This window comes from Amphiura filiformis, chromosome 7 (genome assembly GCF_039555335.1).
Source record: "Amphiura filiformis chromosome 7, Afil_fr2py, whole genome shotgun sequence".
NCBI lineage: Eukaryota > Metazoa > Echinodermata > Ophiuroidea > Amphilepidida > Amphiuridae > Amphiura > Amphiura filiformis.
In genome coordinates, this window is record NC_092634.1 from 53,646,106 (window position 1) to 53,934,463 (window position 288,358).

General features: G+C 36.0%; 6 protein-coding genes across 7 annotated transcripts; 3 read left to right on the plus strand and 3 right to left on the minus strand.

Moving 5' to 3' along the window:
• The first annotated feature begins 13,668 nt into the window (after positions 1 to 13,668).
• LOC140156400 (NLR family CARD domain-containing protein 4-like) lies at positions 13,669 to 16,593 on the plus strand. Its single transcript, XM_072179356.1, has one exon. It carries the CDS (start codon positions 13,734 to 13,736, stop codon positions 16,140 to 16,142), a length of 2,409 nt encoding a protein of 802 aa, XP_072035457.1. The 5' UTR covers positions 13,669 to 13,733; the 3' UTR covers positions 16,143 to 16,593.
• A 4,678-nt stretch (positions 16,594 to 21,271) lies between these two features.
• On the plus strand, positions 21,272 to 29,379 carry LOC140157946 (NLR family CARD domain-containing protein 4-like). The gene is made up of 5 exons (XM_072181194.1): positions 21,272 to 21,659; positions 21,820 to 21,916; positions 22,790 to 22,963; positions 24,367 to 24,574; positions 26,900 to 29,379. The coding sequence occupies exons 1-5, from the start codon at positions 21,301 to 21,303 to the stop codon at positions 29,377 to 29,379; spliced, it is 3,318 nt and encodes a 1,105-aa protein (XP_072037295.1). The 5' UTR covers positions 21,272 to 21,300.
• A 10,688-nt stretch (positions 29,380 to 40,067) lies between these two features.
• Positions 40,068 to 152,764, minus strand: LOC140157341 (von Willebrand factor A domain-containing protein 5B1-like). Of its 2 annotated transcripts, none has more exons than XM_072180501.1 (14): positions 152,589 to 152,764; positions 137,146 to 137,374; positions 129,662 to 129,890; positions 87,279 to 89,313; positions 85,105 to 85,292; positions 83,925 to 84,039; positions 83,324 to 83,681; positions 82,370 to 82,557; positions 78,483 to 78,841; positions 49,426 to 49,634; positions 45,480 to 45,637; positions 44,235 to 44,370; positions 43,140 to 43,250; positions 40,068 to 42,785 (listed from the first exon to the last, which is right to left on the minus strand). In XM_072180501.1, exons 4-14 carry the CDS (start codon positions 88,497 to 88,499, stop codon positions 41,794 to 41,796), a joined length of 4,035 nt encoding a protein of 1,344 aa, XP_072036602.1. In that variant the 5' UTR covers positions 88,500 to 89,313; positions 129,662 to 129,890; positions 137,146 to 137,374; positions 152,589 to 152,764; the 3' UTR covers positions 40,068 to 41,793. The 2 variants fall into 2 exon arrangements, with proteins under 2 accessions (XP_072036602.1, XP_072036601.1); XM_072180500.1 differs by having other exon boundaries at positions 45,480 to 45,667.
• A 1,302-nt stretch (positions 152,765 to 154,066) lies between these two features.
• Positions 154,067 to 156,247, plus strand: LOC140157947 (uncharacterized). The gene has a single exon (XM_072181195.1). The coding sequence runs from the start codon at positions 154,067 to 154,069 to the stop codon at positions 156,245 to 156,247; it is 2,181 nt and encodes a 726-aa protein (XP_072037296.1).
• Positions 156,248 to 179,710: 23,463 nt separating this feature from the next.
• LOC140157948 (uncharacterized) lies at positions 179,711 to 180,076 on the minus strand. The gene has a single exon (XM_072181196.1). The coding sequence runs from the start codon at positions 180,074 to 180,076 to the stop codon at positions 179,711 to 179,713; it is 366 nt and encodes a 121-aa protein (XP_072037297.1).
• A 12-nt stretch (positions 180,077 to 180,088) lies between these two features.
• Positions 180,089 to 180,883, minus strand: LOC140157949 (uncharacterized). The gene has a single exon (XM_072181197.1). The coding sequence runs from the start codon at positions 180,881 to 180,883 to the stop codon at positions 180,089 to 180,091; it is 795 nt and encodes a 264-aa protein (XP_072037298.1).
• Between the last annotated feature and the right edge of the window lie 107,475 nt (positions 180,884 to 288,358).

Sequence of the window (288,358 nt, forward strand, 5' to 3'; positions counted from 1 at the left end):
TATCCTTACACTTGAAAAAATAATCACAATTTCAAAACTGAACTACATTGGGGTACCTTTTTTTTTAATAGATGCACTATTTAATCCGGCACATTTTGACACCCTATTGAATCCAATGTGACTGCAAGAAGCAAAGTTACAAGCATTTAGATTAGACGAAGGCCCGGTTTTAAAAGTGACACACTGGCCTATTGGAAACTCCACTGACTAGACATCTGGTTTGAGAGTGGTAAATGGCCAATTTGTGTGTGCATAAAATGAAAGTTATCAAAAGTACAGAGAAGTAAAAACTGAAATTAATACTGCTTTAAATAAGGCTTCATTGAAGAAACTGTGTAGTCTCTTTGTTGCGCTTGTTGGAATCTTTTTGCGCCTTGTATAGGCCAATTTGTCGCTTTTAAAACTGGACCTTCGTCTATTCAATTGCTTGTAACTTTACTTCTTGAGGTCATTGGATTCAATGTGGTGTCATAATGTGCTGGATTAGATAGTGCATCTATTACAAAAACAAATATACTCCAATACGGTTTAGTTTTGAAATTGTGATTATTTTTCCAAGTGTAAGGATACTTTCTTGGCGCAGTATATTTTCGGGCAGCATATATGATACAAGAAAAACACCAACAAAATACAGTGGATAAAGTGCTCCCAGAATAGAGCAATTGGACCAGATAGTATAGTGAAAATACACAGCTGCTATAAATACTCCTATAGCTTCCGAACTATAAATAGGCTAATTGTTTTCACAATATTTCAACATAGAAAGAAGGATGATTTATTTACCCGCATTTGATACCCTAAGTGTAAAGCCAAGAATTCTCCGCGTTGCGGAAATTCCGCGAAAATCGCGGAATTCGGAGGTAAAGCGGAAAACGCATTTCTGAGAAAAAAATAAAAAAAATAAGCAAAATCACCTAGAAAAAAGAATAAAATACATTTGAAAAGAAAGAAATAAAATACTAAATGAAATGGGTCTTCAAAATTCATCAAAATAAAGTAAAATCCGTCATAGATTTACCGTACAACGCCTGTCCTACCTCCCATTGCAGCCATGATACCCAATCACCCATCCCAACTTTGCAACATCGCAATGATCGTCACATTGGCCGGGCTGCAAACATGCTGCAATGCGTCATTTTCACAGATTCTTGTGAAATTTTATTATGTCAGAAATGTGCTAAAATTACGAAGCGGAGAAAAGCGGAATTTCGCATTTGTAAAGCAGAAAATTCTTGGCTTTACCTAAGGGTTTCGATATTTTCCTTTGCAAGTTATGTTGAATCCGCATGTTTTTCCTATCTACTGAAGATAACTCAAATTAAATGCATGTTGCCATTTTGTCTCAAAGAGAGAGCTTATTATTTTAGAACCGTGTTAGTGGTGCTATCTACTGAAGACAGACATTTTCAGTATGGTGGTCAAAAATAGACATTTAAAAGCAAGAACTAAATAAGCATGTTTAGACATGATTGAACAGATTCATCAGGATCGGTATAGTAAACTGGTTAACAAAGTTCCTTGTATCTGATCCAGAAAGTTCACTTACTTGTGTACGTTTCAACAACACCTGTTGTCTTTATCAACACTTGATTGGTAGTGACTGCTACTGACAACCGACGCTAGAAGTAGTTCCAGCGTTGATCATAGAGTTGCCAGTTGATTTTTAAGGGTGTTACTGAAAGAATTTCTAGAGTCATGAAGAGTTACAACATTTCTACTGCGATGAAACCGCACGACACTCTCAGAAAACAGCTGGTACAAACGCGATCCTAACAACACCACGGATGCGGTATACAAGATACCCTGCAAGAACTGCGATTTGTCCTACATAGGCGAAACAGGTAGGAAGTTTGGCACAAGACTTGAAGAGCACAGAAGTGAGGCAGAGAAAATGAGCAAAACGGTTACCACCAGAGCAGGTAGAAAGGAATCGCTGTCAGCTACACACAAGTCGGCCATCACTGACCATGTCGTCGACAAGAATCACATCATTGGATGGGGGGAAGCTAAGGTCATCGGCACGGAGCAAAATAGATACACTCGCTGGATAAAGGAGGCTCTAGAAATAAGAAAGAGGAAGGGCATGCACCACCATGAACAGAGATGAAGGACAGTACCAACTATCTCACATATATGATGACTTTCTGAAACAGGGACCTAAAAAATCCCTTGGAGGAAAATCAACTGGCAACTCTAAGATCAACGCTGGAACTACGTCTAGCGTCGGTTGTCAGTAGCAGTCACTACCAATCAAGTGTTGATAAAGACAACAGGTGTTGTTGAAACGTACACAAGTAAGTGAACTTTCTGGATCAGATACAAGGAACTTTGTTAACCAGCATGTTTAGAGCAAGTCTTCACTGCTTGATTTGGATCTTCAGTAGATATTTATAGGCCTAGCACCAACAGACCTAATTCTAAAATATTTAATCTATCTCGTTCAGGAGACAAAAATGACAACATAGGTCTGCATTTTATTTCAGCTATCTTCAGTAGATAAAGAAAACATGAATTCAAATATATACCCAAACAAAATGTTGTAACACTTGAAATTTTAATTTGATTCTCAGTAGATATAGCACCAGTAGGCTTAATTTGATTCAAAAATATCACTCTATCTCGCTCCGGGGGATCACAAAAATGACAAGATAGGCCTGCATTTTATTTCAGCTATAGGCCTACACCTATTTTGTAGATAAAACAAAAAAACCTGAAAATTCTAAACCAAAAGAAAATGTTGCAACATTTGAAATTTTAATTTGATCTTTAGAAAATAGCACACCAGTAACATGATTCTATAAAATATCGCTTTATCTCGTTCAGCAGACAAAAAAGGGAACCAACGGGCATTTAAATTTGAGCTATCTGCAGTTGATAGCAAAACCACTCGAATTCAACAAACACCAAAGGATATAATTATGTTAACGTTCATGAAAGTTCATCTGTGTTGGTATAAATCATGATTTTGATTTAAACTTTTGATCCAAACACAAGGAATTAATTCCTACCTCGGAATTTTCAGATGGTACTCCATCTTTCATCAGCGACGCGCGAGTGAGTGACTGTATCAGGTCGTGATCGTCCTTGGGTGACACGAGGATTTGTCTTAGTGTGCGGGTCGGTTTGAAGAAAACGCTAACACCGTAGTTACTAAAAGTCCTTCTAATGGCTTCAGAAGTGCCTTTGATATAGGGGAGAACTACGTGACCTTTATTTGGGTGTTTATCGCCCACGTCGCTCGTTTTGTGAGTTTTTGGTGCTGTAGCTTTATCGAGAGCCCATTTGGGGTATCCGCATTTCACTAAAGCATTGTCTCCGGGACATTTTGTGGACTTGGATAAAGTCCGCATACTTGACAGAGACAGCAGGTGGTTCCAACGTGGAGTCAAAGAAGCAGTTCACATCAAAGCCAACCAACCATCTCTCAACAAAGACGGGGGCCGGTTCAAGCTTTCAGGAGTCTACGAGTCTGTTATCAGGTCAAAGGTCAAGAAAATCACGACCTGATACAGTCACTCACTCGCTGATGAAAGATGGAGTACCATCTGAAAATTCCGAGGTAGGAATTAATTCCTTGTGTTTGGATCAAAAGTTTAAATCAAAATCATATAATTATGTTGTTTATCTTGGTTAAACTTTATCAGCATTAATTAACATTTTACTATTAAATGTAAATTGAGAACAAAATATATGGGGGAAGGGGGCCAGAAGTGTAATACCTTCTTTTTACTGGTGTACAGGAATGGAATTTGCTTCCAATTGATGTTAAACAATCCACAACTCATTCACAGTTCAAAAAGGCAGTTAAAATCACTTTAAGGGGGTATGGTACTACACCCCTGCCCAATTTGTGCCTATTTTTGCATTTTCTCAAAAATTATAGCGCATTGGTGACAAGTAAGATATGTATATTATAGGGGCAAGGACTACAACTGCTACACTGGAAATTTTATTTCAGCACAGACAACAGTTGTGGAGTTACAGTCAAAAATGAGGAAAACCAATATTTGATCAATAAATCAATAACTACTTGCCTTGAGTTGCTGAATTTTCAGTGCAGTAGTTGTAGTCCTTGCAGGAGTCCTTGCCCTATAATATACATATCTTACTTGTCACCAATGCGTTATAATTTTTGAGAAAAACGCAAAAATAAGCAAAAAATTGGCTAGGGGTGTAGTACCCCCTTAAAAGCACTTTTATCTTAATTTGAATCTGTTTTATCATAATTATGCAGTTTTATCATAATTATGCAGTTGTTTCACCAAATGTGCAATAATTTTTTATGTAATTGATGTTTTATTATATAAAGGACCCCAATGGAAATAAGCCCTTTTAGGGCTTTCTTGGAGCTATCCTTGGCATTGTATGTTGTTTTATAAATATGTTGTGTGATGTATTTTAATGCATTTATTCTGTTCTGATGTATTGTATAATGTTTTTTGAATTGCCAAATAAAATCTATCTCTATCTATCTATCTATCTATTAGGCATATACATTGATCCCAGAAAGTGCAAGAGGGTGACGGTACTATATAGACCTACCATATCTTAAATATTGACAAAAACCTTATGAGATAAGCATATTTGGTGCTTTCGTGTCGAGCCCTTGATGCTTTGAGGCTTGTTTAAAAATGTACTTTTACAATATATACATGTATCAATGGGGTGATGCCCGCGGGGTGCACGGGAACCCAGGCCATGCGGTCCGGCCCTGCGGGAACCCTCTCTCCCTACCTGGTCTTAGACTACATGTACAGTGCGTTTATGGTCTCAATGGCTTGCCATATACATATGATATACCCGGGTTCAGATGATTCATTTATACTTATAGTAGGTTATAACAAACACAAAAACGTTTTAAACAAGTTATATTTTGGGTTTTGGTTTAGGCCTAACATTAAATCATTAAATGTCGGTTATAGGCCATGAAAACGTTTTGTATGAAAACACACTACGCTCAATATTTCTAAAATGTTTTAAAATGTTACAAAATTGTAAACTATATTTTGCAAACATTTTTTGCCAAATATTTTGTCAACACTTTAATAACATTATGTTAAAATATTTGCAGTAGATTTATATCAAAAAATGTTAAAACGTTTTATACCCTTTATCCTTTATATAATCCGACATTTAAACGTTTCTAACAACCTTTTTATAACCTTTTGCGAATGATGTAGAAAACGTTTTGGGTGTGCTGGAGTAAGCTTTAGTAAAAAAAGCTATGGGAAAATCCCCGTTAATTTTTATTTATTTTTTCTCGGCCCACGATTTTTTTGCTGCTATTTGTATTTGTTTTTTCTGATTGAAATTCAACAAAATAGCCATAACATGAAAAAAAAATTGCATTAAAATGCGAATTTTGAAGCTACATGTGTGGTCGGTCTACTGAAGACCAAATTTTATTTCCCCTTCTTTTCTTGTTTGTGATTTTCCATGTTTTTGATCCACTTATAAATATTTGATCATGCTTATTTTGTTTGCTTAATTATTTTATATTATTTTACAGCAGATCTCAAAGACCTCACAAGACTTCATCATGGCTGCTGGTGGTGTAGTTGATGACGATATCTACTATAAATGTTTCAAAGGCCTCCATCTTGTTACCCAGAAAGCTATTGTATGCGTCGACAATTGCCTGAAAGTATGGCATGCCAACCAAGCAATATTAATATCGCCATGCACCACAGGGAATTGTCCCAGGGGTAAAAAACCCAAGCAACCAGCGTCATGTCAAAACTGCATAGATTGGGGAAATGCAATAGAAGCTTCAGTTTACCATCCTCCTTCATCCAAGACTCAAGTTAACTGGACAAATGTCAGCTCATCTAGTTTGAACAAGAGCCATGTGGAGATAGCCAAATCATTTGTGTTGAGATTAAAAAATAAAAAACCATACGCAAGGTAGGCATACTTGAGATTTGGGGATGGCTTAAAAACCCAACTGCCGGTTGACTGCCGGGTGCTGGCACCCTGGCAGACTACCTAATGTTCTGAAACATAAGACTGTCACACTAGTGATTCAACTGCCCGTATGCCCAGACTATGTATCCTAGGGTATAGATGCCTACCGGGGGATGATTTGAAGCCATTCCGTGTCACAAGCAGTATGCAAATTAAGAGAACATATCAGGTAGTTTCTGGAACTAAAGGCAGTCTGCCAAGAATTTAACAGTTAGTCAAGAGGGATATAGACGAAATGTCACAACACAAAACCCACCAGTGTGGTGTTTGAAAACTCACCTCACCATTGTGATATCAACCTAGAAGCCCGGTGAGGCGTATACTCAGTACAAATGACCATACGGGGATGTGCCATAAACATGGGTCTCATTTTCTGCCATTATATCAATGACCTCTTTTTCGAGGCCAATTTTGGTACACGAGAAATTGTTCCAAAATAAATTCAGAAAAGTAGCCCAATTTTGCCCAACTCACTGTAATCAAAGTTTTTTAACTTTTAGAAGAGTTACAAAGCCTTTAGCAATTTAAGTTTGGCTGAACATTTTGATGGGTCCAAATTTCTTGGGAAACATGGTATATAGATGGGTTCACTTTCACATTCTCAGCGGTACATCCGCACACAAACCGAACTTGAGTACTACCCCCAACCCCCAGAGCCTAGAAGTGTGCTTATTTTAAAACCTAACCGATGCGACGTACATTAACATGTCCTTTATCTACTGTATATTAGCATTGCAGATTTTGATACAGCAAGCCTTTTGATGATCATGGCAACATTTCAAGAATTTCATGGAGGAGATTATACTAGTTATGAAAATATCCGCAAAGTAAGCAAATCCTTTCTATTGTGCAAACCATATTATTATACAACATGGACTGATATTTTAACAAAAATACATTGAACTTTTTTCAGCCCAATATTTACCAGCCCAACAATTTCTTACCTCTCTGATGGGAGCAGTATACTTCACTTACCTGCTTGCTTGGAAGTGGGTGTTACCTTACGGTACAGCCCTGCCGATAGGCCCTGTAACTTGTACAGTTGTATGTGCCAATCTTACAGATATACATTGTATAGGCCTACATGACATGAGTAACATAGTTGTTCAAAAGTTTCAATATAGATATTTATACATTGGTATGCGGTGTTCTGTGATATGAACGGAGGAAATTCACTCAAAGAGTGTGCTGAAAGTGGAGGGAATATATCTGATATCATAACATCCACTCCAGCAATGAGAATCATTGGGAGCACACGACAGGGAACACACAGAACTGTCAGACCACCTGTGAATATAACATCAATTACAGTGATAATGAGGGGGTACAAAGTTGATATATGTTTGTAACCAATGTATAAGTGTGTTATCAGACCACCTGTCAAGTTGATATATGTTTGTAACCAATGTATAAGTGTGTTATCAGACCACCTGTGAAAGTTGAGGGAATATATCTGATATCATAACATCAATTACAGTGATAATGAGGGGTACAAGTTGAGGGAATATATCTGATATCATAACATCAATTACAGTGATAATGAGGGGGTACTAGTTGATATATGTTTGTAACCAATGTATAAGTGTGTTATCACACTCGTTGGGCTGCGCCCAACTCGTGTGATAACATACACATATATATATATTAGAGTCACGCGGTAGCATGACCAGCAAGTTTTAAAAAAAACGACTGATAAAGAAGAATAAGAAGATGCACCGCGGGACTATATTTACACGAAACAAAACGCTATTGTTCTATGATATTTTTCGCTGGGTACAAAATATATCTAAAACCATGCTAAATCGTTTTTACTATCCAAAGTGTAATATTTTAATAACTCATTAATTCAAAAGTTACACCAATCATACAGTCAATCCGATTGTTTGATAATAAATAAACATTCTTGCTCTATTTCACGCGGTATTTCATAGCCAAAATTAGTGGAAAATCATAGCTAATCATACTGATATCCACAATCTTTCGTCACTGCTACAGCCATACATGGCTGTCACTGTCACACTACCTTTTGAGATTCACTTTCAAATATACCCTAGTATATTCCTGGATACCCTACATACAAATTCTGGATCCCATTCGCCAAAAAATCAAGTTTATCGCAATTCTTTTATTCTTTCCGGACCACAGCATACATTCATATTAATAAATACTCCACTTTCACACGTCGTTATATCGGGTCGTCCCCGTGGCGAAGCGGTTAAGGTCCTGGACTTCTAATCCATTTATGAATTTTTGCTCAAGTTCGAAACTTCCCACCACTTTTTTTCTTATTGTTTTATTAACCAATTTATTGTCATAAATCAAGAATAACACAATCTCGAACATCCATTGCTATTATGATATTATTTTTTTTCATCAAACAAACATGTTTGATTTTTTATTCTCATTTAGGCCTAGGCCTACTTTCACCATCCAGATGCTTTCACCATGCCTGACTATCATGACATCTTCGTCATTTAAAACACATTTATCATTGGCTCTGTTCACAGTTCAATCTGAAATTATATTTGCAATAAATATTATAAATTGTGACAAATTAAAATCACAAACCGCGAAAGATCGCCAACAACTGCCGCTGAATATTGATATCCAACTAGATTTCACTGCAGGGCTGTAAAGAACCACAAACCGCGACATTTGGATATCCAACTAGATAGCCCAGCAGGGCTACAAAGAATCACACACCACGAAATATGGATATCCAACAGGCTTAAACTATAAATTAGCTCCCGATAGAGGGCAGGGCCTGATAAGGGAAATTAAAATCACAAACCGCGAAAGATCGCTGACAACCGCCGCTTAATAGGGATATCCAACTAGATTGCCCCGCAGGGCTACAAAGAACCACAAACCGCGAAATTTGCACATCCAACAAGATTGCCCGCAGGCTTATCGATTATAAAGAACCACAAACCGCAAACCGCGAAAGATCGCCAACAACTGCCGTTAAATTTGGATATCCAACTAGATTGCCTCGCAGGGCTATAAAGAACCACAAACCGCGAAATTTGGATATCCAACAAGCTTAAACTATAAATTAACTGCCGATAGAGGGCTTGATAAGGGAAATTAAAATCACAAACCGCGAAAGATCGCCGACAACCTCCGCTTAATAGGGATATCCAACTAGATTGCCCCGCAGGGCTACAAAGAACCAAAAACCGCGAAATATGGATATCCAACAAATTAAGACCACAAACCGCGATAAAATGAAATGAAATGAAATGAAGAGCCACAAACCGCGAAATTTGGATATGCAACTAGATTGCCCCACAGGGCTACAAAGAACCACAAACCACGAAATATGGATATCCAACAAACTTAAACTATAAATTAGCTCCCGATAGAGGGCAGGCTTGATAAGGGAAATTAAAACCACAAACCACGAAAGATCGCAGATAACCGCCGCTTACTAGGCATATCCAACTAGGTTGGCCTGCAGGGCTACAAAAAACCACAAACCGCGAAATTTGGATATCCAACTAGATTGCCCACAGGCCTATAGATTATAAAGAACCACAAACCGCGAAATATGGATATCCAACAAATTAAGACCACAAACCGCGATAAAATGAAATGAAATGAAATGAAGAGCCACAAACCGCGAAATTTGTATTTGCAACTAGATTGCCCCACAGGGCTACAAAGAACCACAAACCACGAAATATGGATATCCAAAAAGCTTAAACTATGAATTAGCTCCCGATAGATGGCAGTGCTTGATAAGGGAAATTAAAACCACAAACCACGAAAGATCGCAGATAACCGCCGCTTAATAGGCATATCCAACTAGGTTGGCCCGCAGGGCTACAAAGAACCACAAACCGCGAAATTTGGATAGCCAAGTAGATTGCCCCGCAGGGCTATAAAGAACCACAAACATTCAAACACGATTATCTTGCCCAGTCGGGGCATTTAGACGCTTCCGTAGTATAGGCTTAAATATATGCGCATTTACCAGTTCCAACTTGGAAGTAAATCCGTATCTCTGTGGCATTGTCAACATTGGGTGTGTGTTGTTCATATTTACATTTTCTGTACATATTTACGTTGCCTTGAATAATTAAAGTATATTAAAATATATATTGATCATTGTGTACGCCTCAGTCACGCGTGACGAGCAAGTTTTAAAATAAACGACTGATAAAGTTTTGTTTAATTATTTATTGTCATAAATCATGAACAGCAACTTCAAACATCTATTTTTCGTTTTATGGAGCACTTTGTAACCTGATGACTTTCCAAGCTTGGAGCTGCTTGGTTACATTCATAAAAAGAAAAGAAATCTACCAAAAAACGTTGACAACGTAAAGAAATCAGCAAGTTTAAAAAACCCACCTCGGCTCACTTTTTGAAACTTGGTCCCATTTTGAATACCAACAGCAAATCAGTGTTTTTATTTTATTTCAACATAATACAGCGTTTCCTACAAGATTACAAGCCTACTACACTTCTGGAAATGTTTTTAAATTTATATAAATATGATGAAATTTAAATCAATACCTTTTACAAAAGCACTATGCTAAGTAAACGTGTGTTTGAAAAAAGAGTTGTTGTTTAAAGTCATGGATGTCATCTCATCAAAATAATTATTGCATCAACTACAAATTTTTTTTTTATGTAAACGGTTCCTAAAAGGTAAGCCCTCCCCCAAGACATTTTAGTGTAATACAAAAACGGCTTGATCAATTCTCTTGTTTTAAAGTTTGGAACATAGACTGATTAGTTATGCATCAAGTGAGCGGCTTTTTGTTCCTACTGATGCAGCTATTTATGAAATTTTCGGCCAAAAAAAGTTGCATTTTCTACATAGGCTTCAATTTGTGTTTGACAATTTTTGCCCTTTAAGTGAGTAATTTAATCAAAAAGAAGCATATTTAAATTAAATTTAAGCTTTTCCTGATTTAGGTGTTACACATTCAAAAACAGTTTTTATGGTTCAGTGAATAAATTAAAATGAATGCTGCAGCTTATTAATGTCTTTCAATAATGAATAGGCCTTCCTGCATGTTCTTCTGCATCGTTCTTCTCTGCTGTTGGTCAAGCTGGTTCCCCGCATCTGCAGGCAGGGTTTGCAGCAAAGTCATTTAAGGTGGTGTTGTCCCTCACTTGTCCGCTTGTAATAAATTGAGACTTCATAACGGCCACCCATATAAATGTTTTTGAACTATTCAAGGAATGACCAATGAAACAAGTGTATAGGGATCCAGCAGTAAAAATTAATTCATTAACATCTTAACTTAAGTTATTTTAATGAAAGAATAAAAACAAAAATACAGAAACATTCCTTTTGATTAATTTTCTTCAAGTGAAAGAGGTCTGAAACCAAAAGTCATGCATAAAAAGCCTAATGTAGAAAAGTGTAACTTTTTTTGGCCGACAATTTTATAAATGGCTGTATTTCTCAGTGAAGATGATAAAAGATAACAATAAAACTCCATTCACTTGATGCATAACTAATCAGCCGATGTTCCCAACTTTAAAACAAGAGAATTGATCAAGCTGTTTTTGGATTATACCAAAAACTCTTAGGGGGACTTATTTTTTGGGAACCGTTTATGTTACCGGTAATACTAAAATGTCATGGAAGATGAACAAACTTGACAAGTATGCGCGTATGTGTTAAGTATACTGTGCAAAAAAGTATATGTACACTTCAATCAAGAGTGATTTCTTGAAGACACTAAAACTAAATTACAAAATAAAGTGGTCGATAGATTGAGAATTTTGTTTTGCGTATTTTGATACCTCATTCAGCAAATGCAACTTTATTCCTGCATGTCATACCAATTTGAATTACAAAAGGTAGAGTTTCAAAAGCGATAAATTTGGACATTTTCTCCTCTAGGGAATTTCCGCTAACTTTTGTGACAGTCTCATTACATCGTGATATATTATCGATCACTGTGCTGTGTATGGCGAGATCAATTTTGTAATTTTTAAATACTCTCTTTTATCATTCAAATTGGTATAAGGGAGAAATAAAGTGCCAAATTCTCTATCTATCGACCACTTTCTTTGATACATAATTAAGTTTTAGCGTCTTTAAGAATGGCGTTTGTTTTGTCCGCAGTATATGACTTTTCTAATCTTACAGGTAGCACCAACTACTAATAATTGGAATTTCTGACTATGCCACATTTCTCTCAACTTTCCCCTATTAGGTTGCAGACATGAGGAATGAAATGTCTCACATGGGTCTTGGAAAGAACATGCATATTGAGGACAAAACAGCAGAAGAATATTTCAAGAATCTGGATGCTTTGGTAATCACTCTACAGATATTACACCCTGGATACTACCCTGCAGCTCTTGACATCCAATCTCAACTTAAAACGGTAATTTTTACAATTCATACGTTGTGATTCATGAGAAAGCAGGTATCAACTAAACACTAAATTGATATGAGCGTTGACTTTTATTAAAGCGGTTCCTGGTTATGCAAGTGAGAGGGTTTACGCTCCGTAGCTTTTACACTGAGATTTCGGAGCTTGCACTTTGTAATATTAAAACCATTCCCTATTTCCCATGGTCGAAGGCCATTTCTACACAGGTGAATAAGCATGGAATGAGTCTATTGCACGATATTAATTAATATAAATGGTACACTTTCCTTTGATAAACCTGTTTTGGTAATCATAATTGATTAATGTACATTTCCAGATTCAGTCGGCTCCAATGACTCCAAAAATGAGGAATGAACTGGAGGTACTCATCAGACAAGAAATGCAGCCTATAGTCGACGAAATAAAGGTGGTGTCAACAAAAGTGGACCAGATTGACGAATCAACACAGCGTATTCAAGCTGGGGTAGATGTGATTAACAAGAGCACTGATGAGATTCAAGTTGTGTCAGATGTAACAAAAGAAACTCGGGAGGATGTAAGAAGTATATCAGAATCGACTAAAAGGATGGAAGGCCAACTATCTGAAATGATAGAGAAAATGACGGAATTTAAAGCAGGTGAGATAAACATTTATTATACATTTATAATAAAAAATTGTCAGCACCATCATTAGAAATAGCAAATGAGAAATATAAAATAAAAGGGTTGAAATTCATATTTTTTTAAATAGAAGAGAGCTTGCGATTTTCAAACGTAGGTTTCAAACGCCCGTGCATCTATTCAAAATCCTGTCACATGAGTGATTTTGAATAGATGCACGGGCGTTTGAAACGTAAGTTTGGAAATCACAAGCTATCTAATGGCGGGTTTTACGTGCCATAATGCTTGTGTAATAACCATTGATCGCTGTAAACTGCAACTTTTAAATTCTGATATTTTTCTTTAAAAGGACTTCTGTGATGTGAATATTGAAATATTGTTGAAATATTGTGATAACAATTATTAGTTCTGAAGCTATAGGCGTATTTATAATAGCTGCGTTACTTTTTGTGCAGTCTTTACATCACTGATTCAATGATAACACATTCACGAGACGTATCACTCAATTGGTGAAATCAGAATAGCACCGGAGTTATTATAAAAACTTACATTTTACTGTAATTAAAGCTTTTCAGGCTTAGTTTATTACATAAAGTATGCAAAAAGTAGAAATTCCAGGAAAAATTGACATGATTGAAGGTGTCACTGTAGAGCAAATCACAAACTTTAACTTGATACTGGTTATGTTTATGAACTTTCCTTTTTTTTGTCTGATTGGTAGAGCCACTGAAAAAAACACCTGAACCTGACAAGTTTGATCTGGTCGCCTGTCAGGAAGAGCTGAGAGAGTTTTACTTGGACAAAATGGACACAGTACAACTTCTACCATGGGCATCCGATGATAACAAGAAGATGGAGAACATCTTTGTGGACCTGGAACTTGTAAGAAAGGAATCATCACAAGATTTGAACAGAAATGAAGATTTAATAACTCTAAAAACAGGTCAGGGTCAAAGGGTAAATAGGCTCCTTCTTACGGGGGAGGCGGGAAGTGGCAAGAGTACTACAGCTGCTAACCTCGCTTACAAATGGGCCTTGAATGATAAAGAGTTTCCTCTTTTCAACTTTGCCATGGTATTTATGATCCATATGCATAAAATAAAAGATAGCAATGCAACTTTGGTAGATCTGATATTTGACCAAATCTTAGCAGAAGATAGCAAAGTTTCTAGAGAGGGTCTTAAGTCATATATCACCTCCAATCCTACGGAAGTATTAATCCTGTTCGATGGGCTTGATGAGGGTCATTCTGGTGCACATAAGAATAGATCAAGTGAAGTCAGTAAGGTCCTACAAAACAGAAAGCTTCGCAAGTGTTGTGTAATCCTCACATCTCGACCCCATAGAATCAGTGATTTAGGTGAGCATCTTAGTGACTACACACAAGTCAAATTAAAGGGGTTTTCATGGGAAAATATTCTGAAGTACATAAACACATTTTTCAAAGAAGATGCAGAGAAAGGTAGAAATCTCATTCGAAAGCTAAAAGAAGAGCCCCATATCTTGGCATTAGCAAGCATGCCAGTTTTGTTGCTTATGATTTGTTTGTTATGGGATGATGAAAGTCGTTTACCAAATACACAGACTGAAATGTATCACAAAACAATTCAGTACCTTTGGAAAAGACACCAAACCAAAAACAAAGTAGAAACGTCATCAGATGATGAGTCGGATAATGAAGAATTTGGAGAGGAGTTGAATCATTTGTTGAGCAAACTAGGTGAAGTGGCTTTGCGTAGCAGGAATTTTGACAATTTCCAAGTTGTGTTTAGCGAAAAGGATTTTGGAAAAGAAATTTGTAGGCTAGGATGTCAGGTAGGCATTACTAGTAGAGAACGAAAGAGGAAAAGTCTCAAAATGACTTCAGCAGTGACATTTTTGCATTCAACGATTCGGGACTTCTGTATTGCGGTACATCTTGTACGTTTATTACATGAAGGTATTGAAATGACAGAATTTAATGCGTATCTGGATAAATTGATCTGTTTTACAGCAAATGGCTCATGTCAGTATGCAGAATTTATACTGGGCTTTTGCTGTGGAATAGAGCCTAAAGTAACAGAGATATTCATAAAGTACCACTTACAAGTGCTTGCGAAGCTTTCATTTCATATTCCTTTACACTTGAAAGGCAACATGTTTCAACATACAAATATTACTCTTCACCTTCGACAGATTTTTGAAAGTCAGCTGTCATCTGAGCAATGTTTGGAACTGGTCCCACTTTTTTCAGATGCTTGCAATCTTTCACTAACAATTACACACCACAAGTATATACCCAGTCTCTTGTACCTGTTGAAAGTTTTCAAATCGAAGCCTACAGACAAGGGATTGTTTTCCTACTGCAAAGTTCTTGAAATTACAACTGGTTATCATCCATTGATCCCAACACTTCTGGCACACACAATAAACCTTGAGCAATGTGAAATGATAGTCAACAATGGTCCCAAAACTACCACTTCTGATCTTGACCTGATGTATACAGCACTAAGTAAACTAACTAACCTGAAAAGGTTGCGCCTCAAAAACAGGTATGTGAATGTTAAATATGACATCACAAACCTTCTGCGCCTGTTCACTCAAACAAATGTTAGGCTTACCCATGTGAAATTAGAAGGTTTCCAGTATGATGTTAAGATCATGAACATGTTTCTGTCAAAGCTCAGAGATTCTTTAGCTGCGCTTAGTTTAAGTGGCACTCTAAATACCCAACTGCAACTCTCAAGCGCTAGTGAAATCATTAAAGGGATGCCTGTACTTAAGAAGCTAAATATACTTGAGTTGGGTGTATACCAGATAGGTAATGTTGTAAAGAAGTTGAGGCCAATTGCTTCCCAACTAGAAACTCTAGCTCTTGTTCGGTGTGCGCTGCATGAAAGTCATCTAAAGGAACTGTTTTACATTTTGAACAGAGCAAAAGGGCTGAAACTATTAAATCTCTCAGGCAACGGCTTTACAGTAAATTCAATGACTCATCTTGTTGAATGTCTCAGGGAACTTCCAGTCATAGAGGAATTGATGCTGGAAAATACTGGTTTGACAGATGACACAGCATGTACTTTGGCCGAATGCCTGAAAGAAAAGTCTTCACTTCGTTCTGCTAATCTTAGTCAGAATCCTGGTATTTGCCTGAGAGGGCAGACTGCTTTGAAAGATCTGCCATTATCCCGTCGAAAGCCATCAGCATTTGAAGAGATGACCATAAACTTATGAATAGTTTAGATCTATCTAGGAGATGTGATGCTAAATGGTCTACATGTAGCATCCTTTGCTGCTGGACCCTAACAATTGGAACTCAAAAAAGTGCCACAACGTAGTATACCATTTCACCTTCTTGGGAGAACGTGTTTGTTTTAGTGGTCGAAGCCCCTGTCTGTCACTACTGTGGTCCAGGGAGCATGGTTGCACTTCAGTGACAGTCCTTACATGTATTTCTCTGGTTTCGTCAGTTTCCCTCCTACTTCTTTCTTTGGTTCAAAGCCTTCTTATACAAATACAATAATGCTGATAGGTCTGCATCACCTGTCTTACACTTCTTCAACCCCGGACACTTAACTCTTAATAAGTGGTAGTTACTAGGTTTCCTTTTGCTTTATGTAGGTGGCGCATAAAAGTCTCTTCCTGTAACTATAAACAGACTTAACACCCCCCCACACACACACACACTCAATTCGCTGATAGAAATTAAGTTATAATTCCATATCATATTTTTAAGACATAATAATCTTAATGTATGTTTGCAAGTGCACAAGAACACAATCTTTGGAAGAATAAACGAACGTGTACATGGTGTAGGCCCTATGTATATAGTACTTTCCTTAAATAAAGTGAAACAGTACATAGCCTAATGTATCACTGTGAAAAACATACTGAATATTAATTTGTTGTAAACTGTAGTCTAAGGCTCAAATGAGTGATGTGAACTATTTTGAATGCAGATTCAAGGAAAAGTAATACTAGGGTGTAATTTTGCTATGACGTAATATTTTTGATGGGAGTATTTTGTGAAACTTGGGGAAAATTAGCCTTTAAGTGACGGAAAAAACTCATCTACTGGGCTTCAGATTTTTCTAGGTTTCTGTGATTTTTTTTCCAGAAAAAAATTAAAAATTAAAAACTCCCAACCGACCGATCATACTTGGAGAGTCAGTCAGCCAGCCAGTAAAACAGTGTTTGTTTCCATAGCCACCCATGTATTGTGTGAACTGTTGTAGTCTAATTATTACTTCTGAAAGGTAGTGTGAGGTACACACATATGTGCTATATTTTGTTATTATATAATGAAGATCACATGATATTAAATTTTTACGTTACAAACCACTCATCATTTTATGACAATATTTATTCATGTGTACGTGTAATGTAAAAAATGTCTCAAAGCTTGTGAAGATATTATAATCCAGTGCAGAATGTGATTCTTTCCCCTTGTTTGTTGACTCAAACTCGGTCTAAATAACCTCAAGACACTCGAAACTTTCAAACCTTACATTCTTACATTTGCAATAATTTTTGCTATGGTAAAAAAATAGGAAATTGTCAAAACATCAAAACGGTGTGGAATTTTACTTTTTTGTGGCTACCAATAAACGATATGCACAATTATTTTTCCCACAGAATTTTTCCCCGACATTTTTGGTGATCCGCATAGCGGTACCACCCTATATTAGTGTATATTACTAGCGTACTTACTAACTTACTGACTAACCATTTGGTCTTAAATTGGCATGATCTCAAAATGCCACGAAGCTATAACCCTCCGACTGGTGTCAAATGAAAGAGAAAAAAAAAAGAAATACGATAAAAAAAACATGGGGTTCTACTCCTAATACTTTTAAAGTTGCATCCATTTTACTCCTCCCTCCCATGGCAAAAGATGCAAGTGAGCTTGAATTCAGTGCAGCTGTGTAGTCAACAGGTTAGGACACGTATCAATTTGCCAAATCAGTATAGGTGAAATATAGGTCCTATTATAGCCCTTAAAGGATTTTACAATTGTGTGCAATGGGGGATGCATTATATTAAAGAAAGAAAGAGAGAGTATAGTCAGTTATAAAACATAAATAATAATTGAATTAATTAATAAATTAATTAATGTCATCCGAGGTATGACTGTTACCAATACTCGCTCTATACCCCCGCACTACAAGGGAATGGAATCTCCTGCCGGCAGAGACACGCGATGCTCCAGAAGTTACAATTTTTAAAAGCAAACTGGATGAAATGGACATTTTACGAACTATGTAAAAGAGCTCATTTCAAGATATAGGCAGTGTTTGCACAGTATAAAGCAGAAGGTCAAAGGTCATCATACAGAGGTCAAACCGAGGTCAAATGTCATATGGGGTCAACGGGATATGCTTATAATGAAAGATAAAGAGAATTTAATGTCTAATGTCTTCTGTCAATCAAACTCGAGCACGGTTTGTTTACAAGTGTCGTGATGATGACTTGCTGAACGCGGATTTATAACCGGGCGCCTTATTGTTAATTTTGCACCTTTCGACATGCAAACCATCTCAAAAGTTAAGTCTTTATAGTAGGAAACTTTCTTAACCGAAGGCACCATGTCCACAATGCGTAGAAAAGCTGCTTTTTGCCTTGTAAAAGTACGTACTTTTTTCGCCATTTGCTGCTATTCCTTTTCTTCGATCAGCACCAGATCGGTCTTCCTTTTACGCGCTGATTAACCTGTGTAAACCAATCAAGGATCGTAATTGACAGTGACATCAGACGCGGTAAATTCTTTTTATCTCTGTCTTTAATTATAGTCGGTCCTTATTAAGGGTTCATACCACTAAATCCGCCTGTGAAGCGGTTTCCGGCAAAAGTTTATCACGCCTATAGTCCCAACTTTGTATAAAAATTGTGCAAAATCGGTACAATATTAACAATTTTAGTGTTGCAAATCGTGTTTTGCTAGAACTTGTGAATGTGATCTCTACTAATTTGAACAGAAAACGCGAAAATTTGAGTGATGTTTACGATGATGAGCGCATGAACACACGAGGTCAAAACGCGGTTAACAGTCGGACGTAAACACGGGAAAATCGGGTCTTTTTATATAGCGCTATTTTTCTCAAAAAGTAGACCTAAAATTTGGTGTCATTTTCAGATATGTTATGCAGAATTTTGTTCTGATTAAGATGATATCAAATATATATTTCAAAGTAAGACGTAACTCGACTTATAGCCTAAAACGTGACCCCTATTTTGCACGTAAAGTCTATGGAAAGCTATTTTCTGGTATATACCCTTAATGGTCACACGCCAGTGATTTTTCATCTGTAGGAGGACAAGATGTTGATTAAGTTATCAACTAGAGAATTTTGACCAAAGACCTTGTACTTTTTAATCTAGTGGCATTTTTCAAACTGTATACTTAATTTTGATACACCTTGTATAAACGTTAAAAAAACCCTCAATGGCTTCCCATAGCCGAGTTCATACATTTATAGGTTCATGATAAGTTCAGGCTCATATCAGCAGATAGGCAAATCAAATGTAAACAAAGAAACACCAGGCTTGATCATGGTGATGATCTGGTGGCTGATGTGACGTGATGTCACACTGTCCATAATTCAAAGGGAATATTGCTGTCGAACGAAAAGTAGGCCTACATATATATGCCTAATATAGTATTTTAATATTGTGATTCTGACAAGTCACAGGACTAGGACTAGCAGATTCAAGGTAAGCTTACAAGTTACATCATGGAATATCGATATCACCATGGTGGATTTATCATAGTTTGTATACTGTAGGCTGGTTCATGTACCCAGCACTGTCCCAATACCAATAGGCCTACTATTAGTAAAGTATCATGGAAATACAGGCTGAGTCAAAAAGAAGTAAACTCACGTTTGAGGGGCTATAACTAGAGATCTGTAAAGAATCTGCTACAAATGAAAATATCATTGAAAAGAGCAACTTCTACAAGTCTAAATAAAAAAAAAAAGAATTGTTGCAATTGCTCATAGCAAACTCAAGTTATACTCATTTGAATACAACCAGCCATTTTTGTAGCTGCACACGGTTTCACTTCCCAAGTATATTATATTGATTGGTAAGGCACGACATTCCAATGCAAATAAAGTTTCATGGTAGGTGTGGTTTTTATCAATAATTCCTACATGTTAAAGAGTTCTTTTCAATATGAATTTTACCTCATTGCACTATTTATTATAATGAAACGGGCCAAATGACAACATGGCACCACAATTTACCGGTACTGCACGGGAGCACACGTTTCTGTCGACGAAGTATCATGAAACTAAGAGTCCCGCTGAAGTTCAGCGTCTTTTTCGTCTCCAATTTCCACAGCTATAAATCGGATTCCATGTAAGGGAGAAGTATATAAGAATGTGAACAAGCTCAATGTGCATGGGACACTAAGGAACAGACCGGGGGAACAGACAGCCGGAAGCTTCAGGCAGACCACGAACTTCTAAATCACAAGTGAACACTGCTATAGTTAAACATGCGTTACAGTAAGACTCAAAGACCAGCTCAAGACGCAATCCTTTACCCAACATTACCCAATCAAACTTCTGCCGGATCGTTTGTAAAGACTTGAATTGGAGTCCCTGCAAACTACAGTACCGTCATGGATTTCATCCAGAGTTTATATGCATTGTTTGTTGAATATTAATTAAAAACGAAAGTTATCAATAAATCCTATTAGTACTGTGTTGTTGATTCGTCGAAATTGAAATGGATGAAAACCAATCAGCCGTGTGCAGCTACAAAAATGGGTGGTTGTATTCAAATGAGTATAACTTTCGTTTGTTGTGAGCAATTGCAATAAATCTTTTTTTTTCATTTAGACGTGTAGAGTTTGCTCTTTGCAATGATATTTTCATTTATAGCAGATTCTTTACAGATCTCTAGTTACAGCCCCTCAAACATGAGTTTACTTCTTTTTGACTCAACCTGTAGTTTATTTGATGCAGCTTGTTGTTCTGAGTGTTTAGGGTGTTTGCACTCCAGTATTGAGACAAATAAAACTGACACAGAATAGCATTGGTATGGGTTCTATAAAGAAGATCCCAAGCCTTTTTTTGTAGTCTTACGCGCTAACCCTCTTTAATTTAAAAAAGAAATTATTTTCGGGAACTTTCTTTTGCGGCCAAATTAATTTTTTTCTGATCATAAAACAACCAAAACTTTGGGGGAAATTTAATGCACTAAAATGTTAAATGTGAATTTTAAAAGCTACACGTGTGGTCTCCTGAAGACCAACTATTTTTGATTGACCCTGCTTGTAAATTCACCTGCATGTAATGAATTTATATTTGATGATGCTTGTTTCGTTTTTTGATTTTTTTTTTAAATTATTTTACAGCAGATCTCAAAGACCTCATAAGACTTCATCATGGCTTCTGGTGGTGTAGTTGATGACGATGTCTACTATAAATGTTTCAAAGGCCTCCATCTTGTTACCCAGAAAGCTATTCCATGTGTCGACAATTGCCTGAAAGTATGGCATGCCAAGCAAGCAATACCATCATGCACCACAGGGAATTGTCCTAAGGGTAAAAAACCCAAGCAACCAGCATCATGTCAAAATTGCATAGGTTGGGGCAATGCAATAGAAGCTTCAGTTTACCATCCTCCTTCATCCAAGACTCAAGTTACCTGGACAAATGTCAGCTCATCTAGTTTGAGCAAGATCCATGTAGAGATAGCCAAAGCATTTGTGTTGAGATTACCAAATAAAAAACCATACGAAAGGTAAGATAATATACAGGGATTTGGGTAAAATGTTGCGCACATCCACGGCACCCATTTTTAGTGAGTGATTTCCCCGGCCCAGCCCCCCGGGCCTAGAAGTGTGCTTATTTTAAAACCTAACTGATGTACATTAATATGTTGTTTACCTACAATATTTCAGCATTGCAGATTTTGATACAGCCAGCCTTTTGATGATCATGACAAGATTTCAAGAATTCCATGGAGGAGATTATACCAGTTATGAAAACATCAGCAAAGTAAGTAAATCCCCAGCAAACACAAAAACGTTTTAAAACGTTTTAAATAAGTTATATTTTGGGTTTTGGTTTAGGTGAAAACGTTTAAATAACATTAAAATGTCGGGTTATATAAAGCTCATGAAATCGTTTGAAAACGTTTTGTATGAAAACACACCACAACAATATTTTTGAAATGTTTCCGAAATGTCATTGTAAACTATTTTTGCAAACATTTTTGGCCAAATATTTTGTCAACACTTAGATAACATTATGTTAAAATATTTGCACCCAGCAAACAAAGAAATGTTCTTAAAATGTTTTTTACAAAACGTTTTAATAACATTTTAATGTCGGGTTATATAAAGGTCGTGAAAACATTTTAAAAACGTTATTGTAAATATTTTGGGCAAACATGTTTTGTAAAATATTTTTCAACCCCAAAATAACATTCTGTTTAGAATGATTTGTACCAAGTTTTCAAAAATGTTTTTGGAATGTTATTAAAACGTTTTTATACCCTTTATATAACTCGACATTTAAATGTTTTCCGTAAAACATTTGTGTTTGCTGTGCAGTAAATTACCAACAAATGTTATTTAATGTTATGAAAACGTTGTACACCATTAATGTACCCTTTATATAACCCGACATTTAAACGTTAGCTGACAACCTTTTATAACCTTTTGCGAATGATGCCGAAAACGTTTTGTGTTTGCTGGGTCCCTAGCATTAATATTGTGCAGCCATGATATTATACAACATAAAATGGCTTTTGTGCTCAGTAGTTTTGTGCGCAGTTCGTATATGACATTTCTTACAACTAGCCCCAACTATTTGGAATTCTGACCATGCAACATTTCTCTGGGATTTCTCTCAACTTTTACATATTAGATTGCAGACATGAGGAATGAAATGTCTCACATGGGTCTTGGAAAGAACATGCACATTGAGGACACAAAAGCAGAAGAATACTTCAAGAATCTGGATGCTTTGGCAATCACTCTAGAGAAATTACACCCTGGATACTATCCTGCAGCTCTTGACATCCAATCTCAACTCAAAACGGTAATTTTTGCAATTCATACGTACAAGTGGTGGATAAAAAGTTCCTGCAACTGTTTTTTATGTCCATTCAAGCATGGTTTTGATGAACTTTACTGGTGATAATAACAAGTTTATGCTGTACCTTTTTCTTTCAAAAGAGACAACAATTATTCATTTCAGGGTATCCTTGATTACGTAATGATAGAAGCATAAAACCTTCAATATGCAAGGCAAATTGACAAGATTGGTGGGAAATTTGAATTTTTGTAACGGGTCATATATTCAAAGTACCAACAAGGTTTACAAGTATATTTTTTTGATAAATAAAAAAAGTGTGACTTTGATCAAAGTCATGATTGAGTGGAGATAAACAACAATTGCAGGTACTATTTATCTACTCCTCGAATCCGCATACAACATTATACAGCAACTTTCCAAAAAGTAAAACAAAGTGCCATTTATATAACCAACAAATAGCAAAATTTGAAGCAAGATAAATATTTAATGAAGAAAACACAGTTGGTCAATTTGAAGAGATATCAATTAAGGGCTCACATTGAAATTCCCTTACACAGAAAGGTGTGCGACATCCTGCAGCTTTCCTGTGCTAGCCTTTTGTTAAAATCCTGGGCAGGGTGTATCACTGATGCATATAATCCATCCGTTTTATGACCGAGCTTTCCTGAGGCGCGCGCTTAGCGAGGGGAATCCTGCCTTCTTTCTGCGTGAAAACGTGGTAGGATATTTTAATATGAGCCCTAAGGCTGATCCTGTGTGCATGATAGGCGCCCTAGTTACTCTTCACAGTCGTGTACTAGACCATGAGACATGACAAAAAGTGAGGTTAGACTTCCGGTACCCTGACAATAACTCTGCTAGAGGTCATTGAAGGGGTCAAACTTCAAAGTAATTGCTCAAACTGTTTAAAATGATACCACTGTATTCCTTAAGTCAATCCAGAAAATGTATAGTTTGACCTATCCTGGCTGTTCATTCTTGAGTTTGACCTCGCTTTTTGTCCTGGTGGTCTACTACATGACTGAAGAGTATTAATGGAGCCTTTCATACCCACAGGATCAGCCTCAGACTGGACTATACCCGGAGACTGTATGTCCTTATTTTGACTTTATGGTGGTTGGTGCCCCCCCAGGATGACTCCACTACATCACTGCATTAGGCTTACCGTTTCCTTTCATTTTACCAATACAATACATCTGCACTCTTTTCTCTTCCTATGTATCAGACAGATCTTCATCCAGTGAAAATGTGAAAAATCAACCCAACCAAAATAGCCAGTGCCGAATTATATCCCCCTCAGCTCAGTCAAGATTCAGTGACTTAAACTTAAGCTTATTGAATGACCCTCTTAATGTCCTTTGATAAACCTGTCTCTTTAATCCTAATCAACTAATATATATTTTCAGATTCAAGCAGCTCCAATGACACTAACAATGAAGAATAAACTGGAGGTTCTCATCAAACAAGAAATGCAGCCTATAGTCGACGCAATAAAGGTGATGTCAACAAAAGTGGACCAGATTGACGATGAAATGAAAAAGACCACTGGCTCAACTAAAAGGATGGAAGACAAAATAACTGAAATCAAGGAGAAAATGACAGAACTTGAATTAGGTGAGATTTTGACATGTTTATGAAGAATTGTACAGGATCCATTATTTACAGAATACAGAATTCATATTTTCTAAGAAAACAATATCAAATATTCTAAGACCATGTGTTAAACACACAGTCATTCTAAGGACATTTTGACAACACATTACCATTCTGAGGACTCTTCTTCTTGGCTTGACTTCGCTAACGAAGATTTAAGGCTTTTGTCCACGTTTTCCGCTACAGGCTCGCTGGTGGCTGAATAGGCCGATGCGGGATAGGCAGGTCCGACTGCAGTAGTTGCAGGTAAAAGTCTGATCAGTGGTGGGGTCCTGTTGCTGCTCTCTTTCCGCCGCTTTCTCTTGTCTTCCAACTGGGTTCTTCTTGAAACTTCAAAGTCAGAGACAGCTTGCTGCACAGTGTGTCTCCAAACAACACGGTCAGCAGCCAAGGTAGACCAGTGCATGGGGTCCATGTTGCAGGCCTTCAGAGATGACTTAAGGCAGTCTTTGTACCTCTTTAGAGGTGCTCCTACATTTCGTCGCCCAGATGTCAGCTCGCCGTACAGGATGACCTTTGGCAGACGGTGGTCTTCCATTCTATACACATGTCCTGCCCAACGTAATTGTGTCTTCAGTAACATGGTCTCAGTGCTGGAGATGTCTGCTTGCTCGAGGACTTCGACGTTGGTAATGAAGTCGCTCCAGTGGATGCCAAGGATACGACGGAGGCATCTCTGATGAAAGCGTTCAAGGATTCGTAGATGCTTGCGGTATGTTACCCATGACTCAGAGCCGTACAGGAGGGTGGTCAGAACCACAGCTTTGTATACACTGATTTTGGTGGCTTTCTTTAGGTGCTTGTTGTTCCATACTCGTTTGTACAGTCTGCCAAAGGCGCTGTTTGCTTTGGCCAATCTGCTGTCAATCTCTTTATCCAGCTTGGCATCAGGAAATAGTAGATCCCAGGTAGGTGAATTGGTGCACTGATTTTAGTTCTGTCTTGTCGATGAAGATGTGGGGAGGTTTGTACACATCGTGGGGTGCTGGCTGGTGAAGCACTTCAAGTCCAAAGAGTTTTGTGGCCTTTGCGAAACAGGATGTGATGCGCTGCATGGAACAACTTTCTGTGTGGGCAACAAGAGCGGCGTCATCAGCAAACAACAACTCCCGAACTAGCAGATCCATTGTCTTGGTACGGGCCTGTAGGCGCCTCAGGTTAAACAGGCTACCATCAGTTCGGTAACAAATGTAAATACCGTCATCATCATCAAGATCAACAGTGGCCTGATGGAGCATCATGCTGAAGAAGATACTGAATAGAGTTGGCGCAAGAACACAGCCCTGCTTCACCCCATTGGTAATGTGTCTAACCTGACCAAGCTGGTTTTCATGGAGCTGGATGATCATGTTGAAGAACTTTGGGGGACAGCCTAGGCGTTCCATAATTTGCCAAAGTCCTCTCCTGCTCACAGTGTCAAACGCCTTGGTCAGATCCACAAAGGTGACAAAAAGTCCTTTGTTTTGTTCACGACACTTCTCCTGGAGCTGGCGAAGAGCAAACACCATGTCAGTAGTTCCTCTGTTGGATCTAAAACCACATTGGCTTTCTGGGAGGTGCTCCTCTGCAATGGTGGTTACCAGTCTATTCAAGAGGATACGTGCAAGAACTTTTCCAGCGATGGAGAGCAGGGTAATCCCCCTATAATTGGAGCAGTCAGACTTTTCCCCATTGTTCTTGTTCAAGGTGATAATAACTGCATCTCTTAGGTCTTGGGGAATTAGCTTGCCTTGATTACCATTCTAAGGACTAACCTTTTATTAAATGTGGTGTTTGGATACTGTAAAGCATGATATATTTTGCAGCATTAGAATTCCATGGTTTGGAGAGCACATCTATGTTTCTGCCACATAAGCTTTTCTCAATTGTACATTTCCTTGAAGGTCCCCCCCCCCCCATAGGAAGAACAAATATACACAAACATTTTGTGAATCACCTGCTCTCGCAAAATGCTTGCATGAAATTCTCATGGATTAGATAGAGTAAAAGGAAATACATCTTAATAGTTGAAACATATACAATACCGTAAAGCTTCGCCAAATGGTGCACTTGGGCTCCTTTGCTGTGGGTATTTTCATATGCAAATAGAGAGCTCCCTGCTCTGAAAGCCCAACAAGAATTAAGGTTCAGTGCCCTTATTTGCAGGTGGGAATTTTACACTTTTTGGTGGGCACTTTTAGGTTGTACCTAAAATTCCACTTAAGGGAGCCATTAGGTGAACTTTTGCGGTATGAATTAACATGATACTGGTGATTATTTGCCTTTTCTTTTTAATCTTATCTGTAGGTCCACAGAAACAAACACATGAGCCTGACAAGTTTGATCTGGCATCCTGTCAAGATGAGCTAAGAGAGTTTTACCTGGACAAAATGGGCACAGTGCAACTTCTACCATGGGCACCTGGTGATAACAAGGAGATGGAGAGCATCTTTGTGGACCTGGAACTTATAAGGAATGAATCATCTCAAGCTTTAGAAAGAAATGAAGATTTAGTAACTCTAAAAACAGGTCAGGGTCAAAGGGCAAATAGGGTCCTTCTCATGGGGGAGGCAGGAAGTGGCAAGAGTACCACAGCTGCTAACCTTGCTTACAAATGGGCCTTGAATGATAAAGAGTCCCCTCTTTTCAAGTTCACCCTGGTATTTATGATTCATATGCATGAAATTCAAGATAGCAATGCCAGTTTGGTAGATCTGATATTTGAACAAATTTTAGCAGAAGATAGTCAAGTTTCTAGAGAAGGTCTTAAGTCATATATCACCTCTAATCCCACTGATGTATTACTTCTGTTTGATGGGCTTGATGAGAGTCATTCTGGTGCACATAAAAGTAGATCAAATGAAGTTAGTAAGGTCCTACAAAGCAGAATGTTTCGCGAGTGTTGTGTAATCCTCACATCTCGACCCCATAAAATCTACGATTTAGGTGAGCGTCTTAGTGACTACACACAAGTCAATTTAAAGGGGTTTTCATGGGGAAATATTCTGAAATACGTACACAAGTTTTTCAAGGAAGATGCAAAGAAAGGTAGAAATCTCATTCGAAAGCTAAAAGAAGAGCCCCATATCTTGGCATTAGCAAGCATGCCTGTTTTGCTACTTATGATTTGTTTGTTATGGGATGATGAATGTCGTTTACCAAATACACAGACTGAAATGTATCAAAAAACTATTGCCTACCTTTGGAGAAGATACCAAAGCAAAAACAGAGTAGAAAATTCATCAGATGATGAGTCAGATAATGAAGAGTTTGGAGAGGAGTTGAATGATTTGTTGAACAAACTAGGTGAGGTGGCTTTGCAAAGCTGGAATCATGACCATATCCAAGTTGTGTTTAGGGAAAAGGATTTTGGAAGTGCAATTTGCAGGCTAGGATGTCAGATGGGAATTATTAGTAGAGAACGAAAGAGGAAAGGGCTCAACAAGACTTCATCAGTGACATTTTTGCATCCAATATTTCAGGACTTTTGTCTTGCGATGCATCTTGTACGTTTATTGCATGAAGGGATTGAAATGACAGAATTTACTAAGCTGCTGGGAAAATTGATCTGTTTTACAACAGATGGGTCATATCAGTATGCACACTTTGTACTATGCTTTTGCTGTGGAATAGAACCTAAAATAACAAAGATATTCATTGAGTACTTACAAGTGCTTGAGAAACAGTCATGTCATATGAAAGGCGAAGTGTTTCAGTTTACAGATATTACTCTTCACCTTCGTCATATTTTTGAGAGTCAGCTGTCATCTGAGCAATGTTTGGAACTTATCCCACTTTTTTCAGATGCTGGCAATCTTTCACTAATAATTACACAACACAATGATATACCCAGTCTCTTGTACCTGTTGAAAGTTTTCAAGTCAGTGCCTTTGGAGAAAGGATTATTTTCCTACTGCAAGCATCTTGAAATTACAACTGGCTACCTGCCATTGTTTCAAACACTTCTGACACACACAATAAACCTTGAGCAATGCATAATGTTGATCCACAAAACTACCACAACTGCTCATGCTGATATTGACCTGATGTACCAAGCATTAAGTAAACTAAACAACTTGAAAAGATTGCACCTCGTTAACAGATATGGAAATGTTAAATATGACATCACCAACCTTCTACGCCTATTTGCTCAAAGAAATGTTAGGCTTACCCATGTGAAATTAGAAGGATTCCAATATGATATTAAGATCATGAACATGTTTCAGTCAAATTTGAGAAGTTCCCTAACTGAATTTTGTTTAGTTGGCACTGTAAATGCCCAACTGCAACGTGCAAGTGCAGGTGAAGTCATTAAGGGGCTGTCTGTTCTTAAGAAGCTCAGTATATTTGGGTTGGGTGTATACAAGATAGGTAGTGCTGTCAAGAAGTTGAGGCCAATTGTTTCCCAACTTGAACATCTAGGTCTTAGTCAGTGTGAGCTTCATGAATGTCATCTAAGGGAACTGTTTTCTTTTTTGAACAGAGCAAAAGGGTTGAGAAGGTTAAATCTTTCAGGCAACGGCTTTACAGTAACTTCAATGACTCACCTAGTTAAGTGTATCAGGGAACTTCCAGTCATAGAGGAATTGATCCTGGCAAATACTGGTTTGACAGATGATACAGCATGTACTTTGGCCGAATGCCTGAAAGAGAAGTCTTCACTTCGTTCTACTAATCTTAGTAACAATCCTGGTATTGGTCCGAAAGGGCAGGCTGCTTTGAAAGGTCTGCCATTATCATGTCCGGAACCATCAAAATATCAAATAATCTACAATATCGCTCACTGATCTATTTGCCAAAATAGCGGAAAGCTTTATTGCCAAGTGGGTTGTTAATGACATTCAAGACAGTATTGATATCAATCAATTTGGTAATATTCATGGGGTCTCAACGGCTCATTATTTTCTCAACCTCACTCATTTTTTATTCCATGGTTCAGATAAGGCAAACAATTTGGGAACAGTAGTCCTCATCGACTTTTCCAAGGCATTTGACTTAGTTAGTCATACTGTTGCCATTCAAAAGGTAATTGCCTTGGGGGTCCGGGGGACTATTTTTCCTTGGATTTGTAGTTTTTTGGACAACCGTCGCCAATGCGTGCGTTACAATCAAAATTTGTCCGCTTACCTTCCTCTTAGCGCTGGTGTTCCACAGGGAACAAAACTTGGGCCCATAACTTTTCAGGCAGTCATCAATGACGCGGCTAGCGATTGCAGGTCACACTATTGGAAATATGTTGACGACCTCACCTTCGCTGAAAACCGTTCCTCTAGTGTGACTAGCAATTTGCAGACAGATCTTGATGACTTCCTGAAGTGGTCAGTAGATAATCAACTTAAACTTAATCCTGTCAAGTGTCAAGCTATGCAAATTTGTTTCAAGACAGATTCTCCTCCTCAGCCAGACTTAAAAATTGGTCCCACTCCTCTCTCTTTGTGTCTTCTGCCAAAGTGTTGGGTATTTGGCTCCAGACTGACCTCAAATGGGATGGTCAAGTTGACCACATGTGGACGAATTCCAATAGAAGGCTATTCATGCTTCGTTCTCTAAAGAAGTTTGGGTTCAATACATCTGAGTTAGTGACCGTTTACAGAGGATATATTAGACCCCTGGTTGAATATTCCGATGTCATTTGCCACTCCACTCTCACTTCCAAGCAGGCCATCAAGCTTGAGAACATCCAGAAAAGAGCTCTGAGAATTATCCTTGGGTCCAATTATGTATCTTATGACAATGCTCTTGTTGTGTGTAATCTTGATAAGCTGTCTGATACGAGGGAGCAACATTGCCTTTAATTTGCTCGTACATTGTCCAAGTGTGATCGGACCACCAAGTTGCTTCCTCCCAGCAGAGGTCAGGCTCATGGTAGACAATTAAGAAACAATGCCAATCTCTCCCAACTCCGTGCCCGTACTGACAGGTTTGCTAGGAGTCCAATTCCTTACTTTGTTAGGCTGCTAAACAGCAACCCATCCTAATCCTGGTTCATCCCTTGCATTGCTTTGCTGTGGATCCTGTTTCTTTTTGGCTGCCTTGAGTTCTGACCTCATTTGTTGTTTATATTTATTTATTATGTTGTTTGTTTGTTTGTTTTATTCCTTCTTTAACCTGGGACACTGAATCAGTTGAAAACACAATTAATCATCTGTTCTTCCTTGAGGCCCAGGGAATATGAAGAAGTGTTTTCCAAATTCGAACTAGCGCAGTGTATTTCGGATTCGGACTAGCGGCGTGTCGGACTGAAAACAGTGTTTTCAGATTCGGACTACCGGCGTGTCGGACTGTTGCAGTGGTTTTAATTTTCGGACTAGCGCATGCTTTTTTTCGGACTGGCGCCGTGCTTTTCATTTTCGGACTGACGCACCTCTAATTATAGGGAATTTGTGTTGTCGGACTAGCGGCGTGTCAGACTGAGCGGTGCACCCCCAAACTATCTAAAATTGGACACTGTACAGTTGCAGCATTCTTATTACCTTTGAAAGGTAGTATCCCATACACGCATGGTCATATGTTTCATCTAAACGTGTATTCTGTTATTATATGTTATGAAGATTATGTGCACATGAAATGTCTCAGCTTTTAAAATGTTAAAAAATTTTCAGTCACAAAACATAGCATTTTATTCATTTGTAAGTGTAATGCAAAAAAGGTCTCATTGATTGCGAGGATTTTATCATTCAGTGCGGAATGTGGTTCTCTTCCCTTGTTTGTTTACTTTTTCAATCTAAAAAAACTAAAACTTGAGATGCCCGGAACTTTCAAAACTTCTCCATTTAAAAACATTCTTGGAACATGGGCAAAACAACATTTAAAAAATGGTCAAAATTTTTATTTTTAAAACTACACGCATTGCTTTTCCAGAAGACTAAGCTCTTTCACTTATCACCCAATTCTTCATTTTTGGCCCGGTCCCCACACATATATGTGGGTCTTATGTTATCATCCAAATGGTTGTTCGGTTGTTTGTTTCTTTTAGTTAGCGGAAGCTAATTCATTAATCCACTGTGCAGCTCCAACGTAATAACAGATCAACTTCAAACTTTGTATGGTGATAGGATACGGTGACCTGATATGCTGTATAGTTTGTGTGTCACGCTATTTGCATATTTATGAATATTAATGAGCTCATTCGCATATTTTGCCTACATTTTCATTAATCAACTCTGCAGCGTAATCGCAAAGACCGATCAGCTTCAATCTTGGTATGGGGATTGGATATGTTAACTTGATGTGCTCTATAAGTTTGTGTCATGTTGTTTGCATATTTATGAATATTAATGAGCTAATTTGCATATTTTGCCAACATTTCAATAATCCACTCTGTAACTAAATGACAAAGACCGATGAACTTCAAACTTGATGTGCAGTATAGTTTTGTGTCATGTTATTTGCATATTTTGTCTACATTTTCAATAATACACTCTGCAGCTCAAACGCATGCCCATCGCATATATAAAGACAATGCCCATCGCATATAGAGCATGAGCAGCAGCTTTGAAGTCTAAAAAGAATAATTTGGCCTCATAAGGAATAATTCTCGAGTGTGTGATTTGCTCCACAGCGACGCCCTCAATTATTTTCGAATTTCTACTTTTTGAATGATTGTAATGCACGAAGGTGTACTAAAAATACCATAGAAGACTAAGTCTGAAGTGCTTCAATTCGATAGAGTGATGGCTAACATGTCTCGTGGATGTGTATGATTGAATCAGTGACGTATAAACTATGTATAGCTTTCGTCATACGTCTAATTTATACATCCCAACTGCGTGCAGCGCCGCTCAATAATAATACGATCGGCGATCTAATACACGCATTATACATTAGATTTTAGACCATATAATAAAGTTTGTAAATTGGGGTCCAAAAATGTGCATGTGTAGGGGGGCAAAAAGGGCTCCTTTTTTTAACACGCTGAGAGGGGGGGAGCATTTTGGACAGGACACTTTTAGATTTTCCCCATCCTCTGCCCTGTCGGCATAATAATTACAGCCCTTCAGTTGTGAAACTATGATGTGAAACATAGTATTCAATTGTGACAGGGTCGCGAGTAGGCGGCTTTCATAAAATGTGGTCGAGATGCATAACAGGTTGGGAAAATTAGAATGAGAAAATAATAACAAGTTGACAAATTAATGTAAATAAGTCAAGAAACGGGACTTACAGTTTGTTTTATGACCATGATTATCTTTATTTATAATCATCATACATGTATTTGCTATATCTACGAGAAATTAAAGTACGGCAATATGTTACAGTCACCGTAGGCTATTTAATAAAAGGCAATAAATTTAATGCCCACGTGATCCATGGGCGCCGCCATACCAAGACCACCAAGTGATCAGTAGATGTGAATTTTTCAGACAAATATCATCAAACTTGCTGGAAATGTATAAGGCAAATTGATTACACATTGGAGAGTCTGCTTTTTAGCAAATTTTCAAAAACTAAATTTTGGAAATTTTACCGACGGAAAAAAAAGTTATCGACGGACACTCTTACAATAATACTACAAAGTTGAAAAAAAATGACAAATTTGCTAGAAAATTCCGCGTTTCTTATTGAAATACACAAAAATACAACCCGTTGTGCCAAAGGTCACTTTTCCAGACTTCCTGTCTAGACGCTGTAATGTCAGCGCCCATCTGATCACGTGGGTATTAAATTAAGTGCCTTTATTTAAATACACTAAGACGACTGTATTAAGAAACGTGATGTAAATATATGATTAAAAAAAGTAATTACATTTATTGAATAATATTGGCACTTATACAAATAAGCAGTAACAGCATAAATGTTAACATGATAAAAATACCAAAAATAAAATATTTCATGCATTGCAGATCTATAAAATTGAAAGTCACAACATCACGATATTATGTTAAAAAGGCAGAGTACGGAATAAAATAGTATGCTATAAAACTAATACATTGTATTATCAGCACCTTTGTATAGTAAATTTACATTTTGAAATAAATAAAGATATATAATTACATAATAAACTGTAGTTGCAATAGAATTACTGTTTAATACTGTTGAATTCGTTAAAATGTAATTTTAGGCAAAAAAAAAGTTTATCCCTCAAACCCGTGCGTAGGCTAAATGACAGTGTTAATGCCATAGCGTAGCCCTATGCGCTGGGCCTTTTGTAACCCTAAAAACAACAAATGTCGCTTAAAAAGCATTCCCATATTATATGAAAAGTTCATATTTCGTGTACGAGCACAATGCATGATATGATATTTGGACCATAGAGAGAGTTTGCATGACAGTTTGCTTGGTCTTGGATGCTGGTACTATTTTTCAATTGGTAATATTCATACTGCGTGTGAGCATTGTGTCTCTATGGGTGTGGTTTTTCCAGAGTGACAAATCCAAGATTTATAAATTGTATCATACCGTCCGATGAGGGCCATCGTTATCAATTTTGTGGGATTCAAAACCGCGGGAGGAGGGTCACTGTATCATAAATAGTTGACCTGGTCATTGGTTTACTTGTAACACGTAATCACGAACGTTCATTTGTGTTGCACTCTTAAAACAGCATGGTCAAATTAACCCCGTAAGTAGTCAAATACCGTATGCACCTTACGCCTAAATAAGTGGTCAAATTTTGACTTTCTTGTGGTTAAAATATGACCATAATTTAGCGGTAAGGTGTCTTACGGGGTCAATTTGACCACGCTGTTTTAAGACTTCTTTAACTTTAATTTATACGGCCTCCTTGACCATGTTGACGTCTCGTTCAAACCACCTGACCAATATCCTGACCTGAAGTTCACAAAATGTCCAGATGACTCAATATGAATATGAATATCTTCTCTATAATGGAGACTTACGAGTTACGAACAACCTCATGGCTAGCATTCATAGCCGCAACTCCTTTGCATGTTTTGCGGTGGGATTGTTACGTAGGTGACACTCATTGCTAACTCAAGAAAACTAACTGGAATGAGCTCACTGACCATCTGAATTTCCTGGATCCGGACATTAAATTAACCACTGGAAGAGGAGAAAATCACTCCACTGCATTTCTTGACATTCTGTCAGTTATCTAATAGGATGGACCCATCAAAGTAAAAATATATCCCAAGAGCACACAGAACCAATATCTTAGTTTCGCATTCATTCATCCCGTGAATCATAAACTCGGAGTGATCCTGAAATTATATCACAGAAGATCTGGATGGCTGAGAATTTCCATAAAGACAGCGTCCTCGCTAAGTGTGACTCGGGCTATAGACAAAGCAACGAAGCCTAAAACATCCAAACAAGCTTTTGGTATAGTTGATCAACGCCCCTCAAAAGAGTATGTAATGCGAATTTATGATCTCTGAGGCTCTAAGGAGGACTTTCGGCACTTACAGAGTTAGTGTGTATTTTAGGCCAACCCGCATACTAAGACAAATTCTTATGCCAGTCTCCAAAGGACAAGACAGACAAAAGGGTCAATACTGATCCTGTGTGCTACATCCCCTGCCAAGGTCAAACTCAAACCACATTCACATTGAGTCACCTGGACATCTTGGATAGACACCACAGGTGGTTGAACCAGCCATATCTCAACAAAGATAATGGCAGGTACATACATTCAGGAACATAAGGAATCTACAAGACCAGGTTAGCTCATTTCCTGTAGCCTAAGTCACTCCGTATCGCCGGACGCCCCAATTTGGGGAATATCAGTCTGAGCAACCTCGGACTAGTCTAAGGTCAGTCAGGTCACGACCTGATGATACACGTCATAGTCTTGACCTCGCTGATGTCAGATGGAGAGCCGACTTCACTGATGGTAAGCACTGTTTTTTTTTATATTTTTGCGTGACCAAGGTTTAATGGCCGGCTGATTTAATTGCGACCAAATTGAATGAGTAAATCTGTGTAAACAAGTAAAGATGTCGCGTTGCAAATAAATATCTAATTATATAATAAGCCTATGTAATAATAATAATTATACTATTAAAAAGTTCTATAGTTTGAAAAGTTTAAAAACAACAATTAAAAAAATAGCTTGAAAGAGTATAAATCAACATAATATCAATGTATAGTTTATCGCATTTTGCAAGAAATATTAAATGCATATTATTATAAATAATAATTTAACCGACGCAATCCAATGCAACAGTAATAGCAACTTCAGTCACAATTTAGATTGCACAACGTGATTGCCCTGTATTCTAGCATTCATTGGCAAAATAAATATCCATATTCTATATCAAAACTTCAAGCAGAATAAAAGAGACCAAACGATGCTTAGTGCAAACGTTAATGCCGACACATCTACAATTTGCGGGTTTTAAAAGCAGCCGCCTATAAACCTTTTACTTAAAGTTGGCTTCAGTTGACTGGTTTCTTTTGTTTGGAATTCTGCCGGTGCGCCGGCGTCGACCGGCAATTGGGTTTGAAGCCATCATTACAGTTTCTCAAAAGGCATGAGTTATGTTCAAAAACCGATATGAACCGATAAAACAGGTGACCTATAATAAGCTAAATATGCACCCAGTCGATAAACGACGAGCGATTATTTTTGGGAAAAAAAACATCAACCTTTAAAAAAAGTCGCTCGTAAAACTTGACTAATACTATTGCACATAACCTACCCTGTTGCCTACAATACATGTTGTTTGTGTGATCTTAGTAGGCCTACAAAGACACAGCTTTTGAACAACTTTGGAATTTGGACGTATATTGGCGATTTGGTTTTTCTTTTTCTTTTCCCTATCGTCTGTACTTGATGGATATTGCGGTAACTTTTTTGGTACAATATTGTCTCACAGTCCATACGAAAATCAAGGCAACTGTGTGCATTGCCATTCTATATCAATCCATGATGTAAATGAGTCTTGTCCCCGATCTTGTCACTTATAGGTTGAACCAAATACAGCCCGGCGCAGGTTTACATTTACTTACGTGTCATCAAATACCCAGGTTTTATATACGTGATTTCCGTGTGGTATCTCCTTATCACCTGGTTGAAGCTTATGAATTGTACAAGAGTAATTCGCTGTAGACGTGACGTAAGGCTACCATAGCAATAGATGAATACATTTTTTGACTACATCGTCCTGCACTACAACTAGGGGTGGGCAAATGAGAACATTTTGTGGAAATCTTTTATAAGACGAGTGGATTCTATGGCCATTTTGGCTGCTGAAACCGAATCCGGGAAGCTTTTTTGCGTAAAATGTATATCTATGTTGGTTCAGTGGACTTTTTCAAAATGGCCGCCAAAACCCCATTTTTTTCGACATTTCGCCCCCTAAATGCCAAAATATGAACAACCATAGCTTGTAATAAGTCTTTTTATAGGTTTTTGAGGTCACTGAATTCAAATATTAACTAACCAGAGTGTTTCAAACATTCAAATTGCCAGTAATCTGCAAAAAAATTCAAAATGGCCGCCATAAACCCATTTTTTTCGACATTTCGCCCCAAAAATACCAATATATGAACAACCATAGCTTGTAATAAGTCTTTTTTATAGGTTTTTGAGGTCACTGAATTCAAATATAAACTAACCAGAGTGTTTCAAGCATTTGAATTGCCAGTAATCTGCAAAACGTTAAAAATAAAATCTTCAAAATCGTACTTACAAAGCATTGATATGCATGTACATAAACAGAATATAATAATATGAGCAAGGGTTTTCGCAAACATTTACCAAAAGAACAATGATGACCTACATGAGCCACATAATGGAATTAGCATTTAAGAAGCTCTTTTGGTAAGTGTTTTTACCTACAATATACAGTATGTAGTGTACAGTGTAATGAAAATCACAGCAGTTACAATGCATTCATCAAGAGAGTGTCAATGTCAGTGGAAGCATTATCCTCTGGTCTCAGGGCATTTCTTATTGAAGCTCGCAGCTCATCCATACTAAACTTCTCCATTTTGAACTTGTCATCTGCTTTCACACGTCTCATCTGTCGAATGTCTTGGGCAATTGTCAGTCGCAGATAAGAAATTTCAGCTAATAGCTGATTCTCATTCAGCTCAGCTAATGCTTCCAAGTTGTTGGGAGTCATGGGACCACCATGCGTTTTGCATTTTTCCAGAACAGCCAAAGTTTTGCTTGCTCTCTTCTTTAGATTCTCCTTCTTGCGCAGCGCTAACTTCTTCGCCGAACGTACTGTTGCTAGAAAATCCAACTTTTTTTTCACTGCATCAATGACTTCTTCAATTACAGCACCTTCAAGCCTATCTTTCTCTGATCTTGGATGTTCTTTTCATTCAACCATCAACTCATTTAAGTCCACCAGGTTGCTGTCAAAGAAACCTTTCACTCCTGCCCATGTTCTATCTGCATTTCTTTCGTCACCCCTCTTGTCAAATCCTAGTATCTCCATCATCGGAAATATCATCAGCTCACCCATCTTTGAGTAGATATCTGAACAGCATGTTAACCAGTCATTTTAGATAAATGTAGACACAGCAAGTACAAGCTTGTTACTATTGATGTCTACAACTGCATTAAAGAAGGCTTGAATTGACCCGTGCCAGGTCAAATACTCCTGGGCTAGTTCTGCTATTCACCCAAATCTGTTAGCCACGAATCCTCTAAAGCCATCACCTTTGAGCCCGTTATTTGCCATCCAGGACTTGAAGTCATTGTACAATGACGCAGAATGTTGTGCATGACTTGGAGATAACAGCTTAGCAATGGCAATCAAGCCCAGGGTGTGAATAGAAGAGCTCGGAGATGTAAAGATTCTTTCCCCTGCTGTGACTTCAAGTAGGCTGTGTACACCTATTTTCTGCTCTGTATTCTTAAATACTTTATCAATCGCATGATCTACTCCAAGGATTATATGGGCACAACATTTCAGTATCTTACTTGGGTCTATACCGAGATTCCTCATGAGCACTTCACAGTCTCCAGCACGGTCGGACATCCAGAAGTCTATTTCAGATTTCAGTTCATCAACAGTTGTGTTTGCAGTATAGCTAAACAGTTTAGTTTAAACTAATAGGCTTTAGCTCCATCCTCACCAGTATGACTTACATTGTCCACATACCCTGTTGTCAGCGACTTTCTTTGGCCTGAAGGTCCTGCAATAGTGATATGGTCTGCTTTTACATCATAAAGATGATGTCCTGCCGCCTTTGTCGTATCATCAAGCCCAACAGTTACAATATTGTCTCCTTTGTTAAGGATTTGTTGTGCAACATACTCCACATTTAGATATGAGGCATCTTGTAAGTATCGCATTATTGCAATAAATTCAAACATCAGAGGTAAACGGTTCCACTGTAGCTTGATTCATTCCATTAGGCCCTATTACTGCCATGCATGCATCATCATGAATGGTTTGCTGATCTGCAAATTAAAAACTTCTTGAATTTATTGTTGTATGATGTTTTGAACATTTATGATTTTCAATCCTGTGTATTTTTAACATTTATTATTCATTTTTTTGGCATTTTTACTTATTATTTGGCGATATATTGCAGCTAACAGCAGACCAGAGCCCCCAATCAGGCTAAATTGTTTATATTTGAGTTCACAGACCTCAAAAACATATAAAATGACACATGTTATATTTGTTATTTTGGGGGTAATTTTATGGAGAAATGTCGGAAAAAAGGTGGTTTTTGGCGGCCATTTTGAATTTTTTGTAGATTACTGGCAATTCAAATGCTTAAAACACTCTGGTTAGTTTATATTTGAATTCAGTGACCTCAAAAACCTATAAAAAGACTTATTACAAGCTATGGTTGTTCAAATTTTGGCATTTTGGGGGCGAAATGTCGAAAAAAAATGGGGTTTTGGCGGCCATTTTGAAAAAGTCCACTGAACCAACATAGATATACATTTTATGCAAAAAAGCTTTCCGGATTCGGTTTCAGCAGCCAAAATGGCCATAGAATCCACTCGTCTTAAAATTTTTTTGTCATTTGCCCACCCCTACTACAACGTTCACGCGGTTCCTAAGGATTGAACCATATCGTGCTGATCACTCGCACCTGTAAGATTAGTATCTTTGAAAAGAGCGGTATTGTATTCAATCTATGATTGCAGACATACACAGGTAATGAGTGCAACCTGATTGTAGTGCAGGGCGATATAGTCAAAAATTGTATTCATCTATTGTTATGGTAGTTAATCCGATTATGACGTCACTTCTACAGCGAATTGCAATATATATTATCAATATAAGCCTATTCCATTATATAATATATTATATTTAGTATGCAGTAACGGATATACTCATGCGAGTTTTGAACCAGGGTTGACAAGCTTATAGTATAAGGGGCTGACGCAATCACAGAAATGTCGATTTATTTCGTGACGGTTAAAGGTGCTTTTCATGATCCACAGCCTTATGCCCCACCCACTTAGTTAACAAAAGTTTAGATTTTTAAACCATCAGAGCCTCGGACTACAAGATGCTTATAACCTTGCAGATTCGGTCGTTTGACAAAGATATTGTCCAATTTGTATTTTTTGTCAAGGACAATTGGGCAATGTACATGCCCTAAAAAGAGGATGTCTCTTTAAGTAGGAATAAAACGCGGTACTAAAGTTCCCATCCTATAGTTTCAATATAGTATTTTGAAACTTACATATAGAAATATCGACCTAAGGTTAGGTAATCTAGTGTTAGGTAACCTAGGGTCGAAACAAAATTATAAGGGTATATCCATTACTGCTATATATTGTATAAAAAACACCTAAGATGATTGCACATGCCACATTGGCCTTCTGCATACCCAGTAACATACATAAGTTGAATCTTCTTAGGTATATGTAATATTTCAAAAGTGACTCATAGTTACAAGAGGCACATTAAGTTAAGGCAAGACTATGAATCCCTATCAATTCATATTTTTGTTGAATATAAAATATTTCAATTTTGTCAAATGGACGCATTTTTGGTCACATTGAAATACAAACAAAGTACATTTCTAATGGCAGTTATGTGTATAATTCATAAAAAAGTTTACAGTTTTAGTGCACATTATATTGAAAGCACAAGACAAATTTAAAGACAATAAGTAACTTCTTATGAATCACTTCTTGGAATGCCTTTCAGTAGATCACAATTATATAATATTACAGCCACATCACATTATAACACAACGGATGCTATACAGAAATACGTGTCAAAGAAATTGATTATCAGAGATTTTCTGTACAGAATATTTTGTTTAAAAGCACCACTAAATTATATATCGAGTGATCAATCGAAATCAGTCTGAAGTCGGTCATTAGATTGTGACAAGCATTTGCAAAGCTACATTTTGCAGAAACCCCATTCAAATTTTGGACAATCGGTTCAACAGATATGACCAGTTAAAGAGTTTCCAAAACAATAGGAAACAAAAGTAAACATTTCCTTTGTTTGGCTATATCTTAAAATCAACTTTATTTCCGACTTCCGACTAATTTTGCTTGATCACATCACATCAGTAACTGTGTCAATAAATATGTAAGTAACCCACTCTGTAAGTGTGAATTGCTATCTACTGTGTCTACTAGCTGCAGCGTACATACCGTGGAGTACAATGCCGAATTCGACAGATTCATTCATTCGTACGTAATTTAATTTAATTCTTCCTTCAGATTGATGTTGTCTCTATCCATGCTATCAGAGTGCTATACCATGCTTGTTACAAAATGGAATTTTAGTGTGTTCTGCTTCGGCAAATCACTAATAATCCCGTACGAATAGACAATATAGACTTACAAAGCAGTTTATAAAACTAGAAAATACATATTGTAGGCTGTTCCCCTTTACCACAAGAAGGCGTTATACAGGAAAAAATAAATACATGCATAAGTAGAATTCCTTTTGGACTTACACTTCTAAAACTAGATCAATGCATTGTAGCGTAAAGATCTGGACTGTGAAGTAGGGCTATGCGATATGGCCCCCATTCAGAGTCCTATTACATCACACCTCCGTCCCGCGCTCATCCCATAAATGTTTCAACGTAATATGTGATGCGATCAAGCAAAATCAGTTGGAACTCGGAAATATTAAATTTTCAGTTTCTTATAGGATAGTAAACAGCATTTACGAAGCAGCATCATGCAGAAAACCCCATTGAAATTGAACAACCAGTTCCAAAGATATGAGCAATCAAAGAGTTTCACAAAATATTTCCTTTGTTTGGCTATATCTCAAAATCAATATTTCCGAGTTCCGACTGGTTTTGCTTGATCGCATCACATATACAACTCGGGCACATGGCGTCTATATAGAAAGCTTTCTAGTAAGCACGATAACCTGATAAGCCGCTGCTTTTAGACTGGGTATGTCAAAGCCACGTGGTAACCTCTGTTCCCCTAGCCATCTATCTGCCTTAGCTGCAAGTAATTCCCACTCGCTAAAGAAAGACCCACAGTTATGTTCTAACCAAACTAATGATAACACGGTAGCCCAGAGGCGATTTTCCACCACCTCGCCCGTGGGATCGTCATCCGTGCTGACTCTACAAAGTCCTACAAAATCCGTTAGTTTTCTTCGCATTGGGAACTCGTTGGGGTTGTATGTAAGCGATCCTACTGCTGAATCATCCGCTGTGTAGCTAGGTCGAAGAGTATGATATCCACTATTGTTGTCGCATGAAACTGGACTTCCTGAATCTTTGAATGATGATGATATTACTTCGACAGGACTTCTGAGGATGGGAATAGTACGGTCTGGTACTGCGATGAATTCGGTACAGCTACTAAGAGTACTGTCGCTTCGCTTGGGCATTGACGACATGCTACAAGAGTTCAGTGTTTCACTGTCCTGTCTTCCCTCAGGACTTAGTCTCCTTGTAAAGTCCAAGCTGGATTGTCTGCTACCTTCTGGAGTCCTGATGGGGCTCTTCCGGGAGGGAAAGTCTAAGCTTGACTGCCGTGATCCTTCGGGTGTAAAACTCGGTAGCACCTTGGTCATTATCATACATAGGGGCGAGGCACGTTTGAGACGATCGAGGGAGATATCCAGTGCGTCGGCAAGATCCTGATCAAGCTGCCATCCACCATATGCTAACTGGAGATTGACCAAGGCGTGCAATTCAACACATTCCATACTCAGTGTTCTACCACCGCATTCCATTATGTCTACAGCTCGGAATAAAGGACGCTTTGAAGGCATGGTACTTAACCGACTTCGTAGCTTGCTTAGACGAGTACCAAGGTGCCACGCTTTCGATTTAGATGTACTGGCCATATCATACATTTTGCTAGCCGACCCTATCAGAAAATGAAAACAAATGAAATATAATATAAACACCTATCATTTAATACAAATAGCGTAATATGCCAAAAATGACATCATTTAATGATCATTCCGCTTTCAGACATTTAATTAACTGAGATTTATTTAATTATCCCCATTATATGGTTTTAGAAAGATCACACACATATGACTGAATAATTCCCCATTTTTATAATGGTGGTGTAGGTAATGCATTGTGTGTTGTCCTGAAAAACGTTAAAGCTAAGTTTTCCCAATCTTCAGCATTATTATAAAATTCAACCTCTTGCAAGATTAAGTTTAATGTTTATAAAAGGACATTCGACAAATATGATAATGTTGTATCTTACATTCACTAGGATCGATGGACGTCCATACGGAGGGTGGTTGATTTAATTCAGGCACATCGGTAGACTGAAATAATTGGTGAGACTGGCACGAGCTTAATGAATCAGATCGACCTAAAATTGAGAAACAGAAGGATTAATAATACATATTGAAAGTGGCACACAAGAGAATTAATGAGTAAAAAAGATAAGTAGACCTATATTCCATTTTCACATTCCCGTAGATTGTGATGCGCATGCTTCGAGCATGCGCCGCAGTCGTAATTTCAAGCGCAAAGCGTGTCGGGTAGTATGAAAATCGTCAATCGAATCAAAGGCCTTCTGAGTGACTAGATGTCATCTAAGAATTGATTAGTCGAATCGATAGTTGGGACAATAACTTCTTAACAATTGCTTTAACATTTCCAGTAGATATTACTTTTCTTCTTAAAAAAAGCCTCAAAGGTGAAACAAAAATATTTTGGCATGTCAAAGGGGGTGTAAGCAATTTTTGGATAGCAATGTTAGAGGCATACATTATTTTAATAATAACACACTTGTAAAATAGCATGAAAAACGTTCAAAATTGCATAATTATTATCTGATGGTTACGCTCACAACAGCTATCTAAGCTAGGTTATTTCGGTTTTGCCATAAGATTGAAAGAAAACATGATGTATGAAAAGACATAATATCTTCCCTTTGATTTAAAATTACTTCCAGATAATGTATGCACTTGATGAATGATATTTTTCAAATTAGACGAACAAGATTTGAAGTAAGCTAAGTTGATATACTCTTGTACGACATCTATCATTATTATGCAACATTAAATCGAGGGCTCATGTTGTGCATATAATGCAATCGCACTTATGAATAACATTACCCCGGGGAGCTAATGGAGATGACCCAGATGGGCTTTTGTTGCACTGAGTCCCCGAAATATAACAATGAATAATTCCAAAATTTATTGTTATGTGCAAAGTAGTACCCTTTCTTGCACATCACGGACAAAGACGTGCCGAAAGAACACAATAGAGAAGAAAATAGTGATAAACTCTTTTGATATAAAAACGCTAGAGAGTTAATAACAAATAACAAGTAATCATGAAACTTTACCAAATCCTGACGAAAAAGCGTCGTCCTCTGAATCGGTAAGCGAAGATGAGATTCTCCTGCCCAGTCCCTTGGTAAAACCAATGTGACGAAGTTGACGCCTGACCTGCGCTCGAGTCTTCGGTTTGGGCATGAGTACCTGGAAGAGAGGGCAATCCCAAATGACAAGTTTGTAATAAAGTTATAAATCGAATTGGGATTTAAATGCGTCTGAAGATGATTCATAAGTGTGATGGTGATATGTGAGGTATAATGAATGGAAGGTATTTAGGTCACAATTTTGGAGCGCATGCATGTGTAGCACGTGCCAACACGTTATAGGAGTTATGTAATGCTTTTAAAAAGTTGTCGATACTTATCGAACTAACTGATGAATATAAACAAAAGAAATTCGCAAGTCATGTCAAGACTCTTCTGAAATTGACTATTTCATACATTATTCATCCTTTAATTCTTACTCGACAAAAAGTCTCTAAGTCACGTGCAGACTACTTTCGATGCTAGGGACCAAGTTAAATTTGATGAAAATGCATCATGCTAATAAGTATCGTCTCAAGTAGAAGCTGACGTTGAGTCTTGAAAGTACGTGCATTTGAAATAAAATAATACTACATAGCCTCACAAAAGTAGCAACAAGTAGTCACAAAAGTTTAGGATTAAAGTTGCACACTTCAAAATACGCATACATCTGACTTTATGACTTTTCTTATCGAAATAAAACTAAGAACTGACAACATTGCAAGAATATTAACATAACGTTAATGTCACAAAGAGGAGTCTTACTTTTAATACCTAAGATAAGGCAATACGTTTAGTGTGGTCCTAAAGGGCTATCAGTACCCCGTTAGTTTTTCTTTAAACAAAAATTGATAGCACTATGCAAAACTTCATTACCATGTTCGATTGAACTTATTACGTCGGCAGAGTACGATAAATTACAAATAGCCATCGGTATCTAACGGACCACCGATAACGCAATAGGACAACACTGTAAAGCGTGCCTTAGATTTCTGTAACATCGACGGGTAATCAATGGTCGTATGGATTACGTTGGATTTACTATAGTTGAAAGCTTCTTAAAAAAATACCACCCCTGAAAATAAAAGTCCATTACACAATAAAGAAAAGTGAGTCACTTATTGCAAAAATTGGACAGTCAAATAGTGCGGTTAAAAGTTTTTGATTCATTATTTTCAGCGGCGATCGCGTTTCAAAAATATGTCGTATATTATTGTTGTGTATAGTCACCTGTATTGGGGATGGTAACGGCTCCAGCGTCTCCTGATCTACTGACACGAATGCTGTATGTCGACATACCACGTGAGAGGCTTGACTGACTTCAATCATTTGGGCGCGAATTTTGAAACCTTCATCTGTCGGCATGTCACTTAGACTCCTCTTAGCACCTAGTTCGGGATAAAGGTATAGCAAAGGGTCTAAAAACAATAAAAAATGGTATGGATTTAGCATATTTTTTGTTGATTTCTTGAGCCGATAGCCCATGTTTCAAGAGGTAAAGATATCAGGGGGAAGCAGAAAACGAATAGCAAGAAGGACAGCTAGAGGAAAATACAGATACAAGACAGGAACAGCGAGAAAAGACCCGACGTTGGCTATAAATGTTTTGCATCTCAAACTTAGAGATACCTTGCAAGAGAAAACTTTCGATTCATCGCCTGTTTTAAGTTTCCATGGCAACACGTACGTATTAATGATAAAATGGTGCTTCGGTGGTTTTTTGTTATGGAACTGGAATTAATGGTTAATTGATTAGTAGTATCTACTTTCTTATTTTTGCCATCACTTGTTAATACCTGTTCAATATTAACAAAATTGATAAGAGGATTTGAAGTAGGTAAAATTTACCACTGAGCTGTTGCAGTCCTCATTAATAACTCATACCATACTCTATAGGGACTACAAAAATACACTTAGACGATCTAAGGAGACTTATCTTTATTCTTTGACAATTAAATAAAACATTGACAGTATTTAGAAACAGTTATTTGGATAAATTCTTCTTTTATGCGTATTTGCTATCCACTCAAAAGTGCAAAGCGTGTTTTAGTTTCGTTTTGTTGTTATAAACACATCAAAAAGTATACTCTCTTGATGAATGACTGCTTTATTGTATGCCAAATTTGGGACATGCATTCGAAATAGAATTTATTTTTGCGCATTATGACTACTCATTTGTTGCAATTGTCTCAATATTGATGTCGCAGCGTACATTTAAATGAACGTAACCGAAGATTTGAAGGTTGCACCAAAATCCTATTACCTTGTATTCAGTATCCATTGAAGGAAATATGTTCGACTCTCATTGGATTATTCTTTTTGTTTCATGCATTTGAGGGGATCAAAACATGCGATAATCAACAACAATAATTGTCATTATCTACATCAATGGTCATTATTTATTTAATTACAAATTGAAACAAAGAATTCAATACTTTTTTTGACTAACAAGGTCCTGACCTACAATTGCAACTTGACCTTTCAGCATGTTCATTGGTAAAGTTAGATTCAAAATGTCACAATAAAGGTTATCCATTTTCCTCATGTGTGACTTCTAACACAAGGCGCTGGTTCCTGTAGTATTGGTCATTCAAACCAATTCAATACACGACCTCGGAATTACCTGCATGACTTTGGCGGGCTATTTTGAAACAGTCATGGTTGCACATGCAGGTACGTCTTTTGAAAGTCCTGAATAAGGTATAGCAGTCTCTGATAGGATATGCAGCTTATAGACGAATCCAAATACACTCATTCCTACACCTGACTAGCAGCCTTTAGTTGGGTAGCGGTTGGCTACAATGCACTCAAAATGTGAAATGATTCGGCCTTGGCGGAAATTTTAAACTGCATTCCATCAGCCGTTTTACACCTTCCGCCAAAACACAGGTAGACAAAAGAATAACACAATACAGTTCCCTTCGACAAAACACACAGCGTGGTTTTTCGCTGTTGAAGTGACATAATAATCGGATTAACTATACGCGGTATCCATGCATTGATGTACTTGCGAACAAAAGGACTATGTAGATGCGACGGGATTACCTGCGGAATTATCTCCATTATATATATTATTAGCTATTATTCTATTAACCCTCCTCGTCCTTGCATCTTTTCTAGCTGTTAGGCGGCTTTTATTTGCACAATTGGACGCTCAAAACACCAGGTTGGTGCTAGCGGCTACCCAAAGATGTCCGACCAAATCCTGACCATGACTTGGCTACTTGGATTCGTCTATAGAATGCGAATCCTCTATTTCTTGATTGGCAGGTATTACCAACAGATGTATCCCTTGGTCTTCCACTTTTTGTGACCTTGTTGATCACAGAAAATATGGCACTTGTCATGGTTCAATATGGGATAAACAATGACAATAATGAATAATGACAATTTTGATTATCACATGTTTTACCTCCTCCAAATTCATGAAACAGAATGAATAATTTCATGAGAGTCGAATTCATTTCATTCCGTGGATACCAAATATAAGGCAATAGGACTTTACAGCAACTTTCAAATCTTACTTTCACTATTGCCACAAATGAGGGATCATAATGTACAGGAATAATTTTGGATTCCAATGCTTGTTACAAATTTGGCATCCCGGTTTGATCCGGTTTGGAATAATGGTCATTCATTAAGGGGGTAGTTACTTTTTTTGGTGTGTTTAAATATACAAATTAGTCAGACTATTCACGAGCACTCATGGTTAAGGGGTTGGTTACCCACCTTTGCAGAGTATTTTTATGGGGCCTGAGATTTTGTTCTGCTCTCACAATAACAAGATACCACTGCAGTTAGCGACGCTTGCACAGTATTTTTGTTAGACCTGAGGGTACATCAGACATACCAAATTGCATTCTGAATACGGGGAATGGCCTTGACATTTTTTTTTAATTCGCAATATGAATAAATTTATTTAAGTTATTTTAAGTTGTATGTTCAAAGTGAAAGACAGTTCTGTAAAATGTATGTTTTCATAGATCTACAAAAAAGAAGAAAAACAAAATTAATCTACAAAAAAAGATGAAAGTAGCAGTCCTGAAAAGACACCCAACATTGACGGATATCTACAATAGGTCATTTTGCAGAATAGTTAGTGCACATACACTCTAAATTACAAGGATTTAAAAATAAATCTTTAAGGGTGTGACTAGGGACCAATCAATTTTAGATTTTAAATTAATCTTATTTTAAATCTTAAAGATTAAATTTTAAATCTGTAAGATTTAATTTTAAATCTCCTACCTGATTGGTCCGTAATCACAATCCCTTAGGATTTATTTTAAATCCTTGAAATTTAGAGTGTATCTTCCTTACAATATGCCAAATTTATAGATTTTACGATAGTTTCGTTAATTTCATAAGAGGTAAGAAATTGACCAGGAAGACATTCGAGAACAGAGGTACCAAAACAAAGCAAGACTCAACAAAACTGCTGATTTATTTCAAGTTATTCTGGACCACGATATGCTATTATGCTTAATAAAGATAGTCATGTTTAAAGGGAAAACAGCGGCATTTTGTTTTCATATAGAGGCTGTCCACAATAATGTACAAATGTGTACCGTACAAGCATCCCCTAATATATTCACCGGCAAACGAGGGTATGTGATACACACATCATCAAAGTACGAGAACGTCCATGTATTGACGCCTAATCCTGAACGTCTCAGACTTTCTATTGAGGCCTACGCGAGGACTCTCATATACCGGCAAATGCGGTCATGGTCATAAAGAGCTTTTCATTCATACATTGGCGTAGATATAAAAACATTGGTTCGCCTCAAGTTCTGCAGTGACTTAGGGGTCTGGGTCTATTACTCTTGACCCAGGACCGGACCCAGTCGGCACGCTTGCAGCACAACCGCAGGAAGAGCATCGACGTCACTGCTGGGGCGCCAAATCGACCAAATCACCGCCACCTAGATCAATTCGGCGCCCTCTCCAAGCGACGAAACTCAACATTTTCGATATAAATAGTCCTTTCTTTGACAGACGTTTTAAGATCAAAATACAACTTGGTTATAACCAAATGAGTGGTATTTGTGCAAAATATCCTTATTATTTCAAGAATTAGGGGCGGGAGCTAGTGTTCTAGCCAACGTCCACGGTTGCAGGAGAAAACCAACACGTACATACTATAAACAAACCCCCATGCACCCCACACACTAACCATTTTCCTCTGCCCGTTTCGCAGCTACATCATAGTCAAAGAGCAGACATTTAGAAGCCAACTGGTGGATGGTTTCCTCCCATACTTCGTCGTCTCCAGATGGACATGTCCATTCCCCTCGAATCAATGTAGAAATATCAAATGGAACCTCGCAACTTATGGGACGACCACAAAACAGCCCAGATATAGTAACAAAACATTGTGTGGATCTGTAATTACGTAAGGTTAATAAAATAAAATGATTTAAAGCTCCCTTTTTCTCATTATGATCTCGACAAGAAGGTGATGAAAGACAAGACAAGCATTGTTTGTATTTATAAAGAGCTTACTTTTTACAACTACACAAAAGCTAATTCATCGTAGTATGCAAATAAACATGACATCTCTTATTTAGAGGCATGTAATTAATTATCCTCCCGCATTCGCTGTGGACAAAATAACAATATTTTAACCTGGAATGATACATGGGAGGACAGAATAACCAGCATTTAATGTATACCATCATGTAATACTACTTGGGTTCATGCCCATCTTGCTATCACTGTGATTTTACCAACAATCACCCTTAAGGGTCAACATCAGATATTAGGGAATTCATTTATCAGTTGGACGTAATTTTACAAAGAATTTCAAAAGACGATGAGTATTCAAAGTATGTAACGTTACGATCAATGTGAATATTAGCATTGATTTGGTATACTTTTCTGAAATTCTTCCAGGTTGCCTTTTCCCAATCCTAGCCATTTTTACCCATAGCATTCTTTGCACGTATTTTTTGATAAGATAAACATGGATGACATTTTTTGAAAGTAATAATAAAGGTTCCAGTTAAGATTCATTGTTTGTTACATGTATAAGAATGTAGTACGGAATTCACTAATACTACTTATTCTTTTGCTATTTCTTGTAATTTAAAATACTAAAGGTCAAGACAAATAATATTAAATGCTTTGACAAAATAGACGACTTGCTTAGTGATGATTACATTTTTACCATGATATTACCAGTAGTAATTGTTGGTTTACTAGATTTTTTTAGATTGCCAGAGGACTACAATTACAGAAATCACTAAGATGTGTTATCATTAAAACTTAATCATACTTAACATCAATTTGAACACAATTATGTTTCATTATCTTTTTAGAATCGGGCCAACATTAATCAAAACCATTCTAACCTTTAAAGACCACAAGCTAAAAGATGATACCCATTTCATTTAATCTTTTAATCAACGCGTCTCGCTTCAGTCGAAATATCTCAAGCTTATTTGCTAGGGGTCGACAACCGTCTCCTACATTAATATGGAAGTGACTTGAAATACGATTTTCCTTTTCCGGAAGTGATATTGAAATTTCCATTGGTCCGTTGTTCTTTTGGAGCTCTATGCCATTTCCCTCATGTTACAACTTAGTTTTACCATTTTAAAATTGTCGTGAATCCGTTTATCAGACATTTGTGGTTTCGCAAATAATAATTGCAATAGTATGAGTATTCAAAATGGGTAACGTTTCGATCAGTGTGAATACTAGCAACCACTTAACGCATACATTCGATGCAATAAAAGCTTTTCTGAAATTTGGTTTAGGATATCGGCCTTGTCCTAAACCTTGCAATTTTACAAATAACATTCGTTGCATGTATTTGTGTATAAGACAAACAGCGATGACATTTGTGCAAGCAATAATAAAGATTTCGGTATAAACACGGTAAGGTTCATCGTTTGTTAAGGAGATCGTCAACCTGCCAGATACCTATATTTATTTACACATACGAACGTGGAAGACGAAATTCCCTAATACTACTTAATATTATTTTACAGTTGTTTGTAATTTGTAACAAAGGTCATGACAACTAGGAACATAATACTGATTGCTTTGACGAATTGGTGACTGATGTCTGATTAACTGACTATAGAAACATCTCGAAGAGAAATCGGAAACCATTTTAACCTTACAAAGCACACTAAAGGTGATACCTCATTTCATTAAATCTTTTAATCAACGCGTCTCGCTTCAATATTCCAAGCTAATTTGTCAGGGGTCGACAACCGTCTTCTACATACATAATAAGTGACTTGAAATATAATTTCTAGATTTCTAGATTTTTTTCAGATTGACAAAGGACTACAATTACAAAATTCACTAAGATGTGTTATTGTTAAAGCTTAATCATACTTAACATCAATTTGAACACAATTATGTTTCATTATCTTTTTAGAATCGGGCCAACATTAATCAAAACCATTCTAACCTTTAAAGACCACAAGCTAAAAGATGATACCCATTTCATTTAATCTTTTAATCAACGCGTCTCGCTTCAGTCGAAATATCTCAAGCTTATTTGCTAGGGGTCGACAACCGTCTCCTACATTAATATGGAAGTGACTTGAAATACGATTTTCCTTTTCCGGAAGTGATATTGAAATTTCCATTGGTCCGTTGTTCTTTTGGAGCTCTATGCCATTTCCCTCATGTTACAACTTAGTTTTACCATTTTAAAATTGTCGTGAATCCGTTTATCAGACATTTGTGGTTTCGCAAATAATAATTGCAATAGTATGAGTATTCAAAATGGGTAACGTTTCGATCAGTGTGAATACTAGCAACCACTTAACGCATACATTCGATGCAATAAAAGCTTTTCTGAAATTTGGTTTAGGATATCGGCCTTGTCCTAAACCTTGCAATTTTACAAATAACATTCTTTGCACGTATTTTTGGATAAGACAAACAGCGATGACATTTGTGCAAGCAATAATAAAGATTTCGGTATAAACACGGTAAGGTTCATCGTTTGTTAAGGAGATCGTCAACCTGCCAGATACCTATATTTATTTACACATACGAACGTGGAAGACGAAATTCCCTAATACTACTTAATATTATTTTACAGTTGTTTGTAATTTGTAACAAAGGTCATGACAACTAGGAACATAATACTGATTGCTTTGACGAATTGGTGACTGATGTCTGATTAACTGACTATAGAAACATCTCGAAGAGAAATCGGAAACCATTTTAACCTTACAAAGCACACTATAAGCTAAAAGGTGATACCTCATTTCATTAAATCTTTTAATCAACGCGTCTCGCTTCAATATTCCAAGCTAATTTGTCAGGGGTCGACAACCGTCTTCTACATACATAATAAGTGACTTGAAATATAATTTCTAGATTTCTAGATTTTTTTCAGATTGACAAAGGACTACAATTACAAAATTCACTAAGATGTGTTATTGTTAAAGCTTAATAAATTATATTTAACATCAATTTGAAACCACGCGGTGCATTGTTCCGATTTCGGGCCACCATTAATCCAATGTCTGATGTAACTGACTATAGAAACATATCGAAGAAATATAAACCACTCTAACCTTCAAAAGAGCACCACTATATGCTAAAAGGTGATACCTCACTTCATTAAATCTTTTAATCAACGCGTCTCGCTTCAGTCGAAATATCTCAAGCTCATTTGTTAGGGATCGATAACCGTCTCCTACATTAATATGGAAGTGATATTAACATTTGCATTGGTCCTTTGTTCTTTTGAAACTCTATGCCACTGCCCCCTGTTGCAACTTAGCTTCGCTATTTTAAGATTGTCGTGAATCCGTTTATCAGACATTTGTGGTTTCGCAAATAATAATTGCAATAGTATGAGTATTCAAAATGGGTAACGTTTCGATCAGTGTGAATACTAGCAACCACTTAACGCATACATTCGATGTAATAAAAGCTTTTCTGAAATTTGGTTTAGGATATCGGCCTTGTCCTAAACCTTGCAATTTTACAAATAACATTCTTTGCACGTATTGGGCTATTCCAGAAAATAAGTGCACACCCCCTATAGAGGAGTGAATTTGAAATGAGAGAAAAACTCGGATTTCCAAGCTTATCACTGTACAAAAGTCTGGATTTCCGGTCACAAATAATCAAAGAAAAAACCCGGATTTCCATATTCTTCATTAAAAAGTGAAAATAACCCGGAAATTTTAACCACTTTCATGTTGAAGTTTCGGAATTCCAACTTCATATTGTACAGAAGGGTATAGAGGAGTGGCATTAAATATGAGGACAAATCTGGATTTTTTAGTGACAAGTGGGTAAAAGTCCGGATTTCCAAGGGGTATAGAGGAGTGACATCAAATATGTTGAAAAAATCCGGATTTCCAAGGGGTATAGAGGAGTGACATCAAATATGTTGAAAAAATCCGGATTTTTTAGTGCAAATGTAAAAAAAGTCCGGATTTCCAAGGGGTATAGAGGAATGACATTAAATATGTTGAAAAAGTCCGGATTTTTAATGACAAATGTCAAAAATTCCGGATTTCAAAGGAGTATAATGGATAGCCTTAGATACGATGAAATGTCCTGATTTTTTAGCGACAAGTAGGAAATGTTCAGATTTCCAAGGGTTGTAGAGGAGTGGCATTCAATTTGATCAATAGTCTATTAGAAAAAAAATATTTTGAGGTGATAGACATTAATTATGATAAAAGCAACAAAAATTTAACAATTTAAAAATTTTGACTGTGAGTGTATGGGGGAACAATTTGAATACAGTATTTGTATTTTTTAGCCACAGCCTACATGGTTGATTTTTTACTGGTTTAAAAGTTTAGGACTTATAATTTCTCTTTTATATTTTTACATATTAAATAAATGTCATTTTATTTTTGACATAATTGTGAATTTAATTTACAGCTGTACAAATGTGTATGTTGTTTATTATTGAAGTTAATGGGCTACTAAAGTACTATTGAAAACTTTTGAAATTCCTTTCTTTTCAAGACAAATAAACCAACTGCATGATTTTTGAATCACACTTCTGATAGTAATCTGATATGCATGTATTAGACTATGCTTTATCACAGACACAGGCAGAGCAGGGTAGTATATCTGATCTTTAACCTTGAGCCAACCACTATTTAACCTCTAGCTCTTTGATACTGTATGTAGCGGGGAAATTTGATTTTTAAGGTGGAGTATTTGCACTGACATACAAATTGCATGTATACTAAGTATACTAGTACATGTACTTTCTATGGCATTGGCATTAAATGCTTTTGGCATTTTGCATATATATAATACTTATTTACACCTATTAAATATGTCATATAATTAAATACACAAATTTGTTTGTAACAATTTCCATGAGGAGGTTTTTTTGCAAAAAGGGTTTATGGAAGTTCCCGAGGGAAGTTTATTGCTTGAAGGATAGGAGTCATAGGACTACTTCCAATTCCAGAATTTGGGATCATATTATCCTGTTTTGCCAACTTGCTAGTAACACAAACTATTATACTGAAAAGTCAGATTTAATGTTTTATTGGTTATAGGTCTATATACCAAAAACATGTTTTATAGGGTGTTATTGTATGCTGTGACAATCAACCCTATAGTAAATTGTACATATTCAGTAAATACCAGTCTATCATGAATCATGATATCAATATGTGACCCACACTGACAAAACCAGGAACAAGTCGCATTTTGACATTTCATAATTTGAATAAAAATGTAAACACAAGACAATAAGCTTTAAAATGATACCAAAATTATAAAATAGCATCAATACTTTTCAAGATGAATAATTTTGTAAATGATACCTTGATATTTTTGTCAAATTGCTATTCTGAGTAATGGGCCAATTAGTTTCATAGCATCAATACTTTTCAAGATATGGATAATTTTGTAAATGATACCTTGATATTTTTTTTTTTTGCAATTCTGAGTAATGGGCTAATTAGTTTTCTGCCTATTGAATAGGGATTATCATATTTCAACTGTTATTTATTGATTAAATAAACCTCTTTTTAATAAGTACTTTCAATGATTTGAAAGTCCACTTAGTCCCACAGGTTTATACCATGAAATTAAGAATTCCACAATTTAATTTCTTTATGGGAATGTAATCTTTAAAGGCCTATAACTCAAAAAAACATGTCTGGCGACTTGTTCCGGGTTTTGTTGGAGCTGGTCACATATGCAAAGGAGTGTTCAGAAATGGGGGTTTGAAAATAATATTTTGTAATGAGTCGAAATGGAACGTAATGGAAATGGGTCCAACTATTTACCAATAATGGAAATAGGTCCAAAATGACCCAAAATAATAATATTAATAATAATTATGATGATGATGATGATTAAGTTTTGTAACCTTAGGCCAAGTAAAAATTGTTCATTTGTGGTAGGTAGGCCCCCTCTAATGATCACAAAACCTTCCAAAAGTGTTTCTTATATAAAGCATTTCAACTTCCTAGACATCTTTCAAAAAATGTTATAACTCAATTTCAAAAACTTTGAAATTGAAGTTACCTCAAAAAAGGAAGCGGTAGGGGATGAGAAACATGTTTTTTTACTTGGCCTTATACCGGTACTGACTGGTATAAAATGAACATTTTATTTTAAAAGTTGATTAGTTGAATATGAACCGACCACAGAGAAAAGGTCCATTGTCTACCCTGGGTGTTCCGGGGAGAACACTCCACTTTTGAGGTGACTTTTGCATGCTTTGCGTGCATTTTGGACTATTTTAATATTTTTAGCTTAAAGTTATTTTTCAGGGTCACTGACAGCCAATTTTTTTGCACATGTGCATAATGAACCCAATTTTCTTGATGCCCTCTTTTTTGCGACAGAAACTGCCATAGACCCCTAGTGTTGTAAGGCACAGGTCACTTTCATATTCGAGTCCCCCAGCTAAATCCTAATCCTTTAGTTAGTTTTAACTGGCAATAAAAGTCAAATTTCAATAGTTTTGCAATTTGAGGGAAAAGCGGCTAAAAACATGCAATTTTGCATGATTTCTTACAATTGCAGTCACAATATTCAAAGCTCAATTCTATGTATTCAAAATTTTGAGTATAGGCTATGAGTTTGTTCATAAATTTAATATTTTATGTTAATTTTGAAAATTGAGAATAAAAGATATAATTTTATTTAGAAATTGTGTTTTCTGAAAATTAGAATCCATAACCTGAAATTGGTTTTAGTACAAGGCTGGTCTTGATTGTCACGGCCAGGATTTAGCTAAGCCTATATTTCATTTGCCAAAACAGGATAATATTTATTTTATTACAAAAAATTAGTATTGTATTTTTCTGGAGCCGGTGTAGTGTGAGCATCGGTATTATTGGGATTTTAGATGCAAAAAATTAACATGGACTGCGAAAAAGGTCTAGTGTATGGCAATTAAAGCCACAAGACGTTCTGAGAATTACTTGGGCAAAAAATGCAAATTTAAATGAATATAAACAGACTTATAGTATTGGGACTCGCCATAAGTACAGGTACGGGTTTTGGACCATGAGTACGGGTACGGGTCCCAGGCCATGGGTACGGGTATGGGTCCCAGTTCATGAGTACAGATACGGGTCCAAAGTCAAAATAGGGCATGAGTACGGGTACGGGCCCGAAGCCGTGGGTACGAGTACGGGTACGGGTACAGAAATTGGGACTTGAGTATGGGTACGGCTCCCAATATGGGTACGGGTACGGGCCATGGGTAAAGGTGATGTAGCTTTCGAGTGTGGACTCGGACTCAAGATCACTTTTTGCTGGACTCGGTCGGATTCTGCAAAAAAGTACTTGGGTTCGAAGTCGACCCCCGAGTCCGATTCCAGTCCAATCAATCCATGTACAATGTGGAAAAATTATTTATCACAAAACATCAATTGGAATTACATTAATTGTCCACAATTTTCCAAGTAAGTGGAATCATTCATGCAGTTGACATGCACATCTACATCCTCCAGATTATCCATTAGCTTAATCATAATTATTATCATTAATTATGCACATCCAGTTTATTATATCCGTGTTTTATTAATACCGGTATTTAAAACCCCCTATAAATCTCCTATTAACCCCAAATTTCTGTATATGGTAAGGACCTCTGTATTCATTGACTCAGATCACAGACCCTCCTTCTAGGGTCTGTGCTCAGATGCACTAGTCCAAGCCTGGGCACAAAAAATACATGTAATGTGGCTAGCTGGCAGAAAATCTCACACCAGTCACATTATCATGTAGTTCCACATGTGTGCAGCATACAAGTAGTGGAGTGTATTTGGATGGGAAATATCAAAATGATTAATAAACATAAAAGCTATATAATAATGATATTTTAACATGATAACTTGAAATTCCCCACAAAAGAACAAATCTTTTTGCTGGTTTTTTTCTGTATTAATTGATCAGTCATTGTGTGAATGAGACATGTAGCATATATGATACATGAATATAGGTGGCAAATGTGCACAGGCTGTTACAGTGTAGCAGCATTCATGACCATTTTGTGGAGCCAGGGCTGGGTTTATCTTTTTCAGGGCCATGGACCAAGCTTTAAATAAAATTATTAAGGGCACTTGCTATAGCTTTCTATCGGGATCCATGTGTTACTCCCCAGTCCCCACCCAACACTGACACTCCTAGTCAGGACTTATGTCTGGCCTTGGAGGAATCTGCTTGTTTTTCACCTGCCATGATGTGAATTCACATACATTTGCACCAAAACTACATGATTTGGATGCATTTCTGTGTTATTAAGTTCACAATTACACCCACTTGGCACCACCAAGGGACTAAATTCTGTAATTGTAACTAATTATTATAATCATGATAATGTCAATTTTACCAATACATATAGGCCTACCGTATTCGTTCCAATAAGCGCCCGTGCCCTAATAAGCGCCCACCCAGGAAGTTTCCAATTTGCTATTGGGTACCATTAATGTTGAAGTGACCAATAGACGTCGATACGGTGACATGGCTGGAGGACTACAAGTCCTGTGTAAACATTTTCTACATCAGAAAAGCTACTAGCTAGAACGTCTCAGGACTCTTTTAAAACATACGTAAATTTGTCTCTATTCAACACCTCTTTATACGAAAAAATTATGTAAACTAGGTAAAAAATAAGCGCCCACCCAAAATGACTTTGTTAAGCGCCCACGCTTATTGGAATGAATACGGTAGGTCCTATTGAAATTCAATTACAAAATTTGACCAAGCTGTATTACATTTCAATACTAGGCCTACATGCAGTAAGTTACACGGCAAATGAAATAAAGTGTCCAGCTTGTCCGAGTCCGAGCCGAGTCCTATTGTGTCCGAGTCTAGACTCGAGTCCAACTCGACTGCCCCAAGTCCGAGTCCAACAAAAATAAGACCCGAGTCCGGTGGACTCAGTCAGAGTCCATGCCGGGGTTTGGTGTTGGGAGTCATTTAACTTTATGTGACAGGTATCTGTCTACTGGCATTGCTTAGTAGGGGCCTATTTGTATAAAATGATGCTCTAAAAAAGGGGTCACAGGGTATAACAAAATGAAAAAGGAGTAATTTGGTATAACATCTTGAAAAAATGGGTCATTTGGTAGAACATTTCCAAATAATGGAGCATGGAGAAAAATTCTAGATTTTGCTGAAATAAGAGAATTTGAAAGTTTCCTCTTTATATTTTATGGCATTTTGAAAATTATAGAAAGATAGCCAACCTCAAATGGAGCCTATAGTGACAGACTCATAGTAGGGGAGACCGGGGCAAGTCCGCCCTCGGGGCAAGTCCGCCCACCCCATGTTTCTGATCTCGTGACTGCTGGAAAAGTACAATGATGATGTAATAAGCTGGCACACGTCATAGCTAAGTACCCAAGAAAACAAGACAGTCCGACACATTTCGCCAGAGTAATATTATTATTATCGTCAAAAAACATTTTTGAGTCGAGGAAGTTTACATTTTAAAAATTAGTAATATTGCAGTAATCTCAAGACCTTACAGAGACGGTTTTGGTTCTTAAATTCAGTTGGAAGGTGAACGTTTTGCCAACATATTATGCAATTAAAAGATCAACATATTGTGTTTAGTCATGTTAGTAGGCGTACACATGGTAAAGAAAAAAAAGTACCGTTGGGGCAAGTCCGCCCTGTATGTGAAGGGGCAAGTCCGACCTGTGTTTTCCGCAGGCGGACTCCCGGGGCAGATTTGGTCCATCAGCGTATTATGCAAAATATTGATAATAATACCTTTAAGAACGGTAAAACTACATGCAAGCATATTTTTTAAGTTAAGTGGTATCAGTATTACTCATACCACCGTTTATGCTCTAAAACCATAAATGTCGAAGTTGTAAATAAAGGTTTGTTCATTTTGGTCCCCTACATTTATTAGCTTACATTATACCCCTCCATTAAATTTAGTAGACTCTTTGGAAGAGAGTGAGCGCCTAATATACCCTTTACTAAACGTTTGCATTAAATTTATAATTGTTTTGCAATATTATTTCTTTTTATCAGGGCGAACTTACCCCACCATAGGGGCGGACTTGCCCCAGCACGGGGCAAGTCCGCCCTGTCATCATGATTTTTATTTACCCTTCTCCTGCCGTTACTGAAATGTGGTAGTATTTAGCTATAGTGTACAGCTTAAAAATGTAAAAACTATAGCCTTCTAACATGAGAATTGCCCTCTCTAGGCGAGATTGAAGAAAATAGGGCAGACACGCCCCGGTCTCCCCTACCTGTCACTTGTAAAGTTGAGTGCCCCTGCCAAATCCATGTCGAATATTAAGTTATAATGTTATAATTTTATAGCAAAGATTCCAATAGAGAATTTTGAACAAATTCCATAAATATACATGTACACTGTCACTGTAAACAATAGAGAATTAAGATTAATCAAGCTGCTGCACAGTAATGCTGTGGTCAGACTCTTCTCTGTTCTTTTACAATGAGACAACTATACCACCCCACACCACTTCCCCTATACACACCCACTGTCAAACCCCACCCCACACAAGTGTCACAGTCATTTCCATACCCTAGGTAACTCCGAAGGTAAAAACTACATGTACGGTATCACATGTCAACAGTCCGCTGTGACCAAAGTATTCTAGTGTGACACACACTACATATAAGTGGCCAGGTACTAGAGAAGTGTCACTAGGTTGCATGTGCAGCATACATTGTCATCATCATCATCATCTTCATAATAATATTAATACTTATAGAAATTCACCGTTTCAGAAATATGTTTTGTGTGATATTAATCAATTATTCTAAACATCTTTTTTTAAATTCTTAAATTGGATAAATATCCCAGACAAATGTTCAGTGACTGCCCGTAAGTAGTGAACACAAACACTAGCCCTATGGATGGGGTGTACATGTCTGTGTGCATGTTTTCTCTCTTTCAAGAGTTTAGCTCCATGAAAGAAGTTTTAGATATTTTTATACAGTCAAAATGTTTATTAAATTCTGTATAATTATCAATTATTTCATTAAAGATAACAGTATTGATTCTGGGAAGTGACAGATAAATCTAAATAATTTGGTGGATATGTAGGATATTATGACAGATCACAGATTTGACAGCCCCAATTAATTAGGAAAATGGGCAAAAGTGAAGTCAACAATTTTGAATCAAATTTGAGATCTATTTTGACATTTTTAGATAATCATTTCACATTTTACATGGATTTAATTGGACATTTTGTGTCCAAGTTTGAGCCGAGCCGAGTCTGTTTTTGTCAGAGTCCAACAAAAAGTGGACTCGAGTCCGGACTTAGAAGTAGATTTCGCAACTCATTCATTTTACACTATTCAATATGCAAGCTACATTATGTTGAGAAAGGACTGGCATAAGGCAAAAAAAAATTGTTGTGTTGCCCTCAACCGCCCGACCCTAAATCCTGAAAAATCAGGGTCGGCATTTTTTTTTTAATGATGATTTTTACAGATTTGTTCAAAAAATCAATGTTTTTCACTTAAAATTAATATTTTATTGAAAGACTAGTCTTTACTTGATGTCTAACAGGTATCCAGAAGTCAAAATTGACAAATGTCCCATAATTGAAGAAGCATTATTTAATATTTGAAGGAATAAAAAAAAAACCTCAACACAACATTTTTTTTTTGCCTAACTTCACTGTGTACCCAGGCTGTGCTTCACCCAGTATCAACAGGTATATTGAGAAGTTGATGCATATTTACAATTTAAGAGACTGAAAAATTATAAATCAGCCGCTTGATAGCTTGATAAATGAAGAAATTAAACTTATTTGATTTTTTATATTCTGTATGATTTGTTTAAATTACAACCTCTTTACAAAAGAAATTTTGAACTCAATGATTTAAATTCATTAAAAGTAGCATTTCATCCAACCCTAAATTGTCAATCAATTTACAGCCGTTTTAGCCTAATTAATATATAAAAAAAAATTGAATTAATAATTTTGACCCCAAGTTTCCAAACCTGCCAACTTGATGCAAAAAATTGTAACTTGAATCAATATCACATGTGGTTTGTTCAGGGACCTGTGGTATTGAAGTACACATACTAAAGCTGGAGCATCAGAGCTGCTGGGCTGGAGCACAGGGTGGCAGTTTGAACCAAAATCTGTGTACACTGCATGTGAAACAAATAATATTGTATTAAAACAAGTAAAATACCCCGTGTGGGGTTCTACCTGGTTGAAGGTATGTGGGGATATGCCATGATTTTGGGGTCCTTTTCAACGATTTTGGTATTCAGTGGAGACCAATATTTTTTTTTTTTTTGGGATGTGCCAAATTAGGGTAAATTTGGGTGCTTTTTGTGAAAACTTGGAATACTCATAGCCGAGTGGCGAAAGCAGCAAGAAGTAGGCACAATTTTTCAGCCTGATGTGTCAGCAGGCCCGTACGCAGGGGGTATACAAAAAGTATACAAAAAGTCCCAAAATTTCAGAATCTGCGAGCAAAAAAATCAGGTTTTTTACGCTTTTTTGGTCAAAAGGTCCAAATTTGGGGAAGAAAGTCCACTTTTCACAAAATTGCCCCCCCCTTGTAAAAAAAGTCCACTTTTTCAAAATCAGCACCCCCAAAAAAATCCTGCGTACGGGCCTGTGTGTCAGTGACGTAATGCGGCTGATCCATGCGCGTCTTTAATCACGTGTGTGCGTATGCCAGCACTTTAAGCGTCCACCAGCTACATAAATAAATAAATAAATAAATAAATAAATAAATAAAGCTGTGTAGCTGTGAAGCACATGAAGCTGTGTAATGAAATGCACACCGACATCACTGTTATATCAGGGTGAAAAATGGTTTAGAGAAATGCCTGGCACATCCCTGTAATCAAAATTACACCCCCCTCTGCGGGAATGCCTTTTCTTGTTTCGTTGGCGTTAATGTGTGTGTGTGGGGGGGTCATATGATTTTCATGTAGCTCGGAGGGGGGGGTCATATGGTTTTATTATCGGAGAAGGGGGTCATATAGTTTTCGGCAGTGACTTTCTGTCTGCTCCCCCCTCCAGTAGAAATAATGAACGGTCCCTAAACTTTGTGAGAAGTTGAAGTGGGATATATCTAGGCAAAATATGTATTATGATTATAAATAAATATTCTGTTATTAATTGATAATATTATTACGATTCAACTATTGTGACAGATAAATCTAAATATAGACCCCTTGGCAAATAAGTGAAGCCAACCAATTTAGGATCAAATGATCAAATGACTCGGCTCCAAGTTTGAGTCATATTTTTGGGTGGTGGTGGGGGAGGGGAGGTGGTCATCTCCTATTTCATAAAAAAAGGGATACTAACCCTTTTTTTATTATTATATTTATGATCTTCTGGCTACTAGAAGATCATGGCCACTGTTTTATAATCTTCCCTGTTTTGAGACCCACCCCTGCAGATACCAGACATTTGTACGACCCTTCCAATTCACAGACACAAATACCCAGATATCTGTATTATTTTGTACATGTACATTGATTAAAAATTGTCTTCTTGATGGTAGTAAAAACAGTGACCCACTGACCCCTCCCTTTCCGAAGAAAATGACTGCCCCTTGTGTCCGAGTGTGAGTATAGCCAAGTCTGTTTGTGTCGGGTCCGAATCCGACAAAAAAGTCCGAGTCCAGACTCAAAAGATGAAAATCTGGATTTCCGGAGCTTGGATGAATAGAAAAGTCTGGATATCCGAACTCCTCTATAGGTCAAGCGTATGGCTATGTCTGAAAAGTCCGGATTTCCGGAGCTTGTATGCATAGAAAAAGTCTGGATATCCGAACTCCTCTATAGGTCGAGCGTATGGCTATGAGGGAAAATGTCTGAAAAGTCCGGATTTCCGGAGCTTGTATGCATAAAAAAGACTGGATATCCGAACTCCTCTATAGGTCGAGCGCGGTACTATGTAGGGAAAATGTTTGAAAAGTCCGGATTTCCGGAGCTTGGATGGATAGAAAAGTCTGGATATCCGAACTCCTCTATATGAAAAGTCCGGATATCCGGAGCTTGATGGATAGAAAAGTCCGGATATCCGAACTCCTCTATAGGGGTGTGCGCTTATTTTCTGGAATAGCCCATTTTTGGATAAGACAAACAGCGATGACATTTGTGCAAGCAATAATAAAGATTTCGGTATAAACACGGTAAGGTTCATCGTTTGTTAAGGAGATCGTCAACCTGCCAGATACCTATATTTATTTACACATACGAACGTGGAAGACGAAATTCCCTAATACTACTTAATATTATTTTACAGTTGTTTGTAATTTGTAACAAAGGTCATGACAACTAGGAACACAATACTGATTGCTTTGACGAATTGGTGACTGATGTCTGATTAACTGACTATAGAAACATCTGATTAACCTTACAAAGCACACTAAAAGGTGATACCTCATTTCATTAAATCTTTTAATCAACGCGTCTCGCTTCAATATTCCAAGCTAATTTGTCAGGGGTCGACAACCGTCTTCTACATACATAATAAGTGACTTGAAATATAATTTCTAGATTTCTAGATTTTTTTCAGATTGACAAAGGACTACAATTACAAAATTCACTAAGATGTGTTATTGTTAAAGCTTAATAAATTATATTTAACATCAATTTGAAACCACGCGGTGCATTGTTCCGATTTCGGGCCACCATTAATCCAATGTCTGATGTAACTGACTATAGAAACATATCGAAGAGAAATATAAACCACTCTAACCTTCAAAAGAGCACCACTATATGCTAAAAGGTGATACCTCACTTCATTAAATCTTTTAATCAACGCGTCTCGCTTCAGTCGAAATATCTCAAGCTCATTTGTTAGGGATCGATAACCGTCTCCTACATTAATATGGAAGTGACTTGAAATATGACTTTCCTTTCCCGGAAGTGATATTAACATTTGCATTGGTCCTTTGTTCTTTTGAAACTCTATGCCACTTCCCCCTGTTGCAACTTAGCTTCGCTATTTTAAGATTGTCGTGAATCCGTTTATCAGACATTTGTGGTTTCGCAAATAATAATTGCAATAGTATGAGTATTCAAAATGGGTAACGTTTCGATCAGTGTGAATACTAGCAACCACTTAACGCATACACTCGATGTAATAAAAGCTTTTCTGAAATTTGGTTTAGGATATCGGCCTTGTCCTAAACCTTGCAATTTTACAAATAACATTCTTTGCACGTATTGGGCTATTCCAGAAAATAAGTGCACACCCCCTATAGAGGAGTGAATTTGAAATGAGAGAAAAACTCGGATTTCCAAGCTTATCACTGTACAAAAGTCTGGATTTCCGGTCACAAATAATCAAAGAAAAAACCCGGATTTCCATATTCTTCATTAAAAAGTGAAAATAACCCGGAAATTTTAACCACTTTCATGTTGAAGTTTCGGAATTCCAACTTCATATTGTACAGAAGGGTATAGAGGAGTGGCATTAAATATGAGGACAAATCTGGATTTTTTAGTGACAAGTGGGTAAAAGTCCGGATTTCCAAGGGGTATAGAGGAGTGACATCAAATATGTTGAAAAAATCCGGATTTCCAAGGGGTATAGAGGAGTGACATCAAATATGTTGAAAAAATCCGGATTTTTTAGTGCAAATGTAAAAAGTCCGGATTTCCAAGGGGTATAGAGGAATGACATTAAATATGTTGAAAAAGTCCGGATTTTTTAATGACAAATGTCAAAAATTCCGGATTTCCAAGGAGTATAATGGATGGCCTTAGATACGATGAAATGTCCTGATTTTTTAGCGACAAGTAGGAAATGTTCAGATTTCCAAGGGTTGTAGAGGAGTGACATTCAATTTGATCAATAGTCTATTAGAAAAAAAAATATTTTGAGGTGATAGACATTAATTATGATAAAAGCAACAAAAATTTAACAATTTAAAAATTTTGACTGTGAGTGTATGGGGGAACAATTTGAATACAGTATTTGTATTTTTTAGCCACAGCCTACATGGTTGATTTTTACTGGTTTAAAAGTTTAGGACTTATAATTTCTCTTTTATATTTTTACATATTAAATAAATGTCATTTTTATTTTTGACATAATTGTGAATTTAATTTACAGCTGTACAAATGTGTATGTTGTTTATTATTGAAGTTAATGGGCTACTAAAGTACTATTGAAAACTTTTGAAATTCCTTTCTTTTCAAGACAAATAAACCAACTGCATGATTTTTGAATCACACTTCTGATAGTAATCTGATATGCGTGTATTAGACTATGCTTTATCACAGACACAGGCAGAGCAGGGTTGTATATCTGATCTTTAACCTTGAGCCAACCACTATTTAACCTCTAGCTCTTTGATACTGTATGTAGCAGGGAAATTTGATTTTTTAAGGTGGAGTATTTGCACTGACATACAAATTGCATGTATACTAAGTATACTAGTACATGTACTTTCTATGGCATTGGCATTAAATGCTTTTGGCATTTTGCATATATATAATACTTATTTACACCTATTAAATATGTCATATAATTAAATACACAAATTTGTTTGTAACAATTTCCATGAGGAGGTTTTTTTTTGCAAAAAGGGATTTATGGAAGTTCCTGAGGGAAGTTTATTGCTTGAAGGATAGGAGTCATAGGACTACTTCCAATTCCAGAATTTGGGATCATATTATCCTGTTTTGCCAACTTGCTAGTAACACAAACTATTATACTGAAAAGTCATATTTAATGTTTTATTGGTTATAGGTCTATATACCAAAAACATGTTTTATAGGGTGTTATTGTAAACTGGTCCCAAAAAGTAACTTACCAGGTAAGAAATTCGTCTGTCAAGTTCAAACGACAAATCGTATTATACTGAATAGCATATGAGTGGAAGCGGTGTACATTTACGCGGACTTTGACACCTCATTTGTCGCAAACAGATCAAAACTTTTGAAGTTATGCTCATTTGAACAAGCCTACTATCAAATTTGAAAGTTGCAGGTCCGCCCCAATGAATTCACACAATAGGAAAGTTAGTCATGCAAAGAAGAAGAGGAGAGCACTGATTACACCTGTATACTGCCAACCATCTCAAGTGGTATGAGTGCAACTTTCATTCCAGTGGATAGGTTCGGTTAAATAAGCATAACTTCAAAAATACTCATCCGTTTGCAACAAATGAGGTGTCAAAATTCGCGTAAATTAACACTGCTTCCACTCATATCCCATTTAGTGTAACACAATTTGTCGTTTGAATTTGACAGACAAATTTCTTACCTGGTAAGTTTCTTTTTTGGAGCAGTTTATGCTGTGACAATCAACCCTATAGTAAATTGTACATATTCAGTAAATACCAGTCTATCATGAATCATGATATCAATATGTGACCCGCACTGACAAAACCAGGAACAAGTCGCATTTTTGAAATTTCATAATTTGAATAAAAATGTAAACACAAGACAATAAGCTTTAAAATGATACCAAAATTATAAAATAGCATCAATACTTTTCAAGATGAATAATTTTGTAAATGATACCTTGATATTTTTGTCAAATTGCTATTCTGAGTAATGGGCCAATTAGTTTCATAGCATCAATACTTTTCAAGATATGGATAATTTTGTAAATGATACCTTGATATTTTTGCCAAATTGCAATTCTGAGTAATGGGCTAATTAGTTTTCTGCCTATTGAATAGGGATTATCATATTTCAACTGTTATTTATTGATTAAATAAACCTCTTTTTAATAAGTACTTTCAATGATTTGAAAGTCCACTTAGTCCCACAGGTTTATACCATGAAATTAAGAATTCCACAATTTAATTTCTTTATGGGAATGTAATCTTTAAAGGCCTATAACTCAAAAAAACATGTCTGGCGACTTGTTCCGGGTTTTGTTGGAGCTGGTCACATATGCAAAGGAGTGTTCAGAAATGGGGTTTGAAAATAATATTTTGTAATGAGTCGAAATGGAACGTAATGGAAATGGGTCCAACTATTTACCAATAATGGAAATAGGTCCAAAATGACCCAAAATAATAATATTAATAATAATTATGATGATGATGATGATTAAGTTTTGTAACCTTAGGCCAAGTAAAAATTGTTCATTTGTGGTAGGTAGGCCCCCTCTAATGATCACAAAACCTTCCAAAAGTGTTTCTTATATAAAGCATTTCAACTTCCTAGACATCTTTCAAAAAATGTTATAACTCAATTTCAAAAAACTTTGAAATTGAAGTTACCTCAAAAAAGGAAGCGGTAGGGGATGAGAAACATGTTTTTTTTACTTGGCCTTATACCGGTACTGACTGGTATAAAATGAACATTTTATTTTAAAAGTTGATTAGTTGAATATGAACCGACCACAGAGAAAAGGTCCATTGTCTACCCTGGGTGTTCCGGGGAGAGGGGCACTCCCACTTTTGAGGTGACTTTTGCATGCTTTGCGTGCATTTTGGACTATTTTCATATTTTTAGCTTAAAGTTATTTTTCAGGGTCACTGACAGCCAATTTTTTGCGCATGTGCATAATGAACCCAATTTTCTTGATGCCCTCTTTTTCGACAAAAACTGCCATAGACCCCTAGTGTTGTAAGGCACAGGTCACTTTCATATTCGAGGCCCCCCGGCTAAATCCTAATCCTTTAGTTAGTTTTAACTGGCAATAAAAGTCAAATTTCAATAGTTTTGCAATTTGAGGGAAAATTGGCTAAAAACATGCAATTTTGCATGATTTCTTACAATTGCAGTCACAATATCAAAGCTCAATTCTATGTATTCAAAATTTTGAGTATAGGCTATGAGTTTGTTCATAAATTTAATATTTTATGTTAATTTTGAAAATTGAGAATAAAAGATATAATTCTTATTTAGAAATTGTGTTTTCTGAAAATTAGAATCCATAACCTGAAATTGGTTTTAGTACAAGGCTGGTCTTGATTGTCACGGCCAGGATTTAGCTAAGCCTATATTTCATTTGCCAAAACAGGATAATATTTATTTTATTACAAAAAATTAGTATTGTATTTTTCTGGAGCCGGTGTAGTGTGAGCATCGGTATTATTGGGATTTTAGATGCAAAAAATTAACATGGACTGCGAAAAAGGTCTAGTGTATGGCAATTAAAGCCACAAGACGTTCTGAGAATTACTTGGGCAAAAAATGCAAATTTAAATGAATATAAACAGACTTATAGTATTGGGACTCGCCATAAGTACAGGTACGGGTTTTGGACCATGAGTACGGGTACGGGTCCCAGGCCATGGGTACGGGTATGGGTCCCAGTTCATGAGTACAGATACGGGTCCAAAGTCAAAATAGGGCATGAGTACGGGTACGGGCCCGAAGCCGTGGGTACGAGTACGGGTACGGGTACAGAAATTGGGACTTGAGTATGGGTACGGCTCCCAATATGGGTACAGGTACGGGCCATGGGTAAAGGTGATGTAGCTTTCGAGTGTGGACTCGGACTCAAGATCACTTTTTGCTGGACTCGGTCGGATTCTGCAAAAAAGTACTTGGGTTCGAAGTCGACCCCCGAGTCCGATTCCAGTCCAATCAATCCATGTACAATGTGGAAAAATTATTTATCACAAAACATCAATTGGAATTACATTAATTGTCCACAATTTTCCAAGTAAGTGGAATCATTCATGCAGTTGACATGCACATCTACATCCTCCAGATTATCCATTAGCTTAATCATAATTATTATCATTAATTATGCACATCCAGTTTATTATATCCGTGTTTTATTAATACCGGTATTTAAAACCCCCTATAAATCTCCTATTAACCCCAAATTTCTGTATATGGTAAGGACCTCTGTATTCATTGACTCAGATCACAGACCCTCCTTCTAGGGTCTGTGCTCAGATGCACTAGTCCAAGCCTGGGCACAAAAAATACATGTAATGTGGCTAGCTGGCAGAAAATCTCACACCAGTCACATTATCATGTAGTTCCACATGTGTGCAGCATACAAGTAGTGGAGTGTATTTGGATGGGAAATATCAAAATGATTAATAAACATAAAAGCTATATAATAATGATATTTTAACATGATAACTTGAAATTCCCCACAAAAGAACAAATCTTTTTGCTGGTTTTTTTCTGTATTAATTGATCAGTCATTGTGTGAATGAGACATGTAGCATATATGATACATGAATATAGGTGGCAAATGTGCACAGGCTGTTACAGTGTAGCAGCATTCATGACCATTTTGTGGAGCCAGGGCTGGGTTTATCTTTTTCAGGGCCATGGACCAAGCTTTAAATAAAATTATTAAGGGCACTTGCTATAGCTTTCTATCGGGATCCATGTGTTACTCCCCAGTCCCCACCCAACACTGACACTCCTAGTCAGGACTTATGTCTGGCCTTGGAGGAATCTGCTTGTTTTTCACCTGCCATGATGTGAATTCACATACATTTGCACCAAAACTACATGATTTGGATGCATTTCTGTGTTATTAAGTTCACAATTACACCCACTTGGCACCACCAAGGGACTAAATTCTGTAATTGTAACTAATTATTATAATCATGATAATGTCAATTTTTACCAATACATATAGGCCTACCGTATTCGTTCCAATAAGCGCCCGTGCCCTAATAAGCGCCCACCCAGGAAATTTCCAATTTGCTATTGGGTACCATTAATGTTGAAGTGACCAATAGACGTCGATACGGTGACATGGCTGGAGGACTACAAGTCCTGTGTAAACATTTTCTACATCAGAAAAGCTACTAGCTAGAACGTCTCAGGACTCTTTTAAAACATACGTAAATTTGTCTCTATTCAACACCTCTTTATACGAAAAAATTATGTAAACTAGGTAAAAAATAAGCGCCCACCCAAAATGACTTTGTTAAGCGCCCACGCTTATTGGAATGAATACGGTAGGTCCTATTGAAATTCAATTACAAAATTTGACCAAGCTGTATTACATTTCAATACTAGGCCTACATGCAGTAAGTTACACGGCAAATGAAATAAAGTGTCCAGCTTGTCCGAGTCCGAGCCGAGTCCTATTGTGTCCGAGTCTAGACTCGAGTCCAACTCGATCCGGGGGTGCCCCAAGTCCGAGTCCAACAAAATAAGACCTGAGTCCGGTGGACTCAGTCAGAGTCCATGCCGGGGTTTGGTGTTGGGAGTCATTTAACTTTATGTGACAGGTATCTGTCTACTGGCATTGCTTAGTAGGGGCCTATTTGTATAAAATGATGCTCTAAAAAGGGGTCACAGGGTATAACAAAATGAAAAAGGAGTAATTTGGTATAACATCTTGAAAAAATGGGTCATTTGGTAGAACATTTCCAAATAATGGAGCATGGAGAAAATTCTAGATTTTGCTGAAATAAGAGAATTTGAAAGTTTCCTCTTTATATTTTATGGCATTTTGAAAATTATAGAAAGATAGCCAACCTCAAATGGAGCCTATAGTGACAGACTCATAGTAGGGGAGACCGGGGCAAGTCCGCCCTCGGGGCAAGTCCGCCCACCCCATGTTTCTGATCTCGTGACTGCTGGAAAAGTACAATGATGATGTAATAAGCTGGCACACGTCATAGCTAAGTACCCAAGAAAACAAGACAGTCCGACACATTTCGCCAGAGTAATATTATTATTATCGTCAAAAAACATTTTTGAGTCGAGGAAGTTTACATTTTAAAAATTAGTAATATTGCAGTAATCTCAAGACCTTACAGAGACGGTTTTGGTTCTTAAATTCAGTTGGAAGGTGAACGTTTTGCCAACATATTATGCAATTAAAAGATCAACATATTGTGTTTAGTCATGTTAGTAGGCGTACACATGGTAAAGAAAAAAAAGTACCGTTGGGGCAAGTCCGCCCTGTATGTGAAGGGGCAAGTCCGACCTGTGTTTTCCGCAGGCGGACTCCCGGGCAGATTTGCCCCATCGGCGTATATGCAAAATATTGATAATAATACCTTTAAGAACGGTAAAACTACATGCAAGCATATTTTTTTAAGTTAAGTGGTATCAGTATTACTCATACCACCGTTTATGCTCTAAAACCATAAATGTCGAAGTTGTAAATAAAGGTTTGTTCATTTTGGTCCCCTACATTTATTAGCTTACATTATACCCCTCCATTAAATTTAGTAGACTCTTTGGAAGAGAGTGAGCGCCTAATATACCCTTTACTAAACGTTTGCATTAAATTTATAATTGTTTTGCAATATTATTTCTTTTTATCAGGGCGAACTTACCCCACCATAGGGGCGGACTTGCCCCAGCACGGGCAAGTCCGCCCTGTCATCATGATTTTTATTTACCCTTCTCCTGCCGTTACTGAAATGTGGTAGTATTTAGCTATAGTGTACAGCTTAAAAATGTAAAAACTATAGCCTTCTAACATGAGAATTGCCCTCTCTAGGCGAGATTGAAGAAAATAGGGCAGACACGCCCCGGTCTCCCCTACCTGTCACTTGTAAAGTTGAGTGCCCCCTGCCAAATCCATGTCGAATATTAAGTTATAATGTTATAATTTTATAGCAAAGATTCCAATAGAGAATTTTGAACAAATTCCATAAATATACATGTACACTGTCACTGTAAACAATAGAGAATTAAGATTAATCAAGCTGCTGCACAGTAATGCTGTGGTCAGACTCTTCTCTGTTCTTTTACAATGAGACAACTATACCACCCCACACCACTTCCCCTATACACACCCACTGTCAAACCCCACCCCACACAAGTGTCACAGTCATTTCCATACCCTAGGTAACTCCGAAGGTAAAAACTACATGTACGGTATCACATGTCAACAGTCCGCTGTGACCAAAGTATTCTAGTGTGACACACACTACATATAAGTGGCCAGGTACTAGAGAAGTGTCACTAGGTTGCATGTGCAGCATACATTGTCATCATCATCATCATCTTCATAATAATATTAATACTTATAGAAATTCACCGTTTCAGAAATATGTTTTGTGTGATATTAATCAATTATTCTAAACATCTTTTTTTAAATTCTTAAATTGGATAAATATCCCAGACAAATGTTCAGTGACTGCCCGTAAGTAGTGAACACAAACACTAGCCCTATGGATGGGGTGTACATGTCTGTGTGCATGTTTTCTCTCTTTCAAGAGTTTAGCTCCATGAAAGAAGTTTTAGATATTTTTATACAGTCAAAATGTTTATTAAATTCTGTATAATTATCAATTATTTCATTAAAGATAACAGTATTGATTCTGGGAAGTGACAGATAAATCTAAATAATTTGGTGGATATGTAGGATATTATGACAGATCACAGATTTGACAGCCCCAATTAATTAGGAAAATGGGCAAAAGTGAAGTCAACAATTTTGAATCAAATTTGAGATCTATTTTGACATTTTTAGATAATCATTTCACATTTTACATGGATTTAATTGGACATTTTGTGTCCAAGTTTGAGCCGAGCCGAGTCTGTTTTTGTCAGAGTCCACAAAAAGTGGACTCGAGTCCGGACTTAGAAGTAGATTTGGCAACTCATTCATTTTACACTATTCAATATGCAAGCTACATTATGTTGAGAAAGGACTGGCATAAGGCAAAAAAAAAATTGTTGTGTTGCCCTCAACCGCCCGACCCTAAATCCTGAAAAATCAGGGTCGGCATTTTTTTTTTTAATGATGATTTTTACAGATTTGTTCAAAAAATCAATGTTTTTCACTTAAAATTAATATTTTATTGAAAGACTAGTCTTTACTTGATGTCTAACAGGTATCCAGAAGTCAAAATTGACAAATGTCCCATAATTGAAGAAGCATTATTTAATATTTGAGGGAATTAAAAAAAAACTCAACACAACATTTTTTTTTTTTGCCTAACTTCACTGTGTACCCGGGCTGTGCTTCACCCAGTATCAACAGGTATATTGAGAAGTTGATGCATATTTACAATTTAAGAGACTGAAAAATTATAAATCAGCCGCTTGATAGCTTGATAAATGAAGAAATTAAACTTATTTGATTTTTATATTCTGTATGATTTGTTTAAATTACAACCTCTTTACAAAAGAAATTTTGAACTCAATGATTTAAATTCATTAAAAGTAGCATTTCATCCAACCCTAAATTGTCAATCAATTTACAGCCGTTTTAGCCTAATTAATATATTTAAAAAAATTGAATTAATAATTTTGACCCCAAGTTTCCAAACCTGCCAACTTGATGCAAAAATTGTAACTTGAATCAATATCACATGTGGTTTGTTCAGGGACCTGTGGTATTGAAGTACACATACTAAAGCTGGAGCATCAGAGCTGCTGGGCTGGAGCACAGGGTGGCAGTTTGAACCAAAATCTGTGTACACTGCATGTGAAACAAATAATATTGTATTAAAACAAGTAAAATACCCCGTGTGGGGTTCTACCTGGTTGAAGGTATGTGGGGATATGCCATGATTTTGGGGTCCTTTTCAACAATTTTGGTATTCAGTGGAGACCAATATTTTTTTTTTTTTTTTTGTGCCAAATTAGGGTAAATTTGGGTGCTTTTTGTGAAAACTTGGAATACTCATAGCCGAGTGGCGAAAGCAGCAAGAAGTAGGCACAATTTTTCAGCCTGATGTGTCAGCAGGCCCGTACGCAGGGGGTATACAAAAAGTCCCAAAATTTCAGAATCTGCGAGCAAAAAATCAGGTTTTTTACGCTTTTTTGGTCAAAAGGTCCAAATTTGGGGAAGAAAGTCCACTTTTCACAAAATTGCCCCCCTTGTAAAAAAAGTCCACTTTTTCAAAATCAGCGCCCCCCAAAAAATCCTGCGTACGGGCCTGTGTGTCAGTGACGTAATGCGGCTGATCCATGCGCGTCTTTAATCACGTGTGTGCGTATGCCAGCACTTTAAGCGTCCACCAGCTACATAAATAAATAAATAAATAAATAAATAAATAAATAAATAAATAAATAAAGCTGTGTAGCTGTGAAGCACAAGAAGCTGTGTAATGAAATGCACACCGACATCACTGTTATATCAGGGTGAAAAATGGTTTAGAGAAATGCCTGGCACATCCCTGTAATCAAAATTACACCCCCCTCTGCGGGAATGCCTTTTCTTGTTTCGTTGGCGTTAATGTGTGTGTGTGGGGGGGTCATATGATTTTCATGTAGCTCGGAGGGGGGGTCATATGGTTTTTATTATCGGAGAAGGGTGGTCATATAGTTTTCGGCAGTGACTTTCTGTCTGCTCCCCCTCCAGTAGAAATAATGAACGGTCCCTAAACTTTGTGAGAAGTTGAAGTGGGATATATCTAGGCAAAATATGTATTATGATTATAAATAAATATTCTGTTATTAATTGATAATATTATTACGATTCAACTATTGTGACAGATAAATCTAAATATAGACCCCTTGGCAAATAAGTGAAGCCAACCAATTTAGGATCAAATGATCAAATGACTCGGCTCCAAGTTTGAGTCATATTTTTGGGTGGTGGTGGGGGAGGGGAGGTGGTCATCTCCTATTTCATAAAAAAGGGATACTAACCCTTTTTTATTATTATATTTATGATCTTCTGGCTACTAGAAGATCATGGCCACTGTTTTTATAATCTTCCCTGTTTTGAGACCCACCCCCTGCAGATACCAGACATTTGTACGACCCTTCCAATTCACAGACACAAATACCCAGATATCTGTATTATTTTGTACATGTACATTGATTAAAATTGTCTTCTTGATGGTAGTAAAAACAGTGACCCACTGACCCCTCCCTTTCCGAAGAAAATGACTGCCCCTTGTGTCCGAGTGTGAGTATAGCCAAGTCTGTTTGTGTCGGAGTCCGAATCCGACAAAAAGTCCGAGTCCAGACTCAAAAGATGAAAATCTGGATTTCCGGAGCTTGGATGAATAGAAAAAGTCTGGATATCCGAACTCCTCTATAGGTCAAGCGTATGGCTATGTCTGAAAAGTCCGGATTTCCGGAGCTTGTATGCATAGAAAAAGTCTGGATATCCGAACTCCTCTATAGGTCGAGCGTATGGCTATGAGGGAAAATGTCTGAAAAGTCCGGATTTCCGGAGCTTGTATGCATAAAAAAGACTGGATATCCGAACTCCTCTATAGGTCGAGCGCGGTACTATGTAGGGAAAATGTTTGAAAAGTCCGGATTTCCGGAGCTTGGATGGATAGAAAAAGTCTGGATATCCGAACTCCTCTATATGAAAAGTCCGGATATCCGGAGCTTGGATGGATAGAAAAAGTCCGGATATCCGAACTCCTCTATAGGGGGTGTGCGCTTATTTTCTGGAATAGCCCATTTTTGGATAAGACAAACAGCGATGACATTTGTGCAAGCAATAATAAAGATTTCGGTATAAACACGGTAAGGTTCATCGTTTGTTAAGGAGATCGTCAACCTGCCAGATACCTATATTTATTTACACATACGAACGTGGAAGACGAAATTCCCTAATACTACTTAATATTATTTTACAGTTGTTTGTAATTTGTAACAAAGGTCATGACAACTAGGAACACAATACTGATTGCTTTGACGAATTGGTGACTGATGTCTGATTAACTGACTATAGAAACATCTCGAAGAGAAATCGGAAACCATTTTAACCTTACAAAGCACACTAAAAGGTGATACCTCATTTCATTAAATCTTTTAATCAACGCGTCTCGCTTCAATATTCCAAGCTAATTTGTCAGGGGTCGACAACCGTCTTCTACATACATAATAAGTGACTTGAAATATAATTTCTAGATTTCTAGATTTTTTTCAGATTGACAAAGGACTACAATTACAAAATTCACTAAGATGTGTTATTGTTAAAGCTTAATAAATTATATTTAACATCAATTTGAAACCACGCGGTGCATTGTTCCGATTTCGGGCCACCATTAATCCAATGTCTGATGTAACTGACTATAGAAACATATCGAAGAGAAATATAAACCACTCTAACCTTCAAAAGAGCACCACTATATGCTAAAAGGTGATACCTCACTTCATTAAATCTTTTAATCAACGCGTCTCGCTTCAGTCGAAATATCTCAAGCTCATTTGTTAGGGATCGATAACCGTCTCCTACATTAATATGGAAGTGACTTGAAATATGACTTTCCTTTCCCGGAAGTGATATTAACATTTGCATTGGTCCTTTGTTCTTTTGAAACTCTATGCCACTTCCCCCTGTTGCAACTTAGCTTCGCTATTTTAAGATTGTCGTGAATCCGTTTATCAGACATTTGTGGTTTCGCAAATAATAATTGCAATAGTATGAGTATTCAAAATGGGTAACGTTTCGATCAGTGTGAATACTAGCAACCACTTAACGCATACATTCGATGTAATAAAAGCTTTTCTGAAATCTGGTTTAGGATGTTGGTCTCGTCCTTACCCTTGCAATTGTACAAATAACATTCTGTGCACGTAGCTTTGGATAAGATAATCATGGATGACATTTGTGCAAGCAAAAATAAAGATTTCAGTATAAACACGGTAAGGTTCATCGTTTGTTAAGGAGATCTTCAACCTGTCCGATATCTATTATTGTTTACAGATAAGAACGTGGAATACGCAATTCTCTAATACTACTTAATCTTTTGCAATTGCTTGGAATTTTCAACAAGTACAAAAGGACAACTAGAAATATAATACTGATTGTGTTGATCAAATGCAAGAGTATATATGCTACAAAGCCTATTCCGATAATTGACACCTTCTTGCCATTGATGGTGTGAAAATCGATATCACGTGACCTACGTTTCTTTGTTTATAGTACGTGATATCGATGTTTACCCCCATCAACGACAAGAACGGTGCCAATTGTAGGAATGGTATACATAATTTTGTGCATCCTAGTGATTAGGATACTAAAGTACTTTGTCCATGATATCACCTGTAGTGATTTTTGCTTTGCTATTATTTTTGTCAGAGTCCCAAAGGACTGTGATTCCAAAAATAACTAAAATGTAAAGCTTAAACACATTCTAACTACAATTACGATTCATTTGTGTTTTTAAAAACACACAAGTTATGGGATTCCGATTTCAGGCCAAAATCCATGCAATGTCTGATGAAACGACTATAGAACATCTCGAAGGAAAATCTAAACCATTCTAACCTTTTAATGGGCACACTATTATGCTAAAAGGTGGTACCTCATTTTTTTTTCATCTTTCAATCAAAGTGCCTCGCTTAGGTCGAAATATTACAATATCATTTCAGGGGTCGACGACCATCCCCTACATTAATATAGAAATGACTTTAACTTGAAATATTAATTTCCTTAATTTCGGAAATGATATTGAAATTCATATGAGTCAATTTTTCTTGATCTTTTGAAGCTCTATGTCCCTTTAGCAACGTAATCACTTTTCCGATCCTTCTTTGTTAATGTTATTCGTCTAGCAGTGCGTAGTATTACTTTTACATTTCCCGTGGCGCATATTTATTGAATGATTACCCCGGATTTGCCCCTTGTCTTGCTCGTTACAAAAGCCGTTTGAAGTCGTAAACAAACTGTGTTTAGCCTTGCCAACGCGTCATGTTAAAGACACAAAGTACGAGAAATGAAATGGAAAGCCTTCAGGGACGAATTTATGTAATTCCTATATTATATGGATAGACTTAATGGGCACCGTAAAGGAGAATTGCGTAATTCTTTTGTATGCTTCTACTTTCGTAATGGAAACTAATGCCCTTGATGATGATAAATGAAAAGTTTTCAATGTTTTCAAAACTTTTAACATCCGTACTAAATATATGGAATCAGTAAAACACAAAACCTGTCAAAGCCTTTGGTGTTTTTACAGAAATCTCTACCCACTTTCATAAGCATTTAAACTGACCTGGACGCTAAGTTGATCAGTTTCCCATCATCCAAAACAACCGCGTCATTGAGTGATATCTGGACGTCTGCATCAAATATCTCCTCGCTATCGCCATCTAAGAAATGATCCCAAGACGGACTTATGGGCTCGCTGGTCTCTCCACTAGTGACGCTGCAGCAGTCCGTAGGTGTCCGACGAAACCTGGACCTACCCCTCCCAGCCCCTGGATGAGTCTGATACTCCGAGTGTCTTCGTTCTGCATTGTCTAGCTTGAGGAGAAGTTGCTGAATAGATGATGGATCTATAGATATGCGGTTGTCTGGCACTGAAATGGCACGTGCGCGTCTAGCTGCTAGTTCCATGTACCTTTTCTGTGCCTGCAACAATGAAAGAAAATTGCCCAATGCACATTGTTTTTAGACATATAATGCTATTTAAAAAACAGCTGCAATATCATCTGCGGAAACTTAAAGCCATGTTATAACTTCTCCATAACAAATAGATATTTTGTATTTCTTTTCCGCAAAATGTTAGTTTTTACTGTCAGATATGTCCCCTTTAAATTTTGAGCCAAACAGATTAGGCAAAACAAGAAAGCCGCTATTCAATGCCAGCGCATATGACCGTGACGCTTATTATATGTGTCACTCTGCAGATCGTGAGTCTGTTCGGCCTTTTGATGGTTTATGACCTACCCGCAAACTTTGTCACAACTTTTGCATCTAAAACCTTTTTTCAGGGTATGTTAGTTTACTAAATTACATTACAATCGTGTAAAAATCAGAAATTTTGAAAAACATTGAGGGCGTCCTCCACAGCAAATGTTACAATATGGCTTTAATTATTTTACATGCTGTATGCATCATACTCATTTAGCTTGATCGCATTACATATAACTTTTGGTGATGGGAGGCATTAGCAACCAAATACAAGATTAGTCCATTCTGAAAAATGTTAAACATAAGATATATGTTGATACTACCTTGAATAAGTGCATCAGGGTTGTTCATTAAATAAACGAATTGGCATTTTTGCTTGACAAAACCAAGTGAATTTTTACTCACTGCAATATTTCGTCCTTCACATCAGGAGACTTCCCTAGGTATGGTCATCTAATCCACTTTCCCGTGAAACTTCCAATCTTTGATAGCGGATCGTATACGTGGCATAGGAAATGTACCCTCCTCTCTGTTTAAGGTCTTGCTCCCCCTTCTTATCTCCAAGGCTTCTCGAACTCCTCCAGACTTTTTGTTATGCTCCCGCCCGACGATTCTTGACAATATCAATAACACTTAATGGAATCCTCCGATGTAAAGGACGAAGTATTGATTTTGTCAAGGAACAATGCCAATTCGTTTATTTAATGAACAAACCTGATGAACTTATTCAAGGTAGTATCAACATAATATCTTATTTTTAACATTTTTCAGAATGAACTAATCTTGTACTTGATGGCTAAGGGCCCCATTGCCCAAAGGTATATAAGCATGTGTAGTCCAATATAACAATAATAATGTAGCAAATAAGACCATGAGACAAGGTAGCAATATTATTAAAGTATTATTCAGATTTCCTTTTACAAATTAACCATCGCGTATACTTGCGCGACGTCAAGCGTGTGCATTGGACCATGTGCAAAATAATACGCGCTGGGCGGCTAGCAGTACGCTTAATTTGTAAAAGGAAATCTGATTAACACTTTAACACTGATTTTTAATCATTTACTTTGATATCGATATAAAACATAAACATTGAAACATACCCTAAAGGAGGATGCTAAACTAACAAAATGACCCTTTAATGAAACAGATAAAAAATACAATCTGATAACAATTTGAAAAATAAAATTGGTTAAAGCTCGGGGTGTCTCTCATAAATCCATCGTCACTACCCGCGTCATTGTCTGCAGTTAACACCTGCATGGCCATGAAACGTCAGTTGTTCTAGTTGCTATTATTATTTTGAGCTTCTATTGTTGAAATAACATGATATCAAGCGGCTTCTGCCTAAAGTGTTTTCCTTATAAACACAACAAAAAAAGAAAGTCTCCACTACTTTGTCGGTGGCCATAACTTTCAGTACAATACCTGCATAAAAAGCAATACTATTGATATAACCGTTTGGAGAATTTTGTTAGCTGCAGTTTGGCACTACACTGGTGTAAAACGAAATCAGAATGATTGTGTAATTCTCGATTTAGTAGTGAGTAGTGGTCAGTGTGTGCATGGTGTGTGTCATTGATTGGTAAGAGCCATCTCTGACCGCGGTCTATTCAAATTGAAAAGTATTATGCATATGGTTGATGCCCATTAATGCCCTGCATGCTAGCCATAGGCTTCAACATGAAAAGTAGCCGCAGTCTGTGGCCCTCACGGACTTAGCGAGCGCGTAGGGCGAGGAACCGAGCGCGTAGCGCGAGACGTTCAATCGAGCGCGTGACGCAACCTCTCTGGATAGTATACTTATAGCAACAGAGCCCGAAAGTAGTGCTACATGAAAAGTACAAGTATTGAGATATTTTCTCAAAATACACTACTCCAAGAAATTAGAGGAACAAACCTATATTTCATGTTTTCATCAAAGATAAAACTTAAATCCATTGAATAATGACCAATGAAAAAATGTGTTTCTCCAATCAGCTGGACCTCAGAGTATCGGAGTGTCCAATTGTCAAATGTTGGCATTATTTTTGCTTACAAAAGGTTCTCCAAACTTAAACAGTTTTGAAATCAAAATCTCCACAAATCATTCTTAAATGGTGCCTAGTATTGGGTATGACCTCCTCGGGCTGCTATACTCTTCACAACGTCGATATGCACGATTAATGACACTGGGGGATACCCCAAGCTGCTCAGCTACATAACGCTGTGTGTGACCTTCTGCAAGCATCTGGACAACCCTAGCAACCTAACCTCGGTCAATTCGCCATTAACAACATCCCACATGCTCAGACGACTGAGGGGTACCAGTAGAAATTGGATTAACATGTTGGAATGAAGAAATCTGAGAAAAGCTTATGGAGTCTGCTTTACACAAAATCAGTGCTTTGAGTTAACACATGGATGTCAAAGGCCGTAAGTCCTTGAAGACATGCATGATTTCACATGTGACTATCCAGTATTGCTCAGATTACAATAGGCTACACCTGGTATACAAATGACATGTCCTTGATGCTTTCTGTTGATGCAATACCCAGTTAAAGTTATTACATAACCTTGTTCCTCTAATTTCTTGGAGTAGTGTATTAAGAGATATCTTAGGAACCACTGAACCACTTGTTTGTAATTTTAATGCATTTCTCATGCTAATTCCAATTATGGTCATGAACATTTACAAATCTGAATTTAAATTTTCAACAAAAGTTTAAACTTGTCTACTGTGAGTTCACGTATATCATTTACAAGGTAAATGACGCTGCAACTTTTCAAATCAACTTCCATTCAATCATTAATTAATTCCTCGGTTATTCCGATATTTTGTTACACAGTGCGTTTTGTGTCATACTAGAGTAAGCCAAATTCTCAATAGCTTCATTCCAAATTTATTGCTTTCAATTAATTGTGCGGAAAGTTATGACCACTCAAAGTAGCTGGGATGTCATTTTTGCGATGTGTTTAGTAACGTAACGTTATCGTGTGCCTCGGAAAATTGCAATAAAATAAATATCGGCAAGACGCAAGTAGAAGAGTCGTCACCCAAGGCTACAATTCTTCATACTTTATTAGGGATTTTGTTTCGTGTTGCTTATTTTGTGTGCGTGTATGTTTATTTTGATGTTGTTGTTGTGTGGCTGTTATTGTAGTGTTGTTGTCGTTATTAATACTGTTGTTATTTTCTGATTTTATTTTATTTTGTTTTCCATTCATTTTTAGTGTACGTCACAAAATACACGAGGATGAACTCACCGTTTGTCCAGCGCTGGAGAGGGGTCTCGACGAAGTTGATTCTGCTGACTCTGCATCTTCGCCTTGGTCACTCGCAGTAGCTTTCACAGAACAATCTGCGATAGTTGTAGCAGGGCTAGGTCGGGGTGCGTGAATACCGTTGCTAAAACTCTTGACGGAATTGAACTGGTTGCTGAGAAATACGTCACCTATGAGATGGCAATTTAGCAATAAATGAGATGTAATATTGCCAAAATCAATCAATATTGCATTGAAGTTTATTTTATCATTCTTGGGATTATACAAAGAACCTTCACATTTGTAATATTATGTATGGCCTTGTCAGAATCAGTTCATTCGTGTACCACCAATATCTAATTGTGGATGTATGCGTGTAAAGGATGAATATATACAGCGAGGGATAAATCCATGACAGATTGAGACGGGTTGGGATTTATTTTGAATTACACAAGATACCTTTTTGAAATTGAGTCAGAAATGGACAAACAACAACTAAATTTCTCCTATGTAAATAACTTGGTCACTTTCTTCCATGTAAAATAATACACATCATTCGAATTTTTTAATGTGATAAATTACCTTTAATAAAATGAATATTAAATCTGTTCATCTGGACTCACTATTTTTGATAGTGACAGTATCGCGTCTCATCCAAGACGCATCATCAGGCTGACTGATCAGATTATGAACCATTGACCTGTGACACACTTGATGGTGTGACGTCACAGGAGAGTCGCTGGGGTAGCTTTCTGATTGCTGTGTCGTAGATTGCTGTATCAAGTGTGTCACGGGTCAATGGTTCATCATCTGATCACTCAGCCTGATGATGCGTCTTGGATGAGACGCGATACTGTCACTATCAAAAATAGTGAGTCCAGATGAACAGATTCAATATTCATTTTATTATGTTTATCTACCTGGATGACTGAGAATATTCACAAATGTATAAATTACCTTTATCATTTTTAGGAGTTGGCTTTGGACTCGGTATAGGTGACCTGGATCGCGACGCTGGGTTTGAGTTTCCGTTCCCATCGTCATCCACTCTGTCTGTCAGCCTATCAGTACTTGATCCCCGAGACAAATCCTGTCCAAACGGGTTGCGACGTTCACCTTTCTGTAGCACCGAGGCAAGGGTATTGTGCATACGCACTGTATCACAAAGGAGGCCGTATATAACAAGAGGTTCACCGGGGATTATGGGTGCGGGTTGAGCGGGTGTTTGAAGAACTTCTACCCCACCGGGTAAGGTCCAGTCTAGCGATATATCACTAATAACAGGCTGTAACGATGCTTTCAGCGTGTTCATAACCTGAAAGAAGAATATATTATTCTAGATCAATAGAATTCCATTTACATGCAGACATGTATGAGAAGAACCTTATCACGATCAGTAATGTATAAGATTGCGTAAAATTTAGTCTAAATTAACAACTGACGTCTCAAAAGCTCCGTGGATTAAAAGAACACTCAATTTCCGAAAGGATTAAACTCGGTTTTTACTGTTTACAGTTGTCATCGAATGTTTTGGCTCAATATCAAATTTGTCACTTACTTTGCTTTGCATTCGCTCCCCAGTTGCGATGAACTCAGCAATCCCACGACCAGCTTTGGCTATTCCGCGGATGAGCCGTTTGGAAACATTTTCTCCAACCCCAAAGGTATGCACCCTATACAAGCAAAGTACGTACCATACAAAAACGTGAAAAACATAAGAAAAGATAAGAAAAAAAAAATTGTTTCTTCACACTATATTATAAACGTCACATAGTGATTTAATTTTTTTGTATTTTATGCCCGAATCAAAATGGCCGAATAATGTATGCATTTGCACAGTAAAGGCGCTTTCATATGCTTTTTGAATTTTGAAAATTGCTCTTTCATTCCTGAAATATAAGGAAATTCCCCAAATACCTCATTTTCAATCCCCTTCACGGATTTAAATATCAATCAATGATCGCTATCAAATGTATGTTATTGCTGGTTCATCCCTCAACATTCGGTGTTGTTCAGCTTGGGTATTAAGATACATAAATATAAAAAATTCCGACAGAATAGTTGTTTCAGGGATACCCTGTACGCATGGAAACCCCAACTGTAGCGTGATGTGAGGCATGGCATCTGTTGAATTGTAATCTTCCCAGAGTTTATTCGCCTTTAAAGTCCCATTCAGTGATTTGCTTATCCGAAGGATCGTAAAAAGCATCAAAGTTCAGATTTTGGCAACTTTGTTAGTGTCATAGATGTGATAACAAAGTTGTGGTTAAGCCTAAAACCGTGTATTAAAGACAAAATTATAGATTTTACATTTTCTATACTTAAGTAGAGAAAACTATATGTATTTAAATGGGGCTTCAACTTTGTCAATGCTGCTGTTTTCTTCGTTTTTTGCCAAATTGTTCATATCAAAAATACCTATAAATGATACTTTTAATGACTTATCTCTTAGGCAAGTTATAAACAATTCTATTTTTTTACAACTTCACTGCACTGAGATCAATGAATATGCCTTTAAACCCTACTATACATGTCCCATTATTCACTGTACTGTTGTTAAATTGGATGTTGTACTCTGGAGGGGCAGACTAACCTACACCCCATGTTTATATTTGTCATTATTACTACCTATATTTGTGGCCCATTTTACGTTCCCAAGAATGCTCATAACAAACACCTTTTCTGAATTAATACAAAAACCACATTCATCAGTCTCAGGTAATACACTGTATACACACCTTGTGTGAACCGCATTAATCTTGACTAGTTCCAGTATCTCTGATGTATTACTAACTCCACCGTCAGTGACAATGAATAATTGCCTTGGCCAGCCTCTTGTTGTATGCTGTTGAAGTATCCACTGAAGAGGTGCCAGAAGATTGGTACCACCCATATCGGCTCGCATACGCTTGATGTATGAACTAGCCTGGGGTAAGAGTAACATAATATAAACGGGTTTGTCTATTCTCTTTTGATGTTTGTGTATCTTAGTTCAATAGAGGTAAGTACATACTTAAATTAATGTGTGATTTGCATAAAGAATAGATTCCTATTTAAATGTTTTTTTCACTGATCACATTGTCCTCTTTTAATTTCGAGCCAAACAAATGAGGTATAATAAAGAAATTTGCCATTTCATTCCAGCGCCTACAATGCATGTACTACGCTCGCCGATCGTAACATGTAGGCTAATACTGCACGGAGCATCGCGCTAGACGTGTGTACACATAAGCTGACATAAACAGGAGATGTTAGCAAGTAGTCGATCGATGAACTCTGAATAAAACCGGGTCGACCCGGTTTTAATATAAAAAGTTAAATTTTACTGTTATTAAAGCACTTCAGGCTTAGTCTTTTACGTGGTATTTTAGTACACCACTGGGCATTATAATTATGCAAAAAGTAGAAATCCGAGTACAATTGAGGGCGTCGCTGTGAAGCAAATCACACATTATGGCTTTAATGCTAAAGAAGGTTCGGGATTTGGCTTGTTCTTTTAACACATTCCAAAATCAAAACTGTATTTTTAACAAGCCTTGCTCAAACAATCATAACGAGCAACTCCAGTAGATGAGCAGAAAAGTGAAGTAGAAGATGCAGAAGAGAAAATATATCATTAATATTCCATATTTTACTTTGCATGATTTATTTTTTCAAGAGTTTATCTTGTACAAAAATAGATGAAGTAACTGTATCATATTCTCAAGTGACGTGTGATACATAATATCTATGGCGTAGCTAGTATGGCCTCAAGTGGGGAATGTCAGGAAATTGTATCATAGTAATATCGAGCGTAAAGTGCAAGCATAACTACGATGGCTCAAGTAGCCTGCCTTGGGGATCGTATCTCATTTGTATCATAGTTTTTGTGTTGTTGCTTAGTCTTTTGTACGACTTTCTGCTATTTTTAGTTGTCCCCGTTTTTTTTTTATTCTTCATTATCTTAATCTTTATATCTGTAGGACAGTTGTCGAATACTCTAGCCACGAGAGCACGGTGGCCGAACGGAACGGGCTCCGACTCACAATCGGAAGGTTACGGGTTCGAGCCCTGGCGACGCAATCCTGTTGTGCCCTTGAAAAAGCACTTTATCTCGATTACTCCTCTCCACCCAGGTGTATAAATGGGTACCGGCATTCATAAATGCTGGGAAGGTAATAGACTTGCTGTGGAGTAGGTGTAGCGATCCCCTATAGCAACATTACATGGAGGAGTCTTGCTCAACCGCCAATGAAAGAGAGAGGGGCACTCCGATCACAGTTTATACAGGATCGTCTCCTTTAACTTTACTCTAGCCACGCCAACTTATTTTAACCCTCATCTTTTTTACAGTCGCCGTAAAACGCTCAAACACTCAAAGAAACCGCCAAACGGTTTCGTGTATTGTCTGACCATCCTCCTTACTTTAGCCCACCTTATAGTTTGATCAACTCGTAATTGGCGGGCCGTATAACATCGCGTATTAATATCAATATATTTTATTTCGAGAATTGTCTTGTGACATCTCGCCAGAAGTATCACGAATTATTACTTCAAGGCCTATACTTCGTCTACTTTATTTAACACGCACAATATAAACAAGAAATGTCAACTATATCACTCTTAACGTGGGTCCTATTTTTCGGCGTAGTGGTAAATGCCTAACAATTCCCGCCAATTACGAGCTGATCAAACTATAGCCACATCAAATTGACCCCACCATCCTATCCGCCCAATTTTGAGAGTAGGACAGGCACAGGTACACATTTTTGTAATAATATTTTAATATTATATTTTAGGCATGAAACCTCCAATATAATGTTATAATAGTGGTTTCTTTTTCTTTCCAGTGATAAATACTTAACCGGAATACTTCAAAACGTGACAATCATTAAATACAAACCCATTATACTTAAATCAAAGTACAACTCACCTCGCTCACGTTTTCTTGAGTGTATAACCTGCTGCAATCAAAGAGTGCTTTATACGACGTCCCAAAACCAACAATGTTGAACCTACAAGATACTGGAAGGCTCTTTACAAACATCATTATCGTCTCCCGGGCATTGGCGATGTATTCCCCACTCATACTACCACTACGGTCAATCACAAATATGTACTCGCCCTGAATATCAAACGTGTGTTGAAGCATCTGCTTTGTGAGACCTTCAAAATCTGCGCAATAGTTCAACATGGCGACTGCATTGTGCATGATATCTTTATGCATTCTTTTCTGCATGTACGATTTCTTATTATCGTCGTCAGTGCCACCACTGCTGTGGAGGTATTCCCTCTCTAATCGGACAAAGTTTTCGTATTCCATAGGTGACATGTCACCGTGTTCAAGTATAACAACTGGCACGTGTGGTCTGGGGAAATGCAATGTGATTTCTAAGCTTCTATCCATTGGGTGAGGTTCGGCTAAGGTAATAAAGACATCAGAGGCATCGGTGGCATAAGGATCTGCATCTACTCTGATGGCGTGAGTCTTGCTGGAGACACCTGCCAGAAGAGTAGGTGCTTTTACTTCTAATTGGAACTCAAAGTCATAGGCACTAAGATTAACACCTGTTTCGTCCACAATATCTAGTATGGACTTCATGGCACTATGTTGGGAATCCGAGAAGTTTGTTTTAGACCCGGGTTCGGTTCCTTGTAATGCATTGTTCTTTTTCACTCTTGGTGTGAATACTGATGGAAGTTGGAAGTACACTTGTCCAAAACGCCCATTGACCATTAATGTCGATATACTTAGCATGACTACTATTGACCCATGGGGTCGGATTGTTCCCAGATTGGCACAAAAGACACGTGAGCTGTCATACTCGGTGACAGCAAACCGTCCAGGCGGTACATTACCGTGAGAAAACGATCCGGTTGTACCAGTTAGTATTTCATCAAAGTGATCAACTTCTGTTTTGTCCTTGACGTGGACATGAATACTTCTTGATTGCGACATTCGAGCTTCGAATCCAGTTACTGAAGCATCTTCGCTCAAACCGATGCAAAAGACGCCTTCCACAACATGATCTTCGTCGTTGAAATACGTCAAGGAGGCAGTAATGCCTACTGAAAGGCCATTGACAATGGCAGATACACGCGTTGACTGGAGTGTCATTGGCACCCGCGTGTGACGATTGATTAATCCAGGCATGGTTACGAAGTTTAGGAACAACAATATAGTTTCCCGTTAAATATAGCAATTATATCCTTCTGAACTTTCTCTCGTACATCACTGAAAGGTAATGTGTTTGACTGTGCGATTTCAAATTGAAGAAAAGCCCAATCACATCATTCGCAATACATCCATTGGTTATTCAATGCCTATTCAATTTTTTACACGCTGACTCTCAACTCCGCAATTGCTCGTGACAGGATTCTGTTATCACATAACACTTAACCGAATGGAAAATGGCGTGTCACTCTAAGCAGCTACACTATTTATAGCCCATCACAACGGTTGTTGAAAAGAATCTTGATCCTGGATATCCAGGGCGCTAACTTATTCAAGTAGCTCTATCCAGGCATAGTGAAAAAGCTTCTCAATTTGCACAGACGCCCAAATAAACAAGTCATCAATGTTAGTGCAAGTATATTCAATCTTGTCCGAGATTGGTCTATTTGATATACTTTAAGCGTGAGGATTACTGCACTTCAGTACAGGTTGGCAACGTTTCGTAAGAACACTTAAATCCGTAAGGAGCTTGACATTTTTTGTAACGTTAGCTTATCGCGACACATTATTCCATTGAGGATTTACCGGTGCTTTTTGACACGTTTCTCTTCAAACAGTCGTTCTGTATATTTATTCTGTCCATCAGAAGTACGATGTTTGCTCGTTATTTTCAAAGTAACTAGGACGAAGAAGTTAAATTTATTTCTGCATTTTCAAAGCGTATTTTTGATCGTCCTCAAACATTGGCAGCTTAACAGGTTATCTTGGTGTATCTTGTCATTTACTGAGAAATCTGCAATGAAAATTATAAAAGAATATTAGCAAGAAAGTTCATCTGTGTTGGACGTACCTCAAATTATCTGTAATAACTGTCACCCTCATCGGTAGACTGGCAACCCAAGTTAGTGGGTTCAGTGACGTTTTGGACACTTGACTACAGAGCTCTGTCTACATCAGAGTCAATCAGCCATCACTCAACAGTGACGGTGGCCGATACAAGTCTCCAAGAGCATGAAAGAGTGTACGACGACGTTCTGCTATCAATTGTCCAAAAGATGTATGTGCTGCCAGTCTCCCGCTTAAAGTTACAATTTGAGGTACATCTAATCTTGTGTTGGGATCAAAAGTTTGAAATAGTAAATTATAAATAATAAATTGTATATATACTCGCTCATCCCTTTTTAAGGTTAGGGGATCTCATTAAATGTAGTCCTCAGTTGAAGTACATTTAAGCTTGTGTTGGGATCAAAAGTTTGAAATAGTAAGTTATAAATAATAATTTTTATACTCGCTCACCCCTTTCTTAAGCTTGGGGGATATCATTAAATGTAGTGCTCTTATCTAGTTCATAATCCGACAGTGGTATGTTATTCCATAGATTTTAAAATCTATGGTTATTCATGCTGTCGCTGAAGGTGAACAACCTGAATATAACTTTTGATTTGACTTCACATGCACAGTGATTGAATTATAAGAAACTTAACATGGATTCCTGAAATTGGATAGCTATAACATTAAGGGGGTACTACACCCCTGGCCAATTTTTTGCATTTTCCTCAAAAATTATAGCGCATTGGTTACAAGTAAGATATGTATATTATAGGGGCAAGGACTACAACTACTGCACTGAAAATTCAGCAACTTAAGGCAAGTAGTTATTGATTTATTGATCAAATATTGGTTTTCCCTCATTTTTGACTGTAACACCACAACTGTTGTCTGTTGAAATAAAATTTCCAGTGCAGTAGTTGTAGTCCTTGCCCCTATAATATACATATCTTACTTGTCACCAATGCCCTATAATTTTTGAGAAAAATGCAAAAATAGGCACAAAATTGGGCAGGGGTGTAGTACCCCCTTAACAGCTTTAATTCTTTATGAAAAAAAGCAAGAAATACATGATTAAGTGACGAGCTTGTAGCTTCTAATTTTTTATACTGTGCAATATTATGTTCAATGCTTTAAGTTTTTATTTAAAACTTAAACCTTTGCATTCGTTATTCATGACAATATTTGAAGCAACAGTTTGTCCCAGAAAACTATGATTTCTGCAATTGAAAGCTTCCCAGCTTTGATTCTTGATGTTGTGCAATATGTTATATTTCAACTTTTAAAGAACATTTGAGCCAAGAATGAAAATGATCACGTGCTTACAGCTTTACGTGTGATTAGTGATATCATGAGATATTATAATCATGATTAAGAAGTTTTAAAAGATTTAAATTTTGCATTACCATTTCTTGGAAATATTCCAAAACATGTGTGAAAAAACTTTTAGTCAGCTGGAATTTTTTATGCAATATCTTTAAGCAATAAACATTAACGAAAAAAGATATTTACAAGTACCGAGTATCATCTTACATGCAAGCTGTCATTTTTAATATTGTGCAGTATTTTCAAATAATAAATGAACAAAACATAATAAAATGATATAGTAGTAGATTTAAAACAACAGTCACAAGATTTACTACATGTATTTGCAGAGCAGTGGTAGCTGATTCCATTTAGTAATAAAAAGGAGAAAGGGGAGAAGGCCACTCCCAAATGATTTGCAAGAATTGTTTTAATAAGAACGAACAGGATTTCACCGAACAAACTATAAAGCCCATTGACATGGTAACTACTATAATGCACATTGTGTTGATTGATCTTTCTTTTAAACTTGGAATGAAGTGAATTGACGCATGCATTAGGCCTATGTAATAGCTCATTTTCTGTCAACCGATATTAGTGTATAATTATTAGCGTAAAATTAGCGTATAAGATGCAGGACAACATGCCGTGTTTTACATTTTTAGACTCAGATGCCTCTATTTCTCAACTTATGTCCAAATTTATTCACCATGTAATTTTTTATGGGATGCTGGTTCAGAAAACTAATTGTGAATTTTATTTGCCTAAATCGATATTACATTAATTCGGTCTAACCTTTTATTTAGGAAATGAGACTGCGAAGCTAGCTTTTCTGCCAAAACAAACCAGGTATTACAGTGCTTGGAAAAAAACCCAAAGATGGTCGCCTTAATTTCCTACTGCACTTATGGTCGTTCACCCAAAAATAGGATGCTACGATACTTTCGTCGCGTCGCTTTCAAGCACAATCTCAAAATCAGACTTACGTCATTTATATCTTTAAGGCTAAAATAACATGTTAGATACAAGAAAGCTTGTAATGTCAACATGATCATGTAACATTTTTTCGAAGCACATTTGCTGTCTGCCATTTGTATTCTTAGACGGTTCAATGCAATGCGATGCGCATAACTCCGCCTAAAAGACGCTCTAAGCTATAAGCTTTTATGTGATTTGCATTGTTCATAAGTTTCTAAACGTAAAATTGTTCTTATCTTCTTCACTCATAGGAGTGCAGGTTGGATTTCAAACACACTAATTCTTTCACAGTTTTTTTGCACACACAAATAAGGCAGATTCATAAGTAACAACATATGAAGTACTTGATCGTTATGTTCAGAGAATTTAAAAACGGAGATAACGATGTGATATTGACACTTCATAGCATATCCTCAAGATAGACATGGTATACTGTTTAATATAATGGAAAGGTTTGTATACAAAAAACGATTCTCTTATAAACCATCTGTGCACAAATTTTCGTCCAAGAGCTTCCAAGCAAGCATTGTCTCTATACAGTCTTCGATTACACTACACGGTTGAGTGCATAGCATCGTAAGAGCTGTGTATGAGCTTCTAGCTGGAAAACAGGCCTCTGTGATAGTTTTTGTCGAAACATCAAGCATTCCCTTCATCCAATCAGAACAGCACATTTTTTGACCAAAATGTAGTTTATAAAAGTCAAAACCTCTAGTGTTCCTTACAATATTTTTAAAAATGTTATGTCATTAAATGAAAAAGCACACTTATATTGTCCATATACTAGCCTCATTTTAATGAGCAATCTTGTGCAAAAAGTTACTATTTTCGCCTGTTTTGTCATACGGTTGTAAATTCAATGAACTATGACTTGGCTAAAGAGTGCTTACAAATTGATATGGTAGCCCATGTAAGCAACGCAACGGTGTCTTAAAAGTACATTCACATATATAAACCTGGGATTGTGTGTTCAAAGTACGTATCGAATTTGGGAATTTAGCACCATAGGGTGGAAACACTGAGTGTGATGAAAAATGATGATAAGATCAAATGATTCGATAAACTAAGTACATGCATCTTAACCCATCAATGTCTTGTAATAATAAACAGCCTGTCAATAACAGCGCTTACTATAATGACAATGAGCAATAATAATCACTATATACACGTAGATCCTATAGAGACATTTTATTGCGCTGCTGCTTTAAGGTGGTACTACACCCCCTGATAAATTTTGTGACTAATTTTGCATTTTTCTTTTAAAAAAATAACTGCACACTGGTAAAAAAAGTTGTGTATATTATACGGGCAAGGAATCCAATTAGTTTGCTGAAATTTCAGTGATTCAAGACAAGTGGTTCATTAATATGTTAAGAAATGAGGTACATTCTAGTGGTACCTCTTTTCTTATCATAAATAACGTACCGCTTGTCTTGAGACAATGAAATTCCAGTGTAGTAACTGGATTCTGTTTCCCTATAATATACATAACTTTTGTTACCAGTGTGTTATTATTTTTTTAAAAAAGCAAAAATAGTCACACATTTATCAAGGGGTGTAGTACCACCTTAATAGATGAAAGAATCATCTAATGTTATATATGAATACCCCCAACGTCTCTGGATAGTGTATTAAAGAGGACTTCCCAGAGTGTTTGCACCATTTTCCTCTCGGAACTTTTGCGAGATATACGTACTGATAGTATTTAAAATGTACCATTTGTTCATATGGAACCAACAGTTTAACGTTCCTTGCGAAGGACGAAAAACTCTCATGGTTCATTCACCCGATTCTAAGGTTCATGAGAATGTATGTGGGAATCTTCATTCGATTCTAATCATCAAGGAAAACCGATAATCTTCATCTGATTCTAATGTTAAGGGAAAGCGGTAATCTGAACTGAGTCTCTGAATGTAATCAATAGAAGTTTTATTACGTACGCTCTCCCACTTAAAATTGTAAATGATGCGAACCTGTTTTTAAACAATAAAAGTAGTGCCCATCTGTCCTTCATTGGCCATTGGGCCAGACTCCTCCATGCAATGTGGCTTAGGATATCACTACGCCTCCTCCACAGCGAGTCTTTTACCTTCCCGGCATTGAAAAATGCCGGTACCCATTTATGCACCTGGGTAGAGAGGAGTAATTGAAGTAAAGTACCTTACTCAAGGGCAGTGTGTTTTAACTATTGTTAAGTAAGAATATTGAAATTCACTCTGACAAAAGACCCTAGTGTGGTAGCAGTCAGAGCATAAGAAAAATGAAAGATGAGATTTTTGTGGTGAACTGAAGGAGCTGATAAGTACTTTGGCATTTTTGATTTATATTTTAAGGCGGATTTTAGATGTTGTCTCAATGAACAAGAAACGGGACAAAAGTCCGTGTAAGCGATACAAAAGATTCAGTTTCGGAAAGGTCATGTGTGATTTACTATCGTAAATGGATCAAATGTCAAAAAGTCAACATCAGCAAAATTGCATTTCAGTAAGTCTCAAAAAGTTGTTTTAACACATAAAAAAGTTAAACAAACGCAAAGTAAGCTGAGATTTATCTGCAGTATGAGTCTATGACACAAACTTTCAAATTATAGTATTACCGCTAAAAATATACTTTGTGGGCGAAGTAATAATGATAATTCATGGTAAGGAAACGTACGTCGCAATGATGAAGTTATCCCGTTTGGGAATCAAACCCTTGGCTGGTTGTTGCTGTAATACACCTGCCACAGGGTTAATGCAAGATTTGGTTTAATACGCGCACGCAAATCTTAGATTATTGGTAACAATCAAATACTGAAAGAACGTCATACAACAACAACGTGTTACCATCAACTAAAAGTTTGCTTTAAGACTAGTTCTATTGTCTGTGTGATTTATTGTTTCTATCGAGGATTTCACACCTTCATATTGTAACAGGCCTGCTGATATATTTATATGTATTAAATAACTCACGTTTTAAGAACGATATTAAGATTTTTCATTTCATTTGGTTTTATATACAAATGAAATTGAAGATTAAGTGGGTTATAAATGGCTCAAAGGCATTTCTGTTGCATATCTCTGAAACAAAACAAATTGGAACTAGGAACAAATGAGACGTGATGTAACATTTTTCATACTATAGAGTCTGGTTTATAAACAACACATCTGTCAATAAAGTGGTGCAGTGTAGAAAGAAGCCTGTTTCCTGGAGAAAGAGAGTGATTGGTGAAAGAAAAACCATTTCGGGAGATTGTCATCTGCGCAAGGAGTAACGTGTTTGGTGAACTGCGTAAGGAGTTTTAGTGTTTGGATTACTGCGCAAGAAGTTAAGTGTTTGGAGAGAGCAGCACCGTTTCTGTGTGAGGATTTTATATGCAAAGGATGCAAGTGTACAATGGACCTCGCTGAACAGTGATTTTCACAGGATAAGCAAACAACGACATCAGCCAACCAGAACATTGTACCAGAGCACTATAACCATCAAGAAGAAGACTGTCGGTTGAATTAAAAAGTGTGATTATATTGGGTGTGCACTAATTGTTCATGTACAGGTGTCATTCATATTTTACTTTCAATTAAAGACTTAGCTTTCGTTAACTTAATCAAACAGTGTTTTTTTGTTGTGCATTCGTGTGAATTCAGGTAAAAGGTGATTTTGGTCTTGAGGCATTGCGGCTCGTAGCAGTATGACATTATCATTTCTGTTCAAACTGGCGCTGCATCAGTTTTGTCGAGTGATTGATTGATGCCGGAGATTCTCACCGGAAAGTCAATTCATGTCTACCTTTATCATATATGTGTCTATATTTAGTAGTTGTACATCATTAGTTCCTGACTTGACATCATCGCCAAATGACGTACAAAGGATTATGTCAAATAAGGAATAGAATGTCACCTTATTTTGACTTGTCCATTTATATCTGTCCTTCATCTGTCCAAGCGTGATTATTTAATGTTATTTTTGTCATCCACCTGTTGAGAAAATACGTGTCTATTCATGTCTATATTCTCAGTCTAGGGTATTCGGATAAATGCCGCTAATTAGAGCTGGGCATGCAGTTCTCAAAAAAGGATTTATTTTCTTGCATGGCATCTGAAAAAGATCCTTAAAAGTCACTGAAAATTCCAAGCTCTAAATGCTCTATAGCCGAAAATGTGTAGATTTCAGAGTAAAATGCAATGACATATTTTCTATCATTGTTTTACAGTCATTTTGATGAAAGGTTTTCCCAAATTCATCCGCAGGACATCGATTTCCCCACCCTACCGGTGCGATCCTGTCAAGTACCAAAAAGGAGAGGGTGCACTGTAAATTTTTGGTCTTTACAATTCAGTGCTTTAAAAACAACGAAATTCTCGAGTCTTTTCGCTGTGAGAGTTTCATGTATGAGAAAATCGTGCTTGAAATAATCTATATTTCCATAAAAACTGTGTTACAGAGAATTAGTGGTATCCTTCGAAACGTTTGTTTGTTTTGCTTTATTATTGTTGGTGTTTACTGTCCCCTCTTTATTGTTACAGTATTACATCCCTTCAATGTGATTTGTGATCAACTCTATTATATGGGTAACATGATAATAAACATTAGATTAAAATATAGTGCAGAAAAAGTGTGAGTGCTCGGCAACCAAACTCTCAATTTTCCTTTAAAAAGTAAATAAGATTGCAATAACTACAGTATATTGCTCTTTGTTATTCTAGTTAATTGGAAATTCTCAAAAGTCCATCATCTAAATGAGAACCACTTAGCCTTAACTGCCATTTGCCATTAACGACGCTAGTAAAAGCCTATTTTCCTCATAATTATTTTCGTTCTCCTCCGCTGTCCACTTGTTTACAAAATCAGCATCCTAGTAAGCTATCCATTTTATGTGCAACATATTTTGCTCTCAAATCCATTTGTCCTGAATTCATTTCCGTAATATTAAACTCTTAATGAAAATGACATTAGCCAGATTACACCATTTAATATAAAAACAAACCTAATCCATGCAGATATTTTTGAATTATGTAAATCTTACTCATTAGTGGATTTTGGTATCATTTTATTAGCTACAAATTAGTCGACTGAAGTTAGTAAACAATCTTTGTCACGTACTACAAGTATCGGCAAGCTTTGATTGCCTACAAATGGATTACAAGTATCTGTTTACCTTGCAAATCGAATTCGCTTCCGTGGGTAGACTTCGCCATAGTCCACTGGCATCGTGCATACTCTGGCTCGTACATTTACATATATAACTCCGATTTGTATTAATTTGTGCACAATTGGTAGATTTTTCTGATCTTTTTAGTCACCGTACTCCTTCTGTTTGCTTGATTTTACTCGGGGTTTCACGATCAATAAACTTGTAGACCCCAACATCAAGATAATTATAATTATGACAAGATATGTTGCATTCGATAACATACGCATAGTTTACTTTACTGTCACTAATTATATAAACCTTTTATATTTATTGAATACTTTACTTGTGATAAATATCTGTACAATTCAGTCGAGCTCAGCTGAATGCGTTCATCATGATTAATACCGTATTTTTATTTATCAAAAGTCGATTATGGTATAGTCCATTCCGCGTGTGCAAATTATTGGAGAAAACAAGTGATTCTGCCATATCCGTTGAGACCGGCGATGTTTGGGCTTTCTAAGAAAACCTTCCTTTTGAGGTCGATAGTATAGATGATTAATTATTTATCTGTATTAGTTAAACTTATATATTTTAGTTTCTATTGAGAAATAATGAAAAACAGTTGAGTTGCTTTCAGCTTTAAAATGGTATAGTGTCATGCAGCTACCTTAAAAAGGAATCATATGCAAACCACCGTATAAATGATGTTATAAAATCCACGTAGTTTCACTAATAAAAGTGAAAGAAAGCTTGTAAATTCCACAAAGCCACTACATATTGAACAGTATTTGTCCAAATTGATTCTACATTGCATATTATATAAGAAGATGGATAAGAAAATAGCCTCAGCTGACACGATTTCACACGTACTTCCGTCTTAATCAGCCGTAAATCGTGGTTACCGTACAATCTGGAGGGTTTAACGCTTACGGCTAGTTGTAATGAGATTCCTTGAATTACCTTGGTACATATCAATGCCCCTTAATTTCTCGTCATAGACATAGACCGGAGATGAAAATCACGTACAAGACGAAAAGCGATAGAAAAGCCAAAAGGCGGCGGTCGATAGAGGTAAAACATTCAACATTATTTGATAAAGATAGTCTGTCTCAAAATCTGACTACAAACTATATACAGGGTGTCCCAGAATGATCTATACCGGGAAAGATGGAATTTTTTAGGCATGAAGGGCATGTTGGATGGTCATATTGTTTTGCATAAAAGTTTTACATATATTTAGCTTTCTCAGATTTTTTAGATTTTAAAAATTGGACGTTTCTAGTAGAAGTTATAGAAGATTGTGTAAAAATGGTGAATTCTAAGTTTTGACAACGCAACCTATTTTGAAAATCTGTAACATTACTAACCGTTCAGCACAAAGTTATTTGCAAAAGTTATGCAGGTATTTTAGTTGTGCCCTGTTCATATTTCCACTAAATAGCCGATATCTATCTATTATTTATGACGTTACGAAGCAATCATTATATGGAATTAAGGATTTGTGGCCTAATCTCATTCTCTATTTGGCGGTAGTTTTAAATATAGTTATTGTGGTGTGAGGTCCATGTCATTTGAAATGCTTGCAGAGAGATCGAACTGGTTGTGGTACAGAAAAGACGGCTCCTCAATTTACTGTACAGCAGCGTGGATTTCTTTCAAAAACTTACTGGCAAACCGGCAGCTATGTTGAGACGCAAAGAAGATTAGACGATAGTGTATAACGGAAAGAAGTTTGACGAGCACGGAACTGTCAGGAATCGGCAGAGTGAAGCTTCAGGTGCTCGTAAGACTGTAAGAACTAGAGCGAACATTGCAGCTGTCCGGCAAGCTTTAAGGCGCAACCCCAATAGTAGTTGTCGTCGAAATGCTGTGCCAAACATCCCACGTTCTTCATTTAATCGTATCGTGCCATTTTTCAAAGGTATGCGAGTCGTTTTTCATCGATTTTACATTCTTGCATGCCACGCCAAAACAAATAAAGGTAGCGTGCTGAAATTAACAGAATAAGTAGGAGACATGTCCAACATTATAATGCTGGTATCAAAAATAGATACACTGCCCGTCTTCTATTTTTAGTTATTTTTGCAAACACGGTACAAATCATTCTGGGACACCCTGTATTAGCCCTGCAAAAGTCAGAGTGAATTTTTTGCTTAAGGCGCCGTCAAACTTTTACATTTTTGGGTCCACTTTCTGGCAATTTTCGCACTTATTAAAGCTAACGGGTAAAGGCTTCTTTACATACCAACATATATACTTGATCAACTTTTCTGAAATAGGAGAAAAAGAGGGCGCACTGAGGGACCTCTGTTTTTGGGACACCCTGTAGTAAAAAAAACTAAGTGATGTGAAGAAAGGAGCCATTGACATATTCAAGTAAACTCGATCATCTATAATAAATTACTGAGTTTGGCGACTTGGTAAGGCTAAAAACTTCTACGTTTTACATTATTTCGGAAAACGGATTTTTGCGTTGCGTAGAGTAAAGTTGTCCGCACCCCAATAAAACGTCCAATTTTGTTTTTTGTTTACGTTAAGGGTGTCAAATTATGTTAATTAGTTTCAAAGCCACTACCAGAGCACCTGCATGCTAAAACTTTTCAGGCCTATACAATACACTAATGTTGACCAGAGAAGATCCTGTCATCAGTGTGAGGATATTATGCCTGTAGTCTCAACTATTACATGACACAGTAGAAGTATGCCTGTAGTCTCAAACACAGTAGAAATTCAATTAACATCTATTGTTTATTCAACTAATTTATCAACATTAGCATGTATTCTGTGTTTTAATGGAGAACCTATAGTCAACAGTAGAGTGTTTATTGAATTAGTTTGTAAGTGAAACTTTTGAAGGACAAATTAATCAGGGTTGCAAAAATTGTTTCAGCTGCACAGTGGTGTAGCCAGGACTTTTTCAGAGAGAGAGAGGGGGGGGGGGGGGGCAAGGCAAATTTCATGGGGGATTGTCACAAATGCGCTAAAGAGTATGACAAATTTATCCAAAATGGGCTAACAAATAAAAAGTACAACAAATGCATAGAAATCTAAAATATCAGATCAGCCAGCAGGCCACAGGGGGCCAAGAGGGATGTGAATAAAATTGTGTTCATCTGCTCAGTGATGTAGCCAGGACTTTTGCAGGAGGCGGGGCAGCAAGGTACATTTCAAGGTGGGGGACAAACTTGGATGAAAATGATAAAACATTTTGTCCAAAATGGGCTAAAAAGTACTGTAGAAACAAATGCATAAAAATCTTAAATATCAGAGCGGCCAGCATCCCACAGGGGCAAGACTTCTCACGGTGGATATGATATGGTGGCAAGAAGACTTGCTTCGATCAATGATCTAATTTCAAGCCGTTGATTTATATGGAAAAGATACTAAATATTATACTTCTAAGTTCTAAATGATAATCTCCTCTCATACCATTAATCACATTAAATAAAACATTTACATGTACACAAAATATACAAAATTTGCCAACTACGAAAGACCCTGACAGCGAAAGACGGGTGACCGCTAGTATCACTAGCTATCAAATGTCTAAAGAAGCGAAATATAAACCTAAGATAATCTAAAGACAGTGTATGGATTTCCATATGTTTGAGCAAGCAAATACAGTGTGACGTATAATTGTACCTTTGTCAATTTTTTTTTTTGCATGCAAATCAATAGATAATTTAACTGATTTGTTGGTTAACAAAAGACAATAATAATAATCAAATGCATTGTTATTGATTGCCGTAGTGATAAAGACGAGACCAATGATATCTTGAGATCATTCTGAATGAAGCTTTCAGAGCGGGTGAGAGTGTGCACCCCGGTGATCAGTAGTTTCTCATTCTCGTTTTACTTTATTTGTAAAATATATCCCGTTTAATTCTTTGACATAATTGGATAAACTAAACTTGTGATTTGTATTTTTTTCAGCGAGGGAGGTGCCTCTTCTCAAAACAATAACTTCGTAAACACCATCCACTTAAAACCATTAGTTTGTCTATTCGCTTGATCTGCAAAATCTCCGCTCAGCGAGTTTAAATTATTATTTATGAACATCATCCTTACCCACTAAAGTGTTGATTCAAATTATTCAAAATCATTAGAATACGTTTTGAAGCACAGAAAAGAAATAAATACTTCTTGGCGCTCTGTTCTTTATTATTTAAGTAGGTAATGTGCTTTCAATCTAGATATTTGAGTGTTTTACCAAGCATCAAGAGGACGTTTACTCGTAAACAGGTTTGTTTTGAAAGGAGTGAATATAAATTATCCTATGAATAGAATGGCAATGTTTTGTTATTTGAAGAGCTTGTTTCCAAACCATGTTTTGTCCACAACCACATTTACTTGCGTGATACAATCACAATTACCTCGACAAGTTTGACATTAGCAACAATGAGTTTTACCATCAATAGGCCATTATTTACCACAAGAATGTTGCTTAACAATATGCAGACTATTGTTCTCATTTGGGAACCAAAGGCCTCACACAGTATTGTTACTGTGTATCCATCCACTGTTTGCTTTATAATGGTGCGTCCAACTGAAATTACTATATCTTTAGCATCACAATCAATTGTAATATCGCACAGGTAAATCAGAAATATGTGTTTGTGGACTTAACATGGTTTGGAAACAAGCTCTTCAATTTTTTCTGGGAGACAATTGTCCCAGATCTCATAATTTAGCGTCGATAGGCAAGGAGAGCCTATGTGTTATTGTCAAAGCTTTTTCATTCATCACAAAAAAGGCGATACCATATTCCTATTTTCTTGCGAGAATACCAATTATATTGATAAGCTCAAAAATGAGCACTGTTACTTATTTGCTACACGAGAGGTTTTGCAAATGGAAACGCAAATAGTTTATGTAAATCATACATCTATTAAGGGTACACTAGGTATTGTTGGTTGAAGCAGCCACAAAAATCGACATATTATTGAGAAATAAGACTTTGATGTTTTGCAAAAGTTCATTCTACAAATCGAATGCTTTGAAAACTTGCTTGATTTATTGTTGTTAATGAGTTATGTACGTTTTACAAAAGTGTTGTTGTTTCAGCCCTCTTTACAACATAACTCAAGAACCACAGGACCTAAAAAAAGTATATCTGCAATATTTGAATTTTTCTACACACTCACTATGAAATGATCATATCAATGTAATTTTAGCCAAAGCTCACATCCATTCGCAATATGCAATGAACTATCAAATCGCAACAGTTTAAAATAGTTGCTAACCTTAAATCATTGGCATCTTTAAGGGATTTCTTGGGAGTGGTAACTACTTAAATGTTATTTTACCAGAACAATAATTAGATATCAAATCATATTAATGTTCTGCATCATAATAATAATGTTTTATATAAGGTGTTGTATTTATATGCAATGAATACAAAAGGCGTCGTTTTGTTGAAAGTGCCTGTCAGACATTCTTGTAGCACGCTAATAATGGGAACTCAACACGAATAAAATAATTCTCTTTTTTTTCTCATTGCATGAATTGGTTTCGAGACAGTTAAAAAAAGTTCATTACCTAAATTTGTCCTTTTCCAAATCATTGTTTCTGAGCGATTATGACATCAATCATACGTCAAGGTCACCGGATTGAACACAACAAAATCATCAATACCTGAGGCCTTTTCAAAATCGCTTGTCGAAACACAAACTGACTCTGTCTACTCCACTTGACACCGGCACCTGTGAATATTATAAACACAGACAGGTACTGAATCAACCGCACTTCAAGTCTAGAACACCACCTGCATTACCACTACAAGATATAGGTTCAATGGACTCCTTACTAAATCAACAGATTCATGGCGTAGCTAAAGGGGCCAGACGCTAGCTACGTACTTATGTCAAAAGATGCACCCTTTGCTCATGGGACCTACAGCTTACCACCGATAGGGAAGTGGTAATGTGAACCCGTGACTTCTCTCTAGTCCGAAGGGTCGCTAGTCCGAAGGTTCTCTTGTCCGGAGGTTCTCTAGTCCGAATATAGAATAAGGGTTAGGGTTTAGGGTTAGGGGTTAGGGTTAGGATTTAGGGTTTAGGGTTTAGGGTTATGGTTATGGTTATGGTTATGGTTTAGGTTTAGGGTTTAGGGTTATGGTATTGGTTGGTGAGCCTTATTCTATATACGGACTAGAGAACCAGATATTCGGACTAGCGAACCTTTTTCAGAAATCGGACTATCGAATGGTAAATTACGTGTTCGTACTAGCGAACCTTCGGACTAAGGATCCTTGGGACTAGGGAACCCGCGGACTAGAGAGTTGTCATCATGTGAACCGAGCTGGGCACTGAACCCGGACCCTTGACACTACAGGTGAGTACCCAACCACTGTGTCATGAACTCCCACTTCCAGGGACACTTGGTAAAGTTTTGACTATTGTTAAACAAAAATGCTGAGATCTATGTCAAATATGAGAGCTTGACGTGCTGAAGGTCAGTGTCAGTATCACTTCTACTAGATACTTCCTGGAAGAAAACATTTGGAAGTCCAATAGCCTTAATTGTCTGCGGCAAAATCTTTGATCCGTTTTTAAATATATGCCTTGCTCAATCCACTTTGTGGAGAATTACAAATGCGTCAATTTCAAATCAATGAAACGAAATTAAACGTCGTTTGAAACAGTTTTGTCTGGCCTTGCAATATTCCACAAGTATACTTTGTTCCAATTGTTAAATATAAATGGAGCGATATTACTGTATTTACCATCGCTATATGGTACAAACCCTTTGAAAGTGGTAGTAGGCGTTTGCAAGAGATAAAAGAAAGATGAGATGTTTGTGAAGAACTGAAGGAGCTGATAAGTACTTTCACATTTTTAGGCGGATTTTTTCAGATACTCAATGGATGGGAAACGTGACAAAGGTCCTAGAAAGTGATACGCAATATTGAGTTTCACAACATGAGATTTTGCTATTTTGCTATCATAAATGGGTTAATCGGCAAAAGTCGTATTTCAATCGAGCCTGAAATGGTAGTTTGTTCATGTTTTTAATGAAACAAAAAAAAAAGCGTAAAATAAGCTGTTGAGGTAGATTTGTCTGAAGTATTGGATCTGTTACAATGACACACACACGTCACCTATTTCAATAGTTGTACAGCTAAAATACTATGTATGTGGGCGAAGGAGGATAAAACAATGGGAAACGAAAATGTTAAAGTTATCCCGGTTAGAAAGCAAGTAAAGGACCAGGCGGCGGATGACATGATCGCGCCGGCAACTCGTGAAACCGCCCGGCCGTATGGCATTTTCCATATACTCGGTTAGTTTTGTGGGGTTCATTATCGAACCCCAACGGTTTTAGCTTGTATTTATATTATTTATCAACATAGGCCTATTTGTTTGTGATATTTCAAGCGTTTTAAAATTTCAAAATAATCCCATTCAATTACACGGTTGACGATGAAAATTTACTGAATTTAGGGACTGCACGTCATACACCACCTGTAAAGGACCTCAAGTTGACGAGGCCAATTTAATGTAATTGGTTGACCGCGTAAATTAAAAATATTACCTTATTGTAAATTGTAAACCTAGTGTTACTGGATATTTAAACAGGAAGGCTTATTCATGTCTACTTTTATCATGTGTCTATATTCAGTAGTTGTACATCATTAGTTCCTGACTTGACATCATCGCCAAATGACGTACAAAGGATTGTGTCAAATAAGGAATTAAGAGAATGTCACCTCATTTTGACTTGTCCATTCATATCTGTCCAAATCTGTCCAAGCTTGATTATTTTATGTTATTTTTGTCACACACCTGTTGAGAGTACGTTCAATTTGTAGGTAAATGAAACACGTCATGTCTGTGTTCACAGTCCAGGGAATACATCTCTTTCGTGGGCCAGATTCCTCTCTTTTAGAAGAGTCAGGTTTTCATTAAAACGCCATTCTGTTTTTTAAATTGCGCAACCTAGAGAGATTTAGTGATCAATTATTTCAAAACCAAAATAGTTTTGAAAGAGAGCCGACTCAGTAAGAGAATCATGGTTACTGAAGGTCGTTATGGGTACACAGTGTCTTAAACTGTTAATCGTCCTGTTTCATCTCGGTTTATTAAGGAAAAAAGTCTACTCTCCTGCCACGTTATCTAAGGATAAGGTTTAACGATCACAACATGGCCTACAACATTAGCATCTTTTATGTTTATATTTATAAGAGAAGATGCGATACAAATCTTAATAATTATGGTTCTTTTACACCAATGAACGTAAGAACCATAATTATTAAGATTTGTATTACATTGACCTTTTTCTTTGTTTCTTTGCACATTTTCGTTTACTTGTTGTTGTTGTTTGGATGTTTTTGTTGTTGTTTGTTTGTTTGTTTGTTTGTTTTTTGTTCTCTTTATTGCTATACGGTATTACATCGTTTGCAGGTAATTAGATACACTCTATGAACAACCATAATATAAGCAGATGCCCCTATAACATTGCAACGGCTACCGTATCCTCTGTGTTATTCTAGTTAATTGAAAATCCTCGAAGAGTCCATCTTTAAGCAAGAGACATTGATTAAATGACGCTAGTAAAAGCCTATTAATTTTTCTTCACGGTTATTTTTGTTCTACTCCGCTGTCCACTTGTCAAAATCGACATCGAAGTGAACTACTCATTATACGTGTATTGCGCTCAAATCCATATATCCTTAATTAATTTCTATGAATATCGAATAGTTAAAGACCCATTCAGTGATCCCAGCGAAAGTGTACACAAATTAAAATTGTTCATAAATTGCTTAAAAGTGAAGGATAAATCATTTAAATTGTCATTTGGTATTTTTGAAATGAAACATTTGGCAAAAAAACAAAGAAAACAACAGTATTGATGAAGCTGAAGCCCCATTCAAATACATGTGGCTAATTTAGATACTGTCAGTATCTAAATTACAGATCCATATAAATTCCTTATTTTTGTCTTAAATACACGGCTTTCGGCTGAACCACTAACAGGCTATGTTAACACATTTATGACAATGACAAAAGTACCAAAATCTGAATTTGTACGATCGTCCAGATCAGCAAATCACTGAATGGGCCTTAAAAATGACATTACATCATTCGTTGTTTTCATATAAAGACAAAGCTAATGGACTATGCATTCGGATAAATATTAATTATGTGAATCTTAGATGTTAGTGGATGTTGTTGTAAATTAGCTACACATTAGTCGGCTTTAATTAGTAAACAAATATCACGTAAGGAGAAGTATATTGATAGCTTTATTTCCTTCCCATTTTGCAAAATATAAACTGGGCTCAAAAAGAAACTTATAATTTTTCACAAGGTCATATCTTAAAATTCTGTCCATAAAAATGAACCAAAATTTCACACAGATTTTCATCAATACTCTATTCTAAACACTGGTCAGTAACCAAACAATTGTCCAACTGACACAACAGCAAAATGCAGTGACATGGAACAGCTTCCTGGACCACATTCATAGCCAAATAATTGGCACCCAACACAAGAAATCTGCGAGTAAGTGGAATAGTGTGGAACAAGACATGTTTCTTGAAAAAAGTACGTGAAAAGCAGAAGCAGCCCGTTCCACACTATTCCACTTACTCGCAGATTTCTTGTGTTGGGTGCCAATTATTTGGCATAATCACCTGTGTAAGGATCTTGTACGCATTCTCACAGATTTCTTTTGCTGGGTGCCAATTATTCGCCTGTGAATGTGGCTCAGGAAGCTGTTCCGTGTCAGTGCATTTTCTGTTGTATCAGTTGGACAACTGCTTTGTTACTGACCTGTGTGTAGAGTATTGAAGTAATCCTGTGTGTAAGTTTGGTTCATTTTTATGGACGAGATTTTTTAAGATATGACCTTGTGAAAAATTATTTCTTTTTAAGCCCAGTTTGTATTGCTAGTAATTTTACCATACGTTTACACACCGGAAATTTAGGACTTTCGTTTGAAGTCGATAGTTGGTGATCAGTTACAATGTAATATCATATTAGTTTAGTTTCTAAAGAAAAAAGTTCGTCAAAATAAGGAAATGTAAGTGGCACAACTACATAGAAAAATGAAAACATATGCAATAAAATCCATATTGTTTTACTCATGATAGTTGAAATAATGTTTGTCAAAATCCACAAAGCCACTAGATATTGATATACATGTAGTAAAGCTGGAACAGATTCTACATTGCATTACATAAATTATAAGGAGATGGGTAGGAACATACCCTCAACTATTGTCAACTGACACTATTTCACGCGAACTTCCGTCTCAACAACAGGTTTAGTGCTCAAAGCAAGTTGTAATAGGATTCCTTGAATTACCTTGGTACATATCAAAGCCCTTTAATTTCTCATAGACAAACACCGGAACTGAAAATCACATCCAACTTAAACATAGTTGAAGAGCGACAGTCAATCCAAAATAGAGACAAACATTAAACATTATTATTTTAATAAGCATGATAAGTAAAGTCTGTCTCTATAAATCTAACACGAACTTCTGTCTCAAACAACAGGTTCAGCGCTCAAAGCAAGTTGTAATAAAATTCCTTGAATTACCTTGGTACATATCAAAGCCCTTTAATTTCTCATAGACAAACACCGGAACTGAAAATCACATCCAACTTAAACATAATTGAAGAGCGACAGTCAATCCAAAATAGAGACAAACATTAAACATTATTATTTTAATAAGGAAAGTCTGTCTCTAATCATAAATCTAACAATATAATAATGTCAAAATCAAACTCATGTTCATTCATTAAAAAATCAGACAACTTGGTGACCATTCTGGACTTCCTGTCTACATGGTCTGGTCAAACATATATACTGCGCCAATAAAGTATCCTTACACTTGCAAAAATAATCACAATCTCCAAACCGAACAATATTGGGGTAAATTTGTTTTTTTAATAGACGCCCTATCTAATCTTGCACATTATGACACCACATTGAATCCAATGTGACTTCAAGAAGCAAATTTACAAGCATCGGACTAGACGAAGGTCCAGTTTTAAAAGTGACAAACTGGCCTATTCAAAACTCCACAGACCAGACATCTGGTTTGAAGGACCAAAAGAAAACTGAAACAAAAGAACTGACAAGACTGACAAATAAAATGAAAGTTATGAAAAGTACAGAGAAGCAAAAACTGAAGTAAAAACAGCTTTAAATAACGCTTAATAGAAGAAGCTGTGTTGTCTCTTGTTTCGCTTGTTGGAATCTTTTTGCGCCTTGTATAGGCCAGTGTGTCACTTTTAAAACTGTACCTTCGTCTATTCAATTGCTTGTAACTTTACTTCTTGAGGTCACATTGAATTCAATGTGGTGTCATAATGTGCAGGTACAAGTGCATCTATCAAAACACCAATTTACCCCAATATTGTTCAGTTTCGAAATTATAATTATTTTTCCAAGTGTAAGGATATTTTATTGGCGCAGTATATAGGTAGCAAGACACGAACGGTTTAAAGTGATTATACATCTGGAGGAAATAGCCAGTGACCCATATCACTAATCATTCTTTTAAGCTAACATATTTGACATATTCAGGTACACTCATATCACTAATCATTACCTAGCTGGGGGGTTGAACCCCCGAGCTAGGTACTGTTTTTCTATCCGATTCTTCTTTCTTTCTTTCTTCTTCTGCCAACAAACTTTAAAATGCTACTCCTCCTACACGATACACCCTACAATTACGTAACTTGCACATATGTATCGGCTATTATCCAGTGCCCATATTGTCTAAACAGAATTGGGATCAAAGGTCATTAAGGGGGCATTTTTAGTATTTAACCAAATACCTTCAAAATGCTTCTTCTGTCACACATTATATAGTACAATGATGTCATTTGCATATGCATCAGCTATACCACACGCCTATAACGTGCATACAGAATTGGGGTCAAAGGTCATTAAAGGGGTAAAATCTTACAATGGCATTATCTGGACATCTGTATGGGGTATGGGGCTCAAACTCGGTGACAACACATCTCATGACCAAGGGAAGATTTTGCAGGGGTCAGGTCAAAGGTCATGCAAAGGTCAAATTTTAGAAATGCATTTCCTGGACATCTGTAAGGGGTACGGATCTCAAACATGGTGACAACAAACTTGGAAAACTTTAGAAGCGTCAGGTCAAAGGTTATTTGGGGTCAAATCTTATAATTTTATTTTCTGGATATTTGTAAGGGGTATGGGACTCACACTCAGTGACAACAAATCTCATGACCAGGGGAACATTTTGCAGGGGTCAGGTCAAAGGTCATGCAGAGGTCAAATCTTAGAAATGTATTTTCTGGACATCTGTAAAGGGTACGGGGCTCAAACTTGGTGACAACAAACGTGATGACCAGGGGAACATTTTCGGAACATTTTGCAGGGGTCAGGTCAAAGGTCACATGGGGTAAGATCTTAGAGTTGCATTTTCTGGACATCTGTAAGGAGTACGGGACTCAAACTCGGTGACAACAAACCTCATGACCAGGGGAACATTTTTGGGACATTTTGCAGGTGTCAGATACCTCCACAACACCAACACGCCCCAGCTAGGTTTGTGGTCTATGACCACCATTTGCCACTAGTTCTTTTTGCTATTGAATTTCTAAAGAAGAGAAGTGTAAACCTAAGCTAATCAAAAGACAGTGTATGGATTTCCCATCTGTTGAAAAAACTAACAATCATGATAACTCTAGTATGACGTCAAACTGTGCTATATTTCCGGTGCATAAAAATCAACATCATATTTTGACACATGATTTTTTTGTAAAGAAACTAAGTTTCCATTAGATTAGATTAGATTACAACAACAATAATAAAATGAATTGTTTGTTATTGATCACTACAAACAGAACCGTGTGGCCAATGAGATTTTGAGGCCTTTCGTAATTAAGCTTCCTGAGAGGGTGAAAGTTCGCACAACGGTAATTACAAACTCACACTATGCGCACAGATTCAAATGAAACTCCTAAAGGTTAAATAATCATACTTTAATCATATAAGGATGCGGAAACAAAATGTAAGAAGGCATTGACCGGTTGACAAGACAAAAGAGTTGTAACACTGTTGTAAGGTTACTTTCATTATTTTGTAATCGGTCAGTTGTTTGGTTCTAAAGACTTTTTCCAAGAAAGGTTTGTCTTTTATAGAAATGTTACTTTTGAAGCGCAGTCAGAGGAAGACCTCACTTACAGGCATCATATGTTGCGCATTTAAGAATAAGACGAGAATGACCTAATCATATAGTTTGTCATTCTTGTTTGGAGACTAAGTCGATGGTATATTTATAATACATATACTTATTGCAATAGACCTTTTCATATCGAAGTTTTCCGAAGTGATGACCCAGTTTTTAAAAAACGGGTCATCATACGCATTCTTGGGCGCGCACTTACGCCAGTTGCGCGTTGCGTCAATGCACGCAGTTGAGGAGCGTTTATGTGTATTTACGCGTCCATGTGATTATTTTGCCAACATTTCCGATGGCTCCTGAAAAGGTCTATTAGCTTTATTCTCCATTGCAAAATATATTGAGTTTATTTTTTGACATTTTTTGAAAATCTAAAACTTTTTAAAACTATTTATACTTTCAATAAAAGAGATAATTTCCTGGAAAATTGATTAGCAAACACTACCCACTTAAAATTAGTCATTTAGTTCGTTTGACCTGAAATTAACGTGAAAACAAACCAACGCTCAACTGGCTTAATTTATTATTTATTGGTAACATCATCCTTACTTAACCACTAAAGTGTCGATTCAAATTATACCATTCAAATAGATTACAATACGACCAAATAAATTAGAAACCACACGCAAGAAATAGATACTTCCTCACGTTCTTTTCTATGTTATTTTTAAATAGCACTACTTCCTACTTAAAAGTAGAAAATGTGTTTTTCAATGTAGATCTAGATATTTGAGTGTTTTCCCACGCATTTGTATCAAGAGGAAGGAATTTGCTTGTAAAAATGTTTATTTTTGAAGGAATTAATATACATGAAAATTATCTCATAAATAGATTCGCAATACGTTGTTATTTATCTAGGGGAAATTGTCCTAGGTCTCATTTATATCGTGCCTCCGCAGGAAAGGCCTCTTATGTGTATTACCAAACCTTTTCTTTTTTTTTCTTCAATTATCGGCAACAGCAGAAACCCCAAGTAATGCAACTCTTTAATGAATATTATATATTTTTGTTAAGCTTATTTTATTTGTTCACTATTACTTACTCGATACACTGAGGTTTTTGAAATGGGGGTACCTCATTAAATTAACCATACATGTAAATTAGTACGAATAACTCAGAATGACAACCGCTGAATTACAAATCGTAAGTAGTAATAAATAAGCTTTTATTTCATGACAAGTATTAAATACCGGTAATTTGATACATTCTACCAGAGTAATTAGATGATATTGTGTCAAATTATAATGTTCTGCATCATAATAATACTTTGTCAGTTGTCATAATCACTCAATACGTCTGATTCGTCGGATTAATCACGATATAACAATCTATAAACAAAGAGTTCTACTGAAGTAACCAAACCTCAAGTCTAGAACACCACCTGCGTTGTCACTACAAGTTAGGGTTTCAACGGAATCAACGAAAGTCAAGTTAAAACTGTTACTGTAAGGATTTCCAATTTGCGTTGCTCTCCGTTTCAGGTTAACACTATTAAGCATTGAAAGTGAATTGCTCCTATGGTAGCTCTGAAAAGAGCTGACTGGAATTGAAGGTCTTTCCCTGATGATAGCCGTGGATGGAGTATCCAACACAAGATTGTCCTGTTTAATATTTTCAGCTCGTAAACAAACTTTGAATAAGAAGAAGACCGTGCCGCTCTGTGAAAATAATCGTTTAGGTTGGTAGCTATTGAAGCTAAAATAGGTACCGTTTCTTTTAGTGTCCATAAAAGAATGGCTGTTTGGAATAATGAAAACTGCAACAACTTGATTTTTCTTTAAATATCCATTTAAAGTTTACCTTTTCCTACCACTTTCTGGCCATTTTTGCAGTTACTTTCTTATAGATAGCAATACGCGAAGTGATGTTTACAGACTAAGAAAGGAGCCACTGACATATCCAAGTACATTCATGTCACTTATCATTTCTTTGGCTATCAAATGTCTTAAGAAGCGAAGTATGAACCTAAGGTAATCAAAAGACAGTGAATGGATTTCCATTTGTTTGAAAAATCAATCTCTAGTATGACTCTTTTTGTTTTGTGTAAATATCAACACATAATTTCGGAGTTTACTGATGTTTTGGTTACGAAAATAAACATATCAAAAAAAGTAACTAACCCCCCTTAAAGTAAAATGCGTTGGAAGCAGAATTTATTTCTGCGCATTTTGACACCTCATTTGATACGATAGCTCAGAAAACAATAAAACATCGGTCAATTTAATGTAGTGAGGTCCAGATTTGAAAGTTGCACTTACATACAAATATTTACAATACAAAACCACTCAGATATTATTACACAGATTTCCTTCCATTGTACTGAATACAAAATCAATACAATTTACTGCAACTTTCAAATCTTGGGTTACATTGATTTAAATGTACGCTGTGACGTCAATTTTTAGTCAATTGCTATAATGAAGTGTCAAAATGTGCAGAAATAAATTTTGCTTCCAACGAATTTTACAGATTTGTAACACAATCACTCTGGTCATTATTTAAGGGGGGTTAGTTACTTTTTTGGAGATGTTTATATTCCTTTCAATTAGATGATGAAAACAATCAATAATAATCAAAAGAGTGTACCTCGGTGATGTCTAACGCACAGTATTAGCATATATCCAAATGCCACTTTTAAAGGCTAGATGTTTTCAATCAAACATGGATGTGGAAATAATTTTAAAAATAAGGATACGGAAGCAAACTTTATGGGGGCGTTGACCAGTTTTGTAAAGTTACTTGCATTATTTGTAACATACGGCATAGTCATAGTCATGATAGTAGAGGTTATACGAATCACTGAACTTGAAGTTCAGTACCTGTTTTCAAAAGCTTTTAACTTCGACATTTCGACTTGTTTTCACATAAGACGCTGATTATTTTACTTTGTTTGTTCGTCGATTGGTTGGTTGGTTGGTTGGTTTTAAACAAGGAAGGTTGTCTTAGATATGTAATACCTTTCAAGCCCGGTCTAGACAAGACGTCACACACTGCATTCAAGTGTTGTGCCTTTGAGAATGAGATAAGTATGACCTATGGTTTTCATTAGAAACTAGGGCGATGGCTTGTTTATTATATATAAACGGTATGTCTTATTCCGGTCAGTTCTACCCTCCATTGTAAAATATATCCCTCTTATTCTCCAATATACGTGGATATTAAAACTAAAACTTTTATTTGGTACATAACGTCTCCCTACTTGATATGGATATTTTGGTAAATGCAGTTCACACCATTACAAATTTGATATCAAATGAAAAAATTGGCAGACTATTTCATTTGGGTGGTCACAAAGGAATATTTAAAACTGTTTAACATAATTTTTCTCTAAAACATGATTTTTTTACAACAATTAAAACAATTGCACTTTGGGGGGAGTATGCAACTTTGTCACCCATGTTCACCTACTTAATAGGTGTAATGCTGGTATTATTTATTGATGTAAATGAGAAGAAGAATGACCTTTTTTTTTAAAGGAGTTTTTACTTGTAAGAAGTATTTACTTAAAAAACGGTTGTATTAATTGACGTTCTGTCCGTCATGGCATTTTCGTCGAGCTACTGTGATTTCATTGTTTCGTCCAGAAATTTAGATGGAAATTTATTTTCAAATAATGGAGTGTTTACTTCAAGAATATGTATAAGTTTGGGTTTGTCCAATGAACATTTTCTTTACTATGGTTTGTTTGGGAAAAGGGGGTCAAATGGGGGTACTAATCTTTAATATCCTTCCAATAAAAGAGATTAATAACTCCTTACAAAATGACTCCGCAAAAGACTATCAACTTTGCCCTGTTCCTTTGACCCGACATTTAACGTGAAAACAAATCTTCGCTCAGTGAGTTTAATTCATTATTTATTGGTAGCATCATTCTTACTTACCGATTAAACTGTCAATCAAAATTTCTACCATTGAAATGCAATACGTTTAGAAACCACCAAAAAGAACACCTCTTTGCGTTCAATGCTGTATTATTTATGCAGGACATGCTTTTTTTTAATATATATTTGAGTGTTTTCCCATACAGTCGTATCAAAAGGGAGGACGTTTCCTTTTAAAAAGGTTTGTTTGGAAAGTAATGAATATACATGCATGTCAATTACCCCATGAATAGAGTGACATGTTTTTGCTATTTGTCGAAGGGAAATTTTTACAGATCTCATTTATATCAACGCTATGCAGGAAAAGTCTCATATTGTATTGTCAAAACCTTTTTCATTCATCACAAATACCAAATAAATACCATATTTCTATTTTTTTTTGAATATATACAATATATTTTGATATTCACTATTATTTAATCTCTATATGAGGTTTTGAAAATGTGGACATTTTGGCATTTTTGGTTTTTGGCATATTAGAAGCTAAAAAATCAGTGTTTCAGAGTACAAATTTCAAATTCCCTCTTTCTTTCCCTTTTCTCTTCTCCCTTCCCTTTTTCCCCTCTTTTTTCTTTTCTTCTTCCCTCTTTTTTCCCCTTTTTTCTCTTTTCCTTCCCCTTTTTTATTCCCTCTTTTTCTCTCCTTCCCCCCTTTTCCCCTTCCCAATTTTTTGCTCTTCTTCCCAGTTTTTTTTGTGTCGGGGGGCAGCTTGCCCCCCGGCCACCCCACTGGTTACGCCACTGACTGTATAACGCGTGTCTCCTCCACTTGACGCCATCACCTGTGGATATAAAAACAGAGACAGCTACTGAATCAACCGAACTGCAAGTCTAGAACACCACCTGCAATGTCAATACAAAATAGGGTTTCAACGGACTTCCCGACAGCAGAGTTGCAAATTGTTACTGTTTTTGATTTGCAAATTCCGTTGCTGTCCGTTGCATATAACAACTATCAGACATTCGACAGTCAACTGGTCATATGGTGGCGTTGCAAAGAACTAGGAATTGAAGGCTTTTACTTGACTAATAATGACTCTGGACGGAGTAGCGGAAAGAAGACTGAAGAGATCACAACGTCAAAAAAGTTAAAATAATAGATTTAAGAACGTCTTGGTGACTGGATAGTAAACTACCCCTAAATGGGGCGGCCATTACAATCATGACAATAGCTGTTCTTCACGTTATGATTTTGTTGTTAACCACATCACGTACAGGAAATCGTGACCATTGACAGAAATTATGAAACTTTATACAGTATACACACCATCATGTATACATGGTAAAGAATGATGTCAATAAGTCAGTATTGAAAAACAATCCGTTACATGTCTTGATGTAATGGCCTTCACGTGGGTTCATATTTGTCAACTATCGACAAATATCGTGTGTTTTGGAATTTTGGCTTGCATCTAAAAATCATCCGTCATACTGGTCTTACTGGTCCAGTTCTTTTCAAACAATAGTTCTCCGTTAGTTAACCAGTCATGTAAAGACAACTTTAGTCACTGTTGTCATGGTTGTTGGCGACAAGACAATGTATACGGTAACGAAAAGAAGGAAGAAAACAAATGGCGCCAATTTTCTGGTAGAAGTTTGTCATAGGCGTATAAAATATCGATATGTTATTAAAATACTAGTCTTGCCATAAATCTACTTTATGACGCGAATTTTAAATACTTAAATTTCAAATACTTGAATTCTAAATACATTAATTTCAAATACTTGAAACGGGTTTTGAAACCGTTTTGTCGTGCCTTACAATATTCTTTGTTCCACAGGTCAAATGTAAAATGAGTGATATAACTGTATTTACCATCGCTCAAGTCCTTTGCAAGACCTAGTGGTAGCAGGCGTAACAACAGATAAAGGAAAGATGAGATGTTTGCGCCGAACTGAAGGAGCGGATAAGTACTTTGGCATTTTTTACTTACATTCATAAGGTGGATTAAGATCTTGTTTCCGATACTCAATGGATAAGAAACGGAGCCACGATCCGAGTAAGCGATACACAATATTGAGTTCAGGAAAGGGTATGTGTATTTTCGTTATCTTCAATGGATCAAATGTCCAAAATTCAACATCAGCAAAATTGTATTCCAGTCAATCCTGAAATGGTGTTTCAGTCAATCCCGAAATGGTATTTTAATACAACAAAAAATCAACGCAGATTAAGCTGTTGGGGTTTGTATGAAATATTGGATCTATTACAATGCCATACACGTCACCTATTTCAATAGTTTTACAGCTAAAATACTACGTATGTGGGCGAAGTAGGAGAAAAAAATAATGGAAAGGAGGAAATGATAAAGTTATCCCGGTTGAGAATGAAACCAAGAACATATGCGTTGCACCTATCACAGTGCTCTTGCAAGATTTGGTTGGACACAAATTTGAGTTTATCATGTTTATTGGTAACATTAATCAAATTCTGAATTAAAAGAGCATTTCGTGATCCACAGCCTCATCCCCCACTTTTCTCAAAAAAGTTGAGATTTTTATACCACTGGAAACCTCTGGCTACATAATGTTTATGTACCAAAACTTTCTTACAGATTAATTCGTTTAGCAAAAATATCGTCAAATTTTAATTTCGTTCTGGTATACCAGAACGAAATTACAACAGTGGCCTATGGAGCAGTGTAATACACATAATCATGCATAACTCGCAAACTCAAAATCGGAATCAACTGAAATTTTGGAATAAGCTTTTTTCGTGGATATCTACTGACAAATATCACAAAAAGTGGATGCTATGATCACGAAATCCTCCTTTAAGTAGAAGGCATAAAACAAAACCGTTTCACTATCAAGTAAAAGAGTACATTATTAAGCTTTGTGACGATTCTCTGCATGATTTATAAGTGTTTCTCTTTGTAGTTGAACACCTTCACAGCATGACACATTATATATTCAAGTAATTAACTCATGTTTTGAGAACGATACTAAATTTGTTTTCCCAATATGCTTCATTTTGGTTTCATATGAAATTCACGATTAAGGGATCTAAAATGAGCGTTTATTGCGTTTCGACAGTATTTTTTGTGGGACATGAGAGCACCTCAGACCTATCGAATTGCATTCTGAATACGAAGCATGTCTTTCTGATATCAAATAATTTTCATTTTTGAAAATCACAATATAATACAAATTTTATGACAAATTATAAAAATTTGATATTTTTCAAATTTTGATATATAACAGTCCTCGAAGTAAATTATATAAATCTAATGATATATTCTTAAAGTGTATGTAGCAGGGAGGAAAAGCCGACGTCAATTGAAAATTTTGACCTTTCATATTGAAGATATAGATTTTTTCCCAAAAAGACCTAATTTTTTTTGTGTTTTGGGAAAAAAAATCCATATCTTCAATACGAAAGGTCAAAATTTTGAATTGATCGTCGGCATTTCATCCCACCTACATACACGTTAAGTATAAATCATCAGATTTATAAAGTTTACTTCGAGTACTGTTAAATATCAAAATATCAATTTTTAATGATTTGCCATAAAATGTGTATTAAATTGCGAATTTCAAAAACCAAAATTATTTGATATCAGAATGACATTCTTCGTATTCAGAATAATTCGATATGTCTGATGTGCTCTAATGTCCCAAAATAAATACTGTCCAAACGTTCATACCCCAGCGCTATAAATGGTTTAATGATATTTCTGTTGCATATCTAGGAATCAGACCAGTCACTTCGAACAAAGTGCTCTTAACGCGAGAAAGAGTATAGCATTTCGTCTCATATAAACTTTAAACTGGTTCTTTTTAAACTTGCATACATGTAACAATTTCCAATACTATTGTAGAAGACTCTCTACTGCAAATCCTAGTGACGAATTTACCTACAACCATGGAAACACTATAGTCTTTACTTGCCGTTCGCACATCTGAAATACCGTCACCCTCATAACAAAACTACCTAAGTCATAATTACATGTAACAAGTAATAAACCCAGAATTAATCAAATTTCCAGCCGCATTCTTCATTAACCTGTGGAATGCATCAAAAGGCCAGAACTGATTTTCGTCCAAAAAGCGATTTTTACCACAAACGAATACTAGTACCTCACAATTTATAGATCTATAGTTGTTGTAACTTTTCCCTCCATTTTCTGACAATTTCCGCACAAACTATCTGCTAAAAGACCTATGAATATCAATATACGAATCATGATGTATACATGTGCAGAAAGGAGCCATTGACATATTCAAGTACCCCCATATCACTATCATTCCTCTTGGCTATCAAATGTCTAAAGAAGCGAAATATGAACCTAAGGTAATCAAAAGAATGTGTATAGATTTCCATCTGTTTGAAAAAGCAAATAATTTTAGTATGACGTCAAATTGTGACTTTGTCTATCTTTTCATTGCATAAAAATCAATACATAATTTTAGAGTTTACTGAATTTTGGATAAGAAAATATATTCTTTTCAATTAGACGATACAAGAAAACAATAGCAATAAAAATGAGTTATTATTGATTGCCATAATGGTAAAAACAGAATCGCGAGACTAATGACATTTTGAGACACGTCGTAATTAAGCTTTCGCAACAAGCATGACAAGGAAGGAGGAAGGTTTTATTTCAAACTCTAATAGTGACCCGCAGGTCAAATTGCTAAACAGACACAATACAATTTGCAGGCAGCAGCTTAATCAGCGCCAATATTGCAACATTGAAACAAACAACTATACCAACATCCAATCCAACCCAACCCCATCCCCCAGTAGGCAATGATGATAAAGTGCCTCGCTCAAGGACACAACACGTTGGCACGAGCGGGGCTTGAACTCGCAACCTATGGATTATGAGTCGGGCACCTTATCCACTCGGCCACACGTGCTCCCAAGCTCCCAAGCAAGAGTGTGCATCCCAGTTGTGGAATCACACACTATTCGCACAAGTCCAATTGTCATTTTCTAAGGCTAAATACTTTATAATCATACAAAACTTTAATCACAGGATGCAAAGGATGCGGAAACAAACTTTATTAGGGCGTTGACCGGTTCACAAAACTAGCTTTGTAAATTAACTGAGTTTCATTATTTGGAAAGTCATAGCACGTACAGGTATTAACGAACTTAAGGTACCTTACCTTTCTTTCAAAACATTTAATTTAACATTTGCCAAGACCAGGAGTAATCTTGTTTATTGTCGGTCAGTCGATATGTTGTTTCGTTCTCAAAACAAACTTGATTCAATAAAGGTTGGCTTATAATGTCTCGTATCAAGTTGAGAGTAATGTCCTGCTGGATATCGCAGTGGCAGTTTTGGATCGCGCGCGTTATACCTATATCTCGTGGGGCGTATACAACGCGTAGAAGTGCGCTTTGTCCGTACGCTGCCACGCAACCGCGTAAATGCACTACCACTGCGACATCCAGCATGGCGTTACGCTCAAATTGAGTACAGACACCATACCGTGGAAACTTGGCATGTTGCCCATGGGGATCGACGCTAAGTCAGGTACCGCGTGAGCAAACTCAAAAATAGCGCAAATAGCGCGAGCGTACACAAAAGAAACTTCGCGCGATGTCGCCAGGTCTGAACGCTGTACCGGCTGAATTCGAGTACGCTTTATAGAGGGCACAGGTATGACAAATTCCAATCTGTTTACTTATTAATCTGAGACAGACACACTATAGACGTGCTACCGTTGAAGCTCTGTCTGATCAAGACGTCACTCACCGTTTGGCATCTTTGAAAATAAGACAAGTAGTGATCTAACCATAGTTTCTTATTCTCGTTTGAAAACTAGGTCGATGGCTGGTTTATAATACATTGGGTTTCTTATTCCAGTCAGTTTTTGGATGCATTGCAAAATACATCCCACTTTTAAATATTCGACATACTTGGATATTAAACTAAAACCCTTTTTTATATCCTTTCAATAAAACAGATGAGATGACGCCTTAGAAAACGACTTTGCTAACACTATCCTCTTAAGAGAAGCCCTTCATCTCTTCCGTTGAACTGAAATTAACAAGTCTCCGATCAACGGACCGCTTTATTATTTATTGGTAACCTCATCCTCACTTACCCACTGAAGTGTCAATCCAAATTTCCCAAACAAATGCATTAAAATATTTCTAGAAACCACCAGCAGAAAAGAAATAACTACTTTGTGTTCTATTAGTATTATTTCCGGAGGTACGTTTGTCAATATACGGTATCTAGATATTTGAGTGTTTTCCCTGGCATCCAATCAGAAGGGACGACGTTTGCTTCTAAACAGGTTTGTTTTGAACAAGCGTGAATATACATATAAATTACTCCATGAATAGAATGGTAATATTGTTATTTGTCTAGGGGATACGTGTATCGTTGCTAGGTAGGAAAAGCCTCCTATGTGTAGCGTCAAAAACATTTTTTTTTGTCATTCATCAGAAAAAAAATATTATAACACAATACCATATTCCTATTTTCATGAGTGTGTACTATTATAAATTTATTATTAATAAGTAAATTTGTTCACAGATACTTATTCGCTGCACGAGAGATTTACAGATAGAGACGCAACTAGTTATGTTAATCATACAAGTCACTGGCTTCTGTAAACACCCGCAATTACGACCGAGTTTGATTTTTTTTTCAGTGTGGCAACTACTTGTAGTAAGCTTCTTTTTCATGAAGGTGTCAAATACTTCCTGTTTTTATCAGAATAATTAGATGTCAAAACATAATATCCTACATCATTATAAATGGAATGTGTCGTATTCATATACATTGAATGAGATTGTTGTTGAAAGTGCCTGTCATACCTTCGTGTTGCATGCTAAAGATGTAATTCGAATAAATAGAAAATACAGGATTTTAGACAAAATAAATTTAAATGACTCGTTCCTCTATATTACTCTTTATCCAAATCATTCTTTCGGATCAATATGACATCAATCATACGCCTGGTGCATTGGATTATTGGCATATCAATCGATACCTAGTGTTGTGTTAAAATAGCTTTTCGATACGCGACAGGTGTTAAAGCCGGAATACACGGCAGAGATGACAGAAACGACCAAACTTACAGAAATGGCAGAACTTGTAGAAATGATGATGCTATTTTCTGACATATCTCTGGAAAGTAAACAACTACTTGGCTATGGACTTGTATATCGGTTTTCATGAAGATTGTAAATAATAATTAGATTGATAATATTATTCATTTCTAGTGTAAAATGCAGATTGCTGCTAAAGTGGTTTTAACTATCGGGTGAGAATATTGACAAGTCGGCAAGTTGTTCCTTCAGTTGTTCTTCTTTTTCAGCATTTTTGCAATACTTTTGTGCAGTGTATGTAGTAGAGGTTTGCCATAGATGTATACGATATAAAACACATATGATAGTTGTCCCCTTTCTAATGCTTGTTTAGAATGTTTAGAATTTGTTTCGATGAAAGATACACCAAAGCTTATCGGCCCGTACTTACGTTATATCAGAACTTAAAATTATGTACCCAATTTTGCAGAGACTTGAATTGATTTATATAGTTTGTTTTGTTTTGATGCCCAGTAGTAATTAAAACTGTTACCGAAGTTTGAATTGTGCGCCCTCGCTATAACTTGATTTCGAACTATTTGCAAACAAGTCACTTCGTAGGTAGTGAATAGTGATGCCAGTAATGACGAAACCCCACAGTTATAATTTGGGCCAATTTGTAATGTGCGTCCTCATTTTCTTTAGGACAAAATCCATATAGATAAGTCTCTTCATATATTATATTTGTTTAATATATTTCATCAAGTTATAGCTAAGATCCAATTATAAATTCATACCAATTTTAAAAAGATACAATTATCATTATAATGAATGATACAAAAATGATACATGATTTCAAAAACTAGGTTAGGTTAAAATTGTATTAATTACCTGGAAATGAAATTAAAAACTTGAACACTGTTGGCGCTATTTATCTTTAATCTTGTTTGTTTTCTTTATAAGGGGTAGACACTTGTAAAATGACATTAAAACATCATAAAAATGAGTAACATATAGCAAGGAAATTTTCAAACTACTTTTTGTCATGAAATGAAAGGAATAACTCATATTATTGGGCCAAATTACATTTAAAATATATGCAAATAGCGCCCTCAATGTGCACACAAATATACAGTTTATTGAATCACAATTACCACAAAAAGACAGAAAAAGATTTAATTTGATAAAGAAAAGAAAATAGCTAAAATATATATATGTGTATATTATTGTGATAGTTGTTGGTATTGTAAGGTCTGGAATTGAAAATTGTATAATGTTTTGTTAGAAACATTAATATATTATCACATCAAACAACCTTGAGGTGTTAGGTGTTATGCTACAGGGTGTCCCAAAAAAAAGAGGCCCCTCATTGCGCCCTATTATTCTCCTATTTCTAACAACTTAATCAAATATATTTTGGTATGTAAAAACACCTTGAGTCATTAACTTTAATAAACCAAAACAATTTTATCAATCGGTTCACAACTTTTGAAGATATGCTCTTTTAAAGAAATGTACCCGTTTTTCACTCTGTCCACGGAAAAGGTTTGGCTACTTCAAAGATTGAAAAGGAGTACACATACCATGCATGAATATCAAACATTCCTCAATGATAACTTTATAAAATAACTTTATTTATGGAATGGGCTTTACCGGTGGGTTTATGGGCAATGGATTTTGTTAATAGTGTCATTAATTTGTGGGTAAAATGGATGCCGAATGGGACTTCTTTTGCTTTACTTGCAATTACTTATTTTTTCTTGGTTATTTATGCCTTTTTGTTTTATTATGTTTCTTACTTTCTTACTTTATTGTTTCTTGATTTCTTTTTTATTTACAACATAAGTCATTTTGTCTTTTTAGGATAAAAGGTAGCCCTAAAAGGCTGTTTGGTTTGTCTTTGGTTCTTCTGAACTGAGTTTACTGTGCTGCTCTGCCCTCTACCTGGTTGCCTCCTTGGCGAATACAGGTTTCAGCCCCGGTCCTCATTGCATCAATTGCGTTGCGTACCATCCTTTTGCGCCGGATACTTGCGAATGCATTCAGTAATACGTCTACGAAGATCTTAGATTTTGCCACAAAGTGGTGTGAGGTTTGGTGATCGTGCAGGCCACTCCACAGCATGAGCCATCCCAACCACTCTGTTTGCTATCCGTGGACAGAGTGAAAAACGGGTACTTTTATTCAAAAGGGGATATCTTCAAAGGTTGTGTGCCGATTGAAATAATTGTTTTGGTCTATTAAAGCTAACGATTTAAGGTTTCTTTACATACCAAAATATATTTAATCAACTTTTCAGAAATAGGAGAAAAAGAGGGCGCAATGAGGGGCCTCTTTTTTTGAGACACCCTGTATATATGCCTTTAATGCATTCATTTCATCCCTAGTAAGCTGAGGTTGTGAAAATCAATTTTAATTTTTAACTGTTCTCTCAATAAATTAGTTATTTCCTTGTAATATTTCGTCACCATATGGGACTTCATCATATTGACAAGGGGCATCTTCAACAAGTCACTTGAGTCCGGTTCATCACATGACTTATGTGACAAACTGTAGTTGCTCCACGGTCACAATCTGATTAAGTTCCAGGATTGAGGTGACAAAATATTAAAATAATTCACTTATTTTTGGAGATAACTGTTAAAAAAATTCATTTTATCATGGCTTAACCTCCGCAGTTTAACCTTTACTAATGCTTTGGGTATGGGTAGGTGTGTAAAGAGATTATTATTACTTTAAGTTTAATGACAATATACACCAATAAGTGGGTCGATCGTTCTAACTTTGAACTGTTTTTCACATCATCAATTACAGGAACGAAATAAACGTGTTGGACGTGGGTTAAGAAACAGTGCGTGCTAATGATACGTGAGGTGGAGTCGTCTACAAGTAATGGTGTAATCACGTTTCATTGAACACGTGGCAATTCATGTTGATTAATGTAATTTGAGGTGTAACATTCATGTCTTTGTTCAAGCATCTCAACACATTGAAACCATAGCCATCTGATGTTATACCAATCATGTTTCCGTACTGAAAGAATCCGCCAAAATATTAGTCATAGGATCTAGGAATAAATCCACAATTTGTAGATAAAATTCAAATACGTCTTGACAAATGGGTGCAAAATATTAGGAGTAGTGTTTTTAATGTATTTTTTATATTTTTCTCATTCATTAACACCACCCAACATGCCCAAGGGTCACACTTTAGTTTTTTTTGCGATATTTAATGTAGAAAACCCAAAATATTAATACTGACCTGGACCTTTTAAGTATCACTCCCGGGTAAAGATAATATTTTTTAGTCTTTTCTGTTTCAATTGACACCACCCAACAGGCCAGTCCTTGTTTAGTTTTGAAACAATCTTGTTTAGATTTGAAAATATGAATATTGATCCGGGTTTCAACACCGGGTAGGGAAAATATTTTTATTACATTCTTTATTTTTTTCTCATGTGACACCACCTTCATGGTCATACCTTCGTGACATTTCGAGATATGTCCACTTAAGACAGAATCCTGACTCAGTTACCGAGACCGATATAGAACTGTGCCCATTCTGGATTCAGTTAAAAAGTGAGATGGGTTTCCCCTACTCCTAAAATGAGCGTACAAAGATGAAGCTACGATTAGCTTAAGTCATATGGGTGTAAACAAGCATTTCTGTATGTCAGATAAAAACCTTACGTGCTGTGGTACAACGGAAGCCACCACCCCTTCGTAGTACGAGGTATGCAGTGGTCTTAAAAGAGATAAACATTTCGTTCTGTCCCACACCACTCGACGCCATACATAAATTCTCCCAGTCACATTTCCCCACTCACCGCTCTGAATACTCTATGAGCCTAGCGCCTTAGACCGCTCGGCCACTTGTCTTGCTGGTATCCAATTGAAACTTATTTAAACATATAATCGCAACTTCAACATAGGCCTACCACGTGACAAGCAAAGGCAGAAAACGTACCATATTTTGGAATTTTATTTGCCTAAAAACATTAATGTGTATTAATAGCGCTCAATTGTTGTTAACTGCGTGTTCTATACAGAAATCCGACAATAAATGGGCCTCTACATGGACAATACATTATATCGATTTTGACTCGCCGGACACGTGCTCGTATATACATGTGTGTCAGTAAAATACTATAGAGGAACCTACCATTTTTCTTGTATACACGTTCGATGTTTCCACAAAATCCACATTAGACCTCACATTTTTTTCAGGAAATAAAATATTAGATTACCATAAAAACGAAACAGTAATCTTTGGCGGGGTCTAATGTAATTTTTACATAGAATTTTCAAAGTTTTTTCTATCCTTATTCTTGCTCAATTAAAATATATTTTGGCATATATAAAACTGATATAAAATTCTCTGCTTCTTAAACGACATCAAATGTGCCATAATTAGGTATCACGAATCGTTATATGATGTGCAGTAAATATTCATATATTCTTTTATACATAGGACGCTTCAATTTTGACACAAAATATATTTCGTTGAAAACCCTCGCACTCGGCTATTTACAAAAGGTAACCACGCTTCCCTAGAATGTGTAATAAATTAGCATTAAAAGTTGTCTTATTTTAGCAGCATTCCAAAACACTTGTCGTTTGGCGAAAAGAGGAGTAGTTCTCTCCATGGTTAGTTCTGTTCAATTTAAGAAAAGGTTTCCACCAGAAACATTTTTTTTATTAAACATGCTAGACACTTCATATTCGGTGTCATGGACATCTGGGTTAAATAAAAGCAAAAAATACAACAATTACCTAATTTGCATATTTAAATGGTGGCCATCTTGGATTGTTAGGTATCGGATTTCAAAAGAGTCCCGAAACACAAAGAAACATGTTAGAAACCGAATTCTATATTTTTAAATGAAAGATAACAAGCAAACTTAAAATGTTGGAGTTATATTTTTGATAAAACATTCCATTTTCGCAGGAGAAAAAAGCAAAGTATAGAGGGCGCTATTGAGTTCAAAATATCTATGTTTGTTTTTCATTTGAAAATGGAATATTTTATTAAAAATCTAACTCCAACATTTTTTTAATTTGCTTATTATCTTTCATTTAAAAAAGAATTATATTTCTAACATGTTTCGTTGTGTACCTGGACTCTTTTGAAATCCGACAACCAAAAATCAAAGATGGCCGCCAATAGACTATGCAAATTAGGTAATTTTTGCATTTTTCACTTTTATTCAACACAAGCGTCCTTGACACCATATATGAAGTGTCTAGCATTACATGTTTAATAAGAAAAAAGTGTTTTTGGTGGAAACCTTCCCTTAAGCCATATTATTTTAATCGTACAAGATGAGCCATATAAATATTAATGGGTTTGGTCTTAATCTGTCCAGATATCAAAAACAGCAGCAAGAAATGCCTACAGCGTTGTTAAAGTCGAGCACATCTGTATTTCCCATTGCTGATGACGCTTGTTCCGGATATTGTTCCACAAAATATTATTTTGACTGCTGATGCATATCAAGTTCTATAGAGCTAGGCTTGGATTTCACCAGATTGCCTACGGGAACGCAATGACTGGACAGATGCATCGATAAAACAAATACGGTTTTTCTTCTTGGCGATCCTGTCTATGGGTTGTATGTGCGCGATTACAGAAACAGGTGGTTGTTTGTATAATCGCGTGTTTTCCCCTGCCCCGTCCTTGCGTGTAGGATTTGAGGCAGTTTGTCTCTGCCCGGGGTCTCTGCCACCGGCATTTGTACGCATCGTGTTATTGATATGGCATTAATACAATCGCAGACGTGACGTCAGCGTCTAATGCAGAATATAGCAGCATAGAACAGAACCCGGGGAACAGAACTGAGACGTGTTAGAAAAGAGTCGAAGTATAGATGAGTTGACACTATAGCTTGAAATACATTAGGTACGCCCTCTGTTGGTCTGATATCAGGCAAAATAAGCTATGATATAAGTAGAGGAAGTTCTGACGTTATTTTGCAACTTTTAACTTTGGTTTCAATGCAAATAGTACCAAATACAAGCTAATGGGTGCTACAACACATATAATATCATAAACTTAAAACAACAAAGGTTTTGCAAGTTGGGTTTTGAAAAGGTATTTGAGTAGTCTGCCATGAGCATGCAGTATTATTGTACCATGTTCGAAACAACAGAGGACGTCGTCAATGTAAACTGGTTACATCGTAGGTCAACTAATCTATAAACGAGCCCTTCTCAGGTATTAACGTTTAGGAGAGCAATATTTGTTGGCTTGTATTGGGATATTGCTTCCGTTACTCTATTTGATCTTAGAAAGTAATTTAAAGTGCAATAGACGTAATAAGTACCAAGTAATCACAATTATTTTCTTCGTCTCTGTTGTTGTTTTGTTGTGAATTTTAATCAATTTGGCAGTTTTTATTTCGTTTAAGACGTGAGAATATATTAATTTCCTTTCATACTATATGCTTGGATGAAATGAAAGGTTGTAAAGCATAATTAAAACATCATCAGCGACGCGCCGCGGGTTCAATGCCTTACCGTGACGCCAGAAAGGTGTCTTATTATACTTATCACTTTACATTTATTTTTGCAATGAGCGGTTATAAAAATAGGGAAAAATGTAGTTGCGATAACATCTTTTCCTTTAAAATGCATTTCTTATGCTAAAGCATAAACCTGTATACAATCTGATTACATTCAATCTTTTTGAATTGAAATTTAAGTGAAGTTCAAATAATATTTCAAATTACATAAATGAAGTGTTTAAAACTGGGAAAATTATGATATCTACTTTCAAATAAGTTTTATGATTGGTCCATGTAATACAATTTCGCAAAGCATCAAATCTTAGAACCTTATTACGAATAATAATAATAATAATAATAATAATAATAATAATAATAATAATAATAATAATAATAATAATAATAATAATAATAATAATAATAGTAATAATAATAGTAATAGTTAGTAATAGTATGATCAATGTCCTGTTCATAAACATAATTTTTTTTAAGGACCGGAATAGCAACATTATGCTGCTTCCTATTTTTATGTAATTATCATATCTGTCCCCTTTATGTCCATCAGTAAACACTTTGAGGTCTTCCTTCCCACAATAAACGATGTTCTACGAAATACGCAATGATTGCCATGAAAAAGTCGTATATTGGAAATACAACCCACATTGCACTTAATATTCTATGAATTAGAGACTGAGTACAGGGGCGTTAATTACGATATAGCCACTCATCACATCTTGCACTCAAGCGGAAAAGTTATTAATACCAAAACTATTTTTCAAATACTTGTATAATAATTACCGCAAAATTGTTAAAGTTGTTTGTTGCAATCATTCTTTTGTTTGGGGGGTTTTCCAGAATCTACATAATCACCTCAGTTATAACGATTGCTAATATTGTATTGCTTTTAAATCATGAAAATAAAACAGTATTATTGTGACCTTTGCAATGAGATGTTCTTGACAATTGTAAAGCCAACTACACATAAAACAATAAAAATATATATAAACTATGGATGACTTAATATTATTATATTTTACTGATTTGTTTCCGAATTGTGTCAAAATACCAATAATCTCTTTTTAAAAACTCCAAACAATATTGATTGTTCTCAATTCTGGACAAATGAATTCTTCTGTGAACATACACGAACATGCACAGACAAAATCGTGAACGTTTTTCATAGCAAAATGTCAGAACAAATTTATCAAGACTGTCACTAACGAATATAACATACGTGAGATGGTATGCATTGAAGCATATACAGTATTTTAGTTTCAAGTTATGAGAAATATTATGTACAAATAATAATGTAGCTTACTTATTTTACACTTATATTTGAAATATCTTTAAAATGTTGTAAAGGTAATTATACTTTCCTTTGAAAATTCAATTTAGCGACAGAAGATATGAGGGAGTAGAGTTAGGTCTGTCAAACCAAATTTTAATGATAATTTGTTGTTGTTATAATTAATTTTTTTTCGAATTAATCATTTGTCTACGTTTACAGTTTCTTATGTACCTTTATTTGCCTTAGATCGCAAGTAAAATTTAAAAGTACATAACAGTTTTGCATTTCAGTCTGAGCTTGAACCAGACAAAAATATTACAAAAAACCTAAAAAGCCATGTCAGTATAATGTGATGAAGGCACTGACCAATTCATAAAAAACATAGCATAATAATGTGCAAATAAGTACATCTTTTGATATTGAGGTCCATGATTGCAAACACGAACCAGTAAAGGTAATGCTTAAAATAACGATATGCTCCTTTAAAGTTGCTGTAAACTAAGATTTTTAAGCAATGATATATGAATCTGCAATTCTATATATGATATTGTCATTTACTGTTATGGAAAACAAATTGTCTAAAATTATTTGTGTTGAAATTGTATTACTTTATGGACATGGAATTAACCATTTATCCACTGTATCGACACGTGTAATGAAATAACATCCATGGTAGGTTTAGCTTCGGTCTAAAAGTAGAGTCGGCGATTCAGATTGAAGCAATTTCACACACAAAGAGGGACATGATTAAACAAGAAAGGCGACTTACGTTTTACCTAACCGAATTCGCACCGATATTAACTTTGTAAGATTTCTCTCAAGCAGAAGCAGTCTTATTACCGACTTCTTATTATTTACCCGTTACTTGATAGAATAACATAATTCCTCTTCCAGTGTAATTAACACATTGCTCTATGTACAAAAGTTTTTGAAACCAAATACACCGTACATGAAGGATAAAGAACTCGGTTATGCAATTCAACAACCTCAATATCGCGTCCTTCACTTTAATATTGTGTAGTGTTTCCTTTTGACGACACAGACACACTGCAAGCATATAATAGAATGTATACTTACCAGACATTGGAGCGTCACACGAGATTACAGCCTCTGTTGTATCGGTGACTGACAGTTGAGTCCTAGCGTATAGATCCACCTGTGTGCTGTGTGCGTCTGTGTTACTTGACTGCAAGTATAGTAGTGAGGAGTTATTGTCTCCGTTTTGTTGCTGCTTACTCTCATACGCCTCACATCATCTATTACGTCACACACGGTTCATTTGCTGCAGTAACAATCCCGTGTGAGTCTGTTGAAGAAATTATGAATGGTTTATGATGTCATCTGCTCACGAGAAAGTAAAATTTTGCTGAGAACACATCGTGCAAGTAAAAAGTGCATCTTGTCTAGTTTTCCAGACTCTGACATGACTTAAATTCCCAAAATGCATGTTTCCCATTTAACTGTACTTTGAACATAAACAAATGGCCTCTTTTCATCACCTCCGCTATGTACCTTTCCTTACTATTCAAATGCCAGTTGTAGACATATGTAGTGTTTTATATGATACACGACGAACGAAAGAGTGGATAATGCGCTCACGTGTTTATATTTCCAACAGTGGCGGATTAAATGCAACGCGACTAAAGAAGTGTCGCGCAACTGTTATGACTACATTAATGTGCAAATATGGCTGCAAATGGAGGCGCGAGACAGGTACTTGAACTTGGGGTTGAAAACAGGTGTTGAACATTATAAATAAATGTCTAGCTCTATTTTTTTGGCTGTATCTCGATAAAATATTACATAACTGGACCATGTGGACGATGTGTCAGAATTTCGACACAAAAATTCACATTATCTACCGTTTGCCATTTTGGTTATGTACAGGTAGCTATAGCTAAACAAGCAGTACATAACTCGACGGTGTGGTAGATGTTGGTGTTTTAATTAAAGCGTACACCGAACTCTTACTCAACCCAATCAAAGTAATATGGAAGATGGCATGGAGTTAAAGAACATTTTTAGCTTTAAAAAACTAGGGCAGTGTAATATCTTAACAAATTCACGATTAAAGTCTTTATTTTAATACTTTTCACAAAGAAATACAATTTTTGTCAAACATCTTTCGTTTTTCCACGGAAAAAAGTAGAACACATACATCTTTAATAAGGTGAATTTATTCAGGTACATTTTTCAAATAAGGGTAATGTTCTCCCAAAGTGCAGTGCAAATGTAGCACTTTTTCATTTAGAGCCTCTTCTTAAAGTGGTTTTAAAGCTAACAAGTTTGATATACCACCTTACGCGGTGTGAGGCTGACCATTACTCTTCGAGGGAAGACGATGGCCGGGACTTAGTGTTGCCATTTGCTTTCTTAATTTGACCCCACAAAATAAATACTTGGTATGTAATAAGATTTCGGCATTTTTTGAGAACGCATTCACTTTTATGATGTTACAATGAAGTCACGTGGAATTGATGCATTGTTATACATTAGTCAAAAACAATTATTATCAATTTATACAAAGGTTATTTAAAAGGAATTTTTTTCAGATCAACACTATTATTACTCCTCTGGGTTTTTGTTTGAAACTTACTTTTTTTCCGTTTTCTCTTTAAATATTTGATCTGCATGTTCCTGTTTTAATTTAGAAAATTCGATTTCCAAGGCCGCACATTCGTTCTTCATAAAAAAATCCATTCCTCCACCCCCAGCGTTAATTTTGATCTATCCGTTTGTAAAATCTTTATTGCTTGTAATTGTATTAGGAATTCTAAAAATTGAATACTTCAGCACATACACGTGCGATTATATATGTCCTAAATATCTAGCTCTTTATTGATACTTATTTTAAAAATAATACTTTCTCACTTGTTAATAAAAACCAACACATTCAACAGTAGTCCAAAGTCCATAAATAAAAATAACGTTTCGTATGCTGTTAGAACGTACGGGACTCTCATTCTGCACAACTGGCATTGGCAATTTAGAGATGTAATAGAATCGACCAAGTTTCACCACGGGTGTAGTATTTAAGGGATGAAATCAAACCCCGCCAAGCGGTTGACCGTCGGTTCTACCCGGTTTCGTCCGGTTTCCATTGGTTAGAACAATAGAAATCGAACGAAACCGGCGGTCTTCCACCGGTCGAGTTTTGATTTCACCCCTAAACCATTTAATAAGATGATCATTCTCTTAGCATAAACATATGACAAAGTATGGACAAAATGAAAATCAGGCAAGTTTGTGCAACTGGCTGCACATATTTTTTTCATAATTTCTGACAATGTCCTATGTAAAAAAATATCATGTCAATAGCAAAGCATGAAGTGCTCACATTGCGACATCGACTGATTGTCTGCAGTGATAAAGCCTGATTTATAGTACAAAATGTCATGTTTTCAATTTTTCGAAGACGTCTTACCGTGTATTGTATATAGTCAATTAATTACTGTGGCATAAAACTGAGGAGCAATCGTACAAACCATCCTTGTTCCCACATTACACTTTACCTTTCGATTATGGTACCACGTACGTGAATAACGGTAATGCAAGGCACCTTGAATAACATATTTCCTAAATCTGCAGTAAATCAGGTAAGGGATGAAATCAAAACTCGACCGCCGGTTGCCCGCCGGTTCCAGGCGGTTCCGTCCGGTTCTAAAATATGTGACTCCTCGCCACAACTGAGCCCGGATGTCGCCAATCATAATTTTTGAGATATTCAACCAAAATATTCTGCTTGAAATTAGCTTTAAAATGATGTATATCATGTCTATAGTACTTGACATTTAAGTAGTGAAAATCAATAAAACAGTCAATAAATCCTTTCTTTCCTATTGTTTATTGTTAAGTTCGATGGAGCATATCTCAATAGTGGCACTGGCGACATCCGGGCTCAGTTGTGGCGAGGAGTCACATATACACAGTAATGAGGTCAGTCGTCACACCCTGGTTCATATGGCCGGTTGGTATCAGAGAGTTGATATTCTTGAGAGGGCACTCTATTCACGTGGTTTCTTTTCCAACGCTAAAAGATCACGAATTTTGGTGGTTTGCAAATAAAAAGTGTCCGCACTATCGATTGATTACGTAACTGTTATGAATAATTTATTAGGTTTTTCAATGCAATCGCCTCGACCCATTAATACATATTATCTGTATTATCAAAGTACTTGGAATAGCAATCCGGTGAGTTCACTGAACTACGCCCTAATACTGATGGCGTTTTAATGGCGTTTAATGGCGCTAATCCTCTCCATACACAGATGAACAAATACAATAGATGAAGGTCAACACGTATGACCTCCTATGTGACATGTTATATGTGATGTACAAAACCTGAATATCATATAAGATCAGTATTCGTTTGTGCATATGAACTGCACATTTACGTTGCTAGATATTACTCATTATATATAATGACAAATATTGGTATTATGACAATACGGTATATACATTGTATATAAAACGACTAATAGATCCTACTATCATGGCGTCAGGTCAATGTTCATCATACCTCGTATGTTTCTTAAAATTCATTCATATTTGAGACAAATTGCTGTGCCAATTTTATTGGTGCACAAGTAGATCCGTGTTTTTTTTTTTTTTTTTTCCTTTTAATGAAAGAATTAAGGTTTTCCACTGCACGGTGGCCACAAGGGTGATACTAATTTTAATGCTATATTTTCAAAACGAATACGTGCTCCCGGTTGGCTCTATAGCGATTTCACAGAAAAGGTATTTCTAGTGCAATGCAGCGTCGGACTCTAGCTGAGAGCGTAGCCTAAGTCATTCCGGACTCCAAAAAGGGCTCTCCATACACAAATGAACAAACACAAAGGAGGGTAGTCTCCTCCGTGACCGGCTTGATTTCGATGGAGCGGAACCAAATTGGCTGCGGAGGAGACGGGTCATTTTTCCATGCAAATTTTTCAGTGTCAGCCGCCTGTTGGTATCATCGAGTGAGTGAGTGGAGTGATTTCAAGTGGTTTCTTTTCAAATTTAGTACAATAGGAATAATCGATTTTCCTTCCCGGAGTTCTTCTCAATCAATGTAGCTACTTTTAGAATTTTATTTTGATAAAATATAAGCAGAGGCTTGGTCTATTCATTTCTAATTATTTTACATCGTGACAGGTTAGACAAGGCCTATATTAAAGTTTCATTTCCGAAGGAATAATCGCGATCTCGGAATTCTGTATGTTTTAAAACGCAAGGGTAATACATTTCTCATAAACTTAGTTTATAATCGAAAGAAAGAAAGCAAAACAGAATCAAAGAAAAAAAGAAAGAAAGAAAGAAAGCAAGAAAGAAAGAAAGAAAGGGGAAAGAGAGAAAAAAGAAGAGAGAAGGGAAGAAAGAAGGTGAAGAGAGAGTGGGAGAGGAAGAGGGAGGATGGGGGAGAGGTGGAAAAGGGGTGAGAGTATGAGATGTGTCTCTTGCATCACATGAGAGAGAGGGGGATACAAAACTACACTATTCGTAATATAGGCCATATTAGGCCGGTATATTGGGCCTATATATTATGTTGGCCAGGCTCGTTGAGGTGATGTGCAAAAAGAACTAATGATTTTGCAAGATGCATAAAATATATGCCAATCCCATCACTCATCGGCACCGCGCCCTTCATCAGCACCAATGGAGATTAGCCATGGGGCAGGGTGGCAAGTCAGTCCCCTCCCCTGCTCAGTCGACAGAAATGTTGTGACAAAATCTTCCCTTTGGGGGAGGTGTCCCAAATATTCTGGGGGGGGGGTCATATTCTCTTGGAAAGAAAAATGGGGGGTCATAAAACATTTGATAACCAAAATGTAGGGAGTCATAAGATGACCACAGATAGTGTGTTTGTTTTATTCAAAAAGACTGATTTTAGCCTGTTTAGGGGTGTGTCGGTGGTAGGATCATAGAATTGTTGTTGCCGAAATAGAGTCAATCAATATCACTTCAACTGGGGATTTCTTTTGTGATTTATGCAGCATCATGTCTTCTGGAGGAAGATTTGAACTAATGAACTTTCGTGAAATCGCCCTATAGTAATTTATAAATGATAATTGTCCATCACCAACACAGGCCTATGTGATTCACAAAATAATAATTCACAACTTCTAAATTACTTAACCTATAGAAATCATTGAAACACTGTTCTGAACTGAAATTAAATGATCTAAACAATGGTGATATATTCAAGCAATTTTAACCATAAACAAGAAATCATTTCCAAAATTAATTTGCTTTGGTGACAAGCCAATAGATACACGACTAAGAACAATCGATCATCGTGTAGTACTTTCAAGTATGGGCTATTGTGACCGTGAAATTTCAAGTATGCGCTATTGTGATCGCGAAATAAACATATCGACATTGTGTTATAATCTCTCCGGTTATGTGCTTAAACCAACCGGCGGTTGCTACTCATGCATTCTTGAATATTCATATACCAATGACCTCTGCCAACCGGACGGAACCGCCCGGAACCGGCGGGCAACCGGCGGTCGAGTTTTGATTTGATCCCTAAAACACATTCACGTTTAAAGCAATCTGTCATTTTTACTAATAACACTATCGTAGCTTTAAGCACTGTGATTGTCTATTAATGTTAAGGGTAAAAGTAATACGAGGTATCAGACACAGCTTAAAACGTCCGTTAACCCCATTTCTGACTAAGTTCTCATTCTGATAGCAAATAGTTACTAGTAACTGCAACTAATCCAATCTGACCCGTTAACCAAATTTTGGTTCGTCCTGAATTGGATTTTATTTCAAGTTTAGTTTTTATGCAGGCTTCATGCATTTGTGCATTATGGGAGGACATAAATCAGCATCTACCTCTGCTATTGAATGGATGAGAAAAACAAAGTCTTAATAACGTACATCTACATGTAAGCAGTCATGTCTAATAGCTTCCCTTATTTGCAGATTTGAAATTTTAATATTAAGATTTACAAAGCTGTGTATGTTATCTAGATTTGCTATCAGAATGAGAGCTTAGTCAGAAATAGGGTTAACGGACGTGTTAAGCCGTGTCTGATACCTCGTATTATTTTACCCTTAACATTAATAGACAATCACAGTGCTTAAAGCTATAATAGTGTTATTGGTAAAAATGACAGATTGCTTTAGTGTCTTTAAACAGGAATGTGTTTTTACATGATTTATTGCAGATTAAGGAAATATGTTATTCAAGGTGACTTGCATTACCGTTATTCACGTACGCGAAAGGTAAAGTGTAATGTTGGAACAAGGATACTTTGTACGATTGCTCCTCAGTTTTATGCCAGATAAAATAATTGACTACAATACACGGTAAGACGTCTTCGAAAAATTGAATACATGACATTTTGTACTATACACCAGGCTGTATCACTGCAGACAATCAGTCGATGTCGCAATGAGCACTTCATGCTTTGCTATTGCTATTTTTAGGCATAGATGCATTGCACATTGTCAGAAATTATTTAAAAAAATATGTGGCAGCCAGTTGCACAAACTTTACAATTATACGATTAAAGGGCACTTCGTAATCCACAGCCTCATCCTCCGATTTACTCTAAATATGTTAATATTTTTGTACCATCAGAAACCTAGGACTACATAATGTTTGTGTGCATAAACTTCTCTTGCAGATTCGATCGTTTAAGGATATCGTCCAATTTTGATTTTTGATAGACCGAAATTACAACAGTGGCGCGGTAAAACATGTGTACCTCGCAACTTGAATGTCATAATATTCGCAACGGGCTTTTAACATGACAACGACAGCTATACTTGTCTCTCGAGATGACCATTATTTATATGCAATTATTATTATTCATAGTGTGATGGAGGCACTAATATCTCATCAAAACAAAACATAAGAATGTAAAAAGAGCATTATTTGTGACATTGAAGTCTATAATTACAAACAAAGAGTAAAAGCAATGCTTAAAATTGGCATTAAAGGCAATGCTCCTTTAAATTCGCTGCAAACTACGATTTTCAAGCTATGATATTTATTTTACTAGCATCTTTTATGGAAACCTATCGTCTTTTATTAGTTTTGGAAAAAATATATCACCTTTGGACATTTGCAATTCTTCCACCGTATCAACACGTACAATTTAATAATCCATGAGTAGGTTTATCTTCGGTCTAAGCGTAGAGTCGGTGATTCGGATTGAAGAAACACACACACCCCACACCCCCACACACACACACCCCCACACACCCACCCCCCACACACACACCCTCACCTCCACACCCACCCCCACATACAGAGGGACAAGATTAAACAAGATATTAGCTTGCTTCTATTATTGTAAAAATATCCCAAGCAGAAACAATCTTATTACTGCACACTAATTTCGTATTATTTACGCGACAAAACAAATATTCCTCGTCTTGCATATTATTTTAACACATTGCTCCTTGCACAAATGTGTTTGAAACTAAATACACCGCACAGGATGAAGAACTCGGTTACATCAATTGAATAACCTCAATATCGCGCCCTTCGTTTATTGTGTAGTGTTTCCTTTGACGACACAGACATACGGCAAGCATATAATACAGTGTGCACTTACCAGGCATTGGATGGCTACACGAGATTACAACCGCTACTGCATCTGTGACAGACTGTTGACCACGGACGTATAGATCCACGTGTGTGTTGTGTTCGTCTGTGTTACTTGACTGCAAGTATAGTAGTGAGGAGTTATTGTCTCCGATTTGTTGCTGAATACTCTCCTACGCCTCACATCGTCTATTACGTCACACACGGTTCATTTGCTGCAGTAACAATCCCTTGTGAGTCTGTCAAAGAAATTATGAGTGGTTTATAATTTCATCTACTCAAAGAGAAACTGGAATCGGGACTGGAATGTATATCTTTAACTTGAAACCGAAATGTATGTTAATAATCACAGGTAGTGTAATTATCGGATATTATGACATATTATATTATCTGGATTTATTTCAAAAGTGCTTCAGAGGAAAGTAAACAAATCATCTTTCGTATGTTGTAATGATAAAAACGTTTGCAAGGATTCATTTTATGTCTACATGAAATGAAAAATTTACTATCATGTGTAATGACCCATTTAATATGAGTAATTGCGTTAATGTTTACAATGTCTTATTGGGTAGTAAATTTAAAACAATGACAATGGGAAGGCGGCAATAGCCCAGCTCAAATCACGTCTTGTCAGACATGTTACTTTTAAGCGGAAAAATGTAGAATACATTGAGGCACTTTTCTAATAAGGGTACTGCTCTCCTTTACATTAGACCTTCGTCTGTAAAAGGGTTGGTATTACTTCAGAAGTTTTCAATCTGACTACATTTAAACGCTGAAATAAACTACCAAATTACTTAGGCTAATCGTAGTTATAGTATTAATATTGGGATTAGTATTATGTTACTTATTTTAACGAAAACAAACGTTGACATGCCACCTTCACAGTGGTATAGGTTGACCTTTAATCCTTGAGGAACGAGGATGACAGTGGTTCAGTGACGCCCACTGGTTATTAGTTTAACTCCTACCAAATTTGCAGATATAGAGTCCAATCTTGGTTTTCGGGTGAAACAAGTTATCAATATTTTATTTCATGCTTGTAGTACATAAACCAAAATTAAATGTGTATAAACAAATTTCCACTGTTCACGAGAGCACACTCACATTTATTATGTCACAGTGACATCATATGGAACTGGTACAATACGTGCATTTAGTTATACATCAGTCAAAAACAATAAGGTTGAGAATCAATCAATACTCATCCAAAGGGAGGAATTGATTTTTCTAGTGTTCCTTTGTGTGTGTATTTTAATTTCTTCTGTCTTTCTATTAAAACATATCAAGAAATATTGCATGCTTCTGTTTCGATTTCCCACCTGGTAGCCACAAAAAAAAATTCGCATTTCTTCTGAAGCCATGCCTCCATGCCCCGGCTTCAATACAGATCTGGTGGTCAATAAAATTCGTTCATGCCTACAATTGTAAAAAGAATTCTACAAATTAAATGCTTCCTAAATCTCAGCTTTATATTGTCACTTATTTTAAAAACAATACTCTCCAGTAGACAAAAATATGAATCAAATACTGGACTCACCAACGATTTTTTCAGTAACGTTGCGACCCGTTCACCGGGTCTTCATCAGACAGGCGATTACCATCACGTGACCAAACCATCAGTCAAGTCTCTGCGCAGTCTGATGAAGACCCGGTGAACGGGTCGCAACGTTACTGAAAAAATCGTTGGTGAGTCCAGTATGTGATTCATATTGTTGTCTATTTTATACTACTGGATGACTCAAAACACTCATAATACTCTCCAGTGCAAAAATACATTAGTAAATATAATTGCACTTATTCGGCTTCTGCTTGCCCAGTTATACTGTCAACAGGAAAGGGAGATTGTAGTTGTGTAGAGTTAGACATGTCTTACATCAACCGATTTGTTTTATTTATGATACATGTTACCTGGCTGCTGATCAACGTTGATGATTGTATGGTTACCAAGAGTATGATTTAGAGGTTAATAACTGCGCATCGGTTATTTGGAGGGCATTGTGAAAAATCTAAACATTTTGCCTTTGGAACCGAGGAATATCCCTCGGGGCGCAGCCCCGAGGGATATTCCGATAAACCGTCACTTTGATCTTTTAACTTTTAACTTTACATAATAACACAAAATTTTCCTCAAAAGTTTGTAAAAATAAACAATTTTTACATCTTCCCTTTCCTAAAATCGATCAGGCTAAAACAAAACGACCAATAACAAAAGTGCGTATCAGAATCTGTGCAAATATGGTAGCGCGCAATCCAAATACGGCAGCCAGCGCGCGCGCAGTTCGTTGGACGCACAATACGGCGCACGCAGAAGTCAATTGTGTGCGACATTGGAACAATTACGCATTTTGCGGTCAATTGTGAGATATTAATGACCTCGATTTGCGTTCGCGTTTTCACAAATAATAAAATATGATTGGATCGCACGCATCGCGTTTATTAATGAGGTTATGAATTATAGGTTAATAACTGCGCATTAGTTATTTGGAGGGCATTGTGAAAAATCTAAACATTTTGCCTTTGGAACCGAGGAATATCCGGAGGGGCGCAGCCCCGAGGGATATTCCGAGGTCCAAAGCAAAATGTTTAGATTTTTCACAATGCCCGACATATAACTGATGCAAAGTTATTAACCGAATTCATAACCGTCATTTTTAACTCATCACTCAACCAAATCTCAAGATTTTATTCTCTGAAATTTGTTGAAATAAACAATTTTTATCAAAACTTATATTTCGCCCTTCAAAAGTCGAACAGGCTAAAACAGACTTACCAATTACAGCACTGCGCAATCACACCATGTGCAAATATGGTAGTTGCGTGCGCGTGAAGTGTTCCGGCGCAACAAATGCGCACACGCGGAAGTCTTTGTACCGCGTAAGCATACGCGGAGGTCATTGATGGATATCAATAACCTCCGCGCCGGTACATCGCGGTGTGGGTAAATCGTCTAACGACCAATTTGATTGGAACGCACAAATGGCGTGTTACGCGGAGGTTATGAATACCCATTCACTTTGTTTAGATGGGAATATGGCTCATAAAAACATTGGCCAATTCAAAATCCACGATGGCCGCCATTTTTCAAGATAGCCCCTAAATGACAAATATTAATGTTATAAAGGATCATAAACCACCAAAAGTTGCAGTTACCCTCACGTATTAGAAAACAGGTTTTTTGATTTTATACAAAGCTAAAAAAGCTGGGGTATGCTGTCTAACTTGCCATCAGTAAGCGAGCGAAGTCAGAAAGGGATTTAACAGACGTAAAACCGTGACTGATATCTCGTATTATAATAGATAGTGCTTTAAGCTATATAGTGCCATTTCTAAAATGAGCGATTGCTATTTTGTCTAAAAACGGAAATGTGTTTTACGACCTATTTCATTAATACCCGATTGACAAATGTAGGAAACATGTTCTAGATTTTCGAGGCTGTCTCTATTAAAAAGAGCATTATCATTACCGAATAGGAAAGAGTTGCGAGGCTTTATACTACACTATTGTGTGCGATATTATTTTCTTTATTATTGAGAAAGAAGAAACATACATTAAGTCGGCAGGTGCAGTAAAGTTTGATGAGTTGACCTCCCAACAGTTTGCCATTAACTAAAACAAATGATCTACTAAATGTATTCAATTATAAGCAATTAACCTTCCTGCAATCTCTTGTAGAAATAGGTCACACTATCTTGTCGGAAATGGTTGGTAATCTTGCAAGTAATAGGATGTATTGCCCTTTCAAGTCCAGTGCTAATCTTTTTTTATCAATACGGCAATCGATTCAAAGTTCCAAAGCAGAACAGTACCTCGTCGATGTACAAAGATTCTTTAGTTCAACAAAAACAACTACATGTACGAGCACTTACCTTATTGTTACTCAGATTTTGTAATACTTATTTTGTAATGAACTTTTAATACAAAGCTATAAAGTTGGGGCATGTTGTCTACATTTACTATTTGTGAGATAGCTAACCTTATTGTTACGCAGATTTTGTAATAACTATTTTTCAATGAAATTTCGATACGAAACTATATAAAGTTGGGGAATGTTGTCTACATTTACTATTTGTGAGACAGCTAACCTTATTGTAACGCAGATTTTGTAATAACTATTTTGTAATGAAATTTTGATACAAAACTACATAAAGTTGGGGAATGTTGTCTACATTTACTATATGTGAGACAGCTATAGCTTTGCTCCAAAGCAGACATATTCCACAAAATAAAAATGAACATCAACTGACACCAAGAACATGAAAATCCCCTCTGACACTAGTCTGAAGGGGGATTGAAGGTGTCGCATCAGCGTGTGGAGTTTCTAGACAACAGAGACTTTCTAGGTAACTAGAGTTATATATAAATAAAACTCTAGATTTACCTTCTGTAGCTTTAGGAGGCTAGTCACCATGATCACTGGGACTAGCCACAGACTCTACAAAGATAATGTATGTGGGCTAACGCTGCTTATCCTGGACTTTCTCGTTGGCTGTAAAGACTTTGATCAAGAGGCAAGTCAGAAACGGATTGAACAGGCGTTAAACCGCGTCTGATAGCTCGAATTTACACTTACTTTAGTGCCTAAAGCAATTATAGTGTCATTTGTAATGAGCGATTGCTTTGTCTAAAAACGGGAAAGTGTTTTTATGACCTATTAATATCTGATTGGCAGCAAATTTAGGAAATGTACTCTAGAGTTTTGAATAATTACCGAATATGAGAGCGCAATAAGGCTTTGTTACTACGCTTCTGTATATTTAGCTGTCTTTTTAAAGACTTTTGTAGAGAAAGAGCAAATAATATTAAAATCATACATCCATCTCCCCGCGCCTTTTTAATACACATAAATAATACAGAATGATATCGAGAAACCCCGAGACTGAAAAGTTTATGTCAATAACTGTGCTCCGTTTTCGTTTACACACTATGTTCATAACCATGGTACTAGCGGGCACAGTTCCTACACCCTTTATATTTCAAATTATACAAATAATTCAGCTGTCAGTAAACTCCACGTCTTTGGGACGATCTTGATGCTCAATTCAAATGAGATAACCGGCGACAATTTTAAAGGTTTATCGTCACGCGAAATTAGGCATTTATGATCCTCATCATCTTAATATTATTGTTGTAATGAGCAGTTGAAAACGGTTACAACAGTAGAAATATAAAACTCTTATTTTAAAGCAGAATGAAGTTCTATACAACTGATGACATTCGCTCTCTAAGAATAAAAATTAGATTATTTCAAAATAGACATACGTAAAATTTGGAAAATAATATCGGTTTTCAAATGAGTTTTGGGATCGGCTTAAGGGCTGGGGTATGAACGTTTGGACAGGATTTATTGTGGGACATTAGAGCACATCAGACATATCGAATTGCATGCTGACTACGAAGAATGTCATTCTAATATCAAATAATGTTGATTTTTGAAATTCGCAATTTAATACACATTTTATGGCAAATCATTAAAAATTGATATTTTTGATATTTAACAGTACTTGAAGTAAACTTTATAAATCTGATGATTTATACTTAAAAGTGTATGTAGGTGGGATGAAAAGCCGACGATCAATTGAAAATTTTGACCTTTCGTATTGAAGATATGGATTTTTTCCCAAAACACCAAAAAAATTAGGTCTTTTTGGGAAAAAATCCATATCTTCAATATGAAAGGTCAAAATTTTCAATTGACCGTCGGCTTTTCCTCCTGCTACATACACTTTAAGAATATATCATTAGATTTATATAATTTACTTCGATGACTGTTATATATCAAAAATTTGAAAAATATCAAAGTTTTATAATTTGTCATAAAATTTGTATTATATTGTGATTTTCAAAAATGAAAATTATTTGATATCAGAAAGACATGCTTCGTATTCAGAATGCAATTCGATAGGTCTGATGTGCTCACGTCCCACAAAAATACTGTCGAAACGCCATAAACGCTCATTTTAGATCCCTTAAGGTAATACGAAACATTAATGTTTGAGGTCTAGAGGCCTTGGCGTGAATTATTCAGGTATGTATTACGATGTAGGAAAGCTAAGGCGTAATTATGTGATCAAGAATGACTTCTCCTTCGTTGTTTGCTTGCTCCTCAGCTTTAGACAGATTCAAATATTCGACAATAATACACAATAGACTTCTTGTAAAAATTGAAAACATTACATAAATTTCACCAGGCTTTATCACTACAGATAAGCAGTCTGTTGCAATATACTTTGGGATCCATGTATGAAGAGTTTGCTTCCAAATCCCCTCACATTAACATTATTTGACAAAACACGTGTTTGTTTTATTTTTTTTATTATTATTATTTGTTTTTTAGTTTTGATGGATAGGAACTAAGCGAGTAAGTTTGGTACAAATTTTGAGCCTTCACTTTTATTATTTATTTTATTTTATGGATTTTATGTGTGTAAAGGGGTTTGCAACCAAACAGATTGACCCTGCTCTAGAAACCACCTTTACATAATGACTCAAAAACAGCTTATTTGGTTTTAAAAGTTGCAAAAAATTAGATACTACCATAAAACATCAAAATAATAATAACATAATATATTTTCCCTAGATTTTAAAGCCCCTTTAATTCAAATTTGCCGAAAATTTCCGTAGATTTCCGAAAGGGAAAATTACAATATCTCAGGATTAGAAAGTGATATGAAAGTCAAACAGGCGCCAAAAATGTGGATATAAGTGGTTTTGCATATGAGGTCATCATATGTTGCCATAAGAGCACTTTATGCTTTATTATTCACATGATATAATTATTGGGACTTAGATGCACAATCAGTCGTGTGGAAATCGACATTTTTAAATATGACGGCAGCCAGTTGCGTAAATCTTACAATGTTATAGAGGTTGCGATTTCCAAACGTACGTATCGAACGTACGTGGAATCTATTCAAAATCACTCTACTGTGACGGGATTTTGAATAGATTCCACGTACGTTCGATGCTACGTTTGGAAATCGCAATCTCTCAATTACTTTAAGTGGAATAGTATAAAGCACATTTCATTGTGACAGCAGCGGCTATCCAATGGCTCTCGAGATGGTCATTGCTTGCATGTAATTATTATGTTGTTTATATGTAATTATTATTATTCATTTCCTGTTTTTGCGCCCAATGATTTTGTAAAAGAAACCATACAATTTCTTGGGAATCTTATTTGTCAAATTTCATCACACATTTCAAGGATTAATTATTCGTTGGAGCACTTCAAGTCCGGTAGTGATGATATTGCTTTATTCGCGGTTGCTTTTATTATTCACATGATATAATAATTAGGAATAAAGATGCATAAACAATCGTGTGGAAATCGACATTTTTATTTAAATATGAGGGCAGCCAGTTGCGTAAATCTTACAATATGATTTTAACTTAAATTGGCCGTCGTTGTGGTATAGTATTCTAAATCACATTCCACATATCATTGTGACAGCACCGGCTACGTAATGTCTCTCGAGATGGCCATTGCTTGTATATAATTATTATGTTGTTTATATGCAATTATTATTATTCATTTCCTGTTTTTGCACCCAATGAATTTGTAAAAGAAACCGTACAATTTCTTTTGAATCTTATATGTCAAATTTCATCACACATCCCAAGAATGAAGTATTCTTTGAAGCACCTCAAGTCCGGTATAAATGACGTCATTGCTTTTGTCACAATTGCGCTGTAAGCGTACCAAGAAACCGTCCTTGCAAGCGTGCGTGTATCGATACTGCAATTCGCACCTGCGTCACTACCGCACTGGAGGCAAACCAAATGTATAGTATAGGTTTGTATAACAAGATAGCGATGGTTTTGATCAAACTTGAGGCGTTCTAACAACTTGCTTTACAGTTTCATCACACGATTCAAGGAGTTATTAATAAAACATGATCTATATACTAAGTATTGCAGGATTTAATAGCTTAGCTAAGGAACTCTTAATAGAAACGCCACCCACGACGTTGCACTTTTTCTAAGAATTAGCCACTGAATACCGAGGAGTCAATTATAATTCACAGGTATTAGATCATCACGTCTTACACGCAAGCGGAAATATTATCGTGATTAGAAAATGATCATTTGTATTTTAATATACTTATCCTCAATCCTCAATTACTATTATAAGGTTACTTTAATACGAAATATTATATTATTGGGAAATCATAAAAACAAAACGTTAGCTGTGACCTTTGCATGTGATTGACAACCGTGAAAGCCAGCTTCACAGAAAGCAAGGCAAAATGCTTTATATTGAATTCTTTTTAGATATCCATATAATATATTATTATTATTATTATTATTATTATTATTATTATTATTATTATTATTATTATTATTATTATTATTATTATTATATTCATTATTATTATTATTATTATTTATTAACTCTATTCATATTATATTTTAGAGATTTTTTTAAATCAAATAAGTGGACTCCGTACATAACATTTTCGTTAACTCAGTACCTTATTGGTCGTCCTCAAACCTGGAAATATGGACAAATTGTGTGAACATCTTATATGCAAGAACACGTACAAGAGGACATCGTCTCAGTTGCCAAATGTCAGAACAACCTTATCATGTGTATCAATGCTACGATTGTCACCAACGAAAATATACCATACGTGAAGTATTCTGCATTGAAATGTACATTTTAGTTTAAGTCATTATAACTCAAAGTCAGTATATTTCTGAACAATTTGCTGTCTCCAACTGAGACATAAACAATGGGGCTTATAAACTTATAAAGCGCCCCATACAAGTTCATTTCACATAACAACCATTAAAGGGTAATTGTATGGTCCATTTGACCATTTTTGTTTTCCAACATTAAAATAAGCTTATATGGTGTATTGTTCCACCTAGCAATATAATTAAAAAATTTCAATTGGAGATATTTGGAACAGGATTAATTTCTAGCATTGAGGCTCTTTTTGTTTTACACCTTTGTTTATAATAGCGTACCAATTTTAATGTTTAAGGGGATATGGGTGTTAGTGTTTATGTGATGTGGTATATATGGGTCCGTGTGTGGTTTAGTTGGGTTGGTGTGCACATATTAAATGTCTTCTCATTTAAATTGTGTCTCGCAGGCTTTTCAATTATTAAATTGTGCTTTTAACAAAAACAAATGGTTTTAATACTTTTTAGCATCACTACAGCTATCATACCCAATTCTGCCCCATTACATTTCACAGCTACTTCCTTACTAGTGCTCGTGTGTACACCTACACAGTGTTGTAAATGATACACGACGAATAAAAGACATAGATTTAATGCAACGCGAAAGAAAAGAATGTCTCGTAACCCTTAAGGTGATGGATAGTGACATGACTACATTATTGTTCAAATATGGCTGCAAACTATTACACGGCGCGAGGCAGGTACTTGAACCAGTGTTCGAAAACAGGTGTTGAACATCATAAATAAATTTATAGCTAAGCAAGCAGTAGATAACTCGACGGTGTGGTAGATGTGGGTGTATATATTGTACACCGTTTAAACTAAATTTAGACAAACATGTGCAGCAAAGACAGAGGAATTCATCATTCTTGAACATAGACCTGATTTCTCAAGAGCTCGCCATTAACAAAAACAAATGACCTACTAAATGTGTTAAGATATAAGCAATTACCCATCATGTAATCCCTTGTCAACCTCCTTTAAGGGGGTACTACACCCCTGCCCAATTTTGTGCCTATTTTTGCATTTTTCTCAAAAATTATAGCGCATTGGTGACAAGTAAGATATGTGTATTATAGGGGCAAGGACTACAACTGCTGCACTGGAAATTTTATTTCAGCACAGACAACAGTTGTGGAGTTACAGTCAGAAATGAGGGAAAACCAGTATTTGATCAATAAATCAATAACTACTTGCCTTGAGTTGCTGAATTTTTAGTGCAGTAGTTGAAGTCCTTGCCCCTATAATATACATATCTTACTTGTCACCAATGCGTTATAATTTTTGATAAAAATGCAAAAATATGCACAAAATTGGCTAAGGGTGTAGTACCCCCTTAAAGAGTACATGGAAATCTTATACGATGGCGTGTTTTAGCTAGTACATTTTGTAACAGTTTTGAGATACAAAAATAGATTACAATATAATATTATTGGAATTGGTTGGTATACAATGACAATCAAGCACATGGTTCACGAGATATTAGCCCCACTAATTCATTTTGGTATCATCCAAAAGGTACTTGATCAATTCTCATTGGCAGTTAGCGATGGAAACCAATCGTCAAAGTTGTACTTAATTGCCCGGGTGTACTGTTAATAGGCCTAAACAATGAGGCAAGTGAGACAATTTTGTGTAGATCCATTACTCTGACTTTCGGAGGCTGATCACCATGGTCAGTAGGGCTAGCCTAGAAAGAACAATGACTGTGGGTATACAGGGTGTCCCAGAAAAAAATACCGGGCGAATGAATTTGGACGTATGTTGAGAAATGGACATCAAAATCCAAAAATCTAAACATCATCGTATAGCCCATCTTATTCTGCATCTTATACATCAATTTTACTGGAACCGGTTTACTGATTACGACGAATTACAAGACGCATGCACCAATTCACTCCATTCCAAGTTTGAAAGAAAGATCATTCAACACAATGCGCACTAGTTTTTAATTGTCAATGAGCGTCATATTTTGTTCTGTGAAATCCTTTTCGTTCTCTCTAAACAATCTGTTTCTTGCCAAACATTTAATTAAGTTTTGTTCAAATTTGAAAACCTGGACGATATTTTTAGTGAAAGCTTGAATGTAAGATGATGCTCAGTACTTGTAAATATCTTTTTTTCATTAATGATGATATAAATGTTGCATACAGAATGATTGCATACAGAATTCCAGCTGGCTTAAACATTTCTCACACACATTAATGTTTTTGGAATAATTCCAAGAAATTGAAATGCAAAGTTTAAATCTTTTTAAAACTTCAACATTAATGTTGCATGGTATCAACACGTAAAGCTGTAAGCACTTGATCATTGCCATTCTTGGCTCAAAATGTTCTTTGGAAAGTTAACATATTTGCACAACCTAAAGAATTAAAGTTGGAAAGCTTCCAATTGAAGAAATCAAAGTTTTCTCGGACAAACTGTTATTCATCTTTAGTGAAAGCATGAATAACATAATACCGTCGGACTATAAAATAGATAATGGGGTACACAAACTTTAGGAAGCGGTGAGCGAGTATGAAAAAAGCGCCTGTTGATCAAACTTGGAATGAACTGCATTGATGCGCGCATTTTGTAATCGTTAATTTCTTCGCAACCATTCAACTGAATCAAATAACATTTTCGTATGTGATGCACAATACGATAGGCTATCCGCTACATTTTAAATTTTTTGATATTGATGTCTTTTTCTCAACTTACGTTCAATTTTATTCACTCGGTAATTTTTTTCTGGGGCACCCTGTATGTGCTGTGGGCTAACACTGGTTATCCTATACCTTGTTCGTTGACTGCGACTGCGAGGGCTCTGATCAGGAACTAAGTCAGAAATAGTTCTGATATTTCAAATTGCACATCATAATAAATGGGGCTTTTAAAAGCTAGAGTACCATTGGTATAGGTAATCCCTTCCTGTTTTGCCTAACACGAGAATGTGTGTTTACGACCTATTTTCATTAATACCTGATTTAGGAAACATGTTTACAAGATTTACAAGATTTACCTTAATCATTACCGATTAGGATTAGGAAGAGCGTATTAAGACTTTGGGATTACGCTTTTATATGCATTAACTGTTTTGTTTAAAGACTTGTGTCGAGACAGAGGAAATACATTAAGATCATGCATCCATAATGTTCTATATCACCCCGTTTCTCTGCAACATACAGGGTGTCCCAATAAAAAGAGGCCCCTCATTGCGCCCTCTTTGTCCTGTTTTTGACAAGTTTATTAAATATATTTTGGTATGTAAAGAAACCTTTGATCGTTAGCTTTAATAAACCGAAGCAATTATTTCAATCGGCTCACAACTTTTGAAGATATGCTCTTTTGAATAAAAGTACCCGTTTTTCACCCTGTCCACGGATAGCAAACAGAGTGGTTGGGATGGCTCATGCTGTGGAGTGGCCAGCACGATTACCAGACCTCACACCACTTGATTTTTTCCTTTGTGTCAAAATCCAAGATCTTCGCAAACTTATTACTGAATGCATTTGCAAGTATCCGGCGCACAAGGATGGTACGCAACGCAAAATAATGCAATGAGGACCAGGGCCGGGGACCAGGGCTGAAACCTGTATTCGCCAAGGAGGCAACCAGGTAGAGGGCAGAGCAGCACAGTAAACTCACTTCAGAAGAACCAAAGACAAACCAAGCAGCCTTTTAGGGCTACATTTTGTCCAAATAAGAGAAATGACCTATGTTGTAAATAAAAAAAGAAAGCAAGAAACAACAAAGTAAGACACATAATAAAACAAAAAGGCATAAATAACCAAGAAAAAAAGTAATTGCAAGTAAACCAAAAGTCCCATTCGGCATCCATTTTACCCAAATTAATGACACTACTAACAAAATCCATTGCCCAGTAACCCACCGGTAAAGCCCATTCCATGAAATAAAGTTATTTATACAGTTATCATTGAGGAATGTTTGATATTCATGCATGGTATGTGTTCTCCTTTTCAATCTTTGAAGTAGTCAAACCTTCTCCGTGGACAGAATGAAAAACGGGTACATTTCTTTAAAATAGCATATCTTCAAAAGTTGTCCGCCGATTGATACAATTGTTTTGGTTTATTAAAGCTAACGACTCAAGGTTTCTTTACATAATCAAAATATATTTGATCAACTTTCCAGAAATAGGAGAAAAAGAGGGCGCAATGAGGGGCCTCTTTTTTTGGGGACACCCTGTACATAAATATAAAGGACAATGAGAAACATAGTAAACCCAGACACGGACTGAAAAAGTTTTTGTCAATAATTGTTTTCTATTTTCTTTTTAGTCACTCTGCTCATTAGTAATCATGATACTAGCGGACAAAATACCAACAAGCTTTGTAGTTCAAATTATACACCAATTCAGCTGTCAGTAAATACCACCATGTCCACGGGACGATCATGATGCTTAAATCAAGTATAATTATTATGAGATAATCGGTACATTTTGAAAGGTTTCTCATGACGCCAAAAGTGGTATTTGTCATAATTAATACCATTTTTGTAATGAGCAGTTGAAAACGCTCACAAAAGTAGAAACATCAAATTATATCCTGCATACACAAACATGTTCTTAAAACGAAAATTCATTTTAACGTTTTAGTAACATTTATTATGCATTTTTTTGGGCAAAAATATTTGCAAAATATTCTGATAGAATGTTTTGCATTACCGTTTCAAAAATGTTTTATGAATGTTATTTTAATAACATTCATAAAACATTTTTAAACGTTTGTATACCCTTTATATAACCCTACATTTGCACCCTTTTTGGAAAACGTCGTGTGTTTGCTGGGATGCTATCAAATTTTATACAATCTGATGATATTCGCTGTCTAACATAAATTTATTTCAATATTGGCATGATTGGACACCTGTAAAACTTGGAAAATAATCTGTTTTCAAATGAGTTTTAGGATTGATTTAATGTTTAATTGGATCAATGTTTGAGGTTTTATTGTATTTGACCATAACTTCACGATATGCGTTTTGACATTTTGCAGTCTTATCATAGCAAAATATAAAATCGGTTTTTAACATAGATACGCATTGCAATAAAATTGTGTGTGAACATGTTACAAAACTTGTACATGTATGAGGGCAGGTACATTGTATTTGCGTAAATCTTACAATACTATATGTAAGTTTGACTGGATATGTGGCAGAATGTAATTCTAAACACATTTCATTCAAACACGATAGCAGCGGCTATATATCTCGAGATGGCCATTGTTTGTATGTATTTGTTGTGATACATTTCCTGTTTTTGCGTCCAATGCTTTTGTAAACAAACATAAATAATTGAATATCGTCATACTACTATGCTTTTTGCCTAAATCATTTTTGTAATTTTGAGAACAAAGTACAAAATATGGTTCACTTTATGTTTGCTTCATTACGATATATCAACGTAGAATCTATAATTATTTACAATATACGTGTAATGTAATAGCACGCATGGGTGGGTTTAGTGTAGTTTAAACGTAGACTTATTGCTTTCGATCGAAGAATTATTGTAAAAAAAGAAAAAGTGCATGTAGCAGAACATTCTTTTCAATGAAATGTGATTTACGCTTAACTTAACCGATTCGTACCGATATTAACTAACTCACTTCTATTTCGGAATCTCCCACCAGAAACGTTCTTAATATTAAACTTTTTATTAAATCTACCTTCGTGTTAACTTTATATAACAGCGGAAATGCAGAGGTAATTGTACTTTCCTGTTGAATATCTATTTTCTCTATATTATAATAAAAAGGCTAAAGCTTTAATGGTGTATTTTTCAGCGAGTTATCAATTCAAGTAATTTCTGGTATTTATTCTGAAGTATTCGGAATTAATTCTAACATATAGTCTCTTTTTGTCGACCACTTTTTATACAATACCGTATTATAATTTTTTAAAAGGTTTACGAAGATATTTGTGTGAGTGTTTGAGTATGATATGTAGGGGTGTGTGTGCAGGGTGTTTGGTGGCTGGTATAAAGTGTTCATATTAAATCAACCATTCAAGCAATCCGTCATGGGTATAATCAGACAAGAATTTCATCAAAGGAACATAATAGTGATCTGTTTGTATCAGCCCAGTGTAATTATGGCATTTAACCAACTCGTAAAAACTGTGTTTGACTAGAAGCTCCTTAGTTGCAAAATTTTAAAGTACGATATGGTCCTTTAACAAATAACGATATGCTCCTTTAAAGTTGCTGTACATAATTGTTAACGCTCTCAAGTTATGATTATGTTATGATGCTTGCTTCAACATTTTAACAAAACCAGCCGACCTAAATGTTTAGTGTTGAAAATATATTACATTAATATGAACATGAAATTTACAATTTGTCGTTGTATCAATACGTGGAATTTAATAACATGCATAGGTAAGCAGCGTCAGTCAGAACGCAGAGTCATTGCTTTTGATTGAAGCAATTACAAAATGAATAAGAGAAAATAATCTTAAAAGTAACGAGACTTAAGTTTTTCTTAACCTATTCGAACAGCCACTGACGCACTTCTATTTCGGAATCTTAATTTGTTAATCTCCCATACAGAAACATTCTTATTATTGACTTATTTTTTTATCTATTATTATAATATCAAATTCCTCGTCCTCAATGTAAATATTTTCCGCAACTTATATTTTGAAACAAAACACACCGTACAGGATGAAAATATCGGCAAATCTAATTGAATAACCAAAATATTGTGTATTCTTTCCTTTTACGACATAGAAACAAAGCAGGCATATAAAAGAATGCATACTTGCCAGGTCGTAGATCACCACACGAGATATAACTGCAAATAGTCTCTGTTGTATTTGACTGACAGTTGAGCACTGGCGTATAGATCCACCTGTGTGTTGTGCGCGTCTGTGTTACTTGACTGCAAGTATAGTAGTGAGGAGTTATTGTCTCCTATTTGTTGCTGAATACTCTCCTACGCCTCACATCGTCTATTACGTTGATTGATGGCGCCCATCGTGGCTGCGTTATAATTTTCGTGTCCAGAATTATACCTATTTTTATCTATTTGTGCATATGAAACTGTTCTTCATTGTAGTAAGTTTCTCGTTTCTAACGTTATAGAACTCAATGAACTGATTTTGTCTTCAACTTGCTGCTTTGTTTTGAAGTATTTTTATAATATATTCTCGTACTGTGACATTTTGAACTATTACCGTATATTGCTTTTCTGTCGAATTTTGCACCATTCGTTGAACTTACGTATTTTATGCTATGAATCGAATTATATATAGTAGAAACTTGCTCATGAACATTGGAAAAGGTGTGATAAACAATCATTATCCTCGTATACTCCCTCAGACGTGGCATAAACTTCGTGCCCTTAACATACTCGCTAACGAAACCAAGCGAGGGTGTCGAGGTGGTATAAACAAGAAACGATCTATAAGTGTACGCATCAGTGCCAGAACTCAAAACATAAAGTTTCAAAGAAATGCACGCTGGGAAGAAAAAGACACTACACGCTTCGTCAACAAACATAATTTGGTTAAAATCAAGCCTATTAGCACTCAATCCCAGAATGCACCTCGCATCAGGCTATCGCATTGGAATGCCCGTTCGCTTAACGCTAAGCACAAAAAAGGGCACAAATCAGCCTCTTTCTGTGATTTTGCTATTAATCATAAACTGGACATTTTTGCTGTAACCGAGACATGGTTTACTGGAGGAGTAAAAGACCATCGCACTCTTGCCGACATCGGCAATACCCTTCCAAATTTTAAGCTGCACCATGTTCCACGGACTTTTAAGCGAGCTGGTGGAGTTGGTGTTCTTATCCGTGATGGGGTGTCTTTTAACATCAATGATAGCCCCACATACAAAGCGTTTGAACACATGGATGTAACTGTTCAATCAAATTCCACCTCGATGCGTCTTGTTGTTATTTATCGACCACCAGAAAACAGCGAAAATCAACTCACTTTCCGCATGTTTCTGGATGAATTCTCCACACTTCTTGAGTCGTTGGTTGTAATTCAAAATCTCCTGATCATTGGTGATCTTAACGTCCATGTTGACGATCCAGATGATCGCGAAGCTGCCTCGTTTTCCAATCTACTCGAGCTATCAGGTCTTCAACAACATATCACTGGACCTACCCAATAGAAAGGACATACGTTGGATCTAATCATATCAAGAAAGGATGACGATCTCGTGATGTCCCCCTCAACGCACCATGATTTGCCATCGGATCACTCTGCAATTAAATGCTTTGTCAACATGTTACGACCAGCGCCAAGTGTTAAACGTGTTGAAACCCGAAGAATTCGCAGTATCGATACTGAAACATTCACCAAAGACATACACGAGTCAGTTTTGTTAACCTCTCCGTCCGGTGAACTGGAAGATCTTGCACATCAGTTTTCTACAACTCTGTCAGATATTTTGGACATACATGCCCCGTTACTTCAGCGTTCTGTAATACTCAGACCTCATGCTCCATGGTACACGGACACTCTCCGTGCTGCTAAACAAGAGAGACGTCGTCTTGAGCGAAAGTGGTTGAAATCGAAACTGGTTGTTGATAAAGAACAGTTTAAGCAACAATGTGTTCAATACAAAGACCTTCTGAATAAAGCGAAGAATAAATTTCATCGTTCTCAGATAACTGACTCAGAGCCTAAAGATCTGTTCAGAGTCGTCGACAAGCTATCTAGTCCTAAGCCCGAAGAAACCTTGCCGTCATATGATTGTCCGAAGGCACTTGCTGACAGCTTTGCACAGTTCTTCGTTGACAAGGTGAAAAAACTTCGTGATAGCTTAGACAATAATGTTGACCTGCCAATTTCGACTGAAATCCCGGAAATCTGCTCTCATTCATTCTCCGAGTTTTTGACCGTTTCAGAGGAAGATGTGCTAAAGATCATAATGTCTGCTTCAATTACATCATGTCGCCTAGATCCCCTTCCAGCTTCGCTCTTAAAGTTGTGCTTACATGACCTGCTGTCGACCATTACTACCATCGTTAATGAATCTCTTTCCACTGGCGTCGTACCCTCGTCCTTTAAGCATGCTTGCATCCACCCGCTGCTAAAGAAACCTGGCCTGGACAGAGACGTGTACGCCAACTATCGTCCTATCTCCAATTTGCCATATTTAGGCAAAGTTATTGAGAGAGTTGCCGTTCTGCAGCTACAATCTTATCTTACCGACAACCACTTACATTTCCGCATTCAATCCGCTTACAGACGTCATCATAGTACGGAAACCGCCTTATTACGTGTCCAGAATGACATCTTAAGCGCCCTTGATCAGCGCCAAGAGGCTTTTCTAGTCCTCTTGGATTTCTCGGCGGCATTTGATACAATTGATCATGGTCTCCTGTTTCGCCGCCTTGCCACTCGCTATGGAATACAAGATACTGCCTTAAGCTGGATCCAGTCGTACATGAGTGGACGCACTCAGTCTGTTAGCATCAAAAATGTTCTCTCTGATGCACTGCCATTAATCTACGGTGTCCCCCAGGGATCGGTTGCTGGGCCGCTGTTATTTACACTCTATAGTGCGCCCCTTCATGACCTCATACAATCGCATGGTGTCAGTAGCATAGTATACGCAGATGACACTCAGCTATACTTGACATTCAATCCTGAAGATCGAGAGTCCGCAATAAAGAAGATTGAAACCTGCATTGCTGATATACGTTTTTGGTGTTCAACTAATAAGCTGGTTCTCAATGATAAGAAGACTGAGTTTATCCATTTCTCCTCTCAGTTCAGCAAGTCACCTGCAGTGCAATCCCAATTATCCATCGGTGAAACCGTGATTCAATCTTCACCACGAGCTCGTAATCTCGGAGCTGTTATGGATTCTTCACTTCGTATGACAAATCACGTGGATAATCTGTGTAGATCTGCTATGTGTGCCATCAGAAAAATCGGTCAGATACGACAATATCTGGATAACAACACGACTTGCAGGCTAGTACATGCTTTCGTGACATCGCGGCTGGACTCCGTCAATTCCCTCTTGTATGGTTTATCTCAATCTGAAATCGCGAAGATCCAACGTGTTCAAAACACCGCCGCTCGTCTTGTTTTGTGTGCATCTCGCCGTGAGCACATTACACCTTTGCTCTGTCAACTGCATTGGTTACCTGTTGAATACAGATCTATGTTTAAGATCCTGTTACTCACATACAAAGCCATGAATGAAATGGCGCCTGCGTTTATTTGTGATCTTGTTAATCTGTATGTTCCTACAAGACCGTTACGATCGTCATGTGCAACACGTCTCCAACTCGCTCGCTCAAACACGAAATTCTACGGTGATAGATCCTTTGTAGTCGCTGCAGCAACTCTGTGGAATCGCCTGCCCGCAGATGTCCGTCAAGCTACATCTCTGCCAATGTTCAAGTCACGATTAAAGACACATCTTTTTCGCCAATGTTTTCATGTTTGATATGTTTTTGCTTTTCGCGAATTTATAAATGGAGCTCTTTTATGCATTATTTAGTGTATCACACCAGGGTGAAGTGCTAGTAACCTCTCCCTGGTGGTTTTTGTCTATGATTTCGTCATCTACTATGTTTGCTCACAGTTTTGCGTGGATTAACCATCACCACAACACTTGGGTGACGTGCTAGCAACCTCTCCCCTTGTGTCACTTATCGCTTCATTTTGCATACAGTATATCATTCCATCTGCTTCTGATTAATTTTCGCAATATTATTCTGATTTAACTAGAGTGAAGTGCTAGTAACCTCTCCTCTAGTTAATAACGTCATTGTTCTGTATCATGTTAGCATTGCCATCATTTTCTGTGCTTCGTGTATCTTCGTGTCACTCGCAAATTTTTTCATCATTTGGATCTTGTATACTCATTGTCTGAACTATTACATTGTATTTTGATATTATTGTATTATGAATTATTATGCAAGTTTTGTTATTAATTATGTTTAAAAAAGTGTGCAATATATTTCGCATATTTTGTCTACACCTCGTATAACTCAAGTTCTTCTTGGTTGCTCTCGTGTCGTGTCTTGCTCTTTTTCATTTGAGCATTATACCTGGTGTAGATAATTATGTTTGCTTCGACACTTTGCTATTGTTTGTTGATATTTTGATATTATTGTATTATTAATTATTATGAAAATATTTGTTATCAATTATGTTTTTAAAAAAATTTAAAAAAATGTGCAATAATATGTTTCATATAATATTTTGTCTACAAATCGTATTAGTTATTTTTTCTTGGTTGCTCTCGTGATGTGTCTTGCTCTTTTCATTTGAGCATTATACCTGGTGTAGATATGTTTGCTTCGCCACTTTGGTATTGTTTGTTGTTTATTAATATTTGTGCAATTTTGGTTATTAATTATGTTTAAAAAAGTGTGCAATATGTTTCGCATAATATTTTGCCTACACCTCGTATAACTCAAGTTATTTTCTTGGTTGTTCTCGTGATTGCTCTGTTCATTTGAGTATTATACCTGGTGTAAATATGTTTGCTTCACCACTTTTGGTATTGTTTGCGTTAAAAGTATCCATTTGTTTGGAATTTTTCATATTCAATTTGATTTGTGTTTTGCCAATTTTGATATTGCATTGAATCGATCATGTGTTTAATTGCTTCGCTGTATACTTCATTTTCATTTTGTTGTTTTCTACTCTCGTGTTATCAATGTAGTGTACAGCTTGGCGTTTTTTTAAAAGGAAAAATGTGTGGTTTATGTTTCTAATTGCATCTCTGATATTTGTTTGCAGTATATTGCCGTTGTTTATATAAATTTGTTGTTTGGTTAAACTTATTTTGCTTTATTGCTTATGCCGTCACTTTGAACATTTCACTTAGTTGTTTCTCTGCTCATTTTGCATGCATTTTTTCCGTGCAATCCCTTTTGTGCAATGTTCATCGTGTGCCTATTTCATTTTTATTATTTCTTAATGATGTATATTTATAATTCATTGGGTATTTTGTTTTTATGTACACATGTTTTAATTGTAAAGCGCCTTGTGGTCTTTGATGTAATGCGCTATATAAGAATAAATTATTATTATATTATATATTATTACGTCACATACGGTTCATTTGCTGCAGTAACAATCCCTTGTGAGTCTGTCAAAAAAATTATGAGTGGTTTATGATTTCATCTACTCAAGAGATACTGAAAGGGAAATGCATGTCATTGCAAGCCTAAATGTATGTTAATCATGATACTCTGTATGGTACGGAGTGTGATTATTACATTACATTTACATGTAGATCGATTAAAAAAGTGCTCCCGGGGAACAGTAAACATGCTTTAACATAAAATATCAATAAAATATCATATTTTGTATGTTATTGCTGATAAACAGTTTCGTACTTTATTTGATTGGCTTTACTTGAATCAAAGATCGCAAATTTTCTAGCTCTATCACTATGACGCATACAATAACCTGACTTTGGCATGGCTCAACCCTTAGTCACATTGAGCTACTTTTTGTAACACAAAGGGGAGTTATTACAGCCCCCCTATTTTCTATTATAAAATAATATACCGGTATATTTGGTACCAATGTTTACCTATGGGTCTATTCTATCCAGTGATAAGTACAAACATCCTCTAAATAATGTCGATATGACGTCATAATATGAGCAAGCCCTCGGAATATAGGGGCATTCTGGCTACTCTCTTAAATTGCCCGATTCAATATTCAATCAAAAAGATTGAATTTACAATCTTCTGACGTCCCGAATTAGGGCCAAATCGTCTTCGACTGTATATTCAGTCGGGTGATTTGAATATGTCAAACTTGTTTTTCAATCAAATATTTTCCGGTTGAATTTTCAGTAGAAAGGATTGATTTTCATTGTTTTTTAATCTTTCGCCGTCCCAAATTAGGGACAAGTCCTTTGCAGTTGAAAAAAAAAGATTGAAAATGTTCACTCTAAAACAGTTTGAAATCTCATTCCAAACATATGCAACACATGTCATTTGGCAGTACATTAGGAGTAACACTTGATTAGATAGTGAAATCAGTCTACAAAGAAAATTAGAGTGAAAACAAAAAAACATTTCAATCTATTTTTCAATCTATTTAGATTGATTCCTATCATCAATCATTAAAAGATTGATATATGTCAATCGGCCAATTAAAGAAAGTGTGTACTAAAGTATCGGCAAATTCTAGGGACACGCAATTTTTACCAGATTCCATCCAAAATATGAAAGAAAACAACTATTTAAACCTACGTAAAAAGGTCGATATCTCTTTGAATAATTTTACAAGGGCAAAATTAGAATCATGCATTTTACTGTAGAAACCCAGGGTGGGCCTCATCACCCTCCTCTGTGGTCAATTGTGATTGTCGAACCTACCTCCGGGTAAGATGTTGGGCTAGCATTTTATCACTAAATATAAAGGCACAACATGGATCTACGATTAGTTTAAGTCGTTTGGGCGTAAACACGCGCGATTTTTATGCTCGATGACCCCCCGTAGTTCTAAGGTTTAATTTCCGAAATGAATGTTTTTCCATTCTCCATTACAATTGGGCCAACGGCTTTTATCATCACTGCAGCTATTATACCCAATTCTGCCTCATTTCATTTCACATATAGTGTTGTAAATGATACACGATGAATAAAAGAGTGAAAAATGTTTACGTATTTATATTTCCAACCGTGACAGATTTAATGAAGAAGTGTCGCGTGAATGTAAACTGATGGTTAATGACATGACTACATTGATGTGCAAATATGCCTGAAAAATATAACACGGCGCAAGGCAGATACTTGACATTCTGTTTGAAAACAGGTGTTGGGTATTATCAATAAATGAATAGCTCTCTTATTTTGGTTACAGCTATACAAATAGTGTACAGCTCGACGGCGTGGCAGAGGTGGGTGTATACAATTTACACGGTTTGAAAGAGAAAACGATGTAACAAACATAAGCAAGCAATTAATCATTCTTGAACATATACTTGATTTCTTGACAGTTTTCCACTATTAAGGTTATTAATTATTTTAAACTGTTGTGATTTGGTAGTTCATAGCATCTTACGAATGGTAGTGAGCTTTGGCAAAAACTGCATTGCTCAATTCATAGCGAGTGTGTAGAAGAATTAAAATATCACAGATATACTTTTATAGTTGCTGCGGTTCTTGAGTTACATTGTAAAGAGGGCTGAAACAACAACACTTTTGTAAAACGTACATTACTCATTAACAACAATAAATTAAGCAAGTTTGCAAAGTATACGATTTGTAAAATGAACTTTTGCAAAACATCAAGGTGTTAATTTCAATAATATATTGATTTAGATAATGAAAATCGATTTTTAGGTTGCTTCGACCAACAATGCCTCGTCTACCCTTAAAAATAAATGTAAGCAATGAACCCTTTCCCGAAATCTTGTTTAAACTCTCGACATCTGTACATAATGTTACTTAAGCCAATAGAGTCTTCCAGTAAGAGCACGAAGTTAGAGACCACTTTTGTTACGCTTTTAGGAGCTTTAAAACTAGGTCGGTATGATACGTTATTGGAATTGGTTGGTAATACAAGGGTAATCTTTCAAAGAAATGAGAAGTATTACTGCAATCACTTTCAAATCCGGCAGTAAATCCTTTCCATGTTGCAAGATGACAATAACACGTGATTCAAGTCGCCCTCTTCTTAAACATTAAACGTGGAAAAGGTGCAGCACATCCATTATTAAGCTTTTTGTTTTGCTTTCGTTATGCTTTTGTAATGTTTTCCCAAAATGTATTTTAACATACCAATGCTTGCATTAGCCATTGGCCATTTTTACCCTCGTCTTACTACACTGATGGGGTTGGCGTAACAGAGGTTTTCCACTTGGTTAGCAAAACGCTCATATGAGCCACCAAATGGCTTGCGATAATTCTGGTACTATGCATCTTTTGTGCTAATTTTACAATAAATCTTAAAAGACAGGAAGGATACAGCTTCATCATCATTTATCTAAAGTAAATTTAGGAAGAATCCAAATACTTTATTTTGTGAACAGTGCCCAATTGTTTTTTGTTTTTTGTTTTTTGTTTTTTGTTTTTTGTTTTTTGTTTTTGGGGGTTTTTGTTGTTTGTTTGTTTGGTTTGTTTTTGTCTGTTTGTTTTTGTCATGAGGTTTTTATTTTTCAAAGCAGATGTTGTCTGTTTACTACATATATTTTCACATCTCTCCATCAGTGAGAGAGTTAATAGATAAGCTAGAGTCAGAAACGGATTTAACAGACGTTAAGCCGTGTCGGAATTGACTTTACAACTCCAGACCTATCATAAAGAAAGCTGTATATCTAAGATTTCATTGGCACCAATGAACGATTGTTTTTGGTTGTAGTTCATCTTTAGGACTGTGATTTCTTACGACCCATTTATTATCTGATAGAAGATTTAGGAAACATGCTCTAGATTTTTAAGCTCACTTACTGAGTGAAATCTCAAACTTTCCTGAGTAGCCATCTTATAATAACTTAACCTAATTTAAAACATACATCTTCTAAAAGCTTTAAAAGAGTAAAATGCAACATAAGGAAGCAGCAACAATAAAGTTTGTAATCATAGGCAACATAATGGATGAAGATACGTCTTGAGCAAAGTTTTGAATGACACCTTATTTGCATTGGTAATGTATTCCACAACCTGAATCACCTGACTGATTTAGTCAGGGAACTTGGCATCATTTAGTATCTACAAAAGTAGCTGATCAACCTCATATGTTCTTTTTTGTCTATGGGCTACCTCGTATCTCATCATTCTAAATAATTTGACGTAGGTTGCACACCCTTTTATTAAACACACACCTCACACCTCAAACACATCCAACCCATTCACAACACACAGAATAATTTGTGAAGGAAATGGTTAGTTGAGAAGACTATCAATCACTATGTTTTATATTAACTTTCTGTTTAACACATGCTTTTATTATGTGACCGTACACGACGAATGAACCGTAAATTCCTCAGCCGATCAATTTTGTTTTATTTCGTCTTTAGAAATATGTGACGTGTCATGTCAAAAGCAGACACTTTTGGGCAGGATCGTCAAATTGAGAAATAGCCAAAAATCTGCCCGGGTGATTTTTTCACAATTTGGGTTTGTTGCGAATTTGTGATGTTATTAATGTAAAAAATATTGTCTGATAGTTTGATACCGGAATACAACTGGCATCTTGTATTTTTGAGACATTTTTCAAGGTAATTCGTACTCTCAACATTGTCAATAATATTTTTAAAGGCTGATATCTCAATTTCCAATTTTATATTACCATAACTTACGAACTCATTATCTTCCCTTAGGAATGTCAGATTTCATTGGGGAAAATGGCGTTATGGAGCAAAATATCTCTTTATTCAAGATATGTAAAAACCTTAAAATTTATAACCTGCCCAAAAGTTTCTGATTTTGACATGACACGTCACATATATATCATAAGCTTTAATGGTATATCATTTGAATTCAAACGATGTCCAGAAGCTATTAAGAATTCTATAGACATCTAAGGTAGAAGCTTATTATCCTCTTCAACAATAAAATTATAGATTGGTTCAAAGGTGTTTGACTATCAGATGAGATACATATCGCACCAACCTGAGGTACCTATGAATACGACCTTCATGCACATTTTACACTGTAACTCAGAATACAATTTAGGACATTTACGGCATTCGTGGTGCACGGTCACATATTAATGACGAATCGGTGAGGAGGACAAAGCTTGAAGCACCTATACCTGTCAGTCATTTCACATACACGTAGACTTCAAGAAGACTTTCATTAATTATAACCAAATACAACAAGAAAGAAACATTGTAAGAATATTTATATAAGGCACAGACGCTTTCCAATGGTGAATGACGGCGCCTATTAGGGTGAAATATAATAATACATGAAAGCAATAGCTTGTTGAGACGCCAAAAATAGAAAGAAAGGGAAAATGATTGTATTTAACGATAGCTTTAGGCTTCCTATTGTACGCTTTGCATAGCATTGATGATATACCGTTTATCTAGCTTGGCACGAATCGTTGAAGATATTTATAAAGATAGCATTGGCCTGCTGCCTCTGAATAATATACTTTAGCCTGCATGTCTGAATATTCCAACACCGATCATCACCAACAGCAACAGCAAATTATTATTATTATTATCATTATTATTATTATTATTATCATTATTATTATTATTATCATTATTATTATTATTATTATTATTATTATTATTATTATTATTATTATTATTATTATTATTATCCACCGTTTTTAGAAATTTAATATTTTTATATTGTTAATCTGGGTGTCTGGTCTGTTTTAGGCTGCTCTTTTTACTCTTCTGATTGTAATTTTATATTATGCCTTTTTATACAAAGTTTTATAACATGTCTTGTATTTGTGTGTGTTTATACTTATGTCTTGCGTGCCACCATCAACATGGGGCACTGATCTAGACTTGTATATTTTTGTTTTCCTTTTTAATGAATAAAAGTGATGTAAGATTGATTATTATTATTCCTCTGCAGCCTGTTTTCTGAAGAAATTGAGTGATTGGTGAAAGCAGTACTGTTTTGGAAATTATCATCTTTGCAAGGATTTTGTACGAATAGGATATTATAACGCAAGTCAACGGTGGTCGTGGCTGGACAAGTTTGAATCAGGCATGTACATCATAAACATTGCGTGCAAAAAACAACAACTTTATAATCAACAACAAAAAGCAGACTGCCGTGTAATTACATATGTGACTGGACACCACGAATCAGCCGTAAAGTCGGCCCCGGTCAATTTTGTTTTATTTTGTGTTTAGAAAATATATATCATAAGCTTTAAAATGGTATATCATTTGACTTCAAACGATATCCAGAAGCGGGGCTATGGTTTGTTGAACTCTGTTCCTTCAACAAAATTGTGCCTTTTATCTGTTCTGCATGTGTCTCTTTATCCACATTTCTGGTAATAAATATCAAACAGTCATAATTGGCGGTCATTTCAAATCAACCCCAAGTCAACGAAGTTCAGGAATGTCCTCTCATTGTTAATTGTTGATTATACATACCTAGACAAAATACAATGCTTTGTTATCCACCACTTGAACAGGATTTAGCCAAAGCAAACAAAGACAAGAACTATTCTATAAAAAATAGGTAGAAGATTTCTCTGAACAAATTCATCAGGATCGTTAATAAATCACTGGTTAGCAAATGTTCTCAGTACAGATCCAAATAAGTAAAAACTAGGTACTCACTAGAAATATTTCGATTCCTATCAGTCACAAAGATTGCCGATAACAACTAGAAACACCACCACTCACCAAACCAGAGTGAACAAGATTCCTGATAGGAATCGAAATATTTCTAGTGAGTACCTAGGTTTTACTTATTTGGATCTGTACTGAGAACATTTGCTAAGCAGGTATAAGCTTATTATCCTCTTCAGCAATAGTATTATTGATTGGTTTAACCAGTGCTTGATGAGATACTTGTCGCACTGAATTGAGATAGCTATGAATACGACCTTCACGCACATTTTACACTGTAACTCAGAATAGAATACAATTTGCCGAGTTTACGGCTCATTCATTGTGTCCACTCACATATTATTAAAGTTATTAATATTTTGTCGACATCGTCATTCCCACCATATATGCTTTTAAAGATTTTGATGGGGACCTTGGGGTTGCCGTGGTGTCATTGTGGTAGCCCCTTTGTAGAATACAGTAAAAACTCGATAGTTAGCATATGTGCTTACTATCGAGCACTTTTAAAATATGCGAACATGAAGAGCCCCATCCACAAACGTGTAAAGGGTTTTGAGCAAATCATCGATACACATAGTTATACGAACAAGTTAACCTGCAAATGTATGTCTCAACCCCATTATAGCTCAGATGGTAAAGGGCCGGACTTTGCTACAATTTCATGTTTTCAAAAGCGCTCGATAGTAAGCACTATGCTACCTATCAAGTTTTTTTGAATGTTTTTGTCCCGGGGTTTTTGTGTGGCAGATGGGTGTGTGTCCAAAACACTTATATGCCATTCTCAAAATCATGATTGTGATAACAGTCACCAAAATCCAAACACATTAAATTAATCTAAAACACTTCTAGACTGTTTTAAATATGCAAAGTTACACTGAAGAGGCTATTATCATTATTAGTTTGCCTCTTTATGTAAATTCTTTATTTTTTTCATTCAGGTACATTGACAACTTCAGTTTCGCATTCATTATACAGTTTATCTTTAGTGTTTGAGTTCCAGGGGATCCGCATAAACTGTCATGTTGAGATGGTGTCATTTTACAACCTCATTGTTCATATACACCTATCCGACTTCGCCATTACTGCGGTGTCCCCGATGTAAAACTGCGGTGTCCCGAGGTCGGGGGTTCTATCCATTATTTATTGTGTGCTATACAGAATTGTACCCGGGAATTGTACACAACAGTGATATTCAATACACAATCATGAGTATTGAATTACGAATTAAATCTCCCGCTCTGGTACATCTGTGTTGCCGTCAATAGAGGGCCAAATACAGTAAACGCTTCTCGGATTGGTGTATAGCCTATATAATTTAACTTAATATATTTGTATTTTATACAACAGAAACTCGAGATTTATTGAAATAGTTTCGTTACCATAGTAACTACTTCTTAAAACTTTAAGTGATTTTAGCAATATCATTGTGAATAATATAGTGAATATCATTGTGGCTGAATCAAAATGATGTACATGATTTTGACAAAACCTACGGGAAATCTGCTCTAAACTAAACTATCATTGGAAAGAGTAGATTCTGAACGTCTAAAGAATACAAGAAATTAATGTATTTGCTTATACTAAACATTAATTATACTATTAGAATAAAACCTTCTCATTTTAGAGCTGCACACGGTTTTGCATGTAGTCATGATGATAGTGAAGTATTGACTGGTATGGCGCGATATTCAAATGCAAAATAAATATGACAAAGTTATGTGGCAGGTGTGGTTTCGATCAATAATGCCTAGTGGGCAACATCGCGGCCTCAAGACGGGCCCCAAGAGTTCTTTTTTTTTAATTTTTCTATTTCAATTTTATCATATTGCACTGCACACAATGAAACAAGGCCAGTAACCAGTATGGCACCTTGGTTATGGGGACAAAGTTTCATGAAACTAAGAGTCCCCTGAAGTTCATCGTCTCTTTCGCAATATTAGAATGTGAGCATGCTTAGAATCATGAGACTCGAATGAACCGACAATCTGCAGCTTCCGGGAAGACAGCGAACTGCTAGAGCACAACTGACAATTACTATAGTAAAGCATGCGTTGCAAATAAACCCCAAAGAGCAGCAGCTCAAGACGAAACCCCTTTCGCAACATTTCCCAATCAAGTTTTAGCCTGTGGCGTAGCGACGGTGGGCAGGTGGGGGAACGTCCCCTGGGCGCCACGCTTAGAGGGTGCGCCGAATTGACCAATTCAGCATCGATTCTGCGCCCTCCAAGCGATGAAAGTCAATTTAAGACCAATATTCAATTTCATTATAACCAAAATCAATTAGTGGTAGGCCCTATTTGTGCACATTTTCACGTGCTCCATGAGCAGCGAGCAATTGTTTCCCAAATCGGGGCGTCATTATGTATCCTTAGCGCTGGCCGCCACATAACCCCTTGCTACGTCACTGGTTTTAGGCGGACAATCCGGAAGACAGTGAATTACACGAGTTATCAGAGTTATCATGGTTATACGAGGAGATATCCTTATACGAGGAGGTATCCATATAAACTGCAGCACCGTCATGGATTTTTCATTTGAATATAGCGCCATACCAATTTCTGCATACTTGATTGAGGTTTTCCATGAGATTGTAAAAAAACCCATTATAAACAGCAGATGTTATAGTGGTTTTTTTTTTAAGTTTCCTAATAAGTTTCTGCTGGTACTCATGTACTAGAGAATGAGTTTTGATAGCTTAAGGACGGTCCATTCTTATTATACCTAAAACTGTGGGTGTGATTTGTTTGTAATAGCCAACGCATATGACTCTAGTGTCCTCTGTCATCGTGTGTTTTTCCCGCAAGTCCTTGGCATTGAAGTCAATTATCTATTTTCAGCTAACATTTATTCAATCAATTGACATGTTTTTGTTTCTATGAGGATGAAATTACGTGAACACAGCACAGAGATGTCAATAACTTTATATTTAGATAAAGCCTTTGGAGTTTGGGTGGTATTTCAAGCGTAGATCCTAAAGAAAATTAGGATGTGGTTCAATATGAAACTGTTTTAAATTTGAACAAACAAAGTGTACTCCATATAGTGAGAATTGTTTTTAAGGCAAATGGCACTGGGGACACAGGCAAAGTTAGAAGATATTACTTACGGAAATTCCTATTACAAAAGTGGCATTGTATAAGCCGAAAGGGTGTCCTTTAAGTGGCGTTGCATAATAGATAGGCATATAATATCAGAAATATGTTTTAATGTTAGATTTTTGTGTTTAAAGTTCATTCTATTAGTGTATTAACACATTTTTTAAAGAACTTTGTCCTGAAATTAGGCATATCGGGAAGTTGCTGAACACGCATGCACTTCTATTTATGATTATATCATAACATTTTACTCAAGTTAGACTATCTTTTGAATAAAGTGCTCAATCCCAAAAGGGAGAGCGTATAAGAACAGACCTTCCAGAATAGGTAGTCGTTACTCTGAGTTTCATGCCTAAAAGGCAATCGTCAGACGACATGATGAAATGCTTTGGGTGGACTACCATCTCTTGGGAATGTGAAAGAATATACATTCCATGGTGTCAACACAGTCAAAGTTTATTCAGAGTCAGTCTGTCTATCGGAGATAGTCAGAAAGTGCTCAACTGCAAAACAGGAGCGTATTAACAACATTTTACTCAAGTTAGACTATCTTTTGAATAAAGTGCTCAATCCCAAAAGGAGAGCGTATAAAATTGAAAGAACATACCTTCCAGAATAGGTAGTCGTTACTCTGATTCCAGAATAGGTAGTCGTTACTCTGATTCCAGAATAGGTAGTCGTTACTCTGATTCCAGAATAGGTAGTCGTTACTCTGATTCCAGAATAGGTAGTCGTTACCCTGATTCCAGAATAGGTAGTCGTTACTCTGATTCCAGAATAGGTAGTCGTTACTCTGATTCCAGAATAGGTAGTCGTTACTCTGAAAGTAACGACTACCTATTCTGGAAGGTCTGTTCTTTGAATTTTTATGATTATATCACAATATATTCGTTCACACTCAAATACAGATATATGACATTACTGCCTCTTGCAACGATACACATATAAAAAAATAAAATCGGTATTCTAGATATCTGTTTATTTCAGATGACCGCTTAAAGGTTAATAAAAGGCAACAGACATGACTGAAGGAAATATATTAAAAGTAGGAACAGGTGAAGAGCTTGACAAAACACTTCCATCAGTTAATGGATCGTTGAAGGCATTCTGTCAAAATTGCCAACCACTCCTTATATAGTTTGCAATAATTTTACAGGGAGATATGTTCATTTATTTCTTTGGAATTGTGCCTCCATACTTTTAAGGAATAAGATAGCAACGTTTGCACAATATTTTTTTGCGTTGGACATGAGAGCACATTAAACATATCGATATTTTTCTGAATACGAGGAATGTCCTTCTGATATCAACTAATTTAGATTTTTTGAAATTTACAATATAATACAAATTTTATGGCAAATTATTAAAAATTAATATTTCTTATATTTTTAATATTCGACCGTCCTGGAAGTGAACTTTACAAATCTAAGGATATAAGAAAATTTAAACCTTTCGTATTAAAGATACACTACCCCCCCCAAGACTTGAAATTTATAGGTCTTTTTGTTGTTTGCCTCGTGTGAATTATTGTGCAATTTTGGCTGAAAAGTGTTGACAAGATGTAAGTCCCTTAAGACATTTTGATACAATCCAAAAACTACTCGATCCTTTCTCTTGTTTTAAAAAATCAAGTTTTCGCCCAAAACTGTCTTAAATGGATCATCTTGTGAACCCTGTATTATACGGCACGCGGTATTTGTGCTTCAAAAAGATGCTGTACAATGTAAATACATTTATACCACTATTACTTTGGTAACAGTTAGGTAATTAGTATATAAACAGATGTTTATGTCTAAATTTTACTCAAACTAACATTTGAGAGAAAACCGATGCGGCAAAGACAAGGAATTCATCATTCCTGAACAGACACCTTTCTGCAATCTCTTGACAAACCCTATAAAGCGTACCAATTATCAAGTAATCTACATGATATCATCCAAAGAACAGTTTTGTTACACATTTGTGAGCTTTTAAAAATCTAGGTCACGATATCTTATTGGGATCGGCTGGGAATATAATGATGAGCTTTAAAGCAAATAGGGAAATATTACTGCTATCAGTTTCAAATACAGCGGTAAATCTTTTCTATATAACAATACAACAGAACACGATTCAAGTGACTTTTTGTCAAACATGTTATTCTTTTGCGCGGAAAAAGTAGAGCATATTCATTATTAAGCACGTTTTTGAATAGAGGTAATGCTTTCACAAAATGCATTGTAACATACCCAAGCATTTGTTGACATAACATATCTTTACCCTCGTCTTACTATACTGAGGAGTTTGCGTAACAGAAGCTTTCCACTCGGTTTGCAAAACGCTCATCTAAATCCCCAAATGACTTGCGATAATTGTGGTACCACGCATGCTTTGTTTTCATTCTGCGAAATAAACTACCTCTCTGGTTTTGTAATAATGTTGATAAAATAACTGTGGAACAATGGTGTTCTATATTTCGATGACTATTATATTCAGAGGAATATGACGCCAATAAGTATTGTACATTCAAAAGACTTTGTTGATCATATCTTCTGTAGTATTCTGCATAGTCCTTCTGTTCTATGGTGCATGTAGAGAATGCTTATGGAAGACGCTGTTCCACGTGCGGACATATTAGCCTCTAGCTCTGCTATTGAATCAATTGAAAATAGTGCAGAGTCGATTTTTAGAAAATGAAATCTGATTGCTGCTTTAGCTGTAACAACGGGCAAAAACCAACAACTGGGTAATCTTGTAATCGGTTAAAACATTTCGAATTTTGTCATGAGGTTTTTTGTTAAACCTTTTTTTCACCGCACTAAAGTAATCTTTCCCGTCTCTTGGTAAACTTTGTATCTCGTCTTCGTCATTCTGAATAATTTTGCACAGAGGTTGCACATACACACCCCTACTCCATACACACCCCACCCCACAAACACACCCAAAACACAGACATGGTAGGAATAAGCAGAGAAGGTAATGGTTAGTCGACTAGCTCATCGGTCGCTATGTTTTAAAATGGTGAGAAGGACAATGCTCGTAATACACATATCAGTCACTGCTTTTATCACATGGTCTTCATAGAAAACTTCCATTTCATAATCCAATAATGTAAGAAAAGAAACATTGTTAGAATATTTATCTAAGGTACAAAGGATTTTTAATAATAAATAATGGCGCCCAGTGGGAGCGATTTGATAATGCATGAAAGCAATGGTTTGTTAAGACACAAAAATAGAAAGAAAATGAAAATTAATTCATCTAACGATAGCTTTAGGCTTCCTATTGTACGCTTTGAAACGCATTTATGATTTACCTTTTTATTAAGGGGGCACTACACCCCTGCCCAATTTTGTGCCTATTTTTGCATTTTTCTCAAAATTATAGAGCACTGATGAGAAGTAAGATATACATATCATAGGGGCAAGGACTACAACTACTGCACTGGAAATTTTATTTCAGCACAGACAACAGTTGCGGAGTTACAGTCAAAAATGAGGGAAAACCAATATTTGATCAATAAATCAATAATTACTTGCCTTGAGTCCCTGAATTTTCAGTGCATAGTTGTAGTCCTTGCCCCTATAATATACATATCTTACTTGTCACCAATGCGCTATAATATTTGAGAAAAATTCAAAAATAGGCACAAAATTGGCCAGGGGTGTAGAAAGACAAAGATAGCATTGGGCTTCTTCCACTGCATAAAATATATATTTTTGTCTGAATATTCCAATACCGATTACATCATCTTTCTCATCATCATCGTCGTCATTCCGGCATGGGGTATGGAAGACTTAGATATTTGGTTTAAACTAGCAGCTTCAAACTATTAACCAGGTGTGCTCTTCATTTCCAACTTTATAACTTTTAATTATGTTAATTCTGGCATAACTTTTAATCTGAGACCGAATTAAAAAAAAAGACGCGAAGGCGCAGCGTGATTGGTTGCTGACTTGCGCAGTACGGCATTTTAAGTCTGGTTGACAGGACGTCATAAGTAAACTAGTCTTTTTAATTCGGTCTCGAATTAGAGTATTTAGAGCCTTGTACACTACATATATAAAAAGATATCATTTTACATCAGGTCCAAAGTTTAATTACGTTTTTAAAAGTAAATGGAAGGAAATTTGATTTTACACATTGGTTGTCAGAGTTGTGTCGAGTAAACACAAGAAGAGGATGTGTACATAACGGAAATTGACTTGACTTAATGTGCCAAAATACATGAGCCGGGAAATTGAAATTTAAAGAAAGGCAATATCCGTTATAGACATGAATAATGATATATGACTTATACAGCTGTGCGTAACCCGTAAATGAGTTTTGGATTTTTGTGAGTTGGGTTATTGGATATTGGAAGGGCGTATTATAGGGTGAGTAGACTTTGCGTGGTTCTTTTTACGAGAATCGATGTAACATATGAATAGTAAAAGAAGAGGAGTGGTCCGATTTTTCATGTTCTGTTTTTTATCTTTATAGATTGAGGCCTACCATGAAAACAGTACGTTTCCAAATTTTGAGTTGCATTGCTGCGGCTTTGATATGGGAAGCAGAAACGTGTGTAACAACACCCCCATAGGATAGTATATACACTTCTGGTGTGGTACCCACAATTCTCGCTATTCGCAATAAGGGCGCCGCCAGCGGTTTGCGATGTAATCGTGATGTATCATGGGAAAATCGTGATGTATCATGGGAAAAGTCGACATCAAGTCCGCGCAATACGAATATTACCATGCTATTACATAGGAGCACGTGAGAATATGTTTTAGTTTGTCAATATAGCGGTATTACACGCAAATCGATAGAGAAAAAATTAATTGTGCACATTTCAAATCACATTATTAAGTATTATTGAGTATCGATTCGCGTGTAACACCTTTATTTTGACAAACTAACAAAATATTGTCACGTGTTCCTATGTAATAGCATGGTAATATTCGTATTGCGCGGACTTGGATGTCGACCTTTTCCCATGATACATCACGATTACATCGCAAACCGCTGGCGGCGCCCTTATTGCGAATAGCGAGAATTCAACACGTTTTTATTTACACCATTTAAACGAAATATATCTCGGGCGTTTTACATCACTGGGGTTATGAGACAAATATGAGCTTTGTTCTGATAACAAAATCTCAGTTTTGATGCAAAAAATGGGGGATGAGGCTGTCTATCAAACAAAATACCATTTACTGTCAGACAAACCAACCACAAAAACATAGTTGAAATTACATTGGTAAAAATCCAAGATCATTAAATTGGTCTAAAAAGACTTCGAGACTGTATCAATATAGTGATGTTCTTTGTATGAATCCTAATCATGCAATAGGGAAGACTACTTTATAATTATGCAAAGTTTGTGTGTTATGATACTTCTGGGGAAACCCCAATGTTTACAATAACAAACATTGATGTCTATTTATGGATTGAGAATCCCAGATTTCACACAAGGATATGATTGTATTCCTGTGACTATGATATGTGAATGAGACTTTAATAGCTGGGACTTTGCAGTTTTAATTGGTTTGGTACAATATAGAAGCAAGAGATTTACGTGGCACATTTTATCAAGAAAGTTGTAGGTTGTTTAATGTGATTGAAGTCTATGTGCCTTTTAATAAAGGTTCCTGTAAGTCAGTCATTTTGAATTGCCAATAATGTGCTATTAATCCAGCAATATATAACAGCGGAGATTTCGAGGATAACAAAATGCGCTCCCTTTCAAAAAGGGAATATATTCTGCCGCCGACTTGCTGGATTCTGGTTTATGAAACAACACATCTGTCAATGTAAGTGGGAACAGAGCAGAACAACCTTTCATTTGTGACCTGTTTCTGAAGAAAGTGAGTGATTGGTGAAAGCAGCACTGTTTTGGAAATTATCATTTGTGCAAGGATTTTGTACGCATAGGACATTATTACGCAAGTCAGCAGTGGCGACAAGTTTGAATCAGGATATATATCAATTGTCCGGAACATTGCGTCCAAAAACAACTTTATAATCAACAACAAAAATAAGACTGCTGTGTAAGTACATATTTTAAATCAGGATAATTTGCCAATTGTATACATTCGTGTGTATGTGCAAGAACATTGTCCAATCATATTGTACTTTTCATTAAATATTCTATTGTTGTGCAATGTGAAGTGAAAATGGGTTAATTAAAGGTGTTTTTTGCTTTGGGTCGTTTTTGCCTTGGATCCGTAACAATATGCTAACCATCAGCAACTTTGAGGAGGTGTAATCATTATGTATTCTTAAACTTATAAATTCTTAATTTTTTCATTCAAGTAAATTGATAACTTCGGTTTCGCATTAAAATATCACGTTATCTTTAGTGTTTGGTTACCAGGCACTTTATATACTATCTATTTTAATATGGTCTAGTTATACAACCACATTATTCAAATATCCTATATAAGTTATACTTGAGGATGCTACAGAAATACGAGATTTATTGAAATAGTTTCACTACCATAGTAACTATATACTTCTTCTTACCTAAAACCTCATGTGGTTTTAGCTATATCATTCTGCCTACTTACTTTTTCTGTAATGTGCACAACACTCATGGAAAATGGTCATGAAAAGAGCCATATCAGTTAGACATCATAAAACCGTGTTTCATATTTTTATAGTTAGCGAATGTGTTGCGGTTTGCCATATAATTCCAGCTCGGAAAGAAGTAATTTCAAAATGTACGGGTTCTTTTTATTGAAACAACACTCTAAAGGAGATACATTAAATTACATCAATAATGTATCAACAGTGTTTATCATCGCAGCCTAACGTTTCTGTTTTTGTTTTGTGTTTTGGTTCTTTGTTCGGTTGGTTGGTTGATTGGTTTTGAGTATGCAAATTTATGAGATATACTGTTGTCGATTTACATCACATAGTAAGCAATATCGGAACCACAAAACATAAATTTCAGGTGGTATTACACATTGTTGACAGTTTCGCATGTGATGTCTGATTCTACTGTCCTTTTTCCCGCCAAGTCCTTCAAAGTCAATTATCTATTTGCAGCTAACATTTATTCAATCAATTGACTTGTTTTTGTTTCTATGAGGAGAGAATTACATGAACACAGCACAGATATGTCAATAACTTTAAATTAAGATCAAGCTGAGCTTCATTTTGGAGTCTTAGTATTATTCAAGCGTAGATCCTAGAGAGAATTAGGATAATGGTTCAATATTTAACTGTTGTAAATTTGCGAGTTAAACTTTCGAGTTAAACTTTCCTGTTGCAAATGATACATTTTTAGGCATGCGGCCCTTATTAACCCTCGTCCTACCAAGCCTTATTTACTACGTATCTTAACAAGGGGGGTGTGGTTACCACCCCCCTCGGGAATTCGTTATAAAGCACCCCACACTTGCGAAGTATTTTGCCTTTCATATACAGTAAATATGGATTTCACTCGAATATTGGATATTTTGCAGGTTTTTGAGTTTTTAACTCGAAGTACGCTCATTGTGCAGGTTTTCGAGTTTGTTACTCGAAATGCGCTCAAATGAACGAAGTTCGAGTTTAACTTTCCTGTTACAAATGAGACACTTTTCGCACATGCGGCCCTAAATCAAAGTGGTAAACACATATTATTAGGCCAAATGTTAATCTAGATTGATCTGAAGTATTTTGCCTTTCATATACTGTATACAGTAAATATGGATTTCACTCGAATATTGATCATTTTGCAGGTTTTCGAGTTTTTAACTCGATGTACGCTCATTTTGCAGGTTTTCGAGTTTGTTACTCGAAATGCGTTCAAATGAACGAAGTTCGAGTTTAACTTTCCTGTTGCAAATGATAAATTTTTCGCACACGCGGCCCTTAATCAAAGTGGTAAACACATATTATTAGGCCAAAGGTTAATCTAGATTGATCTGAAGTATTTTGCCTTTCATATACTGTATATAGTAAATATGGATTTCACTCGAATATTGATCATTTTGCAGGTTTTCGAGTTTTTAATTCGAAGTACGCTCATTTTGCAAGTTTTCGAGTTTGTTACTCGAAATGCGCTCAAATGAACGAAGTTCGAGTTAAACGTTTCTGTTGCAAATGATGCATTTGTCGCACATGCGGCCCTTAATCAAAGTGGTAAACACATATTATTTAGGCCAAAGGTTAATCTAAATTGATCTGAAGTATTTTGCCTTTCATATATAGTAAATATGGATTTCACTCGAATATTGATCATTTTGTAGGTTTTCGAGTTTTTAACTCGATCTACGCTCTTTTGCAGGTTTTCGAGTTTGTTACTCGAAATACGCTCAAATGAACGAAGTTCGAGTTAAACTTTCCTGTTGCAAATGATACATTAGTCGCACATGCGACCCTTAATTAAAGTGGTAAACACATATTATTAGGCCAAAGGTTAATCTAGATTGATCTGAAGTATTTTGCCTTTCATATACAGTAAATATGGATTTCACTCGAATATTGGTTATTTTGTAGGTTTTGGAGTTTTGAACTCGAAGTACGCTCATTTTGCAGGTTTTCGAGTTTGTTACTCGAAATGCGCTCAAATGAACGAAGTTCGAGTTAAACTTTTCTGTTGCAAATGATGCATTTGTCGCACATGCGGCCCTTAATCAAAGTGGTAAACACATATTATTAGGCCAAAGGTTAATCTAAATTGATCTGAAGTATTTTGCCTTTCATATATAGTAAATATGGATTTCACTCGAATATTGATCATTTTGTAGGTTTTCGAGTTTCTAACTCGAAGTACGCTCTTTTTGCAGGTTTTCGAGTTTGTTACTCGAAATGCGCTCAAATGAACGAAGTTCGAGTTAAACTTTTCTGTTGCAATGATGCATTTGTCGCACATGCGACCCTTAATCAAAGTGGTAAACACATTTTATTAGGCCAAAGGTTGATCTAGATTGATCTGAAGTATTTTGCCTTTCATATATAGTAAATATGGATTTCACTCGAATATTGGTTATTTTGTAGGTTTTGGAGTTTTGAACTCGAAGTACGCTCATTTTGCAGGTTTTCGAGTTTGTTACTCGAAATGCGCTCAAATGAACGAAGTTCGAGTTAAACGTTTCTGTTGCAAATGATGCATTTGTCGCACATGCGGCCCTTAATCAAAGTGGTAAACACATATTATTAGGCCAAATGTTAATCTAGATTGATCTGAAGTATTTTGCCTTTCATATATAGTAAATATGGACGAGACTCGAATATTAATCATTTTGCAGGTTTTCGAATTTTTAACTCGAAGAACGCTCATTTTGCAGGTTTTCGAGTTTGTAACTCGAAATGCGCTCAAATGAACGAAGTTCGAGTTAAACTTTCCTGTTACAAATGATACATTTTTCGCACATGCGCATGCACAAAAGAAATGTGTGCTAAAGCTTAAATAAAAGCGTTTTGGGTTACGGTAAACTTATCTGTTGGGGTGTTGGATCCCGGGCTGGATACCACGATACCACCCCTTCGTTGGACTATATGGTTAATCTAATGATCTGAAGTAAATTTAGTTTACCTTACATTATGAGGTATGAATGAAACTCGAACATTTAAAATTTTGCAGATTCTCGAATTTAAAACTCGAAGTAGGCTCATGTTAAAGGTTTTCGAGTTTGAAACTCGACGTATGCCAAAATGAACGATTTTCGAGCTATATAAAAAGTAGAGGGTGCTAAAACTAAATAAAAGCGTTTTAGGGTTACGTTAAAGTCATCCGTAAGGGGAGTTGGATACCACGGTACCATGCACCCCCTGCGTTAGAGTAGGGTTAATCTAATATGATGTGAAGTAGTTTGCTTTTCATTATAATAGGTATAAATGAAACTCTAAAATTAAACATTTTACAGATTTTCGAGTATAAAACTCGAAGTAGGCTCATTTTGCAGGTTTTCGAGTTTGAAACTTGAAGTATGCTAAAATGAACGATTTTCTAGTTTGAATTTTCTGATGCAGATTTTCCTTTTTCTCGTTATCCACGAGCCCTTAATATAATGGTAACGTGTATATATCCCGGTATATATATAAGTTAACCCTAGTCTAATTTTAGTCATTCTGGTATCAATGTAGGCCTACTCGGGAGGGTAATACCCCGAGGTTAATACCTATCCACTAGTAGGCCTACCCTTTTTATGAACAACTAGTGTGCTTTTTACCGGGGCTTTTACGAATTCCGTGGAGAACGTAATAACAAATTGGATAGAGAAGGGTTAAACATTTGTGCTTTCTCTTCATGTCGGAGAGGGACATCCTATAGCCTACTTCAAAAGCAGATTGAAAATTAAAATTGCAACTCGATACTCGAAAATTGAACTCGATACTCGAAGATTTCAACTCGATACTCGAAAATTGCAACTCGATACTCGAAGATTTCAACTCGATACTCGAAAATTTCAACTCGATACTCGAAAATTTCAACTCGATACTCGAAAATTGCAACTCGATACTCGAAAATTGCAACTCGATACTCGAAGATTTCAACTCGATACTCGACAATTGCAACTCGATACTCGAAAATTTCAACTCGATACTCGAAAATTTCAACTCGATACTCGAAAATTTCAACTCGATACTCGAAAATTTCAACTCGATACTCGAAAATTTCAACTCGATACTCGAAAATTTCAACTCGATACTCGAAAATTTCAACTCGATACTCGACAATTGCAACTCGATACTCGAAAATTTCAACTCGATACTCGAAAATTTCAACTCGATACTCGAAAATTTCAACTCGATACTCGAAAATTTCAACTCGATACTCGAAAATTTCAACTCGATACTCGAAAATTTCAACTCGATACTCGACAATTGCAACTCGATACTCGAAAATTTCAACTCGATACTCGAAAATTTCAACTCGATACTCGAAAATTTCAACTCGATACTCGAAAATTTCAACTCGATACTCGAAAATTTCAACTCGATACTCGAAAATTTCAACTCGATACTCGACAATTGCAACTCGATACTTGACAATTTCAACTCGATACTCGAAAATTTCAACTCGATACTCGAAAATTTCAACTCGATACTCGAAAATTTCAACTCGATACTCGAAAATTTCAACTCGATACTCGAAAATTGCAACTCGATACTCGAAAATTTCAACTCGATACTCGAAAATTTCAACTCGATACTCGAAAATTTCAACTCGATACTCGAAAATTTCAACTCGATACTCGAAAATTTCAACTCGATACTCGAAAATTGCAACTCGATACTCGAAAATTGCAACTCGAAACTCGATACTCGAACTCAAAACTCGATACTCGAAGATTAGCAACACTCCCTGGAGATAGCTGCCTAGCCACTATGCTTCGCCACTCAGCTCTGTTGTTTGCCATCCGACCGACTTCTACTACGGATTGGATTCCCACTGCACTGCAGTTTGCTTTAATGTTGTCCATCCAGCGCATTGGGGGTCTTCCTTTAGGTCGTTTCCCTGGGATTCTTCCTTCTAATACGATTTTTGGATATCTGGATGGAGGCATTCTTTTCACATGGCCATAGTAGGACAGCTGTTTTGCACGGATCTTGTTCATTACAGTGCACTGGTAATCAAGGGTGTCTCTGATTGAGGTGTTCCTAATCCTGTCCCTTCTAGTAACACCCAGGATTTTTCTGAGACAAGCCATTTCAAATACCAGAAGTCGCTGCTCATCACGTTTTTGATTGTCCAGGCTTCAGAGGCATAGGTTGCTATAGAAAGCACCAGTACTTTGTACAATTCCAATTTTGTTATGGTGGATATTTCTTTGGATTTCCAGATGGGGTTGAGTTTTTGCATGATGCCCATGGCCAAGCCAATTCTCCTTTTGATGTCCTTCTCGCTGCTTGCCTTTTCAGTGATCACTCCACCTAGATAGATGAATGATTCCACCTGCTCAAGGGTGGAATTTCCAATGGATATGGTGGCTTTTGCTGTTTCTCTACCAATCACCTGGACTTCGGTTTTAGCGATGTTTATGGTCAGACCAAACTTCATGCTTTCATTGTGTACTTTGTCGACTAGAGTTTGGAGGTTAATTTCAGAGTCGGCCAGTAAAACAATATCATCGGCAAATCTCAGGTTGTTGATGAGCTGTCCTTGAATTGTAATTCCAATGCTGACATCTTCAATAGCTAGGCGTAGGACCAGTTCCAGCAAGATGTTAAACAGCTGGGGGTGAGAATGCATCCCTGTCTGACTCCTGTTTGAGTGGTGAACCAGTTTGTCAGCTCTTCATTCACTCTTACTGCACTTTTAGAGGTGTTATATAAGGCTTGGAGAAGTCTAACCATTTTTCTAGAGTAGCCTAGGTGGTCCATAGCCTTCCAAAGACATTCTTGCCAAACAGTATCAAAAGCTTTTTGATAGTCGATGTAGCAGGAGTATAGTGGTTTCCCTATCTCCGTGCATTTTTCAGCCAGTTGTCGTAGCGAAAACAATTGGTCCACTGTACTCCTGCCTGCTCTAAATCCTGCCTGAGATTCTGAGAGGATCTCTTCAGTTTTCTTCTGGATTCTAGATTGGATGATCGAGCAAAATACTTTCTCTGCCAAGCTCAGGAGGCTGATACCTCTGTAATTTCCACAGTCCATTTTATCCTTTTTCTTATATATGGGGACAATGATTGCCTTCCCCCCAGTCCTCAGGAATTACTTCAGACTCCCATATCTTGTTACAGAGTTTTAGGAGAGCATTACATCCAGCTTCTCCTGCTGCCTTGATTTCTTCCGCTGATATACCATCTTCTCCTGCTGCTTTATTTCCCTTGAGGCGTTTGATGGCCAGTTCCACTTCAGATTTGAGAATGTGGGGCTCTATGTCTTCTGTTGAAGTACTTGGTAGAGACTGTAAGATACTTGTATCGGATGGGATGGGTTGATTATACAGCTCTTCATAGTTTTCTTTCCATCTGTCCTTTATTTTCTTGTCATCGGTGAGCACCTCGCCACCTTTGTCCTTTACACCTCTCATACGAGTAGATTTTCATCCAGTGATGGTCTTGATGGTAGTGTAACCCTCTTTGGTTTTCTTTGCATCATTTACATGCTCCACATCTTTGCACAGATTTTGAAGCCATACTTCTTTGCACTCTTTACACTTCCGTTTTATTTCTCTGTTGAGAAAGGTGTACCTTGGCTTTTTTGTGTTGTCTTTGGATCTTTCCTGCTTCACCTTACTTCTTTCTTCCGTCAGCTTAAGAACTTCGGCAGTTAACCAAGGTTTTTGTCTCTGAGGTTTCTTTGCTCCTAGGACCTTGTCAGCTGTTTCATTAAATCCTGACTTAATATTCTGCCATAGCTCTTCCGTCTCTATGTCTGTGTCGGGTAGTTCAATTAGTGGGTTAAATTTTCCACCAATTGTTACTTGGTAGTCACTGTAAGTCTGCTGTAGGTACAGTTTGCTTACATCAAATTTCTTGATCTTGCATTGTTTCCCTCTGGATCTAAGTTTCAGTTTAATGTTGCCTAAAACAAGTTGGTGGTCAGATCCGATGTCTGCGCTGGGAAAGCTGCGCGAGGAAGTCACGCTCGTTTTCCATTTTTGTCGTATTAGGATAAAATCGATCTTGTTCCTTGTGGAACGATCTGGGGATTCCCAGGTCCACTGGCGACTTGGTTTGGATTCTTTGAAGAGAGTGTTTGTAATACACAGGCTATTCGATGAACAAAAGCTGAGCAGCTTTTCACCTCTGTCGTTTGCTTCTCCAACACCAAACTTCCCAATAACGCCATTCCATGGTTCCCAGTCGATACCAACTTTCGCGTTGAAATCACCCATGATGATAAGGATGTCTTTATTTAAACAAATTTTAATAAAGGTGTTTTATTTATTTCCAATTGCAGTTGGTCATAAAAGTCTTCAATTAGCTTCGTCTGGGTATGACGTTGTAGGTGCATACACCTGCATAATGGTAGCTGTTCCTATTTGAGTGCGAAGCCTTGCTGTAATTAGCCTTTCTGAAATAGGATTGTAGCCGAGGAGTGATCTCTGGGCATTCTTGTTGAGAATTAAGGCAACCCCTGCTCTGTGAGTAGATCCACTACCGGCGCTCAATATTTGGTAACCATCTTGTGTGAAATCCCCTGATTCTATCCAATGGGTTTCTGATATACCCATTTTCTCTCACTTGTAGTTCTCCAATTGGTGAATAAGTAATTCTAAGTTGCCAGGCTGGTGAAGGGTCCTGCCATTCCATGTCCCGATACCAATCTTTTTCTTGGCATGTAAAAGTGCCCTTCTATCATCAGGGTTATTAGCAGCATCCCGTCTAATTGGGTTTCGGAGTGGTGTTCGCCCTGCTGTAGGAGGACCATCACTCTTTCCGATTGGCTTTAGGGTGGTGCATCATCATGCACTGGATGGTGATCCAGGCCCTGAGTTAGTCGGTGCGAATGTAAATCCGGGGCTTTAACCCGGGTGCTGTTTGTTGAACTCATCATAGTGGTTAAGTTTCAGTGGTCTAAACCAAGGTCACTAACTGGTGGCTTTGTTAGATTTATTTCTCCTCCTAACTGTAGACAAACCTGGAGATAAGGCTCGATGATCTTGAAGATGATGTCATACAGTAAGCAAAATCTGCAACCCTCCAGACTGCTCCAACAGCCTTTCAGATCACAAACTATTGCCCCCAGAGCCCCCGTCTGTTAACTCTACCGCAAGGCAAAGCCGTAACAGGTGGTACGCGATTGACTTGCAATCTTCGTGAACGTAGGGGTTGGTAACTACAGAGAGGCGATTAGGAACAGGAGGACTGATGGAAATGCCTCTTGTGCCTACAACCTGAAAGTATAGTAAGAATAGCAAAGCAAGCAAAGGGTAAGAAGCATGCAGAAGAAAGGCAAGGGCATGCAGGGAGAAAGATGGGTTAGGTAGGGAGAGCAAAGCTGGTTAGAGTTGCGCTTCATGCAGCCAATTTTACCACCTAGCGCTTCATGCAGCCAGTTTTACCACCGAGTGTTATCATCGACTGCAAAATGAAATTGTACTTGTACATTTAGAGTGCTTACTCTTGACAGTGTTTAGTCCTGCATTGTCGTGACCGCTATCGTTTAAGAGGGATGCCGCTGCAATGTAATGGCCAAGCGTAGTGGCCACCAACAGAGTCAGCGGTGGAGTTATACATTGCTACCTAAACCATGCCACTCCATCTTGAAGAAAGCCCCAACCCAAACTTTAAATCCAAAATAAGGATCAAATGATATCCATCAATCAAAGTAAATGTTAGGATAATACAACATAATAGACGTCAGAGACAGTGAGCCATGTTCAAAAATACCTTATATAAGACTTTTAAGACTTTTAAAGAAGTGTTTTGTTGCTTCTGGGAATTCCGGATTTAATTATGGTAGAGGAGATGTGTTTTCTCCATTACTGACTTTAAATTGTGGATAGATGCAGTAAATGAAAAAGAATTTTCATCCAGACTGACTACAATTAACATCTACCTGTTGACAGTTCGTCCTCCACGCCCTTGAGATGGTTGGTTTGCTCAGGTTTTCCGTCTCAAAGGAATCCATATGACATGGTGGTTAAGGATGCAACCATGTGGAGACAATCATAGTCTTATAAAGCAGTATTACAAGATTTTAATTTCCTGGCTTACGTCTTGATGACGTCTTGACCACTTATATTATGGACCACTTATAGTCATTTAATATAAAATTCTCCCGAACAACATGCTGCGAGCTGAATACAAAGGATAATACATTTCTGTTTCCTTAATTGGGTATAATATCACCCATTCCACACACACACACACACACACACACACCACACACACACCCCACACCCCACACACACCCCAACACCCACCACACCCCACCCACCCCAACACACCCCCACCCATCACCACCCACACAAACAGAAACGTAGCCAAAAAGTAACTTGACATTCCCTTTCTTATTTTACATGTTTGCAAGGAAAAAACATAAACACTTTTAAACCGACAAAACTGAGTCCTAATTTTGTCGCTCTCTCAGTTTGCACCGAGCGCCAGATTTTTTTTAATCACATGAGGTATTTGGTATCACTGCATACTCGAAATTTGCACAAACATTTATGGAGATAAGAGTAACGATTATAAAGAAGCATTGTTTACGCATTTTAATGGCAACTAGGCATACTTAAGTATGTTTGCAACTACTAAAGTATATTGTCAATGTGAGAATTGAACACTTTAAGTTCTACCAATGTATGTTTAGGTTTGTTTAGGTAGTATATTGTCATTGAAATGGCTGAAGACACATATTTCACTGACGCAATAGACGTAATCGACATTATCTCCATGGACATAAGATATGCATACGTCTCCCCTTGACATTTTGACAGTTGTAAACTCTATTATTGTTTAAGTGACGGAAAGTATTGTTTAATGGGATAAGGCGTATTTGATTCTTGGAAGTGTATATCAATATAATCTCCAGTTATTTAAAAACACATCAGATAAGTAACTTTCTCTTTTATATTGTAAGGTCACGTCTAAATATCTTTTTTTTTTTAAATTGATACCTACTTTGTTTTGATGGCCATGCTACTGTTACCACGAAAAGAGTCACTGCAGCATTATTTATCAAGAAAAAAACTGTGGTACAAAATTTGCAAAACAACATGTCATTTCGTTGCAAATCATTTTTATTGTTTTTATGACATATGGCCATCAACACACCATTCAATGGTTATTATTGTTGCCACGTGAGGCTCCTAGTAAGGGATCACATTAAGGACAGATGAATGAATATAGTCTTTCCCAAGTATGTATTCTTAGTCAGTGGGTTTTGTTCAGGTTGCAAGCGCTAAATTTCATTGGTTCATCCTGAAACTAATATAATCTCTAGGTTCATGGGTGTTGTCTATGAGGCAATAGAGGACAGTGGCCGCGTCGTCAAGGGACACCCTTGTCGAGACGCGAGTATAAAGCGCAGTGTATGTGCATAGTTAGTGTGTAATACTCACACGCGATCAAAGTAAACGCCATTGAAGTAAAGCAATTTTAAGCAAATTGAGGCCTATTGACCTTGGCTTGTTTTGATGTTTTACGTATCAAAATGGTTATTTTGAAATTAGATGACCTTTTCTCGCCACAAAGCTATAGTAGCAGTACAGCCCAACACCACCACCCCGGTACCTGCCAACCTACCGGGCTCACCCAATATTAGGGATTTTCCGAAATCGTCTGACTCTCAATAGGCAGTAACCACAACAAAAAGCAGAAGAAAATGAATCCGAAATGACGTTACAAGCGACAAGAATGTGTTCATAATATCATCGTTTCGTCTTGACTGTCTAATAATAATATTCCAAACAAGAAATAGTGGATTTTTAATTAGATATTCTTTTATCAAATAGACTCAAGTTATTTTATTATGGAAATCCTTGACTTTCATGAAGGAAGCGAATCATGTTTTGTTCTTACTATACATAGATGAGCCTTGCATTCATTAAATTGTTTTCATAAGTAATTGGTAGAGTGTTTTAGATGTTGAAGTGCTATTACGTCAAACATCCATTGTCATTCCTTAAGTTGCAACTTATGTATTTAGAATAAAATCAAAATAATTATGATAATAATGTCCTATTTCGCATAAAAAGCAATTGATGTTATTAACATACACATATTTAAAAGTTGTAACTTAGAGAGCTGCAAATGAATACACGAGTTGTACCAACTTACGAAACAACCCAGGCCATTGTATACGAACGTTTTACTGCACGTGTACAGGCTATACGATAGAGCTTGGCCAGTGAAATAGATTATTCTTCAGAGATAAGGTTGATCATAATTTATTCATTACCTCTGTCACATTCACAGCAGAAATGGGTCAAAACTGTCACTCTCACTGCATCGTGTGCCCTCGCCATTTGTCCAGTTCTAATTATACACGGTCAATTCTCGGAAATCACTCTTTTTCAAATTGATACGGATACGGAACTGTCAACTTTAGATGTTCCATGAATGATTGCACGGGTTTGTTTCACTCACACCGTTAGTCAGATCCAGGAAAATATTAATGGTCATGATTATGAATTACTTATTATATGGTAAAGCTACAAGTTCCATTTACTACAATGCACTTTATAAGACGCCTACGCATTTTTTAAACCTTCATATGCGCTATAACAAATGGATTGCGCGTACATCTAAACTCTCTTTGATTCAAATAGCGGGAATTACTTTGGCTTTATAGTTAATATGAGGTTTTCTATTATATCATTGAGGTGACTCTATAGGTTATCTTAGCCATAAGCAGTACATGACACATATTAGTGAATAGGTTACATAAGATAATAAGCAGTACGCTCTTAATGTAAAAAATAGTACGCACACCAAAAAGAATGAAAATCAGTCCAAAAGAGTGACATTTTCACTCTAAAAGATTAAGGTATGGTATAAGGGGCAACCCTTTGTGGAGTGGTTCTTTATGGTTCATTATAATGATAAATTACTGTCGATTTTGTTGAAAAAGGGCGATAAAATTAACTCCTCAACAAAAGTTTTTCAAGCATCTGTATATCAGATTATTTGTGACAATTCTCGCCTCCATAGAGCCAGGGTAGTCAACGACTACCTACAGAATATGGGAGTAGAGGCAATGGAATGGTCTGCCATCAGCCCAGACCTCAAACCAATTGAACACTTGTGGGACCAGCTTGGTCATGTTGGTTGTGCTGTGTGTGCCAGAGCAGCCAATGCAACCACAATGAATGACATGCGACGAATCCTGGTTGAAGAATAGCTAAGAATGGAATGCCATCCCACCGCAACTTGTGATCAAGGCTGGTGAGCAGCATGAAGTGGAGGTCTGGCTGTTGTGGCTACGTATACTATTTCAACCCGCTATTGCAGTTACTGACTAGTGTTGTTTGCGCACAGAATAATGGTTAATTTGGCACATTCTGTTTGAAACCCTACTACATTCACAAGACGTGTACTCACGCGTGAAAAGTCGGATTGTTTCAACTGCGGTGTCATAGTAAAAGGGAATAAAGTAGCTATCCATTGATATGCAACACATAATCTGAGATATAGATGCTTGAAAAAACTTTTGTCGAGGAGTTTAGTACTCTTCATATTCTTCATTAGATGACGTAGTTTTAGTCCTATTTTAGTGTTATTTTAATATGTTCCAAACATATAAGTTGGTACACCTTGCTCTATTTTTCTACTTATATGTCAAGAATAAATACTTAAATGTAATGTTCCTGTTTTACCCACGTTACACGTGTTTCTCTCAAACATTCTGTAATAATGAGAACATTTGGGTAAAGCAACCTGCCAAAATCCGCACAATATAAGCAATGGATTGAATGATTAGATGAAGGCTTCATGTCGACAATTTTAGCATTATCATTCTCGGAGCTTTTGTCACGTGCTATGCATTACATAAAGCGGTTAATAGACTTGAGGCCTTTATTCTCAATCTTACAATTTTCTACAATGTGCATTTTCCTTCCCTACATTTTGAATATTTTCCGTTTCGAAGTGTTAAGTAATCAAAGATTTTGGCACGGTGTGATGCATTATGGAACATGATTAAATTACGAAAGGCTTTTATTGGAAATGAAATGCGAAGAGTAATTCAGTTGAAATGTGTTTCTGATATCAGCTCTGTGTTAGCTATGCTACGTATATTGTGTAACAGCGTCATTTACAAGTTTGAACATTATTAATTAGAATTTTAATTAAGACTTTTTACAATGTTTCCTTGTAAATGTCAAACCTTTACTTTATTGTGTATAATAATGATTAGCAAAGTTTGAAAACTTGCATTATGTGACACAAGGAGCGACTATACTATACTCAAAAATTCTCAAACAATACTCAACTTCGGGTTTAACTTAGTATTAAAATAGCGCTTTGACACTATCATAATATGAAAATAAATTTTGCACTTATCAATTGATCTTGTATCTTTATGATCTGCAGAACAGCGCAAGAAGGCGTGCACTTATTTCATTAGCGCAAAACATGTGACATCCTGTGCTTTAGAAAATAATACCATTGGGTATTCAAAGCCATCTTTGATTGCTTCATGTTAATGGATACAAAGACATGAAATGGATAAAATGGGAAGAATGCCGTAATAGTACACGCCTCAGCTATTACACAACATATAACAATAAATCATGATTCTCATGAGGGTGTTGATTTTGACGGTGTGGAGCAAATCAGCCGATTTTGGCTGTACCATTTCTGGGGGCAGCTATAATGTTGACGATTGAAGTACCACTGAGTTCATTACGTGAAATGTTGACTTTGACACAAATGGGCTATCACTGCTACTATCAATATTTAAGAATCACTAATCTGCTTCGAGGGAACACTAATGGGAACAATGAAATTCGAAACTTATAAGTGCAAGCTTATTTTAAAGTACAGTTCTTAAAGAGGGTTGTTAACTCTCATCATGTACTTTTTTTACTTCACGTCCTTATATCACACATTTTGATATAAGAGTAAAATATTTGCATTTGAAGGCGCCATAGAATACTAATGTGAATAATAAATGGTTAATCCATTATTGACACATCCAAACGAAACATCTTTCAACTCATCTTTACTGTATATTCTCAGGGTCAATTAAAAATAAATAGACTTTCCACTGATATCAAAATATATATTTGGATAGAGAAAAGGTGGGGATGGGCTTACTGATCGGACCATCCTCCTTTAATGTTCTTAATGCGTATCAAAGTGGTCTTGAACTATCATGCCTTGCAGGTAAAATGTAGTAAAATCGTACATAAAGGATGGGCGTAGTAAACGTTTATACTGCCGAGGACACATTGTTTGGGTGTAACTGTAAATATAATGATTACAACACCTTTATTTCTATTTCTATTACCTTCACTGTTCATAATTCAAACTCGTGCAAACTATAATAAGGAATAATAAGGAAATATAGAATTTCTGTTTTGCATTTAACCTAGTTTTCTGAGACAAGCTTGAAGTTCCAACATTTTGTCAAGTGCGCACTTTTCCCACTTGATTGTTACATTATGCATTCTGATGGTGGTGAGTTCGATATAGTTTTTACTGTCAGTCAAGGAGCAGTTTAACACAATTTTATAAAGCGACATCTTGAGTGCGAAATCGAGCCCATGGAGATTTGATCAAAAATATGTATTTAGGTTTCCAACTAATAGTGCTGAGGAAACTCAAACGTGCGTATATGTAATAGTACTGACTTTATGAAACTTTGATCACATATTGGCTAGAATTGGCAGTTTTAAATCAAATTTAGCACTTGTTCATAACTCGTTACACCTGGCTTTTTGTGACACTACGTGTTCGTCACAGGTGTAGATATCACGAATATCCTGAGAATGAAACCTACCAATCAGATGCATTGCTTTTAGCGTAATTCATGTCGGGATAACGGTAATCTACATCAAAGGTTCTCATTACAATGGCTCGTATTAATGTTCCATCAAAAGCTGCGGATAAAGGTCTAAAGTACCGCATTTCTTATTATTTTCTTTTTGTTTTAGTGCATCTCAACTGATACTTTGCATGGTGGAAAGTGTCACTGTTGGCTCTTGTGAAGCCATTCGAGGAAGCCTGATCTATATTTTAAAGTATAGATCACGCCCATCAATATTTGAAACTGTTGCCTTTATAAATACACAAACACACTTGTATCTGGATTTGCTTTTGTCACTTGCTTCAAATTAGACTAACAAAAGATTGGTCACACCTATCAGGCTAACACTTCAGAATAACAATGACTTACGAAAACGAATACGGATACGGAAACAGAAACTGAAACGATGAAAGGACCCTATTAGTATACTAGTAAGCGCACGGCCTGGCACACGAGTACTACGGCGCAGCAGACTGATGGTTAAAACTACCACATACAGAGCCTGGTGGTAAAAATGATGAATGGCAAACAACAAATGAACTACCTAGAGTTTATGCATGAAAGATATAATCAGCACTGGTACTGAGCTACTTTGAAATCGGGTTTATAATTGATACTATTTTGTATTAATTATGGTGCACCATTGCGCATTCTTAAAATCGACATGAGGGCATATTAAGGGATCCAAAATGAGCGTTTATTGCGTTTCGACAGTATTTTTTTGTGGGACATGAGAGCACCTCAGACCTATCGAATTGCATTCTGAATACGAAGCATGTCTTTCTGATATCAAATAATTTTCATTTTTGAAAATCACAATATAATACAAATTTTATGACAAATTATAAAAATTGATATTTTCAAATTTTTGATATATAACAGTCCTCGAAGTAAATTATATAAATCTAATGATATATTCTTAAAGTGTATGTAGCAGGTAGGAAAAGCCGACGGTCAATTGAAAATTTTGACCTTTCATATTGAAGATATGGATTTTTTCCCAAAAAGACCTTTTTTTTTGGTGTTTTGGGGGAAAAATCCATATCTTCAGATTTAGACAGATTTATAAAGTTTACTTCAAGTACTGTTAAATATCAAAAATATCAATTTTTAATGATTTGCCATAAAATGTGTATTAAATTGCGAATTTCATAAATTCTTTATTATTTGATATCAGAATGACAATCTTCGTATTCAGAATGCAATTCCATTATGTCTGATGTGCTCTAATGTCCCAAAATAAATACTGTCCAAACGTTCATACCCCAGCCCTTAAGGGAATCTTACTAAAAACATTTTACTTGAATGTGCAACCACCTGATTGCATGGTTAAAGCACAAGGTTGGTAAACGTATTGATATCCCGGATGTCTGACCTTGAGACTTACAGAGGCTATGATGTAATAATCAATTCTTGTTCATCTAATAATCACAGGCATTACCTATTTAATGAAAACGGTTTAAGAGGGAAGTATTATAGATTCAATATATTAAAAAGTCATTATGCCTCTTAGCCATTGTAATGAAGCTATTCAACGTGTTTCAGAAGTACATGTATATTAATTCCGCAGGACTGTATTTAAAAGCGTCATTAGTTACCTGCTACCACTCAATCATGCTCAATAGAATTCATTTGGTAAGGTTATAATTGACGCATTAATGTGTTCATTTAAGGTTACTCTACAGTCAGGGAAAAAGGACCATTGGAAACGTTTATTGGATTTTGTTTTCAATTCAATGAATTGGCATTAAAGGTGACGGGGTAACTTGAATGTGAAGACATCCGGCTCTAAGTTTAGCGCTCCACGATAAACTACCTTTTTACTCATAATCCGAACTCTAAATAACAGCCCCGAAGCACCATATTTAGATCAGTTCAACATAGCAAGAACTCTGGAGCTATTGTTTTCGCTCATGTGGCTAAATTTTTACCTTTTCCATTGTTACCAATTGAGATAAACACAACTACATGTACTTATACGACACTGTGAATATTGATACCAATTCACTGTCGAAGTGACGTAATAAATCGGATGAACTACTATAGCAATAGATGAATACAATTTTAACTATATCGCCCTACACTACAAAGAGGTTGCACTCATTACCTGTATATGTCTGCAATCATAGATTGGATACAGTATCGCTCTTTTCAAAGATACTTATCTTACAGGTTTGAGTGATCAGAATGATATGGTTCAATGCATAGGTACCGCGTGAACAGTGTAGTGCAGGACAATATAGTCAAAAATTGTATTCATCTATTGTTATGGTAGTTAATCCGTTCTTTACGTCACTTCGACAGCGAATACGTAATTTTATAGGACTCGTGGGTGGTCTCGGTCCCAGCCTGCTTGTACTGTCTCGTCACCGTTATTTTTAGTGACGAAGGAGCAAAAGCCATCTGGGACCGAGACTACTCTCGGGACTGATCAAAATTGGGCTAAGTTTAAGTCTTTGATAATCTAACTTTAAAGGTCTACCACCACATCAGGAATAATGAACTACATAATTGAGTTATGTGGCCCAGGGCATGTCGCGCATTCGTAATTTATGCTGTTTTCCGAGTGTTACTAAATACATCCCTATTCTGGTTTTTGTTCACAATATCAGATGTTTCACCCATGTAAGGGGCCGTACTCATGCTACTTGATCCCTGTCTCAGGGAACCTAACAACAAGAGTTACAAATCAATTACAAACCATTGTAGCCTGGATTACCTCAACGAGATTTAGTACGGGTAAACGAGGAAAACAAGCAGCGAGTTCATTGTCCAGGGAATTTCCAAGTTAGCTCAATAATTATTATTCCTGGGAACAAACAGAGACTGCAGTGGAGCTCGGAATCACATCGTCAAACACCAATTCAATTTAATGCCTGAACTATTAATGCATTGAAATTTTCCATTTTGTCAGAAAAAATGCTGAATTCGGCCGTAAAAAGTGGGACAAAAATGAAAACGAGCATTTTGCACTGCGGCATGCGTATTGATTTTCCATATTCGTCTGAGACAACCTTATCTAGCATAATATTTTTATATGTATGTAGATCATATTGATAGCTATAAGGTAGTAAAACGTTTTAAAACGTTTTTGAACGGGTTATATTTTGGATATTTGGTTTTGGTAAAAAAATTTTAATAACATTAAAGACACTACAAAAGTATTTTTCAAATGTTTTCAAAATGTAATTGTAAAATGTTTGCAAACATATTTTGCCAAATATTTTGTCAACACCTAAATACCATTTAAATAATATTTGCAGTAAGTTATCACAAAACGTTTTTGAATGATATGAAAACATATTTATACCATTTATATAGCCTTTATATAACCCGACATTTAAACGTTTTCGGACAACCTTTCTAATCGTTAGCGAATGATGTAGCAACTGTTTTGTGTTTGCTGGGTGTTTCATGCTCTAATAACCTGAATTTTGCAGTCATGTCTGGAAGAGATAAAAGCTCTCCATTGCGTACAGGGGAATTCCTGCTATTACTTAGTACATCGATAGCCCCCATTTTATGTGTTTTATCAGTTCAACATAGTAAGAATTGTGGGCTTTTGCTTTCACACATACCGTAAAATTCCGTCTACAAGCATATATATGCCTCTAAACGGGTTTTTTTTGACACAAGTGACAAGAGGCAGACACTCTCAACAAAAACGTTATTTGGAGTTTGAGCAACTATATTACTAATAAAGGCGGCTGTACAAACATGTATATTTGTAAGACGAATCTATTGCAATGTTTTTGAGAAGGGTATTGGCCTTTCATATCTTCCGTTAAAAAAAACCCCTCGTTTAGAGGCATATATGCTTCTAGACGGAATTCTACGGTAGTTTTTACACTCTCAACCAAAAAACGTTATTTGGAGTTTGAGCAACTATATTACTAATAAAGGCGGCTGTACAAACATGTATATTTGTAAGACGAATCTATTGCAATGTTTTTGAGAAGGGTAATGGCCTTTCATATCTTTCGTTAAAAAAAACCCCTCGTATAGAGGCATATATGCTTCTAGACGGAATTCTACGGTATATTTTTACATTAGTACCCATTGATACCAATATGAGATAAAACACCACCACATGTACTTATACGACACTAGAATTCACTTTTTCGGTAAATCCCATAACCCTTTGCGAGTACACCTGAGAACTCGTCATTTGACGTCACGCCGACTTGTAATGCGCAGTAACGATGTTCGATAAACGATGTGCGCATCGGCGCGACGCAGTATGACGAGTTCTCAGGTGTACTCGCAAAGGGTTATGGGATTTACCGAAAAGGTGAATTGCTGGATAGTCTCGGTGCCAGCCGGCTTGTGCTCATTCTCCCTGTTTGTTTTAGGTGACGAAGGAGCAAAAGCCGACTGCTCGCGGGATTGATCACATTTTGTTTAGTTCAAATATTTGACTTGCCGCATTAATTAAACTAAACAATTTTGGTATTTTTTTCACAACAGGGCTTTCAAGCAATTCAATTACTAAATACGTCCCCATTCTGGTTTTTGTTCACAATATCATATGTTTCACGTATGTAAGGCCCGCCCTGTCTCAACAGCAGGGGCTATTTTAACGTGTCTCACTGTCACGTTCGTGCAATGAGATAAAAGTGTTGATGAAGTAGAGTGCGTTTCAAAAATAAAACAATTGACATTTTTACCTGAATGTGACCGTAAGAAAGGCTCTACCATTGTCTACTATTAAAGCATATCTACACGGATTGTTAATTGTCACTGCATGAATATTTTATCTCGGCACGAAGGTGACAGTGAGACACGTTAAAATAGCCCCTGCTCAACAGCAAGGCTGCAACCTAACAACAAGAGTTACAAATCCATCCATAATAAACCATCGCAGCCCGGATTAGCTCCGCGAGTTTCCATACAGGTAACGAGGAAAACAAGCAGTCGGTGCCTTGTCCAGAGAATTTCCCAGTTAGCTCAATTATTCCCGGGAACAAATAGAAACTGCGGTGGAGCTCGAACTCACATCGTCAAACACCAATGCAATTTAATGCTTTACCTGTGAGCACGACTGCAAAGTATCGATGTTTTACATGATACAGCTTTTATTTTGGGTTTTATGTTAATGTATGTAGCATACAGGTGTGTGCATATTGGAGTTTACATGCGTAATATCATAAATATAGTGCTTTGAAAGCTTTTTGCGATGTCAGTTGCTTGTAATGACGATGACCAGTTTGTTAATTGACCATTTGACCTTTTCTAGAAATACATCGTGTTATTACGTACTTTCAATCCATTACGGGATATGGGCAAAGTAAATGATCAAGTACTATAAGTAAGTATTGTCCAAGTAATTCATTTATGACAAATAACACATCTTACTCATCAGACAAGATACATTTGAAAACATTACGGTTGGCATATACTCTTTTCGTCGTACGACGGCTAGACACCTTACATGTAAGCTTTATTTGTATAACGGAATTCTGTACAAAACCGATACGGATGTTCGTACGTAAAATGAATAAAATGAATAAACTAAATAAAAATAAATTTCTTGTGTCATTTATCTTATCAATGTGACCTTATTGTAATATTTAATAAGAGCAACTATAAAATATTAATGCATTGGTGTTTTCTTTTTCTTCAGAATAAAATACTGAATTCGGCAGTAAAAAGTGGCACAAAAAAGAAATCGAGCATTTTGCATTAATACATGTGTATTGATTTTCCATTTTCGTCTAAGACAACCTTATTTGGCATAATATTTTTATAAGCATGTAGATTATGTCATATTGATAGCTTAAGGTAGTAGTTTCATGCTCTAATAACCTCAATTTTGCAGTCATGTCTGGAAGAGATAAAAGCTCTCCATTGCGTTCAGGGGAATTCCGGCTATTGCTTAAAACATTGTAGCCTCATTTTACGTGTTTTATAGATTTAACATAGATTCAACATAGAAAGAATTGTTGGCCTTTTGCTTTCACGCATGTGAATACATTTTACCTAGTAATACCTATTGCTGCCCATTTGTTGCTGTTTTTGTCTTTGTTTTTGTGTGTTGTTATAGTTGTTTGTGTTGTTTGATTATAAAAATCAGCCAATTTTTATTGTGTGTATTTGAAACTATGAATAAACCACAGGCAGTAACACCATGGTTGTCGAAAAGAACAAAAGAATGCTACTAAACTCGTCTCGGTCCCATCCGGCTTGTTCTCTTTCGTCAATGTTTGTTTTCAGTGATAGTGACGAAGGAGCAGAAGCCGGCTGGGGCCGAGGCTACTCACGGGACTGATCAAAATTGGGCTTAATTCAAGACTTTGTTGATGTGCCTCCATCATTAAAGCCCAACGTTTTTTGTAATTTATTTTGTTTTCCACGCTATACAGCAAATGCGAGTCGACATTAGAGAGTCGTCACCTAGATTTCATTATCATTGAGGTATAGGACTTTTTATATTTTTGGAGAAGAGCAGGTAGGGCAACTACTTGATTATATTTCTACATGTTCAAACTACATACTGAAAATTTTAGAAAATTCGTACGAGTCCGTTTTTTTAAATCACATTTTTGTTCCTAAAATGGGGGTTATAGCGCCCTCAACGGACACTCTCTCCATAGGGCTACATGTAAAGACCAGTTATAGACAAATGGCCCTAAAATAAAATGGACTCGTGCGAATTTCCTCAAATTTTGCATATGATGTAGATTTAACATCTGGAATGTAATGCAAGTGATGTCGTTGCTGCTCTTCTAAATTCATTTTTAAAATGTCCGCCCCAGACCAAGGTGTTCGTCGATCAAAATCGGAATTGAAGAGGAGTTACTAAATACGTCCCTATTATGTTTTATTTTCCACAACATTGATACGTTTTGCGAGTCAAAGTACTAACACTCTGTATCTATAGCAAAGTTGGAACCTAACGATAGGAATTAGAAATCCATTGTGAAGCAAAACGAAAGATTTAAACCGAGCCACACATAATGTATCGGTTGTTTACAAGTATTTGCAAGTTTGTTTGTTTTTTTGTTTGTTTGTTTGTTGTTGTTGTTTTTTTGCTTTATTTTGGGATTTCTGTCAATACCATGTAAATTGGCGTTTGTATGAGTGTTATCATCAATATGGTAGTTTTTAAAGCTTTTTGCGAGGTCAATTCCTTAAAATAACGTTGACCGGTAGAACCTGCTTTGTTAATTGACCATTTGCCATTTTCCAGTAATGCATCGTATTTTAGTGTGTTATTACGTATTTCAATCCATTACAAGACATGGAAAAAGTCAATGGTCAAGTACTTTTATAGTCAGTAAGTTGTCTACATAATTCAATTCAATTCAAATCAATTCAATTGAATTCAATTCAAAAATGGCAAGTAACGCATGTATTATATCTCACAAGATCAATTTGAAAAGCATGATTGTCATATTCTTTTCGTCATGAAATTCTGTATGAAAACCGAAATGGTGGTTCAAATATTTTAGACAGGAAAGTTTTCATGATTTTCTAACAAATAGATTCTGATAACTGTATAATTATTTAGTTTCTTGTGTCATTTATCTTATCTGGATGATATAAGTGTAATGTTATAAAAGAGCAACCAAGAAATGAATGCATAAAAATAATATTAAGATTTTTCGTTGTCGTCAGAAACATACTGAATTCAGCCATAAAAAACAATAGTCGGATAGAACTTGCTTGTGAGTGTAAAGTCAGGTTATACTAACATTTTTGTCTTTAATATTGGTATCTGAGGAGTATTCAGAATTATATAGTTTGACCTATCTACGACTAATCAGTCGGGAGTCATTGGCAAAAAGGTCAAAGGTCGAAATTTGAGCTCCATGTTGCTCAAAATGGTCTCAAAATGTTTGTCTTGTTATAATAATTCAGAATTAGTTTGCACTACATACGATATTTCGTTATCATGGTAACACAGCAAAAAGAGTTACTGCCCAATTGATGTTGAGCTATTTTCCTGCCTTTCCTAGGTAACGAAATATCGCACATGGTAAAACTATTCTTTTTCTGAATTATCATAACAAGAAAAACATTTTGAGACCATTTTTTAAAATCAAAATCGAATAATTTGTTATGGGACAAACCCACGTTCAGCCCAAATTTCAACCTTTTACCTTTTTGCGAATAACTCCAGACTGATTGGTTGTAGGTAGGTCAAACTATATTTTCTGAATCCCTGTGACCTGAGGAATATTTTGGAAAAGTTTTTCAATTTTGAGTTTTGAACCATGTATAACCTTTGACCTCATATTTCTTTTATTGCTCAAAGGTGCCTACTGGGCAACTGTCATGTTTGACCTCTCATTATGATAGGCATCAACTTTAAACAAGAAAATGTTAGCCACACGCAACTTTACAACTGAAGGGGAGAGAACAAAAGGCATCTACACGAGTACAAGGACAAGAAAGAAATTGCTTATAAAAAAGGCGAACGGGACGAATGTGTGTTCACAATTCTCCAATGAAGAAGCTTGGGTCTGATTCCTTTATATAATGTTGCTGCCGGGAATCGCTATATATCTATCTCCTCTACAGCGAGTCTGTTACAATCCCGGTATTGAATAAAGCCGGTACCCCTTTGGTGGATGGAGAGAGGCAATGAAGCCGTGGGGATCGAACACATGACTTCGAGGTACCTCACGATTATGAGTCGAAGCTTTAGACTGCTGCGCCAGTGTGCTTCAACCCTTAGGGTGTTTTACCCATTTTCGTCTGAGATCAAATCTTATTTTAGTATAATATTTTATATGTATGTAGATAATGTCATATTGATAGCTTAAGATGGTAGCTTCATGCTCTAATAACCTACATTTTGCAGTCATGTGTAGAAGTGATAAAAACTCTCCCATACGTTCAGGGGCACAATTCTCGTGATTGCTTGATGCATCGTTAGCCTCATTTTATGTTTTATATAAATTGGTATTAACCACGTTTGAATTCAAAGTATATCTCATTTGAAAATGGGTCGACAATTAAAGTGTCATTAATTCACGGAGCTGAACAAGAGATCAAAACAAAACACAGTGAGACAGATATAAAAAGGGGGTAGAGGTAGGCCATGTCAATTAAGTGGTGATATTACGCGAGATTAACCGGTGTAGCGAAAAAAATGCTGTATCATCAATATTAAGAACTATACTGAAGACACGAAATTACAACACATTGTCTATGGAGTAGTGTAATACACATAATCATGTATATATAACTCGCAAACTCAAAATCGGAATCAACTGAAATTTTGGGAATAAGCTTTTTCGTATATACCTACTGAACAATGTTATAAAAAGAGGATGCAAGGATCACGAAATACTCCTTTAAGTAGATAGAATTATATCTTCGCTTATCAATATTATTTGCAGCCTAAAGGTGAGAAGAGTTTCATTGTGAAAAGGACAAAAACAGTACATAATAATAAAACAAAAGATACAATTTTATCGTTTTGTGGAAGCAGTTCATTTAAAGCCAAAAGGATATATTCTAGTCATTTTGTTCAGCGTTCTCGTACAAGAAAATGAGCTGAAGTGGGTCAGTCCAAGGATTTTTGATGTTTTCGTAGGACATGAGGTCGGAGTGAATCTTGATCCATTGAAATACTTTCGTTGTCATAGAAACGAGCTTGCTTATACTGACATTCAATCACCAAGGACTTCGTTGGGTGATATAATACAAAGTTCAAAGAGCCTCGGGCTTTTAAAGGCATGTCTGAGCCTTTCTGTTTGACTATAGTAATGGATTTTGCCAAACTATTGGAGATTGTAACATGTTATTATACAGGTTCGCCAACCCGTCTTTTCCTTTTCCAATTGTGATATTTATGTATCATATACCGAAATGCACACCAATCACTTGTTTACAATTTGGTCATAATTTTGAATATTGGGTGTAAATTATATGATTAGTTCTACTAGACTCTTGCCAATATGAAAACCACAATGCCATAATTCAAATTTCCTATTTCTTTTTTGTTTGCGTTGATTTTGTTTATTTGTTTGTTATTGATTGATTGATTGATTGATTGATTGATTGATTGATTGATTGATTGATTGATTGATTGATTGATTGATTGATTGATTGATTGTTTGATTGATTGATTGATCGAATCAATGGCAGTCACCGTAACCACATTTCAGTATATTTAGTACATTTTATCCACATCATAGGTATTCCCCAGAATGTAAAATGGAAATCATATAATTTTTGGAATCTTAGACAAATCCCCAGATCTCACAGGATGTTCATGATTTGCGTAACATGCAAATCCCTGTGGTGAATTTGACAGAATCTTAGAATAGGACATTTCAGTTTTACTAGTTTGTTGTAAAAGAGAAAAACGAATATCTTGAGGCAGATTTGATCAAGAACGTTGTTGTAGGCTTTATATCTAATGTGTTTATAGTCTATGGGCCTTCAAAGAAAGGTACATGTGAGCCAGTTAATTTGCATAGCCAAACATGTGCTATTAATCCAGCAATACTTAACGAAGAGATTTCGAGTACAATTAAGTGCTCTTCTCTTAGGAAATATATCGGTTTATTGGCATAGACCAGAAAGTGTAATTATCTAATAATCATATAGTCTAATGTCCATTTAGCCTGTATACTAAAGAAGTGAGTGACTGCTGTAAGCAGCACCATTTTGACAATTGTTATCTGTGCAAGGATTTTTACGCAAAGGATATACAAATTCAAATCAACAGTGGACTTCGCTGAAGAGTGGTCTTCGCAGGGCAAGATTGAATCAGGATATACACCAGTCGTCCAGAACTTTGTAATTAACAACAAGAAGGGGAATGCCGGATAAGTAAACAGTGTGTTTTGTTGTGAATTCTGAAGTGAATTTGGGTAAGAGGTGGTTTTGGCCATGGATCGTTCCGACTCGTACAGTAGTATATATTTGAAAATGATGAAATTTAATATGTATTTAATATGAAGAATACAATTATCATTATACTGAAATGCAGTATTTTTAGATATCAATTTAATAGTTTCTAAACATTTTCAAAGCTTTCAATTAATAGTTTTTTAAATTTCTTAGGTATTCTTTCACTATGAAAAAGGAGGAACTTGTTCTAATACGTTTTGTTAGTTTTATACCTTTACCAAGACTTAATAATGCATTCAGAATCCATGCTGTAACGTTAACTCTTTAATGATCAAGGGGGTGTAGTACCACCTTAAGTTGATAGAATAACAAGGGGTGCATTACCACCTTAAGTTGATAGAATTATGTCGTCGTTTATCAATAGTATTTGCACCCTAAAGGTGATAAGAGTTGTGAAAAGGACAAAAACAGCACATGATAATAAAACAAAAGATACAATTTTATCGTTTTGTAGAAAACGTTCATTTAAAGTCAAAAGGGTCTATTCTAGTTATTATATTCAGCGCTCTCGTACAAGAAAATGAGCTGAAGTGGGTCAGTCCAAGGATTTCTAATGTGTTCGTTGGACAAGAGGTCGGATTGAATCTTGATCTATTGAAATACTTTAGTTGTCATAGAAACGAGCTTGCTTGTACTGACATTCAATCACCAAGGACTTCGTTGGGTGATATAATACAAAGTACAAAGAGACTCGGGGTTTTAAAGGCATGTCTGAGCTTTCTGTTTGACTTAGTAATGGCTTTTGCCAAACTAACATGTTATTTCACAAGTTCTTTAACCCATCTTTCCCTATTCCAATTGTGATATTTATGTATCGTACCAAAATACACACCAATCATTTCACTATGGTTACTATGTGGTCATAAATATGAATATTGGGTGTGAATTATATGGTTAGTTCTACTAGACTTTTGCCAATATGAATACAATGCCATAATTCAACTGTTACTATTTCTTTTTTGTTTGCATTAAATTTGTTTGATTGATTGTTTGTTTGATTGATTGATTGATTGATTGATTGATTGATTGATTGATTGATTGATTGATTGATTGATTGATTGATTGATTGATTGATTGATTGATTGATTGATCGATCGAAATGGGAGTCACCGTAACCACATTTCAGTATATTTAGTACATTTTATCCACATCATAGGTATTCCCCAGATAAGAATGTAAAATGGAAATCACATAATTTTAGGAATCCCAGATCTCACAGGATGTTCATGATTTGCGTAACATGCAAATCCCTGTGGCTATAATAAGGTGAATTTGACAGAATGAGCTTTTCTTAGTATAGGACATTCCAGTTTTACCGCGATGTACCGGGATGTAGAATCAGAATCCATGCTGTAACTCTTTAATGAGTGTTATTTGATAACATACAAGTAAAATCAAAGAACGAGTCGTCGATTAGGACAAGTTGGCTTAGGCTAAATCTGTCTTTCCAAATGTCAATTTACAATTTGACACATTTGATGCAAAAGTGCTAAGACAGAGCACTTTCAATATTTGTAGTTGCTTGAACGCTCGTCGATTGTACTTTGCCATGTTTACCCACATTATTATTAATATTATCAGTAGCTTTTTGCCTCAACAAAACACAAAAGATGCACTAGGTATTCCATTAAAGCAATCTCAGGTTATTAAGATACACAGAACAAATCGATCATTGGTTATATTTTTTCACGCCCTGAGGCTAGTACTTTTATTCTGTAGGTACATGATTGTTAAAGCATCCAGAATCTCATTAAAAACAAATATAACAATATTGCTCCAATTGAACACAATGAAGGTTTGTGCTATATTAACCTATATTATTTGGTAAGTTGATTTCTACCTGAGGCAAAATGATATCAAGATTTCAAAACTACTTATGCCAATAGTTGTAATTAACAATTTTCGATGATGCTACTGTCTGTTGTTTTCATCAAAATGTATAATAAATTGAACACTATATCAGCAATACAATGTTATGCTCGCATAATTGCACCTATCCCTGTTTTTCCAAAACATTATTGGTTTATGATGATTTCTCCAAGCATTTTATATCAAATCAGTCAATGTATGATGTATCACAGTTTTATAACATACTGGTAGAGTATTCCGTTAACACGTTTGAGAATAAAGAATGGGAAACAATATGCCCAAAGCTAATGACTCAACATACTAGTATGGCAAAATAAACGCAACAATCATTATCAACAAGAACACGGGCAGAAAAAGTAAATAATTGAAATAATTGAAATACATCGACATCAAAATCATTTCTATTGTATTGAGAACATTGTAGAATAATTTGATCAAGGGTCAGGTATGATAATGTTCCCATAAAGTGAAAACTGCATGCTATATATTGAAAGTAGGAATGTATTTTAAATTCGTTAGAAATTTCCTTACCAGACCATCAGTTAATGAAGTTGTCAATTTATTCTCGCTACAAATAATATTGGTAAAATCTAGTCATATTGCTGCACAGCCTGCAATGAAGTGTATTGAAATCGTATGAAGACTTTATAGACTTTTATTATTATTCTCGTAAGGAGACGTGTCATGACTTCTGACAGCTGCCTAAGTATGATTTTATTACTCATGTGTATTACTATATTTTTATATTGTTTTTAAGATGGAATCTTCTTGTATGCTTTTTAAATGGCATGTACTTCGCTTGTAAAATATTAGAGTCAGGACTGTTGAATCATATTCTATTAATCAATACACACATACACATTTCGCACAATTTTACACCTACAAGGCTCTCCAGGCCCTGGAAAAACTAAATTAGCAACAAAATTTTACTATAAATCTCCAAGCAGAAAATTCCATGACAATGAAAACAATAGGCGACCGTCCACCACAAATGATCTGTTAAGTCGGCGTTTTTAATTTTTCAGATATTGAATAAGGAAATTCTCTTCAAAATCTTTACAATGATATAATTTGGGATATGCAGTCTGCGTATTATGACACGTGATTTGTGGCAATGGTCCTTATATTGATGCCGCAGCATACATTTGGAAGTAAACCAAGATTTGAAAGATATAGTAAAATCCTATTGTATTGTATTCAGTATCCATGGAAGGAAATATTTTCGGCTCTTATTGGATTATTCTTCTTGTTTCGTGAATTTGGTGGAGGTCAAAACAATGGTCACAACATGTGATAATCAATAAAAGCTGTCATTGTTCACATGAATGGTTTACTTAATCCAATATTAACACATGACCAGTTCAATGTTTTCAGGGACCAAGAAGGTCACAAAGTTGAAGGCCAAGGGTTACATCTCATTCTGTTGGTAAAACCTCCCAATCAGGAAATTTTGAATCTAGCTTTACCACTGATAGGACAGCCTGCAATTGAGACCTGAGCGCAAGAAGGCCGTAAGTCCACTTGGCCCATCGTATAGTTTGGCCAAAACAAATCTTCCACAACCTTTCATGATGTTTTCACCCTGGAACATGTATTAAACATTATAAAACCCTAAGAAACTATACGTAACTTTAGTGTATACATGTTGAGGGGCCAAGTGGACTTACTGTTTTCTTGCGCTCAGGTCTTCAATTGTATACCATTCAGGACCTTGTCGGTCAGAAAAAATATTTAAATCTTCATTTTTCAGTTTGACATTACGTGAATGATGATCACTGATGTGAATAATAATAACTGTTATTGGTTATCACTTGATTTGATCCTTCAAGTTTCCTTCAATGGATACCGAATATAAGACAATAGGATTTTACTGGTTCACGTTAGTTCAAACGTATGCTGCGGCATATTGGCATATTGCGACCATTGCAACAGATGAGGTGTCATAATGCGCAGAAATGAATTCTGCTTGAAGTAAAATGTGTGAAGACTGTTGATTCCGAAGCTTGTAGAATTAAGTCAGTAAGTCAAATGTCTTTTTTTTTCAGCATGTCTATAATCCACCCACTAATAACAAAAGTTAAGGTAAAGGAGTCGAACCTGCATTTTTTTACAGAACGGAGTGCCCATCTCTCTTTCAATAGCGATAAGGCCAGACTCCACCGTGAAATGTTGCTGTAGGGGGATTGCCACACCTCCTCTACAGCGAGTCTGTAACCTTCCCAACATTTAAGAATGCCGGTACCCATTTATACACCAGGGTGGAGAGGAGTAATCGAGATTAGGTACATGATGGCGTCCCCGGGGCTCGAACCTGCAACCTTCTGATCATGAGTCGGAGCCCGTTCCGCTCAGCAACCGTGTTCCCTTGATTAATTGACTTTTAATGTTCATTGTAGCATCTGAATAGACTTTAATAAACGGTGCGCAAACTATTCAGCAATAAGACATTTGTTGCATGTTAAGATCCCAGCAAACACAAAACGATTTTAAAACGTTTTAACAGGTTATATTTTGGATTTTTGGTTTTGGTAAAAATGTTTTAATAACATTAAATGTAGGGTTATTTAAAGGTCATGAAAACGTTTTAAAACGTTTTGTATGAAAACACACTGCAAACATATTTTTTAAATATTTTAAAAATGTTATTGTAAAATATTTTTTGCAAACATTTTATGCCAAATATTTTGTCAACACTTAAATAACATTATGTTAGAATTTTTGTAGTAAGTTATCAAAACACGTAGTTGAATATTATGAAAACGTTATATACCCTTTATATACCCTTTATATAACCCGACATTTAAACGTTATCTGGCAACCTTTGCTAACCTGTTGCGAATGATGTCGAAAATGTTTTGTGTTTGCTGGGATTGCATCATATTCAATTGAACATTAGGTCCACTTTAAAATTTTATTTAGTTACTGACCAATGCCATCATTTTGTTCAGTGAAAATGTATTGATATTCAAACTGACTGACAGCACAATAAAGGCGAGCGATCAAGATTATTAATAACCTGAGTGCATTTCCGTATCTATATTTACATTTCATAGAAACGTGGGCTGTGGAGTGACATTTACCCTAAACACTAAATCTTGTTGAAAATGTTAAAGGAGCATTTTACACATTGCATATGCTAATGCAAGAATTAATGTTTTACAAACAGATGATTTACTTCTATAAAAATGAGGTCATCAGCAATTTATAGGTATATAGGTTATACAGACCAATAGCTTGAAATACATTTCTGTTTGTGACAATTTTATTGTGCTAAGCAGTCAATTTCTTCACGGTCTCATCTTTATTGCATGCTTAGATTTTAGGTCCAATGGCGATTTACTAAAGATGTTGTCCATCAGAGCCATCAGTTTGCTTATATATTTTATATTTTCCAAGTATGGTGCGAATATCGAAGGGCATATAACCAGAACCACATATGTCCTACATGTTACTCATATTGGCAACAAATGGACGGTTTATTCTACCCTCCATAATAAATGAAAGTGACTTGGGGTATATAGTCGACTTACCAACTGTTTATGTTACCATGCATATACCCCAAAGTCACTTGCATTTATTATGGAGGGCAGAATTAACCGTCCATTTGTTGCCGAAATGAGTAACATGTAATTGTGGATATAATGTAGATGATTCTGAATACAAAGTTCGTTTTTCAAAATCAATTAGATACGAGTAGTGCGCCCTCTACAAACCGAAATTCGTCGGAGAAGGTGTGTGGACAGCTCACTCTAAGGCCCCGTATCAATAGACTGTTCCCTTGTGGCGTGTGCCCTTGTTCCGTGTTCACTTGTTCCCATATGACCTGCCACACAGACAACCTATGGATACGGCCACTAAGCAAAAGAAATGTTCGTTGTCTGTGTGGCAGGTCACATGGGAATAAGTGAACACGGAACAAGGGCACACGCCACAAGGGAACAGCCTATGGATACGGGGCCTAAGAAATTGGTTTTGAGAAACGAACTTTGTACTCTGAATTTCTGCAAACCTGATGAATTTATTTTGCGGACATAGATGGTTCTGGTTTTAAGCCCTCGATATATTGTGTAAAACAGTCAAATTAAAATAGCGGCGTTAATATGCTCACAAATTCACTTTCCATTTATTAATCCCATTGTCTTAGCAAATAAAATTCTTCCTATTGAAGGCAACAACAAAGAGGTGAAGAAAGAAAGAAAAAGAAAAAACTTTTATTTGCACTCACCAGGTTTTTTCAGGTAATATCGAAAGCAACTTGTTCCTTCCTCAGTGGGTACTGGTGTGTAAGATGCTGAAAACAAAACAAAAAAGGGTACATATTTTTATTAAATAAAGATTAACAAGAATGAGACAAACAGGAACCCGTTCCGATGTAAAAGTTTAAGATCGATTTCATCAGAATGGAAAACTATGCCATATCATTTGCATCAATTGATGCTGCATCCAAGATATAGCAACTTCATTGGATACATGAATATGCCACAGAGAATTAATACGATCTAAGAGAGTGTTTATACAGTACAATACTGTTGGAAATATCAGCTGTATTGCATTATCACATGTACCGGGAGATGTCCGTATAACGCAAACGGGTAATGTTGCTCTTCCAATGGTATATCCAAAACACAAGTTCAAGCGATTGTTAAAAACTGGAATCTAGCTTCTGCCATTAACACAACAGCTACTACTAGCCAATAACGCTAACCCTCACCTTGATCTTCGACTTTAAATAACAATAATATAACATAATGTCTGCAACATCAAGTGATCAATACATCATATCATACGTATTATTGTAAGTTTCAATTCCGACCCCAGCGTATTATGTTCTGGCATTGTTTCTCCCATACCGCGGAAACATGGCATGTTGCCTCAGGGGATCGACGCTAAGTCAGGTACCGCGTGAGCAAACTCAAAAATAGCGCAAACAGCGCGAGCGTACACAAAATAAGCTTCGCGCGTAAGATAAGCGATGTCGCCAGGTCTGTACGCTGTACCGGCGTCAGCTGAATTCGAGTACGCTTAGAGGGCATCGGCATGGAAAATTCCAATCTGTGTATTAATAATCTAAGGTTTCTCCCTTTAAAATCTAAAATTCAAAACAATAAGTTTGGTATCAAACTTTATGTATCATTTGCATAAATCGATGATGCATCCAAGACATAGGAAGAACAACATGTGGTTCATTAGTCACATCTTTTCCATACCTCCGAGAATTGGTACATCTACGAAAGTGTTTATACAGAGCAACACTATTGAAAATATCAGATACCCCGCATTATCATTTTGCTACCAGGAGATTTCAGTACAAAGACAGAAATACGGTTAATGTTGGTCTTTTGGAAACACCTTCTATAGGTCCATGTGTTTAATGACGAGCATAGTATGCCTCAATGTTTGCTTGTGGCCTCAAAGGCAATTTAGTATGATGACATAGTGATGCGATGATCAAATAAGGTGATAGCAATACTCGTGGAATATTTACACTGGTATTATTTAGCAGTATTCCCTTCTTCCTTTTTACTAAAAAACTGAAAAGGATGTGCGAAATATACCGGAAGGAATCAAATATTTAAAGCTTTAAAAAGCATGGTTAAAGATGTTTACATTACGTTTGGGTTTTGGAAAGAACCTTCCGTTAAATCATGCATGACTCAATTACAAATCTCTACATCCCTTTCTTCTTGTCTATTGATATTTTGAATAGTATTTATCTTTCCCTAATAGATAGCGCCCTGATCGATTCTTCCTGCATGTCAATATGCTTCATTTACATTACATTACAGAGATCGGACACTAATCCCTACCATAACACACCATGTAAACAATGATCGCCTATATTACAGGTGATATAACAGGTCTATATTACAGGATTAGATTAGTAAACTATGATCTATTTGCAAGTATTATATTGATTAAGCAGGAAAGATGTGATAGTATTTTTTGTATAGTAGTCTAGTTGCCGGCGTCAGATATACATAGAATGTTTTTTATGATGATGACATGTATGATGCGAACTAATAGGTGTTGTGCGTTTGGCAATTTGGGAGGAGTGGGGTTCAAAATGACCCCATAGGGTTATAAAATCAAAATTTCAATTGCTCAAATACCTCTTTCAAATATATCAAATTATTTACATAAATAAACAAAAATAAATAAATAAATAAACATTGCTGGCAGGAGGACTCGAACCAAAGATATTGCCATTAGCAGTCTGATGCTCTACCATTAAGCTATGACAGCATCTAGTGATGAGGGTCGAGTTTTTAGCTTATACAGTGTTTGTCTGTGATAATGCCGCCTCGTGAAAGAAATATAAAAGTAAAAATAAAAGGACGATTCACCGATCAGGAAAATTGCCTTGGCTAATTCTGTCTTTGCAAATATCAATTTACAATTTGATAAAAAGCACTAAGAGAGTACTTTCATTATTTATTATTTGCTTCAACGCTCGTCGGTTGTACTTTACTCACATTATTATTAGTATTCTAGTGCCTTTATGTATTATATTCCATTAAAGCAATCTTGAGTTATTTTAGATACACAGAACAAATCAAATATTGATATTTTTACAAGCTCTGGGGTTAATATTTTTGTTCAGTAAGTACATTTATATTATGATTGGCAAAGCAACCAGAACCTATTGTAACAAATATGATCATATTGCTCCAATTGAACAAAGATAAGGTGTGTTACATTAACTTATTGTTGCGTATGTTGATTTGCTCGAATTTCAGGCTGCGGTAAAACAATTTCAAGAATTCATCAACTATTCGGTATATACAAATAAGAATAATTAGCAATTGTATAATTTATGTTGGTATTGTTATTCCGTCATAACGCCTAATACTATCTCAGCTAGACAATGTTATACGTTAGCGAACGCACTGCAGTTTTAAAACAATATTGCTCAATATCCGGGTTTTAGTCCATGATAATTACTTTTTAAGGTGGAGTACAAGACTCAAGGGCTTAAAACCAGAACATTCTTTGTCCACAATTACATGTTACTCATTTCGGCAACCAATGGACGGTTAATTCTGCCCTCCATATATATGGTCACTTAGTTAGACGCAAGTTACTATACCTCAAAGTCACTTACATTTATTATGGAGGGTAGAATTAACCGTCCATTTGTTGCCGAAATGAATAACATGTAATTGTGGACATAGTGGTTCTAATTTTATGTCCTCTAAGTTATCTAAGTTTACTAAGTAACCATCAACATATCGTGGTCTTACCATATGTCATTAGGGTATAGACCATGGAAAAGGGTTAGAGTATTACATTTAAAATTTGACGCCACAACCTCACACTTGCAAAAACGAACAATGGAAATAAAATCCCTTCGGAGCTAATGACATAACACGTAAGTCCTATCCAAATACAAGGCTCGATCTTGTATTGTGCATAGAAAAGTGTACTTGGGAAAAACAAAATTAACAAGAACAACAGCATTGACAGGGGAATTCAATTAGTTAAATTAAAATATTCCAAACGTTATTGACAATCAGTAATCAGTAGACTTTATATGCTCAAGTTATTGAAGCACTTCAACTTACCCCGTGATGATCTTGTCACTATCTTCTCTGGTTTTGTAAGACCGCTGGCAGAATATGCTGCTCCCGTTTGGCACCCTGGTCTCACGGTTGCTCAAAGTGCCGATTTGGAAAGAATTCAGAGAAGAGCGTGCAAGATCATCATGGGGAAGCAGTACACAACTTATAACGAAGCTCTTGAAATCTGTGGTATCAATGCATTAGGTGTCAGAAGAGATCAATTATGTTTGAATTTCTTTAAGTCACTCATGAACTCTGAGCAGTTCAGTAGTTGGGTCCCTCCTTCCCGAGGCAATGTTCATCGAAGAAATTTGAGGAATTCCAACAAACTGACCATACCCAGGTGTAGAACTGATCGTTGTAGGAAGAGCCCAATCTTGTATAATTATGATTGATTTGTGGAACAAAAAGGTGCCATAAAGTCCTCTGTTTGTGCAATTTTGTCTTATGACATAAGCTTGCCTGTTTTTAGGAGTGTTTTTAAATTGCTATGTTCTAGCGCATTTCAATTTTATATTATTATATCAAGTGCAATATCCTTTTTATGTAGTTGCAGGATTCTATTTCTTATTTTGGCTTGATTCTTGAAAGTGTAGGGGTGCGTGTGGGTTGCGTGTGGGTAGTGTTGGAGTGAGTGCCGTGGGCGTTTAAGGGTGTGTTCAGTGTGTGATTAGTTTGTGTGTGTGATGAGGGGGTGAGTATGTAGGGGTGTGTGGGATGTGTGGTGGGGGTGCGTTGGGGTGAGTGTGTGTGTGTGGGATGTGCGTAGGGGTGCTTGGGTGTGTGATTGGGTCTGTATGAGTGTATGGGGCCTATGTACTAGTCAATGCTGTTTTGATATTTTTGTAATTTTCTCGTATCGTGTATATGTTTATTATTATGTTGTTAAATTTGTATGTAAAATTGTTGCAATTCGGTTTTTATACTGTGATGACAATTTCTTAATAAACCTTTTATGAATGAAATGAATGAATGTAAAACGTAACATTGACGACGACGACATCAAAATCATTTCAGTATCATTTTAGTATTTGAAAAAACTTGGAAATTGTATGACAATTAATAATTCTATTAGCCATAATTCTTGAAATACTTAAATTGCTCATCGGTCAGGTACAATGTGCTTATAATATGAAATTGGCTTACTATAAGAAATGAGCATGAATGAATTTTAAATTCGTTGAAAAGTAATCCTCACAAGACCATTTTTTAAATTAAGTTGTCAATTTATTATCGCTTCTAATAATTCTGATCTTCTCGTTTCCGCTTCGAAAATCTAGACATTCAGAAATCATACTTTTATTATCATTCTCGTCAGCAGATATATCGTCTAAAACTAAGACTCTGTTGCCTTGGTGATGAAATGCATCCAGATATGACTTCTGGCAGCTAGCAGCTGACTACGTAGAATTATATCACTCATTTTCATTACTACAGTATTCAGGCCTAATTGTTGTTAAGTTTAAATCTTCTTGAATCTGTTTTGCATTATGAGTATTTTCTCATCACATTTTGAGGTGATAATGGCATATATTTCGTTTGCAAAAATATTCATAAAATAGTATACTACTGTTGCATCATATCTTATTAATCTATAAGTACACACCACGTTTAAGTAAAGGTCCAGCGCTCAAAAACGTGCTTAGCTTTTTTGGTCCCATTGCACCCTGCGTACAAACTATTATAAAGTACACCTCGTTTATTCTGTTCCTTATTGCATATGCTTGGTGTACTCTTGCGCATTTACTTCTGTAATTCCATTAATCAAATAATTTTTGAAGTATGTTATCAAATTTAAATATACAAAAAAGCACCTTTGTCACTCAAATTCTTGCTGTCAAATTACTTGTATCCCGTTAACCTTGTATCAAAATGTATATAGAAATATTCATTATCTTTTCAATGACATCAATCGCGACATGATATAGAAAGTTATGATCAAAATATTGAAGTATGTAAAGGTTGTGACCATTTTGGACGCCATCTTGGATTTAGAGGTGACAGAAGTAAATGTGCAACAGTAGGCCTCCATTAAGCAATTATTGTTTCATATGCAATAAGCAAACGATTTAACGAGGTGTCCTTTGTTTGTACGCAGGGTGCAATGGGACTGTACAATTTTGAGGTTTGGACCTTCGATTAATTGTACACATTTTGCTTAGGTCTGCATACTTATGTAAGGTACCCCGGGCAATTGAAAACTACGCTGCCATTGAAATTGATTTTGCTCTAAGTCTACCTGTCAAAATATCATTGACAAGGAACAAACATATTATCGACTTGAATTTTCATTCAACATATTTCTTAAGAATTATTTTGCCAAAGTCCATATTTGATTTCTGTCTTGGACAAACATTTATATTGATGGAAAAATAAGCACTTCAATTACATACGTAAGTGGATTTATTCAGAGAAGCTTTCTACGTCACCTGCCCAAATCAACTGAAGCCGATTATTCAAATTCAGATTAGAATAAAAGACAATAATTAACAACAAATGGTTCACGACTGACATCCCTGTCGGTTAAACTCCGTACGGTCCGTTGTTTATTAGCATAGCGTCACCAGGGTTAGGGTTAGGGTTGGGGTGCATTCTAGAAACGAGATGGTACACAGTGTCATCGCCCCGATATCTTCATGGCAGAAAATGCCATGGTAGGGTGAATCCACAGCCACGAATGGGTGTTCCCACCTGTTTATAAAACACATAATAGGCTGAAGGACATCCGACTAAGGCTAATTACATTAGCTTGTGACTGACCTCTGTACGGTCAGCGAGCATACATACGCCATTGTCATATGCTTTTAACTGCCTTTACGATAGTCTCCTACACAGTCACTTTGTGTCAGTCGGTCTGACACTCGTCGATCCTGTATGTTCGTGATAGCCACATACAGTCTGGCCCGAGACTACCTCCACGAGGGTCTACGCTGCGCTATATAAAATCTGATGATTTTGGTCACTTTTTCAGCTCAAGACGCACGCTAGTTTTTCAAAGCGCAACCTAACGACGATAATATACCGGAGATATTCATCATTTTCCGTCTGAATATCAATCGTGCATAGCACATTTACGTGTATCAATCCCGTGTATTCATTTCAGTGTCTCTGGCTGTACTAATGTAATTATTAACCGGGCGATGTCGGTGTGTGGTACCCAATCACGCATCGGGTTGACAGAAACATCGCACGCGCTTATGTCTTCTTCTTTTTTGCTTATGTCGTGCTGATCAGATTGTAGTACTTTATTTTGTATCCAAGGACAACAATTAAAATTTATACTTCAATCGCGCTACAGACAACCGAATGTTGTAAAGCCAGTGGCCATGCTCGTACTTGAATACCCAACAATGTATGAACAGTCAATGATTTGGCAATGAGTGGCTCATCGCAAGCGACTGGAGTACATTACCTTTTTCCCCCTTCGCATGAATGTTAAGTGCAATCATCCAAACGTAAGGACTTGACAGCATGCAAGTCAAATGCATTTGTTTCAAGTGTTTTGTCCTTATTCGGTTGCTTTCACTCTTTGCACTTTTAATTATTGTTCATTTGAATAGCTGTGCTTGTTCCATAAATGCCAAATCGTGACTGTTGATGAAAGCTTGGGTGTTTTGTTTAATACCGAATCATTAAGAATCCCTTCTATGAAGTATCAAAACCGCACACACTTAACATCGGGCTTCACAAACCCGTTTGATACTGAGCTTTGCCTATCATCCAATGCTGCATCTAAGATAATAGCAACAATAAAATGCGGATGTCAGTCGTATCTTTTCCATCGGATACATGGATATGACACAGAGAATTGATACGATCTCAGAGAGTGTTTATACAATTAAGACAACACTATTTACAATATCGGATATACCGCAATATCAGTATATATTATTCCTTTAACTAATAATTTTAAATTTCCTTGTATGGAGATGTTACAAAGACCTTTGTTATCATTTTTGTGAGTAGATTTATGTCACGCCGTAAATTTTTCCCAAATTAACATTTCTAGGGACGCTATTGAATGGCATGTAGGCATGACTTGTGACAGCTGACAGCTGGCACTATGGGATTACGTACTCATTGCATTGGTTTTTGAAGATCAAAATCATCTTTTTAAATCTATTTTGGAGTATTATATCATCTATCTTATCATCTTGTCTTAATAATGGCATGTCTTTCCTTTATTTGCGTCACAAATAGTACCAAAATATTAGGACCATACACGTAAGACTGTTACATCGTATCCTTTATAATCGATATAGACATCACGTTTTGGATAAGTCTGTCTACACGCAAACCTTCTCCTGGCACTGCCTGAAATATTACATTACCGTGACAATTGAATTTGATTTTAAGTCTGCCACAGAAAATATTATTGACGAGGACAGAAAATATTAAATTTGCATTAAACAGTATTCTCAATAATTTGACCAAAGTCTATATTTGATTTTACTAATGAACAAAGCTCATTCTACTAACCCGGCAGAACTCTTCGCTGTCGAAGTGACTTAATAATCGGATTAACTACTATAGCAATGGGGTAAAACAATTTTTGAATGTAACGCCCTGCACTACAAGCAGGTTGTACTCATCACCTGTGTATGTCTGCAATCATAGATTGAATACAATACCGCTCCTTTCAAATATACTAATCTTACAGGTGCGAGTGATCAGCTTGATATGGTTCAAATATGCAGAGGTACCGCGTGAACGTGCCCGTGCAGCGCGGTATTTCGAAAATTGTTTTACCCCATTGCTATGGTAGTTAATCCGATTTGTTACGTCACTTCGATGGCGAATATGAAAAGAAAAAAAAACTACACCAGGAATCAAATGCGAGCGCAGATATTCCACGAGATGCGGTATTCGTGCAAAAGCACGGCCACGGAAAGCTTGGTCAGTCAAAGTAATCCACCGTGGCAAGGTATGGTCGTCCGTGTGTCTAAAACTCGAGGGGTCGGTGGTTCAAAACAGCACCCGAGAAAATGAAAATTCTCTCCATCTTCTTCCTTCCTTCTTTCTTTCCTTTCCCGCCAAAACGCCTCCTCGAATTTAGAGTTAAGAACTCATTCATTCACCTTCCACATTCATAGCACCAGGGATTTTTCATAACATGATGCAATGTCCAAGATAATTATAGATATGACTTAATTTTTTATTCTGATCAAAGGGTATTTCCCAGAAATGTCATTACACAAAAACTTTTGCATGATTACTTGAAAGGGGTTCCCATCTCTCATGAAATAGTAGAAATGTAGACAAAATGAAATGATAAAATTAAATTACTCGGAGCACATCACAATTCTACATTCTGAAGTGTTCTTGGGTAACATAATTATGTTTTTAATGGTTTTTATTGAAAGTTATTGAAAAATAATTTTGGCTAAAGCGAGTCACATTTTCTAGTATTAACTTCAAAGGTTCAGAATAGCATTGTGATGATGAACCCGAAGTTGCGCCACACCTGCGACATGTTACACTTTGAATGAGCAAGTTATGATCATTATGGATTGACCTGTGTTAATCAAGATCCCTTTGGATTCAGAGCATCGTGTATATCACTCCAATTGAAGACCTGAGCGCAAGAAGACCGTAAGTCCACTTGACCCCCAACATGTATACACTTAAGTTACGTATAGTTTCTTAGGGTTTTATAATGTTTAATACATGTTCCAATGTGAAAACATCATGAAAGGTTGTGAAAGATTTGTTTTGGCCCCTGAATATGTATAACACATTACCAAACTATACGAAACTATCCGCAACTTTAGTGTATACATGTTGAGGGGCCAAGTGGACTTACGGTCTTCTTGCGCTCAGGTCTTCAATTATGATCTCTCCTCAAATCCAAAACCTTTTAACGGCTTCAGTTTTCCCAAACAACCTGCCAAAGGAGTACAGCATTTTCAAGTAGGGACCAAAACCCTCACGGTCGATATCCATCCCAAGAGGCTTTTAATTTCCCATTCCTATCCTAAATAAGCGGCTATCATGGGAAAAGTAAACCCACGTTAACACAAGAGACGCTGTGCATAGTAATCCCGCGTAGTAAGTCACTAAACTCGCTTGCACTAATAAAGGAGTAAGGAAGGGGTGATTATATACCAAGGTGTCCCAAAAGTCTCGATACCATTTTAAACATTCAAAACTCTAGTACACAGCACCCGACAACAAAGATGAAGGTATCATTGCACAGAAAAAACTAGTGCAATTCTCGCTATTTGCAATAAGGGCGCCGCCAGCGGTTTTGCGATGTAATCGTGATGTATCATGGGAAAAGGTCGACATCAAGTCCGCGCAATACGAATATTACCATGCTATTACATAGGAACACGTGACAATATTTTTTAGTTTGTCAAAATAAAGGTGTTACACGCGAATCGATACTCAATAATACTTAATAATGTGATTTGAAATGTGCACAATTAATTTTTCTCTATCGATTTGCGTGTAATACCGTTATATTGACAAACTAAAAATATTGTCACGTGTTCCTATGTAATAGCATGGTAATATTCGTATTGCGCGGACTTGATGTCGACCTTTTCCCATGATACATCACGATTTTCCCATGATACATCACGATTACATCGCAAACCGCTGGTTTGTGAGGTTTAGGACGCTTATCTGGGGTTAACGACCCTTATCTAGAGTTAAGGCACCTTATGTGGGGTTTAGATGCCTTATCTTAGGTTTATGTTCCTCATTTAGGGTTAAAGCGCCTTATTTGGGGGGTTTGGACTGCTTTATCGGCGGTCTACGTCCCTTAACTGGGGTTACGGCGCATTATCTGGGGTTTAGATGCCTTATCTGGGTTTAGACTGCGATATGCTAAGGTTAAGGCATCTTAGCCACAGGTAAGGAACGTAAACCCAGGATAAGGCCGTCTAAACCACAGGTAAGGCGCCTTATCCCTAGATAAGGGATGTAAACCCAAGATAAGGCAATTTAAACCCCATATAAGGGACATGAACCCCAGATAAGGCGGAAATGACACACTTATGCTTCTGCTCTCATTCAAAAATCACATTTACGCTCTACCAAATAGGGGCCATCTTGGATTTCTGGGCAAAAATTATGTTATAACGTCAAATTAATGTCAGATTCGGATTTCTTGGGGTCGACTTACCGGAAAAAGTGTCTTTGTACACGATTTTAGGTAACCGGGTTCAAAACTTATTTTTTTCAAGATGGCGCCGGCGGCCACCATCTTGGATTTCTGGGTAAATATGAGTTCGTAATGTCAAAGTAATGTCAAATTTGAAATCCTTGTGGTCGACTTATCCAAAAAAGTGTCTTTGTACACGATTTTAGGTCCTCTTGTTCAAAACTAAATTTTTCAACATGGTGCCGGCCACCATCTTGGATTTCTGGGTGAAAATGATGCCCTAATGTCAAACTAATGTCAGAATCGGAATCCTTGTACTCGACATATCCGAAAAAGTGTCTTTGTTCATGATTATAGGTGCTCTGGTTCAAAACTTAAATTTTCAAAATGGTGGCGGCGGCCATTTTGGATTTTGGCCTCTAGTGAAAAATGCCGGGATTTTCGCGAGGGACATGGTGGCTATTTTTTTCTAAATGGTCCATAGAAGTCGAATCAATCGTCAAACCTTACTAGCCAGAGAGTGGTCACCAAATTGAACTTTTTCACCTAACTAATTGTTCATTGGTTATGTATGTCATTTAACGAAAGAAGATTAATCATGTTTGGTATCCAAATAATTGCATGAATTCATATTTTCCAAATATGTACTGAGTATTTTGATTTCCCCCGGCCAATCCTAGCGAAAGATATGACGGTTCAAAATGGTATCGAGACTTTTGGGACACCCTGTATATATGACGTTAGGATAGACTAAGCCTGAATACGTCTTGCTTATGTCGTGCTGATCAGATTGTAGTACTTTATTTTGTATCCAAGGACAACAACCGAGATATGTATTTGAGTGACCCAGAATTTACACTTCAATCGCGCTACAGCCGAATATTGTAAAGTCAGTAACGTGCTCGTACTTTGTCGCCCAACATTATGAACAGCTAATGAGTTGGCCATCAGTGGCTCATTACAAATGGCTGGAGTGCAATACACGAATGTTGAGTGCACTCATCCAAACGTAAGGACTTGACAGCATGCAAGTCAAATGCATTTATTTCAAGTATTTTGTCTTAATTTGGGTTCCTTGCCCTATTTACACTTCGTCGGATTCATTACATTGTGACGTGTCGTGATTTTTCGTTATTTTAGAATTATTGTTGGTCTTTAGGTTTTAAATATCGTTCTCTTCATTTACGCCAAATCCCAAAGCCGACAAAATGATTGTTCCACAAATACCAAATCGTACAGCTTGATCAACTTCGGGTTTCCTGTTTCCCACATCATTTATCCCTTTAATGAAGTATCAACACCGTACCTGTTTGGTATTCAACTTTGCGTATCATTTGCATCTCTTGATGCTGCATCCAAGATATAGCAATAACAAAGTGCGGATGTCAGTCGTATCTTTTCCATCCGATATGGATATGTCACTAAGAACTGATACTAAGAGAGTGCTTATAGAGAACAACACTATTATTGAAAATATCAGATATACCGCATTATCAGTATAATACCTTTGTACCAGGAGATTTCCGAACAACGTAAGAAATACGGTTAATGTTGCTCGTTTGTAAACACATTTCTAGAGTTTCCTTTGTGTAATGACGAGCATAGTCTGCCTCAATGTTTGCTTGCGGCCTCATAGGTAATTTGGCATCATCTGATATTGTCATGATAACGCTATAACGCTCAAATAACAATAGTAATATAATGATGATGAACGGTGTCTCATGGGTTACTTACACTGGTATTGTTTATCAGTGTTCACTGTTTTCGATACACTACGAAACTGAGAAGGATGTACCAAACACAGGGAAGGCCCCGCATGTATGGTTAAAGAGGTACCGATTTTGCTATATAAAAAAAGGTTATTCTCCATTCATTATAATTACCACCCCTGGTCAAATGGATCATATTATTTATTTTCTTAAAAATACAGCAAAAGCATATCTTTTGAATACGAGGCTATGAGCTATTGTTTATCAAGAGTCTATGATCCAGTTCTGATGGTAGTATGATCCAGTTCTGATTCAGTTCTTGACATGTATCAAGAGTCTATAATCCTGTTCTAACGTAACAGGTCATAGGTCAAACTATGGTATTCTGCTGTTAACTTTGTAGCTTTATGTTGGTTAATAATCGTAAATGTCAGGAACGTAAAGGTTCTATATTAAAGTACATTTGGTCTTATTTAAAATGTAATCCTTTAAACAAAATCCACAATTAAGAAACATTCCTTCAATCCCTTTTAATGATAATCAATATCGTTTTCTATACCAGTGGGTTTGTTATTTTTCAAGATATGTAGTTATACTAAGAGCACACCAATCATTCATTTGTGTTTGTATTTCATTTCATGCAAATCAAGTGGGTATTCATCAGTACGTCATCATTTCACCTGCAATAATAATTGGAGCAAGCTTGGTCAAATAATTTCGAGTATGTGAAAGCAATACAAGCTAAACAATGAAACGGAAACTATATTCATAATTTGTTTAATTTCAAAACGTCGCTAGGGTATCTATATAAGCATATACGCCTGATTCAATACAATGGTTCCTAATTTTGTGCAAGTAATTTTTAAGCGATTCAAGAAGGAAGCTAAATTAAAGTGAAAGTGTTCTCGTATGCCAAAAAATATTATACATCGTTTCAGCATTTCTCGAAATTACTTGCGAAAGAAGAAACTGAGACTACGTCATTACGCATGCACGTCTAGTTGAACTTGCGCATTGACTGTTATGATGACGTAGTTTCAATTTTTTTGCAAGGATTTTGGGAAATGAAGAAAAATTACTGGCCTATTATCATTAGCTACCATTATTTATTTTCTCTAACATATTTATAAGGCAATGTGACACATTTTATGATCATATTTATAATGTTTTCATTTGATCAGATTCTGGATTTTCAAGACTAGAGAATCCCAACATGTTTCATATTTGGCAATACTCAATTCTTTAATGAATCAATGTATTTACATGTATTTACTGATTAAAAAGAGTACAAAACAAGCAAGGGTCTCAAGTGCTTTCGTTATTTTAAAAAGATAAGACACTTTTGACACTGATAAACTAGAATAAAGTAGCATTTGTTTTCTATATTGTGATTTTAGATAATCCTAGCTTTATATAGATGACAAGTAGCTTAAAGTAAGTAAAGGCAGGAAGAAACCCTTCCAGATTTAAACTTTATACTGCTTCCCTTTCCATTTGATTTCTGCAAGTAAAACTAAAACTATTGTGAATTGTGAGTGGTGACATCTGACCGAAAAAATCTATTGATACATTTTAAACCGAGAAGGACGAGAACTCTCAATAGCATAGAGACAATCTCTCGTTGCTAGCGATTCAAGTTGAAAAACTCACCATCCAAGATTTGCAAGTGATTTAAACTTAAACGACTTGGCAATGCATCAATATTTTGATTCGCTTGACAAAGATTCGCTTGATGAAGATTGTTTAAAATGTTTAACGTGTTCCTTACTGAGACACGGATTGGGAACCTCTGAACCTGCTATTTATGGACACATTCAAAGAATGGATGGTTAATATTACTAGAATAGCTTGAAGTAAAGTCTGCACAAAAAGAAACTCAGCTGTTATAAATACGCCTATAGCTTCAGAACTAATAATTGTTTTCACAATATTTCAGCATAGAAAGAAGGATGATTTATTTACGCGCATTTTGGTACCCCATTTGTTCAATTTGGTTCAATACTCGTATTTACAACACAGCAGTGTTTTGAAAGAAAAATATCCGAATTTAAAAGTTGCAGCTATTTATATTGTCAGCGCGAAGATAATGGCGGGTTTTACGTGCCACAATGCTTGTGTAATAACCATTGATGGCTGTAAACTGCAACTTTTAAATTCGGGTATTTTTCTTTAAAAACTCTGCTGTGTTGTCAATATTGAACGGCATTGGACAAATGGGGTATCAAAATGCGCGTAAATAACCCATCCTTCTCTCTATGTTGAAATATTGTGAAAACAATTATTAGTTCTGAAGCTATAGGCGTATTTGTAACAGCTGAGTTTCTTTTTGTGTAGACTTTATTTCAAATAATAGGTTATAGTCCATAATTGGCCAAATCGCAAGAAGCATAGAGGAAGTATAAGCAGGTCTACTAGAGGTATTAAAATTGATACTATTTTATAACAATATTATAATACACACCCAATACGCGTTCTTAACATCGACACGGTATCATACAAGGAAACCTTGCTGAAAATGTTTACGTGAATGTACAACCACACGATTGCAGTCTTTAACTAAGGACAAGGTTCCAACGTATCAATATCCCGGGCCGGATGTTTGACGTTGACACTCAAAGAGACTATCGATGTACGAATCAATTCTTATTCATCTATTAATCACAGGCATCACTTAATGAAAACAGTTTAAGAAAAAATTATAGATTCAATTGATTACAAGTCATAATACGTCTTAGCGGTTGTAATGAAGCTATTCAACATGTTTCAAGAGTATATTAATTCCACATTGTACTCAATCAAACCCAATAGAATTCATTTTAATGTTAATTTAAGGTTACTCTATAGTCAGGGCAAGGACTATTTAACGCTGTGTATGTTTAGACTTGTTGGTGGATAAACAAGCAAAGTAGATTTGAACTGTAATTCAAAAGAAATGTCGAGAGCAAGACATACAGCGCCATCAGTCATTATTGGAGCCCTCCTGATGAGGATGTGTGTTTTACACATCGAAATATTGAGGTAAATATTATATCAATATACTTCTATTGAATGACAGTTGAAATCTACTTTGCTTAAGGGATCTAAAATGAGCGTTTATTGCGTTTCGACAGTATTTTTGTGAGACATGAGAGCACCTCAGACCTATCGAATTGCATTCTGAATACGAAGCATGTCTTTCTGATATCAAATAAAGTTTTTGATATATAACAGTCCTCGAAGTAAATTATATAAATCTAATGACATATTCTTAAAGTGTATGTAGCAGGAAGGAAAAGCCGACGGTCAATTGAAAATTTTGACCTTTCATATTGAAGATATGGATTTTTTCCCAAAAAGACCTTATTTTTTTTGGTGTTTTGGGGAAAAAATCTCATATCTTCAATACGAAAGGTCAAAATTGTCAATTGATCGTCGGCTTTTCATCCCACCTATATACACTTTAAGTATAAATCATCAGATTTATAAAGTTTACTTCAAGTACTGTTAAATATCAAAAATATCAATTTTAATGATTTGCCATAAAATGTGTATTAAATTGCGAATTTCAAAAATCAAAATTATTTGATATCAGAATGACATTCTTCGTATTCAGAATGCAATTCGATATGTCTGATGTGCTCTAATGTCCCACAATAAATACTGTCCAAACGTTCATACCCCAGCCCTTAATGGATTTTGTTTTCAAAATCAGCAAATTGGTATTAAAATAACCATGTATGCTTCGGGGAAGACGGCCTGCTCTAAACACAGCCCTAATTCCAACATAAACCCTGGATGCTTTTATCCTTTTTAAATTTAACAGTTTAGCACTAATCTGAAGGTACTCATAATCAAATAATCCGAATCACCAGATTTCGATCATTTCAAAATAGCAAGAATAATTGCTAGTTCACGCATTATCATCAATATAGTGCTTTTTGAAAGCTTTTCTTTTTGCGAGGTCAGTTACTTAGAATGACGATGAACGGAGGCAGAAACTGTTTTGTTAATTGACCATTAGTAATGCATCGTATTTTAGTGTGTCATGACGTAGTTCCAATCCATTGTGGAATACATGAAAAGTCTATGGTCAAGTACTATTAGCTAGTATTGTCCACGTAATTCAATAATGGCAAATAAGGCATCTTATTATATCAGGCAAGATCAATTTGAAAAACATTACGGTTGGGTATGTATATTATTTTCGTCGTACAAAAGTACATGTAAGCAGTATGTAATGGTATTTTGTACAAACCAAAATGGATCGAGGTTCGGCAAATTAAGACTTTCTAATCCAGTTTCCCTCAGATTCTGGCAACTAAATAACGACTAAATTTCTTTTGTCATTTATCTCATCGCCGTAGCCTTATTGTAACAATTAAAATAAGGAGCAACTATTAGATTAATGCATTAAAATAATAGTCTTCTTGTTCGTCAGAAAAAATATTGAAATCGTCCGTAAAACATTGGCACAAAAAAGAAACCGCACATTTTGCATTGCTGCATAAGTAAAGACTTTCCATTTCTGTCTGAGATAAACTTTATTTTAGTATAATATTTTTATACGTGTGTAGATAATGTCATATTGATAGCTTAAGATGGAAGCGTCGTGCTCTAATAACCTAAATTTTGCAGTCATGTTTGGAAGACATAAAAGCTCTCCCATGCGTTTAGGGGAATTCCCGCGATTGCTTGATGTATCGATAGCTTCGTTTTATGTTAAGCTGGTCTTAACCACGTCTGATGTTAGAGTATATATCTGAAATTGGGTCAAAAATTAAAGTGGAACACGGAATTGAACAAAATTTACGTGATAAAAACTATAGATTAATGCCAAATAAATACAGGGGAGGTAGAGGTAGAACATGCCAATTAAGTGTGCCAGTGTAGAGAAAAATCACTTTATCATCAATTTTAAGAACTATACCAACAACAAAACAACTTTTTCGTATTGTATTTTTTTTATTTAAGGATTAAGAAAGGCTTGAAGGCAATTGATGTAATTATATTCTAATTATTTTCTTTCACTTATTAGTAAGGAATTGATAATAAGGACCAAACCAATGTTCTCTGCTCAAAGTTGTGGGTACGCGTGAAGTGTGGCTGTGGCTGCAATATAAATTTACAACATCTGATTTTCTTGGTATTTTAAGTGCTTTGTAATTCAAGATTAAGGCAAATTTATATTTTTCAATATTTGTATATTTTCCATAACTCTGTATCGCTGTGTATTTTAATGTGTAAAGAGGGCCCCAGTGGAAAGAAGTGCTTTGTTCACTGATCTGGGCTACCCTCTCTAAAGATGCCGTTAATAAAAAATAATGATAATAATAATAAATATATTCCGATTTATTTTAAATCTCAATTTATTTATTGAGATTTTGAAATTGGACAATTGAAATATTTCAATCTGTTAATGGTTGACGATAGGAATAAATCTAAATAGATTGATAAAAGATTGAAATTCATTTTTGGATTGACTCTTACTCCTCTTGTAGACTGATTTCACCATTAAATCAAGAGTTACCCCGAATGTATAGCCAAATGACATACGTTGCATATAGTAGGAATGAGATTTCAAACCTTTGTAGAATAAATATTTTCAATATTTTTGTTCACTTGGAGAGGATTTGCCCCCACATCTGCTAGCAAAAGATTGAAGAACAATGGAAATCAATCCTTTCTAATTTCTTAAGTTTGGATTGATTAAAACGGTTGAAAATTCAGATAATCTGAACGATTTGTCCGTATCTGCAATTGACTAATGATTGAAATATTGAATGAATTGAATAAAGATTGAATATTCAATCGGAAAATTTAAGAGACAACAGATACCATTTTACCTTTTGTGACAAAGGACATTTTAAAGCTAAAAGGTTTAGTTTAATCAACGCACTCGTACATGAAACTGAGCTGAAGTGGGTCAGTCCAAGGATTTCTGATGCATGTGTTAAGGTTGCCATAGGCTCAGTCTCAGGTCGGAATGAATCTTGATCCATTGAAATACTATAGTTGTCATAGAAACGAGCTTGCTTACACTGACATCAATAACTAAGTACTTCTTCTTTGGGTGCTATATAGACCGAATTCAGAGAGCCTCGGGGTTTTAAAGGCATGTCTGATCGTTCCTGTTTGATGAAGTAATGGATTTTGTAAACTCATGGAGGTAGTAGAAATATCTAAATCGTAAGCTTTATCGCATTTTTTTTTTTTCCGGGTTAACATAGTTGTCACTCTTAAAGCAAACTATATCCGTTTATAGCATCAGCTTTGAATATGCACGGTGGACTTCAATATGAAGAGTGAAATTATCACCTACTGAACTGCAGTATTTTTAGATATAATTAATTTAAGAGTTTCTAAAGATTTTCAAAGCTTTCAATTTATATTCTTTTAGTATGACGCAAACGACCTTGTTATATTACATTTGTTAGCTTTATACCTTACCTAGACTTTATATTGAATTCAGAATCCGTGTTGCAAGTTAAAAGCATTTTTCCTGTTCAGTAGTTATTTCTTGAGTAATAATCAAAGAACGTTTTACCGATTGCCAAAATTACTTTGGCTAAATATGTCTTTCCAATTGTTAATTTACAATTGTACACTTTTGATGAATAGGTAATAAGACTTTCAATATTTATACTTGCATCAACGCTCGTCGATTGTACTTTACCCACATTATTATTATCAGTAGCTTTGTCCCGCAAGGTGACAAAACACAGAAGATGCACTAGGTATTCCATTAAGCAATCTCGATGTATTTTCGATACACAGAATAAATCGATATTTGATATAATTGATATTTTTACAAGCCCCGAGGCTAATATTTTTGTTCTGTAAGTACATTTATATTATGATTGTCAAAGCAACTAGAAACTCATAAAACAAATATAATAATATTGCTCCAATTGAACAAAGAGAAATGCGTGTTACCTGTTGGGTAAATAGCTTAAATGGATTTCTAGCCTGCTGCAAAAACAATATCAAGATTTTAAAAACTACAAGCTATTGTTAGCCAGACAATAAAGTATCCTAGCACACACCGGCACAGTTATAAACAACCTAAACACCTTTCTCATATTACTTCTATGCACAAGATCACAAACTTTCGAAAATGAATTGGTTCATAATGAGTTCTTCAAGTTTTGTACTGAATTGCAAGCAGGGTAATCCGATGACACTTTTGATGCCCTAAACTCACTACTAAGGAATGGGAATACAAGCCTATCGGAGCTAACACCTGAACACGTGAGTCCTTTCTAACAAAAACTAACAAAAAGATTCGCGAGAACAACAACAATAGGGTGAAATAAGTGGAAGTCAAACATTCCAAAAATTAATGCACATACTTACGTAAAATAACAGCGACGGCGACGACAATTTTTCAATTGTATTTGACAAATCTTGAAAATGTATGATTAATTAAATATATCAACGAGAATTCATGAAATATTTAATTTGATTAAGGGTCATGCGCTTAAGTGCGTATAAAATGAAAATTACATAATAGTTATTATGCAGAGTAAGACGTGCGAGAAATCAGCAGGAACAGATTTAAATTCGTTAAAAGGTAATCCTCACAGGACCATGCTTTAATTATGTTGTCAATCTATTCTTGCTACGAATATTACTGTCCTTCTCGCTCTTACTTCTAAAATCTAGTAAGGTTGCTGCAGTGAAAGGAAATGAGCTTGTATGTAAATCTTACAAAAACTTGTATTATCTTTCTCGTCAGTCGACATATGTAATACTCTGTATTTTTTACAAAACTACGATTTTTAGGCACGTTGATAAAACGCATTCAAACATGACTTTTCACAGCTGACAGGTGGCGAATATGATTATATATTAATTTTTTACTACATTATTTTTTTGAAGATCTTCTTCAAACTGTTTTGTATTATGAGTATTACCTAGCTGTCATCTCGAATTGATAGTGCCATGTATTTCCTTGTCAAAAGTATTCATAACTTAGAACCGTACCTATGAGACTGTTACGTAATATGAAATTAATCAATGTACACATTTAGCATGTGTCAACACGTACAAGGCTCCACTGGCACTGGAAATCTTACACTACCGTCAAAGTTTATTTTGCTTTTAAGTCTGCCAGCAGAAATATCATTGACAAGGAACAAGAATATAATTATCGACACATTTTCATTCAACAGAATTCTTGATAATTTGTCAAGTCTATATTGAGTTTCAGTCATGGACACACACCAATGGAAATAAAGCACTCAATTGAGTACGTAAGTGGATGTAGCCAGAGATGCTTTCGTTAATTGGAATCCGAGGTCAATAACCGAGATGTGTAAGTAAACCATAATTTATACTTCAATCGCGCTCTACACAATCACAGTTTTAAAAGTCAGTAACGTGCTCGTACTTAATTACTCAACAGTGTATGAAGAGCTAATGAGTTGGCGATCAGTGGCTCATCGCAAGCGGTTGGAGTGCAATACTTTTACCTTTCTTTTGCGAGTACACCTGAGAACTCGTCATTTGACGTCACGCCGATCTGCGCCGATGCGCTCATCGTTTATCGAACATCGTTTCTGCGCATTGTAAGTCGGCATGATGTCAGATGACGAATTCTCAGGTGTACTTGCAAAGGCTTATGGGATTTACCGAAAAGGTCTATAGAGGTTATAGAACCAAGCATGACGAGTATGGTCTGGGATTACAATGTATGTACTACATGCTTCCAGCCCGTCACCCCTGCAACATGCATGTATTGATTTATACTGAATTTATACTGAACCTTTATCAAGATTTTGTTCCCAACTTTATATGAAATACATTCAAGTTTGACACAAATACAAAATGTAAGGCTGAATGTCGTATATTTTCTCTTACCCCACTTGCTGCAACACGTGTACAGATCCAAGACAAAAAAAAAGGAAATCGACCTACCGACCCACTCCTTTCTACCACATGCCTGGGCAAACAAACACACCAAATCATTTATTATCTCCAAGGTGAAGTATCAAAACCGCGTATCATTTGCATATATCAATGCTGCATCCAAGGTAAAGCAAGAACAAATGCGGCCGTATCTTTTTCTCAGTCGTATATGTATCTTTTCAATCGGACACCTGGATATGCCATGGAGAATTGATAAGATCTAAGAGACTGTTTATACAGGACAACACTATTGAAAATATCAGATATACCGCACTATCGTTTAGTATTACATTTGCACCAGGAGATTTCTGTACAACACAAGAAATACAGTTAATGTTGCTCATTTGTAAACACCTTCTAAAGTTCCTTGTGTGTAATGACGAGTATAGTATACCTTAATGTTTGCTTGTGGCCTCATAGGTAATTTGGCATCATCTGATTGTCATAGTGACGCGATGATCGAATAATAAGGTGATGGTAATGAACGGTGCGTGTCTAGTAGGTTATTTACACAGTATTGTTTGTTATTGGTTTTGTCTCTTATTAAACAACGTAGATATGTAACCTCGGTGCTTTTCAAGCTCTTTGGGCTCCAGCTATAAACATAAATATTATTTTGTTTTCAAGCATGAGATTGTTTGCGATATTTATAGAATTCGTCTGTCAAAATTAAGCATGTTGAATTTAGAAATGGAGGTTGGCAGGTACGTGAAGTAAGAATTTGTAGAGTTTGCAACTCGGGTTTAGTTGAAGATGGTTTTCATTTTGTACTGGAATGTAATTTTTTGCCATTAAGCAACAACGCTTTATTCCACATCCTTATTCAGTGTCTGTGGCTTACCTTGATAGCACAGAATTTCTGCACGCCGTCTATCACACGGTAGACGACAGCAACCGCGTCGTCGAGGAAGACACTTGTCGAAGCGCAAGTATGTAGCGCGTTCTATAATAACACGCGAATGAGATCGCAGTACGCGCAACTTAAACGGTAAACAAGTTTCATTCATTTTAGAAAAAGGGGGAGTTTTCATGACGGTTACTTAATTTTTGCTTAATAAAGCAGTGTTTAGTTATCAAAATAATATTTAACTGACTAAGCCTGCATCCACTACTAAAAACATCGTTTATTGTCTAAATATTTTCACCTTATTTTGCAAGCGTAAAATAAATATACTTAAAATAATCTGGGAAATTATCTTTCCCTCATATTCAGTGGTTATTTCTTGCTTAAAAATCAAAGTACGATTCACCGATTAGGAAAATTTGTCCAAATGTCAATTTACAATTTTACACTTTCGATGAATAAATACTGAGATAGAGTACTTTAAATATTTATAGTTGCTTTAAAATTCGTTGATTGTACTTTACATTATCAACGTGTGCATCAAAGTGACAGAACATCGAACAAGCACTGGGTATTCCATTAAAGCAATCCTGATTTATTTTAGATACACTAACCAAATCGACCATTGATTTTATTGATTGTTCACAAGCCCTGAGGCTAGTATTTTTGGTTCTGTAAGTACATTTTAACTATTATTGAAATGTGTTTATAATAATAACTTACTTGTTGGGTACGATCATTTAATGGATCTCAGCCTGCGGCATGAACGATTTCAAGAATCCAATAGGTTCTTATGCAAATAAGACTAATTAGACATTTTAGATAATGCTATTGGTTTTCCGTCTGATAAATTTAAGGGGGTACTACACCCCTTGATACATTTGTGATTATTTTGTGATGAGTTTTTTCTGAGACCAACAACATTATACGTTCTGTGCATTGAGAGCGTTTACAGTCTCTTCTCTCAAAGCAGGCACATCTCATTTCATGACGTCAACTTTTTTGCTAGGTCAATTCTGTCTCGTTCGAAGGAACTCACCGCTTAAAGCCATATTATAACATTTGCTGAGGAGGACGCCCTCACTGAATTTTTTAATTCATTTTTTACACGATTAAATTGTACTTTATTAAACCAATATAGCCTGCAAAAATCAAGACTCTAGGTGCTGTAGTTTTGTCAAAATCAGAGATTTTGAATAAAAGGCTGATTCAGCCCTTTATTATTACGATGGAATTGTTAGTCGAACGCATACACGATGTTCATAACACACAGTATGTACGGCGTGCGCGACGGTGATGTACACAACAAAGGGTCGTACCACAACATGACCGAAGGAGTGGTACGTATTGGCGACATGTGCGCTGGTAGTAAATTCCAATTTTCTTTGCTTTGCCGTACTTGTTCGGCTCAAAAATAAAAAGGGATATATCTGACAGTAAAAGCTAACATTTTATGACAAAGAAATGCTAATCTATTTTTTTTGAAAATGTTATAATATTGCTTTAAGTTGGTTTTTGCGGAATATCAATTTTAAACGTCTTATTTTCTCAAAAAATGAGTAATTTTCATTGTCCTCATAATATTAGCTTGCCAATGATATGATGTTGTCCGAGCAATATATATGCCCTTTAAGGTATTCTATTTAACAGTTGATGCCCCAACTTGACACTTACAAGAATGGAAATAAATCCCTTCGGAGCTAATGCACTAACACATGTAGCCTATGCAAGTACAAGGCTTGGTCTTTACGTGGCAACATTGTGTATAGAAAAGCGCATGTAATAAACCGAAATCAACAAGAAACAGCAACTCTGACAGAAATAAGTGAAATTATAGCAAAAAATATTTACAATACTCGTATACGTATAACAGCAACAATGATGGCATCAAAATCCATTATATTGTATCTTAAACTGCTTGGAAATTGTATGGTAACACAAGTTTTATCTCAAATACAAGAGGGAAACATGAAAAAAAAACAAGTAACAAGACAAAGGCAGTATTATCAACAGAAGAATGTAACGGTTAATGACACCCTTATAATATATTTGAAAACTCTTTGATAATTAATTGCATTAGCGAGAATTCACGCAATGCTTAATGTGATCATGGGTCAGGTATAATGTGCTTATAATGTGACAAGTGCATAATATATTGAATGTAAGTAAAACGGGCAAGAAATCAGCAGGAGCATATTTTACCGATTTTAAATCCGTTTAAAAATTATCCTCACTACACCATCAGTTAATGAAACTGTCAATCTATTTTCGTACTGGCTGCAAAAGGCTGTAATGAAAGGAGATTGCCTTGTATGCAAATCGTACAAATACTTTTATTTTTAGTCACTTTGATGAAATACACCCAGATTTGACTTTTGACAGCTGACAAAGTAGGGTTGCATAATCCTTCTTTATTTTTATTTTTATTATGAATTTGTTTTCAATCAGTTTTTGCATTATGAGTACTATCTTACCTGACATCTCATCTCGACTTGACAATAATAATAATAATAATAATAATAATAATAATAATAATAATAATAATAATAATAATAATAATAATAATAATAATAATAATAATAATAATAACACTAATAATAATAATAATAATAATAATAATAATAATAATAATAATAATAATAATAATAATAATGATAATAATAATAATAATGATAATAATATAATAATAATAAGAAAAAGAATGATGGACATTTATAAAGCGCACTAAACAAAGGATATCTAGGCGCTGAATGATAATGACATATATTTCCTTTGAAAAAATATAGTCGTCAAATTTGGAGCCATGTAGCCACTGTTGCATCAAACCACTTCAATCGATACACACATCACTGTATACATTTTGCATAAGTCTACACGTACAAGGCTCTCCATGCACTGCAAAATACTACATTAACATCATATTTTCTTATTTTTGTCTTTTATTATAAATACGGTTCAATACGTTGCAAAGGATAAGCCCGTTACCCTTAGCTTCTAGGATAAGGGTTGTGTTTTTTAGTATAGATATTGGGTTAGGATTAGTAGCTCTCAACTCTTACTTACTCTTACTCCGTCGACTCTTGCTGTCGGACATCAATGATGGCTCGCCATAACCGCCTGTCCTGCATGCTGGTCTCAATTTCTGCCACTGTGTATCCTGTGTCTTGTTGAAGCAGGTCCACAAAGGTCTTCTTGGGACGTCCTTTGGTTCGTTTTCCTTGGGTGGGCTTCCATGTTACCAGATCTGATGTAATCCTCCCTTTGGCTCTCTTACAGTGTCCCGCAAAACGTAGCCGTCTTGTGCTGATTTTTGAGGTCACAGGTGGAATGTCCCCATACAATTCCTTATTGGTCATATGCATTTTCCAGCTTACATTTAGTGCTGATCTTAACATTCTTGTATAGCAGCCATCCATTGCTTTGCCAATTTTCTTGGTAATGGTCCAGGTTTCACAACCATACAGCAGGACGCTTTCTACAGTAGCTTGGAATAGGTGTGTTTTGAGGTGTCTGGGTAGAGACGATTTCCAAATATTATTGAGCTTGTTACAAGCTTTCCATGCCATTGCCTTTCTTACTCTGATGTCTTGCTCAGTACTCCTGACCCACGACCCCAAGTACTTGAAGTCTTTTACTTCTTCCAGGAAGCTGCCATCTTCGGTTTGGATTTCAACATCTGTTGAATGGTTATACACCATGAATTGTGTTTTCTTCGCATTCATGTGTAATCCCACACAAAGTGCAGCGTTTTCTACGTTTTTGAGCAGTTCCTGTGCTTGGTTGGCAGTATCAGATAGTAGCGCAATGTCGTCTGCGAAGTCAAGATCAGTTATGTTCAGTGGACCAACTCGTCGGCTTTTTCTAGGTTTTATAGTGAAGCCTAATCTCTCCTCCCTGCCGTCTATTGCAGATCTGATGCAATAGTCTAGGACGATGATGAACAGATATGGTGCCAGCGTATCACCTTGTAACACACCTGCTAAAATTTCAAATTCATCTGTGTCACCATCTGGGGTTGTCACTTTAGCCTCTGTACCCTGGTAGGTGTCTTCAATTGCATTCACGATGATATCTGGGATGCCATAAGCTTTCAAGATCTTGATAATTTTCCCTCTGTGGACGGTATTGAAAGCTTTTTTGAAATCAATAAATGTTACCACTGCAGAGAGGTTCTTTTCTTCAATGCCCTCAATAATCCTTCTCAAGGCAAGAATCTGCTCAGTGGTCGATCTCTTTTCTCTAAAGCCACATTGATTCTGTCTGAGCTTATCATCAAGGTGTGGTCTGATCCTGTTCACGAGCATCCTGTTGAATGTTTTAGCAACTATTGAGCTTAGGCTGATTCCCCTGTAGTTGGCTGTTAGGCTGAGATCGCCGCTCTTAGGTACTGGGATGAGGTTAATCTGAACCACAGACATAAACTAGCATGGGGTATCATCAATTGTGTTAGTGGTAGGAAAAAGGCAAGGAGTGGAAGACTAAAGGATGACAACAAAGAAGAAAGACTGAAGAAATGGCATGACCATTTCAAGAACCTACTAGGGAATCCACCACAAGTGACAATGGAAAATGAGGATATACCAACTATATTTCACGAACTACCCATCAGAACAGATGCTTTTGATATGGAGGAATACCAGAAAGCAAAGATGGCTATTAAGGAAGGCAAGAGTTATGGAGAAGATGGTATTCCACCAGAGGTGATCAAGAGATGCAATATTGACATAATCATACTTGATTTTTGCAATCAAGTACTACTAAACCGACAGAAACCTAACCAGTGGTCCATCTTGAACCTCATCCCAGTACCTTTGGCCTCTTCATATTCCTTCAACTCTCAATCTGTTACATATCATTTCCTGAACTGTCTGAAGATAAAATCTGCTTAAATCTGTTTAACGTTTTGAATATTAACTCATCTATCTTTTAATTTAACTTGTTAATGCAATGTCTTTTAAGAATATTCTTAAAATATTAGAACCATAGATGTGAGACTCTTGCATCGTATCCTATACACATACACCACACATTTTCCATAGGTTTACACTCCTATGACTCTCCAGGCACTGTGAAGACTACACTACTATCGAAATTGAGCTTGCTTTTTAAGTCTCCTCCAAGAAAATATCATTGATATCATGCTAGAGAACGTCTAATCAGATAATCAGATGTTTTTAATGTAAATGTCATAAAAATGATATGTGATAGGACAGGCTAAGTACTTACGGTCTATGGTTGAAGCCAAGAGTTATTCAAACACAATTAACGTGTCCTCAATTGCGTTGAGAGAGTCGTCACAATTTGTTTTGTCGTTTTGATTAATGTTACGGTTCAGATTAGGATTGGGATGGCAAACTTTTTTCCGAAGTTGCACCACACCCTGTGACATAATAATTCAGTTTGAATGTGCTCTAATCAGCTTAGCCCACGAGAGCAAGTTATGATCATTATGGATTGATCTGTATCAATCAAGATCACTTTGCATTCAAATCATCGTGCAGATTGTTCCATTATGCTCTCTCCTCAAACCCGAAACCTTTCAAAGGATTCAGTTATTCCAAAGGAGTGTAGCATTCTCAATTAGGGGCCGAAACCATCCCAAATGGTGTTTTTTTTTCATTCATATACTTTTATCAACCCTAAATAAGTGGCTATCGTGGACAAAGTAATCACTACGCAATTATATACAAGAAAACTCGGTGCATAGTAATACTCACGAAACTCGCTTGTGCTAATAAAGGGGTAGGGAAGATGTGATATATTTGGCTCGAGGATAAACTAAGCCTGAATAAATCTTGTTTATGTAGTACTGATCAGATTGTAGTATTTTATTCTGAATCCACGGATAACAACCAAGATGTGTATTTTGAGTACCTCGGAATTATCGCGTTACAGAATACCGAATGTTGTAAAGCCAGTGAATGAGTTGGCGATCAGTATCTCACCGCAAGCGGCTGGCGTGTAATACTTTGTCTTTCTTTACACGAATGCTAAGTGTAAATGATGAGTGCAATCGTCCAAGCGTAAGGACTTTACAGCATGCGAGTCAAGTGCATTTGAGTTAAGTTTCAAGTGTTGAGGACAACAGTATATTTCCCTATATATCACGGTGAAATTCAAATTCAGCGACTAGGCGGTTACCCGTATTTGGCGGTTCTCGGCTGTCGCGATTACCTGGCTGATGGTGACTGTACTCACCAAGTTTTATGCCCATAGGACAGTTTTACTAATTTGACCTCAGATGACCCCTTGTGACCTCGAAATGACCTTTCAAAATTTGGCTCTAAATGTTGACTGTACCCACCACGTTTCATGCCCATATGACAGTTTTTAGTAATTTGACCTCAGATGACCCCTGGATGACCTCGGCCCGTATTTGGCGGTTCTCGGCTGTCGCGATTACCTGGCTGATGGTGACTGTACTCACCAAGTTTTATGCCCGTAGGACAGTTTTTACTAATTTGACCTCAGATGACCCCTTATGACCTCGAAATGACCTTCCAAAATTTGGCTCTAAATGTTGACTGTACCCACCATGTTTCATGCCCATATGACAGTTTTTAGTAATTTGACCTTGGATGACCCCAAAATGACCTTCCAAAAATTTGACTCAAAAAGGTGACTGTACCCACCAAGTTTCATGCGCATACGACATTGTTTACTAATTTGACCTCAGATGACCCCTGGGTGACCCTGGATGACCCCAAAATGACCTTCCAAAAATTTGACTCTAAAGGTTAACTGTACCCACCAAGGTTCATGCCCATACGATAGTTTGTACTAATTTGACCTCAGATGACCCCTGGATGACCTCGGGTGATCTTGGCCCACTAACCGAAACAAACTTGTTCCGTCTGAGGTCCAGATGCACCCACCCACCAAGTAAGAGGAACGTGCGACCCCTAGTCTCCGAGAAAATAGGCGGAAAACAGTTTTTACTAATTTGACCTCAGATGACCCCTGGGTGACCTTGACCCACTAATCAATACAAACTTGTTCCGTCATAGGTCAAGATGCACCTACCCACCAAGTTTCATGCCCATATGACAGTTTTTACTAATTTGACCGCTAGATGACCTCTGGTGACCTTGACCCACTAAACAATACAAACTTGGTCTGTCCCGGGTCAAGACGCACCCACCCGTCAAGTTTGAGGAACGTGCGACCCCCAGTCTCCGAGAAAAACAGTTTTTACTAATTTGACCCCTGGATGACCTTGGGTGACCTTGACCCACTAACCAATATAAACTCGTTCTTCCTCATACCAAGCTGCACCCACCCACCAAGTTTGAGGATCGCGCGACCCCCAGTCTCCGAGAAAAGAGGCGGACAGACAAACAGACACACAAACACACAGAGTCTGGTGAATTATAGTAAGATGCTATATTTGCAATCTTAACTCTTGCCCAACTTACAATACTAAACCAAACTCGAATCTTAGCTCTACAACTATAACAATATAGACATACCTCCCGGGACAGATTTCAGTCTAATTCACCATAGTAAGCCAACAGTTTCAGTGTTAGAGGAATAAGGATGCGACTTAAAGGCGGATCTACATATTTTCTGTCAATAAGACAAGATGATGATCATTATAATTTGCATGTGATTGTTCCACAAAAGTGCACCAAATCAGTTATTATCTTTTTAAAGGAAGTCGCCGGCAATCCCATCATTATGCCTTATATGTTAAGAAAATAATTATCCAGCGCAAATCACATAAAAACGACTAAACAAGGCTACCCAGCAAACACAAAACGTTTTCGACATCATTCGCAAAAGGTTATAAAAGGTTGTCAAGAAACGTTTAAATGTCGGGTTACATAAAGGGTATATTAAGGGTATAAAACGTTTTCATAACATTAAAAATCATTTTTTGATAATCTACCGCTCAGCAAACAAAAATGTTTTACAGAAAACGTTTAAATGTCGGGTTATATAAAGGGTATAAAACGTTTTAATAACATTCCTAAAACATTTTTGAAAACTTGGTACAAAACATTCTAAACAGAATGTTATTTTGGGGTTGAAAAAATATTTTGCGAAAAATATTTGCCCAAAATATTGGCAATAACGTTTTAAAAACGTTTTCATGACCTTTATATAACCCGACATTTAAATGTTATTAGAACGTTTTGAAAAAAACATTTTAAGAACATTTCTGTGTTTGCTGGGTGCAAATATTTTAACATAATGTTTTTAAGTGTTGACAAAATATTTGGCAAAAAAGTTTGCAAAATAGTTTACAATAACATTTTTGAAAACATTTTAAAAATATTGTTGTAGTGTAAGCTTTCATACAAAACGTTATAAAACGTTTTCATGACCTTTATATAACCCGACATTTTAATGTTATTAAAACGTTTTATGTAAACCAAAAGCCAAAATATAACTTATTAAAAACGTTTTTAAAACGTTTTTGTGTTTGCTGGGTATTTCTCAACACGCGATATTCAAAATTCCCGGGCGTTTAAATTGTCTGGTGCAATGACGTCCCAGTTATACAATAAAGACTGAGCACAGTTGAGCACAAATAACCATGACGTCATTGCCCTAGATAATTTTGACACTGAATTTTGAATATTGCGTGTTGAGAGACGACTATTTTTATTCGGATTTTTTATGGACATATGAGTTTGTTTTGAATAAAACCATGTGATTCGTGCCTGATAATTATTTTTCTAACCTATAAGGCATAATGACGTGATTGCCGAAGAATTCCTTAATAAAGTATCAAAAATCATGAATATTGATGAATGTATGGGTATTCCGGTTTACCAAATCATTTATTATCCCTTCAAAGAAGTATCAAAACCATATTGACTGTGCGTATCATTTGCATCAATCGATGCTGCACCCAGGATACAACAACAACAACAACAAAATACGGTTCTCAGTCGTATCTTTTCCATCGGATACATGGATATGCCACGGAGAATTGGCACGATATATAGTGTTTATACAAAACAAAACTATTGGAAATTTTACCGCATTATCGATTCGTATTATATATTTGTACCAGGAGATTTCCGTGCAACGTACAACGTAAGAAATACGGTTAATGTTGCTCTTTTATAAACACATTCTAGAGTTTCCTTTGTGTAATGACGAACATAGTCTGCCTCAATGTTTGCTTGTGGCCTCATAGGCAATTTAGCATCATCTGATATTGTCATGGTGACACCAGGGGGATGACACTCTATTCACGTGGTTTCTTTTCCAACGCTAAAAGATTACGAATTTTGGTGGTTTGTAAATGAAAAGTGTCCGCACTATCGATTGATTACGTAACTGTTATGAATAATTTATTAGTTTTTCAATGCAATCGCCTCGACCCATTAATACATTTTATCAAAGTACTTGGAATAGCAATCTGGTGAGTTCACTGAACTACGCCCAAATACTGATGAGGAGTTTTAATGGCGATAATCCTCTCCATACACAGATGAACAAATACAATAGGAGAAGGTCAACACATATGACCTCCTATTATGACATGTTATATGAGATGTACAACAACCTGAATATCATAAAGATCAGTGTTCGTTTGTGCATATGAACTGCATATTTACAATACTAAATATTACTCGTTATATATTATGTCAAATATTGGTATTATGACAACACGGTATATACATTGTATATAAAACGACTAATAGAGCCTACTATCATGGCGTCAGGTCATTGGTTCATCATATCCCGTATGTTTCTTAAAATTCATTCATATTTGAGACAAATTTCTGTGCCCATTTTATAGGCGTACAGGTGGATCCGGTTTTATTTGTCATTTTCATTTCTTTTTTATGAAAGAATTAAGGTTTTCCACTGCACGGAGGCCACTATGTGATACTAATTTAATGCTATTTGTAAATGAATGCGGATTCCCGGTTGTTGTTTTTCCACGGTGTGACAACTGTCCACCCATCCAGACAACATCATCACATAATAAAACGTCTGTATTTGTATGATGAGTAAATATTAAACTGAACTTTGCCTTGGAACATTGTGTAAGACGGTGTAAGATTTTGTGGGCGCCCTCAACATTATTATCCTCTTTGTATCCGTAAATGACATGGCATAGACTGTGTGAATTCTATGAAGACTACTTATACATGGGGTCATATCCATGGACACAAGTAACGATAATTGTACGCGACTGTATTTAGGGAGGCTAACCACTAATAATTAATAATGCCTGGTAGGGCCTACTCCTGGGCGACTCGTGTGGGCAAGGACGCTTAGGACGGTGACCAAATGAGTCTCAAATTTCACCGGGGAGGGGGGAGGGGCACTCAAGTATGATAATGTAGGCCTATACGCATGTGTTTTTTAAACACCCCCCTAAAACGAGTTTTACCCTACCAGCAAATTTAGGATCAATAGGCCTAAGCTAACTTAATACACTAAAGGAAGTTTTGGATGAGAAAACGGACATTTTGATGAGAAACGGCCAAAATGGTGAGAATTTAAATTTTCTCATTCTTTTGGATGAGAAACTTCCTGGTGTGTGTGTCAATCATTATTGTCTTATTAAAATCCGGGGCTTTGGTTGACCTGTGCTAGACTCCAGCACATGTTAATGACGCAAAGACAGTTGTGGTAACACCATGGTCGCAGACCAGCAAAAAAGCTCAAAAACAGATAGTAATGAAACCAGTTTTAATTTTCCTTGCTCTATCGAGTTCACAGAGAAGGTGTTTCTAGTACAATGCAGCGTCGGACTCTAGCTGAGAGCGTAGCCTGAGTCCAAACGGACTCCAAGAAGGGCTCTCCATACACAAATGAACAAACACAAAGGAAAGTAGTCTCCTCCGTGACCAGCTTGATTTCGATGGAGCGAAACCAAATTGGCTGCAGAGGAGACGGGTAATTTTGCCATGCAAATGAGGTGAGTGCCCTCTCAAGAATAACTACTCTCTGGTGACACGATGATCAAATGCCAATTGTAAGGCGATGGTGATGAACGGTACGTGTCTCGTAGGTTATTTACACTGGTATTGTTTATCAGTCCCTCATTTCAAATATATAGTTTTGGTTTCTCTTTTGTTCAGAAACCAAAAATCAAGGGATTAAAAAGTAGAGCTGATCTGATCTGCAATCATAACACTATTATGCTGGGAGGGCACAGTATAGGGTATATAACCAGAAGTATACAATAGCCTATTGTGCTAACATAATTATTATCATGATTGATATCGGAAATCTATCCCGCGGACGACAGTTGATGCTCTCTGTCGAAGGTAGGTGGCATATCATATTACACTCACGAGTTCTAGGCCTAGAAATCATATACATGCGCGTATACTGAAGGATGGGGTGGGGTGGGGGAATTTGTTTGTTTGTATGAAACATAAACGATGCATGGAGATGATATCCCCGGAAGCACAACCCATACCGCTTTAGAGGGGGCTCCTCCCTATATAACCACCGCTTTCCTAAATTACCCCTTTTCCCCTCCTCCTCCCCTACATTCGATATCTTCATCTCGAGCTCTCCTCCCCCTTCTCTTTCACTTCCAATGCTCTCTCTCATATGTTTCTCTCTCCCCCGGCCCATATCCCCCTTGCCCTCCAACACCCCGCCCCCCTCCCCCCACACACACACCCCACCCCAATCTTCTCCCCTCTATTATCTTCTACTTTTTGCAGTAAAAATTGCTTCAGTAAAAGTCATTAGGTTATTAGAGGTCATATAATAGCCTTCCATCGATTCTGGTACATGGGATTAAGGACATGAATCGATTTTGTTTATAACACCTATACAATTACAGTAGTGGCCCTTTTGTAATGTGGAATGCAAATATTTCGATGGTCTATATATTTTCACAGTGAAATCAGCTTAGGCTATTTCGTAGTCTCAAGCCAATGCTTTCAAACTAAATCAATGCTTTCAAATGTAGACTGTTTTGTTCGACTTCTCTGCTCGTGAATATTGCACTGCGAAATTTAAACATTTCTTTTGTATACTTAGATCAGGTAACTCGAAAAACCTGTAATTTTATTCGTCACACCACTTATAAGAAACTGAAACCAAAGCCGAAACTACCTGTCACAAATGTTTAGTTTTAAACAAAAGGTAGAAACAAAAGTTCGATATCTTGTGATTCAAGTGGTTAGGCAGGACAATAGGAATTCACGTGACCAAATCAAAACCAAAACTAAAACTATATATTTGAAATGAGGCGTTGCCTCATTTCAAATATTGACCTAATGACTTTTACTTGAAGCAATTTTTACTGCAAAAAGTAGGAGATAGAGGGGAGAAGAGATTGTGTGATGTGTGTGTGTGTGTGGGGGGGGGGGGGGTGGGGGGCAAGGGGGATATGGGCCGGGGGAGAGGGGGACATATGAGAGAGAGCATTGAAGTGAAAGAGAAGGGGAGGAGAGCTCGAGATGAAGATATCGAATGTAGGGGAGGAGGAGGGGAAAGGGGTAATTTAGGGGAGAGGTGGGTATGGAGGGAGGGGCCCCTCTTAAAGAGGGATGGGTTGTGCTTCCCGGGGATAATAAACTAATTCATAATCAAATCATCTCCATGCATCGTTTATGCTTCATACAAACAAACAAATCCCCCACCCCACCCCATCCTTCAATATACGCGCATGTATATGGTCGAATCCAACCAAAAGTGTCCACGGGCCAAAAATAAAAGTCCGAAATAAAAATGTCTCCACAATTTTTTCCTTTTGCCCATTGATTGATGACATATTGGCCTTATAGGAACCAAAAGTGCCATTACTAATCTTGAAAAATAAATCCAGGACGTGTGATAGTAAATGTGATATAAAAACCCAATGTTACCTACGAATACCACTAGGATGCTTTCACTATCGCAATACTAATCAACCTAAAACAAATGGAATATTCCCATTAACGCTTTTTTCGTGTAATGTAGACCACAGGGTGTCAGGAAAATGCTAGCTCAACCAGAAAATATTTGTTTTTATTTTTATAACGCGATCAATATGATCTTAGTCAATTTATGCTAGTTTATTTTTGAAAATGAAGTTTAGGTCAGTTTCTGTATTTTATTTATCAAATGAGTATGAATCAATTTACACATTGTATAAGAACGAGTAGGATATATGTTTTCAAGAATATTAGGAATTATAAGCATACACCTAACGCTTTATACAATGAAAAGGTGAACAAACCCGGGTATTCGTAGGTAACATGAGCGATTTAACAATATCTATATTGAGTTTAGAGGTTTAAAGTTTGCTATTATGGTAATGAATTAATAAAATGGTAGTTTTAGATCTCTTTCAGATGGTACGTCCAAATGAATAAATGCTATTACCTTAGATCAAAATTTTTTGATGCTTTTAGCAAGATTTTGACCACTTCATTTTGATATACAAGTAGTTAATCAGCAATTTTACATAATAAATAATTGTTGAATGAATCCGTATATGGGTAATAATAGTGTCCTGGGGTACCGCTTAAAGTTTGTGACAATTAATTTCCATTGGTAGCGACACTTCATTACACATGTCATGTATTATGCTGTATTCGTAAGTAACATTTCAGTATTTGTAGGTAAGAATTAGACTTTCGGTGGATATCCCAATCAAAACTTCATTTTATAAAGCACTTTGAATGTATCATTTTCTTTATGTGCGTTTATTGATACTTTAGACCCTATCATGTATTAATAATGTCGGTTCACAGCGGTTGAAAGAGTATTAAAGTAAGAAACAAAGGCACTAAAGTGACTTTAATTTGCTTAATTGCACACAACTCGCTTAAAACCGTTATTGCAGACTTGTGAAGTACATCTGGGAGTCAGTTACGTCTTGTGGCCTTTCGTTTGAGGGCAACTACAATTAGCTTTATACCAGGGTCCATCATTATGTTGTCTAGATCCTGAGACAATGAGAACAGTCGTTTTTCCATGGTATTCGTAGGTAACCTTAGCGAAAACGTCAAAAGTTACCTTCGAATAAATCAATTTGGACACAAATTACTCAGACACCAGAAGGTCGGTAAACATTTAAAATGAAGCACACATGACAGTTGACAAATCCAAGTATTTATCCCTTCTAATCTTCTTTGAATCTGATTTTTCTTTCAAATGAGCCGACCGTCGTCTATTTCAGTACATATTTTTCAACAATTAAGCCGTATTCAGTTTTGCATGGTGGGCATGTATGTGAATTCGCAACTTTCATTGACATATGATTTGATAGCAAACATACAGGCCTTCGTTATGTACCAATATGGGCATTGGCATGAATGGCGGTGTTTCACAATACTGTCATGATGTCAAATTGTATTCGTAGGTACCATTCGGTTACCGAAATTTACCTGCGAATACTTGCTTTTATTGTTGACATCTCAGAAATATTTAAACGCAGGCTATTGAATCTTGGTAGAAATAAAAAGTGTATTACCCTGCACCTATTGCTTAACTATTGTTTACTATTCTCTCACTTTGTGGAAATGACACAGCTTTTAACATGTATTCGGAGGTAATGCATATTTTTTACCAAACCTACCTTTGTGCCATTTAGAATTTCTGGCAGCTAAACACAATAATAAAGATGCCTGAATGCAATGCATTTCAGTATTGGACATATCAAAGCTTGTATCAATTGCGCATTTATTAGTGATTTCCATTTTTAAAGATATATCTAGTGCTATGAAAAATTGTATTCGTAGGTAATGTAAAAAAATACCACTCAAAAAATGATCACAAAAAATTCATAATTATGTACAAATATGTGAAAAAATTGAACAGGCAATCTTTGAATACACGCCTTTCAGGAAATCAATTTAGATTCAATCCAATGACTTCTTTTCATAACTGATTTAGACGTTTTTAAAAATACTTTAAGAAATATTTTGAAAAAATGGGTAAAAATAGCATGTTTTGGGGTCTCTGTGTCTAAGTTTTTCACAGAAGGGGGGCGTATTATAGATGGCGCGAAGCGTATGATCAAGGCGAATAAACACAATACAAAAATGAATGCCAATTGATTAATACTTTTAAGTTATGGCCCTGAACATGCCGTGTACACTTTTCGTTGGATTCGACCATATGATTTCTAGGCCTAGAACTCGTGAGTGTAATATGCCACCTACCGTCGACAGAGAGCATCAACTGTCGTCCGCGGGATAGATTTCCGATATCAATCATGATAATAATTATGTTAGCACAATAGGCTATTGTATACCTCTGGTTATATACCCCAACGCTCTGCAGGGTCTATTGTTCTATTGTTTCCTATTAGAACGCTGACATATTGGAAAATGTTGCCAATCAATATTCATGAGAGTGTACATTCGACGTCCAGTTTGCGAAATTGGGTGAGTTGTGTTTGGTAGGTGTGAAATACAGCTGACTGGGCGTTTTAATTACGTAACGAATAAAGGCATTGACATCGTCGAATGGCTGCCCAGTGCTGTTATGTGTTTAGTTATTATATAGGCCTAATAATTATTATTAAAATGTATTCATCATTCCTTTCTTTTTCCTTCTCTGTACTTATTCTTTCCTAGACCTACACTGTCTTTATCACTCCCTCGCTCCCATTGTCCCCTCTCACCCTCCCTCTCTCATTCCCATCATTTTTCTTATATTTCTATTTATCTACTTGTCTTTATTATATCTTTTTATTTCTGCCTTCCTCCCGCCCTCTCCCATTCTCCATATCCCCTCCTCCTCCCCTCCCTCCCCCCCAAGACTTCTTACAGAGGTGAATCTGCCCCTCCCCAACCCCCTCCCCTCTTTGGGCACGCCACTATACCAATCTCCTTCTTAAAATAAAATAAAATTACATTACATTAAATTAAAATGGAAATTTCTTAAAAACAACCTTTATAGGCCTATACTTATATGTATACGTATAGCGATTACCATTATAGTGTAATATAGATATATGGACTGGACATGGCAGCCTTCATACATTCTAATGTGTAATCGATCACCAAGAGCATTCAATTTATTTAAATGAAACGCCTATCGTCAGGTGGGTGGTAAAGATGATTGCGTCGACAGCTAAAGCCTCCTTATAGTCTTCAGACCCACACAAGCACACATTTGTGATACATGAGTACAATGGTACCACTTTACACATGACTGCCCTTACACATGACTGTAGTGTGGTCACTTATTGATACCCGCCTGTTGTGTAGAGCGTTAATATGATGCCGGATCAGTGACCAATTTAATGGCGGAACCCCTTTCTTCGAAATAATGGTACCACTTTTATGAATAGCCTGTCGCAACTTCTAATCGGCATCAAAAGAACAAAAGATTATATAATCTATTGCGACTCTATTTCTATTAAAAGCTCTTTGATATACCCTATAGTGTGTCCTCCCAGCATAATAGTGTTATGATTGTAGACCAGATCAGCTCTACTTTTTAATCCCTTGATTTTTGGTTTCTGAACAAAAGAGAAACCAAAACTATTTATTTGAAATGAGGGAGTGTCCTTTTTACTACGGAACTGGGAAGGATGTGAGAAAGAAAGACATCAAACGGTTACAGCTTTAAAATATAGTTAAATTGTGTCCATTCTCCATTCATTATATATACCTTAAGGGCTCGGTCACGCCCCTTTGCATAGTATTTTTGTGAAAACACCAAATTGCATTCTGAATTCGAGGAATGTCCTTCTGATATCAAATAATTTTGATATTTTGAAATTCACAATATAATACATATTAATATGGCAAATTATTAACAATTTACATTTTTGACATTAAATAGTCCTCGAAGTAAACTTTAATGATATGTATTTAAAGTGTATGTACCTGGGAGGAAATGCCGACCATCATATGAACATGTTGACCTTTGGTATTGAAGATATACATGAAGTTTCCCTAAAAGGTGTATGTCTTATTGGAAATCTAATTTGGTTTGGGTAAAAAACACGCCACATATTGTTGAAAATTACATATTAATTTAGGTTAAAATAATTTTCTGTTCCAAACGTCAAGCATGGCATATACTTTTGTGTGTGCTCATGACGTTTGCGAAATGATGTTTTGTAATAACTTCAACGGCAAGGGGATTAAGTTCCCGTATAAATGGTCTGTTACTGGAGCGAGCATGCAGTGTAGCATACGCGTACTTCTGGAAGAAAATAGCAGGTGCGTATATTTTTTAATTGAACATGTCATAGGTTGTGTCTGGTAAAAAAAAGGGTGTGGACAGGGAGGTGCAGTGGTGGTAGCCAAGGGGAGTGTCCTCATTATATAGTCGCCTCCCCCACGCCCTCCTAAAAGAACTCTGACAACGCCACTGGGGAGGGGGAAACTGGATTGCCCTGCAGTGAGAGTGTAGATTATAGGAGGGGGTAAAGATTGAGAGAGCAAGGATAGATGGAGGGAAGATGGAGGGGAGAATATGGAGAATGAAAGGGAGGGGAAACAGGAGGGGAAGTGGATAGAGAAAGAAAGAAAATTATTGGTGTTCATTACCCTTTGTGTTGTAAAATGGATAATATGAAATTGTTAAAGGTAACGTTAACTTGAACATTTTATTAAAAAATATAGGCCTGCTATCGTAAGAATATAACTTGAAATATTATAGCTAGTTTAAAAATAACATGATAAGGCGATTAGCGCTGGGTCCGGGCGTAATTCATGTTAAAAAGGTCATCGTTTATTCAAACGTAGCGCCTAAGCTATAGTCTTTTGTTTTGAAGTGTGACCAATAACCCACTTGACCAAACAAGAGGGAGAAAGTTTGATGCAGTCCGGGGATGCAGTCGCTTACACATGCCCTTCGCTTGGTCGCCCATTAATACACATGTCTCGAGTTTAAGCATCAAGACGGTGTTGGTGCAGTAACCAATCAGACATTCCCGTTGAAGTTGCCGTGGAAGTTCCAGAAGTGCTCAGTGCCAGAAGTGGATAAGTGCGATAGCTGCCATGTTTAGGTCATGTATAGATGAGAAAAAAATTGGCAAATGTCCACATGGTATATTGCACTCACTCACTTTTGACATTGAGCAGACGATATAGACATACTGTTTGTTCATTATTCACCACACAAGCAAAGAAATATCACTTGGCTCATCCGAGCACCACTTTTTCAACACTGACTGGTGTTGTTGGTACTTGGTTTTTTTCTTACGATATATTAGTGGATTTTTTGTATTTTTTTATTACTAGTTATGATTAAATCTGCCTGCAATTGCTTGTATTTATGGTGATATTGTAATAGCTGTCTTCTTTTAAATTCAATTGAGAGGATAAGAGGTTTTACAAAATTGTTTTAAAATAGCCATGACAACAACAAACTGATGAAAACCGCAAAGTAATGTATTTATTTATGTCTATGTATATGGAGATGAGGAATTTGGGTGGATGTGGTGAGGGGTGTGGGGGTGGGTGGGTGTATGTGTTGAGTGGTGTGTGTCGATATGCATTACAAGATTACGAAGGTGTCTCTCATGCATTTATTGTTATAATTTACGGTGTTTTCAAGTAGCGTTAATCAATTACAGACAATACGAGTTATTGTGAGTATTGTCCATCGAACTCCCAGATGTACAATCATGTCGCTTTTCAAGTACTCACACTATCTCCAATTCAGAAACTTTCCTTAATTCCCTTCAATCCTATAATGTTGGATACCAACGCATTGCACACACAAGCGCCGTTTGTTTTTCTTATGGCTTCATACACGTCAACTGGGTGTTGTTCAACACGGTATTACAATAGATAATTGGAGTTTGATGACAACGTATCGTGAGTATGATGATAGCAATACAAGCCAAACAACGAAATGAAAACTATTGAATCCATTATTATTATTTTCTTCACGTTTCAAAAGGGTATCTAAGCATAAACGCTTCATAGAATCAATTCAATATTTTATAGTTTTTAAGGTATGGATCTTTCAGTGAGACACAAGAAGGAAGCTAAATTAAAATGAAAGCGTCACATGTCAAACAATATAAACGTTTCGGCATTTCCCGAAATTACTTGCGAAAGAAACCGTAAGGCCGTGTGTCCTGAACTCGCCACCCTTAGCGTTACATGACAAATATTATGAATTTTTACACCAACCAGGTTTCTAATTAGATTATCTCCACAATCATCAAACCTAAACTAGCAAAAGTATACATTTTTGGAAAGCTGAAGGCATAAGCAATTCAAATATATACATTTCAACTCATTATACAGGGTGACCTGCAAGTTATACAGGGTGAAATAAAAACGATTTTGATAAAAAATGGGCCACTCAATGCATTGCTTATTACCAACTTCCAGTAATAAACTGGAAGTAAACAACATTCATTTGGTTAGAGGATATGGAGAGCCAACTGACTTTGGAAGAAACCAAAATCACAGCTGTTTGGTAATCTCGGAATATAGGGTGTCCCAAAGTATGTTAGATTTTTTTCAATTCAACATATTTTGAACCTAAACATTTCCCCCTAACCCATACAGAAAAAATATGTCCATATTTATATTCCTCGTCAAATTTCCCTTCAGAAAATCTACACTTCGACTATGAATGAATAAGTAATTACAATTTTACAGTAACTTTTAGATTTTGAAGGCATCTGCATTACTTACTATAGTGTTTAATATGACAACGGGTAGTTTTGTATGGAAAAGTTTGTATTTTCTAGACTAAACCAATCATAAATGATTAAAAACAATTAGTAGAATTGTTTAGCTGTAAGGCCATTAGTCTTTTAGATGCTAAATAGAGTCCAAATCCAATTTACAGCCTTTACAGAAGCAGATTACGCACTAAAAATACCAATCCCATAGACTTTGTGTGTACCACATCCCCCACCACCACATCCCCCACCACCGCCACCCTGCCCATTCTGAATTCTATGAAGCACAGTGTCAGTATTAAAACAGTTCAAGTATTTCTTTTTACAGGGTTGAAAGTGCATTTTATTTAGCAATAAAATGAGACCACAAGCATGACAATAACTTCTTGCTTGACAGAGATACCATCATTTGTTTTGAGTCGACTTTGGCAAAATGTAACGTCGCCACCTTTTTTTGGTGGCGACCTCAAGACACACGACCGTAACTACGTTATCATATCATCAGTGTACATGCATGCTCGACTGGTGCATTGACTATTATGACGACGTACGTCTTTTGCAAAGGATTTCGCGAAATGCCGAAAAGGAATAACTTTTGCCATTACCCTTTTAGAAGGCGTGCGAGTATATAGCTTCCTGAACTCTAAAAAAACGGATTTAGAAGATCATGTGACGCTCCTTGTACTCAATATTTATATTTTATCAAAAGTAAAATAATATGAAATAATAAAAGTAACATTGTAAGTATTCGCTAATGTGTAAAAATAATATAGACTTTTGAAACTGAGAAACTAAAATATTATATACTCATCGACGATTTCTTTAAGTATGTTAAGTAAAGACTGGGAGACACCTTTAACCGCCCCATATGAGTAACTATTATTCGATCGCTAGTAATGACACTGACCAATAAAATAGTTCAATAAACTGTTTGCGCCTAGAAGTCCAGAACACTCATTAGCCAAGAAGCAATCGCTCGTTGCTAGCGATCCGAGTACAAACGCATCATCTGGGATTTGAAAGCGAATCAAATGCGTAGATACCTTTGAAACAAATTTAATACTCTATCAATATTTTGATTCGCCCTAGAGCTTAAACTCGACAGAGAACTCAAGCTTGTTATAAATGTTTAACGGGCACCTTGCTAAGTCATGGATTGAGAAGATACGAACCAAGCAGACATTAACCCAGCAGACATTAAAAGAATGAATTGTTAATATCACAAAAAGCTATAAGAATAACTTTAAATACGCCCTGAAAACCAATGACTTAACCTGTTCAACACTTGCGGTTTATTCCTTCAGTAAGCAGCAAGATGAGGAGGAGTTGTAAATGGAAGAAGATACTTTGATAATACATGAAACCATCATCTTAGAAAGTAAGTCATCTTACATCATGTACATTTTGATACGCCATACCAAATAATACATGAAACCTTAGAAAGCAAGTCATCTTACATCATGTACATTTTGATACGCCATACCAAAAGAGATTTTGAAATTTGTAAGTGTCTTTCCTTAAGTCAGTTATTTATATTTAAACAAATTAAAGCTATTTTCCTGATGATAATTTTATTTATCTATTTGTTTGTATTTTTAACTTTTGAGAACTTTCATTTTATCCTTTGCATCATTATACATGTTACAGCTATCGTTATGACTTTTAAAAAGATACATTTCAATGAATATCTTCACGTTTTATACCTGCTAAAGTAATAGCTGTAAAATGATTTTAATGGAAATCAATAAGAATCATACGGGTGGTTATTTTCACCTTAACCATTAACGTAGCAAGCCAGATGACTATTTTTTAAATTGAACCATACATGCAGAAGTGACAAGTCATACGATCACTAAACAGATATATAAAATACTTTTCACACCTTTTAATAAATAACATAAAATATAAAATTTTGAATCCAGATCATTTTGCGCATAATTATGAAGTGTTGATTCATGTAATGTAACATGAGTAATCGATGGCGGTGTCTCGGGACAGTATGCAGCCTGTCTAAACAAATTGTGCAAGTGAAAAGCGCCCTCTTTGGCAATTAGAAAATACCGTTGTGACATGATGCTTACATCAACGTCAAGGGCGTAGTCTTCGCTCTCAAATGCCGTTTGTTCTGTTTTTGAGACAGGCTGTATAGTCACTGATAGTAAATCAGTACCGAATAGGCGAGAATTTTGAATTTTTATATGATATCATAAAGTAAAAGTAGACTTCCTTCTGTGCAATATTTGTCTTTTTTTGTTGAAAGTGCTGTAAAAGTGATTGGCAGATATTGGCCATGTATCCATCGACTTTAATATCCGATTTCAATTTAACTATGCAAGACTCAATAATAGATATTTATAGCCACAATGTTATAAGGCCCGCCTATTCTGTACTGATTGAGGTATACCGTAGTGGTGTTTAGTATGGCTGGCTTATTCCCTGTAACAGTCATGATAACCGAAGTTGTCCTATTAAGTTGCGTCTGTGTAAATAGATATAGAGTTTTGGTTTCCATCATTCATGTTTATGTAACGTTTCAAGAATGTACTTAGCTGCGGGTATGTTACACACTTTAATCCGTATATGATGTATACTGATATATAGTTTGATCAGTTCGTAATCGGCGGGCCTTATAACATTGCGGATTAATATCAATATGTTGTATTTCGAGAACTGTCTTGTGACACCTCACCAGAAGCATCACATTAATTAATTCAAGTCATATACTTTATCTACTTTCTTTAACATGCAAAATATAAACCAGACAGGTCAACTATATCACTTTTAATGTTGGTCTACTTTTTGGCGTAGTGGTAAAAGTCTAACAATTCACGCCGATTACCGATTACGGGCTGATCAAACTATAACAGAGATTTTAAAGGGATGAAAAAATTGATAATTCGTCAGAAGCGCTCTAATATCGATGCCATTACAAAAAAAATTACTTCTCAAACATTTTATACCTGAAGTAAAGAGCCGTCGTTGAACGTACAAGTAGAAAATAAAATATAAATTTAGCAATGATATTTTAAAATCTGTGTATGCTCTCAATCATCTGGGAAATTGTGGTTAATTCAACTGGTTAACCAGAAATATCACTTTTTGGCAATCAGCTACGTTGAAACCAAAACTTTGGTCTCCAGCTTGGTGGATGACGAGTCAAACAGCGAAGAAGTTTCTTGATGACCCAATCCCAACCATTTGACAGATTAGCTATAACGTTTGACCTTGGACGACTCTAGGTCTTCCACCCAGCTGAAGATTAAAAGGTTTTCGCCGGGGGTTTTAGTCGCAAAGTCGGTGATTCCATCAAGCCAAAATGTGAGTTATCTGGTTGAGCAGAATAAATTAAGCACAATTCAAATATCATTCTATTCTGTGTTTCTAAGAGGGCACCCGACTGTGTCATCGTGGCGTGTTGCCTCTTTTAACCAAGCTGTATAAATAAGTATGACAGTATAATAATTGCTAAAAGACTCGCCTTGCGAAAAGTGTGGCAAACCATGCGCCACATTATATTGACAAGGAGCCTGGCCTTCGAAAGAAAGAAAGACACTTTAGCTACTTCTATCATTCTACTTGATGTCTCTTTATCACTTTAACTGTTAACAAGACATTAATCAGGAATCAACTGAAAACTAATCAGGCTTGGAATTCAGAATAAGGTCTGGCTAACTTGGCATTTAACTTGGCCTTTAAATAATTTTTTGATATTCATCGTCGAACCTAGTGGGAGTCAGACTAATAATGGACACGCAAAACAAGACGCACCTATTATAGTCCAGCGTTTCAACGGTAATGCAATTGTGATTTCTTGTTTAAGTCTTATAATGCTTGATGTAGACAGGGCAGTGGCCATTTCATTCGATGTAGTCCCCGACTTTACTCACATTACATTTACACTATGCATTGGATTGCATGACATGTCCTTGATAGTGAAGCACCATGCATAGTGCCCAGGATAATGATCAATATCACGCTACAAGAACATATCACACCAGGTGTAATTCTGTTCTTGCATGATGCTCCAGGTGATTTGTAACAGACAATTGCATCTAAAATTACGTGATGTGACTTTGGCAATGTGATAATAATACCTTGAACACAGCCACGAACTAGTTCGGGGAGCAAGCATAAAAATCCATTTTGGAGGTCATTGCTTGAATTGACATGATCTAATGTAAAGTAATGTAGCTTTAACCCTTGAACTACTGCGCCATATTCTATAACAAGGACAACGAAGAGGGGTTGTAGCAACCCCCTAATTTTCGATTATAAACGTCATATACCGTTATATCTGGTACCAATGTATATAGCTATGGCTATGTACAAAAGTACAGACAAAATTGATTTTCGACTAAAAGTTCTATAAAAATACAATTTTCACCGAATTTTCTCCTAAATATAAAAGGAAATGACTATTTGTTTTACCTACCTAACCCGCTACCTAACAAGTTAAAAGTCAGTAGCTCTTGGAATAATTTCACAAGAGCAAAATTAAAATCATTGATTTTACTGTAGAAACCAATGGTGGGCCTCACCCGCCCCCTCTATGGTCATCCTACACCCCGAGTAAGGTGCTGGGGTAAAAATTTTATCACTAAAATGAGCGCATATAATGGATCAACGATTTGCTTTAGGCGTAAACGCGTACGTGGGTAGTTCTAGGGTTAATAAAGTGTATACTTGTTTTTTCGGTCTTTCCACAAAATTAATGGGCTTTTAATGTTCATTGTACCGTCTGAACAGGCTTTATTGGTCGGTATAATGCGCAAGTTGCTTGAGGCTGGTCTGCAACAAGTAATTTATTGCATGTTAAAATTGCGTTATATCCATTTGAACATGAGTCAATCCATGTCAACTCCAGGGATGTGCACCGCAGCACCTCTTCAATTTTTTCTTTTTCTGTGTGGTGGTAGATATTGATGAGAAAGTAAAATCCTGAAAATTTGAGCTTCATACTCCATTTCGGTTTCCCGTGGCATCAATTTGACATTTAGGGGGGTCAGCGTAAAAAATGTGTCGCAACGCGAAAGACGATGTTTGGAGGTCCATAAATGTATAAAGGGAACCCCTACAACTTTGAAAAGTATGTATCCTGGGGTTCTTTTTTGTGCACAATTCAAATCTGGCATCAAACTTGTCCATTTTTTTGCCAGTCAGAGCCCTTTGGTAGGACATTATTCTTATCCAATATTGAGCCTATTAGAATACTTTTAGCTGAGATATTACCCATGCAAAACATTTTGCTCGAGAGAGCAAAAAGTGGGGGTCTGGGCCAAATTTTGACAAGCCATATCTCCAAAACCGCTTGGAGTTGAGCATTCATTTTTTCCATGTGTTCATTATGCTCATATAGTTAGGTATGCTAGAAATGCTAAAATTTTCAGCAACATTTGAGGGGATGACCACTGACCAACCAACCCATTTTGTTGATGTGGCTGGAATGACTCATAAGTGAGTAGGCAGCCCTAACTGATGTTTTTAAAGCAAAGTCATCAAGACCCCAAGCCACTATCTCTCAGAAATGTTGTCCAAGAACATATCTTCAACATACCTGATGTTGATGGTGGGGCAAAATGTCTGACATTGGTTTTCAGGGGGGTCAAAATGTACAAAAAAATGAAACATTAGAGTTTTGCATGGGTAATATCTCAGCTAAAAGTATTCTAATAGGCTCAATATGTGATAAGAGTAATGTCCTATCAAAGGGCTCTGACTGGCCAAAAAATGGACAGTAAAATTATTTTTACTTTTGGAGTTCTGACCCCCCGAAGTTGGTCCTGGATGGACGAAGTTGCGTTTTGAGAGCCCTATATCTTTTGAAGTAAAGGAGTTACAAGTTTTTTGATGCTAGATTTGAATTCTACAAAAAAGTACCCCAGGATACATACTTTTCAAAGTTGTAAAGGGTTCCTTTATACATTTATGGACCTCAAACGTCGTCTTTCGCGTTGCGACACAGTTTTTACGATGACCCCCCTAAATTTCAAATTGATGCCACGGGAAAACGAAATAAAGTATGAAGCTCAAATTTTCGGGATTTTACTTTCTCATCAATATCTACCACCACAAAGAAAAAGAACAAAATTGAAGAGGTGCTGCGGTGCACATCCCTGGAGTTGACATGGAATGGCTCACATTAGTTCCACTTTGAAGCTTTAGTTGCAGATCATATCAACCGTGATGTTTTGTCAGTGAAAAATTTACTTATTATTAAGCTGATGGACAACACCCTAGTAAGATAACAGCGAGCGAGAAAGTAATACCAAGATTATTAATAACATAAGACTTTTAGTGCATTTATTATTTGCATTACATAGAAACGTGGGCTATGAAATGAAATTTACCCCAAGCACTGAGCTATTAAAATAGCTCAAATCTATTGACGATGTCAAATGTGCATTTTGGGCGTCATCTATTTGTATGCTAAAACATATTATCATATTTAAACGCCTGCAAAAAGGAGGGTATAAGCGGTTTATAGGTAATATCTTGAAATATATTGTCTGTTTCTAACTATTCCTTTATACTTAGCAGGCAATATAGTCACGGCTGTCAATCAAACACTACGAAATATGAATTCCCACTTTCATTAACGTAACTCAATTTCTTTTGGTGTTTTCCCGCCTTTATTGCATGATTGGCATTTTATATTTGGTGTAAAGGACACTTGGATTAAATACAAAAAATACCTAATTTGAGTATTTAATTGGCGGCTATCTCGGATTATAGATATCGCATTTTAAAAAGAGTAAAGGTACGTAACGAAACCTAATGCTAGAAACCTAATGCTCGTTTTACTGTATTTTTCGACTTGTTTTATCCTTTCATAAGAAAATAGAAATTGTATCAAACATCTTGCGCCATACGTTTACAGTTTCCTTATTCTATTTCATGTAACAAATAGGTTTCTAGCATGTTTCGTTATGTACCTTTATTCTTTTTAAATCCGAAACCTAAAAATCCAAGATGGCATCCAATCAAATATGCAAATAAGCTTGCTGTCTTTATTTTTCCCTTTTATTCAACCCAACTGTCCTTGACACCAAATATGAAGTTTGGGAAGGTGGGAACATTCTCTTTTTGTAAATAATTCGTGTGATTTAAGCCAAATGGTGATTCATTGCTTTATTGTTCTTCTCACATTCTTGTGCAGTTTCCATTTTATTATTTTATTTTTTAAGAAATTCATTTGCTTGCATCTTTCAATCATCCTTTTACTTGCTTCGAATTAAAGTACATTTTTCAATCACGATGAATACAGATTGTGTAAAAACAATACACTATTCAGCTATTGTCTATAAAATGTATAAGGTTTTCTCTTTTTGTAAATAATTCGTGTGATTTAAGCCAAATGGTGATTCATTGCTTTATTGTTCTTCTCACATTCTTCATTGTGCAGTTTCCATTTTATTATTTTATTTTTTAAGAAATTCATTTGCTTGCATCTTTCAATCATCCTTTTACTTGCTTCGAATTAAAGTACATTTTTCAATCATGATGAATACAGATTGTGTAAAAACAATACACTATTCAGCTATTGTCTATAAAATGTATAAGGTTTTCTCTTTTGTAAATAATTCGTGTGATTTAAGCCAAATGGTGATTCATTGCTTTATTGTTCTTCTCACATTCTTCATTGTGCAGTTTCCATTTTATTATTTTATTTTTTAAGAAATTCATTTGCTTGCATCTTTCAATCATCCTTTTACTTGCTTCGAATTAAAGTACATTTTTCAATCATGATGAATACAGATTGTGTAAAAACAATACACTATTCAGCTATTGTCTATAAAATGTATAAGGTTACTTAAGCCCCGTGTGTTAGTTAGTTCGACCTATTGAATACAACAACAAACATATTTTTATCACATGAAAGATGAAATAACACGAATGAAACAAAAACGAATTAAGATTGATTTCACGAGTATTGAGTACTCTTGCATTATATTGTATCTATGCAATAAATAATGGCTTATTCCCGGGAGCTTATTTACGTTATCTGAGAAGACATTTAATTGTATATAAATATAAGGTTGGTTTTTATTCAAATAAATTTCCTTTACTCCATGATACCGAGGTAGTATTTGATGTGTTCTAGTGCTCCCTAGCGTAGTGCCTGTTAAATCGTTGATATTTAATAATTAAATTAATTTTCACTTTTTAACTAAATCTAGACAAGAAGTATTATGTGCATGATGTATGTTATGCTACAATTAATAAATACTACCTGTTGAACTAGTCTGACAAGTTTGCTCTGATGACAAGATTGGTAAAGTGCCATTTATATCCTCAAGCAGTTAGTTTCGCGTGTAAATAGCACATCTTACAGTGATATAACGGCTAGCCAAAACTCCCCGGCAAAACTCAAGGAAAGTGTTCAAATAAATCAGTTCATGCAATAATGTGTCTACAGGCGGTCGTTACTATTGTAGCACTTTAGGTACAGCTTGTAGTCCACACTTAAATTGTAGTTGCTGTTTTTTTATATGTGCGTGTATAAAACATCCAAGTTCAATAACAAGGTAAACTTGTCTCCGGATATCCTCAAAAATCTCTCAAATGTCGTCGTCGCTGCCTTTATCATCGTCATCATTAACAACATAAAACAGTCATATCCCGGCTTGTCATTGTCCTGATCCTAAATAGCTTTGTGGCTGATTATTTTAAGCTTTAAATAATTTGTCACATTCATGTACTTTGTAATGATTTTTCTGTCTCTATAATTTGTTTTTGTATTCTAATGATCTTGCCAAATAAAAAACAAACAAACAAACATTTTATTCCTATATTGTGCTTTTTATAACATAAGCAAATATAAACAATTTTCATAACAATGGAAGTAAATGTAACTGGCCAACCTCGCTGTCGACTGCTCACATTCATATTTTTTACATTGTTCGTACTAATTACGAATTTTCCCTTCAATGAAGACGTATACTGTACAACTGTGCAACTTACAAATAAGTATAGACTGCACCATTTGCATTAGCCGGTGCTGTATCTAAGATATAGCAACAACAAAAACAACAAATCGTATTTCTTCGATGTGATACATGGATATAAAACAGCGAGTGTTTATACAGGACAACATTTAATATTGGTAATGTCGCATTAATTTTTATTATTCGGGTTAGTATTATACCATTTGCTCTTTTCTAACAACTTCTATAATGTCATGAATGTGTGTAATGACGAGCATAGTATGCCTCAATGTTTGCTTGTGGCCTCATAGGCAATTTAGCATCATCTGATATTGTCATGGTGACACGATGATCAAATAACAATTCTAAGGTGATGGTAATATACGGTGTCTCGTGGGCTATGTACACTGCATTGTCTATCAGTATTTCCTTCTTCTTTTACTACGGAACAGAGAAACGGAGACGGATATAAAAGCACAAGTGTAGGCCTCAAACAGGTTAATGGTTAAAAGGCATCGATTTCTATTAACTATGCGCCTTAATTTGGTCAAATGGATCATTTATTTCTCTCTCACAAGCATAATCTATTGGATACAGGGCAATCTCGTTCTGACATCATAGGTCAACCTGGAAGATTCTGCTGTTAACTCTTTAAGTTAGTTAACATTATTGTAACTGTCAGGAGCAACTTATCTAACAAACGGGAATTAGACGAAATGGTATTAGACCAAATGGCAATAGACCAACACAATGTGTTGGTAACAGTTTACGATTCACCAACAGGCAAAGTCAAGCGTAATATGTTAATGAGGGCCAATCGTTACATGAAGCGCGCACAAAACTAACTAAATCAATTCTGCGCCTGATACCTCTTTTTTTTTCAAAGTATTCAGTTTTGACATCTTTCACGTAAACGTAATGGTGTCCGTCTGTATTGCTAAGTTAAACAACTGGAGGTTTCCGAATTCAACTATCTTGTTTGCATGGACTATTTTCTGATGCTAAAAAATGGTTGTTTCCGATAGGAGTCAGGATATGTAGTAATAAAATCAATAGAGAGTAGGTTAGATATGAAAATTATAAGTTTGAAGACAATTATAGATTGATTTTCATAAGATTGATTTCATATTGATGGTAAAAACAAAATATATGAAAAAAAATCTTTGGAAAATATCATTTATTTGGATTTCTCAAATAAAATTCAAAAAATTCTAGTAAAATTAGTGCTCTGAACAGTAAATAGGCGCGGATTGATATGGGCTTTTTTTAGCCCAAGATCTATTATTGATACAAATGCAGCATTTGTGGCTTCTTCATCAATTCAATGGTGTGAAAATACATAGGATATGTCCGAGTCCGCGTCCCTTGTTTCTCCCTTTTTGCATGTCCGTAGATGTAAGTTTTGTTTTTGTTTAATTTCTTATATATTTAGATAAGCATTGAGAATAATACAAAAACAGAAACCTGGGGACAAAATACTGTGAAGGGTCCTCGCTTTGACATTTTAAATCGTATAGTGACCGCTTGAAGTATCGTCTTAACATAATCATCTGTAATTAAATATGGCAACTTAAAGGTGTTTAATGTCAGGCATTCTCTGCTGTTAAAATTTCCTCAAGGACAAGTACCTCACGTACTTCAGATGATACACTTTTCTTATTGTGAAGAGATAAGGTGAATTTTTGGCACTTTTAAGCAGCATTTCTGTCCTATATTATGATTCTATAATAATCCTAGCTTTACATAGATGACGAGTAGCTGACACCTCCCCTGTTATATATTCTTCCGAGGTTTCTACAAGCAAAGAATGGGAGAAAGCTTTGCATACTTAAACTTTATACTGCTTACACCATCCCATGTGAAAGTTTAAACTATTGTTGGATCGCAAGCGATGAGATATAAATCACTGACAGATAAAATTGTTCGATATTTTTGTACCGAGAAGAACGAGTATACTCATTGACTAAGAAGCAATCGCTTATTGCTAGCGATTCAGGTTTGCAAACACACCATCCTGGATTTGTAAGGGATTCGAATGTGTAGAGACCTGGGAATGTATTTGATACAAATACTGCATCAATATCTTGATTCTCCCTTGCGCTTAAGCTCGAGAGAAAGCCAACATTTGGTTTAAATGTTTAATGTGTTCCTTGCTGAGTCAGGGAACCTGTGAACCCACTGTATTAAGACATTAAAAGATTGCTTGGTTAATATCACCTGGATAACTTGCATACTCGCTGAAAGCATCCCTGCTGAAAGTCAGTTTTACCTCATCGTTTGAAACACGGTGCTTAAAGAAGACTTCTTTAAGCATAATAAGGTTGAGTTTAAATGGAAAAAATACTTTGATAATATAAAAACCTATTATCGTTAAGAAATAAATCATCTTAGATTTGGATAAATCCAGCTGCCTGAAACTATTTTAGTTCAATGAAAGATACATAGTTACAATATATTTCTGTAAGGTTTTTTTGTTTAAAAAAGTAGTTATCCAAATAATCATTTTATTATTTTTATTCATTTACAGGAATATCTGCAAATGCTTGAAAAGAAAAAACAAGTACGAATAATCGTGGCAATTAATCCATTTTCAAAATACCATACAAAAGCGGTGGGTCAGGTGGTTATTTCTCTACTTAAGGTGGTTTTTACATCCCATGATAATTTTGTGATTAATTTTGCATTTTCCTCAAAATATAACTACACACTGGTAACAAAAGTTATATATATTATATTATAGGGCAAGGAATTAAATTACTTCACTAAAATTTCAGTGATTCAAGACAAGTGGTTCATTATATACTGCGCCAATAAAGTATCCTTACATTTGGTAAAATAATCACAATTTCCATACTGAACAATATTGGGGTAAAGTTGTTTTTTTAATAGGTGCACTATTTAATCCTGCACATTATGACACCACATTGAATCCAATGTGACTTCACGAAGCAAAGTTACAAGCATTTGATTAGACGAAGGTCCAGTTTTAAAAGTGACAAACTGGCCTATTCAAAACTCCACAGACTAGACACTTGGTTTGAGAGTGGTGAATGGTTAATTTATGCGTTTGGCTTTATCTAAAACAAAAGGAACAAAAGAAAACTGAAACAAAAAAACTGACAAATGAAATGAAAGTTATGAAAAGTACAGAGAAGTAAAAATTGAAATAAAAACTGCTTTAAATAACGATTCATTGAAGAAACTGTGTTGTCTCTTTGTTTCGCTTGTTGGAATCTTTTTGCGCCTTGTATAGGCCAGTTTGTCACTTTTAAAACTGGACCTTCGTCTATTCAATTGCTTGTAACTTTACTTCTTGAGGTCACATTGGATTCAATGTGGTGTCATAATGTGCAGGATTAGATAGTGCATCTATTACAAAAACACATTTACCCCTATGAGGTTCAGTTATGAAATTGTGATTATTTTTCCAAGTGTAAGGATACTTTCTTGGCACAGTATATATGTTAAGAAATGAGGTACATTCTAGTGGTACCACTTTTCTTATCATAAATTACGTACCGCTTGTCTTGAGTCACTGACATTCCAGTGTAGTAACTGAATTCCTTGCCCCTATAATATACATAACTTTTGTTACCAGTGTGTAATTATTTTTTGAGAAAAATGTAAAAATAGTCACACATTTATCAAGGGGTGTAGAACCACTTTAACTCACACAGGCAAAGGGGCAAGTCAGGGGCCAATTTTTTATTTCAACCATACAGTAAGAACTGACATCAAGTCAGGTGGTCATTTTCGACTTGACCTACGCAAGCAAAAGGGACACGTCAGGTGGTCATTTTTGAATCCAACGTTACAGACAAAAGTGACAATTAAACCAGATGGCTATTTCAACTTGAACCATACAGACAAAAGTGGCAAGATAGTGGCTATTTTCACATCCAACAATAATGGCCAAGTAGTAAGTCAGTCGGCTATTTTGAACAGCAACCAAAGTCTAACGTGGTAAGCCAAAGGACCGCGGGAAAGGCTAATGCAATCTTCATCAGTGGCGTGTCATGTATACAGGAAACCTATGCGCGCAAAAATGTATAGAAATTAAAGGGCATATAATTGCTCGGACAATATCATATCATTGGCAAGCTAATATTATAAGGACAATGAAAATGACTCCTTTTTTGAGATATTCCGCAAAAACCAACTGTAAGCAGTGAGTTCCTTCGAACGAGACAGATTTGACCTAGAAACTACAGTGACGTAAAAATATGAACATGGCCAGCTTTGAGAGAATGGACTCTCAACACTCTCAATGCACAGAACGCATACTGTTTTTGTTATCAGAAAAAAACTCTGAATCAAATATTACAAATTTTATCATTTTTACCCATATGGATAAAATCAGGCCGCTTCTTTATTATATACTAGCGGGATACCCGCGCTTCGCGCGGGTCCCCGCTAGATGAGTAAATGGGAGCGATCACTAAAACAGGAGGAATTACTGAAAAGGTAGAATCATTGAAAAGGTAAATTTTATTTTTCTAAACCTGTTCCTTCTTGCATTTCCATTTAGCTTCTTTCTATCTTTCTTTTCAGTTTCTTCTACATGGGTCTAGTTTGTTCCCATTAAAAAATTGCTATTTAGCTTGGGATTTTCCGTTTCCATGTTATTTATTTATTTAGGCCTAACCGCATTCCCATTATTTTCTAAATCTGTCCTTTCTTACGTTTCCCTTGTAGCTTCTTTTTATGCTGCTTAGCTTGTGATTTCCCGTTTCCATGTTATTTATTTAATTCTGTTTTCATTATTTTGGCTTCATTTTTCTTATATTTCCTGATTAGTTTTTAATTTTAGCTTTTTTCTTACGTTTCCTGATTAGTTTCTTTCTTTCCTTCTTTATTTTGCTCCCGTTTCATTTAGTAACCCGTATAATACCCGTATCTTCAGTTTTGTCTTCCCTTTCTTTTCTTTTTTTATTCATTTTATTCTTTCTTTCTTTTCAGTTTCTTCTACATAAATCTATTTTGTTCCAATAGATATATGCTGCTTAGCTTGTGATTTTCCGTTTCCATGTTGTTTATTTATTGAACCCCGTTCCCATGCATTATTTTATAAATCTACCCTTACTTACATTTGTCCTTTTAGCTTTATGTTTTTTTTTCTATTATTTTGTTCCCAATTTTCATATTTCCTGCTTATTAAGTTATAGCTTGTGATTTCCCGTTTGTATTTAATTCTGTTCTCATTATTTTAGCTTCCTTTTTTCATGAATTATTCCTCCCGTATTCTTACGATTTTTATCATTTTGGTAATCTCTTAACCAAACCCAGTAGGCCTACCCCTTTTTGTCCTACTTTCTCTTCTTTTCTGGCACCGAAAGTTGGCCTATGCATATTTTATTTATATAGATTTATTTATTTATTTACTCTAATCCACAACCCTGTACCCATAACCCATCCATAGTAGGCCTACCTTTTCAGTTTTGTCCTACTTTCTTTTCTTTTCTATTTCTCTGGCACGGAAAGTTGGCCTATGCATATGCGCCCCGTGCGAGTCACATCTCTTGTACGCCAACGCACTAACACCAACGCGCTGCCAGTTAGTTACGGTACGCGCTACCACTGAGTTTTGACAATAAAAAAGCCCGGGAAATAAATCCCGGTTTTAACCATATTTGTTGACCGTTTTCAACCAAATAAAGTGCAATGTATTTCCCGTATATATTCCTCAATCTCCGGACGATTCATAGGCCTAGAATAAATAATGAAATTGTACACTGACTGTCTGCACCCCGGGTCTCCACGCAGGCACATTCACCACTCTAGACTACCAGACCACTGTTTCCTACGTTACCTTAGTGATGACGCAAAGACCTGATTCACGCGTCGTAGCCTTAATTTCTTGGCTGCCAACCTTGATGCAGTGGCGGAAAATGGGGCGCGTAGCTCTGCGTAGGGACGAAAAGCTCGTAAGATCATTATTAAATTATGCGCTGTTGTGCATCTAGATAGCCTGAATCATTTCTTGGCCACCTCGCAGTTGGCAGAAAACGGGGCAATGTTGCTCTGCGTATGGTTTTTTAATGGAAATATTATTACGCGGTTCACACTGTCCTTATTACCCACAATGCCACTGCGATCGATTTTGCATAGCAACACGACAGTTTTTTATGTTATTCTCTTAGTTACCACCAATTTTTGCAAAAACGAATGTCCGATGGAAAAATGGCAATATATACCCGATCAATACACCACTAAATCAAAGCCGAAAGTCTAGGCAATTTGGAGAACACTCGCGCACAAGATGGGCAACCTTCCTTTTATTTATATAGATATTAGTTAATTGTGATATTACAATTCATATGTATATCAACTTGATGAGAGATACTTGGACTAAAAATGTAATGTACTAATTATTCTCTTTGAATGGAGTTAAACCTGTTTTTGCAATAGATATGCCCTTTAATGCAGAAACGTGCCAACTTTCCCCCGACATGAAGTAATATCATCAAATTATGCCATTGTATTTTCCAGTATTCGCCAAACTTGAAAATACCTTTCACACCTTTTCATATAATATATATTCGTATCATGAAAATATGGTATGATGACATTTAACATTTTGTATGGATATATCCGAATCATGAAGTGCATTGTTTGCGCATAATTATGAAGTGTTGATTCATGTAATATAAGTAATCGACGACGGTGTCTCGGGACAGTATATTGTGTTCAGTACAGAATAGGGGAGAATTGTGAATGATTCGTGTATAAAGTTAAGTTTTAACTTTTTCTTGTTGAAATTTCTATACAAATGATTATTGGTCATATACATTGATTTTAATACCCAAGTGAAATTTTGTTATACAAGACAGACTAAAAATATCCAATTCAATTATGGAGATATTGAAGTATATACGCATGTTATGAGGTCCGCCTATTTTGTACTGATTAAAGTATACCACAGCGGTGTTTACCTATGGCTGGCTTATTCCCTGTCACAGTAATTATAAGTAAGTTATCGTAAATGTTGCGTCTGTGTAAATATGAAGAGTTTTGGTTTCCATCTTTCATGTTTATGCAACGTTTTTCAAAGTACTTGGTACAAAGTACAAAGGGTATGTTACACACTTTAATTGGGTTATGGTGTATGATAATAAAATATTAAGTTCAAATGTGCTTCTTCTTAAAGGGAATGAATGAATAAAGAATTCAATAGAAGCGATATACGATCTATGGATACCATTACAAAAACTTCTGAAACAAGTCAGTCAGTGAACATAAAGCCTATGTGGGTTTGTACCTCCACTGTGCAGTGGTGTCGTGCAAAGTTATCAGACTCGCTGTGCTGGGTGTGTGGGGGAACCGGGATGATCAAAAGGAGACTGGCCCAGCCCTTCGAAAGAAGGCCCTAAGTTTGGGTCTGGCTAACTTGACATCTTGACATGACATGGATTTTTGTTTTTGTTTTTATTTACCGTCTTACCGCAGGTCGGACTGGTATGGACGTATAAATATGACAAATAAGAACCTGTATCCAGCGCAACGTTATGTGCACTTGTTATAAGTAATAACATGATTCATCTCTGGCGTAAGTCGGATGCACAATGTACATGTATACAGGGCAATAGCCATTGCAAAGCAAATTAATCAAACTGATAGCATAAATGAATTACACATTCAGATGAGCTCAGATGCACTATTTACTCACATTACATTACTCTTTATGTTATGTTCCATGTTATATACAAATGATAGTGAAGCCCTGGGCTAGTATATATTGCATAATAGTACCCAGGCTAATGCTCAATATCACGCTGCAAAAACATCACACCAAATGTAATGTAATTCTGTTATTGTAAGATGCCCCGGGTGGTTCTGCAACAGGCAATTGCATCTAAAATTGCGTTGCACAAAATGGGCATTATGACATTTATACCATTGAACAATCCCCAGGAAGAAAGGTTTTGTTCTTCGTTTGTTTGGCAATCTTGTTGGAGTTTTAATTTAAAAGTGATGTAACTTTTAATGACGAAAAAAATGTTTATACCGTTGGTCTTTGTACAGCTATAATGTTTATAAGCCACAGTTATCCGCCCACTAATTAGTGGACCTTACGTATTCATTGTGTCGCATTATTAACCATATGGCAATAGACAAGTTGCTCGAAGCTGGTCTGCAACAAGAAATGTATCTCAAATTGCGTCATATCCAATTCAACATTAGTTCCACTTTGTTTCCTTTGCTATTCATTACATGCATACTTTGTTTCTCAGTAAAAATACATTATTCAAGCTGACATAAGAAAATACCGATACCGATGAGCAAGTAGGCAAAGATCAAGATTTATTTAAATAACATTGAGTGCATTTCCGTACCTTTATTTACATTTCAAACAAATGTGGGCTGTAAAAGGGCATTTATACAAAGCATCTTAGTTCAAATCTTTTGAGGATGTCAAAGGAATATTGAACGCATGCTTTCATTATTTACGCGACCAAATTTACGCGACCAAATTTTGACTTTCGAAAATGAGAGTATTGGTAGTTATTAAAGGCAGTTATTATATAGTCGCATAGCTTGAATCATATTTCTGTTTTAAACTATCTGATCTTATTGTACTTTTACAGTTAATTAATTTGCAGTAATTGTTTACCATACGTAATCAAACATTTCATTTGATAATTAATTTCCCGCCAATTTTTGTTTGTTTTAACTTGTGTGACTAACAATTCGATTGAACATTATATCTGTTGAAGCCAAATAACGAGTTAATGACACATTTTCTTCATTGTACGGTTTCCGTTTCAATAATTTGAAGGCTGTATTGGAATTATTATTATCCTTGTGCTTACTTCGGGTTCAGTTTTGTGTTTTACAATTATGACAAAGAGTCTGTACAAAACAGTATCGAAATGTGATGTTGATTTACAGTGTGCTGAGGCTTGTGGATCAACGTCTAGGCGTTGTGCCTGTTGTACACAACGTCTAGGCGTTGTGCCTGTGTGTAGCGCACTATAAATCACTGCGCTTTTTTATGTTATTCATTATTGCCTTATAGGTTATTTTAGAAAGTAAAAAATCGTCATATATTGGGACATATCTTCATCACGTAACGACGTTGCTAGAAGAATAAGGATATAAAGACGAGCAGGAGGTCTCAGATTATTTTCACGGAAAAGTGAGAAACTCTGCCCTATACGAGTAATTGTAAGTATCGTTGCAATAAACAATTGCTTGTTTACGTAATCTGAGACAAAAAGTTAATTGTATAAAAGTATCTTCCCTCCAAATAAATCTAAGTGCTGGCAAGGTAGTAATTGAAAAATGGTTGTACTCTCCATAATGAAATGCATGTTAAGTCAGCAACATTATGAAAACGTATTGTCTCTATTTAACTACTTAGACCGTATTATTATGTTGGCTTCCATATCCAAGCGGATGAGGTAATATGTCTCTGATGCTACACATAATAAACATTGCCTTGTTTAACCAGCCTTTGATGACAAGATTGTCTGAGTACCATATATCCTCAAGGAGAATGTTACCCAACTACATGTAATAGCACATCGTAATGAAATAATGGACTTCTCAACTCGATCGATGAAATAAGATTGCGGGGCGTACACTAAAGGTTGTCCGAAACGCAAGTGATAAAGTGGTCAAATAAATCAGTTCAGGCAATTTGTCTATATACAAGGCGATTGGTGATATTGAAGTACCGTGTATTCAAAAATATTATTTGTATTTAACACAAGAATGCTCTTAATATTCTTACTTAATTTATACCGTATGTTCCTAAAGTATGTTAAGGTAGCTGTTTTCGTGGAATAACACAATACAGAATTTCAGATTGATGGCTTTTTTATAATCTAGTAACAATTTCATCTGGTACTATAAGTCTTTAAACCAAATAATGTTAGCAATGTTCTTTTTTCTAACTCATTTAAATTCTGGTATGATTTTGTCAATTAATAATCATAATTTATAGGTCATTTTCTTTTCACATCTTTTACGATGAGAAAAATAAAGATTTTACTAAAAATATTTCAAGTAAACTTAAAATGTTTTCATGTGAGCAGGTAACAGGCAGATATTGTGGCAAACATAATATCAAAAAATCACACCATCCTGGTGATAATATCGCACACACCACTTTCAAATGCAATAAATTACATTTATAATCACATCTTCCTGATAATCGTCATTTCAACAAAAATAAATTAAACTAAATTTATTTTCAAAAATTGGAACAACTTTTAATACAATTAGTCCACTTGCTCTATTTACACAGATATTGTCTAATTTACAAATAATAGAATTTATAAACATTGCAATTTCTTCTATAATATTATAGAACACTATGAAGGTATAGGAATAATTTTTAAAATACTCTTTATTGTATTCTTAAATGTAATTTTTATACTCTTATTAATGTACAATTTGGAAACCTACACGCAGACACAAACCACGCGGCGAAGGTTGTTAGGATATTAGAAAAATATAATTTCTACAAGAAAATGGTGTGAACAATAATAATAGTCATTGACATTTACTGCATTTTTTAAAATCACATTTTGGTAAACCATAGTAGAATCAATACTGTAAGCTACTGTATCAAATCGATAAAGAAAATTAAAACTCTCGCAGCGTTATTGGAGCTTGCAAAATAATTTGATTCTAGAAGAATTGATCAATAACCTTTTAGCTACATGGTATCTTTCTACATTATTTGTCGCATTGTTATGACTACCAGAGAGATTGTTTTGAATTTGATGATTAGATTTCCTTTGCTTTGCTGTGTTTGAAAAGGCTAATATGATAACAATAATGAAATAAATCAATATTTAAAAGGAAAGAAGGAAATTACAATTTAGTTTTAGTTCAGTCGTTAGTTGTATATTATTGAGTTAGCGCTCTGGTATGGTGCATGATACCATGGAAGAAAGAGATGATACTAAGGTTTTGCCTAATCTTAACAATATTAGCATGATTTATTACTACTTTGTTGTTGTTGTTATTGTCGTTATTTTGTTCTTATGGTATTGGTATTATTATTATTATTATTATTATTATTATTATTATTATTATTATTATTATTATTATTATTATTATTATTATTATTATTATTATTATTATTATTAATACTATTATTATTAATAATTATTGGGGTTTTTTTATTTGATGATGTAGTTTCTATTGTAATCCTGCTTCACTGTTGTCTGTTAATTTTACATAATATTTGCTCATTTATTTCATAAAAATGAAACGATTTTGACTAATTTGAAAATATTTGATGATATTACTTCATTTGTTGTTTTGCTGTTATGGTATCATAATTATTATCATTATTATTATAATCATTATTTTTATTATTATTATTATTATTATTATTATTATTATTATTATTATTATTATTATTATTATTATTATTATTATCATTATTATTATTATCATCATCATCATTATTATTATTATTATTATTATCGAATTTTTCATTTGATGATGTATTTTCTATTGTCGTCCAGCGTGCTTCATACTGTTATTTGTTGATAATATATGCTATGTTATTTTATTTGCATTGTTTAATGCTTTTGCGTTATATAAGCGTGGCTTAATATCTAACAATATGAATAAATTGTTGGTTTAATTAGTTTCGTAATCGACATTAAAGCAATTCCACCATTCATTAAACTAGCCTTTTTACTACTAAAACGTGTATGCTTACCAATCCATATTTGACCTTAGAATAAAACAGTCTCCAAACATTAGAGTCTAGTGGTGGTATATTACCAGAATAACTGTAACATATTGCAATAGCTCAGTGTTAAGGTATCGCTTCGATTCACTCATAGATGTAACCCACAAAATTAAAATGTTCTTATAGAAGACATCTTCACAATTTGTTGTAATATTATATTTCCAGTTTCATGGCATGCAATTTAGGTAACATCTGTCATAGATTTTCGAAGTTATATCAAAAATATTAATTTAACTCTCATTTTTTCTTCAATCTAATATTGAAAAGCCTTTAAATTGCGGATAAAATTACATTTAATTCAGCTACTTCATATGGCTACAAAGTTTAGGTTACACACGTTATGTTAGGAATACAAACATTTTATCATATCAAACTCCTTATAACATTATTAAAGCACTATACCTATGATTTTGCTATATTTCTTAAATAAAAAAAAAAAAGAGCCCGTCACCCAAGATGGCAGCGTCCATGGCTTTACCGCCTCTGCAAATTTAGCACCGGACCACCATCTAGACGTCACCATCGGCTCCAATTTCACTGTCAACGTGTTTTTAATGTTATATGTCACCTTCGTTGTGAGTACCGTTGTAACTGACTTTATGATTTACAAATTACAACTGCTACCCCATTTGACTTTGATAAGCTTAACATGGAAGGCTGCCGAATTTGGCACCGTGTGCTATTACACATTGCCTTTGCAGTATGCATGTACTATGGTACTCTGCTAACACCTGTTGATGCCAGACTGCATTTTACCATACCATCAGCTACCCCAGATGCTTGGCAAACATATAACAATGAACTACGTGACATTCTTAACCCAATTCATTCAGCGTTGGGCAGTGATATTTTAACGCCAGCTGAAGCGGGCGACAGGCTGTCCACATCAGTTCAAGACTTTTTACTGTCCAAGCCAGAATTTAATGCCACGAAATCAAGCAAGAAATTTATTCAACACAAATCAAAACGTGTTGAGGCTGCCAAGAACCTTAAGAAACACTATCGTAAACGCATGAAACAGACTGGTTCAATCGATGATCGTAAGAACTTCACGCAAGCTCTCAGAACTCACAACCGCCTCAAAAAGGACCGTGATAAAGAGATTCAGAAAAACAGCGTTGCTTATCAGGAGAAACAATTTAAAGAAAACTACTGGTCATTCTCAAAGCAAGCCTGCAATGGTACCCTTGATAACACAGTAACACGTCCAGAATTTCCAAAGGATCGTGCCGACCTGTTTTATCCCGGCAAATATTCTGTTCGCGATGACCTTGATCTCGCAAAACTTTCTTGGTTTCCTTACATCGGCCAAGCTAATGCCACGTTTAACACTGACGCAATCCGTCCACGTGAAGTGAAGCAGGTGATACAGAAAAAGAGCAGTTCCTCAGCTCCGGGTCCTGATGCTATAACTTATGGGATACTAAAGAAGCTGCCGTGTGTCCACCACTGTTTAGCAACTCTTTATACCAAATTGTTAAATGCTTCGCAAATTCCACCAGCGTCATGGTGCTCATCATCCATCACTCTGATTTATAAGAAGGGTAGTCCTGAGCAACCTGAAAACTTTCGGATGATCGCACTTTCCAGTGTTTTTGGCAAAACATTTCATCAAATATTAGCTACGCGTACCACAGACTATCTGACTGAAAATAATTTTATTGACTCTTCTGTTCAGAAAGCTTTTATCCGCGGTATAAACGGGGTGATTGAACACAACCAAGTCCTAGGTGAAATTATTTGTCATGCCAAAAGAAATAACCGAACATGTCACATAACATTCTTTGACCTTGAAGATGCTTTTGGTTCGGTCCATCATGATTTGATTAGTCACTCTCTTTCTAGGTTTCATTTTCCACCAGAAGTCAAAACCTACATTGAAAATCTGTATGCCAGACTCCAAGGTAGAGTTGTTACTCAGGATTGGGAGTCGACAAATTTTAGTTTTCACAAAGGAGTTTTTCAAGGTGACCCTCTGTCTCCAATAATTTTCTTGGCGGTGTTCAATCCCATTTTGGAAAAACTTCAAGAATATGAAGGTTTTGGTTATACAATTAATGGTACAAAGTATATTACCACCCCGTTTGCAGATGACTTCAATTTGATAACTACCAATAAGAAAACTCACCAAAGAATTCTCAATGAAATTTCATCTTGGACTCAATCAATGAACCTTAAATTGAAACCAGTCAAATGCAAATCATTGTCTATCGTAAGTGGCAAACCAACATCTATTGTATATAACTTGTCTGGTAACGATGTTCATTCCATTGAAAATGAGCCTCATAAATTTCTTGGTTCCCATCTTTGTTTTTCAGGAAAGCAAGAAGAAGTGTTTGATAATGTCAGGGACCACCTTGTTACCCGGCTTGATAGAATGGACAACCTTCTTGTCAGGGGAGAGTATAAGCTTCAGGTGTATAAAACTACCTTCTACCTGCATGCCGGTTTTTGCTCACTGTTCATGACATTACTAAAACAAACCTTCTTGCTCTCGACGCCATAGTTCATAGATACTTGAAAAAATGGATTGGGTTGCCCAGATCAGCAACACCAGGTATTCTCCATATTCCCCATTTAACTGATATTAAATCTATCCGTCAAGTGTACCTTGAAGCTCATTCTGCTGCCTATATGTCATCAAGGCTCAAAGGTGATGAAAAGGTTATTAATGCATTAGATTCCAAGCTTGCTAGAGAATCTGAATGGTCCAGGAAGTTTTCTGTCACTTGCTATGCTGAAAGTAAGTTTGAGGTATGTAATGAAAGTACTGGCATGTCATCTTACAAAAAGAAAAAAAGATGTCTTAATCAAGTCTATCAAAGATGAGATCAATGAAACCTGGATCAACCAACTTAAAGATCTTGTTGTCCAGGGCGACATGTTGCGCGTTTCCATCCTTGAAAAGGCAGATCATATTTGGAAGTCTTTCATTTTTAACATGCCTAAAGGTGTCATGAAATTCATGGTCAACTCTTTTCTGGACACCCTCCCAACAAAAAATAACCTCAGCCGTTGGGGCAAAAAATTGTCCACAAACTGTAATAAATATAAAAAAAAAGAAACTCTTCACCATGTTTTAAACCACTGCCAGATTATGCTCGAACAAGGCAGGTATACTTGGCGCCATGACTCTGTCCTTCGTATCATCCATGACACTCTTCAGGAAATTGCTGCCCCATCATGGACCTCTTATTGTGACCTAGCTGGTACAACCAAAGTTGCGGGGACCACTATCCCTCCTGATATTTTGGCAACTCAACAGAGACCAGACCTGGTCCTCGTCAACCGCGACTCAAAAAGATCATTGTCTTCGAGCTAACTATTCCGTTCGAACAAAACATCAGAAATTCTCACGACCGCAAGGTAAACAAATACTCAAGTTTGATCATGGATCTCCAGGGACAGAGTTATGACGCCAAGTTATTTTGTATTGAAATTGGCAGCAGAGGCCTCATTACTGACGACAATAAGTGCAATATTCAAAACATTTTCACCTCTGTTTCATTGGGTAATAAACCCCACAAAATACTGTGCAAGAAATTTCAAGCCAACCTCAGTAAACGTGCAATACTGGCTTCATATGCAATCTTTTACTCCAAATATGACCAGGACTGGTCAATCTCCTAGGTGCTTTTGTAATCTGTACATATCTTGAAATGTTTATTGTTTTTAATATATTTTGTTTACTGTCTTTCATCCATTTTACTCCTGCAGAGATATGGCAACTGAATTCTTTCTGATGCCATACTCTTGTCTGGATTTGTATGTCTACTTTTCGATCTGTTTTGATGTAATTGTATTTAATAAAGATTGAAATGAATAAATAAAATAATATAGAAAATAAAGGAACTAAGTACTGGAGCAAGCAAAATGATGAACTGAACGGAGGATTTTAAGGGAACAGCGCAATCTCAGAGAAGCATTAATTAAGCAAGATTTTTCATGCAAGATATGTAAAAGTATAAATTTTTGGAAAATAAATTAGTCAAGTTTAATTTTTGGGATATTGGCCTTATATTTTGAATAATTGAAAATTACTGAATACATAATTTAAAAAATAAAGCCAATATCAAAACAAACAAAAAACCGTTAGTAATTTAAGTTCTCCCTATTAAATATCACAACAAAAAATTAAATAAAACATTTGAAATATTAAAAACCTTCATCTGCACTTACCAGGTTATTTTTCCAGATAATTTTTGGTGGTAGCTGGTTCCTTTCTCAATGGGTAATGGTGTCTGAAAAAACCAACAAAAAAAAAGTATATTCTTGTATCACATCATGGATGAACACGAATGAGACAAACATGGTATGCGATGATTGATTTCATGGTACATTAAGAACTCGTGCATAATAACCATAAGTTTCTTGCAATAAAGAATGGATTGTTTACCTTATCTGAGAGAATTGTATAAGGCTGGTTTTTATTCAAATAAATCTTAGTGATAGCGAGGTAGTATATGAAGTGTGCTTGTACTCTCTAAAGTGACACGTATGTAAAATAACGAACATTTATCATTTGTATTTATCAAATCATTACAATTGTTAAATTTCCACTGTGTGTGTCTATTCTGCCTTCATGTAATATGTCTCCGATGTTACATTTTTTTTAAACCACTGCCTTGTTTAACAAACCACTGAAGACAAGATTATATAATATTGCTATTTCCTCAAGGGGAATGTAACCCGACTAAAAACATAGCTTAATGATATGATGGACTTCTCAACTCGATCAGTTAAATTAGATTGTGGGGCGCAAACTAAAGGTTGTCCAACACTCAGGCAATAAAGTGGTCAAATAAATCAGTTAAAGCAATCTGTCTCTACGAGGTGTGCGGTGATATTACAGCACCATGTATTCAAAAATATTATCAGTATTTAAAATGAAGAATCTTTTCACAATTCTTACATGATCTATTTTTGTGTTTCTAAAACATGTTAAGGCGTTTATGTTGTTTCATGAAACAAGACTTTCAGAATGATGGATTTGATTAATTCTAGCAATGAATGTATTAGTACCTAGCAGCAACTTCATCTGGTGCTACAAAATAAATGTTACCTATGCCCATACCAAGCACTCTTTTTTCTAACACGTAAATATTTCTGGTACGATTTTGTCAATTAATTTCATAATTATATAGGGTTGGGTTTTTTCATTTCACATCTTTTACGTTTTCTAATAAATATGTCACCACAAAAGATTTCAAGTTAGTTGTATAATTTGACATATTTTCTTGTGCGTCATTATTTCTTCACATACTGATCTCAAAGGTGCCAGTTAATTAGAACAATGCTTGTAAAGCTAAAATAGGTGAGAAGCAGTCCCTTTGAAATGAAATTGATCAAGATGAGAGACGGGTAACAGGCAGGTAGTTTGGCAAACAATATATCAAAGTATAACACCGTCCTAGTAATAATATCACACACCACATTCAAATCAAATGTAATTAATTTCATCATTATAATCACATCTTTTCTGATAATCATTTTCTTTTTCACTTTTATAATTTTCTTCAATTAGAACTTTTGTGCCCCTAGAGAAATTTATGCGATTATTCAACAACAATAAGAGCTAAATTTCATTTCAAAATTGGAACAACTTCGAATACAATAACAACTTATAATACAACTACTCGCTCTAATTCCGTAACCGAAATTAAAATTGTAATCAACCTTACATTTATATTTTAATTTCGATATTGTATAAACTAGCAGGAATTATGAATATATTCAACATAATGTGCCTTCTAAGACATTATCGAGTGATAGGGGAATATTTTTTTACAAAAATCTTTAATGTATTTTTACATGGATTTGTTTATACTCTTATTTTAATATTATAAGAGTAATACATATTAAAGGAGTATTTCGTGATCCTAGCATCCTCTTTTTATGACATTTATCAGATATGCTTATTCCCAAAATTTTAGTTGATATTGATTTTGTGTTTGGGAGTTATGTATGATTATGTGTATTAGCACTAGACAATGCGTTGTAATTTCGTTCTGGTATGCCAGAACGAAATTCAAATTTCACGATATCTTTGCTAAACAAATTAATCTGCAACAGATATTTATTTTGTACATAAATATTATGTAGCCAGAGGTTTTCAGTGATATAAATATCACAACTTTTTTTGAGAAAAGTGGGGGGATGATGCTGTGGATCACGAAATGACCTTTTAAATGTTCAATTTGGAAACCTAAACGCAGACAAAAACCGCGCGGAGACAACGTTTATAGGATATTGGACGTTATCTAATGTTATGAAATGGTGTAAACACAAAGTCATTGACCTTGTTTGCTATCTTTTAAATCACATTTTTGATCAACCATCAAGAATCAATACTGTAAGCTACTATATCAAATCAATAGAATCAAATTAAAATCCTCGCAGAGTTATTGGACCTTGCAAAATAATTTGATTCTAAGGAATTGATCAATAAACCTTTTACATGATACTTTTTATGTATGGAATACTAAAGAGATTTATGATTAGATTTCCTTTGCTTAGCTTTGTTTGAAAATAATAATAATAATAATAATAATAATAATAATAATAATAATAATAATAATAATAATAGTAATAATAATAATAACAATAATAATGATAATAATAATAATGCAATAACTCAATATTCATACGAAAAAAAAGGAAATTACAATTAAGTATTTTATAGTTCAGTTGTTGTTTTTACTAGTAGTAATATTATTATCATTGGTGGGATTTTCCATTTGTATTTTCTAGTGCAATCTTGCACTTTATGCTGTTAATTTTTCCTAAACAAGGTTTTTGCGTTATGTAAGCGGGGTTTAATATCTTATAATACGAATAAATTGTCACATTAAATTATTCTTTTGTTGTTGCTATGTATGTTTATCAATCCATCTAAAATAATAAGTAGAGTCTTCTAGTCGTATTTTACCAGAATGGGAACATATTGCAATACCTCGGTTTCTAGGCTGCATGTATCGCTTCAATTCACGTGTATAATTTACCAACAAAATTAAATTTTCTTGAATATAGAAGACATCTCCACAATTGTTGGAATATTGTATTTCTCGTTTCATGCCATGCAATTAAGGTAGATCTTTCATGGATTTTCGAAGTTATATCAAAAATGTTAATTTAACTCTCATTGTTTTCTGAAACTTTTTATTGAAATAGCCTTCAAATTGCAATTACTACTAAAAGGACCTCCAGAATTTCATTCAATAATATTAGAGCATCAATATAGAATTACAATTAAATTAACTACAACGTATGGATATGAAAGTTTAAGTTACTCGCATTAAGTAAGGAGTAACAACATTTCAACAACATCAGCAGTGACGGATACATTTTATATGACGGCTGCAAAGAGAATTATACAAGTCTCAAGCTGCACCAGTAATAGGCTAGGATATGCTGGAAGTTACAGTTATTAAATTGAAATAAATTATAACTTTCCAGACAGTTCCCGAGTCCCCTTTCTATGTAAGGACTGTATTCAAATTGCCCACCTTACTGCTATTTCATAATAGCAATATTCAGGTACCACGTCTAGTTTGGTACTATAGTGCTATTGGTGCCCCAATAGCTCTTTCTATCGTACCAGGGGTTTTATTTTTATAGATGAAGAAACGATACCACTGTAGAAATTTATCTCTAGGGTGTGATAGAAAGATCCATCGGTCCATATCGGGGTACCGATAGCTTTATAGAACCATGAGAACGGATTTTATATTCCCTTAGAAACCCATAGCATTTATGGGTCATAACTTGGTTAAAGGTAGTATAGAGGTGAGAACAGGATTGTTATACTTCGGCATGCACATCCTCATACATTTTGAGAAACATTTTATTTGAAGCAAAAATATTAGAATGTGTGTTGTACAACGTTAAGTTTTTGTTAACTTCAAGTATGGTAAATAAAATACTTAGTTTATTACCAACGCGTTATGTTAATTAACTGATTGCATATTCCCTCCCTATTTGTATAAACATCATACGCCACGGCTAGCTCCTATAGCCTGTAATTCATGAGCTGTAGAAGTTTCATCCCACGAGGGAATTGGCCTCTATTTAGTATATAGTTTGTGATCACAAGGGAAATATCAATATCAACTTAATGAATAATTTAAAGTTTACCATCATTCGCGGCCTTGCCTTGATTGTAACGTTACTTTGGTACATTATATATCTGAGGTTGTTCGGCCTTCAGATTCATTATTCATTAATGAAAGTCAAATAATGGCTTCTATGCATGTAGGAGTGGAACATTGACCACAGTCAATATTTACATTTCAACATTTACATTGGTAATATGTGTATTTAAAAGATGGCAAATTTCGCATCAGAAATTTTAAAACATTATTTAAAGGGAAATTTCGAGTTTGGACTTACTATCAGCCAAAGTCAAAAAGAAAACCCTGCTTTATGCAAACACACAGACACGTCCTTTCCACCATGCTCAAGTATGTTTTTAACTGTCTGCCAATGTATTGAACATTATATGTTATTTGAATCAAGTAGGCGCCAAATACTCTTGTCGACAAAAGCTTATCTATTCTTGTAAAGAGCTAAAAATATGTTCAACAATATAGAAATGTGTCGCCATTTCTTGGGCCACATGAATCCACGGTTGTTTGATGTGATCATTTATTCATTTTTCTAACAAAAAACAGTATATAATGTTCAATTCTAGACCTGGGCAATACCAACAGCTATCACACTAATACACATATATTTTTAAACAAGATTTTCGTTTCTATATCAAATTATTCATCTTTTTTTGCTTTTTTGTGGTAATTCTTATTCTTTAAAATGTATATTGGTGTGAAAGTTGAGGGCTATTTACATATATTTTTAATTTACATTATCTAAATAATATGACTTATTCCTTACATTTTGTGATAAAAAGTTTTTTGAAAATGTTCTTGCCATTTATTAGAATTTATTCTGATGTTCAAATACCATTATAAAAGTGTCTACCCCTTGTAATGATGTAAACAAGATTTAAGATAAATAGCACCATCATTGTTCAACTTTGCTTTAAAATGACACAGTTTTACATTACATCAAACACCAGTGAATCCGCGCTGTTTTTCAACATTACAGACCAAAAGCTACGACTACTTTTAAAACCCAGACCATTTATTTGGACCTGATATTTCAAAATCTGTGTATATGGTTTGGATTTTAAATTTAGAAAATATTGCCAATATTGATGCACTATTTTGTTACACATGTATTAACAAAAATGTGTCACTGTTGCTATTGGGATGTTTAAATGGAAACGTGCGTTTACTTTACGTTAAATGATTCTATGGTACCTTTTGATTTTCCATATATGCTCACTAAGATAATTTTACTGATTTAATTGTGTTACCATCCACTCCATTAAAAGCTAAATTCAAACATAGGTTTTGTCATTGATCATTGCTGATGCTGCAGCTCTTGCAAGACACAAGATGATACAAATACGCACATCGATCTCGAGTACCCCAAAACAATATTTTCTGTACATTTCAGAATATAAGAAAAACAATTATGATGACTTTTTAAAGAAATATAAAGAGCCATTTGACTGCCACTCTGCCAGTAAATATTTTGCACTGCAGGAGTAAGAAAATATTATTGCAGACCGATAATGGAGTCCGGACATAAATACGCAGGAATCGTGTTTTTCATTTCGATATTAATATTTTGATTACAACGTGTAGCTATAGAAGACTTAGACACAGCTTGTTTAAAACATTCGGTTAATGTAAAGGACGTCTATTTGGTATCGACTTCTTTATTAACTGCATTTTTAATGGCTATTTGTTTAACAAAATCGTACAGAAATTTAAGGAAGCTGTTAAAGGGGAATATTGGAATGTCATCTTTCCATGGGGAAGATCTGACAGCAGACCAGACCATGGCCAGAGGGTAGCATTGGTAGGTTTCTTTCACCTTGAAGGCAAGGATAGTCTTGCAAATATAACTAACTTTCCCCTAGGCCATCCGATATGCCATGAATTAGTAGGACTACAACTGGTAATGTGTCTACTGGTCAGTTTATACTCCTATATCCACATCTGTTATTTTTATGTGCTCCTTTAAATGTTACTTGCTTACTTTGTTTACTTACTTTTTTTTACCTACACATAAATCCGTGAAGGCTTGCTGACACAATAGGAGCGCGATGGTTGGTTTGGATAATGTCATTTCAATATCCCGGGACATTTAAAAGGCTTTACTCAAACTGAATATCGCTCTACTATTGTGTTCGCCATTTTGCAAAAAAAAGCTTATATTTGACACTATAGTCTAGAGCTTAGAAAGTTGCATATACTTCTTTGGTATAATACTCTCTATGGTTAAGTGGATAAAGAAGAGGTTTTTAGATGTATTAACAAATTCAGATCATGTGGGGAAACAAGAATGCATTGCATGCCCTAACGGTGGTATGCCCAATCTTAGTATCTCCCCTATTATATTTTCTGTCCATTGGTGTCTGGTGACTGGTCAACACGGGTACATTACAAGTGCTAATTCTTCAGCCATGTCCCGCTTTCCCTGGTCATTCTTTGGTTAACTTAATTTACTATAATGGTTTCCAAGCGCAAAAAGGCAACATGTTAAGAACATTTAATGATCAAATACAGTAAATAAACTATTGGCAACAATTTTATTGAAAAAAATATATCTTGAGCACAGTTTGAATGATTCCAGGGTAGCAACATTTCACTGACAGGGGGCCAATGAAGTTGGTTCAAGAGAAGGGTTACATGCTTTTAGTTTGAGACATATCAATTGCACACTTATTTTGAAATTTTGTACTTTTCTTTCTCCCCTCTTTGCACTTGTATTTTTCTTAAGCCCTTCTTGTTTCTCAAGTCTAAAGGTTAAAACAATAATATGAAAGAAATTCGATTTCTGGTAGATTTCTGGTTCTAGAATTGAACTTGTGAAAGTAAAGGGTGACCTGGAAAGGTGACAAAGAACCCTCTAAATTACAGTATTGCATATCCAACTTTTTAATAGCGTATAGAGAGGGGTCCCTCGAATTTTAAATGACACAATAACATAAGTATCATTCATATTTTAAGCAACATCCTTAGCATTAGCCTATTATAAGTTGATGTCACTCGATTCAATTTGTCATTCGTAAACTTGTCAATGGTACGTTCTGTGACTGTCAAATCGATTTACTAAATAAAGTTTACATTTCTCTTTACACTGCTCAGACGCGGATGGGTACATTTTACCCAACAACATGAAACTGAATAGTTGGTTTGAACCCAAGGCCATTCCATTAAGAATAACACATGTGATTTTCCCAACAAATGCTTTGCTCTTATTTGGACCTTGTACAAAAAACTACCAAGCGTTTTAAAAGTGTATTTCATTATTCAATATCAGCTGAGTAATGGCTAGTGGTATGGGTATTATGCAAATACCAGGCCTCTATATTAACGTTAATAAGATGATTAATCAGCAGGTGTCCCTGACAGCAAAATGTGCACTCTAACATATTATCCGTAGTCCATTGGCATTTATCAAACTTAATGCTTATGCAAAAATAATAGTTTCATATACTTAACGATCATTTAGTAATTGCTTAATTTGCAAACGGACACATCATTAGTAAAATGATGATCACGCATAAGACGTGTAATCAACTAATAACCTTATTCTCCATATGTATGTCCTTCTGTTGATTATTCAGATTTTAATTAAAAAGTCAAAAACGTTTTGTTTTGTTTGTTTTTGTTTTGTTTTTTATATTTTGTTTTTGTTTTTATATTTGACTTTTCATACATTTAGTCAAAATGTCAAAATGTTTTACCTGTTTCTAATACGTACTAACAACTCAGATATATTCAAAACACGAGCCTGACAAACCTTATCAATCATTGTTCAATGTTTACTATCGTATTTTGTGGTGAACTTGGCGTTTTTTAAGATATGTCTGTGGCGAAATATTAAAAAAATATATACCGACTTTGGAGATTTAAAGACATTACATTTCTTTAGGTCGTAACACACCCGTTTAGGGCAACAATTAATAAAGCAATTTGTTAAAAATAAAAGAAAGTTTAATATGTATGTAAAATTACGCGATTTTCCGCGTAAGTATAGTCAACATGGTCAATCAATAGCCATTGCATAGGTAATTAACTTTATATACCAATGCACTAAATGAAAGTGTTTATATACGGTTTGACACAAATATGTTTCATTAAGTTGAATTCGTGGTGACAACATAATGCCCCTTTTTAGTCCGTCAATATGTCAGGTGGTTTTGGTCAATTTATCCATAGATGATTAAGTGTCCTCTTTGGGATAACAGATTGATAAGTTGATGTTAAGAGGAAGAGGAAATGGAGTGGAAACAGCTGTAATGGATCACAAATCCTGGTTAGGTATACATTAGCGCCAAAAACTCAGCTATAGGTAAACTAGGCTATAAATGTGAACCAAAAATAACGATACTAGTGCTGCATAGGTTTCAGGACAGTGAAAAGTGTAAATATTGCTTTAGCTTTAGGGTTGTTCAACATTGTAATTGAGGTTTATTTGTAGAGGTCGAAAATGGTCCAATTCTTTTCATGATGCCTATGCAGCTCACCTTTTGCTTAAGGGATGTCTTCAAACCCCGGTCGCCGGTGCTTTGGCAGTACCGGTGGTTTAACCGCGCTCTGCTATTCCGAACAATAGAAACCATGCCCAGGTTTTGAAGTCACCCCTAAATGACATTGGAATAATTTTGAACCCATGTTGATTAGTGATTTGATTTGGATTAATAACAATATAAGTAAGTACAAAGTAAGTACAATATAGTTGGTATTGTATCTTTATCATAATATTGTTAAGCGAAAAGGTATGGTGTTTTCGGTAAATGCTAGTCAAAAGATTCATGCGACAGATTACTTCGGAAATATGTACACATTACGATTGATTATACAAATATTAGGTTTTCACAGGTTAAGTACTTTTGATGAAAAAATGTAAAAAGTGAAAATGTTCCCATGCAAGAAATTGTTTACTTCAAAATATGCGGTGTTTACACTAGACTGCACACTATGGAATGACCTTTAGACATTGGTACAAATTTGTCAACAATTTGGACAAACTCTCACTCTTAGAAGCTTAGAAGATATTTTTGTAAGAAAGGTGTGCATATCACAGGAAGTATCTTAAATACTATAATTGTATTTTACATAGGTCTTGGGGTTCACAATAAGGACCAAAGAAGAATGCCAAAATGCCTTTCTCAAATTAACCCTTGCAAAACGCCTAAGGCATAAAGAACGCCCAAACGACCTGAGCAAATCGTAGATCCATCCTTTGCGGACCAAATATAACGTTTAATATTAAAAATTAGGGGATTGTTATAATCCGAGATTTTGAATAAAACGCAGGAACCGTCATTGTATTATTACGATGGAAATATTATAGTCGAACGCATACGCGATGTTCCTTACACAGTACGTACATGGCATGCGGGACAAAGGATCGTACCGTAACATGACCGAAGGAGTGATACGTATTGGCGGCGTCGGCGCTAGTAGTAAATTCTTATTTTCTTTGCTTTGCCTTAGTTGTTCGGCTCAAATCTAGGGCGAGTTAGTGCAGCGGTAGTTCGAGTTAGCGCAGCGGTAGTTCCCTCGCTTTGCACCACTTATGTCCCCGGTCCAAGCCCCGGCGTGGCCCAAGGACTCGTGTGCACTTGGTTTATCCCGATTCCATGCTCGCTCTTGCAGGTTTTCTCCGGGATCTCCGGTTTCCTCCTAGCTGCTTTCAAAAAATCTGTGATTAGTTGTTTGGTTAACAAAAACTTCCTTCACCAAATGGAATTTGGGGAGCTGCACAGATAAATGGTGGATGTTACAATTTAAATGCGGATAGGTATGCGCTATTCCGGCTACACAATGCCTAGTTGATGCGATCTGATTGTGATGATTCACCATGGCAACGAAACTACAGCGCTTTGAACACTCCCTGATTTGTGGTAAGGCGCTATATAAATACCGAAATTTATTTATTTATTTATTAACTAAAAGGGGATATAGCTGACAGTAAAAGCTATCGTTTTATAGCAAAGAAATACTAATCTATTTTTGTATGAAAATGTTATAATATGGCTTTAAGAGAGGATTAGTGCGCGCGCGAATAGCTGCAATCAAATCGCTTCTTGCTCGCCACCATGTTTTCAACCAAGATTTCAACTAAACAATTTTGTCATGAAAAGGATAATATGTTGGGATGCAGTGCTTGCTAAATAGGCCATTTAAATAGGCCATCTTCTATATATAAAACAGCAATAAGCAGACACCCTGTGGGAAAGAAAATTACATAATAAACTTCCTTTGAATCAAACACTCCCATGTCTATATTAGTTTTTGAGCAATCGTGTTTTTGTGACAGTCACGAAATCGTCGATATTGCGCCAGATGCACAGCTAATGGCCATACAGTTAAAAGCCAATATTCTCTCGTAAACAATGTTGATTATTACATGATGTGAAAATAATTGTTTATTGGACTCGCGTTAGTTCCAGGACTGATGATACTTTTTGTTGTTTATTTTTTACTAACCTCCCTCTTTTAGACAATTCATTTTATAGAGAGGGAAACTAACCATATAAACCGATTCATTATTGGTCAACGCATTTTCAAATAATAATGGCCCTTCCCAGGCCAGTGATTAAAGTACAAACAGCTCAAAATCAATCACTTGCTGCTCGCAACCGAAGTGCAATTTCAAGTTTCAACTGTATACAATTTACTCATAGAAACGATGTGTAGTCATGAAATGCTTGCTAAATAGCTGGTATTCACTTTCACAGTCACTGAACTGATGATCGATGACAATCTATACGAAAGTACCATGTCATGACAAATATACTCTGTCTTGTACTAGGAATAGAATAAGTAGATGTAATGGAAATACGTCGGAAAACCGGATCCATAAAACAGCAAACACAACAAAACGTGTGAGCTTCAGTGTGATCTGAATGAAAATGTGTAAAAAATTAAGCACCAACCCACTCAGATACCAGTAATTTTGCGTTTATATTTCCTTATTTTGAAATTTCGCCCTTCAAAAGGACAATTTCGACCCCTAACTTGAAATCAGTTTCTGTCTCAAACAATTGTTTTGTTTGTTTGTTTGTTTTGTTTGTTTATAAAATTGTTTTTTTAAATTGTTGTAATAAAATACACAAACACAACAACACCCCACGCACACCACAATCCACACCCACCCCGAACGCACCCACTCCACCCAAGTTAAATTGGATATATTGCAATGATGCAAACGTTTCAACCAAATTAATGCGACATACAAACTAAGGCATGCTGGTATTTACCGATCAATAGTAATAAAAAAACATAAACGATATTTTATACGTGCTGTGGCTGGTCATATTTTCATTTAATAGAAAGGAACACGTACCACTATCAATTGTGATTTTACGTCATTAACATTTTTGTTTCAAATTAATCAACAAATTCTCTCAATGTCGTTGTTTTATGGTGTTATCTGGGCAATAGAAAACCAACTTTACCACCTCATTTGCAACAGTATATGCGTATTAAAATAATTCTAAATATTAAAGATCCGAAAGTTGTTGGACGGCTGTTACACCAGGCTACTCAGATCAGCTCTTGATATAAGCTGGAGGACACATACACTGTATGGAGAAAACCTTCAAAGGTAACTGATAAAATCAGGAAAAGAAGACTACAATTTGCTGGTCACTGTTTAAGAAGTACAGGGGAGGTGGTGTCAGACCTAGTGTTGTGGAAACCCAGTCACGGCAAAAGAAGTGTAGGGCGACCTAACAAGACCAACCCAGCAAACACAAAAACGTTTTTTAAAACGTTTTAAATACGTTATATTTTGGGTTTTGGTTTAGGTAAAAACGTTTAATAACATTAAAATGTCGGGTTATATAAAGGTCGTGAAATCGTTTTAAAACGTTTTGTATGAAAACACACTACAGCAATATTTTTAAAATGTTTTCGAAATGTCATTGTAAACTATTTTTGCAAACATTTTTGGCCAAATATTTTGTCAACACTTAAATAACATTATGTTAAAATATTTGCACCCAGCAAACACATAAATGTTCTTAAAATGTTTTTTACAAAACGTTTTAATAACATTTAAATGTCGGGTTATATAAAGGTCGTGAAAACATTTTAAAAACGTTATTGTAAATATTTTGGGCAACCGCAAAATAACATTCTGTTTAGAACGATTTGTACCAAGTTTTCAAAAATGTTTTCACGACCTTTATATAACCCGACATTTAAATGTTTTCTGTAAAACATTTTTGTTTACTGTGCAGTAAATTACCAACAAATGTTATTTAATGTTATGAAAACGTTTTATTCCATTAGTGTACCCTTTATATAACCCGACATTTAAACGTTTTCTGACAACCTTTTATAACCTTTTGCGAATGATGTCGAAAACGTTTTGTGTTTGCTGGGAATGTAGATCTTGTGTGTGAGGACACTGGACAGGGACCAAACGAAATCCGGAGCTGCATGCAGGACAGACATATCTGGAGAGCCATCGTAGGAGTCCGGCAGAAATCGACCGAGTGAGTGAGTGAGTGAATTATCTATGAGTGCGATGGCCGAAATATAATCACGAGATAAGAGATAGATTGTTTCATTCCACGAGCCGGAACGTCGAAAAAAAAGGAGCAATACATTTTTCATAATAAAATGAAAAATTATGATGACTTTTTAAAGAAATCAAAACAGACATTGCGACTCTGCCAGTAAACATTTTGTACTGCAGGAAGAAAGTATTATTGCTGCAAACCGATAATGCAATCCGGACATAAATTTACAGGAATCGTGTTTTTCATTTCGATATTAACATTCTGATTACAGCATACAGCTATTGAAGATTTAGGCACTGCCTGTTTCAAACAATCGGTTAATACAGAGGCTCTACATTTTGATTAACTGCTTTTTTTGGAAACGGACCGGAGGACTTCATCAGATATGAAGGATTGTCATTTGATTCACTTTTCCGGGAAACTGGTTTCCGGTACTTCTTTGTCTCTTAGCCTACCAGTCTTTAAAAGAGGAACATAGAAGTGTGGGAAACTATGACAATATGGAGGAGAAGTAGGAGGCCATGAACAGAAGGGAGGGGACATATTTCCTAAGTCACGTCTACGATCCTCTTTTAAAGTCTGGATAAGAAACTAAGAAGTACAGGAAGCAAATTTCCCGAGAAAGTGGATCAGATGACCATATCAGTCCTGATGAAGGTCGAAATATTGTCATGACTAACAATTCATTTCGTTTTGTCAAGCAAAATGTAAATATTTATGTTACTTGTTTGCTTTGTGTTTGTTATTCGCATTACACTTCATCTTCTTCATCTCCGTGGCTCGTGTAGCTACCATTAACCTGAAGAAAGTGTATGTTTGGGGTGTTGCGTTTTATGAAGCTAGTCTTGTGTTTCGAAATTTGCACGCTTATCTGGCACAATACCCTCCAATGTTACGTGACGGTGTATCAAGGAAAGTTGTTCAAGTGAAGGAACGAGGACGACAGTTATTGTGTGCCCTGGCGGTGATAATCCTATTTAATTTGCTGTCCCATGATGTCTGGTCAGCATAGGTATATTCTTCTGACATGCCCCGCATTCCCCATCCTATGGCTTTTGTACCTTTCTCTTCTCTCTTCACAGTTGTTTGATGGCATATAAAACTGAGTTATTTTAAAGAAAAGTTGAACAATGATGGCGCTATTTATCTAAAATTTTGTTTGCATCTTTACAAGGGGTAGACACTTGTAAAATGGTGTTAGAACATCAGCAAACAGACTAACAAATGACAAGGGAATTTTAGAAAAACTTTTTATCATGAAATGTAAGATATTACTAATATTATTTGGCTAATTTAAATTTAAAATATATGTAAATAGCGCCCTCAATTTGCACACAAATGTACAGTTTATCACAAAAAGCAAAAAAAGATGAATAATTTGATATAGAAACGAAAAACTATGTTAAAATTGCTACAAAATATATGTGTATATACAGTTTATTATTGCGATAGCTGTTGGTATAATTCAGGTCTAGAATTGAACATTATAATAATGTTTGACTAGAAAAATTAATAAATGATCAAATCAAACAACCGTGTCTTTGGTATTTGTACTTTTCTTAAACCCTCCTTGTTTCTAATGTTCAAAGGTTATAACAATTAGAGGAGTAACTTGAGAATTCTTTCTTGCTTAAAAGACAGTCAATTTCTAGTAATTGTGTGACCTTGTATAAGGTGACCTAAAAATGCCACCAAGTACCCCTTAAATTACGGTTTTGCATACCCGACCTTTTGATAACCTGCAGAGAGCGTCATTAATATTTCAAGCAAAACACATCCTCGGCGTAGAGGATTACCTTAAAGTAGAACTGTTATTTTGTATCATGTACCTCGATTTAATTTATCGTTCGTAAACTCGTCAACGGCACGTTCTTAGTTCTGTGGAAGACAACATCGATCTTACTAATTGAAGTTTATATTCCCCTTACACTGCTCTAAGGCGGAAAATTTCACCCAACAACGAGAAACTGAATTGTTGGGTAGAATTCATTCCAAGGAGAATAACCCTATTATACCCAACACTGCGTTATTCTTATTTAAGCCTTGGGCAAAAATTACAAAGCGTTTTAAAAGTGTATTATTCAATATCAGCTGAGTAATGACTAGTAGTATGGGTATTATCCAAATACGGGGCATCTATATTAACGTTAATAAGATCGTTAATCAACAAGTTTCCATGGAAGCAACATGTGCACTATAACATATTATCCGCAGTTCGTTGGCATATTTCAAAGTTAATGCTTATTCCAGTTGAATGGTTTAATGTTATTTTAATTAAAATTATTTTAAACTGTTGTGATTTGGTAGTTCACAGCATCTTACGAATGGTAGTGAGCTTTGGCAAAAACTGCATTGCTCAATTCATAGCGAGTGTGTAGAAGAATTAAAATGTCACAGATATACTTTTATAGGTGTTGCGGTTCTTGAGTTACGTTGTAAAGAGGGCTGAAACAACAACACTTTTGTAAAACATACATAACTCATTAACAACAATAAATTTAGCAAGTTTGCAAAGTATACGATTTGTAGAATGAACATTTGCAAAACATCAAGGTGTTATTTTTCAATAATATATTGATCTAGATAATGAAAATCAATTTTTAGGTTGCTTCGACCAACAATACCTCGTCTACCCTTAATCACATACTTAACGAACATTTTGTAATAATTGACGAACCTATTCAATTTGCAAAAGGGCACATTTTAAAATCAGTAATAATGATGGTCAAACATAACACGCGTAATCAACTAAATGTACTCTCCGTAGCTTTTTTGTGTTGGTTATTCTATATCTAATTTGACCGAACGTTTTAAATCCAATTACCAATTCCAACCAACTGTTATTAACATCTCAAACAATTTTAAAGATATATACCAATGCACGATCTAAACATAAGTGTTTATATAGGACTTGAATTCACCTTTGTTTAGGGTTCCTCCGGGAGTGCATCTATATAGCTCCACACGTATGTTCCATTATGTTGGATTCGTGGTAACAAAATATTAGAATGCCCCTTTAACAATTGGTTTCAAATCCGTCAATATGTCAGGTGGTTTTGGTCAATTTATCCATAGATGATTGAGTGTCCTCTTTGGAATAACAGATTGATAAGCTGATGTAATGACAAAGAGGAAATGGAGTGGAAACAGCTGTAATGGATCAGAAATCCTGGTTCATTATACATGTACATTAAAGCTACAATCTCAGCTATAGGTAAACTCGGCTATGTGTGAGATAACAATAACGACAGCTGAATACGTTTTAGAACTGTAGAAAGGGTCAAATATTGCTTCGGGTTTTAGAGTTGTTTAAAATTGTATGATGCTCTGCATGCTGCTCTCATTTTAATTAAGGTAAGGCTTCAAACCCCGATGGCTGCACAGTGGACCAGGGCGTAGTGTAATTTTGTCAGAAGTCTAAATTGGTAAAATTGTTTCCTTTTTCAACATGTTTGAGGAAGAAAACATCATAAAGAATATTTTTCTACCATTATTTATTTATTTATTGTGATTTCTGGGACTGTCATTAACCCTCGTGAAAATGAAAAGCACGAATTCTGCTTTTAGAGTGGTCAAAGTGGCAGCTTTGAAAAACAAATTGTAACTTTAGCAAGGCGAATACAGCCAAATTCTTACTGCATATGATTCTTATGTTCCGCTTCTACTTTCGGCACACTTTGAGTCGATCCTGGACCACTATACGCTCTGGCAGAACCGGCAGTTTAACCGTACTCTATTTTTCCGAAAAATAGAAACCAGTGGGGTATTTGTGACAGCCTTCAAATCGTTGATTTTGTACCAGATGCACAACTGGTGGCGATGCAGTTAAAAGGCAATATTTCTATCGTAAACAATGTACATTATTACATGATGTGAAAATATTTTTAGTGGGCACACGTTAGTTCCAGGACTGGGAATACTTCATTTTGTTGTTTTTTGACTAACTTCCCTCTTTTTGGCATTTCACTCTTTTGGCAAGTACAGATAACAGAGGGGCAAACTATAACCATATTAACCGAAACAAAAGATCGACGTTCAAGAGTTAAGTCCATTTCTTATTGAACAGGAAAGCAGTTAATCGCCGTCTATATTTCCCGCTTTAGAACAGTGTAGTTTATTGGTCAACACATGATCAAATATTTAGAGTATAAAGAGCTGAAATCCAAAGTGCAATTTCAAGTTTCAACTATATTCAATTTAGTCATGGAAATGCTGTGTCGTCATGCAGTGCTTGCTAAATAGCTCGTATTCACTCTAACAGTCAGTGA

Coding starts and splice junctions, on each gene's coding strand:
- LOC140156400 (XM_072179356.1), top strand. CDS start 13,734: ATGGACACAGTACAACTTCTACCATGGGCATCCGATGATAACAAGAAG.
- LOC140157947 (XM_072181195.1), top strand. CDS start 154,067: ATGTTACGACCAGCGCCAAGTGTTAAACGTGTTGAAACCCGAAGAATT.
- LOC140157341 (XM_072180500.1), bottom strand. CDS start 88,499: ATGCCTGGATTAATCAATCGTCACACGCGGGTGCCAATGACACTCCAG. Junction 49,635..78,482: donor CTGATCAACTTAGCGTCCAG/GTCAGTTTAAAT, acceptor ACGTAATTACAG/ATCCACACAATGTTTTGTTA. Junction 43,251..44,234: donor CGCTTTTTCGTCAGGATTTG/GTAAAGTTTCAT, acceptor TCTCAATTTTAG/GTCGATCTGATTCATTAAGC.
- LOC140157949 (XM_072181197.1), bottom strand. CDS start 180,883: ATGGGTGATTTCAACGCGAAAGTTGGTATCGACTGGGAACCATGGAAT.
- LOC140157946 (XM_072181194.1), top strand. CDS start 21,301: ATGGCTTCTGGTGGTGTAGTTGATGACGATGTCTACTATAAATGTTTC. Junction 22,964..24,366: donor TCCAATCTCAACTCAAAACG/GTAATTTTTGCA, acceptor ATATATTTTCAG/ATTCAAGCAGCTCCAATGAC. Junction 24,575..26,899: donor AATGACAGAACTTGAATTAG/GTGAGATTTTGA, acceptor TCTTATCTGTAG/GTCCACAGAAACAAACACAT.
- LOC140157948 (XM_072181196.1), bottom strand. CDS start 180,076: ATGAGAGGTGTAAAGGACAAAGGTGGCGAGGTGCTCACCGATGACAAG.